Below are 229,485 nucleotides of genomic sequence, written 5' to 3' on the forward strand. Positions count from 1 at the left end.
TGGGTGATAGAGGGAGACTCTTTGAAAAAGAGGATCTGAGCGGTTTTAACCAGCCTTTTTTCTTTTTTCCTTCAGAGGGTATTGTACATCATTGGCCTCTGGTCCTTTTGCAAGATAATCAGTATGTCTTCATTTTTTCTTAGATGTGGATCTTGAGTGCTTCTAGTGGTTCCTATGATGGCAATACTGGAAGGATCATGGCTTTTAAAGTTAACAGCATGATTCAAGTACTGATTTTGACCCTTTCTGTGTGACCTGTCACAGAATTACCTTGACTATGGGTCTTATTTTTCTCATCTCTGAAATGAGCTGACAGCTACCTAGTAAATCCCATGGGGTTGTTAGGATCAAATGACACATTCATTCACAATGTTTATTAAACGAATAAATGTGCCACTTGCAGAAATGCCTTCTAAAGTCCAAAATTCTATACAGATGTTAAAAGTTTATCACTGTCATAGGGTAGATAAGAATGTCAGGGAGTTACTGAAGCCAAGAGTTCTTTCCGAAAGGTAAGGAGAGGTCAATGCATGAAGTGCCTGCTGCTGCGAGGGCTGGAGAGGTAAGTTTTAAGAAGACTGTGTGGACTCAAGGACCAGAAGGTGGTTGTTGCCTTTGACTAGATCCATGTGGATGGAGTAGTAGGAACAAAGCCTCATTGTTGAGTGGGCAGGGAGCAAGTGGAGATAGTGTTTGTAGGCAACTCTGCTGAGAAACCAGATTGCAGAGGGGGAAGAGGGCATGAGTAGGAGAGGAAAGTGGGGGTGGAAGGAGAGTTGTTTGAAGCTGAGAGACTTGAGCTTATGGTAAATGCTTATGGTGAGGACACGATTAGATGGAGAGGCTGAAGAGAGTATAGAGAGAAGAGTTCCTGAGAAAGGGAAACAGGGTCGGAGCACAGTTTTGAAGGGATTGGCCTTAGATGGGAAGGACCCCTTTATTGGGGCTGGCACTATGGAAGAGAGGGGAGATGTAGATGTGGGGGGATTTGGGTGGGGGAAGTTGCGGGAGCTTTTCTCTGCAGTTGAAGGGGAGCTTATCTGTTAAAAACAAGGGGAGTAGGGCTTGGGGCTTGAGAAATTCACAGGAGGGAGAGACAGACACATGTCCAGATTACTAAAGAAGTACGAGAAATGCTTGGGAGGCTCATGCCAAGCGCTAGGGGCCCTGAGTTGGGCCTGGCAGACCGATGGGAAGAGGGGGAGTGGTTGTTCAGCAAATCTTGAAAGAAACAGCATTTGAGCACTTAGGAAGGAAGCAAGCTAGGAAATGAAATGTCACATAAAAGCCTAATGGTTCTTGCTCTAACCAATTCTACTGGAATACAAAATGTCACTAATCAGAACCTTGTTTTCCTGCCCTTGGGACTTAGGTCATGTGAATAATGGTATAGCTGAGGGTTTTATAGCATGTTATTGTCATAATTTAGTACATCCAGTAAATTAATAATCCACTATAATTATAACAATATTTGTCTTGAAGATAAAGAAAAATTCAAAAATGTCCCTGAGAGAAAAATGTAAAAATGTTTAAAAAATGGATCACTTAGGGCAAATATTTGAACCTTTAGTTTGTTTTTATCTTAGCTCCTAAAATGGAATCTTCCTGTATATCAGTCTTTTTAGCCTTTCTGGGGTTAAGAGAATAATAATTTGCACTGTAGTGATATTTTAACTGTGATAATTTTCAGCTGTGACTATTTTTTACAAGAGTAATCTTTTCAGCTCTAAGATTCTTTGACTTCATTGAATTATTTTTGACCTTAAAAACTGAATCTCAATGATTTGAAAATATTTGACTGCAAACTTAGTGTAAGAGTTTGGTAAAGTTGTTTTGTAAGTGTCCATGGACTCTTAAAAAGGTAAGATACATCATTTCTTTCTGTAAAATGTAAGGCACTTAGATGTTGAAGGATATCATCCTGTGAGTTTTCCTCACATGATGAGTCAGTCTCAAGCCCTTGGTAACCCATGTGTAAACGGGAACGTACTGTACTCAAAATGCGTACATTTCCCAAAGGACAAGTTTCCCACCCCCAGATGGTGAAGGGAGACATGAATTTTTTAAGAATTAGAAAATATATATTTGCTTCTTATTTCCTCTTCATCTGTTTAGATGTATTTAAAAAACTGTGGTGTCATCTGTGAGTCAACACATAAATCCCTTTACCTAAGGATCACTTTACTAAAGGTATATTCAGACACTCTGAGTAAAAAGACAGTGGTGGTGATAAACTTACAAGATCTAATGAGGTAAGTTTTATTTTTGAAAATTTATATGGACTGCTTAGTTTTTGAAATTTTTTGGAATCATTTTAATGTCTTCTCCCTAAAGCATTTCCATGCCACATGCACATGTACTCCGAGGGTAGTCTCAGCTGCCTGCATTCAACCTGTACTGCTCTCGTCAGCACTGCACTCAGCAACTTGGTAGCTCCTGTGTTGAAAAATATGATGACCGTAAAAATCAATTCTTCATAAAATTGCTACTTGAGGAATTAAGACTTTTTTTCTGAGTCTTTCCACTTTTTCCCCCGTTTAGACATCAGCGTTACTTGCTGAAAATAAATTTCACCCCGAAGTCTTTTTTTTTTTTTTTGAGACAGAGTCTGACTCTGTTGCCCAGGCTGGAATGCAGTGGTGCTATCTTGGCTCACTGCAAGCTCTGCCTCCCAGGCTCAAGCGATTCTCCTGCCTCAGCCTCCGAGTAGCTGGGATTACAGGTGTGTGCCACCATGCCTGGCTAATTTTTGTATTTTTAGTAGAGATGGGGTTTCACTATGTTGGCCAGGCTGGTCTCGAACTCCTGACCTCAAGTGATCAGCCCGCCTCGGCCTCCCAAAGTTCTGGGATTACAGGTGTGAGCCACCGTGCCCGGCCCTGATATCATTCTTTAATTTGTGTGTATGCATGTGTATGTGTCAAAAGTTTAAAACACAAAGGAGACAATTGGATATTAAGAGGTACATCCGGCTATGATGGTGTGAAGAGGTCAGCCAGTTCTCCTTGCAAGAAACAAGTATAAAACTAAAGTTGTCAAAACCAACCATTTGGGATCTCTGGAAATTAACCAAAGGCAGATGAGAAATTGGGTTATTTCTGAAAAGCTTCTAGAGCTTTGGGTGGGAACCTGGAGTCTGTGGCCTTCCTACCTGGGGCTTCCGTCACCCCTCAAACCTCCTGGCTTTTCTAGCCCTGAGCTGGTATGAAAACCAGCAGCTTTGTTGCCTGAGGTGGTGAATAATAGTGGAGGTTGGGTAGTGCAGAACCCATGATGTCAGTTAAAAGTGGTGAGCTTGGAAGGAAACAAATGGAGCAAACTCCGTTTTGCTAGCCTGAGATTGCAATTCCAGATAGGACAGGTGGTGGTCAGCAGAAATTTAATGTGGACCTCCTGAAACAGAGAGGCAGAGAAAGGCCATGGTTGAGACTTGAGAGCGCCCTATGAGACAGAAAAGCCTAGACAAACATGAGACTGGCCTTTGAGTGAGCTGCTTAGCCTACACTCAGATCCACCCATGGTGCATAGAAGCCCTCCGAGAGACTGGAGGTGTTTAACCAGCACAGCCTCCTCTGACATTTAGCTATGCAGGAGTGACCCTGGGGAAGCCAGACCAAAAGATAGACTGTAAAACAGACTGTAAAAAAGACTAAGCAGAGACATCAGCAGCTACATTCTCTTGTGTGGGATACAGATGCTGCAGTTACATTCAATCAAGCTGTAAAAAAAAAATGAAGCTATGTCAGAATTAATACTTGCTAAATCGTCTAGTTTTCAACCAGAAATTATGAGTAAGACAAAGAAGAAAGTGAGACCCATACTCAGGAAACAAGCAGTCCAAAGAAACTGTGTGGGCCTAGAAGTTGGATTTAACCCACAAAAACTTCAAAGCAGCAACTGTAAATATGAAGTATTAAAGGAACGTATGTCTAAAGAATACAGAGTAAGACATTAACACTAACGTACTCATTCCCTAGCTTTATCAAATCAGGATGCCATATTTTCAATCAAACAGGATGCCATATTTTCTAAAGAATTTTAAAAATATTTTTGCTTAAAACTTTGAACATAGACATGAAAGTAGAGTGAGTAACATAGTGATTCCATGTACTCATCACCAGATCACCAGCCTCAACAATTATCCATTCAAGCTTATCGACTCTTTTCTTTTTCTTTTCTTTTTTTTGAGATGGAGTTTCGCTCTTGTTGCCCAGGCTGGAGTGCAATGGCACGATCTCGGCTCACTGCAACCTCCACCTCCCGGGTTCAAGCGATTCTCCTGTCTCAGCCTCCCGAGTAGCAGGGATTACAGGCATGCACCACCACACCGGGCTAATTTTGTATTTTTAGTAGAGACGGGGTTTCTCCATGTTGGTCAGGCTGGTTGCCAACTCCCGACTTCAGGTGATCTACCTGCCTCAGCCTCCCAAAGTGCTGGGATTACAGGCGTGAGCCCCTGCACCCGGCCCCAAGCTTATCAACTCTTATTTCATCTTGGGCCCCTACCTACTTCCTTTTTTTGAAATCATTTTTGAAAAAATTTTGAAAGGATTTTTACATAACATCTTAAAACTACCATAAGGAGCAAATAAACAAGGAGTAACAAATCTTGTTATTCTTTTTAGGACAATGTAGATGATCAAATGATATCTGTCTCTCCTGTCCTGAACTCTTAGGAATGTTTTTGGGTTTGTTTGGCGTTTGTTTTGTTTTTCAGAAGTGTAGCCATTTTATTCAACTATTCCTTTCCGGGTGGACTTTCAGTCTGGTTTAAGTTTTTGACAGTACAAATAAAGCTAAAATAAACATTTTGTATATATTTAAAAAAAAACATACCTGTGAGACTAGTATTATGATCCCATTTCACAAAGGAGGAAAGAAGTTACCCCATAGCCAAATTGTCAGAGCTACTCTTGTTTCTACAGCAGACTGTAAAACATGCCCCCCTAGGTTATTAAAGCACTAATCTATCAGTCTATCTAGGTGTTTGGTGACATTTGTCAAAAACAAAAATTTTGTTTTGATCATTAGTGATATGAGTTGTTGCTCCTGAGAAAAATTAGCCAAAGGGTCAATTACTTCCTGAACAGTCCCTTAAAAGTGATCATAGGACCATGCTGTTGGAAGGAGGCTACATGTTCAGCTCGTGTGTGTGTATACACACACACACATCATTTAAGCTTAAGATGGGCAATTTAGATCACAATTATTTATTATAAAATTAATTTGAAATTTGATCTAGGAAAACAGAATTCCTTTATAGTCTAATTCTTGAGATATGCCAGATAAACGATGCTCTACACCAGGGGTGTCCAATCTTTAGGCTTCCCTGGGCCACACTGGAAGAATTGTCTTGGGCCACACATAAAATACACTAACGATAGCTGATGAGCTAAAAAAAAAAAAAAAAATCACAAAAAACCATCATAATATTTTAAGAAAGTTTACGAATTTGTGTTGGGCCACATTCAAAGCCATCCTGGGCTACATGCCAGGAATCAGACAAGCTTTGCTCTACACTGTTCATGTTATTTATATTTAATAAAATACCCAAATATTATAATATAGTGATAATACTTGCTGAAGTAATTTCATTAGGATATAACATCTACCAGGAAAAAATCAGTCTTTATTCAGCAGATATTACTGAGTACATGTCAGGCTGTGCACATAGTTATAATGGTGAAAAGGACTGTTAGTGCTTTTGAGGAATTCACTGTTTACTGAAAGAGACACAGCATTATAAAATGTGTTATAAAATGGAGGCAGAGTCAAGATACCATGGGAAAAAATTGGGAGATCCAACTTTGGAGGTCTCTAATAATCTCATAGAGGAGGTGCCATTTGATCTGTCTTCTTAAATGTTGGAAAATACTAGGCTAAGAGATTAGAGTCTAGAGGGACCCATGCTAGCATCATCTATATAGCATGGCTTAAAAACTGTTTATGTCTAAGAAATTAAAAACCAGAAAAAGGCTGGTCACGGTGGCTTATGCACTTTGGGAGGCTGAGGTAGGTGGATCACTTGAGGTCAGGAGCTCGAGACTAGCCTGCCTAACATGGTGAAACCCCGTCTCTACTAAAAATACAAAAATTAGCCGGGCGTGGTGGTGCATGCCTACAATCCTAGCTACTTGGGAGGCTGAGGCAGGAGAATCACTTGAACCCAGGAGGTGGAGGTTGCAGTGAGCTGAGATCACGCCACTGCACTCCAGCCTGGGGGACAGAGTGAGATGCCATCTCAAAAAAAAAAAAAAAAAAAAAAAAGGCAAAAGAAATGAAGCCATTATTACTAAAGTGTAAGGGAGAACAAAATAGAATATTAATAATGAAATAGCTAACAAAACTGAGAAACCTAGATGCACAGCTTATTGAAAAAAAAAAGCACGGTCTGTTAGTCTATATATATATAAGTCAAACGGAAAAAGAAGACAGGCATGGCGGTGTGCACCTGTAGTTCCAGCTACTCAGGAGGCTGAGGCAGGATGACTTGAGGCCAGAAGTTCAAGGCTACTGTAGTGCACTATGATGGCACCTCTGAATAGCCACTGCACTCCAGCTTAGGCAAGACGGGGCAACACCCCATCATAAAAAAAAAAAAAAAGGAAAAAATTCTCCATTTATTTTCAATCCATCCAGATTTTCTCAAAACTCAGAACTATAAATGAAACCCAACTATATGTAAATTAATCTACCTAAAATATGTTCAGTATTTTCATTCATTTTTCAAAATGGAATAATGTGTGAGAGAAGTTTAAATGGCACTGATTATCTACCAAACCTACAATGGCTCAAAGGCTAAATCATAAGAAATTTTCATGTGTGTACAACAACTTTTCTTTCTAGTCATACTCTTTGCATAAGTAGAGTTTTAAAAATTCCTAGATATTTTAATATCTTTATTGGAGATGTAAATGATATGTAGGACTTCGTGGGCCAAAAAAAGAAAAATGCCTTTATAATTTATTTATTTATTTATTTTTGAGATGGGGGGGTTTCACTCTGTCGCCCAGGCTGGAGTGCAGTGATGTCATCTCGGCTCACTGCAGCCTCTGCCTCCTGGGCTCAAGCAATTCTCCCACCTCATTCTCCCGAGTAGCTGGAATCACAGGCACACGCCACCACACTGGGATAATTTTTTGTATTTTTGGTAGAGACAGGGTTTCTCCGTGTTGTCCAGGCTGGTCTCAAACTCCTGAGCTCAAGTGATCCACCCTTCTTGGCCTCTCAAAGTGCTTGGATTACAGGCGTGAGCCACTGTGCCCAACCTATAATTTAGATTAAGACAAATTGTTTAAAATTACTTATATAATTTTTTTTCCCTTAGAGACAGGGTCTCCGTCACCCGGGCTGGAGTGCAATGGTGCGATCATAGCTTACCGTAGCCTCAGACTCCTAGGCCCATGCAATCCTCCTGACTAGGCCTCCCAAAGTGCTAGGACTGCAGGTGTAAGCCACCGTATCTGGCCTGGTACAGGAATGTTATTGAAACCTGACATTCCATCGGTATACACAGAGAAGTTTATATGGCTTTGGGCCAGTTAGGGTGTGAGGGGTCTCCTGATGGACCCTGGACCCTGTGCTACCCTCTGTGGTTGTGACCTGAGCCAGGGCCTCTGTACTTTGCACCCTCTTTGCCCTGAAGTGAACTGCTATTTGATCAGTGTCCACACTGCCCCAGAGGAATGCAGAAACTTGTGCACCTGTCACATGCAAAACACAGGGCAGTAGGACGATGGCATCACTCCAGCCATCTCCAGAGGCTCGTCTCACCACTAATGCCATTCTTTTGGTGCTAAGTTGGATGCTGCAGGGAAGTGGAGCCCAGGTGTTGTCTGATTCTCCTTCAGCTTGTCTGGGGCTCTTACACAATGCTACAGTCTCAACCCTCACCTCCTGGGTTGAACCCAGGGAGTTTCTTACTCTGCTTTCATCCTCCCATCCTCTCTACTTCCTGACTTCTGCCCCACATTTATTTTCCTGGGTACAGAAAAGCTATTCTGGTATCATAAAATTTCTCTACCCTATGACCCTAGAAAACGTTTCTTCCAGCAAAGCCTGTGTTTCAAGACTATTGTCTCATCATAGACTCAATAAAGTCTAATTCGAAATTAAATTATCATACTTTTGCTGTCACAATTTCTCATTCTAAACCAATTTCCAATGCAGCTTTAGATTTGAGATTTTAGAATAGAATGTTCCCTAGAGGAGTCCCAGGAGTAATTAGAGATCATATCCACAGATTAAGGTGGATAATGTTAAAAAAACTCACCATGCCTGTAAGTATTAGTGATAATTTTCACAGGTATCTGAAGGAAAGGAGAATGGGTTAAGGGAGAGGGGAAAAAAGAAAGTCAGACTTTTATCACACATGATAAAGTGGAAAAAAATCAATTGACACTCATTTTTAAATTGTTACATAATTCTTCACAAACAGAAAACTCGAAAGAGGAGTTAATACACGTCCATGAACCCATATTCCAGCTTTGATAGTTAACACGGTTTTGCTGATCTCATTTCATTTATCCTCCATTAATTTGGTAGGCCTTTCTAAGTGATAAAGATACATTAGAAATTAACAGATCTTACAAAATTAACAATAATGCTTTATTCTCTAATACCTAGTCTATATTCAAATTCTCTCATTATATCAAAGGTGTGGCTTTACACACACTTGGTTAACGCAAATCAGGACCCAAACGCCATGCAAATGTTGCATTTGCTTGTTCTGTTTCAGTACCAGTCATTTGCCTCTGCTCTTGGATCCATTCACTGTCCTGTCTCCTCCTTGCTCAGCTGGTATCCTGCACATTTTTCTTCTCAAGCTTCTTTGCCACTGGCTTCCCGTTGAGTTCAGCCAATGGGAAATACACGGAGGAGACTCAAAGGATGGGAGGAGGGAAAAAGCCAGGGCATTTCTCCCAGCCTCTGCCTCTTGACAGTGACCACTTCTCTAGCCCTCCAGCAGCCTCCACCTGATTCAATTCTTCAGGTAGCCCCCACTCCTGGGTTCTGGTCGCATCATCTCCTCTTCCTTAGTCCTTCCAGCTCTAGGGGAGGTGCTGGCTTCCTGAAGGAGCATAGCTCTGGGTTGCCTCAACATTCCATTTGGCTTTTCAGCTCTTTCAGCTCTTGTGAAACTAGTTCCCTGTGTTAAATTCCTCTGCCAAACTACCTGGTACAGGCTATTTTTTCCTGGACAGGTCCTGAATGACAAAGGCTTTTCCCCTTCTTTCCATTTCTTTACACCCTCTCTCCCTTTTTTAATTCTTTTTTTGCTATTGTTTCTTCCTCAAGCGTCTTTTAATTTTTTCCTCTATTTTCTATACTTCTTGCAAACTGGCAGTCATGTCAGATCTAGAGCCATGCTGGGCAATATGAGAGCTGCCAGCCCCATGTGGTTATTTAAATGTCAACTTAGGCCGGGCACAGTGGCTCACGCCTGTAATCCCAGCACTTTGGGAGGCTGAGGCAGGTGAATCACTTGAGGTCAGGAGTTCGAGACCAGCCTGGCCACCATGGTGAAACCCCGTCTCTACTAAAAATACAAAAATTAGCTGGGCATGGTGGCGGGCACCTGTAATCCCAGCTACTCAGGAGGCTTAGGCAAGAGAATCACTTGAACCTGGGAGGCAGAGGTTGCAGTGAGCCGAGATTTTGCCATTGCACTCCAGCCTGGGTGACGAGAGTGAAACTCTGTATCAAAAAAAAAAAAGTAAACTTTAATTAGTTAAATGAAACAAAAAAATTTGCACTGGCCTCATTTCAAGTGCTCAGTGGGCACACGTGGTTAGTCACTGCCACATTGGACAGGGCAGATACAGAACATTTCCAGCATGGCAGAAAGTTCAGCTTGACGTTGCCATTCTAGAAGCTTGATTAAATTCAAGTTCAATACTTTTAGGCAAGAATACTTACAGAGAAGGCTTGTGTTGGGAGAACTTGTTGCTTAAAAATCATTCGGAGCTGCTGAGAAAGTAACAATTTCTCATCAGAATCACCTGTGCGTGTTTGTAAAATGCAGATTCCTCCCCCCGCACCCCTTTAATCTCAGGGTGTAAGGCCTAGTTTATTAATTTTAACAAGCTCTCAGATGACTCTGTTGCACTCTGTCATTTGAAACCTTGGTTTTAAGACAATCTTAACTGTCTTCAAGACCAAACATTCAAGCTATGAGACCCTGTCTCTCCTACATGTGGTGTTAAAAGTTCTTTCTCTTATGAAATATGATGATGTGATATATGATGGTTGTATTTTCTTTTGTTTTTACTGGCAAAATTAAAAATTGGCACCTAATATTCTCTCCGTTTTCAAGGTGGTTGACTTTACTAGTCTGGTAAATTCAAGAATCTGGGAGCCACTAATACAGTCTATCTGATGTGGATTGTAAGTAGGAAATGAGGTAAATGGACCATCATACCATTTTACAGTTGTAGGAAATATGTTAGGGTTGCCCAGAATCTCAATCCATATTAAATGTCAGAAAACAAATTGACAAGAACAAAACAGAGATGGCAGGTGGAAGCAGGTCATTACCAGTTTCTGACCTCAACTCTGGGGCTTCCCGGCAGAGTCTGCTTGCCTGAAGTCTCTAGGACAGAGCCCACATTTTGCACATGGTTATATGTCAAAACCACAGTCAGCTAAAACAATAAGAAAAGCTCAGGTATTTTAATGATTTGCTGAATTTCCTGGAAATTCCAGGTATGTCTAGAAAATCCTGACATTCTCAAACCAGTCAGTTACATTAAAGTACAGGCCGGGTGCGGTGGCTCACGCCTATAATCCCAGCACTTTGGGAGGCCGAGGCAGGTGGATCACTTGAGGTCAGGAGTTCGAGACCAGCCGGGGTAACATGGCGAAACCTCATCTCTACTAAAAAAAATACAACAATTAGCTGGGCGTGGTGCTGGCGCCTGTAATCCCAGCTACTCAGGAGGCTGAGGCAGGAGAATTGCTTGAACCCAGGAGGTGGAGGTTGCAGGGAGCCGAGATTACACCACTGCACTCCAGCCTGGGCAACAGAGGGAGATTCTATCTCAAAAAAAAAAAAAAAAAAAAAAGTATGTGATCAGAATTATAGACAGAAAGGCCAGGCTCAGTGGCTCATGCCTGTAATCCCAGCACTTGGGGAGACTGAGGTGGGAGGATTGCTTGAGGTCAGAAGTTTGAGACCAGCCTGGGCAACATAGCAAGACTCGGTCTCTACAAAAAATTAAAAAATTAACCAGGTATAGTGGTGCACAACTGTAGTCCCAGCTACTCCAGGGATTGAGGCAGGAGGATCCCTTGAACCCAGGAGTTTGATGATACAATGAACTATGATAGTTCCACTGCACTTCACTCTGGGTGACAAAGTGAGACCCTGTCTCCTAAAAAAAAAAAAAAAATGTAGGGGTAAGCACCCAGGAAAACTTAAAGCCATGGATGAAAAAGGGAAGATGCATCATCAACTAGAGACACAGGAACAATCAGAGGTGGAGAAAAGAGCATCGTATTTGGCCAGGAGGAATCACTAGGCAACTTAGGGAGCACTATGTGGGTGAATGGTGGGAACTTAGTCAGATTTTAGCAGGTTAAGGTAGGACTAGGTGGTGAGGAGATGGCTGAGACAAGTACTTAGGGAGAAGTCTGACCAAGGGAGGAGGAGAGAGGAAGCCTCTGGGGGCATCAGGAACAACAGACATTCCCTCACCCTCCATGGCAGGATGGGTGGAACTGTGGGGTGGAGCCTCTGCCCAATGCTGAACTCAGGTGTTGGCTGTCATTTTAGTTTTCTGACTGCTTTGGGCCAAGTTTGGATAATATATGAAACCAAAGGCTTTACTAGTATTCAGAAAAAGGAGAGAGAGCAAGACAGAGCAATGATGGAAGGCCCCATGGAGTTCTGGAATATTCCTGGGGGGCTGAGACAGGGAGGGAAGTAGCCAGGGAAGCTGTGAGTAGAGAAAGCAGGCTTGGTAAACTGGAAGGAAGGAGGACTCTAGAATCCAACAGGCTGGTGAGGGCTGGAGTTTGGATCCCTGATTATCTGCATGGCCCTGATGTCCCTGCGCCTGTTTATCTGCAAAACGGAGGGTTTCCTATTTCACAGGGTTATTGTGGGGGTGAAAGGAGAGGAGCTGTAGCGTCTAACATAATCATAGACATTCAATAACACCCCCTCCCTGTTTTGCATTTGCTTATAAAAAGTCATTACAATATAATTATTTTTGGACAGTAAAAAAATAAAAGTTTTATTTTTGAGGTAGGGTCTTGCTGTGTCACCCAGGCTGGGGTGCAGTAGAACAATCATGACTTACTGCAGCCTTGGCCTCCTGGGCTCAAGCAATCCTCCTGCCTCAGCCTAATGAATAGCTGGGACTACAAGCACACACTACCATGCCTGGCTAAGTTTTAAAGTGTTTTGTAGAGACAAGGGTATCATCATGTTGCCCAGGCTGGTCTCGAACCCCTGGCCTCAAGCAGTCCTCCTGCCTAAACCTCCCGAGTTGCTGGGATTACAGGCATGTGCCACCTTGCCCAGCTCTGATTTAATATTAATAGTCAACATATATCATTCAATCTATAATTTTGTGAGTTTTCCCCCAATTTGACACATTGCTTTACAAAAAAATAAAATTGCTTATTTGTAATTTCAACCCACAGTGGCAGAGTGAAGAAACTGAGCTTCATTGGAACCAGGAAGATCTCATTCAGCGGATGATAACCTCTTACATTTATGCTACAATTTTCATTTTGTAAAGTTGTTTTATAGTTTTGATTGTGTTTGATTCTGATGATGAGAGGTGGAACAGATGATAGGATTCCTATTTTGCAAGTGAAAAAGCAAAAACACTTTTGTTTTGTTTTTGAGACGGAGTCTTGCTCTGTCGCCCAGGCTGGAGTGCAGTGGCGTGATCTTGGCTCACTGCAAGTTATGCCTCCCAGGTTCAAACAATTCTCCTGCTGCAGCCTCCCAAGTAGCTGGGACTAGGCTGCATGCCACCATGCCCGGCTAAGTTTTGTATTTTTAGTAGAGACAGGGTTTCACAATGTTGGCCAGGCTGGTCTCAAACTCCTGACCTCAGGTGATCCACCCACCTCAGCCTCCGAAAGCCTGGGATTAAAGGCATGAATTACTGTGACCGGCCCAGCAAAAACACTTTGAAGAGGAAGCGATGATCTCTGGAAGACAGCAAGAGTCGTTTAGCAGTTCATGCCAAAGGAACATTTTTCCTTTTTAAAATAGACTTGCTAGATCAGGAAATGCTATAGGTAACATGTGTTTTGATGTTAGCAGAACACTTGACAAAGTGTCTCACAAAGTCTTTGTGGACACGGGGAACCGTTTTAATGGATAGGAAGCTTGTTATGCAGAAGAGGGAGGAACCCGTCCCTGCAGAGGGGAGAATTAGAATCCATGGACATTATTTCCATACAGGGAAGCAGATTTGGGTTCAGCTCAAGAAAGAACTTTCTAATAAAGAGAGGCGGGCGGATCACGAGGTCAGGAGATCAAGACCATCCTGGCTAACACGGTGAAACCCCGTCTCTACTAAAAATACAAAAAAGTAGCCGGCCGAGGCTGTAGTCCTAGCTACTCGGGAGGCTGAGGCAGGAGAATGGCATGAACTCGGGAGGCGGAGTTTGCAGTGAGCCGAGATCGCGACACTGCACTCCAGCCTGGGCGACAGAGCGAGACTCCATCTCAAAAAAAAAAAAGACCAGCTCTTTTGTGAGAGAAGTTGGTCTCGTCTGGAGTCAGACAATGGGCAGTGACCCCAAAATAGTGAAGAAAGAGAAGGGATTAGTGCCAATCTGGATGGATTGCTTCACTCCGACTGTCCCAGTAACATTTATTTATGGTTTTTTCGAGACAGAATTTTGCTCTTGTTGCCCAGGCTGGAGTGCAATGGCGCAATCTCGGCTCACTGCAACCTCCACCTCCCAGGTTCAAGCAATTCTCCTGCCTCAGCCTCCCTAGTAGCTGGGATTACAGGCATGCACCACCATGCCTGGATAATTTTTGTATTATTAGTAGTATTAGAATTAATATTAGTGTTATTTTGTATTATTATCATGTCTCAAACTCCTGACCTCAGGTGATCCGCCAGCCTCAGCCTCCCAAGGTGCTGGGATTACAGGCGTGAGCCACCGCGCCCAGCCTCCCAGTAGCATTTTTATTGATAACTGTCATAAAGTCAAAGAAGTCACATTCAGCAGCTCTGTAGTTGTCAAAGCTGAGAGTGATATTTATTACTTTAGACAACAATTCATGTTGAGAGAAAGATCTTTTTTTTTTTGAGACAGAGTCTCGCTCTGTCACCAGGCTGGAGTGCAGTGGCATGATCTCGGCTCACTGCAAACTCCGCCTCCCGGGTTCAAGCGATTCTCCTGCCTCAGCCTCCGGAGTAGCTAGGGTTACAGGTGCATGCCACCACGCCCAGCTAATTTTTGTATTTTTAGTAGACGGGGTTTCACCATGTTGACCAGGATGGTCTCGATCTCCTGACTTCGTGATCCACCCACCTCGACCTCCCAAAGTGCTGGGATTACAGGCGTGAGCCACCGTGCCTGGCTGAGAGAAAGATCTTAAACAGTGGATGAAAATGTAATATGGACATATGTAAAAGCTTGTTCTTGCTTAAAAAGAATTTGCAGTCCAAGTACAGGGCAGAGGAGACGCTGTTACGTAGCCTGTGCATTACAGGTTGCCTTTGTTGGTGCAAATTCAGTATGAATCAAGAGGCAGGAACTGCCAGAGGAGACGGACAGGCTGCCTTGGGGTCACCGGGCACATGAGGACCAGCTGAAAGCCCCTGGGATGTTCAGCCTGGAGATGGGAATAGTAGCGCGAGCGAGGAGTGGAAGGGTAATAGGAAGCTTGTTGTTTCCAAGTTGGGGGGCCCCTGGCCTTAGAGGGGAGAATTAGATTTCACGAACAGTAATTACATACAGGGAAGTCGATTTGGGTTCAACTGAAGAGAAAATTTTCTAACAGTTTGAGCTGTTCAATAGGGAGATGGGCTGTTTTGTGAGGCTGTGATTTCCTTGTCCACAGAAGTGGATAATTTACTATTTATTAAGGATATTTTGGAGGGCATTGTGTAGGGAATGGGAACGTGGACACAGTGAAAATCAAGAGGATAACTTTTACTTCATTCCCTCAACAACCCTGGCGATGTTATCATCGCCATCTTGCAGATGAGAAAACTGAGATGTCGAGAGGGTAGGAGGCAAAACCAAGACTTGGACCCAGGTGTTTTGTGGCAGTCTTCGTTTTCTCCCCCTTTCCAACCCTACAATTTTAAGATGGAAACAATCTCTCATCCAAGATGGGTCCTGGGACAGTTTTGCTTCCAACGGTCTCAATTTGCCTATGTAGGAAACGGGTATATTGATTTCCTCTCCTTCCGTGTTCTTCAAGAAGGTTGACAATATCTGTGAGGTGAATGGACTGAGTCCCTTAAAACTCTTCCTACCCGTCAACTAGTTCTACATCAGATATTTTAGGTTTTATTATTTTGAATATTACTCATATTTTGAATAGGTAATACAGGTACAAGGTACAAAATTCAAGTTATACCAAAAAGTGAGCAATGAGGAGCGAATTTTCCTCTCCTATTTATTCTCCAATTGTCCACCTGATTTCCCTCCTAGGAGATGGTTACAGACCACATGTTTAAACCCCCAGATTCACATGTTGAAATCTGAATCCCCAAGGTGATGGCTGTAGGAGATGAGGCCTTCAGCAGGTGATTAGATCATGAGGGTGAAGCCCTCATGAACGGGACCAGTGCCCTTATAAAAGGAACCCCAGTCTCTGGCCAGGCATGGTGGCTCAAGCCTGTAATCTCAGCATTTTGGGAGGCCGAGGCCCATGGATTGCTTGAGCCCAGGAGTTCAAGACCAGCCTGGCCAACATGGCAAAACCCCATCTCTACTAAAAATACAAAAATTAGCCAGGCATGGTGGTGCGTGCCTATAATCCCAGCTACTTGGGAGGCTGAAGCAGGAGAATTGCTTGAACTTGGGAGGTAGAAGTTGCAGTGAGCCAAGATTACGCCACCACACTCCAGCCTGGGCGAGAGAGTGAGACTCAATCTCAAAAAAAAGAAACACTAGTCTCCCTCTCTCCATCATGTGAGGACATAGCGAGAAGACAGCCATCTGCAACCAGGAGAGGACCCTCATGAGAACCTGGCCATGCCCACACCCTGATCTTAAACTTCCAGCCTCCAGAACTGGGAGAGATAAATGTTATTGCATAAGCCACCCAGTCTATGGTATTCTGTTATGGCAGCCTGAGCTAAGACCAATAATACCCATGGTTTCTGGTGCATCCTTCAGGCGATATCTTTTCTGTACATGTACAAGCAAGAACTTATGTATTTTTTTTCCTCACAAATGATGGCATGCTTTACACACAGTTCTTCAGCTTACTTTTTACATTTATTACTATATTAGATCAATCTATGTGAAATTACCAATATCCTACTGTTTTGATCCACAAAATATATTGGAAACCCTTCAATAGCAGTGCATACGGAGCTGTTTCAGTCTTTTTTTCAAAATAAGATATAACACATAAGACTTCACAAATATTAAATGTACACACCCCTACATAACCAGCATCCAGATCAATCATTAGATTATTACCAGCACCCAGAAGGGGCTGGGCTGCCTCCCAGTCACTATCTGACTTTGAATTTTATATAAATGGAGTCATCCAATGTGGACTCTTATGTGTCTAGGTTTTAATTGGTTACACAATAGTCCCTTTGGAAGCCCCTTACTTTATTTAACCCTATTGGTGCCTTGCTGATCGACTTTAAAGGTGTTTATAATCTTTTGCTTTTACAAACAATGGGAGGATGAACAACCTTATAAACATAAGGTATTTTAAAAAGTGTTTTATAGGAAATTTCAAACACATACAAAGTAAATAGATTAGACTAGTATAATGGACACAGCTTCAACAACTATCCACATTCTGTTATTCTCCTTTGAGTAGAATTCCATATACTTACCCCAAAAAATGCCTTAGGGAAGGCTAAACATGTAGACTCCAGAGGCTCAGCTGAACCAATGAATAGCTGTGTGACTATGGGGAAGTTACCTAACCTCTCTTATCTTCACCTCCAATAACACGGAGATGACCATTCCTACTGCTTAGAGTGGTGGTGAGGACAGGGGACCTGGATCAAGGCTTTTCGGCTGCAGGTAGGAAGATGCAGGTGGAAGCAGATGGGATAGGCCACAGTCAATCCACTGGCATTTTATAGAGTGAGTGCCTTCTGTAAGATTTCATTGACAAAAGTACTCCAATGGCTTAAAAACAAACAAACAAACAAACAGGAAAAAGAAATAGGTTGAAGCCTCCACTAGAAATGAATGCAAACGACTTAGCATGTCTTATGTACTGTCTCCACCATTCCGCTTTTCCAGACTGTCCCTTCTTCAAATCACCGTTTAACTTGTTAAAACCACTTTCGAGCCAGGGGACACTTTTCCAGGAAAGCGAGAAAATGCCAGGGAGAATCGGGGAACGAGGGCGGGGAGAGAAAACCGTCCTAACTAAGACTTGCATTGCACAAGCTGAAGTCTGGAATTCGCACCAGCGGGATTCCATCCTCCTCCTCCCCCCTACCCGGCTGCTCCCACCCCTTCTTCGGGAAGATCGCGACTCTCCCGTCGCTCGCCCCAAGCCTCTGCTTCGTAGGTTCTGGTTTCCCAATCGATCGTGAGTTTCTAGTCCCTGGAGCTGCGTGGGTCGTGAGTTCAAGTCCCTTTCCTTCCGGAGGCGACAACGTTCCCGCGGGTCCCCATGCCACGCAGCGCGGGCGTGCACGCCCCTCCCTGCCGGGCCGCGCTGCCAGCCCCGCCCCGCCCCTGGGTGGGAAGGTCAAGGGGCCCGGGCCCTGCCAGCCCCCCGCACCCCTGGGTGCGCCCGCCCCTCGCCTCCTGCCCGGGCGCTCGCAGCCGAGCGCGGCCGGGGAAGGGCTCTCCTCCCAGCGCCGAGCACTGGGCCCTGGCAGACGCCCCAAGATTGTTGTGAGGAGTCTAGCCAGTTGGTGAGCGCTGTAATCTGAACCAGCTGTGTCCAGACTGAGGCCCCATTTGCATTGTTTAACATACTTAGAAAATGAAGTGTTCATTTTTAACATTCCTCCTCCAATTGGTTTAATGCTGAATTACTGAAGAGGGCTAAGCAAAACCAGGTGCTTGCGCTGAGGGCTCTGCAGTGGCTCGGAGGACCCCGGCGCTCTCCCCGTGTCCTCTCCACGACTCGCTCGGCCCCTCTGGAATAAAACACCCGCGAGCCCCGAGGGCCCAGAGGAGGCCGAAGTTCCCGAACTCCTCCGGGGGTCCCGCCCGCGAGCTTTCTTCTCGCCTTCGCATCTCCTCCTCGCGCGTCTTGGACATGCCAGGAATAAAAAGGTGGGTTCTTGGCGCTGGACTTTTCTTTCTCCAGGGTCTGGAAGCCTTGCTAAAAATCCGATGGGTGGAAAATGGTTATGGCTGTGATTCAGGCGGTGTCAGGATATTGGAAAAGGCATGAGCTAGTGATGCAATGATATTGTTAATTACAAAAAGCTGCGCCTCTGTAATTTCCATCTTGAAGCGTTCTTTTGGGAGTGGGTATTTTCTAATACAGTTTCAAAAGTCAGCATCAGAGAGGGCTGCGAAATTCTCAGCGCTTCATTCCTCTTTCTTTTTTGGAAAGGGCAGCAACTTTGTCGTTTTAAGGGATTTTTGTATATATTTTTTAAATTTCGGGAGGCCAATTACTAGTTCACTAGCAATTACTGCGCCGCATCGGCTGATAGACAAGCAGAGAGGCTAGCTGAACATCGCGGGGCTGGATTTGCTCTATGTCTGTGTGGGATTCTCACAGAAGTTTCAAGCCAATGAGAAGTGGGAACTGCAGACAGAGATACATGTAAGCAAACGTTTTGCTATTCTTTAAAGAAATTGCAATTACAGTTAAGTAATCCTTAAGTCTTGGAGAACTTAACCTAAATGACACCCACAGTCTTTATTCAGCGAGCTCTTAAAATCATACTGCTTTGAACAAATTAACCTTGTGGGCGTATGTATGTGTCTGTGGGGTGTGTGTGTGTGTGCTAAAAACTAAGCTGTAACAATGTCATCCTGGATTGGGGACCAGCACTTCTGTGACAGGCAGTCCTGGTATTTGCTTGGTCTCTCCGGCTTTCCTTGTGTTTCAGGCTGAGGCACAAAACCGGCGAACCCACCTGCTTTAGAAAGTTCCCAGGACCAGTTATGAGCACCAACCTGCCTCCCCTCAGCTATTCTTATAGTTAGTTCGTTTTTGGAGTTTCCAGGGTTTTTTTTTAAATCAGAAAGCTGCAGCTATTCGTGATCCTGTGAGGCAGTAGTGCTTGGGTATTCTTTCATTTTAGGAAAATCCTATTAGCCTGGAACCTGTTTGGCCCCCAGGACTCAGCTGCGGCTCTTCCAAGAGGCTGGGCTTGAGGCAAGACCTGTCCCGGGGCTGCGGGGAGTCAGGGGAAAAATGGGGTTAGCATGCCTTTTCCACTAGCTCTTGAAGTCCACTGTGTTGCAGTCAGCCTGTTCTGTCTCCAACATAAACGAGACAGGGTTTTATAACCAACTGAAAGGAAACTTCATGTGAAGAAACAGGAAAACATTGAAATTCATAATATACAGACTGGAAAATAAATTTGTTATTGTTCTTTCATTCCTTCCAGATATAAATCTGGCCATGGCAAATATCAAAAAGCCCTGGGATTTGGCTCTGCACTTTATAAGGTCAGAGCTGTCTCCAGTGTTCTAGAATCTGGCTCACCCAGGCACTTAGATGAGAAGTTGTGGACTCTCAGCGTCCTTATTTTTTGGATTGGGGACTAGATAAAGGAAACGGCCTTGTATCTCCTAAGATCACATCAGGGCCCTATTCCCTCTTGATGTCAGCTTAACTCCGGGCCCTCTAATACCCAGGGTTGCTGATGCAGATGAGCCATGTGTCCTGAAAGGGAGCGATTATATTGTTGCAGTGCACGTTTGTAGTAACGGGCTACAGAATTCAGCATGTCCCCAGGTTCACTGGTCTGTTGAAGAAGCCTTCAAGATCACCTTCTCCAGGAAGTCTTGTCGCTACCCACAGCCTGGCTGTTATGGCACCCAATAGGTATTTCTTTCCATGCCCTTGCCAAGGTGTATAGACATTGTTGTGGCTCCCCAGCTGGTTCTCAAGGGTAGTGGGTGTTTCACAGTTCTGTAGCTCCTCTGTCTAGCATCCACACCTACAAGCAGTAGTTGCTTGGATAAACCGCTGTTGAACTGAATAATAGTACTAGATAACGCCCTGCTTTTGCATAGGTTTTTTTTTTTTTTTTTTTTGAGACGGAGTCTTGCTGTCTCCCAGGCTGGAGTGCAGTGGCGCAATCTCGGCTCACTGCAACCTCTGCCTCCTGGGTTCAAGTGATTCGTCTGCCTTGGCCTCCTGAGTAGCTGGGACTACAGGCACCTGCCACCACAGTCGGCTAATTTTTGTATTTTTAGTAGAGACGGTGTTTCACCATGTTGCCCAGGCTGGTCTCAAACTCCTGACCTCGGGTGATCCACCTGCCTCGGCCTCCCAAAGTGCTGGGATTAGAGGTGGGAGCCACCGTGCTCGGGCTGATTTTGCTTTTTTTTCTACCATAACCATTTTGAAGAGTCTAGTTCAGTAGTGTTAAATGCATTCACATTGCTGTGCAATCTCCAGAACTCTTTTCACCTGGCATGACTGAATCTCTGTACCTATTAAACAATTCCCCATCTTCTCCTCCCACTAGCCCCTGGTTACCACCATTCCACTGTTTGTCTCTGTAATTTCGACTACACTAGGTGCCTCGTATAAATGGACCCATGCAGCCTTCGTCTTTTTTGTGAGTGGCTTTTTTCACTTAATGTAATACCCTCAGGGTTCATTCATATCGTAGCATGTGTCAGAATTTCCTTCCTTTTTAAGACTGAATACTATTCCCTTGTATGTACAGACTACATTTTGTTTATCCACGTATCCATCGAAGGACTGTGTCCACCTTTAGGCTATTGTGAATAATGCTGCTATGAACACGGGTTTACAAATACCTATTTCAAGTCCTTGCTTTTAATTTTTTGAGGGTATATACCTAGAAGTAGAATGGCTGGATCACACGGAAATTCTATGTTTAGTGTTTTGGGAGTCATCATACTGTTTTCCATAGAGACTGCACCGTATTTCCACCAACAGTGCACAGGGGTTTCACTTTCCCCGCATCCTCCCTAACGCTTGCTCTTTTCCATTTTTTAATAGCCCCATGAGTGTGAAGTAGTAGAGATTTTGTATTTTTATTTTATTTTTATTTTTTGAGACAGGGTCTCGCTCTGTCTCAGAGCGTGTGCCACCATGCCCGGCAAATTTTTGTATTTTTAGTAGAGAGACGGGGTTTCACCATGTTGCCCAGGCTGGTCTTGAACTCCTGACCTCAGGTGATCTTCCTGCCTCGGCCTCCCAAAGTGCTGGGATTACAGACGAGAGCCACTGCGCCCAGCCAGATTTTGTATTTTTACAGCAATCTTGCTGGCCACAGTCTTACTGGATTAAAGCCTGTGCGTGGCGAAGGGCAGAGTTGCAGGCTCCTAGAGCATCACTGGCTCGTGCATGGCACAGCTGAGCCCCGGGTGCGTAACTCCTCCTCCTGTTTTCCTGCGGGTTTCATTTTCCCTGGGCTGCGCAGGTTCCCCGAGTCCTTTCCTCCGTCAGGACCTGCTGGCAGCAGTTCCTGCAGGCCACACTCCTCAGGGAACTGGGCCACCCCAACCCGTCCACTGACGGGGGATTTTCACGCATGTGGACTCAATGCTCTGGTTCAGTGACTTCCTGTGACACCTTTCTTTGGTGCCACTCAAAGTGCCTCACGTTCTTTCTTTTCATTGTTTGGGGGTATGATGATGGCTTATTCACTCTATAATCATGTCAGTATAAAGATGTTCAAAAGTCAAGCACATCTAGCATAAAGAATAAAGAACAAGGAACTGGTTAATACCACAGTGGGAGGTTTTAGCTTTTTTGGGGGGTGGGGGGAGGACAAGGTCTCGCTCTGTCACCCAGGCTGGAGTGTAGTGGTATGATCTCAGCTCACTGCAGCCTCAAACCCCCTGGGCTCAGGTGATCCCACCTCAGCCTTCCGAGTAGCTGGGACTTCAGGCACGTGCCAGCACGCCCAGTTAATTTTTTTTTTAATTTTGTAGAAATTCGGTTTCACCATGTTGCCCAGGCTTGTCTCAAACTCCTCAGTTCAAGCAATCCTCCTGCCTCGGCCTCTCAAAGTGCTGGGATTACAAGCGTAAGCCACCGCACCTGACCTTAGCTTTTTTTTTTTGAAGCAGCGAAACCCTTTATTTTTTATTTTTATTTTTATTTTTTTTTTGAGACAGAGTCTTGCTCTGTCGCCCAGGCTGGAGTGCAGTGGCGCGATCTCGGCTCACTGCAAGCTCCGCCTCCCGGGTTCACGCCATTCTCCTGCCTCAGCCTCTCCGAGTAGCTGGGACTACAGGCGCCCACCACCACGCCCGGCTAATTTTTTTGTATTTTTAGTAGAGACGGGGTTTCACCGTGGTCTCGATCTCCTGACCTCATGATCCGCCCGCCTCGGCCTCCCAAAGTGCTAGGATTACAAGCGTGAGCCACCGCGCCCGGCCCCCAAACCCTTTATTAAAAAGTGTGATCTAACACATTATCCCAACGTAGGAGGCAAGTAGAAGAGGTGTGGTTCTGCTTGGGTGGTTGCGGTGTCTGGAATCACCATGACCTCCCTGGAGCACACCCCACCCCATACAAGCCCAAGGTGATATCACCGTTACACATCACAGGCCGCATGCGACCCACACTCCCCTAGACCTGAATCTGTCTTGGGCGTTTATATTTGACTTTTCACCTCCACAGGATACTCACTGTTACCATTCTGGCTCTCTGTCTTCCAAGCCGTGGGAATGCACAGGTAAGATTTTTATTTTTAAAAAATATCTACAAGCGTATGAAAAACCGGGATGAGGGAGTCCAGCCTTGCGCTATGGAACCCTAGGTTTGTGGAGTTGGGAGCGGCTTTACAGTTGACCTCATCTGAGCTCTTCATTCTCAGAGGTTAACCAGTGGAAGCCCAGAGAAAGTGAGACTTGGCCCAGGTGACATGACTTGTAAGTGACAAGGCTGGGGCTGGTACTCAGTCTCCTGACTCCCAGTCCAAGACTGTTTTCTATTTTATTATAAGTTCTAGAGTACATGTGCAGGATGTGCAGGTTTGTTACATAGGTAAATGTGGGCCATGGTGGTTTGCTGGACCTATCAACTCGTCACTAGGTATTAAGCGCAGCGTGCATTTTTAATCAGATCACGTGGCCTCATTTGTGCCCCTCACAGCAGGCCTCAACCTACCTTCAGTGTTGAAAAGTAAAATATGCTGTGGTGTTTCTGGGCAATGGCACCTGAGGACCCCCACAGGTCTGCATGTGTTGCCACAGACACACCCCTCCTGGAGGAGGTGGGAGAGGAAGTGGGGGTTACCCAAACATCCCAGCATGCAGTGCTGCCTAATTCAGCTCCAAACCTAGGAGGGCCCATCCCTGGGCCGAAACCCCTCAGAGGAGTAAGGAGGTGGGTGAGGGCAGGCTCAGGGCCTTAGGGGTTCTGGAAGAAGCTTGCAGCATCCTGGACTTTATTTTAAGCAACAGGAGAGATGGACCCCTGTGTGTCAGCCCTGAAATATGGGCAGATCCCTCCTGAAAACTCCGAGTGGCCTCTCTGTGTCTCTGGCTCAGGAAAGAAATGAGAGAAGCCCTATCTCTGAGCAGGCTGAGGGCTGCAGGCAGGTAGGGGAGCATTTTCTCTCTTCATATTAAGAATTTTGAAGCAGATTCAGGTCACTGGCAATGGGAAGGATCTTGGGAAGAGTAACAAAGAATTTTAGACCTTGGGGTTTTCAAGGCAGCCTCATGGTGTACACATGAAGACAGGTAGGCCCTGAGGGCAGAGGTTCAGGGTCGTGTTTACTGCACTTTAGGCACTTTATATAGATTAACATACATCGTCCTTACCACCATTTTGAACTATGTACATACCCCCCCCATTTTACAGATGGGGAAACTGAGGCATAGAAAAGTTACGCAGAGAGTAGGGGCTAGAGTGAGAATTTGAAGCCGTGCCCTGGTCCAGCAGACTTGAACCTATGCCAGTCCTTGACAATCAAGGCTGGAACCTGGGTCTCCTGGCCTCCCAGCTTCCCGGCACAGCTTCCTGGCTCGTCTGTTCCACTTCCTTTGCCCCAACTCCCTGGGACCCCTGAACCCTCTCCTGGGAGTGCAGGCCATATACATCATCTCCGCAAATCAACCAACAGCTCAGGGAAGCCCAACCTCCGAAGCTGCAGAAAAGGCCAGGGATGGGAGCTCCTAGAAAATGTCAGGCCCCGGGGTCTTCCCGAAGAGTCCACCCAACACATTTTTTTTTAAAGTACATAAACTCGTAGCTCAAGTTGTATGTAAAAGCTACAACCCTCTGGGATTGTTGAGATCTATCTCTTTCTGGAAGCATCTTTGTGTCATCATCTTGCTGAGGTTGAAATGGAGAAATGTACTCAATTCAACTTTTCTTAGAAAACTGATCACATCTCTGTGTAGCTTTTATTTATGTACAGACATCAAAATCAGGTAGAGGATTTCATGGGGGCAAATAACTCATATTCGGTGCTTTGAAGTTGAGGTCGCACCCAAAGAAAGAGTCATTGCCCTTAAAAGCAGTCTTATTCATTCCCAGAAAGGGGATCAACAGGGAGCATGTCACATTAGGCTCAGCAGATGTGATTCCTCTTGCTCTTCATAACTACAGCATTAAAAAACCTGAAAACTGTCTGCTAAAAATGGGAGCTATGAAGCAATCGTGCAGGGAGTTTATTTTTTTAATAAAGTTTTTCTAAAAACATAGAGATGGGGTCTTGAGGCCGGTCTCAAACTCCTGGGCTCAAGAAATCCTTCCTCCTCAGCCTCCCAAAAGGCTGGGATTACATGCATGAGCCACTGCACCTGGCCTGGTGCGGGGAGTTTAGAAAGTAGTTCTAAGTGTAAAATAATTACAAGGAAAAATTTTAGAAGAACAAATAGGGGTTATAATACAGGTATCGGTATTTTGGAGGCCTTTCTTTTTCGCTCCATTTCCCCAACTTTCTGTGTTGCAGCAATAAGACTTTTATGGTGTGAAATGACCTTGCCCGTTTCTCCTCTCTCCTTCCCTGCAGGCACAGTGCACAAATGGCTTTGACCTGGATCGCCAGTCAGGACAGTGTTTAGGTATGAGCCACTGCGGATCCTTCATTGGGGTGGAGGCATTCAGCCCACTTGCAGGGCTATTTCTTTCTCTGTTGTTCAATGATTAGCCATGCCTATGGGAGAACACAGTGACATGGAATGACTGAAGTCAGTGGTGCCCTTTTATTGATCACCTTCTTTGTGCCTGGCCTTGAGCTAAGCACTGAGAGGGGTGAAAGAATTGATCTCTGTTCTCTTGAAGGTTTCTATTGGATTGGTGCTTCCTAGGGCTGCAGTAACAAATTACCACCAACTTAGTGGCTTAAACAACACCAATGTATGATTTTACAGTTCAGTAGGTCAGAAGTTTGACTTGAGTCTCCACCAGAATAGAATTAAGGTATCAGTAGGGCTGTGTGCTCTTGTGGAGGCTCTAAGGGAGACTTTTATTCCCTTCTGGTTGTTGGCAGAATTGAGTTTCTTGTGGTTGTAGGACTGAGGTTCTGTTTCCTTGCTGACTGTCAGCGGAGGGCAATTCCTACCTTTTAGAAGCCTCCTGGCTTTCCTTGGCTAGTGGCTCCTCCCTCCATCCTCAAAGCCAACACAGCGAGTCAAGCGTTTCTCACTTTGAATCTCTTCTTTTTCTGTTGTAGCATCTCTCTGACCAATCAGCCTCTTCTTCTTCTACTTTTAAGAACTCCTGTGAATATATCGGGCCCACCCAGAAAATCCAGGATAACCTCCCCATCTCAAGGTCAGCTGCTTAGTAAGCTTAATTCCAGCTGCTACCTTAATTCCCCTTTGCCATGTAACCCAACATATTCACAGGTTCTGAGGACTAGGAAGACGAGATTTTGGAGTGTTTGCGGGGGGCATTCTCTTAGCATGCGTCTTTTGCAATGGACTCTGCAAACGAAGAGGAGACAGTGATACCTTGTGTCCAGGGTCAATAAAGCATTGATGGGGCCGGGTGCAGTGGCTCACACCTGTAATCCCAGCACTTTGAGAGGCCAAGGCGGGTGGATCACCTGAGGTCAGGAGTGCGAGACCAGCCTGGCCAACATGGTGAAACCCTGTCTGTACTAAAAATACAAAAAAATTAGCCAGGTGTAGTGGCACACGCTTGTAGCCCTAGCTACTCAGGAGGCTGAAGCAGGAGAATGGTTTGAACCTGGGAGGCAGAGGTTGCAATGAGCTGAGATGGCACCACTGTACTCCAGCCTGGGCAACAGAGAAAGACTCTGTCTCAAAAAAAAAAAAAAATTACTGGAGGTCACATTTGAATTGGGTATTGAAAGATGAATAGGATCCTAAGATATGCCATTCCAAGTAGAAGGAACAGCATTAACAAGGAGCAGGTGTGGAAAGGACACTCACAGCATGGACAAGTTTGCTGTTGACAGAGCATAGGGCATATGAATGGAATAAGACAGCCCTACTTGCCCCCGTCTTAGGGGAAGTATTTAGCTTTTAAATTATATTTAATTTAGGCAAAATCATTTGTCTTCTCTGAGCTCATGTCAACCATGCTCCAGAGGGAAGATAGATGGTTTGAAAAACCGATGAACGGTGAGGAATAAAACCCTGTCCTGGGAAATCTGGGCTTACGTTTTGATTTTAAAGTAAAGCGTTTTGATTTGAAGATTTGATGAGGAATCAAGAGCGGAGCAGTGGCCTTCTTTTCTGGCCCCTCATTTCAGCGATGGCTTCAGGCTTCAAGCTGGAGAACAGGCTGTTGCATTCTGCACCTTCCCGTTGCTTTTTCCTCTGGTAGGATTGGGTGTGAGTTTCTCAGATGAGATGCTGGGGGTGAGTTGTTGGGTGCAGGCATGTGGTCTCCAGTCTCTAGCCCCGCACAGAGCAGACTCCAAGGCTGGCGACATGGCTCGGTATACGGGATCATGTCTGCTGCTCGCTGGAGCCACAGTTCAGGCCTCCCCTGTCTGTACCCTAGCAAGGCTGATTTTCCAGAGAGTCCATCTCTCCCCTTCCAGACATAACAAGCAGAGCCCAGCCTGGCTGGAAATGGGCCTTGTTGGCTGGCACAGAGCTGACTTGAAAGCAAAGCTCTGCTTTCTTAACAAGCAACTAGCTCTCAGTCAAGCCTTTTCTTTTCTTTTTTTTTGTTTTTGCTTTTGTTTTGAGATGGAGTTTCCCTCTTGTCACCCAGGCTGGAGTGCAATGGTGCAATCTCAGTTCACTACAACCTCTGCCTCCTGGGTTCAAGCGATTCTTCTGCCTCAACTTCCCAAATAGCTGGAATTACAGGCATCTGCCACCACACCCGTCTAATTTTTGGTATTTAGTAAAGATGGGATTTCACCATGTTGGGAGGCTGGTCTTGAACTCCTGACCTCAGGTGATCCACCTGCCTCGGCCTCCCAAAGTGCTGGGATTACAGGCGTGAGCCACTGTGCCCAGCCTAAGCCTTGTCTTTCCTGATGCAAGAGACTCTTTCTCCCCTGACCACTGGTACTTGAAATAGAAGTGGAGACAATTGTTAGGCCCATCCCAGTATTTTCAGAGTATAGTATGTGCACAGGAGGATCCTTGACGTATTAGATCGTACACCTGCAGATAAACACTCTTTATTTTAATAGTGTATATTTATTTTTACTGTTACCTTCTACTTATGCTAGTTTTCACTTGCTGTAGTCATGTAAGATTTTAAAAATACATTTATTTGGGCTTCAAATATGGGCTTATTTAAAGAAAGAGTATGTGCAAATGATAGTATAGGTTTGTTTTAGTCCGTTCTCTGTTGCTTATACCTAAATACCTAAAACTGGGTAATTTATAAAGAAGAGGACTTTATTTCTTACAATTGTGGAAGCTGAGAAGTCCAAGGTTGAGGAGCTCCATCTGGTGAGGGCCTTCTTGCTGGTGGGGGCTGTCTGCAGAGTTCTGAAGTATGCAAGGCATCACACGGTGAGGGGTCTGGGCTGCTAGCTCACGTCTCTCTTCCTCTTCTTAGAAAGCCACCAGTTTCATTTCCAAGATAATCCATTGACCCATTAATCTATGAGTAGATTAATCCATTCATGAGAGTACAGCCCTCACGATCCAATCACCTCTTAAAGGCCCCACCACTCAATATTGCAACACTGGGGATTAAGTTTCAACATGAGTTTTGGAGGGACATTCAAACTATAGCAAGGTTTTTGTAGGTATGGTCAAAATCATGATGGTGGTATTTGAAAGGCTGATGTTTGGGTGACACTGGTTACTTTGATTCACTTCAGCCAACATTTAGGGGTACCTTCCCGTGATGAGTTGGGACCGCCCTAGGTGTTTGGGAGTGCTTCCTCCACACCTGGTACCAAGTTCTGCTTAAATATGCACCAGACACAACGCAGTTGGGGGGCCACTAATGCTCGTCCTTTCTGTGCCTTCCAGATATTGATGAATGCCGGACCATCCCCGAGGCCTGCCGAGGAGACATGATGTGTGTTAACCAAAATGGCGGGTATTTATGCATTCCCCGAACAAACCCAGTGTATCGAGGGCCGTACTCGAACCCCTATTCGAACCCCTACTCAGGTCCGTACCCAGCAGCTGCCCCACCACTCTCAGCTCCAAACTATCCCACGATCTCCAGACCTCTTATATGCCGCTTTGGATACCAGATGGATGAAAGCAACCAATGTGTGGGTGAGTAGCCCAGCCTTTTGTTCCTCTCCTCTGTGCTTTGGTGAAGACATCGTCTGTATCTGGCATGCTCACCCCAAATGGGTTGTTAGTTGCCATTCAATGCACCAGTGAAACAATGACTTACTCTCTGCATACTTATTTCACTCTTAGCAGCCTGTATCTCTGGGTTCCTGCCCAACTAGGGAGGTTATTTTGCTGTTTTGTTCACAGTTCTCCAGAAAACCAATTTTTTTCTTTATTTTATTTTCCTCTATCTATCTACCTATCTGTATCTATCTATCTATAACTCATCTATATATTTAAAGACCAAGGTAATATTTTCTCAAATAACAAATGCATCTGGTCAGACTTATTACAGTAAGTAAATCTCAGAGGAAGATCTAGAAAGGGCCAAAGCTCTGTCCTCAGTCCCCGCACCCTTGATTGGAACGTGTGCTTCTGCAATAGACGAAGCCTTGAAGGGCATGGCCAACTGTTCTGGAAAGAAAATTAGGTTACTTGGGTTGGAACTAATGTGCTTTTGACCAAAAGGAGCCTCACTGATAGGAACTCATAGCAAGAATGGACCTCCGGGAAGAAGCGGGCACAAAGGAATTGGCAAGGGGTGTGACCAGTGCCCTAGAGAGCTTTAGGTTCTGTTGGCCAGCGTGGCCTTGGAGGAGAGTTACCTAGGATCCTCCCTGGTCCCTTTAGCTGTGGTCAGACCAAACTCTGGTAACTGTCTCCAGCTCTGGAAGATGGTGTATAGAGTGAAAGCTCTAAACTTTTTGATTGTGCATCCCATCTGCAAAATCATTTTGAGCCTAGATCCCCATTATATGGATATTTATAAATTATATACATACCCTGTCATACCAACATGGATTGCAGAATATAAACTTCGCATAAGAAATACGAAATTTAAAAGGATGAGATAAAAATAAATATGAAACTGGGAGTGGTGGCACGTGCCTGTAGTCTCAGCTACTCACTGGGTGAAGCGGGAGATCACTTGAGCCTACGGGTTCGAGGCTGTGGTGCGCTATGATCGTGCCTGTGAATAGTCACTGCATTCCAGCCTGGGCAACATGGCGAGACCTTGTCTCTTAAGAAAATATATATATGAATTGAAGTTTTAATATTTTTTTCCTCTACCCCAAAAGTTTGAGAGACCATTGGTCTAGCAAGATTTTTGTTTGTCCCATTTCAGAGCTCTGGAGTGTTGAACTGTAACCCACTATTAGGGAAGCTGTGTTGGTTAATTTAAGGTGTCTTCTATATGCTTATGTGAAGGAGTGTGCATTTTCATTTGAATACACATAAATAATATGCAGACAAGTGACTTCAGAGCTACCAGGGAACACTGGATATGCTTGAACCCAAACTTCTACATTTTCACTGGTCTCAAGGGGTGTGGTCTCTGTGTGTGTTGGCGGGGGGGAGAGAGAAAGAGTGAGAAAGAGAGAGCTGGTTAATGTTTACCTTAAATGTAGATGAGTGTGCAAAGGGAATGAGCGCAGGGTCCAGTCAAGCCAGCTTTGGTGGAGAAGATGGTAACATGCTTCCTTATAACCAGCATCAGGAGGAAAGACCTTTGTAACTGGAAGGGACTTTTTTACCCATCTTTAACTTCAACCTCTTCATTTTGTAGAAAGGAGAGTGTGGACTCCAACCAGTTAGGTAATTACAGAGGTAGGATGCCAGTCCAGCTCCCCTAACTTCTCCCCTGTCTACAATCTCCTAACTATAGGAAATGACCTCTCCTATCTGGTAGAAAAGAAATGATCCCAAAAGAAAATGCAGAGATAGAGGTGGGAGGTGCTGTTCTTCCAGGATGTCACGTGGGGGCTGAATAAGCCAAGTGATCAGCCCTTACGTATCTTGAGGTGAGGAAGAGAGTGTAATGATTCTTTCGAGGCACTCTGCGGTTTTGGCAGGGGGCCTTGGGTGGTCGTGGTGTAGACAGCTCTAGCTGATGCCTTGGGCAAGCTCAGTGGCCTCTTTTGCAGAACAGCTGGGAACTGCTACGGGTTTCTCCAAAGTGTCTCCCTCCTTCCCCTAGACCTCTTTCCAGGGTCCCAGTGCCCTTGACAATGAGGACATGGCTGGGAAACCTATTCCTCCCCTGGTCCCTCTGACGTCATGCCATTGATGGCTCTGAACCTGTCACACGGGAGATGCGGAACTTTCATAATGGCCCTTTTGTAAGGAGAATACAATCTAGGAGCCCTAGTGAGGACTGGCATCAGGCCCATCCATTTCCAAAAAGTTCAGCATTATGCATTCATAAGTCCTGAGTTCTTTCTAACTTCCCTTCACCCCACCCCATGGTTTCCTGGTTTTACAGAAGGCTTTCAAATGGCCCTCACTGAGGTCCTTCTGCGTATTGTAAAGAGCTGGCATTGTAGGGGTGGGGGGAAGTAAGAGAAGGGATGGGAAAGGGAGGCTCTTTCTACCTACCGCTGCTTCCAAGACCTGGGATGGAAGAGAGGTGGGCCCGGGAGCAGGTGGAAGGGAAGCAAGGCACCGTGGCGGAAGGTGGGAGGGAAGGAAACCAGATAGGGGGATCATTGAGAAAAGACAAGGAGGTGACTGTGGAGGTGTCACTGCCCAGAGAATGTGGGTGTTTTCCAGAGCACAGCTCTGATCCTGTGGAGGAGGCATTGCATGAGCAGTGGGTAAGTCAGGGAGACTTGGGAAGCATTTCTGAAACTTTAGTGTTCTAGGAGAGGAGGAAACATCCCCAAAGGTGTCTTGTCCTCTTCATCAAAATAAAAATAGTGATTAACAGTAACATCCGCAGCAGCAGTGGTAATAATATCAAACACTTGGATAGTACTTTACAATAATTAATGCGCTTGATCCTGATAACCACCTACAAGGTAAAACTATTATCATTCCTATTGTACCCATGAGGAAACCGAAGCAGAGAAGCTAAGAAACCTGTTCAAAGTCACACAGCAAGTGAGGGGCCGAGCCATGATTTGAACAATTCAGGCTTTAAATGAGAAAACAGGCTCAGTGAGGTATAGATTTGTTCAAGGGTGCTCAGAGTCAGTGCTGAAGTCAGGATTAAAAACAAGGTCCTTCTCTTGCTATTTTTGTTCTCTGAGACAGGGTCTGGCTGTTACCCAGGCTGTAGTGCAGTGGCACAATCACTGCAACCTCTGCCTCCTGGGCTCAAGCGATCCTCCCATTTCAGTCTACCAAGTAGCTGGGACTACAGGCATGTACCACCATGCTCCTCGATCACTGCAACCTCTACCTCCTGGGCTCAAGTGATCCTCTCATTTCAGCCTCCCAAGTAGCTGGGACTACAGGCGTGTGCCACCATGCCTGGCTTATTTTTGTATTTTTTTGGTAGAGACAGGGTTTTGCCATGTTACCCAGGCTGGTCTCGAATTCCTGGACTCAAGCAATCCTCATGCCTTGGCCTCCCATAATGCTGGGATTACGGGTGTGAGCCATGGCACCCAGCTCTCTCTCTTTTTTTTCTTAATGAAACTTTTTGCTCTGTAAAATTTCGAACCTAGTCAAAAGTAGAAAGAACATAGTAAGCACCTACCTACTTATCATCCAACTTCTGTAGTTATCAGCACAGGCACAATCTCCTTTCTTCTTTACACTATACTCAGTGCATTAATTTAAAGCAAATCCCAGACATCATATAATTTCATCCTTAAAGACTTCAGAATTATCTCTAAGACATAAAGAAATTCTTTACAAAAACAAATTTAAGGCCAGGCACGGTGGCTCCTGCCTGTAATCCCAGCACTTTGGGAGGCCGAGGCCAGTGGATCACCTGAGGTCAGGAGTTCGAGACCAGCCTGGCCAACATGGCAAAACCCCACCTCTACTAAAAATACAAAAATTAGTTGGGTGTGGCAGTATGCACCTGTATTCCCAGCTACTCGAGAGGCTGAGGCAGGAGAATTGGTTGAACCCAGGAGGTGGAGGTTGCAGTGAGCTGAGCTCGTGCCACTGCGCTCTAGCCTGGGCGACAGAACGAGACTCTGCCTCAAAAAAATTAAAAATTAAAATAAAAAAAACTTCCAAAAATCACAATACCGTTATCAAACCTACAGAAGTCAATAATAATCTCTTTTTATCATTAAATATCCAGGTAGTGTTCAAATCTCTCTGATTGTCTCATAAATGCCTTGCAATTTCATCACAAATGGCCAGAAGAATCCCTGCAGTCCCCGGGGTAGCGTGGCTCTAACAAAATCCTTCTTTCTCAGCCACCAAACATTTCACTAACATTAGTTATTGGAGTCCCTACATTTGCCACTGAGCCAAGTTGGTTAGCAAAGCCAGAACTTGGAATATCCACCCAGAGGGATGACAAGCTGAGCCCCAAAGGGGCCATGCATACGAAGTCATCTCAACAGCCTGTTGTCTGCTGGTTTGTTGGAATCAGATCCATGCAAGTTCTGCAAATTGCATTGGTTGACAAGTCTCTTAAATGTCTTTTAGTCTTTACTGTTTCCCTGGCCACTTGTTTATTGAAGAGACTGAGCTGCTTGTTCTGTAGAATTTCATACGTTTCAGAGGTGGCTGACTGCACTCTTGCCGGGGCGTGGGTTATCTTACTCCTTCGTCCCCTATATTTTCTTGTAAGCTGCTAATAGATCTAGAGACTTGATCCAATTCAGATTAAATTTTTGGGCAGGCTATTTTGTAGTAGCATCTTTGATCTTTTGCCCTCTTCATGCGGTGATTTCTTCTCATAAAGTGTAAGACGGTCTGCCTTGGGGAGGCAAATGAGCATCCCGTTTCACTGCGGTTTACTTTTTCTAGGGTTTGGACCCACTTTCAAGGAAGCACTCTCATCCCTTGGTGCCGCATGAGGCCACGCCTGTTTCCACAGGCTGGGCGGGGCCGGGCTCAGCGCCTGGGTGGCCAGTCCCTCAGAGCTTCCTCCTCAATTTTTCTGTTTTTGGTTCCACTTTGGAGGTGACTAGACCCTGCCCTTTTGGAACAATGTTTGGCCTTAGGTTTGGGTCCACAGGCCCCTGGATGTGCACTTGGGACGCTTCTGCAGACAGAGTGAACAGTGACCTAGGAATTACAGTCCACAAGCCAAGCAAGTTTTGTGTTGTTCAGAAAACTGGCATCTTGGCATGACAGTGATGGGACTCATGGCTCATTAGAGTGTGTCACCCAGATCCTGGACCCTTGGGAGATCTGGTGACCAGATTCTCAGGGGAGGGAGAGCCAGACACACATGGTTAACTGGTAAGCAGCGAGGGGCTGCTGGAGGAGAGCCTCACCCAACAGCTCACAGTCAAGACCCAGACAGAGGCCAAATCAAACACATACATAGAGTTCTGAGCTGGCCACATAGACATCCCAGAGAAAGACGGTGTGGGGCTGAGGATGGTGCGGTGCTGAAGCCTCAGGGAGCGGGGTGAGCTGGTGCCGAGTGGCTGGGGCACCCAAGATGTGGACTCCCATCCAGGAACCTTCCTCTCATGGCACGCTGCCTCTAAGACCGGGTCCCTGAATGTGGCCGCCACTCAACTCCGTCAACTCATTCCCTTGGGGGCTCAACTTGTCATCTCTCTGGGTGGACATTCCAAGCTCTAGCTTTGCTAACCAGCTTGGCTCAGTGGCAAATGTAGGGACTCCATCAGTAACTCATGTTTGTGAAATATTTTGTGGCTGAGAAAGCAGCCTTTTACTAGAGCCCTGCTACTCCGGCGACTGCAGAAATTCCGGCCATTTGTGAAATCACAAGCAATGTTTTGATTCTCTCTTCTAGTCCAGGATTTTTGTTATTGTTGTTGATCAGGGTGCCTAAACAGGCAGAGAGATGGGATCCTTTTGGAAGGTGGGTGGTGTTGGTCTGAGGCTTTCTCTTGAGTTATTTTTCCTGAAAGCCAGCCAGTATTTCTTCAGTCAACCAATGTGTACAGAGTGCCTTGTTGATGCCAGGCTCTGGCCTAGGCATCGAAGGGGATGTGGAGTTGTGCATGGCCGTGGAGCTCTCTCTAGAGCTTGTGGACAAGGAAGGGAGATTAAACACAACACAAGTGCAAGCAGCTGAAATTCAAGACGGCTTCTGATGAGTTCCTGAGATGGTACAAACAGAAGGCAGAGATAAGAAGGCTTCTGGGGTGGAGGGGACTGGAACTTGGAAGTCAGACAGGCTTTGAGTCTCACCTTGGTTTGGCCACTTCTTACCTGTGAGAATGGGGGGTTGGTTTCATCATCTGTAAAATGGGTATAACAACGCCTGTCTCACAGATAACATGTGCAAACACCTTGCCCAGTGTTTACGCAGAGTATCCCATAGTAAATGTGAATTGGGAAAGATTCATGGAGAAGGCTGCTAGGGTCTTGAGATGATAACCCATGGGAAGATTCACAGAGTCTGAAAATGCATCGAACATCTCATTCTTCAAAACCTTTAAAATGACCTAAAACTGAGCCTAGTAAACATTTACCTTGCAGGCCTCGAAGGGCTTTCCCCAGCTAAGCCTGATGGGGAATCTGCTTGGAAATGGCAGCAGAACCTGGGATTATTTAAACTGTGAGACAGAAAAGTGGGAAGTGGGAACAAATGTGGCATAAAGGCCGGGAGCAAGTAGAAACCTCAGCCCCTAATGTTGACAGGACTGTGGTTAGCAAGAACTAGGGAGGAGAAGGCGGCCTTCACTCCAACAGACTTTTCTTATTTTTTATACAGGCCTCTGGCTTGGTCTGTAACTTGAAACTCAGTCCTCAGGCTGAGACCAGAAGGAAAATGCGTGAAACTGAGATCTGGAGGAAAATGCGTGAAACCATGAAACTGATTCTTTAGCTGCCGAGGGCATTGGGACTACACAGGCCCAGAGAGGAAATGGGACCCGCATTGAGGCGGGGGTTCTGCAGCTGGGTTTGTTCGGATGTCTTTGTGAATTGGCCCCAGCAAGCTTGTTCATGGGCATGGCCTGCCCAGGTTTCCCACCTTGCTGCAAGTCTTTCCCTATCATTGCTGGGATGATGGGCAGGTGGCTTCACTTCTCTAAACCTCAGACTTTCCTCCTGTAAACAGGGATAACAGTACCAACCGCCACAGGAAATTTGGAGAATTAAGTGAGATAATGCATGCAAATTGTCTAACATCGAGGCTGGCTTATCGTAGGGGCTTCCTGAGTTAGTTACTGTAATTATTGTTTTCATTATTTCAAATCTCATCATTCCATGATGACTTCTCCTGCTCCAAACCCCTAGTCCTGTTATTCCATTATTTTTTATTCTTTCTTCTGGGAATTAGATTTAATAGTGTGTATCTTTTAGGGAGTTGAAAGTTGAATTCTTGCCAATTTTCAGCAGCAGGAGTTGGGGTTAACTTGTGCTTCCAGGGAGACCCAAACACAGACAGGACTCCAGGAAGTTGTCCAGGACAGCTGTTCCCAAAAGTTACTGTGCCAATGAATCACCTGGGGAAAATGCAGTTCTGACTCAAAAGGTCTGGGGTGGGCCCCAAGGGTCTGCATTTTCTTATAAGCCCCCAGGTGATGCCACGCTGCTGGTCCAGGGACCACCTTTTAATTAGCAAGGCCCTAGTTCATCTGTCTATTTTTTGACAGAACTGTATTAAAGAAAGGTAGAAGGTTTATTTTTTTCATGCAATTTGTATATTGTTTGAATTTGTTAGAAGAATGTATTGCTTATTTAAAAACAAAACACAAACTGGAAAGAAATGATTTTAAGGCCTAAATTGAGGTAGCATGCTGTAGTGGTAAAGGGATGAGATGAGACATTAGTAAGAACTGGATTTTGATCCCAGATTTGCTACTTATTAGCTGTGTGACATTTAGAAAGCCACTTGGCCTCTCTGGCCTAAGTTTTATTATCTGTAAAAAGAAAAGATGGTATTATACTAAGGGTTGTAATCTGGGGTCTGTGGATAGAAATCAAGGGATCTATCGTCATGTTTTTCCCCACTAACTTTGAATTGAGATTTAGCATTGCTGTCCATTGTAGGCAACAGGCCACAGGACTATTAGCAGTACCTGGGATGGTATTGACAAGAGAATCAGATATTTACATATCACATTAGAGCTGTGGCAGTTATTTTGAAATACTTGGAAGTATTTTGAAATATTTTGAAACCTTATTTATGCTTATCACTTCAAAATTGTAGAAGATACTAGATCTGCCTAGTTTTGTTTTTTAATGCATTGATAATTATCTATATCACTGTATCACATGTGTGTGTGTGTGTGTGTGTGTGTGTGTGTGTTTTGAGACAGGGTCTTTTTTTTTTTTTTTTTGAGACGGAGTCTCACTCTATGGCCCAGGCTGGAGTGCAGTGGCGCGATCTTGGCTCACTGCAAACTCTGCCTCCCAGGTTCACGCCATTCTCCTGCCTCAGCCTCCTGAGTAGCTGGGACTACAGGCGCCTGCCACCGCGCCCGGCTAATTTTTTGTATTTGTAGTAGAGACGGGGTTTCACCGTGTTAGCCAGGATGGTCTCGATCTCCTGATCTCGTGATCTGTCCACCTCAGCCTCCCAAAGTGCTGGGATTACAGGTGTGAGCTGCCACGCCTGGCCTGAGACAGGGTCTTGTTCTGTTATCCAAGCTGGATGGATTACAGCGGCATGATCTCCACTCACTGCATCCTCAACCTCCCAGGCATAAGTGACCCTCCCATCTCAGCCTCTCGAGTAGCTGGGACTACCAGTACATGCCACCATGCCCAGCTAATTTTTGTATCTTTTGTAGAGACAGGGGCTTGCTATGTTGTCCAGGCTAGTCTCTAACTCCTGGGCTCAAGCGATCCTCCTTCCTTGGCCTCCCAAAGTGCTGGGATTACAGGTGTGAGCTGCCATGCCCAGCCATACATTTGTTTTTTTAAATATTTTGATAGCTGCATTTCAATACAATTGTTTTCTTTCGTAATCCTCCGAGTTTTATTTTATGCAATTTAAGGCATTATTCTGAGAAGGGAGTCCATGGGCTTTAGCAGTCTGCCAAACATGTTCAAGGCACACACAAAAAAGTTTAAATTCCCTGGTTCTGATGATTTCTCAGGTTTCCTGCAACTCAAGAATGTTCTACTATTCTAAATCTTCCCAATCTTTAGGAAACATAATTTTTTGCGTTAACCCTTTCCCACCTGGCTTGCCTAGGTGATGCGGCTCTTCTCTGTTGCGTGGGTTTCAACAGCACACGTGCCTGCTGACACCTGCCAGGACCCTACCAAGTCTCCACTTGTGAGAAGTCCCCTCCACCCTCAGTGGTAGATGGCTTTGGTTATCGGCACTGGTCCGGTGAGGTTCAGCGCACTGGCTGGCCTCACGTTCTGGGTGGGGTCCCACTGGTGGGCCATGCCCAGCCCTTGGTGCCTATGTGTAGTAGGTCACTTCCCCAGTGTCTAGCGTGGCAGTCTTTTCAATGACCTACAAGTTTTTCTTGGCTCTCATCTTATGTTCCTTGGTCTGGTCATGTTTCTTTTATTTCTACTCCACTCTGGGATTAGCCAGTTTTGTGTGAAAAGCGAGTGGTGTTGCAGAGGATGGATGAAGTGTGGACTTTTTAGTGGCAGGACCATTCAGCTCTGGTCTGGCAAAAGTGGCTGCATTACCAAGTCTCCAGAGAGCACTGCCTAGAGGGCAGGGGGTTGAAGTTACCTGCCAGGTTGCAAATAGCCTCGAATGCCAGGGCCAGAGCTGAGCTGACTGTTTAGCACATGTCTTTTAAATTAGTAGGAGGTGCATGCTATGATACTTCTTAGAGAAGGGCAGTCATTCTAAATGTGTTGAGATGGAGCAAGGTGATCACACTGTCTCTTTTGTTGTCAAGGCTAGTTTTAGATTTCTTTTCAAAATCCTTTTGATGTAAGTGAGTTGAATCCACCACTGGAGGACTCTAGAACGGAATGACCCACATAGGTTCTGTACAGAAATTCGCAGATGTTCTGTGGATGTTCTCCAAGGCTCTTATCTGTTTATGTGGATGGTGTCTGCATAGCATCTGCAGCTCACACCCCCAACCCTGCTGTAATGCAAGAAACAGAGTGATTTGGGGGATTTGGGAGATGTTTTTGTTATCAGGGATGGATTAAATAAAAGAAGTAAAAGTATCGTATGAATGCAAGACATTCATTTTAAGGAGAGTGTGTGCCTGAGTGGAATAAAACGGATTGAAACAATAAATGAGGAATCCTATTTGATGTTGATGATAACAGCTTCATGTAAATATCATCCCATAGGCTCAAGCTATTTCTTTTGTGGGGAAAAAGGGAGATCTTCATTTCTTAAAGGATCTGAAGTGAGCAATTCAATGATGCCAGGCAATAGTGGTAGAGAGTGTGATGCAGTGGAACGAGCATGGGCTTCGATTCACACAGACATGGGTTCAAATCCTATCGCTGCACCATTGCATGGCGCAGCGCTTTAAATCCTTTGAGTGTGTCCCGGCTACAAGATGGAACAATGACGTTTATCTTCCGGGAATGTTTTGAGGCTTAGTGAAAGCAGGATAGTCAGGTCTTCACCCTCTAAGCAATCGCGTTGTCACTCCCACCCGTCCACTCCCCGTACCTGCAAGCTCTTCATCTCATAGGAGCAGCAACTCTGTTTGCTTTCCATCTTAGCAGTCCCTGCCAGTCATAGGGTCAGACATGTGGCAGGTGCTTGTTGGCTGCTTATCTCAAGTAGGGAAGTATGTGGAAGGAGCATTAGTTGGGGAGGGAGAAGAAGAGGGACCTCTTTCAATTTGTGATCGTCTTGACACTTCTCCCCCTCTGTCTCCACTCTGACCTCACACAGGCCACAGAGGCAGCTTTTGAGCCTTTCTCTGGGGACCTCTTAGACTCTGGGAGTGCTGAAGAGCTACCTGGGTACCTTCGTTCTCCTATCCATTGGGCTGCCATCCTCTGTGGACACATGTACCACAAAGGCCACGTGGTGCCCAGGCCTGGCAGGCTGGGACTGGGGAAGTGCTGGTGGTGCTGAACTGATCCCTCATCAGAGAGACCCACGAGCCAGACAGCCTCCCTCCAGCAGCCAGCCCTGGGCCTTGAGCACGGAGGCAGAGAGGCCAGGGCTTCCCAGCAGCCCCAGGTGTGTGCACCGAGGGCAGGCAGGTGCCCACAGGCTCTCGTCTTTCATAATGGAGGGCATGGCTGTCGGGGGTTCAGGGAAGTGGGTGGGGTGCCTGGCAGGGGGATTCCTGAGACAAAGGCACAGTGCCAGCCTCCACTATTTATCCACAGCATCTGGAGAGTGAGGCTCTCGTGGAGTGATTTTTGAATGAATGAATGGCAGGAAGGAAGAGTGTGGGCACTGATGAACCCAGCCTAGCCAGAGGGGAGCGCCACTGCCTTCCTCACTCAGTCTCCCGGCACTCACCTCCAGCACACCCTCTGCTGACTCTTCCCACTGTACTGAGTGTCAAGTGGGGACTAAGGTGACCAAGAGTCTCCTTGTTCCTTAAGCGCCTTGTGGGCCGGGGCCATGGTCACTGTGGCTGTCCTGCACCCAGCAAGACGCTGGGCACCACAGCCGCTCTGGGAGTGTTGGATGCAATCTAATGTACAGAAGCACTGACGGGCTAATGGAAAAATATGCCTGTGAAGAACCTTCCAGTCAGATTAACTTGCAAAGAAACCCACGTCCCACTGTCCCCTTCCTCAAGGGGAAACTCTGTGGGAGGCTATGCCCTTCGTACCTTGAAGCCACAGCTTTGTTTTCCTGCCACAGGGGAGACTGGCTCCCAGGGCTTCACCACCAGCCAGCGCCAGCTCCTTGCACAACTCCAGAGGGCACCACTCAATTGTATTACATGTCACTGGCACCCTCTGGAGCCCAACAACCATCCTGAGGCTCCTGTTTGTCTTGGAAACAGAGGAGCATGCTTGGGGAAGGGTCTCTGGGCCATCTCCTTGGGGGCTGGCAGGGAAAGGACATTCACAGGATTCCTTCCCTCCAGAGGGCCTCAGACAACAGACTAGATGTCAAGGACTGACCGCCTGTTCCCCTCCAGCTTGTCGGAACCAGGCCAGAGGGGAGATGGGGACAGCTAGTGCTAGGCCCTGCTGCAGGCAGCCAGCGTCCACAGACTCTGGGGCAGACGGGTATGTTGGGGCCGGGGAAGCAGAATACTTGGGGTCTTGTCAATGCTGTCTGACTTTCTTTCAAACTAAAACATTTGTGGAAATCTAGCCAGAGTTGATTTATGAGCTCTACATATTTCACAGGTCTTAACATGTCCCCCAGGAATCAGTGAGGTCAGACAGAACAGACTTTGCATCCGGAATCAGTACGAAATTGGCATCTTCAACAGTTTCCATGGGAGGAGGGGTTTAAGAATTTGAGGGAGATTATATGAAACAATGCAAAGACACAAAAAACCCTGACTCTGCTTCATTCCATTAGGGAAAAAGACGGGTCATCTGTTTTCTGCATCTGAGCTGAGTGAGGGGTGACCTTCTCCGCGGGGACAGGGATGAAGTATGATGGCACAGGACTGCTGGGGCAACTGAGAGCTCAGAGTAGACTCGGGTGACCACAGCACCCTGTACTTATTCTCCAGCTCACACTCCATAGCCGTGATAAATACACATTTGTGATTATTTATTTAACATCTCTCCACCCAACAGAGCTTTCTGTCTTATTCACCATTGTATTTTTTTTCTTTTTCTTTTTCTCTTGTGCAGTGGTGCTATCTTGGCTCACTGCAACCCCCATCTCCTGGGTTCAAGCAATCCTCGTGCCTCAGCCTCCCGAGTAGCTGGGAGTACAAGCATGTGCTACCAGCTATTTTTTGTATTTTAGAAGAGACGGGGTTTCACCACGTTGGCCAGGCTGGTCTCAAACTCCTGAGCTCAGGCAATCGGCCCACCTCTGCCTCCCAAAGTGTTGGGATTACAGGCATGAACCACCACACCCAGTCTCACCATTGTATTTTTCTAGTGCCTGATAAATATTTGTTAAATATGCAGAAAAGCTACATGAGTGAATTGTATATGTGGGATTCAAATGAGAAAGAGAAATGGATTATATATTAGGTACAGTTTCTACATAGGTTAACTTATGACCATTGATGGAATTCATTTATCCATTTACCATTTATGTGTTGAGGTCTAAGCCGTGCATGTAAAGATTAACCCGTTTATGCCTGATGTTCCAATTTTTTAAATTTTTGTAATCAGACCTTGGTGATGAACTTGAACAGGAGGATATAAATAACTCCCACATGCTTAGCGTTCCAATAATGGAACACTAGGCATAATTTATCAGATATCATCACCCCCTGGCGAGTTCGCAGCCTCTTGGCAGGAAATATGAAACCCAAATAATTATATGTAGCCCAGTGAAATGGGATGGCAGCAAACGTAGGTATGGGGCATTTTGTTGGCTCTGGCTGGAGTGGTCACAGAAGCTTTCCTACAGACAGGGTTGCATATCTGTGCGTCCATCTGATAAAACAATATTGACTGATCACTTTTCTGTGTCAGACACTGCCAAGGGCTAGGAGGGTCTAAGGATGAACGAGATGCTGTCCTGGCCCTCAGGATCTCTCTACTGAGAGGGTGTGAGTGGGGGTTTGGAGGGGGGTGTACATAAATCATCAGATTCTCTTCATGAGCCAGTGTCAGATGTGACTGACGAGAGCAATATGTCCCAGGTGCTATGGGAGTGCCCACAAGGAATGTGAATGCATATGGTGGCCTTTAGCAAGTCTTTGCAGGATTGAATAGGATTTCCATGTCAGAGACGAGGAAAGGCAGTCGGGGTTAGGGAACAGCATGGGCAGAGACATGGAGGCAAGAAAGTTCACTACTGCATGTTGAGTAGTCTTGGTCATGAGTCAACCGGTCAGCTGCACACTTATGACAGCCAGTGTGGCTGCAGCATGGACACAGGTTGTGGGCAGGGCAAGCACAGAATAAGAGATGAGGCTTAGAAGGTTGGTACTCAAGATTCCCCACCAGATTGTGGGGCCTTGAATTCCATGCAGTTGACTTGAGCTTTATTCTGTGAACACTGGTTTTTGAGCAGGGGAGTGAAACGTTTACAAGCCTATTTGGAGATTTCTGCTTAGTCTAGTCTTAGCACAGCCACAAGCTCATTGGGTGGTTGTGCTCCAGTTCCTTCTCTTTCTGGGGCTCTAGTTCACATCTGCATGAGAGGGGCTGGGCCATTATCTGTGAGGCTTCCTCCAGCCTTGAACACTCAGGATGCAAAAATGCTTATGACAACCAGGTGAAGCGTGGCTTCTGGAGACAGGCAGCTTTCGGAGATGGTATCTTCTCATTTGAGGCAGTGATTTTGCATGTAGTCTAAGCTGTAGGGGCTATTTACTGGGTCACCTCATAATTACATCACCTCCATGTTCTCAGGGTCCTGGTCAAAGTCTCCTTTAAGCTTAAAACAGAGATGAGCCCTTTGCCGAGACCTCTGAAAAAGGGGCATCAGTGGATGGATGAAATTGGCTGTCACTGTGATGATGGGGCCTGGCCTGGTCCTGTGAGAAATCTGACACTGCCTTTATAATTCCTGGGGGAAGTTTGCAAGCAGCTGGAGCAAAACACAAGCTCCTTAGGAAGCCAAGAATCCTCCCAGATTGACCAACAAGGTAGAGATGTAAGCGATCCCACCATCAGACGTCTCTGGAAAATCCCACCTCAGACCTCAGACCTCCTTAACAGATCCTTTTTCCAGGATCATCTTAATCTCATTTCTCTCCAGAGAGCAGACAGTGGCTGGGGGCCAGGCGGCACTGGCCTGTGGTCTGTTTTGGTCTCTACTTCTCCCCATGGAGGCTGGGTCCTGCCATTACTGCCATGAGTCCTTTCATTGTAGTAATTCGCACTGGAACACCGCCTCTCGATTTTCCAAATGCTTTCGTGTCCACCAGCTCATGGAATTCTCAAAATAGCCCAGGGAGGAAGGCAGGCCTAGGAATGTTCTTCCCTTCATTTTATTTATTTATTTACTTTATTATTATTATTATTATTTTGAGACAGAGTCTTGCTGTGTCACCTAGGCTGGAGTGCAGTGGCGCGATCTCGGCTCACTGCAACTTCTGCCTCCTGTGTTCAAGTGATTCTCATGCCTCAGCCTCCTGAGTAACTGGGATTACAGGCACCTGCCACCAGGCCCAGCTAATTTTTGTGTTTTTAGTAGAAATGGGGTTTTGCCATGTTGGCTGTGTTTGAACTCCTGACCTCAGGTGATCCGCCCACCTTGGCCTCCCGAAGTGCTGGGACTACAGGCCACCAGGCCTGTCCGCCCCTTCATTTTAGAGAATATGTAGAAGGGCCCCATGACTGTCCCACGTCCCAGAGTTTGCTTGTGATTTAGGCTGACCAGCATGTGGGCCTGCCAGCTTTAGGCCCTTTTAGGCCATCCCACGATGTGCCCTGGTTGGTCATAGGCACCATGCCAATCACAGCCTTATCATTTTCCAGCACAGTCTTCAGCGTGCATTAAATCTGCTGGAGGGCTTCAAACACAGATTGCTGCCCAGTTTCTGACTCAGTAGGTCTGGGGTGGGGTCTTTTCTTCTGAGTGATGCTGACGCTGCTGGCTCGGGGGCTGTACTTTGAGAGCCACTGATTTGTGGCTTTTTATGTATTTGTTGATTTTCCCATCCTTTAGCTGTAAACTTCATGAGGGGAAGAAACGTTGCCTTGTTACCTGCTGCATCCCCGCTGCCTGTCCCATAGTTGGTGCTTGCTAAGTACCTGTTAGCTGGTGATTGGCTGAAGGCTCAGCTGGAACCTCTTGCTTCATAATCAATCATCTTGCACCTGAGAGGGAAGAAGGACACGCATTGGCAGAAACTCTGGGAGCTACTTGATCTCATCTCTTCTCTACTACCTTTTTCTTTAACTTTTTCATACTTGAGCCTTTTCTAAGGGTCATTATTAATTTTGGGTAAAGATTACGTGGATAATTTTCATAAAATCCCAGGTGATGGATTTTACTTTCTGGGTTCAGGATTCCAACCAAGCCACAGGACATCTGGGTAAGAGAATTAAAATGTCGTGACTGGCTTGCATAGAACACCTCGTAGAATTCCCAGTGTGGTACTTTCAGAACCCTCCGTGTCTCAGGCCTACTAGCCTTTGGCCTCAGAAGAACAAAGTTGAAATTTTGCCAGATTGGAGTTGGGTTTTAACCATGAAATGTTATCTATCTTCCCGGACAAAGAGAGTTGAAGACCAGTTCTAATGATAGATCCCCCGAAGATAGTGCTTTGGCCAAGGGAGTGCTGGGCTGGTAGGCTTGGGCTGACCTGATCCATACTTCATCCTACCACTGGGGGCCACAGGCAATGGAGTATGTGGGTTGGAGGCTTGTCGGGAGGAGGGTTGGCAACTCCTGCGTAAACCACCACAAGGCTGCTATGGACTGAGAATCCTGGGAACAGCTGATTCTGCCCAAGGGGGTTGAGGAAGTCTTCACCAAGAAGGGACATTTATAGTTTGGTTGAGAAATCTAGAGGATAGGTATGTGATATGACAGGATTTGTCCAAGATCACCTAGCAGGCCATTTGCAGCGCTGAATAAAGCCCGAAGTCTCTGGTTTCTTAATCCCCAAAAATCATGAGTTGTGCAAAGAGATCAGATTTAGCAGCTGAATGATCTTGAGCAAGTCACTTCTCTGTGGTTGGAGGATGATCTTTAAGATTCGTTTAGATAATTCATTCATTTTGAGACACTGGGGATATTAAGTGACCAGTCCTCTTTGTAAAGCATACAGCCCTATTCTTTCCATATTCAAGCTTAATAAATAGTTGTACATTGAATGAATTTGACTGCTAGCATCATCTCTTTCCAAAGACAGAAAATATGGGGCAGGAGACCCTGGTACATTAGCAGGCAGACAAGCCACAAATGGGTTAATAAAATAGAGTCATTAAGACAACAGGAGATAGTGCAACTTGGCTTTTGACTCTGAGGAGGAGGGAAGGCTTGCCAGGATTGCATTCCAGCACAGCCTACTGACCGTGGGGAAGAGTGTGTGGGACTCCAAATCGAGCCCCAAGAGCCACACGCACGCTAATAAGTTCTAGTCAACAAGAACTCTGAAACCAGACAGGGGAGGGAGAAGGACAAGGGAGTCTACTTCCCTCTGGAAGCTTGGGAGGTGCTCAGGGCCAGGGGGAAAGCCCACACGATGTACTAGTTTGCTAAGGTGGCCATAACAGAGTACCACAGGCTGGGCAGCTTAAACAACAGAAATGTATTGTCTCCTGGTTCTGCTGGCCAGAAATCTGGGATCACAATGTTGGCAGGGTTGGCTCCTTTTGAGGGCTGCAAGGGAAGGATCTGTTCCTTGTCTTTCTAATTGGCTTATAGCTGGCCCTGTGTCTTTCCTTTCCTTTACTTGACTTTGTCTTTCCTCTGCAGGTGTCTGTGTCTCAGTTTCCTCTTCTTAGGAGGACACTAGACATTTTGGAGTAGGGCCTGCTATAACGGGCTCATTTTAACTGAATTACCTCTTTGAAGACCCTGTCCCCAATTGCAGTCACATTCTGAGGTACTGGGGGTAAGGACTTGAATATATGAATTTTGGAGGGACACAATTCACCCTATAACACAGGACACAGCCCTCTTCCTCCAGTGGGGACCCTTTTGAGGTCAGAGACCCCTGGTAATACCATTCTTTCTTTCTTTCTTTTTTTTTTGAGACAGAGTCTTGCTCTCTCACCTAGGTTGGAGTTCAGTGGTGCGATCTCGGCTCACTGCAACCTCCACCTCCCAAGTTCACGTCATTTTCCTGCCTCAGCCACCCAAGTAGCTGGGATTACAGGTGCATGCCACCATGCCCAGCTAATTTTTGTATTTTTACTAGAGACAGGGTTTCACCATGTTGGCCAGCGTGACCTCGAACTCCTGGGCTCAAGTGATCCACCCATCTCGGCCTCCCAAAGTGCTGGGATTACACGCATGAGCCACAGTGCCCAGCTGCCGTTCTTTTTTCTTATCCTTAATGACCTTAATCTGTGATTTCTTCCCAGAGGGCTTCTTAGATCTTTACTGGTCTCATCCCAAGCCCATTGGAACCTCCCCTTCTTTGAGTTCCCAAAACTTGTGCCTCTGTTGGGACATTTCTCACCATCTACCTTAGACTTAGGAATGTGCTTGTGCCACTTACTCATTAAAGCTTCATGTCCTGTTATCTTTGTCTCTTTCATATCCCCTATCTCCTGTCTTGCAGATAGAACAGGGTCGATAATGTTTGCTGGCTTGTTGATAGGTCAGCTGTCCAAGAAAGTTGGGTAATAAGTGCTGGATAAACAGGAAGATGAGGTTGTTAGAAAACAGCAAGAGCAACATGCCTTTCCTTAGATTTTGTGCACTCGTAGACAAAGTCAAGCTACTGGATTTATAAAGAAAAGATGCTCTTTCCATCCTTCCATCCTTGTTTGGCCCCAATGGGTCAACAGAAGAATCTACAAACTGGGTGCTCAGCATTCTTAAGCCCCCAGAGTTCAAATCGAATTCCTCTTTTGGCCAGTCTTGGAGAGACTCTTCAATCATATCTTAAATAATGGCATTCTTTTGGCTCAGCTCTATGGATACTCCTCCTTCCGCCCCCAGTCCCCTGACCTTCTGCCCTCTTGTTTCTTGGCTGAAAATCTGGGTCTGCTGTAGAGAGCAAGAGCAGTTTTAGCAGAGCTGGGGTCCTTCCCACAAATCCAGAGCCACACACTCCAGAAAGCCTGACTGTGCAGAAACAGCTGGGTTTTGGCAGGCTGATTCTGAAAAGCTTCGAATCACTTAGAAGCACTTTGTTCCCAAATGGTATGTGGAGGATGAGGAATGTACCATCAGATGAGGCAGGTCACCCATCTTGTTATGAGAAGACTCATTTGAGGACTGTCCCTTGAAACAGCTTCCCTGACCCCCCACCTTTACCTTATTCTAGATGTGACCCTCCCAACTGGTTCATGGGTGGTACAGGTGCCTGGATATTGATCTCTTCAGCTCTTGGGTTGGTTGGCAGGGGCTTCAGAGTGAGGCTGAGTCCTTGGGCCAATTTGCCCACTCCATTGTACCTTATACACTTTTGTAATGTTCTATGTATGCCTCAACATGAAAAAGGTTAAGAAGGGCAACTTTAGACTGGCGTGCTCTGCAGAGATTTCTAAGAACATAGAGCAAATTTCTCATTTACCTTTTAAAGTGAAATACGTTCACTTGTTACTCTTGGTGCTGTGGCTTTTGATGAAGCAAATGCCAACATTAGGACTCTGTGTCTCCATAAAGCTGTAGGGAAATTTGATTAAATTCAGTGTATTAGTCATCAGGACTTTTTGGTTGCAACTGACAGAAACCCAGCTCCAAGTAGCTTAAGCAAAACAACGATAAACTACCTAACCATATTTTGTTTTATCTTTTTTTTTGAGATGGAGTCTCACTCTGTCACCCAGGCTGGAGCGCAGTGGCTTGATCTTGGCTCACTGCACCTCTAGCTCCCGCGTTTAAGCAATTCTCCTGTCCCAGCCTCCCGAGTAGCTGGGACTACAGTTGCACTCCACCACCCCCAGCTAATGTGTGTATTTTTAGTAGAGACATCTTTCACTATATTGGTCAGGCTGGTCTTGAATTCCTGACCCCTTGATCCGCCCACCTCAGCCTCCCAAAGTGCTGGGATTACAGGCATGAGCCACCACGCCCAGCCTAATTTGTTTTTTCATAACTGAAAGTTGAGAAGTAGAACTAGCTTCAGACATGCCTGAGGGCAAGGGCTTAAGTAGTGTCATATGGCCTTCATTTTTTTCTCTCTCTCCAATGCCTATCTCTAAAACAGGCTTCTTCATTCTCAGGGCAGGATCTCTCAAGTGGAGGCCACTGGCAGCTCCAGGCTTATGTCTTACCAGTTTAACAACCCAGAGAAATTGCCTCAATCTCGAGCTCTGGCAAAAGGTCATAGTTGGGCTCTAGTAGCCAGCTTGGGTGGCAAGCCCATCCCTGAGTTCGTCACAATGATTAGCAACACATGGGCTTTGATTTAGCAAGCCTACATCACAAGCCCACCCCTGGAACCAGCAGTGGGTCCAAAGCTACCTGCCATGCATGGACTAAAAGTGCAGAAAGGCAGTTCCTTAAAGGAAAATTAGGGTGCTGTTACTGGATGAAGGAAGTTTGGATGGTGGGAGGGCAAGAGCTGTACCTGGAATCCCAGCTTCTGCACGGAAAGAGAAGAAACAGAAGGACCCAAAATTTGTTCTGAGCCCACAGTGACAGATAACAAAGGATGCACTCACTCACTAAAGGACGCAGTATCTCAGTCATACACACACCCTTCCATGACATCGGGGCATGGTCGCTAGTAACAAAAGGAAGAGCCTGTAGCTGCCATCTGAGCTGCTCACCTGTCCTCAGGTAGGCAAGTTCTGATACTGCCCCCAAAGACAGCTAACATGGTAGATAATACCATGAATCCTCTTTATAGAACCTCTGAAGAAATGCCTAGTGCCTCACCTGAATTCTTTTTTGTTTGTTTGTTTGTTTTTTCAGACAGAATCTCGCTCTGTCGCCCAGGCAAGAGTGCAGTGGCACGATCTCCTTTCATTGCAATCTCCGCCTCCCACGTTCAAGCTATTCTCTGTCTCACCCTCCCAGGTAGCTGGGATTACAGGTGCTGGCCACTATGCCTGGCTAATTTTTGTATTTTTTTTTTGTAGAGATGGGGTTTCACTGTGTTGGCCAGGCTGGTCTCAAACTCCTGGCCTCAAGTTATCCACCTACCTCGGCCTCCCAAAGTGCTGTGATTACAGACGTGCGCCACCGTGCCTGGCCACCTGAATTCTTTTGAGCTGCTCTTTCTTATCCTACCCTTAGGAACAACAAAAAATAAAAGGCAAAGAATGGTAGATTTTTACCATGTATAACCATCATTATTTTTGGTCATGTAATAGTATGATTTGTTTAAAATATACTGCTGGATTGGTTTGGCTAACGTTTTGTTTAGGATTTTTGTCATCAATGTCTATAAATTAGAATGACCTGCCACATTTCTTTTTTAATACTACTCTTGCTAGTTTTAGTGTCCACATATAAGCTTGATAGAGTGAGATATTGTTCCTTTTCTATTCTCTGGAAAGTTAGAATGGTCTAACCTTAGGTCATTCATGGAAATTTTATTCGAATTCAATTCATGGAAAGTTTATTTGAATTTGCCTGTAAGATCATTGAGATTTGGTATTTTTGTGTGTGTGAGTGGGAAGATTTTTAGCTATTGATATGATTTCTTTTTTTTTTTTTTTTTTGAGACGGAGTCTCACTCTGTCGCCCAGGCTGGAGTGCAGTGGCATGATCTCGGCTCACTGCAACCTCTGCCTCCTGGGTTCACGCCATTCTCCTGCCTCAGCCTCCCGAGCAGCTGGGACTACAGGTGCCCACCACCACGCCCAGGCTAATTTTTTTTGTATTTTTAGTAGAGACGGGGTTTCACCGTATTAGCCAGGATGGTCTTGATCTCCTGACCTCGTGATCCACCCGCCTTGGCCTCCCAAAGTGCTGGGATTACAGGCGTGAGCCACCGCGCCTGGCCGCTACTGATTATAATTTCTTAAAGTTAGGGGACTATTTGCACTTTCTGTTTCTTCTTAAGTCAGTTTTACGTAGTTACCTTTTTCTAAGAACTTGTCTACTTAATAAGTTTTTAGCTTCATTTGCGTAAGCTTTTTCATACCATTCTTTGTGTTATCTATTTGATCTTTGCTGACTTTGTAGTTCTGTTGTATTTTCATTCCCAGTATTGTGCTAACTCCTTTTTTTTTTTTTTTTTAATTTTTTTAGACAGAATCTTGCTCTGTCACCCAGGCTGGAGTGCAGTGGTATGATCTTGGCTCACTGCAACCTCCGCTCCCTGGGTTCAAGTGATTCTCCTGCCTCAGCCTCCTAAGTAGCTGGGATTACAGGTGCCCGCCACCACACCCAGCTAATTTTTGAATTTTTAGTAGAGATGGGGTTTCACCATGTTGGTCAGGCTGGTTTTAAACTCCTGACCTCAGATGATCCGCCTGCCTCAGCCTCCCAAAGTGCTGGGATTACAGTTGTGAGCCACTGCACCCAGCCTTGTGTTAATTCTTTAATTAAAAAACAAAAAAACAACAAAAACCACACAGATATTGCCAGAGTCATCAGTTTGCTGTTTTCAAAAAGAAATTTTTTGCTTTGTTGCTCTCCCCTATCTCTTTCTTTTCCTTTTGCTTTTATTTCATCAATTTCTGTTTTTTATTCTTTTCTTTCTATGTTTTGGATTTGTTTCTGTTTAAATTTTTTTCTTTTTTTCTTTTTTCGAGAGTCTCATTCTGTTGCCTAGGCTATAGTACAGTGGCATGATCATGGTTCACTGCAGCTTTGATCTCCTGGGCTTCAAGTATCTGGGACCACAGGCATGTACTATACTGCCCAGCTAATATTTGTGTTGTTTTTTTTTTTTTTTTTTTTTTTTTGAGATGGAGTCTGACTCTGTCGCCCAGGCTGGAGTGCAGTGGTGCGATCTCGGCTCACTGCAAGCTCCGCCTCCTGGGTTCACGCCATTCTCCTGCCTCAGCATCCTGAGTAGCTGGGACTACAGGCGCCCGCCACCGTGCTTGGCTAATTTTTTTTGTATTTTTGTAGAGACAGGGTTTCACTGTGTTAGCCAGGATGGTCTCGATCTCCTGACCTCCTGATCCGCCCGCCTCGGCCTCCCAAAGTGCTGGGATTACAGGTGTGAGCCACCGTGCCTGGCCAATATTTGTATTTTTTGTAGAGACAGGGCCTTGCCATGTTTCTCAGGCTGGTCTCGAACTCTTGATCTGAAGTGATCTGCCTGCCTTGGCCTCCCAAAGTGCTAGGATTACAGACATGAGCGACTGTGCCTGGCCCAGTTTGTTTTCTAATTTCTTAAGCTGGTTGCTTAGCTCATTAACTGTAAGCCTTTCTTCTTTCGTTAAGTCAGCACTTAAGACTACATATTTTTTGGTGTGACCTGTAAGTTTGGATGTATGGTATTTATTGCTATTAAGTTGTAAGAATTTTTAATTTTCCCTGTAATCACTTCTTATTGTCCATGATTTATTTAGTGGTGAGTTTCTGAATTTTACACATTTATGGGGATTTGAATTATCTTTTTGTTATTGATTTATAACTTAATTGCATTGTCATCAGGATATATGATCTTCATGATTTATTCACTTTGGTATCCAAAATGCCTAGCACAATACCAAGAATGTAGATGTCATTTAGTAAGTATTTCCTGATATAATTGAATGATAGGTGAGTGAACATCTATTGACCAGGTATTAGAAGAATTATCTCTTTCTGCTCAAATTGTCCAATCCTTCCAGCTACTTGATATTTCAAAATAACTCCGCAAATGGGCACTGGAAATATAATGGCCCCTCAAAATTATCTTCTATGCTGCTCACTCCTTTCCTCCTTTGGCCTGGGAAACAGACACTGAGTGGGTGAGTGAGAGAATGCTTGTAAAACTGGTCGTGTGAGACCATCAGACCCAGTCTTATACCTAATAGATTTAGATAATGGCTCTCCCTCTTATTTCTTCTATGACCCAGAGAAATGCATTTCTTCTTTAATAGTAATAGGCTCTATTAATACATTTTAGGTGGCATTTCTTCTAGTGGAATCTCTTATCTCATTGAATCCTCCAAAATATTCAGGCACGATATTCTCATTTTAAAAATGGGGAAACGGACATGAAGCTAGTTAGTGGAGGGGCTGGTTGGGTTCCTGATGTCTATTTTTCGTTCTGTACACGAACCATCTCCACCTCATTTTTATCACTTATAACGACAGGGTAGTAACACCTTAGACTTCCCTAAGGGAATAGAGGCAGATAAAAACTTGTGATTGAATTATACTTGTAAAAGGGTGTTTGAAGACAAATAATGAAAAATATGAATCCATTCTGCACTACTCAATATGGAGTACATATTGAGTTAATACACATTGGTTAATACATATTGGTTAAATGAATGAATGGATGAATGGATGGATGAGTGAACAGCTCTTATTTTGATGAGTACATTTTCTGCTTTTTGGATCAACAACCTCTTTAGCATATTAAAGAAGAAAAGTGTCTCAGTCTTTTCCTGAGCCCCTAAGAAGTGCTTTTTTTTTTTTTTGAGTCAGAGTCTCACTCTGTCACCCAGGCTGGAGTGCAGTGGTGCAAACATGGCTCACGGCAGCCTCGATTTCCCAGGCTCAAGCGATCCTCCAACCTTAGCCTCCCGAGTAGCTGGGACCACAGGTGCACACCACTATGCCCAGCTAATTTTTTTCTTTTTTTCGAGATATTGTCTAGCTCTGTCACCCAGGCTGGAGTGCAGTGGCACAATCTCGACTCACTGCAACCTCCGCCTCCTGGGTTCGATTGATTCTCCTGCCTCAGCCTCCCGAGTAGCTGAGATTACAGGTGCATGCCACCACGCCTGGCTAATTTTTGTATTTTTAGTAGATACAGGGTTTCACCACATTGGCCAGGCTGGTCTTGAACTCCAGACCTCAAGCGATCTGCCCACCTCGGTCTCTCATAAGTGCTGGGATTGCAGGTGTGGGCCACCACGTCCTGCCCAGCTAATTTTTCTATTTTTTATTTTTTGCAGAGACAGGGTCTCGCTATGTTGCCCAGGCTGGTCTCTAACTCCTGGCCTCACCTGATCCTCACACCTTAGCCTTCCAAAGTGTTGGGATTACAGGCATGAGTCACCATATCCAGCCCCGAAGGGCCTTTTGAAGATGCCTGTTTAAGAAGTCTTGAAAGAGGTCCAAAGGGAAATATTAGAACTTCCTTATTTTAGAGCAAATCTCAGGAAATACGGCAGTGTTTATATATTATAACATTTAGATAGTGCAACAACATTTATAACAATGTTTGTGTATTAAACTAATACGTATACAATGTAACAATGATGCACAGTGTAATATACATATGACATGAGACCAACTGGAAAATAAATAACTTAATTGTGCTCTTAAATGCTTTTTAAAGTAACATCAGATGAGGAGGTCTCCCGCTTTCAGGTTACCCTCTTAGCAAGTTTTCTTCCTACTTGCTAATAGGTCTACAAGGTCACCCCCTCATTTTGTGTGCAGAGGCACAGTGCGGGCATCTCCCAGCCATTGTTTTTTCGTCTTTTCCTCTTGCATCCTCCAGAGGGCCTCCTTAGCCCTGCAGAGGTAAGAGGTTTAGGGAGGGAGTAGTGAGGGCAGGGAGCTCAACTGGGCCCCAGAGCGTTCGGATTCACCAACCTTTCCAGATAGAAGAGATCTCAGAGGCCTTATTTTCTCAAACAAGCTGAGAAAGCCTTGCTGGAAGGCCACTGCGGAGCTGGTGGAAGATTCCGGGCTAGAACCTGGCTTTCAATTCCTTCTTTATCTTTTCTTTTAGGAGGTGCGCTCCCCGCCCTCACACTCCCTTCTCTTCCTCTTCTTCCTCCTCCTACTTCTTGAGATGAAGCTATTGCCTGTCTTGACTGAGGGCCAATTCTGTGCCTGGTACTGTGTTAAGAGCTTTAGTTATGTGTGATTCTCACAAAACCCCATGAATTAAGTACCATCGTTAATTCCTTTCACAAACGAGGAAACCAAGGTTTTTAGGGGCAAGCAAGCAACCAACCAAAAAACTTGTTTAAAATTACAAAGCTGGCCAGGCATGGTGGCTCACACCTGTAATCCCAGCACTTTGGGAGGCTGAGGCGGGCGGATCACCGGAGGTCTGGAGTCTGTGACCAGCCTGGCCAACATGGTGAAAGCCTGTCTCTACTAAAAATACAAAAATTAGCTGGGCATGGTGGTGTGCACCTATAATGTCAGCTACTTGGGAAGCTGAGGCAGGAGAATCACTTGAACCCAGGAGGTGGAGGTTGCAGTGAGCTGAGATCGTGCCACTACACTCTAGCCTGGGTGACAGAGTGAGACTCTGTATTCAAAAAAAAAATTACAAAGCTAAAAAAATGAGGGCAGCAGGATTTGAACCAGATCTGACCCCAAAGCTGGTGTTCCCACCTGCCTGTGTTGTCCTTTGAATCGAGTTACTAGAGGCTCAAGATGTCCACACCATAGTCCAGACCTCTTTGTTCCTGCTTCTGTCCTTCCCTGCCACCCCTTCTCCACCTTCATCTTTCTCCCCTCCATCCCTTTCTCCCGTCCATCCCTTTCTCCCCAGCACTCTACTCCCATTCCGTGATGCTTGAATTTTAATTCCTCTGTGGAGATGGGGGCTACGGAAGACATGTGGGCTGTTGGGGTGGAGTGAAGTTTCTCAGGAGCACAGGATGCTGCTGGACTTTTCTTCATGGGGTTTTGTTTGTGATCACAGGTTGATTATTTCTTTCAGTAGGAACAGTTTAAAAAACTTAGAATGCAATCAATGGAGAGATATGTTTTGATTTACAGATATTCACTTTTTTATTGTAGTAAAAATGCGTAACAAGAAATTTATTATCTTGACCGTTTTCAAGTGCACAGTTCAGTAGTGTGAAGTATATTTACGTTGCTGTGCCGCAGAACTTTTTCGTCTTGCCAAACAAAAACTCCATATCTATAAAGCAACATTCTCTCTTTCCCTTCTCTCTAGCCAGTGATAACCACCATCTACTTTCTGTTTCTATGAATTTGACCTCTTTAAATATATCATAAGTGGAATCATACAGTATTTGTCTTTTTGTGAGTGGCGTGTTTCACTTAGTATACTGTCCTCAAGGTTCATTCATATCGTAGCACGTGTTAGAGTTTCCTTCCTTTTTAAGGCTAAACAATATTCCCTCATGTGAATATACCACATTTTGTGTATTTGTTCATCTGCTAATGGACATTTGGGTTGCTTCCACCTCCTGGCTATTGTGAATAATGCTGCTATGAACATAAGTGTATAGGTATCACTTCAAGATCCTGCTTACAATTATTTTGTATGTATATCCAGAAGTAATATTGCTGGATCATGTGGTAATGTTGTATTTAATTTTTGGAGAACCACCGTACAGTTTTCCACAGTGGCTACCCAATTTTACATTCCCACAAGTGTTCAGTTTCTCCACATCCTCACCAACACTTGTTTTTTTCTATTTTTTGTTTTTGTTTTTTGTTTTTAATTGTTGTTTTAAATCATATCAGCTGTCTTAGTCCCTTTGGTGTTGCTATAACTGAACACCACAGACCAGGTAATTTATAAAGAATAGAGGCCTATTTAGCTCATGTTTCTCGAGGCTGAGAGGTCCTAAAGCATGGTGCCAGCATCTGGTGGGCCTTCTGGCTGTGTCATAACATGGTGGAAGGCATCATGTGGCCAGAAAGCAAGAGTGTGAATATCAGCTCAGGTCTGTCTTCCTCTTCTTAGAAAGCCACCAATTCCATCATGGGGGCCCCATTCTGATGACTTTATTTAATTTTATTTACCTCCCAAAGGCCCCAGCTGTAATCAACCTAAGAATTTTAGTTGGATTTCCCACCGTTTTAATACTGTCACAGTAGCAACTGAATTTCAGTACATGAACTTTGAGGAACACATTCAAACCATAGCAGTAGTCATCCTAACAGTTACGAGGTGAGTGACTGGGTTTTAAATTAATATTCTGTATCAGGCACTGTGCTTGGAGTAGGGGCTACAAAGATAAAGTGTGGTTCCTACCCACACATCACTCACAGTCTTATGGCTAGACTAATGTTTCTGTGGGTGTGAATACTTGCGCTGGCATCATCTGGATGTTGGTAAAAGTATTGGTTCCTGGCCAGGCGTGGTGGCTCACGCCTGTAATCCCAGCACTTTGGGAGGCCAAGGCAGGCGGATCACAAGGTCAACAGATCGAGACCATCCTGGCTAACACGGTGAAACCCATCTCTACCAGAAATACAAAACATTAGCTGGGCATGGTGGCAGGCACCTGTAGTCCCAGCTACTCAGGAGGCTGAGGCAGGAGAATGGCGTGAACCTGGGAGGTGGAGCTTGCAGTGAGCTGAGATCACGCCACTGCACTCCAGCCTGGGTGACAAGTGAGACTCCATCTCAAAAAATAAATAAATAAATTAATTAATTAAAACAAAAAAAAGTACTGATTCCCGGGACTCTTTCTAGACCTCCTGAATCAAGAGCTCTATATTTTTAAAACAAGCCTCCAAAGATACTCTTACGTACACCACTGGGCTAGATCAGTAGTTCTCAATTTGGCTGTACATTCAAGTAGATTTCTGGGTTCCTCCCGGGGTTCTGATTTAACTGGGTTGGGGTGGGCGCCTGTGTTTTAGAACTTCCCAGGTGATTGGAATGTACAGTCAAGGCACATTCGGCGAAACACTGGACTAGGTGATCTCTAAATTCTTTCCAGCTGTAAAATTCTGCCCCCCCAAGCAGCATTTTTTTAGTTCAGCAAATATTTATTGACTTGTCTCCTCCTTTCAGGGCTCTGGGTCAGCTAGGGTGTGAGGGTCAAGAAAAGACTGGGCTCAAATAGAAGGCCTTGAGTTCGTATCCTGACTCATTCATACTGACTACCAGGATAACCTTTGAGAAGTCCCCAAACCAAGAGAGGGTGATAGAAGCCTAATAAAGAAAGTCTCTGTAGAAGATGGGAGAGGTTGACTGTGCCGAATGCTGCTAAGAAGGTGTGAAGGATGAAGACTGGGAATGAGAAAGGATCGTCGGATTTGTCATTGAGGAGGTCATTGGTGACTTTGATGAGAGAGGCTTTCATGGAATAAAAGAGAAGGAAGCCTGATTGGAGTCAAGAACAGGAGGTTTGGAGGCAGAGCAGTGACCATAGACAGCAGCTTCTAAGAAGTCTGTGGCAGAGGGGTGCAGAGAAGCGTGGAGAAGCACATTGGGTCAGTTGTTTTTTAATAGAATTTCCTCCACTACTGCTAACAGTGATTGGAAAAGCGTTTATTAAGAACTCAATTGAGCAGGCACTTATGAGCAGACTTCTGACGCAACCCTTTAGTGTCAGTGAATACTTTATTATGGCATTTGGGTTTTTTGGGTGTTTTTTTTTAATATGAGAGTCAAATTGTTCTGATTGAAGCTAACTCAGAGACAGCATCAAAGCATAAAACTTAATGCCAGTTTTTTTGCTCAACTACAAGGGGCTAGGACTAGTATATGTGGGGCATCTCACTGGAGAAAACATTTCCTAAGACTGAGAACCAGTACCAGTTCCCACATGCAGGAGAGGATGGCTGTGTTTTTACTCCTTCTTTTCTCTCTACTTTTCCTTCTTCATCCATCTCTTCTCTTTTCCTCTTTACGATCCATTCTGCCTCCATTATCCTCCTCGTTCTCTTTTGCTTCCTTTGCTTGGCACATGATGCCTTTATAGATGGGCTCCCATCTCATCCTCCACCCCCAGCCCAGCTCTCACTGTGCACTCCTACGTGTCTGGGTGCTCCAGTGCACTCCTACGTGTTTTAACTGCTCCAGTTAAGCTCCCCCCGGCTCTCTGATTGTACAGTACCTCTCATGTCTCTGTGCCCTTGCACGTGCTGTTCCCTACCTTCTTCTTTTGGTGAACTCCTACTCATTTGTATTAGGGTACACACTAAGCCACTGTAACAAAGAGACCTTCAAAACGCTGGTTTAGATAGGAGAGAATTTTATTTCTCTCTCATGCTGCAGTCCAGAGGCAGGTGGTTTAGGGCTGGTAGGGAGGCTCAATGTGTAGTTTTCAGCTCTGGGTCCAAAATGGCTGCCCTGGCTCTTACCATCACATCTGCATCCCAACTAGAAGGAGGAGAGAAGGGACAAGGGGACTATGCACCAGTTCTTTTTAAAGGCATGACCCAGACATTGGGCATATTACATTTACTTATATCTCACTGGCCAGAACTTAGTCACATAGCCACACTTCACTGTGAGAGAGGCTTAAAAATGCAGTCTTTGGTTGGGAGAATAGATATTGGCAGATGATAGTCTCTGCTGCAGGATCCTTCTAGATCCATCTGGTGTCTTCTACTCCAGGAAGCCTGTTTCCCCTGGGAATGCCCCCATTCTTCTCTCCAGCATGACATTCACCATCCTGAGTTGGGATTACCTTGTCCCTTGTCTGTTCTCAACTAGACTGTAAACAGACAGGGCCTGTGTGTCATTTATCTTTGAATCCCTAGTACTGATACCAGTGTTGCCTCACTGGTATAGCATAAACAACTCCCGAGCAGAGGCATTATGGGCAGTGGGACTCGGGCACTGTGCCTTTATGGTGGGAGGGAGGGCAAGGGTGGTCTGGCAGGTCAGCCAGCTGGTTGGCCCCACATGTAGCTCCCTCACCTCCCTGCCCTCCTCATTGGAGACATCCAGGAATCTGCTGGTGCCCACAGAGGGGTGGCTGGGAAAGGGCAGCCCCATTCCTCAGCCAGGTAAACATGCAATCCTGAAAAGTATTTAATCCAAATATTTATTTTAGGTTCATGTCATCGTATCTCTTACCAAGTCCAAAGGGTGATGGGGAGCAGGGCGTGGCTGTTTCAGCCCTGCACTGTTTGTGGGTGTGGCCCGCACTTTTAGACTCCCAGGGCATGTGGCCACCCCTCAACTGGGAGGTGGTATGTTTCAGGGCTCTTTCTCTCTTGCTCCGTCTCCCTCACCCCTATGGTCCCAGCAGGCTTTAGCCTCTTCCCCTTGTTTCCTGGGCTTCCAGTTCCTCTTGGGTCAAAGCCTCCACACTATTTTCTGCTACGCTGGGGTCATCTGCTAGAGATGAGGAGCAGGGAGCTTTGGACCCTACTGGGGTAGAAGGGTGAGGAGAGGGCAGGGGATCGGCAGAATGAGTTGGTCTGTGACCAAAAAGTTCATATTCTCAGTCGGGCATGGTCATGCCTATAATCCCGGCACTTTGGGAGGCTAAGGCAGGCAGATCACCTGAGGTTGAGAGTTCAAGACCAGCCTGGTCAACATGGTAAAACACTGTCTCTACTAAAAATACAAAAATTAGCCAGGCGTGGTGGCACACGCCTGTAATTCCATCCATTCGGGAGGCTGAGGCACAAGAATCGCTTGACCCAGGAGGCAGAGGTTGCAGTGAGCCAAGATGGCACCACTGCACTCCAGCCTGGGTGACGGAGCGAGACTTTGTGTGAAAAAAACAAACAAACGAAAAACTCGGTCAGGAGTGGTAGCTCACGCCTGTAATCCCAGCATTTTGGGAGGTCGAGGCGGGCGGATCACAAGATCAGAAGATCGAGACCATCCTGGCCAACATGGTGAAACCCCGTCTCTACTAAAAATACAAAAATTAGCTGGGCGTGGTGGCATGTGCCTGTAATTCCAGCTACTCGGGAGGCTGAGGCAGGAGAATTGCTTGAACCCGGGAGGCGGAGGTTGCAGTGAGCCGAGATCATACCACTGCACTCCAGCCTGGCGACAGAGTTAGGCTCCATCTAAAAAAAAAAAAAAAAAAAAAAGCTCATATTCTTAGTCACCTACTGGCCTGCTTCTCATAACTTGTTACTGTGTTGTGAAAGAGCCAGCTGGCACTTCTGCGCCTTGTCCTAGGAGGTTTGGGCTCCAGGAATGTGTGTATGTGAGGGGCCCCTTCCCCTAGGTCATTGTCCAGTGTCTAGACCTGTCCTCACCTGTCAGCAGCTTCATGACACACCCTGTTGCGTGTTCCCAGCCTTCTGCAGCGCCCTCACATGCTTGTTTGTGTGCCACATCTGCCCTCCTCTCTTGCCTGCAAGCTCTAGGGGGGCAGGTGATAGGAGTTCCATTTTAGACATAAGGAGGCTGCCATGCAGACGGTCACTGATGTGCACAAGATCACCCTGGTGATTTGTGATGGGATCGGAAGTGGTGGCAGGGTTTTCTCACTGCAGGCGTGGGAAGGGTGCACATGCATATTTCATGATCATGCTCTGAGAGTGACCCAGCTGGGAATGTTTGCTGCTGCTGATGGGCTGATTGAGCCCAAGGGCTGAATTTGCATACCTGGGTATTCTCACGGCCAGCTTGAAAAATAGGTTTCCTGGGTATCCCCTGAGAGGTCCTGTTGATGTCAATTTTCAGGCCAGGAAGGTTTATCTTTTCCCTTCTATGATGCTCCCCCTCTCCTATGATTGTTGAGAATAAAGTTCTTTCTCATCTGGGATGTCAAGCTGTCCTGGGAGGAAAGAGGAAACATCACTTACTCCATCAGGCCAAGCACTTTGCTATGGACTGAATGTTTGTATCCCCCCAAATCCATATGTTGAAGCCCATTATCCACAATGTGAAGTTATTACAAGGTGGGGCCTTTGGGAGGTGATTACGTTTGGATGAGGTCATGGGTGGAGCCCCCACGTTGGGACTGGTGCCCTGATAAGGGGATGAAGAACCCTGAGCTTTCTCTCTGCCCTGGGAGGGCTCTCACCAGAACCTGACTATGCTGCTTACCTGACCCTGGACTTCCAGCCTCCAGAACTGGGAGAAATGAATGCCTTGTGTTTAAGCCACCTAGTCTATAGTATTCTTGTCAGAGCAGCCCCACAGTACTAAGACATGCATAGTATGTTAGAACTTCTGGAAGTTGAGGATGCTTTCAAATCAGCCCTGGGCCATGGCTAGGGTGGGACTAGGCCTCCAGGCACTATAAGCCTCAGCCTGGGGCTCTGTGGGATTTGGAATTGTCAGCCAATGTCCACTAGATATTCTTCATCCTCTGGGAATGAGAGATGGGCCACAATAAGGTAGATGGCGGACTTGTCTCTTCCGATGTGTCTGGTGGCTTAACTGAATTTTCCTCTTGCTTTCAGAAGAGTCTTAGAGTCAAGTATCTTCATTTCCAGTATAATTCGCTTTAATACTCTCTAGTATGCCAGGCACTGTGTGGGGTGCTTAAGATATGATTGTGAATAAGGCCCTTTTCCTGCTTTCAAGAAAGTGGAGGTTCCGATGCACGTGGCTAACTATATTGTAGGAAGTGAACCGCTATAAAATTAGACGTGCTTTGCCCATACGTGAGTAGGAAAGTAGGCTTAACTCGCAGTGTTGCCAAAGTATAAAGCGCCTACCATGAGGGTTCTAGGGAGGAAATGTAAACTTGCCATTTTTGTGTTTTGAGGTGGTTCTGGAGGTTTAATGTTTAGGGCACTTTCACCAGGGAAGGATTGGAGCTGCCAGACAAGTGATGAGGTTATTACAATCATTTAGAGAAAAGACAGTGAGGACCTGGTAGGGGATGTAAGGAAAGTGGGAAATTTGCAAGATTTTCAGAAGAACTGCCTGGCCTTGGCAATTGTATGAGAGTGGGACGTGAAGAGAAGATTTAAGGATGACTGTGGTCTCTAGCCTGGGCCACTGGAAAACGGTGGCACTGTTAACCGAGGCAGAGCACTGGGAATGGAGCGCTGGCGTGGGGAACAGGTGGGAGGGGCAAGGAGTTCACAGACTATGATACAGGTCAGGATGGGTGAGGAATAGGCTCAGAGGGAATGAGAAGGAGGCACCCTCAGGGAGATGGGGAGATTACAGGAGTCAGGATCCATAGCATATAGAAACTGTGTTCATGAGTACTCAGTTAAGAAAGGGATGCTGTGTGCTGGAGGAAATATGTTGTCCTTTCTCCTCTTGGGATCTTTTGTACTTTTTGTTATCTCTTTATGGATAGTCAGGGAATTGAGTTCATAGGAAATCAAAACCCCACCAGTGATCTAAAGGGAGGAGAACCTTCTGGAAGCACACAGTGCCCTGCTCAAGGCATTGCAACCGTAGGCACCCAACCACTACAGGGTGGAGTTAAAGAAAGGCTCTGTCCGTACACCAGAAAAGCATTCTGTTTTGGCTAGACTGTGCTAGAGTCTTTAATAAGACTCCAAAAATAACAACTCTGTTATAACCTGCAGGCTTTATCTTAGAGAGAGAAGAATCCAGTTAAGAATCACTGCTTGATTTTTTTCCCCATTAAAAAAAATAGTTTCAACTTTTATTTGAGATACAGGGGTACATGTGCAGGTTTGTTGCCTAGGTATTTTGTGTGATGCTGAGGTTTGAGGTATGATGGATTCCATTACCCAGGTATTGAGCATAGTTCCCAGTAGTTAGTTTTTTGACCCTTGCCTCCCTCCCTTCCTCCTCTAGTAGTCCCCAATGTCTGTTATGGCCATCTTCATGCTCAGTTCCCACTTATAAGTGAACATGCTGCTTGATTTTTGAAAACTTAAATTCCCTCTTAGACTCTCTTAAATATTGCAGTTACTTATGCACCAACCTAATAGTTTCTGAAACTCTGAGCAGGTTGCATGGATACAGAACCAAATACCACTTGGAACAGTCTAGCACCTTATTACTCAAAGTGCGGTCCCTAAGCCAGCAGCATTGGCCTCATGTGGGAGCTAGTTAGGATTGTAGAATCCAGTGAATTAGAATCTACATTTTAACAAGATCCCCACTGAGTCATACACATATTAAAGTTTGAGAAGTATTGATTTGGCACAGTGGATTTTAGATAGAGTTTTGCATTGGATTCATTTAGGTAAAATGTGTCATTAAAATAACACAGCTTTCCAAGCCTCAGCCCCAGAAATTCTGATTTAGTCAGGCAATTCTCTTGGGTAACCAGATTTGGAAACTATTGGCTTCTAAAGATTCCAAAATCTCTGTCGATGGGCAAATGGCAAAAATTTCAGTAAATGCAAATCTCGTTTGAACTCCACGTCTGTTTGCTTTATGTTCACGATAATGGCCAAAGCCTCATGGCTTTTTGGAAAAAAAAAAAAAAAAAAACCCATGTCTAGATTGACATTAGACATGACTTGTCATCCCCTTCCTCTCAGGACATCTTGATACATGATGCTCAAGAGGACATGTGATTCCCCTGGCCCCGTGGCAGGGACCATACACTGGCAAAAGTTGAATGGGCTTGGCCAATTCACTGCCTAGTTTGAAAGCAACTAAAGTCAGCTGATGTTTACCAAGTGCTCTGGGGATGAAAGTAATTACCCAAGAACCAAACAATGTGATCTCCATTAGTTGCATAGTTTGTCTCTGTAGAAGATCATAGCTTGAAGGGGCCTTTCAGAACTCTCCTCCAGCTCTCACTTTAGGGATAGAGAGAGAGAATCCATGGAGAGGTTGGGACCTGGATTCCAGCTGGTTTCATTCAAGAGGGAAGGATATTTTGTTGTTTGGAAAATGGACCACATATTTGTTGCCTAATCAGAGGCGCAAAATGAACAAACTTTGTATTCCATGCTTAATCTCAAGTGTTGGGGAAAGTGCTGTAAACACAAAAAGATCTGGCTCCTAGTGATTGGCCGGGACCGTAAGACACATGGAGTGCAGATGTCCTAGGAATTCGACAGCGAGTTCTCCAACGCTGAGATCTTTAATTAAACAGGTGTTTGGGAAGTAGGTCCTGTGTAGCTTCCAGCCTTGGCTGGGCTTGTCTTGCTGAAAAATGGCACCGACCCAGCCCAGCAGCAGGCCTGAAACTGGCTTCACTTGGAGGCGTAGGAATGTGCCATTGTTGTTTTCTTCTTTCTTATCAAGCCCCATTAGCTTGAGCAAGGAAGGAACAAAAATGGGCTGGGAAAACATGTTATTTCACTGGGTAAAAATTTACTACCAAGGAAATGATTTTTGCCATATCCAAAAATGGAAGAGTGGAGGCCTTGGAAAGGTGTCTTCCAAGGGCTCTTGGACAGCTTCTCCCTGTGTCACCTAGTGAGAATGTTTCCCTTTGGCTGATGGCCGTTCTCACACAAGAAGAGAGATGTTTGGCCGACGTTAGGTACACAGGCTCACAAACTCAGACCTTGCCTGTTCACAGTATTGGAGCAAAGAAGGCACGGGAAGAGGCAAGAATCAGGTTGTGAAAAGGTTGATCATACATGGCCATTAGACACACGTACCTTTATGCTTTTGGATGCCTACAATTATAGAATCATAGATGGGCCCAGAGATGCCTGGGTGCAGAGGTGGAGATGGAGACTCCATGAAGGAATGGACCCTGGCTTTCCTTACCTCTTGTCCAGATCCCCCGCCATGTGCCTGGGGCTCAAGGGGGAGAAGTCCCTGGCTTTGGCTGTGGTTGAATCACAGAACTAACCGTGCTTATAGCCCATGAAACCCCTGGGCTGTCATCCTGGTGTCTTTAGTGAATTCTAGAACTGCGTCTGCAGGAGGCAGAAACCAAGCTTCTTCTATCTTCCACAGCTGTCAGAAACAGCACCTCCCCGGGGAAGGGAGCTATGTGCCAGGCAGTCAGGCTGGCACCTGTGCTCCTGTTAATTCATGAACTCTCACATCTACCTACGAGGCAGGCTACATCAGCCCTGTTGCAGAACACCCAAGGATCCAGTAAATTGCCCTGCCTTATTTAGTTATCAAATGTGGGCGCCTGGATTCACACCCAGCTCTGTCTGCTCCCAAAGTTCTTATTATTTTACCTGCTAGTCTTTTCTGAGGAGTTCTCAGCCCGTTGGTGTATTTTTCTTTTAAACTTTGGTGCTTGGAGAATGACCTAGAAAATGTTCTCCCTATGGGCATGGGGAAGCATTAGTGTTTTGTTTTGTTTTGTACAGTTTTTAAAGGACATTTTATTTCTGTTAGAATTTGTGTTATGAAAACAAAGTACTTTCAACTTTCAGGAATAAATGCTGAACTGTAAACACATGTATATATATAATATATGCATTCAAATATAACAAATAGCTGTCATACATATGCATGTTATTTATATTTGAACATATTTATGCATATTTAATGTGATATATTAAGTCTGTTATAACTGCCTATAGAGATTTTACTTAATAATCTGTGAGTTAATACTAAGATCGTACTTGGAACCATTACGTTTATATGGGACAGAAAAGTGGGTTGTGTGATGTTTTCTGAGAACCAGCCCACTCCCAAGGGGAGGACATAAAATGGGCATAAATCAACAATGTAATACCCACGAAGCTGTCTGAGAACTCCATATAGTGAAGGAGAGGAGTGCCAATCACCACTGGCTTCCTCTGCAGAGTCCTGCTCCAAGGACTAGAACAGTCAGCAGATGTGTGGGCTGTGGCCCCTTCCTGTGCTGTCCATGAGTCAGAATGGAAGGTTCTGTTCATGTTGTCATCCCCGAGATTGTTGGACAGTTGTATTTTGATGTGTTGAGGCCAGTTTCTTCATCTGGTGCTTTTGTAAGATCTTTTCTGTACTTGAAGGATATTCTTTTACTCCTTTAAAACACACCAGCCTGAGGGACATGCCTTTATTCCCCTTGTCCTTGCATATCTGCCCACATGAAGCTTACTGTCTGGCTGGGGAATGTGCGACATAGCTAAGGGTATGAAATCCTAAAAGAGCTTCCCGAATATGTAGGCCACTGTCCTGGGGCCTGAAAGCCCTTTCTGTCTATGGCCTCCTTGGAAGGCATTGAGGAGGTGATATTGATGGGTTTTGATGACTTTCCTAAGTGAGCAGTTGTTTCAGGTTGAGAAGGCCACTCTGTGGATGTCTCAAGGGAGAGGTGCCAGTGCAGGTGAGACTGCAAGATCAGCAGAGCTGTGCTGCTTGATGCAGATGACGACTTCTTCCTGGCAGGGGCAGTGCTGGGCCTTTCCAGGTTCTGGGAGAGTTGGTGAGCGCTTTCCTCCAGTTGCCAGGGTGCTGGTCATCTGGGCAGCAGATAGACATTGCCTCACCTGGGGAGAGCCAAGCCACGGTTGCTGTGGCAGAATCCTCCAAGTGCCCAGGCACCTGACTGGGGTGACAGCACCCAGGAGGGAGCAGGGAGATGAGAGGACTCTCAGTAAAGTCTGCTTCTGGTACCATACAGCGGGAGGGAATATGCTCAATGCCAGCTCTTCCAAAGGTCCTGGAGGCTGGGGAGGACACACACACATACACACACACACACACACACACACATGAACACACAGCCACTGCAGAGCATAAAGAATGAATGAATGGGGGCCGGGCACGGTGGTTCATGCCTGTAATCCCAGCACTTTGGGAGGCCGAGGTGGGCAGATCACAAGGTCAGGAGATTGAGACCATCCTGGCTAACACGGTGAAACCCTGTCTCTACTAAAAATACAAAAAAATTAGCTGGGCATGGTGGTGGGCACCTGTAGTCTCAGCTACTCTGGAGGCTGAGGCAGGAGAATGGTGTGAACCTGGGAGGCAGAGCTTGCAGTGAGCCGAGATCGCGCCACTGCAGTCCAGCTGGGGCGACAGAATGAGATTCTGTCTCAAAAAAAAAAAAAAAAAAAATGAATGAATGAATGAATGAATGAGCAAGTGAATGAATAAAGGATTGAATGCACCCAGCATTCTTTTGTCTTAGGGGACTCTTCCTGACTACTGCGCAGGAAAGGAAAGCAGACCCTGTTTTCACATGAGGATACTGACACTTGCTCAGGTTGTCATAGCTTGTACTTTTCCACTGATGCAGAAAGGGAGGCCCTGCCAAAGAATGTCCTTGGAGTGATTCAATGTATTTTTCCTTCTGTGATTTAAGTCAAATGTATTTAATCTAAGAAGTTCCGCTGTGAGCTGGAACGTGTGATGAGTCTTTCAGCCTCCCCCAGAGGAAGCCCACCGTGTGAACGCTTCCAGTTTCAGCTCCATCAGGTGCGAAGCTGACAGTGGTTGGCATGGTGGTGGCTGTTTTTAAAGTACACACACCCAAATGGGCCTGTCAGCTAGTTGGCTGGAAAAACCTTTCTGGGGGCTGCAAGGGATTGATGTTTGCCGTTCATAGGTTCATTCATTCAATAGTTATTGAACATTTACCAGGGACACAGCATTACCCCAGGTGTGTTTTGAGGCTATAAAGATGAGAGACTCCCCCCCAAGAAAACTTCAGGGACTTATTGACTTCTCAAAATATAGTTTCCCATGGACAGTTCATTAAACAAGTTAGTGAAAGTTAAAACTTTAATTTTAAAACCTGTATAAACAAAATTGTTGTATAACTGAGTTAATTCTTTTTTTTTTTTTTTTTTTTGAGATGGGGTCTTGCTGTGTTGCCTAGGCTGGAGGTCAGTGGTGCAATCTCGGCTCACTGTAGGCTCAACTTCCTGGACTCAGGTGATCCTCCCACCTCAGCTTCCTTAGTAGTTGGGACTACAGGTGTGTGCCACCACACCCGATTAACTTTTTGTATTTTTAGTAGAAACAGGGTTTTGCCATGTTGCCCAGGCTGGTCTCAAACTCCTGGACGCAAGCAATCTGCCCACCTTGGCCTCCCAAAATGCTGGGATTGCAGGCATGAGCCACTGCACCTGGCTGAGTTAATTCTTTAGTTCAGTAAAAGTGCTGGAGTTTTTAAAAGAGTGAACTTCAAAGATTTTGATTCTCGGCCTGAATACTTTGCACACATGCCCATGATGGGGTCCTTTGTGCCCTTCTGAGTCCAGCCTGGCCTGCTGGCATGCGTCTGGTTTCTCTCTGTAGGACTTGGCAGGCACATTGTGTGGGACGCAAATTACGCAAGCACAGAGGCTTGGGAACTTGCTGCCACCAAGCCTCTCCAGTGATTCTTCTCCTGTGTTGGTCACCCTCACCCTTCATTCCCCCCAAGGCAGGAAAAAGAACAGAAATTCCTAAGGCAGTGTTGTTCCCAGGACACAATTGCCATCCATCACTCCCTGCTGGGAAAATGTAAATACGCACCAGCCGATAGTAGCACTATTTATTGTCATAGACTTCACTGTGGATTTGAGCAGGAGCAGCTTCTGGCCAAGCATTATTCACCAGCTCCCCTGGGAGGCTATGCTCGGTGGGTAGAGCTGGATGGAAGGGAGGCAACGGGGAGGCTGGAGTCCTTGCAGCTGAGAACAGGGCTGGGTCTTTGCCACTGAGGCTACACATGCTCGACATCAGGGTGGAGTGGAGGCTGCCGTCATCTTGGCACCAGGTTCTTGGAGGTTGTTCATGTTTAGAGGCGGGAAAGCCACTTCCATAGGATTCCCGGACAGCTGTCATTTTGGGGTAGGGTGGGGACTGATCAGCGTTGATGGCGGATTTGTGGCCATATCACCTGAACCCGAGGGACCACTGCTCACCCAGTTGAATGTTTTACTGAAGCGCACAAAGCCCCGTGCTACACGAGGCTCTTGTCCTCAAGGAGCTTACACTTTTGCGTCTTAGACACCCCCATCCCCACCGTACGTATTCAAAGAAGCCAACTGAATGGATGATGATCAAGTCTGCAATCTGCAGTGTCAGGAGGCAGACAGCGTGGGAGTGGGGTCAGTAAAAAGCAACAAAAGCTCAGCCCTCCCTCAGCCCAGTCTGCCAGCTCCCCGCTGAATCTTCTTGGTCCTGGGTGGTGTGACCTCTGTCAGACCTGCACGGAGTAGACTTAGAGTCAGGCAGGCAGGGAGGCCTGGACTCAGCTCTTGGTTTGGTGCTTATTAGCTCTTTCCACTCAGTTTTCCCATCTGTAAAATGGGGATTGTGAGCCCACCTCGCAGGGTGATGTGAGAGTAAATACAAGTAACAAGGTAGGTGTCAGGCACATAACACAGGCTCAGTGAATTGCAGCTTTCAGTATCACTTCTGACTGCACGATGGTCCATTCGGTGAAGGTGGAAAAAAGGTGTAGATGAGCAAACCCTGATGCAGGAATGAAGAGGGGAGGGAAGGTGACCCACCAAGGTGCAGGCGAAGGCAGGGCTGACGAGGAGAAAAGGTGTTGGGGTCCTTTGGACCAGGCAGATCCAGGAGGCACCGTGGATCCTTGTGGAGTAAATTAATATTTAATGAAAAGTCTCTTCCTTTAGGTCAAAGTGAGAGTGTGGCATCGGGAGGCCCATTTCAGGATCTTGGGCGCTCTCCCCTAAAGTGCGGTGCAGAGGAGAAAGGGGAGGAGGAGGTTTCAGTTTCAACAAACAGTTTTGAGCACTGACCCTCCGCACCAGATGGCTCGGGAATGGCCATGAATATGGCTCGATATCTGTGCTCTGAAGCTCTAAGTTAAGAAGGGACCGAGGTGGATATAAGTGTCTTCATGCCACCAGACAGATGGCAGTGGGCTCTAGAGCAGCACACAGAGACTTGTCTGAGCAGAGGACAGACAGAGATTAGCCCCAGGAACTCTGGAGTGGAGCAAAGACGGGAGAGCTTCAGACCGAAAGATTTTCATGGGTGAATACCATTAAGCAACTAGACTGCCAGCTTCTGTTGGCAGGGAACTTATTTTTTTTTTCTTTTTTTGAGACAGGGTCTCACTCTGTCTCCCAGGTTGGAGTGCAGTTGTGCCATCTCGGCTCACTGCAAACCTCCACCTCCTGGGCTCAAGCGATCCTCCCAGCTCGGTCTCCCAAGTAGCTGGGACTACAGGCGCATGCCACCAGGCCCGGCTAATTTTTTAAGTTTTAGTAGAGACGGGGTTTCACCATGTTGCCTGAGCTTGTCTTGAACTCCTGAGCTCAGGTGATCCACCCATCTCAGCCTCCCACAGTGCTGGGATCACAGGCGTGAGCCTCCCACAGTGCTGGGATCACAGGCGTGAGCCACAGTGCCTGGCTGCAGACATTTCCTTCACTTCTGTTTTGTTCTCAGTGGTGTTTATCATAGTTCTGTGCACACAGTAGGTACGCAGCAGGCCCCTGTTTAACATATGAATGAATAAGCCTAATACAAAACGGCTTTCTAAATCAAGTAATGGTTATTGTCAAGGTGGTGCACCTTCAGAGAGCAATGGCATAGGATGGCAGAAGGATGCCTGAGGATAAGGGTTCCCTTCTTGGCCATTTCCCTTTGTGGATTTCTGGTGAGCAGACTAGCTCAGCCTTCAGTAGAGGTCAGTGTCTCCTAGAGGTGCCCATCAGGGAGGTGCTGCCACCTCCTTGGGTATAACCTAGCGACCTTATCAACTGCCTCCCAGCCAAGACAAGCAAGCCACTGGCACCCCTGGTGGCTCCAGGGCTCTAGATGGATGTGAGTGACATTCTTTGGACGATGTCTGTGTTACAGATGTGGACGAGTGTGCAACAGATTCCCACCAGTGCAACCCCACCCAGATCTGCATCAACACTGAAGGCGGGTACACCTGCTCCTGCACCGACGGATATTGGCTTCTGGAAGGCCAATGCTTAGGTAACAGCTCTCTGGGGGGTCACAGGGACTCTTGGAAGTTAACGGTTGCCAGGGGCATTTTGAGGTATGGGCATAGCTGGCTTCCTGAGTGTAGTAAGCTTTCCTTTGCCCAGGAGGGTGGGAGGGGTGGAAGGCTATTGAACTCACATGTGTAACCACCCTTGAAAATCAATTGCCATCATCACCATCTTGTCAACATTATAGTTTTTGAATGTATTTACTTATTTCTGAGACATAGTCTCACTCTGTCACCCAGGCTGGAGTGCAATGGCACAATTTTGGCTCACTGCAACCTCTGCCTCCTGGGTTCAAGTGATTCTCCTGCCTCAGCCTCCTGAGTAGCTAGGATCATAGGCATGTGCCACCACACCCAGATAATTTTTGTATTTTTTGTACAAATAGGGCTTTCGCCATGTTGGCCAGGCTGGTCTTGAACTCCTGGGCTCAAGTCATCTGCCCGCCTCAAAAGTGCTGAGATTACAGGCGTGAGCCACCACGCACGGCCTTGAATGTTTTTTCTGTTTTTTTGTTTGTTTGTTTTGTTTTTTTGTTTGTTTTTTGTTGCTCAGGCTGGAGTGCAGTGGCACGATCTTGACTCACTGCAATCTCCACCTCCTGGGTTCAAGTGATTCTCCTGCCTCAGCCTCCTGAGTAGCTGGCATTACAGGTGTGTGCCACCATACCCAGCTAACATTTGTATTTTTTGTAGAAACAGGGTTTTGCCATGTTGGCCAGGCTGGTCTCGAACTCCTGGGCTAAAGTGATCTGCCTGCCTCAGCCTCCCAAAGTGCGGAGATTACAAGCGTGAGCCACCATGCCCAGCCTCAAATATATTTTTTAAGGGCTATAGTTTTGGATGTATTTTTTAAATTTGATTTTACCTTGACTTTGTTCCTGTCTTCACGAAGTTTATATCCAGGCCAGGAAGTGAGAGAGGTGAGGATGATTTTGCTTTAGTTAGAAATAATGCTAAGAGAAGGGAACACTTTTGCTTAGTCACAGAAATGTGGCAAGTCTTGAATGTGGATCAGTAGATCCTGATCTTACATCAGTTCCTTTCAACACCCTGTCTTTGCCCTTCCCCCCCGACGACCACACCCACCCCACCGGCCATGGCCTTCCCTTTTACTCCTGAAGAGTCAGTCATCACCTTTGCAGTTGGCATCTGCTGTCTGATCTTTCTGTTTATTTTACTGGAGGGTTATTTTCCTTTCTTCCCCTCTAGTTTTGGGTTTAGCCAAGTGAGTGAATTCATAGCAAACTGTAGCTGTTGCTTCAATTTCTAATTCTAGGGTGTGATTTCTATGCTGTGTTTTCTAGAAAAGGCCCTGCCAGTTTAAATTCTCTAAGACACCATTCTGTTGCCTGAAAGTCAGTCCTGGAGGAGCTGAGAAACAGATCCAAACAAAATCATGGAAACAAAGAAAAGCTACCTCTTTCCAAGTTTCTTGATTGAGGCTGAGTGGGTCTGCCCTCAAGCCCTGTCCGAAGCATCCTTGAGGCCTAGATGGGCTAGATTCTCCTTTCCAGGCTTGCACGCGGGCGTCTGTGAATATGACAGTCGCTGTGCATTCAAACCAACCTCTGCTATAATGGAAAATTTGATGCTACTTATTTGAACATAAGCAGATCAGTGAGAGAGAGTTATTTGTACAGGAACTTAATATGTCGAATTTCAGAGCTGGAAAGGATGTTGAATATTATGTCATCCAACTTTTATAGCGTCGCAGACTGAGACTCAAAGAGAAGGAACATTTTAGACAAAGTGAAAGTGAGTTGGGTCTAACTTCCAAGTCTTCTGTGTCTCAGTCTAGTTTTTCTTTCCCACCACAAGGGGCGCTGGAGTGGTAGGGGGAGACCGGGATATACTAGCCCTGTTACAGAAACCCTCTGATGTGAGGGGTGCCAGCAACTCGGACATTCCTCTACCTGGGAGGGTTGTTCTCTTCCTGGGAGCACGGAGCTGTGGGAAGGATGCTCATGGATGCCTAGCATAGTACCATGTGGCCCAGCCACTCATATTCACACCTGAAAGGAAGACTTCCCCTAATTATGGCTGAACTCCTGCCCTCCCCTGGCTAAACTCGCCTTTCCCTTTCAAAATGCAAGTTCCATAGCCACACACTATCTGTTCTGTGTACCACTGGAGATGCTACTTTTGCAGAAAAATGAGGGGTCGGGGGCTGCCTTTTTTCCAAGGTACCCCTAATGAAGGGTACCCTCTCCAGCGCCTGCTGCCTGCCTGGCCTTGGTGATGTGCCCAACTGCACTCTGGGAAGAAGTCAGGGCCAGCCACTGTACAGCCAATGGGCCTCTGTGCAAGAGCTGCCCTGCACTCAGGGGCAGTGCAATGGGCCAGGTTAGAAGTAGCCGGGACTTACCGACAAAACAGAATCACAGGACAGGGCACAGAATCTGAGAAGGGCTGAACAATAGGGAAGGGATCAAGATGGATCTGGGAGGTGGAGTCCTTCCTGGCAGTAGGTAGAAACCAGGCACAAAGACTGAGGCTCTAAGCTGGCCTCCAGAGTCCTGGATGGCCCCTGGTTCCAAAAGAATGGGGGAACCAGGGAGGAAACCTGGTTAGATTGGGGGAGGTGGGGATAAGGACCAGTTCCAGCTACAGTCAGATCAACTGGTCACAGCAGGAACCTGTATTGGTGCCATCTCGGACTCTGCCAGGAGGCTGGTGATTTCATTCACTACCCTTACCCCACAGGACTGAATTCTCCAGCCCATTATCACATCAGCTTGGGGTGTTGAGAAGTGCTTTCCCAATGACATCAGGCTCCCCATTGATGGATACATATTACAGGGAGGTCACATTGCCCAGCTCTGCTCAAAGGATCCATTCACCCACAGTGCTGCCACTTTCCCTGGCAAGGCCAGCTGTGGCTTGGAAGAGGTGTGTTTATCCAGAGTTTTATGTTCACTCTGGTGCAAGGAGGAGATTCAGGGTGAATTCCAGTGCCCTCATGTTACTGGATTCATGGGTCTCCAGGGTCATGCTGCCCGGCTCGTCCTGGCCTAACTGGCTCTTGTTCCTGACAGCTGGACATATTCATCGTTCATGCAGCTGGCAAGGAGCCTACTGGAGTGATGCTATGGATTCTTCTTACGTGTTAAGAAGAATCCCGGGCAGTGGAGCCTCTACATGGAATCTTCGAGTTGAATCTTAACATTGGATAAATCTTAAGAGCTGGGTAATCTTAAATCTTAGAGCTGGGAAAAATTGGAGAGTCCATCTTGGATAAACCTTAGTGTTGAATCTTAGAGCTGGGTAAAACTGGAGAGCTCGTTTTGCCCAACATCCCGCTCAAAGCAGAAATTTCTTCTGCAACTTTTAGGATCGGTTCAGGTATTTATGGGACTGAGATGGGTCGAGGAGGGGAAAGATGGTGGGGAGATTGAGCATTGTAATCGAGACAGCATCACCATCCGTGACACTCAGTAGGCACTTTCTTGGCTCCTGTTCCCGTTTGCTTCCGTTCATGATCCTGTTTGGGAAGAGCAAGGCAATCATGCCACGCTAGTGGGGGCATCTTTGAGTGAGGAGACCTGTCTCACTTTGCTTGCATTTCTGTTTCCAGACATTGATGAATGTCGCTATGGTTACTGCCAGCAGCTCTGTGCGAATGTTCCTGGATCCTATTCTTGTACATGCAACCCTGGTTTTACCCTCAATGAGGATGGAAGGTCTTGCCAAGGTATGTGACATGCATGATAACTTGGACATGATATGAGACACTAGCTGCAGCCTTCTTCAGCGCCTGGCAGCTTATGTTTGTGGGAAACACTGCTGCTACAGTATATTCCTGTTCCTTGTCACTGCCCACCCATCCCCATTACTACAGAAAACCAAGACCTGAACCTCGCTATGTGAAGCATCTCAAAAAGTGCTCTGAATATGGCTGAGGGTAGGACCTCAATCCTCCACTGGCTGGGAGTGTAGTTTCACGGATTCACTTCTTTTCTGTGTCTGCTACCCAGAAGTAGCCTTGCTAGCTTTCTTGCCTAATCAGAAATTTGGTTGCATGTCCTATAGCCTAAGTTCAGTTCCTGAGGCCTGAGGAGGGTTGGTCAGGGTCCCTGACCCTTCATGAATCATAAAATAGACACATCCATGCTAGGCAGGGGTGTCGTGGGCAATTCTGAGGCCTCTCGCTATACTTTTCCCTCCAACCTGTGCCAGGATGGCCTGTTCCTTAGCAAAGGGTCTGGTGGTGGTGGTACTGTCTCCTGCTACTCAGCATGCCCCCACAAAACCAGACTGAAACAAAGGCATTTTCTGGTTTTCACATGATCATTTGAAATACTGATAAGTAAGAAAAACAAGTTGCATGCCTATTGTGGTTTCCATCTGAAAGTTTCTTCTGCTCAGGAAGTGAATGGGGGACTTAAGACCCAAGGAATTAGCACAAATCCTGCCTTGGCCCCCGACTTCCCCCTCAACTTCCAGCTCCCGGCCCAGGCCTCCAGCCCCTGGCAGCTGCTTGGCTCAGGTTGGAGTTGGAGGCAGTGCTGCAGACACAGAATGAGGTCTTTGTCTGGAGACCTCAGGCTTTGCAGGGCCCATTTCCTTGTTTCATTCACCCTTGGAGTTCTGGCTGGCAGACTCCTGGCCATCGAGTTTGGAGGATATTAAGTCTCCTTTACTTTAATTGTATCTAAATCATCGGTAAATAGGAAGGCATCAGTGTTAAAGAGTTTGATCCTGGATTCTTTCTAAGTCTCTCCTCCAAAGCTTGTTCTGCTAATTGTTCCAAGAAGTCTGGACTGTGTTCGTCATGCCAAAAGAGGTCATTTTCTTCCGAGAGTAGACGCCAGGCCAGGAGGTTGAGGAAGCGGATAAACAAGGGCCCTTCCTTCCCACTGGAGCAGGAGGGGGCGCCTGGCTCCCTTGCTGCTGTGATAAGCGGCTTAGGGCAGATGCAGGCTTCTCTGTGCCAAGGCCTGGGATTGGAGGTGCCAGCCACAGGCTGGCACAGTGCACCCAGTACCTCCTGAGGCATAGCCATGCCCAAGCCAAAAGGCGCCTGCGTCTTTCAGGCCTCTGAGGAACAGGTGTGTGACAAAGAGCAGATAATACACCGGGCAGTGCCAAGTCCACAGCATAATAAAGTAGCAGGCCCAGCACCCAGGCCTGGGTATGGGCACTCGGCCACTGGGATGCTGCATCCGCAGGGCCCATGGGCAGCACAAGGCATCGCATACTCCAGTGAGCTTTTGTAATCCTGACTCTTCGTGTGTGGAAGAGTGCTTTGCACGCTCAGAGCATTGTCACGTCTGTTCATCTCACTGAACTCAAATAATAAATAGCCTCGTGAGGTCAGCAGGCAGGTGTTTGTGGCTCTGCTTCACTGAGGAGGAAATCAAGGCTCAAAAAGGTTAAGCAACTTGGCCAAAGTCACGCAGCCAAGTGGTAGCAGAGCTGAGAGTAAAACCAGGGGCCCAGACTTCTTGTCCGACAGGTTGGAGTGGGGCCCTGTGTGCCCTCAGCAGCTTCAGAAGGGCATTTGGAAAGGGCTGGCAGGAAAGGGCAGTGAGAACCCCAGGGGGGCAGAAGCATTTTGGTTGCCCTGCTCTTCAGAAGCAGCTGAGAGTGGTGAGGGGGTGGAATGAGTTCATTCATCTCTGAGGGGCCAGCGCCTGGCCAGAGGCTGAGGCCACCAGCCCTAACACTTGCCAGTACTGTCCTGTCTGAACTTGCACTCAGTGGCTTCGCACAGTGGACATTTTCTTACCACCTCCTGTCCCCGGTGGGGAAACCCCAACCTCCCACGGGCACCGGTGGGAGCCATTGTCTTGCTAGACCCTCTCTCTACAGCTGTTCATTTATTTGTTTTCTCCCTGAGAGCTCCAGAGATGCCAGGAGGCAGGAACTTTGTGGCCATGGGATTAGCCTCCCCTTTAAAAAAAGCCTCTCAGTCTGCTCACCGTGAAGGCTTTTAGTGACATCTCTCTTCAGAGGCCTAAGAGGTTTACCTGGACTTGGGAAGAGGATAGAAAATCTCTCAGCTGGAACTTTGGCCATTGGTGTATGGAGCATTGTGGGATGGTGCTTACAATGGGTCAGCCAGTGCCAGTGGGAAAGAGGCTCTTCCCTGCCCTCGCCGCACCATGGGCTGTGCAGAATGAATCTTGGTTTTTGTGGAAAGACCCCTGACTCATGTTCCAGTTCCCATTGTGTCCTTGTTAGCTGGTGGACTTGGGTACACCTCTCAATCTTTAAAAACAATTATATGTATATGTATGTGTGTGTGTGTGTGTGTGTGTATATATATATATATATATATATATTTTTTTTTTTTTTTTTTTTTTTTTGAGACAAAGTCTAGCTCTGTCAACCAGGCTGGAGTGCAGTGGCATGATCTCAGCTCACTACAACCTCTGCCTCTGGGGTTCAAGCGATTCCCTTGTCTCAGCCTCCCAAGTAGCTGGGATTACAGGCACCTGTTACCATGCCTGGCTAATTTTTTTGTATTTTTTTAGTAGAGACGGGACTTCACCATGTTGGTCAGGCAGGTCTCGAATGCCTGACCTCAGGTAATCCACCTGCCTTGCCCTCCCAAAGTGCTGGGATTGCAGGTGTGAGCCACCGCGTCTGGCCTATAATTTTTTTTTTTTTTTTTGAGACAGGGTCTTACTCTGTCACCCAGGCTGGAGTACAGTAGCATGATCTCAGCTCACTGCAGCCTCAGTCTCCCAGGCTCAAGTGATTCTCCCTCCTCAGCTTCCCGGGTAGCTGGGACCTCAGGCATGTGCCACATCACCTGGCTAATTTTTAAATTTTTTTGAAGAGATAGGGTCCCACTATGTTGCCCAGGCTGGTCTCAAACTCCTGGGCTCAAGCAATCCACCTGCCTCAGCCTCCCGAAGTGCTGGGATTACAGGCATGAGCCACTGTGCCTGGTCCTTCAAAAATGCTTAAACAATCTTATTGATGCATAATCAGTGTGTAATAAACTGCTCCATGATTTTATTAATTTTGACATACATGTACCCACATGAAACCACCACCACCACGCTCAAGATAATGGCTTTCCCATACTCCTTGTGTCCCTTGGTGGTCTTCTCCTTAACCTACTTAACCTCTAAAGTGGGGCATTGGTCTTCGTTGTAAGGATTAAGTGAGTGCAAGATCCTTTCCTAATGAGCAAAGTTATTTATGCATAATAAATATATTATTAGAATCATCGTGGTTATTTGTTAACCTGAAACTTCCAAGTCAGTGAGGGTGAGGGGAGTTCACTGACAGAATGCAACTGGTGATGGAAGGAGCAGGTATTGCCTGGAAATTCCTGGCGGGGGGCGTTGGAGCATAGACTTACTATGTGTATATGTTTATATCATGTGTATACATATGGTTTCCACCTTGCCTGACTTTTGACCCCAGAAGGGACATGTGGATGGAGGCCCCGGTCCTTAAGTGAACACTTTTGGATCTGAGATCATGCTCCCGAAGGTCCTGGGTGGAGAGCCTTGGTACCTGCAACTCTGGTCTCCTGGTGGTGGTAGATTTTGTTGCTGGTGCTTTTTCTGCCTAGTTATTGTGGCTGTTGTTGAGAGGACAGTCAGCAGTGTGCCTTGGCTTTCCACAGATGTGAACGAGTGTGCCACCGAGAACCCCTGTGTGCAAACCTGCGTCAACACCTATGGCTCTTTCATCTGCCGCTGTGACCCAGGATATGAACTTGAGGAAGATGGTGTTCATTGCAGTGGTAATGGGCTTTGGCATTGGAAACTTCCACCTGTACTTGGGGCCTGGGCAGGGGTTGAAGGGCAAGGGCTTCCTTCATAGGTGTTTCCTCTCATTTCCTGGACACATGTCCAGTTTGGGACATCCTCCAGGGCAGTGGGGTCACAATCACACAGAAAAGAGATGAGTCACTTCCCGAAAGGTGAGGTGGAGTCTCATCTTCCTTGTCATCTGACCCTTGATGCAAAAATCAATGGGGCTACCTTCTAGGACAGAGGTGGGGTTGACGAGGGAGAGGAGTCACTCGATTTGACATGTTGGTTTGAGAGCTGTCTGTCCTTACCCAGCACCGACTCAAGTCTTGGGGATATCACAGAAAGTACTTACAGAGGGCAGTGACCCAGGAATAATAGCATATCGTATCGGGAAGGGTTGAGGAGAACACTGAATGAATGAGATCATGTATGGAAGCACACATGTTCTGCGAACTTCTGAAATCTCTACAAATAATCAGTGCCTCACTCCAGGCCTGGCATCCAGGGAACATGCAAAAAAATAGTTCTCGAATCAATGGATAAATGATTGAATGTTGAATGAATGAAATTGTAATAATTTGTTGTGAGAACATAGATGTGATGGGTTAGTTGACCTTTTATAAATTCCTTCCAAGCCCAAGGAAATATGATTTTCTGCCCACGCTAGTTTATGGACTCTATTATAATTTTCTTATTAACTCCCTCTTTTTTTCCCCTAGAAAGTTAATTTTTTTTCTTAGTTAGAAAAATATTATTGGATTGTAAACTCCTTGAGAATAGGGACCACCTCTTACTCACATTTATCACTGTAGCATCCCACATAGAGCCACACACAACTCTTTCTTTCTCTCTCTTTCCCTTTCTTGTCTTGTTTTTTGTAAACGTTAGATTAAAGTACACTCCATTTCAGCCACTTCTGGCATCATCAGCAGTTGTGAATTAGCAAAGTCTAAATTAATAATGCTTCGCTGTGCTTTTCAAAATAAGTGGGCCATACACTAGGGCGTGAAAAATCTTTTTGTCCTGCAGAATGGAAAATTTCCTAATCCAGGTTTTATTGTAACAGGAACTGACCCAGGTCATGAATGGAACTTGTGTGATAGTCTCACTGACGACTAAAGTGTTCTGGGGACAGAGTCCCATGAAACAAATGAACACCTCTTCCTAGGGCCAGGACAGTCAGAGCCACAAGCAGGAAGTTACAGAGAGCCCTGGGCTGATTAAATACCAGGCCCAGAAACAGAAATAAAATACCCTCAGGCATGAAAAGCCACTTTCTTCCTAGATTTCAGTTCCCTCCATGGCACTTCTTGGGGAGTTGGGGCCAAGGAACTAAGAAGTGTGGAAAATCTAACATTATGTGGTGAGATGATTTGTTTCTCCAGAATGCTCTGTTAATCCACAGATGTTTATTGCCCTACTGCATAGGCCATATAGCAGAGTGACCCTGGAGGAGCTGAGTTCAAATTCTAGCTCTGCCATTGACTATTTTTCTTGACCAAGTCACTCCCTGAGTCTTAGTTTCATCCTTTATTAAAAAAATCAACCAGCCAACCAACCAACCAACCACCCTCATAGAGTGGTCAAAAATTAAATAAGCTGGCGCAGCCCAGAGGGTGGCCCAGCTCCAGGCTGGTTCCAGGCTGGCTGGAAGCTGCTGCTTCCCATGTCCCAGGGAGGATCCAAGGTAGGCAGGCCACTGAGAGACAAATATTCCTGCCCACCCCACAACACTCTGGACTTTTCTCTTTCAAGGAGGTTTTTTTGGACACAGTGGAGTTTTAGTCATTACATGTTAATTTATCTTCCCTAAGTGTAGGTGTAAGAGACTTTTGGCTTCTTGAGAAGCTTACATCCCTGCCGATTTGGCCAAGATTTTCAGTTGACTCATTTTGTCCCAAATGGCCAACTTGTCCTCCATGTTCTCCATGATGCACACCCTCCTGAAGACTTGGTGTGACCCCGGGTTATGTAGGGTTTCTAGAGCAGACTGGCCCAGGATAACAGGGTGATGGAAAGAGTCTGTTTCTGCACCTTCCTACTTAACCCCTTTCTGCACTTCTCCATTTCCCGCAGGCACTGTTATCCTCACTGTGTTATCACAGCTGGGGTGGCCCCTCCGTGTAGCCCCAGACCCCTCCTAGCCTTGTCTCTCAGGGATTTGCTAAGCTGAGCTGTTCCTGGAAACCATGGTGGGTTCTCATGTGGAGGAGTGAAAGTGGCCTAATACGTGCTCCCTGCCAGAAACTGGGCTTGTATTTCAGCTTTCCACTGGAGGGTGGAGCCACAGCCCTAAGCAAAGTCTGGGAATTGCAGACCCAAGGATAAACCGAGTAGGGTCTGTTACGGCCCCTCCCTGCCCGGTGGGAGTTGGGAGTGGGTGCTACACTCTCCATCTGCCCTAGAGCTAACCCTGCTTGGGTGCTTGCCCCAACCTCAGGGCTCCCCAGCTCCACTCATCCCTCAGCACAATTACTCAGGGAGACATTACAGTGTCGTGTTTCTAAGTGTAGGATCTAGAGGCTGGGTTCAAGTCCCAGCTTTCCTCCTTACTTGCTATCTGTGAACTTGGTCAAGTTAGCTAACCTCTGTAAGCCTCAGTTTTTCTTCTGTAAAATATGGAGAGTGATAGCACCTCCTTCATATGGGGTTGAGGTGAGAATTAAATAAGAGGAGGCATGTAAAGCATTTAACCCAGTGCTTGGCATATAGGGAGCCTCAGGGATTAACAGACATCACTACTACTCTACTGAAAGTATGAGTGGAATCTACAAACTTGGAAATAAAACAGGACACTCAGTTACGATGGGCTGGAGCCAGAGACCCGGGGCTCTACAAGGCTTCCAGGGGAGGTGGGGAGGCACAACCAAAGCAGATATTACCTGAGCACACTTGACTTTTCAAATCAGCATCCTAATTCTGCTGGCTGATAACACATCACCTGAGGACCCCTGAGAGAGACAGGAAGGAGTTTTTCCTTCTGGCATGTGAGAGGCACAAGGCGTGTAACACCCGGAATTATCTGATGGTGGAGAGGCAGCTTCTTTTGCGTTGACACCCTCTCTGGGTGACTCTAGCCACCAGTGGTCTGTGAGTGAGAGAGTAATCCGAGGACATGTCACATGGGGAAACTAGTGAAAGCAAGTTTTTGGGAAACAACAAATGCAAGAAAAACATGTTTTCTTTGGCATGCTTATCGAATGAGGTTCAAACAGGGGCTCTGTTGCCAAACTCTGTGTGTGATGAAGAGTTGGCTTTTCTGAAACGTCTGCATCTGCATCAACCACCATGGCCCATGCGGATGAGTTGTAAATCACATGGACAGGGGCTCCCCTCCACAACAGGCTGGCTGGAAGCTGCTGCTGCCACTGTCCCAGGGAGGATCCGAGGTAGGCGGGCCACGAAGAGAAAAATTATATCCCTGCCCATCCCTCACCACTCCAGAGTTTTCTCTTTCAGGCAGTTTTTTGTTTGTTTGTTTGTTTGTTTACACAGTGAAGTTTTAATATAATTAAAATCCTGGCCTTTTGGATATGTCCCTTAATTGTGACTTTAAGAACAATATTGTTCCTGAAGTTGGGGAAAGAGGTGATTGGAGGGGAGTTGGCACTGCGAAAGTTGCCCCTTCAGAGGGCCCGCTAGGGCCAGGGAATGTTTTTTGGGGTCTTGGGGAAACCCCCGGAAAATCCCAGTGGGCAAAGAAATCTCAGCCCCTTGAGTGGTCAGAGGTGGAGAGTGGATTCCCCTACATGGTGAAATAAGTTTATAATGAATGGAAGGTGCAGCTGAGTGAGAGGCAGATGTTGGAAACTCGATGGAGGTGGATTTCAGCTCCATGTAGAAAAGAATTTTCTGACAATTAGAGCTGTCCAAATATCAATGGGTATCCTCATTAGGTAGTGAGCTCTCCATTGCTAGAAGTGCCGGAGAAGTGAATTGACAGCTTCTTGGCAGTAAAGCCATTGTATGTATCAAGACAGTGTGAGAGTTGGAGTAGATGGCCACTAAGCTCCCATCCCCATGTAGACCGGGATTACAAACAGCAGGTGTGACTTGTCACCCCAGATATGGACGAGTGCAGCTTCTCTGAGTTCCTCTGCCAACATGAGTGTGTGAACCAGCCCGGCACGTACTTCTGCTCCTGCCCTCCAGGCTACATCCTGCTGGACGACAACCGAAGCTGCCAAGGTAAGGCTGTCCGGAGGGGCCTGGCTGGGGTGTATGTGTGAGGTGGAGCTGCTTCAGGGTGTCATCTGGATGTCCTCACCTGGGGAATCATGTGCAGCTTTTGGAAGGTGGCAGGGGTGGGGATGTCAGTGGGTGCTGGTGGCTCTCATGGTGGCAGCTCTAGGAAGGATGCCTGGCCTGGTGTCTTCCCTCCCTGTAACCCATCCTTTGGCCAGGATATTGGCCACTTAAACTTCTGTAATCAACTCTGCAGATGCAGACGGCAGCCTGTAAGCGTGGCTTTCTGCCTCCCCAGGCAGATCTCTGAGGCTCCTCCGAGAACTGCTCCAGAGCTAAGCAGGACTTTTATGGCCTGGCCAGAGCCCTGGCTTTCTTACGTGGCCTGGAGGGCAGTTTGGTTAGCCTTTCTCCAAGTGATCTCCTAGAGCGTGTTTGCCAGGGAGACCTCATGCACCTGACTGCTCTGTTCCTGGAAGGGCTGGGACCCCAGACTGTAAAGGGGGTGGGTCTTCTCCTGTTTGCCTGCTTAGCCTGGCTTCCAGCCCCATGCTCCACCCACTGAGGGGTGATTGCAGAAGCAACTGACCCATTCTCAGCCTCCTTGAACCTGCCTTATCCCATTGCCAAGCAAGAATTCTCCGTAGTAGTGCCAGGCAATAGAAATATCATGTGAGCTACAGACGTGAGCCATCTATGTAATTTTACATTTTCTATTAGCCACATTAAAAGAGGAAAAAAAATGGTAAAATTACTTTTACTACTGTATTTTCTTTTCTTTCTTTCTTTCTTTTTTTTTTTTTTTTTTTTTTTGAGACAGAGTCTTACTCTGTTGCCTAGGCTGGAGTGCAGTGATGTGATCTTGGCTTACGGCAGGCTCTGCCTCCTGGGTTCAAGCGATTCTCCTGCCTCAGCCTCCCAAGCAGCTGGGACTACAGGCACATGCTACCATGCTGGGCTAATTTTTGTATTTTGTATTTTTAGTACAGGTGCATGCCACCACGCCAGGCTAATTTTTGTATTTTTGTATTTTTGTGTTTTACCATGTTGGCCAGGCTGGTCTTGAACTCCTGTTTTTACTACTATGTTTTCTTTAATGCAGTATATCCAAAATATTATTTCAGCATGTATTCAATATAAAAATTATTGATGAGATGTTTTACATTCTTTTTTTAAATTTTAAAAAATATATATATAAATATATATAAAATATATACAAATAAAATTAAGAGACAAGGCCTTGCTTTGTTGCCCAGGCTGGTCTTGAACTCCTGGCTTCAAGTGATCCTCCTGCCTCAGCCTCCCAATGTACTGGGATCACAGACATAAGCCACTGTGCCTGGCTCACATTATTTTTTGGTACTAAGTCATCAAAATCTGGTGTGTATTTTCCACTTACAGCACATCTCAATTTGGATCAGCCACATTCCACGTACTCAGTAGCCTCATATGGCCTGTGGCTGCCGTATTGGATAGTACAGCTCTGTAGTAAGATCCAGCCTACCCCACCCCCACACATCTGGCCTGGCCAATAATGCCCTGCCTCCGCTTCTTGTCTACCCTGCATTTCAGACATCAATGAATGTGAGCACAGAAACCACACGTGCAACCTGCAGCAGACTTGCTACAATTTACAAGGGGGCTTCAAATGCATTGACCCCATCCGCTGTGAGGAGCCTTATCTGAGGATCAGTGATAAGTAAGTCATGGCGTCCGCCTGGGGAATAGAAACCTGATGAGGGCCTGGCTCAGGAGGTTGGCGGTGTGGTGTGAAAGAGAGTGCACCAGCCAGGAAGTCAGGGCACCTGGCCTACTACCTATGTCATGTGCTCGTGTGTGTGTGTGTGTGTGTGTGTGTGTGTGTGTGTGTGTAGAATATAACAGAGTAGAATAGATAGAACAGACTGGAATAGAAAATATCAGAGTGCATTGCACATAGCAAGAGTCAATATTGTTTTTTGAAACTTATCTTTTAGTTTTGTGTGCTACTGGTTTGCAGTGCAAAGTGTGCTACTGTAGGTTGTCAAAAAGTTTGCAAAACATTCCATTACAAGTTATAGGATCTGAAATACATCCCTACATGCAAGAAAGAACTATTTTTCAAAATGTTTGACCACAACACACAGTAAGAAACACATACAAGCCTGGGCGCAGTGGCTCATGCCTGTAATCGCAGCACTTTGGGAGGCTGAGGTGAGTGGATTGCCTGAGCTCAAGAGTTCGAAAGCAGCCTGGCCAACATGATGAAACCCCATCTCTACTAAAAATACAAAAAAATTAGCTGGGCGTGGTGGCACACGCCTGTAGTCCCAGCTACTCAGGAGGCTGAGGCATGAGAATCGCTTGAACCTGGGAGGAGGAGGTTACAATGAGCTGAGATCGTGTCACTGCTGTCCAGTCTGAGTGACAGAGTGAGACTCTGTCTCAAAACACACACACACACAAACACACGCACACTCACACAGAGTTTTCTATCACTCCCCTACTCATGCCAGAGCTATGCAAAGATTCTCTAGAAAGCTAACCAAGCCGAGAGTTGAGTCAGGGTTCTAGAATCTCCTCTTCCCTCTAATGACTTTGTTCTGAATACACAGGGTCTTTTAGAGGTTGGCTCCTAAATGTAACACGCATAGGACTCACCTGGTGATCTCGTTAGAGTGTGATTCAGTGGGTTTGGGGTGGGCCCGAGATTCTGCCTTTCTGGCAAGCTCCCAGGTGAAATGAATGCTTCCAATCTCCCTGGACTGCTCCGTGAATATTGAGGTGCTGGAGAGTTGAGTATTGAGGTGCTGGAGTGTTGAGTATTGAGGTGCTGGAGAGTTGAGTATTGAGGTGCTGGAGAGTTGAGTATTGAGGTGCTGGAGAGTTGAGTATTGAGGTGCTGGAGAGTTGAGTATTGAGGTGCTGGAGAGTTGAGTATTGAGGTGCTGGAGAGTTGAGTATTGAGGTGCTGGAGAGTTCTCTCATTGGCTCTAATCAAGTTTCTGACATCATCTTGGTCAACATTTTACTAAATCACCAGATGGCAAACATTAGAGTTGAGAGAATTAAAGTTAAGACAATTTCCAAAAGGTGAACGCAGTAGGACAGTGGCTTTCTGTTCCTGGCATAGTAGCGGTTCCTTTTCCTTCCCTTTTATCCCTTTTTTAAACCATCTCAGTTCCTCCTTGGCCTCCTATCTTCCAAATGTTCACACATTGACTTCCCTTGAGCAACACCAAACCGCAGCATGGGAGATAAAAGGATGAATCAGACACCCCCATCCTGCCCTCTCAGAATACAGCCTCTAAGAGAGGAATTCATGGCTTACCAGTGATTCCCACTCTGATAACAAATTGGCAAAAGAGAGGATAATGCCGGGATGGTAGGGTCCTTTAGAGACATCTTCACTTGTTGCTAAGAGCTGTGCTACTAAGCAACCCTTTAGAACAGGGCTCTTTGACCCCCGATGTAAGGCCTGTTTGTGGCAGAGCAGAGCTCCAGGCTGCTCTTCCCAGCTTCTATTCTTGGTTCTCTCTGGGTTTTTCCAGGCTGCCCTTGTCTGTGGCTGGGGAGCTGACCCATTTCAGCTTGCAGCACTGAGCTGGAGTTACTGGTGGAGTCTCTGGCATGACGCTGACAATGCTCCGTGACTCCCTCGCTCCAGGCTCCAGTCCGGTCAGACTCCGGCAGCCCCTTCCAGCTCCTTGTCCAGTTCAGGTGTCCTGTGCTTCTGCCAGTCTGAACAGGACTTGCTCGTGCCTTTACCTGTGCCCAGGAATGGCCAACCTCCCTGCTTGTGTGCACAAACTTCCGGCCATATGGAAGGCATTCCTTTCATCTCCACATAGCCAGACCTGCCCCATCTTTCAGGTTTCAGCACAGATGCCACCTCTCCCAGCTGTTTGTGGTCCTCTTCAGCTAGTAGCCATCACTTCCTCCTCCAAACTTCTTTTAGGAAACAATGATTTTCTATGCCACACACGATACTTTATTGTGGCCATTTTGGCACTAGAGATACTTTGACTTGGCTATTTTGATGCAGCCTTAAAAAAATGAAACTTGCTCTGCCACCCAGGCTGGAGTGCAGTGGTGCAATCACAGCTCATTGAAGCCTCAACCTTTTGGGCTCAAACAATCGTCCTGCCTCAGCCTTTTAAGTAGCTAGGACTATGGGTGTGTGCCAGTGCTCCTGGCATATATATATATATATATATATATTTGGTAAAGCCAGAGGTCTTGGAATCCTGGACTTGAGTCATCCTCCTGCCTCAGCCTTTCAAAGTGCTGGGATTATAGGCATGAGACACCATACTCTGCTCAGAATGAATGGAAATTTATAAAAAGGAAGAGTAGGATGGATGGTTTAGATGGAGGAATCCAAAGGCCTCTCTGAAAAATGACATTTGGGCTGGAATGGGAAAATGAGTTGACCTTAACTAAATAGAGAGTGGAAGATCAGAAGGAACAGCATATGCAAAGGCTAGAAGGCAAGAGTGCCTTGAAGGCCCTGGAGATGGTTGGATGTGGACTCTCTTTTGGAAGTAGAACCAACAGGTTTTGTGGATAGATTGGAAGTTAGAGAGCGGCAGAAACACAGCAAGGTTGACTCCTAGCGTTGGCCACCACCGCACGTCTCAACAGACATCTTCATCCTATTGTGAACCCTGGCCCCTAGGTGGAGTCTCAGGGCAGGGTCAGAGACAGAGGAAGGGGGTGTTGGGGTGAATCAAGGGGTATCTATAACAGGCATTCTTTGGTAGTAAAAGTCAGTGATTTTATATTAGGGCACTCTGCTAATAGTTGCGTTGTATTAGAGGTATTTGTGTCTATGATTTATTTCTCCTATTAGAAAGTAAACTATCTGAGGTCAGGAGCTTATTATTCATTGAATTTCCAAAATGTCCAATGTCACATCTTGTACATAGTTCTAACTCTTGTTTATCAATTATTGAATGACAAGATTTGATTATATTCGATTCAATTACATTCCATGCAGACTGGGCTGAGCGCAATAGAGAATGTACAAAGATCCCCAGGACCTGTTAATCCAATTTCTTACTTTAAAAATTTCTTTCTTTCTTCCTTTTTGTTTTGTTTTGTTTTGTTTTGTTTTGTTTTTTGAGACAGGGTCTTGCTCTGCCGCCCAGGCTGGAGCGGCATATTTGGCCTGCATGGCAAATGTAAAGTATCTTGGAGAGTGTTCTAATGTTCTGCAAACCAGAGATCTAAGGTTTATATTCTATTTAGTAGCCAGAACATCTGATTGGTGAGAAAAGTCCATTCTCTAGGAAACAGAGCTCGCCTACATGCTGGAAAGTTTTTAGACTCAAGCCAGGAGCAGAGACATTCTACAGTTATGGCATTTGGATGCTAAAAATGGGGTGGCCTCATTTTCAGTGTTTTAAGAGAGGAAGTAGGCACGACCAGCACCTGGAATGGATTTCTTGAGTTCTCACATGATTTCCCTTTCCACAGCCGCTGTATGTGTCCTGCTGAGAACCCTGGCTGCAGAGACCAGCCCTTTACCATCTTGTACCGGGACATGGACGTGGTGTCAGGACGCTCTGTTCCCGCTGACATCTTCCAAATGCAAGCCACGACCCGCTACCCTGGGGCCTATTACATTTTCCAGATCAAATCTGGGAATGAGGGCAGAGAATTTTACATGCGGGTAAGAGGGAGTGGGGAGTGGGGACGCCATCTGTCACAGTGGCCTTGTGCTGTCTCTCCTAGGAACATGCTGTATGCAAGCAGGTAAGAGTGGAGCTAGGGGGACAGGTATGCAGAGAGAAGAGTGGAGGGTGTGGTTCAAGGTCCTGGTTTCCACCACTTTCTGTGTAGTCTTGCAGAAGATGCTTCTCCTCCTGGGCCTCAGGATCCTCATCTGTGAAATGGGAAGTGAGGCCAAGATGCAATCTTAGGTCTCTTTTCTCCTAATATTCTGTTGGAGAGGCATTCACGTCTCCATTTTTCCACCAACCCATGTGACAAGTATTTCTTAAGTACCTACTATGCAGGCCAGGCACGGTGGCTGATGCCTGTAATCCCAGCATTTTGGGAGGCCAAGGTGGACAGATTGTCTGAGCTCAGGAGCTCAAGACCAGCCTGGGCAACATGGCAAAACTCTGTCTCTACAAAAAAAAAGTTAGCCGGTCATGGTGGCAGGCACCTGTAGTCTCAGCTACCTGGGCCAGTGTGGCAGGGAGGTGGTGTGAGATGGGAGGATTGCTTGAGCCCAGGAGGTCGAAGCTGCAGTGAGCTGAGATCACACCACTGTACTCCAATCTGGGCAACAGAGGGAGACCCCGTCTCTGAAAAACAATAAAAATAAAAACTTGGTGGCTTAAGGCAAAGGAAATTTATTCTCTCATAGTTCTAGAAGCCAGGAGTCTGAAATCAGTTTCACTGAGCTGAAATCCAGGTGTCAGCAGGGCTGTGCTCCTTCTGGAAGCTCTAGAGGAGAATCCGTTCCATGTCTCTTCCAGCTTCCGGGGGCCACCAGCCCTTCTTGACTGTGGCTGCATCACTCCAATATCTGCCTCTGTGGTCACACTGCCTCCTCTTCCTCCTCTGTGTGTATCAAATCTCCCTTTGTCTCCTTCTTATATTGACACCTGTGAGTAGATTTAGGGCCCATTCAAACAATCCGGATAATCTCTCTGTCCAGATTCTTAATCGCATCTGCAAAAACCCTTTTCCTTATAATGGAACAGGTTCCAAGGATTAGGACTTGCATCTTTTTGGGGGCTATTATTCAGCATGCCACACCCAGGAATCTGCATTTCTAACAGAGGCTGCTGTGATCTTCCAGGGTCACTGCGGGGAGCCATATTGAAAAGGACAGGTTCATGGGAGTTTATATGCTTTCATTAGAGACTGGGCCCTATGAAGTCATGGGCCACAAGGCAGGAAGACAGAAGTCTTCTGGATAAGGCTGGCTTTCTGAGGGTCCATGCTGTCTGAAGCTGCGGGACCATCCCCGGGAAACAACTCAGTCATTCTAATGTGATCTCTGGAGCCATGTCTTCTACAGTTTAACAATTTAACAATTGTGTGATGTGACCTAACCTCTCTGGACCTCTAGATGAGTGTTTACTTTAGGATTAGATGAGATCATCCACTTAGTGCCCTGTCTGGAATACTGTTTTTATCAAAGAAGCGGAGTTTGGTGGTGGGGGTGAAACAGTCAATGACTTTCTTTTTCTCATGCTGTTGGATCAAACCTGTGAGCACCTGGGTTACATCTCAGGTCAATTCCCTAGGATTCACAGGCATGTTCCATTTCGATTGGATTGTCTCATTCTCTCACGTCAAAAGTCTGTGCTAGTTTAAATGGAAACTTCAACCTCTCTCTCTTATCCGCTGTGAAGTTTCTCCCTGTCTCCTAGTTCAGAGCAGGCAAGGGGTGTGGTTGGCCTCTGCCCTGCCTTCTTCTCACCCTCCCAGTAACAGTAGTGCTGGCCCTGGCTCCTCCAGGGCTGGTGGGAGAGGAGCAGGTGGTAGAAAGGGTAAGGCTGGAAGAGTGAGGCTCCTCCCCGATTGTAGCCATTGTAACCAGGCATTGGTGCTCCCTCAGGAGCAGAGACCCCAAAGCTGTTGCTCTCACAGGATGCTTTTGTGGGTCTTTTGGAGATTTGCCTAAGGACTTCACACTGACCAGTCCCTGATATGGGCAGTAGGGCCTGTGGTTGGTCACCTGCTACTCCAAACCTCTAAGCCCCTAATTCTGGGGCTATGTCTCATACAGATGTTCCATGGTGGTAGTGAGGTGGAGGGTGTCACTGCATCCTGGCAGCAGACCTTACACAAGGGCCTTTCAGGATGTCAACATCAGCTCCTTGCATTCCCCATTCCTCATTATGGTGTGGGGCAGCTCAGGGCTCACATATCCAGACTTCTCCTGGAGAGAGTCTGGTACCACTTTCTGCATCCTTGAACTTCAGGGTCCTGCATCTCTGAACAGTTTTTTTTTTTGAAACCCCTCTTGATTGAGATGGAGGCTGGTAAGTGTGTTTAATAAAATATATGTAGAGTTGGGCACAGGGGCTCATGCCTGTAATCCCAGCTACTCTGGAGGCTGAAGTGGGAGGATCGCTGCAGCCCCGGAGTTCAAGTCCAGCCTGGGCAACATAGTGAGACCCTGTCTCTACAAAAAAAGATTAAAAAATTAGCCAGGTATGGTGGCATGACCTGTAACCACAGCTACTCTGGAGGCTGAGATGAGAAGATAACTTGAGTCCAGGAGTTCAAGGCTGCAGTGAGCTATGATTGCACCACTGTACTCCAGCCTGGGTGGCAGAGCGAGACCCTGTCTCCAAAAATAAAAACAAACAAACAAAAAAGTATGTATGTAGGCTGGAGAGGGTGACGGAATGAGGGAAACATCTGGCTTTGGATCACAGCTTTGTAAGTCCTGTATAACCCCAATAACTCCACACATAGCATCAGCAGCAAGCCATGTATAGTGCCTGTATGTGCCAGACAATATTCTAAGTGCTTTCTATATAGTAACCCTTTAATCTTCACAAGCATCCTATGATATAGGATGGTTTTATCATCTAGATTTTACACATGAGAGCACTGAGGCACAGAGCTAAGCAACCTGCCCGACTAGTCTCACAACTAATAAGCACCAGGGCAGGATTTGAACCTAAGCAGCCTGGCACCAAAAATCTGTGCTGTTATACTTTTCTTTAGAATGGGGAGGTATGCTTTACCTACTCTTCCAGCTTTGGGGTCTCAGATGAAATGGAGATCACAAGAAAAGTATAACATCCAGTCACAATAGAAAGTATTCAATAAATAGCAGTTATGATTGTATAGATACTATTGTGGCCACTGCTACTGTTGCTGCTACTGTTGCAAGGAGGCTGCGAGCTGCTGAGCCCTGGAGAGCTTGGGAATGCTACCCAGGGGACTGGAGCATTGTGTGGGAGGTGGGGCTGGATGGCCATCCAGGCTCTCACACCCTTAGATTCATTGATTTGATTATAACCACATGGGAGGAGCTTCATCTCACCCCGCAGGCAAACCACACACACTCGTATGCACACACGCACACACTTATGCCCACATGCATACATGTACACACACACACAAGCCCATTCATAAGCCTTATTGGCTGTCTGTCTCTCACTGAGCCCTAGAAAGAGGACTGATAATTGGCTTTGGCCAGGTGGCTTGGGGGTCATAATTAGGGCCGGAAGAAGGAGCAAGGTCATGGGGTTCAGACTGTGCCAAAGTGCACTTCCTCCACGACGTGGATCAAGTGGCAGGGCCCATGGAGGCTGGCCTGCTACAGCGTGGCTGCTTGCCACAGGTCAGACCATGCCATCCCACAAGTTGATTAGAATACACCTGAGTGTGTGTGGGATCAGGGCCAAGAAGACATATGGCTGGTGGGCTGTTGGCAGCCGACTCCCAGTGTGGCCAAGTCCACTGGCATTCAGTCATTCGTGTGCATTCTTCCGTCACCAGTGTGCATTCAGCACCACTGCATATGAGGCTTCAGGTCAGGCACTGAGCGTGGAGAAACAAACAGGATGTGGTCTCTGCCCTGGAGGAACCCACACACACCTTAGCAGAGAGGGGAAAACAACCTAGCAAACACAACACAAAGTGGCGATTCTCAAGTCAAGTCCAGACCCATGGGATGGTGAGTAAACGGAGAGGTACAGAGACCTTATCAGAGAGTGTAGTGGTTAGAAGCATGATTTTTGGAGCCATAAAGTCTAGTAGCATGCAGTAGTTTTGTGGCCTTATGTAGTATCCCTAACCTGCTTACAGCATAGGATTATGAAGATTAATTAAGAGGGGTAGGAAACGTTGTAGCCAGATGCTTGGCATCATAACCACCACCATCATTACTGTCATCACCATCCTTCTCCTCATCTTTTCGCACCACCAAGGCTACTAATGCCCACAGGCTCTCAGGGGTTTATTTCATTAATGCCCTGGCTCTGCCCTAAAAGCCGAATGTGGAGGTGGCTGGCCTCAGCTCTTGTGGCAGGTACTTGAGCTCTTCCAGGTGCTTGTGAGTAGGGTGGACCCAGGTGGAGGCTGGACTCACTAGCTTCTACAGTTACTTCCAAATGGGAGAGTCTAGGATTTCAAATGGGATAGTTGAGGATTCTTTCATACTCAGGAGACATTTACCAGGAGAGCCCAAAGGAATAACTTGGAAGTTTGCACTTGCCCGATTCTCCCTTCCAGACCTTGGCCTCTGCAGATCTCCCTCCGGAGGGCTGCCTCCAGCTCAGGGTTCTCAACTCTTGGTCTTTGTTCACGCAGTGAAAGCTGGTGAGATATTTGCATATGTAAAGGCTGCAGGCATTTCCTTGTGTGGCTTTACCCTCTGAAGTCCTGGCCCAGGGCTCAGGTTTCGTAAGGGCTGACGAGGAAGTCCAAGAGATCTTCTGCACGAGGAGGTGCCAATAACGTGGATGCTGACGGGAACAGGAGAAACCAGTGCCAAGAGGAAATTGTGTGGCTGTCAGGCTGCCGATAGCCTCATGGATAGGGGAGGTCCCGGCGCCTGGCCTGCACCTGTCTGCCATCCCCACCCTTGTCTTACCTGTGGTGGCTCTTGGGGATGTTCAGAGCTTTATGGGGCGCCCTCACTTTATGGAGACAGATAAAACATCTAGTGTAGCTTTAAACCAGCTAGATTCCTTTATTTCGCAGAGACTGTTGCTTTCAGCTTCTAGGCACACGGCTGGGCTCTGCAGTGTATGGGAAGTGATTGTCCAGCCCATCCCTTTTCTTCCTCACGCTGTTTCCTCTACCAGTGCCAATCTCTGTCCCTTGCACTGACCGCGAGCATCTCTCATTAGGTCGGTGCTAGGAAGAAGTGAAACACACATCAGCCTCTTCTGATATCTGCTGTGCAGTGAAAAAAGCCCTGGGGCTTGGGGTCAGAAATACCCAAATGGAAGCCCTTGGCCTTGCCCAAGACTAGTTGGGTAACCCTAAGCAATTATTTAACCTCATGGGACCTCAGTTTGCTTACTTATAAAATGGGGGAGTAATGAGTCATACCTTTCATACAGCACTTAGACAAGGACAGCCAGGCCCCCCCCCCCACCTGTGTCCTGTGCTTTTAGATCAATATTTCTCAATAATTAATGTGCACACAAAGCCCTGGGGATTGTGTTAAGCTACAGATTCTGGCTCAGTAGATCCTAGCCCTGAGATTCTGCATTTATAAGAAGCTCCCTGGTGATGCCCATGCTGCTGGTCCAGGGACCACACTTTGAGTGGCAAGGCCTTTCAGGGTTTTATGAGAATTTTTTTTTTTTAGCTGGAGTCTCGCTGTCGTCCAGGGTAGAGTATAGTGGTGCGATCTCTACTCACTGCAACCTCTGCCCCCCAGGTTCAAGCAATTCTTGTGCCTCAGCCTCCCAAGTAGCTGGGATTACAGGCACCTGCCAACACACCTCGCTAATTTTTCTAGTTTTAGTAGAGATGGGGTTTCACCATATTGGCCAGGCTGGTCTCAAACTCCTGGCTTCAAGTGATCCACCCACCTCGGCCTCCCAACTGCTGGGATTACAGTTGTGAGCCATGTGCCCGTCCATTTTATGAGGATTAAATAAGCAGATGTACATAAACATGGTTAGAAGAGTGCCTCACACATGATGGGTGCTCAGTAGATGTCATTCCTCTCTGCCTTCCTCCTTGAAAGTTTTAGAAAAAGACTCAGTGGAGGAGAGAGGTCACGTGAAATTATTAGGACCACAGTGATCAGGTTACAGAATGGTGAAGCTGGAGATGACTCTAGGGTGTCTAGAGGGGGGCTCTTAAATTCCACCTTGCCCAGGCATCACCTAAAAATATACTGACATAGAAAATCTTGGAATGGGCCCCTAGAATTGTTAGTTAAAAAAAAAAGTTCCAGTAGCTTTTGATGCCATTTTTTTTTTTTTTAATTACTGATCTGGTCCAAATCCTCATTTTATTTTTCCTCAGAAACGTTTTTTAAAACTTTTATTCCACTTTCAAGGGTACATGTGCATGTTGGTTGTATAGATAAATTACTGTGTCATAGGAGTTTGGTGTACATATTATGTCATCACCCAGGTAATAAGCATAGTACCCAGTAGGTAGTTTTTCTAGCCCCTCCCTCCTCCTGCCTCCCACCCTGAAGCAGGCCCTGGTGCCTGTTGTTCCCTTCTTTGTGTCCATGTGTACTCAATGCCAAACCCTCATTTTAGAGATGAGCCCCAGATAGGTGAAGTGACAGCCCTAAGCCATGTAGAAGTTTCAATCAATGATTCATTCATCATTCAATATATATTTTCTGAACACCTTCTGTGTTCAAGGCACCACGCTGGGTTCTAGGGGGACTCAGTGGTGAAAAGCCTGACCCCAGTACCTGTTCTTACAGAACTCATAGCCTAGTGGGGGCCTAGATATCAGACACGGATCAGGTAGAGAGTGTGGACAATCATGCATGCTCATAAATGCCTTCCATCCTGTATAAAGTAGAGGCTGCAGCGGCAGAGGTCGCAGGGGGACCTGACTTAGATTGGGGAATCAGAGAAGGCTCCTCTTAGGAAGTGACCTTTCAGATGAGACCTGAAGGGTTTGCAGAAGAGTCAGGTGGAGAGTGGGCAAAGCCAGGGAAAGAGCGTGGCACAGTTGAGGCACTGAGGGGGTGCCAGTTTGACTGACGGAGGCAAGAGAGCGCCCAGGTGGGGCTGCAGGGCCACCATGGAGGCCTTTTCTCACTGGTGTCCCCCGGTTCTGTCCATAGCAAACGGGCCCCATCAGTGCCACCCTGGTGATGACACGCCCCATCAAAGGGCCCCGGGAAATCCAGCTGGACTTGGAAATGATCACTGTCAACACTGTCATCAACTTCAGAGGCAGCTCCGTGATCCGACTGCGGATATATGTGTCACAGTACCCATTCTGAGCCTCGGGCTGGAGCCTCCGACGCTGCCTCTCACTGGCACCAAGGGACAGGAGAAGAGAGGAAATAACAGAGAGAATGAGAGCGACACAGACGTTAGGCATTTCCTGCTGAACGTTTCCCCGAAGAGTCGGCCCCGACTTCCTGACTCTCACCTGTACTATTGCAGACCTGTCACCCTGCAGGACATGCCACCCCCAGTTCCTATGACGCAGTTATCAAAAAGTATTATCATTGCTCCCCTGATATAAGATTGTTGGTGAATTTTCAAGGCCTTCAGTTTATTTCCACTATTTTCAAAGAAAATAGATTAGGTTTGCGGGGGTCTGAGTCTATGTTCAAAGACTGTGAACAGCTTGCTGTCACCTCTTCACCTCTTCCACTCCTTCTCTCACCGTGTTACTGCTTTGCAAAGACCCGGGAGCTGGCGGGGAACGCTGGGAGTAGCTAGTTTGCTTTTTGCGTACACAGAGAAGGCTATGTAAACAAACCACAGCAGGATCGAAGGGTTTTTAGAGACTGTGTTTCAAAACCACGCCTGGTATTTTCAACCATAAAAGAAGTTTCAGTTGTCCTTAAATTTGTATAACGGTTTAATCCTGTCTTGTTCATTTTGAGTATTTTTAAAAAATATGTCGTAGAATTCCTTCAAAAGGCCTTCAGACACATGCTATGTTCTGTCTTCCCAAACCCAGTCTCCTCTCCATTTTAGCCCAATGTTTTCTTTGAGGACCCCTTAATCTTGCTTTCTTTAGAATTTTTACCCAATTGGATTGGAAGGCAGATGTCTCCAAACTGATTAAATATTTGAAGAGAGCTTGTGTTTGGTTCATTTTGACATCATAGAAGAGTCAGCCTTTGGGGTTCTAGTTCTGTTTAAACCTGTTTATTGTGTGCTGGCTTAGAAAGCTCTCCAGAGAGCTAGGGCATTATCTGTGACTCTGGCAAATTGATGGGAGGGGGGCGGTGGGTCAGAGAAATAGGGGTGGTGGGGAAGTTAGGGGGAGGCATCATCCCTGAGTCCTGTTTCATCTGATTAGAAAACAACCAATAAGCCTTCTCTTATGTAGATTATTTCCAGTGCTCCTGCAGAATAGGAATGTATTCAAGTTACTTTAAACCAGTGGCCCTCAACCCTGGCTGCATAGAAGGATAACCAGTAGAACTTTGGAGGAAAGACTGATTCCCCGGGACGTGCCCCCAGATACTCTGATGTCATTGGGCTTAGGTAGGGCCCGGCCATCAGGATTTTTGAAAACTTGACTACGTAGCCAGAGTTGAGAATGTATTGTTATAAACCCTAGAAAGAGAGGTGGACAGATGGGGCTGGAGCCCTAGCTGCCTTGCCCTCAATGTCTTTTCTGCTCATTGTAGGATTCATTATTCTTTTCCTGGTCAGGGCCTCTGGATATCCTTCAAGTCTTAGAACCCTGTGCAGGGGCCAAGAGAGTCAACACTGCAAGTCACAGGAGAACAGGTTGAGATGGCTGTCTTTTGTCCCATCCCAGGAATCAACCCAAGGCTTCAGGAAAAAAGTGCACTCCCTGATAGCCGAGGTGGAGTCTAAAGATCCATCTGAGAGTGCTCCCGTCCTACCTGTTGGTGAGGTATTCATTAAGGACCCACACAGTGCCTATCAGAAGTTGTGCCCTGGACCCCTAGTCTTAGTAGGCATTCCACAGATCCTTATGATATGGACAGGAGACAGGGAAATGCTGGGTAGAAGAGGGTGGTTCCCTGGCAAAGGCCCCACCCTCTAGCCTGGATACCCATGGCCCTAAATGAGGACAGGCATTCCTGTTTTCATCCCTAAAAAGTTGCCTTTTGGCCTGCCATGTCCCCTATCCTGTACCCATATAAACCCTGAACCCCAGGCTCCAGGCTCCAGAAGCAGACAGAGAGACAAGAAGATGAGCAGACACGAATGGCAGAACAGCACGGTAAAGAAGGAGAGAAGAGAAGGAACATTGGAAGGAATTCGACTGGAGACGATCTGAAAACTGGCCCCTGAATGGCCAAACTCCAGGGGAAGATCATCTTCCCACTCCATCCCCTGTCCAGCTCCCCATCCATCCTACTTAGAGCCACCTCCACCACTCAATAAAACCCCTGCATTCATCCTGCAAATCCATGTGTGACCTGATTCTTCCGGGATGCTGGACAAGAGCTCAGGATACAGGAAACTGTCACACTGGCCCTCTGCCCTGGCAAAAAGGGAGAGGGTCCACTAAGCTGGTTAACGCTTAAGCTGTCCATGGATGGCAAGGCTGAAAGACTGCACTGTTTCAGTGCCTACTTGGGCTTTGGAAGTCACAGACACCGACTCCTAGATGCCGTCATGGGGCTGAGGCCCAAAAGTGCTCACCCTGGTTCCTGCACCTGCCTGTCTGCATGCTCCCCTTCCCATAAGGGGTTTCAGCTTGGGGCAGCTGAACAGAGAGCCACACCCCTGTTGTACATCCTGTAAGGGGGCTAGGGAATTCTGTTCCACTTAGTAGTATCTTAGGCCTTCAGTGGAAGGAAACAGCATGTTCCACTCCCTGTAGCATCCAAGAAGCTGCAAGTCCTCCCTCCTCACCCCAAGAGCATTTCTCACACCCACACCACACACCTCACTTTGCTGTTGGCTGTGGTTATTTTTTTCTCTAACTAAGCACATCTAAACCATGCCTAGTTGTGGTTCTTCAGTCTGGGTCAAGCGGTGTTAGCAATCACATCAGCAACAAATGGCTCAGGATGCTCTGGTTTCAAAGCTCAGAAAACAGAGGGTGATTCTCTTTGGGCTCAGCTCAGCTCTGAGGAGCAAAGGCCAGAAGGCAGCAGTGAGCCTGGGTCCCTGCTGTGTGGGGAGACTCAGGTGCTGGGAAGAAGTGTGGAATCAGAAATGCTGAAGGTGTATGTGAGCTCTGCACCGAGCACCTCCGAACCACTGCCTCTGGGCTCAACAGAACACAGGGGTAAGTTTCCATGAACTTCTCAAAAAGAAGGCTGGGAAGCTTCCTGTCTTGATGATTTGAGGACCCACTGGTTTCAGAGGTGCCACATTTGGAACCAGATCCGAGTCTCTAAGGTTTGTGTTTTATTCGTTCATGTCAAAATGTGGCTTCCTGCTTCTAAGAACAGAAACACAGAGAGGCTCATAAAAGCAGCCTCCAAGGGCTTCTTGGACCTCAGATTGCCCTTTCAAAACATGGTCTGATGAGTTTAGTGTAAATGCATCAGAGGCATGTGGGATCCATTTACCTTAAAATACACTTGGGCCTAAAAATTAAGAGAAAAACAGTCCAGGGCAAAGTGTATACTGCAAAGTCAAGCTCCAAACATTTGGGAAACAGTTCTAGAGGCTGCTGGAACCCCAAATGCTACTTGCTTTACCTACCCCTTGGGAATCATCAAATGTTATTTTTTGTACAAGATTGGGGGTGAGCCTGCTCTCTGATCCCAGTGCTGTGCTCTGCTGTGCAGTTCCAATGGGGCAGGCTGTTTCCTGGACCCTGAGATCCCCAGGCTCCCCGTGCCTATTCCTTGTCAGCTTTGCCCCATCCAGGAGCTGGGCTGAGAGCTTGTCAAGTGACCCCTGCTTTGTACCACTCCATCAGGTCCTGAAGAATGAAGGGTACCAAGGTGGAAGGGGTGCAGGATTAAGAACAGGGACGCCTGCAAAAGCTCTCGTGTTACCAGCTCATCTTCCAACTTTCATATGGGTGAAAACGTTCATTCAATTGCTTCTAATTCTGAAGTTTTGTGATTCCTTGAAATGTACTTTGGGGATGACAGCCAGCATTGCCATTTCGCTGCAATTTCAGAGTTTGGCAGTGGTTTGCCAATCATAACACTTTCTAATTGGCACAAAATCCACCTACCTGTTGCCTCTCAGGCTTCGTTAACATACTTCAAACACTATCTTAGGTAAGTCTTGGCCCTTGGGGTGTTATTTGCCCAGATGGTAAAAACATTTAAGTAGGTCTGATTATTTCATTTTCAGTGATTTCAACGCATTTTTGTGGCCTGGGTGTTTACCGTAATATGCCCAAGTTGTTCATTCTGAGCCAACGGGGTCACCCACGGAGAGAAGACTTGACAAAGGAGCTCTTCTCTACTCTCCTCTTGCCAGATGAAATATTGTTTGTAAAAGGTCTTTGTCTTGAGAGGATCACATACTTTGGTTAAGAATTCACTTTGGTTAAGCCGGTTGCTGGATTCAGAGGCATGAACAGCACAGATAGTCCACCGATAACTTTATAATAACACCTTTAATAACTTTTTAATAACTTTAAAAAGTTGTTAAAACTTTATAAAAAGTTAATTTAAAACTTTAATAACTTTTTAATAACACCTTTATCCAAGGGTTTATGCAGCATACACGACAAAACTGGAATATAATGTGGTAGGTGCAGTAGCAGGGTCAACAAAATTATTTTAGTTAGATTTTAAAAATTATTAAGACATCTATTTTATACAAGAAAAATTCTTATGAAAATTTATAGACATGTGTTTGAAATTTAGAATAAGTTGCCTCTGCTTAGAATTATTAAATATTTTGAAAGGAAACACTAATAAATGCTAGATAAACTTTTTCTTTCTTTTTGGTACAATTTATGTTTACTTTAGATGCAATATTTTCTTATCTGAAAAAAAAAGTGAGCACTTAGCAAATCTCTTCATTATTTTGGAATTGGCCAATGCTCATAAACTACAAACAAACATACAGATTGTTCCTTGTGGTGATATTTTTGTTTTCAAATTTCTTAGTCCTGTTACTTAACAAATGGCTGATATCTTTGTTGGAATCCCTGAACATAGCTAAAAGATGTTTGTTTGTTTTTTAAATAATCAAGAGGCTCCAAGACAAAGGAGTGCACAGAGGCAAAATTTATCACTTTGGTAGCTTTTGCTGGGATGAAAGCCTCCAGTTAGAATGTTTGACTTACTAATGGTTCTTAATAATGAATCTTAGCCAGCAGCCATCAGAGAAATAAATCATTAAAGTGAGAAAATGAGTGTCAACACAGGAATGATCTATTGAATTGCCATTATTGGTGTTCTTTTGGAGGGGAACTGCATGTTGAAAGGCAGTGACTTTTTCAGGAATTTGGAATATTCTGGAGCAATAATGTAAAGATGAAGGCAGGGAGGCTGGGCACAGGGGCTCATGCCTATAATCTGGGAGGCCGAAGTGGGCAGATCACTTGAGGCCAGGAGTTCAAGACCAGCCTGGTCAACATGGTGAAACTCGTCTCTACTAAAAATACAAAAATTAGGTGGGAGTGGTGGCACACACCTATAATCCCAGCTACTCAGAGACTGAGGCAGGAGAATTGCTTGAACCCAGGAGGCAGAGGTTGCAGTGAGCTGAGATTGCACCACTGCGTTTCAGCCTGGGCGACAGAGCGAGAGTCTGTCAAAAAAAAAAAAAAGATGAAGGCAGGGTAAATTGTACACACATACAAATACAGTGTCATTATGATACCTATTTATTAGGATTTGAGAAGTTAATTAATATTGATTTAAGGCCACAGAGTCATTGGATCACTTGATTCTATTTAAAAGAAGTTTTCGTTTGGATAGGATTGTTTTGGTTTCAACCTGTTCCTGTTTTCTAAGTCTTCCTTTCCAGCCTTCTACTCAGAATGAATTTGACATTTCAAAACTGGCTTGTATGATGATAGTTACTATGCTTTAAAATAGGGTAGGTGCTTTGGGATCTTTGGAGTTTTAATGTACGAACCATTCATAATTTATCCCTAAAGCGAGTATGGATTGTTTTATTTGTGAATGTTCTACATCCCCTGATCTGAAAACTTACCAAAAAAGCCAACATTGAGATGAAGCAGGGACCCCTTTTAGAGGCCTCCTTCCCCCCACTCCCCAACAGGCATGGAAATAAAGCGAAATCTTGAGTTCCTTCAAGGGAAATTCCAGGCACCCAGCTAGCCCGGAGAAGTTAAGGAGCAACTTGGTAAGCAAGAAGGTAATAGTAGCTTAAAACAATAGCCAGGGAAGTTAGAGTTGCGAGATGTTTGGTTCCCTACAGAAACTAAAGGTAACATCTTAACATATATCCCTGAGTTGTTTTTCAGAAACCCAGACCCCCACCAAATGGATCCCCTGGCATGCAGACCTCAGATAAAGGAGAACTGAGGACTGAATTCTGACCTCTGTTCTTTATTCTGGTTTTTTTTTTTTCTGTCAGGGTCTGGCTGTGTTGCCCAGGTTGGAGTGTAGTGGTGTAATCATAGCTTACTGCAGCCTCGACCCCCTGTCCTGCGATCCTCCCATCTCAGCCTTTCAAGTAGCTGGGACTACAGCCATGTGCCACCATGTCAGGCTTTTTTTTTTTTTTAGAGATGGAGTCTGGGGTCTCGTTTTTTTGCCCAGGCTGACCTTGAGCTCCTGGCGTCAAGTGATCCTTTCACCTTGGCCTCCTAAAGTGCTAGGATTACAGCTGTGATCCACCATGCCCGGCCTCCATTCTTTGTTCTAAACTTTTTCCTGAAGGGCCTGGAGGAAGTCATACCCACGGGCCAGACCCCACATTCTTTTCTGCTGAACCCAAGTCTTTTGACAAAGCTTCCCTTCTTTAACCAATTCCAAATCAAAAAATCTTTGAATCTACCTATGCCCTCGTAAGCCCCCCACTTCAAGCTATCTCACCTTTTTAGGCCAAACCAGTATATAACCTCCATGTATCGATTTACAATTTTGCTTGTAACTTCCACTTTCCTGAAGTTTACACCTGCCTTTAGAAACCCTTGCTTGTAAGCCATAGGGGAGGTCAGGTCTTAGGCGTGAGCTGCCCAATTCTCCTTGCTTGGTGTCTTGCAAATCAATCCCCTTCCTTCTCCCACTATAAAACTTTGGTGTGAAGGTTTGGCCTTACTGCGCTGGGCAAGCCAACTCCAGTTTGGTGTGGTAATATCATTGAAACCAAGCTATGATATTTGTAGATACCTTAGATCTTTATGGTGATGCTGTAACCTCGTAGTTTTGTTTTGTCTTATTTTGTTTTGTTCTAGTTCCACATTTAAAAAGATCTCATGGAGGTTCCTGCCCCAAGGCTGGCATTTCCACACAGCCAGTCTTTCCAAGCCAGTCTTTCCACACCAGTCTTTCTAAGAAGCAGCCCTATGGACCAGTAACAGCTACATTTTTGTTGAGCAAAGGCACTATTAAAATCATCATCTACATCTTTCGGTAAAACCATAGTTAGTCAGGGAGATCCTTTCAACTCAGAAGTCATACAGAGAGGTAGAGTCCTTTGGAAGGACTCTGGCTTTTTTTGTTGTTGTTGTTCTGTTGGAACTTTGGAATGTGTTATCTTGTTAGGGCCTTCAATGCGATTAAAGAAAAGAATCTAGGACATCATTTTTCACCATAAAAGCTGGGACTTTTCATCAGTAGGTGGTGAAGAGTTCCCAGGTGTACTCCAAGAAGTTTTGGAACAATAAGGCACACCAAAAAGAAGCAGGCTGCCTCATTTGGAGTGACTGCAGGGATGGGGCAGGCCGCAGGGAGGAGAGGAAGTGGCTCCTTCCAGCAAATGCTGAGCCAAGGTGCCCTGTGCTCCTCACACTTGATCTGCAGCAGCAGGAGGCTTCCATCCTAGGAAAGTGCCTCGAGGCTGCTCTTGATCTTAATTTTCACCAGATTTCCCTCAGCCCCACTCCGCTCCTTTGCTGGTTCAACAAAGACCAACAAACTTGTTGACGGCTGAGGTGAAAACCAAGAGGAAGGCAGATATGGGGCTGGTTCTCTTTCTCTTCCTCTTCCTCCCCGGCTCAAACTCTGAATCCATGCTTCACTTCTTTTTCTTTTTTTTCTTTTTTCTTTTTTTTTTTTTGAGACAGAGTCTTACTCTGTCACCCAGGCTGGAGTGCAGTGGTGTGATCTCGGCTCACTGCAGCCTCTATCTCCTGGGCTTAAGCAATCCTACCATCTCAGCATCCCAAGTAGCTGGGACCACAGGTGCCTGCCACCATGCCTGGCTGATTTTTTTGTATTTTTGGTAGAGATGGGGTTTTGCCATGTTGCCCAGGCTGGTCTCAATCTCCTGAGCTCAAGTGATCTGCCCGCCTCAGCATCCCAAAGTGCTGGGATTACAGGCGTGAGCCACCATGCCCAGCCTATAATTTAAATTAAGACCAATCGATTAAATTAGTTAAAATTACAAAATTGAGTTGCTGAGTCAGATGAAAGGCATATGTATACACACACACACACACACATATATACATATATGCATATATACATATACATGTAGACATATGCATATATACACACATATATATATCCATATATATATTTTCCAATGACATGGTTTCACTCTGTCACCCAGGCTGCAGTGCAATGGCAGGATATTGGCTCACTGCAACTTCCACCTTCCAGGCTCAAGCGATCCTTCTGCCTCCGCTTCCCAAGTAGCTGGGATTACAGACACCCGCCATTAGGCCTGGCTAGTAAAAACAGGATTTCACCATGTTGGTCAGTCTGGTCTCGAACTCCTGACCTCAAGTGATCCACCCACCTTGGCCTCCCAAAGTGGTGGGATTACAGGCATCAACCATCATGTCCAGCTCCTGTTTACTTCTGCATAAGAGCTGGTGACCCCTTTACTTCCCTCCACTTCCTCCTCTTGTTTCTTCCCCTGCCTCTCTTCTCTCTCTTCTTTCTTTCTCTGCACTGGCCCACCTTCCCCTCCGTCTGTTCTCCATCCCAAAGTTGGAAGGCAGTAGTCAGGGTTAGGTCCTGTCCAATGAAAGCAAAGCTGGGTCCAAGGGACAAAGCACAAAGCTTTTTATGCATTATTACTTCTTCTCCCTTAAATTCCTCTTTTCTTCTCTCCTTAGCACACAGAAGCAGTCTCTAGAACAACTCTTCCTGAGCAAAGCCATAGCTTTTTGTTGTTGTTGTTACTTGCCCTCTTCCTGTTCCTGCTTTAAAAAAGAAAGTATCTGTATCAACTTATGTGAACATGGTACAATTTTTTACTGTGGTCGCTGGCCAAACAGCTGTTACTCCCAATTCAATGCATGGCTCTGTTCTTTGGGTGAAGGTATTGTGAAGATGGCCAGCAGTGTGTATCAAAGCACAGAGTCTGGTGCTAGAGACCGAGCTCTGGGGTCCTTGTGGGAAGTGACACTGGGTGCAGATAAGGTGACCCCCTGCGGTGAGAAGCTCCAAATATCCCAGTATCCCGAGATGGCTCCAGATACTGGGATATCTGGATCTCTTTCACTAATCACTAGGATGTTTTCATCTTCCTTTGGCTGTTTTCTGCTTTTGTTTTGGCTGGGCTGGGCTTCCCTCTTGTTGTTTGGGCTATTAAAGGATTAGAAACTACGCTGGAGAGTAGAAGGGATGTGGAATGGGATGGCCACAGTTAATTGGGAACATGTGTAGAGGACCCACTCTTTGATCTGCATAACCACGCTTATGAAAGCAGTTTCTTCATCCACTCAGAGGGGGTCAGTCCATCACTTCCTGAGTGAGTGACAAAGTTCCTATCCCTGGTGACTAGGGCAACCACACACAACAGATGAGGAAAGAAATTCTAAGATAAACAAAAATGACTCATAGCATAATATGAAAACTGAAACGTGCATTAACCAAGCTATCTCTGCATCCTGAAGCAGCAGAGTCATTTGCTAATGAACTCATTAGGCAAATAAATGTTCTCAGTTGGAGGTTAGCATTCATTTACCCCAAAGTATACTGCATTTAATTAAATGTACAAGAAACATTCTCCTGGCCAGAGGAGTTATGGTGATGTTACAGGAAGATCCTTGTCTGAAAGTCTAGACATCTTTGGTTCTTTGTCCGATTCTCTCTGCTGTGTGACCCAGGGCAAGTCATCTGGGCTCTCTGAGCCTCAGATCCCTCTTTTGTAACCTGCAGAAGATGTTGATGTCAACCCTGAATCCTGTATTTACTCAACTTCTCAACAAATATTCTTGGCTGGGAGTGATGGCTCGTGCCTGTAATCTCAGCACTTTGGGAGGCTGAGGCAGGTAATTGCTTAAGGCCAGGGGTTTGAGAGCAGCCTAGGAAATATAGTGAAACCCCATCTTTACCAAAAAAAAAGAAGAAGAAGAAGAAAGAAAGAATCAGCCAAGCATAGTGGTTCATGCCTGTGGTCCCAGCTACTCAAGAAGTTGAAGTGGGAGGATCGCTTAAGCCCAGGAAGTTGAGGCTGCAGTGAGCCATGATGGCACCGATGCGTTCCAGCCTGGGCAACAGAGCAATACCCTATCTCAAAAAACAAACAAACAAAGAACAACAACAACAAAAACCCAAATATTCTCCAAGCTTCTACTCTGTTCTGGGCACCGAGCTGGTTAAAATATCCCTGCATGAACAATTTTTTGCTGTGGTCCCTGGCCAAACAGCTGTTACTCCCAATTCAATGCATGGCTCTGTTCTTTATGCCAAACTTGGAAAAGTGGGCTGGGTACCACTCTGGTTCTTTATAGGAATTTTGTTGTGGTTCAGGCGACTATACATCATAGTGCTAATCTGTTGCCAATAGTGGAAGGAATACTGGGATTGGAGTTGAATAGACCTAGATTTGGGTCTCAACCCTGCCACTTACTAGTTTGTGACCTGGACTAATTTACTGAGGTTCTTTGAGCTTCACTTTTCTCATCTGTTAAATGGGGATAATAATACCTCCTCCAGTTGTTTGGAGAAATAAGATCGTGTGTGTGGAGGTGCTTGGTGTTTTCCTTCCCTATTGTCTGAGCAAGCAGCAGGTGCCCCTACATCTTTCTTCACGTTCCAAATACCAAGCCATTCACCCAAGCCATGACTCAGTTTATAGATGGTTCCTGGGACTTGGGGGACTGAAGTTGCCCCACTTCGGCATTCCCTCAGTGCTTTCCTGTCATTGCATTTCAGAGAGATTTGAAATCAGACCCATTTCCTGGCCACTTTCTACAAACTGGGAATGGAGTTTCTAGCAACATTTTCCCTCTGGAAATACACTATGGGTGTACCAGGGAGGTAATTTTAATTATATTTTGTTGAGAATGCTTCCAGAAAAGTATAGAATATAGTCCATGACAACTGAAAGGATCAAGAAATTCTGTCATGAGGGCCAACTGCCTTTACGACGAGGACTCTGAGGTTGGAGTGGGGGATTGACTAGCTCCATGGAACGCTGGGAGTGAGTGGCAGATTGGCAGATGGGTCTCTTCCTTGATCTACCTCTTGGTCTAGCGCTCTTTCTCATAAACCACAGGATCTTTCCAATCCTAAGCTGTTGTAACTACTTGTATCTCAAGTGATCTGAAAACAGCTGGCTTAATCCACACGGCTCTCCTTGCCTTTTAGTGTTGAAGGATATTTCCTAATTTAGACCACTTCTGTGACCTTTCAAGGTAAGGTCAACTCTGGTGGCACCAGGGACAGCAAAAACCACCAAGAGGCCAGGGTATATGGCCACTCAAATGAGAGTTTAGATAGAATAAGCATCACTGGAAAAGGATGGAGAGGATCCAGAGGACTTGAAGGCCTGTGGTGCAGAGAGGGCTCCCATATGGCACTCTGAGTTTTGACATTAATTAGGGTCATGAACAAACAGCCACAGTATAGACAGCTCTGGGGACAGGGGAGGAAATTATTAGTGATACCACATGAGGCCTCCCAGGCACAGTTCTCCCTCCTCCCTATCTTCCTTTTTTCTTCCCTAAACTTATCTTTTTTTTTTTTGAGAAAAGATCTCACTTTGTCACCCAGGCTGGAGTGCAATGGCATGATCTCAGCTCACTGCAACTACTTCTGCTTCCCGGGTTCAAGCGATTCTTGTGCCTTGGCCTCCCGAGTAGCTGGGACTGCAGGTGTGCACCACCATGCCCAGCTAATTTCTGTGTTTTTTAGTAAAGACAGGGTTTCACCATGTTGGCCAGGCTGGTCTCAAACTCCTGACCTCAAGTGATCCATCTGCCTTGGCCTTCTGAAATGCTGGGATTATAGGTGTGAGCCAGCATGCCCTGCCCCTAAACGTATCTTGAATACCTTTTATATGGCAGATTCTGTGTTAGAGCCTTAACCCTGACACCAAAGAGCTGGTGCTTCTTTCTTTCCTTGTCTCTCTTCAAAAATTCATCTGTCTTTCATGCTCATCTCTCCACCTTTTGTCCTTCCTTCTGCTTCATCTTTTTTTCTCCTCTCTCATATGTCTTTGTTTTATTTGTAACCTAGAAGTCAGCTGTGGTTTCCTGGCCTTTGAGATCTAGATGATATTGCTTTGAACTTACTCCGTGCCCTGTAGAATTCCAAAGTCTTCCCACACTTCTAAAAACTCCCATAGGAAGTGGAGGGAGCTTTTATTTTCATGGTCACTTCTGACTCCAAACTCGGCACTTCCCTTGGATTCGTTTGGTTCACAGGCCATTTTTACCACTGCCACAACTCCCCTCGCCCCACACCATCCAATCGTCCCTTGCCAGTTGGCCCTGACGTGAGATTCTACCTCTTACTTGATTTCCATAAAAACAAAAATAAACAACACTGTAGTGAGTCGAATAGTGTCCTCCTGAAAATATACGTCCACGTGGAACATCAGAACGTCACCTCATTTGGAAACAGGATCTTTGCACATGTAATTAATCAAGTTAAGATGAAGTCATGCTGGAATAGGGTGAGCTCTAAATCCAATGACTGATGTCCTTACAAGAGGACACATAAAGATACACAGAGAAGAGGGCGGCCACGCAAAGATGGAAGCAGAGTTGGAGTTTTGAGGCTATAAGCCGAGGAACTTCAAGGATTTACATGACCAACAGAAGCTAGGAAGAGGCAGGGCAGGATTCTACCCTAGAGCCTCCGGAGGGAGCATGGCCCTGCTGACTCCTTCATTTTGCACTTCTGGCCTCCAGAACTGTAAGAGAATAAACGTCTGTTGTTTTAAGCCACTTAGTTTGTGGTACATTGTACAGCAGCCCTAGAAATTAATATATTCCATTTGCATTTGGGTTTGTAGGATTTGGGACTGGAGGGTGGGACAGAAGTGAACCCGCTTTTCAGCTCTCCATCCGTGCCGTTCCACTGGTTCCCACTTCAACCACCCATCCTTCCTTTCCCCTGCTCAACTTGTTTCTTCATCTCCTCTTTCTACATAGTCCCCAAACTCCAAATTCATCCTACTCTATTATGCAGAACTCGAGCTCCCAAACTCAGCTCCCAGCCCACTGTTCAGGTCAGAACCCCTCCAGATCCTCAGCTGCACAAAAATACATTGCAAAGAATAGCAGCCTCCTCTCAGAAGGGAGAGGTGAGTTTAAAAAGCTATCCCTGTCCCTCTTTGGGGAGGACTGGCTCCTCCTCTATTTCCTGTCCTTCAGTCTAGCAGAGGCAATGGGGTGGGCTGAGCCACGCTTTGCTCTCCCCTACTCCTCAGAATGTTCAGGGTATGGATTGTGGAAGTCGAGAGGGACCTGTCTGTCTGTCAGTTAGTCTAGACTGATAAGACTGTCCCCTGTGTCTGGATGCTCCCCTGGGTGCTTCAAGGAGATACTAAAGGAATACAAGAGGTTGTCCCTCCCTAGAGGAACACTCCAAAGACAACCCTTAGTCTTTCTTCTTTAAAAAGCTTTGTTCAGCTTGTTTGGTCTTTTGCATCTTCAAATAGGAATCTCTTATGTTTTACCCCCTCCTCCTCCTCCTCCTCCTCCTCCACCTCCTTCTCCTCCTCCTCCACCTCCTCTATCTCCTCCTCCTCCTTCCCCTCCCCCTCCTCCTCCTCCTCATCTTGTGTGTAGAGCTTTTAAAAGTTCTGTCACTTATTATTTTATTTTATTTCTTATACTCGTACATTTCTAAGACACATGGGTAAGTATTTTTCCTTCCAGTTTCTATAGGAAATAAGAAAAATCAAGCCCAGGGTAAAGTAAGTTGCCCAAGATTATCTGTGTTTAAGCCACAGAACTTGCCCTAAACTCTAGGCCAGTGCCGTTCCTGCAAACCCTATGGCTTTCTTAGAGAGGTCAGAAGCCGTGCCTTTAGCCTGGAAAAACCTGTTTAACTTAGATCAGCCATCTCCTGTTAGAGCTAGAGCTGAAGTTTGTTCCACTTCAAAACCATGCTTTATTTTAAGAGCAGACTTCTAACCTAATTTTAAATTTAAGTTTCTAAATCAGTTTTTAAAACTCTGTATTTTGACTCTGGATTCAGAGAAATATTCTTACTAGGTTACACGAATATTTTGAAACTCAGTACTTACTTATTTTTTTTTAATTCAATAAAAGTTTGCACAAACAATGCATCCCACAGGAGAAGCTTATGCCAGATCCCAGATGTTTAACACGTTTGCTTCAGATATTAAGAGTTCATGGCCTCTTGTGCTTGTTAAACCAAAAAATGTAAGCCCATAGAAATGATTTTTAATAACTAGGAGTGCTGCAAGGTCAGGCTGAATTCTGGGCAACCGCAGCACTTCAATAACTTTTTTGATTACAGATTTTGTGTGTGTGTGTGTGTGTGTGTGTGTGTGTGTGTGTAGTTTTTGTTTTTTGTTTTTTGTTTTTTTAAAAAAAAAACAATCCAAGCAGAAAATTCAGTGAAGGGCAGCATGAACTCTTACTTTTGACTCAATTTCACTTCAATTGAGACATGCAGAAATGTTCAAAAAGTTCCTTTTCTAATTCTGACATCGACTATCTAGTTTGTAATCACTTACCTGGGTCTGCCACGCAATGAACCAACCATCTACTATTGAGTCTTGGGGTTCAGAATGCCATTATCACAGTGAACATCTACTGGGGACTGACTGTGCCAATTATTATGCTGTGCATATGTTATATCATTTAACCCTCATACCTGGCACCTTCACTCCTACACCCTGAGTCCCAGCCACCTTCCTCTCTCACCTTGATTATAGGCAGAATCAGTTACCTGGTCCCTCTGCCTTTGCCTCTGCCCCTGTCCCACTCTATTCTCAACCCAGCAGTCGGAGTGATCTGTACTAAGGTGAAATCAGTTCATGTCATTTCTCAACTCCAAACTCTCCAATGGCTTCTCAGCCTATTTAGAGTAGCAGCAAATGTTTAATAACAGCCATGCCATCTCCATTACTCTACCCCATGTTCTGTTTTTGTTGTTGTTGTGTTTGTTTGTTTTTTAGATGGAGTCTCTCTCTGTTGCCCAGGCTGGAGTGCAGTGGTGGGATCTCAGCTCACTGCAAGCTCCGCCTCCTGGGTTCACGCCATTCTCCTGCCTCAGCCTCCTGAGTAGTTGGGATTACAGGCGCCCGCCACCATGCCTGGCTAATTTTTTGTATTTTTAGTAGAGACGGGATTTCACCGTGTTAGTCAGGATTATCTCGATCTCCTGACCTCATGATCTGCCCCCTCTGCCTCCCAAAGTGCTGGGATTACAGGCGTGAGCCCATGTTCTTCTGCCCTCTCTTCCTACCCTTCTCTCTCTCTTTCTCTTGCTCCAGTGGCTCTGGCCCTCTCACTGTTCCTCAAACATGTCATGCAAATTTCTTGACATGGTATGGTTCATTGGTCAAGCTAAGATTAAAGCACACACATTATATTACATCTATTAAGGTAGGAAAGTGGGAGATCATTTGTTTTAAACAACCAGTTAGTGATCTATTGGTGGGGGTAACAAAATTCAAAAATTCTTGATAATCTATTCTTTCACAACAATCTTTGCTTTAGGAAATGTGATCAAAGACAGGTTTCCCAATTGAAAAAGTTAAGGCTAGTGAGGCAGAGCATTTTTTTTTTTTAGATGGAGTTTCACTGTTGTTGCCCAGGCTAGAGTGAAATGGCATGATCTCTGCTCACCAGAACCTCCATCTCCTGGGTTCAAGCAATTCTCCTACCTCAGCCTCCCGAGTAGCTGGGACTACAGGCATGCACCACCACGCCCGGCTAAGTTTTTTTGTAATTTTAGTAGAGACGGGGTTTCTTCATGTTGTTCAGGCTGGTCTCGAACTCCCGACCTCAGGTGATCTGCCCGCCTCGGCCTCCCAAAGTGCTGGGATTACAGGCATGAGCCACTATTGCTGGGAGACTGTCTGTTTTCACTTACTGTACAATGTTAAGGATTGTGAAATTTACATTATGGGAATCTAGTACCTGTGATTAACTTATTGAACCATTGAATGAGCAATGATACGTGAAAACTAAGGCTATCTTGAATAGTTAGAAAATAAATCATTTTGGGAAATGTACTTCAGATAATTCAGAAAATACTTTTTGAAGCACTAAACCTTTAAATAACTTTAGTCATTTTGATGGATGCTAAAAATAAAGTGTGGACCACTTTTTATCTTGGTAGCTAGACTCTACCACATACAGAGTTTTACTTCATGATGATCCAGGATAAACATTGTGGAGGTCTGTTTGCCCATATGCTGAATGGCACCAGGCTAGTGTGCTTCTTGGATCTGCATGTCTTCTTTGAATAATTTTACATAAGCATTTGGGAAAAGAAAAAGAAGTTATAAATAAGCAATTTTCAGCCTGAGAATTTTGTGGGAGCCTCAGCCATTGTGATGCTTCAAAGGGACAGGTAAGGTTATGTGCTAATTATAAGTGAAAGAGCCTTAGGTGATTTTTAAAACTTCCTTCTTCATTCTGATGCTACGGCAACAGCATCAAACAGATCTAGAGCATTGGCCACTTACAGAACTTGGGACCAGACACACCTTAACACACTATTTAGACCAAACAGAGGGAGAACAACCAAAGAAAGGTTGGAGAGGTACTGTCCACAAATTCCACTCACCTTACAGCTTGTTTATAGGAAGCTCTGTTCATGACACTGAAATTGTCATTCAGCCCAAGACCAATGTAAGTTGCCAATGTTAATATTTATACACACCCTGTATTATTGTAAAGTGGTCTTCATTATATAATTCGCATTTAAATAGTCCTTTAGAACAGTGGTCCCCCATCTTTTTGCAGCAGGACCAGTTTCTTGGAAGACAATTTTTCCATGGACTAGGGGTGAGGGGGATGGTTTGGGGATGATTCAAGCACATTACATTTATTGTGCACTTTATTTCTGTTATTGTTACATTATAATATATAATGAAATAATTATACATCTCACCATAATGTAGAATCAGTGGGGGCCCTGAGCTTGTTTTCCTGCAACTAGATGGTCCCACCTGAGAGTAATGAGAGACGGTGATAGATCATCAGGCATTAGATACTTTTTTCTTCCAAGATGGAGTCTTGCTCTGTCACCCAGGCTGGAGTGCAGTGGTGCAATATTGGCTCACTGCAGCCTCTGCCTCCCGAATTCAAGCAATTCTCCTGCCTCAGACTCCTCCTGAGTAGCTGGAATTACAGGCACCCACCACCATGCCTGGCTAATTTTTGTATTTTTAGTAGAGAAGGGGTTTCACAGTGTTGGCCAGGCTGGTCTCGAACTCCTGACCTCATGATCTGCCTGCCTTGGCCTCCCAAAGTGGTGGGATTACAGGCATGAGCCACTGTGCCTGGGCAGGCATTAGATTCTCATAAGGAGCATGAAACCTAGATCCCTCACATGCGCAGTTCACAGTAAGGTTTGTGCTGCTATGAGAATCTAATGCTGCCACTGATCTCACAGGAGGCGGAGCTCAGGTGGTAATATGAGTGATGGGGAGAGGCTGTAAATACAGATGAAGCTTCGCTTGCTCACCTGCTGTTCAATTCCTGTTGTGTGGCCTGGTTCCTAATAGGCCACAGGCTGGTACCGGTCCATGGCCTGGGGTTTGGGGAACCCTGCTTTATAGTGTATAAAATGCTTTTGTGTTTTTTCTTTCATTCACCAAATATTTGTTCAATATGTACTATACTGTCCTAGGCTTTAAAGTAGACATTAGAAATGCAAAGATGAATATGGCCCCATCCCTCCCCATTTTCTTATTTTAATTATCATCATGACTCTGAGAGGTTGCTAGGGCAACAATTATAATTATCCCTTTTGTTTTTAGAAAAGAGATTGAGGCTCAGGGAGGCTCTTGCAATGTCACCATGTTTAAAAAGTATTAATGCCAGAACGTCAACTCAGGTTTTCTGCCTCTAAATCCCATTTTTTCAACCCAATCTTTTTTTTTTTTTTTTTTTTTTTTTGAGACGGAGTTTCACTCTTATTGCCCAGGCTGGCATGCAATGGCGCAATCTGGGCTCACTGCAACCTCCACCTCCCAGGTTCAAGTGATTCTCCTGCCTCAGCCTCCCGAGTAGCTGGGATTACAGTCGCGCGCCACCATGCCCAGTTAATTTTTTGTACTTTTAGTAGAGACAGGGTTTCACCATGTTGGCCAGGCTGGTCTCAAACTCCTGACCTCAGGTGATCCACCCACCTTGGCCTCCCAAAGTGCTGGGATTACAGGCATGAGCCACTGTGCCTGGCCTCTAAACCCCATCTTTAATGCCATAAACAAATACTCAGAGGCAAGCAATTAAAGAAAATAAAAATTTATGCAAATCACAGTCAAATAAAAATGCTAAAGACTCAGTTCCAAAGAATCTTAGAGGGACACAGTTTTCTCAGTACTCATATTAAATCTCTTGTGTTTAAGTGACAAGAACTAAACATGTATTAACTTAGGCAAAATATATTATTTATGGGCTTATACCCGGTGTGGTTTGTGTACTAGTACTAGGGGAAAAGTAGAGGTGAATTCAACCAAGAATGCAACCAAGAAATCTAATGCCTTTGGAATCCTTCACCATCTCTTATCTTTACTTCTCTCAGCACATCAACTTCATTGTCTTTTATTATGGATTGACCTGTTCTACCTGGGAAACATGGCCACCAAAGTGTCTTGTGTCACTACAAAGAAGACTGACTGTTTTTCTAGTTATAGTTTTAAAACAAATTCTAGGGAAGGATTTTGATTGACTGCCTTGGGTTAGATACCATCTCATGAACCAATCAACTCTTACTGGGGAAGTGAAATAGTGGGAAATCACAGTGGCCATGCAACTTTGGAAGGGAGGAAGAGTGGTCCTCATGATGGGACTAAAAACAGATGTCGACTCTGAGTCTCCTATATTTAATTCACACAAATGTTTTTTTCATGAAATATCCTATTAAATTTCTGGAAATGAAATGTTTGCTGAACTCCATTACACTGTTGTGCTGTGTTTAAAGGGGGCAGCACAAGGTCAAAGGTAGAAACAGGAAAAAGCCATGTAGTAAAACTAAGGAATCCTCATTACTTTTAGTGACAGCCTGTCCAGAAAGTGAAAAAGGAAGGCAGGATTTGCAGATGGCCCAAAGCAGTGAAAGCAAAATAGTGAATGTTGGGGAGATGATGACTATGAAGAGCTAGGCATACAGCATTGCAGCAACAAACGACACGAATTTCCAGGCATGGCTGTAGTCATCTTGGAAAAGATAGGAGGAAGAGTACAGAAACTCCTGGAGCTCAAGAGGTTATTAATCTTCTGGTCTACTCCCTTCATTTTTCATGTGAGTAGACAGATCCAGGGAGAAGTAATCTTCCCAAGGCTATCATAAAGCCTTAGCTATTTCATTGGCAAAAATGGGAAAAATAATGACACCAACCCTTACATATGTCAGAAGATTTTTCTTCAGACAGAAATTGAAATAAAGTTACCAGAAGTCGAATAGTGCATTTTCCTCCCACTAGGCTGACACTTGCAAGGGAGCTGGAATAAATATGCAGATGGCTGATGAAGGTAAGACAGGTAACAAAAATGGGAGATGCCAGAAAAGGGGATAAAGGGAAGGTCTGCAGTCACGTGGATCTTGAAAGTAGACAATCTGTATCATGTTAGACCCTCGACTGGCTTATCCGGGATACTCCTAATCCCGTGGGTTTTCTCTTAGTTATGTGCCCGGGCTGGCCACCACCTGAGGGTTTTCTCATTTACCTGTCCCTTCTTTCAGATATCTTAACTTGGTGAAGCTACTTTCCCAACAGCCATTCTATCCCATAAGCAGCAGCCATGTGGTTTGGGAAATTGGTCTCAATTTAAGGGATAGGCCTGATTAGTCAAAATGATATCTTATCCTCTTTGCCAGTATTGGTTCAAAAATAAGCATGTGACCTAACTCTGGCCAAAGGGATAAGAGGTTTGCTGGCTTCTTGGAAAGTTACTTTCTCTTTAAGAGCATTCCAGGGGAATTCATTCTATTCTCTTCACCTGAATTGAAGGAGGAGGGTCTTCCCCTGGTAGCCATTCTACAACCACAAATAGAATTAGATTTAGGATGAAACTTACACAATGCAGAACAGAGAAAAGGGAAGGAAAACACTCAATGCTAAATGGTTGAATTGCAAATCAATGACTCTGAAGGCTGATCTATCTTTGGATTTCCTCATAGGTTAACCATATTAGTTATCTATTGTTGTGCAACAAACCTTTCCCAAACAGTGGCTCAAAACAACAGCATTTTATCGTTATTTAGTTCATGAATCTGCAATGTGGGCAGGGCTGAGTGGGAAAGGCTTATATCTGCTCCACAAGGGGTCAGGTGGGGCAGCTTAGCCAGGACCACTTCCAAGACGGCTCCCTCACAAACTGGACAGTCAATGCTGGCTCAGTCAGATGTGAAGGTCATGGGCCTTATTCCTTTCTATGTGGCCCTCTTCATTTGGGTCTCCACAAACTGCGTGGGCTTCGTTAGAGCATGGTAGCTGGATTCCAAGGGTAAGCACATAAAGATAACTATGTAGAAACTGCATCACGTTTTATGACCTAGCATTGGCCATCATAAAGCATCACTTCCACTGTACTTTGCTGGTTGACCAGTCACTACGGTTAGCCTAGATGCAGTTCAGAGGACACAGGTTCCAGCTTTTGTTGAAAGGAGTTTCAAAGAATTGTGGACGATTTAAACCATCGCAGAAACGAAAACATTTCCTTTTCTTTTTTTTTTTGAGATGGAGTCTTGCTCTGTCGCCTAGGCTGGAGTGCAGTGGCGTGATCTCGGCTCACTGCAACCTCCGCCTCCCGGGTTCAAGCAATTCTCCTGCCTCAGCCTCCTGAGTAGCTGGGATTACAGGCGCCCACCACCACACCTGGCTAATTTTTGTATTTTTTAGTAGAATGGTGTTTCACCATGTTGGCCAGGCTGGTCTTGAACCCCTGACCTCAGGTGATCTGCCTGCCTCGGCCTCCCAAAGAGTTGGGATTATAGGCGTGAGCCACTGCACCTGGCCTCCTTGTTTTATGACCATTTGAATTCGGTTTTCTGTTATTTATTTGGGGCTGAAAGCATCCTTTTTAGTGGGTTTTCTGTTTATTTGGGGCTGAAAACATCCTTGTTGATACAGTTAGTGTCACCTCAGCCATGGGCAGCAGAATGTCCTTAACTAACAGCCCTCAGTCACAATGCCAATTGTAACAAAGTTACCGGTAATTTGTTACCAGTAATTTAATACAAAGGCTTTGCAATTATTTATTTTTTGTTCTTTTCAAATCACAGCAGAATCAAGCTTACCACAATAATAGTAGAAGAGTCATTTATTTAAATTCAAATAGAATTCTCTGAATGGGAGTAAAGGGATGGAATCAAAGCAAGGACGCTCCACAGGTCATGTGAGAGCTTTACTCCAGGTTGAGAGCTGTTGGGCTGGATGCCTCTTTTGGTAAGAGAGTTGGAAACAACTTTAGTGTTTCGTTGCTCTGGCTCAAATTCTTTTTCTTCTCCACATAAGCTCCTGTGAAGCCAGTGCAGCTGAAGACTTGTCACCAGGCATTTAATAGTCTCTCTCTAGTTTTGATGATCTTTCAGTGGACAGGGGAAGAAATTAAAAAAAAAAAATTCTTCCTGATCTTCTATCTTGGTCCTCTCCATGGTGAACTCTACCTAAATACAACAAATCATTTTTTAGTGTCCACTGTGTTTTTAGCACTCTGATAAGGCCATTGCAGATAGAACCCCAATAAGATGTTACTGTAAGAATCTAGAAAATAAATAGAGGGCAGTTGGAGAGCAATAGGAGGCTACTTAAAATTCAATCCTAATGCAGGTGTGACAGTCTTATGAAAGAAAGGAGAGAAAAAGCTGAGCATCTATCTGCTGGATTTCAGGGTACTTCCCTGCCCAGAGGTGCAGCAGCAGATCCCTTGACCCTCTCCTCCCCAGCTACCTCTGAAGTGGACCAGGGCAAACATCTGATCAATGGGTGCCCAACCATAGACTAGCCAGCAATTTGTACCTTGTGTGTGGCCTGACTGGAAAATATGAGCTGAGCCAATCAGATTCCTCTCCCAGAAAACTGGGAAGGGAGAAGCACTTGCTTCTCAGGTAGTGGGTCCTGAACCTAAAGGCTGGATAGATATACCATTGAGGAAGTAATTAGAGACTCAGGTGTAGACTGCAGCTTTGAGAGACTGGTGACTCAAATAAGCTGATTGGGATGTGCAGGTGTGCAAAAAGGAGCAGTCTTCAGGAAATGCGAGGCTGAGGGGTGTCTGGGTTACCTTAGGTCCTGCACTTTCTGATGCCTGCTTGTTCAGTTCTCTGAATATGTTCCCATATATGCTCCCTTACCCAAAGTAAGGGTAGGAATAGAATACCATTCCCTGCCTTTTACTTGAGCTAATTGGAGAGGTTTTCTGTTACTTGTAACCATCAGAATTCTGTCCAGAACAAGTCAAGGACCCACAGAAGAGATGACAATTCCAATGGGCTTTGAGTAAGGAAACAACCCTAAGTCTAGGCTTTACAATTTACCAACTAAATCTGTGACTTAACAAAAGGAGCTTGAGCTTTAGAGTCACACATAGCTTTGGGTTCAAATCCAATCTGTACCATTACTTCTTTGTGATCTTGGAAAAGTTACTTATCTGTAATGCCTAGATAATGCCTACTAATTCTTAAATGGTTGTTGCAAGAATTAAACTAGATGTATAAACATATTTATTTATTTATTTAGAGATGGAGTTTCACTCACTCTGCTGCCCAAGCTGGAGTGCACTGGCACCATCTCTGCTTACTGCAACCTCCACCTCCTGGGTTCAAGTGATTCTCCAGCTTCAGCCTCCCGAGTACCTGGGATTACAGGTGTGCGCCACGTCACCCAGCTAATTTTTGTGGAGACGGGGTTTCACCATGTTGGCCAGGCTGGTCTCAAACTCCTGACTTCAAGTGATCCACCCCCTTCTCAGCCTCCCAAAGTGCTGGGATTACAGGCATGAGCCACCGCACCCAGCCAATGTATAAACACTTACTTATATGGACCATTAACACAGTGTTTGGCACGTAATAGGTGCATGAAGAATGACAGCTATTATCATCCCCAAGTATGTTGATGTACTATTTGGATGGGAGAAAGGAAGTAATCTTCGACCCTGGTCCCTCCCAGTAACATAAGATGGCTTTTTTTTTTTTTTTTTTTTTTGAGACAGAGTCTTGCTCTGTCACCCAGGCTGGAGTGCAGTGGTGCAATATCGGCTCACTGCAACCTCTGCCTCCTGGGTTCAAGCGATTCTCCCGCCTCACCCTCCTGAGTAGCTGAGACTAAGGCATGTGCCACCATGCCCGGCTAATTTTTATATTTTTAGTAGAGATGGGGTTTCACCATGTTGGCCAGGATGGTCTTGATCTCTTGACCTCATGATCTGCCCGCCTCGGCCTCCCACAGTGCTGAGATGACAGGCGTGAGCCACCACGTTGGGCCCGTAAGATGGTTTTGATGGAAACATTTTTATATTTCCCAACATTTTAAGAGCGGCTTTATATATTGGGGTGTGTGAGTCTGTGGGCATGTGAACATGCGCGTTTGTTTGGCAAGGGTGTTTGGCTTTTCCTCCCCCGTTTCCTATTGAAGTTGTACTCACTATGTTATTGTTATTAATCAGGCATGCAATATGAGATGAACAGGGGTGATGAGTTGGTCAGGCTGCCAAACAAGTTCATGTTTTGTAGGAAACGCCAAATTGTTTCCTGAGGGGATGTTTCTTAGGAATGGAAGGGTATGCCTCTCTGGCCCTCACAGACCCTGTCCCCTCCCTGAGGTGCTGTCAACTCGCAGGGCAATGGGATAGCTCTTTAAAAGCCACTTTATGGAGCTGCCGCCCAACTGTGCTGGAAATATATTTGCATTGTTTTTTTTTTTTTCTTTCTTCTGGTAAAAATGTAACCCACGTCAAGTAGGAAATGGATTACAGACCTCCCACATTTCCTCAAAAACTATCCCAACATCATTAGTCCCTTCGTAAGTTAGAAGGGTGGAGGAAGATAGTGAAAGGCTGGGAGTGGTGGAGAAAGAAGGAATGTCTGAAAAAAATAGGATTATAAAGCATTTTGAGCCCCTCCCTCCACTTCTAATTCACAGAGAGACTAACGTGTAAACTAACAAACCAGAGGTCTTAACTAAAGGCTTAAAAACCCTTGAATATTGGGTTCATCTGCCAACCACATTTATTCATGAATTATCTTTATGGATGTGGAGTGGGTTTAAAAACAGATGAAGAAAGCTTTGGCATCCTAAAACTGCCTGGGGATTTTGCTGGGCGTAGGTGTTTTCCTAAAACACTGATGAAAGCAGAAGTTACAAATGATAGGCTTCGAATGTTATTTCACACAGTGATTTTGAGTGGCATGTACAATCACTAATATTCAGAAGTAACTTTCTGAAAAGTTGTTAAATCTTTCTCATCTCTGCTATTAACAAATATTTAGATTTTATATCTAACCCAAAGGACAGAAAATTTCAAGTGAATTGTATTGAGGGTGAGAAACTGAATCCTCTAACTTACTATTGGCTAAACTGGTGCTGCCTAGTGACTTGAGAGGGGACTCCTGGGCACACTGGTCTGGAACTCTGGGGCCACGATGGGGTTAGACATTCTTCATTCCAGAAAATCATGGTGGGAGGACATGTCAGGTAACTATTTCTGTGTAACAAATATTCACAAAATGCCAGGGTACAAAAAAAAAATCATCTTTTATTTCTCATGCTTGCTGGGCAGCTGGGGATTAGCTGTTCTAAGCTGGGTTTACCTGGCATGACTCTGCTTTAGAGCGTCTTACCCACCTTGGAGCAGCTGGCTGGCCCAGGGAAGTCTTCTAGCATTGGCAGAAGTGCAAGAAGGCAAGCAGAAACACATGAAGTCTCTTAAGGCCTAAGCGCAGAACTGAGCACGATTACTTCCATTTCATTGTGTTGACCAAAGCAAGTCACGTGGCTGAACCCAAAATCAACGGGTAGGGAAATATACTCCACTCCTTCAGTAGAAGGAACTTCAAAGTCGTAGCAAAGGGCATGGATACAGTGCACAGTGAAGTCCTGGGGCCAGTACTGTAACATACTAAGAAGAAGGAGTATGACTAGGACTGTGGCTCCAGTAAGTGGAACCACATAGCTTATCTGCAACCGTGACAGGTTAGTCCCTTCTGTGGTATTGATGGTAGCTATCATAACTCAATGCTAATGCTCAATATTCCTCCCGACTCTCCTAATTTTCATTCCATTTCCCTGGTCAGGCAACCATTTGGTTATCATTTAGCTTCCTGGATAGCTATTTCTTCAGGGCAGTGTTTTGGCAGATACACATTTGGGCCTTGCAACAATCCTATTTCTCATTCTGTATTAATAGACAGACATCCTATTGTCTACTTCTGGTGAGCCTGCCCAAACTTCCTTCTTCAAGAGAGATTTACTCAGTATGCTAAAAGAGAAAAGGAACAAGTTTCTAAGCTCAAAAAGCTGAAAGTCAGTTCTTCTATTATGTAAATTCAGTGTGAAGGCAGTGGGCAACCAGTCACCCTCTCATGGGCAGACAACTATCAGGGCATAATTTTTACCCAAATTTCTGTAGTTCCTAAATATAAATAACTTCAGCACTTGGCCTTTAATAGTGTAGGGGAAGGAGGTCGGGTGTGGAGGCTCATGCCTGTAATCTCAGCATTTTGAGAGGCCGAGGTGGGCAGATGGCTTGAACCCAGGAGTTTGAGACCAGCCTGGGCAACATGGTGAAACCTTGTCTTTGGGCAACATGGTAAAACCCTGTCTCTACAAAAAAATACAAAAAATTAGCTGGGTGTATTGGCATGCCTATATTCCCAGCTACTCAGGAGGCTGGGATGGGAGGACCAGCTGAGCCTGGGAGGTGGAGGCTGGAGTGAGCCATGATCGTGCCACTGCACTCCAGACCCTGTCTCAAAAAAAAAAAAAAAAAAAAAAAAGGTGGAAGGGAAGGGTGGTACAATCCACATATTCTTATTGCTAGGTAGCCAAGAAGATGAATGATGGGGTTTAATCAGGGAAGCAGAACCACTAGAATCTTACCGATAATGGGACTAATCTCTTGCAGAATTATGTGAGAAACTGGTGAAGTAAAGGTCTGAAAGTGGAATTGAAGGGTTAGAGAAAAGTCACTAGCCAGCCATCCTGAAGCCCTGTACAGGTGGACTTGTAAGGCCAGAACTTGCAATGATTCTAGGAAGCCGCACATGTCTAACTGCTGGAGTGGTACCCAGGAGGGAGGCTGTGGAAAAGTCCATACATAGCTGCCACTTCTGGAGGTCTCCCACCAAGCTCTGGAGTCATCTTGGGTCCTCTGGCCAGCAGGGACTAGAGTTGGGAAGAAGAGCTAGACATGAGGAGGAGGATGAGCCAGAACCTGCCAGAATCTCTGTGTGTGTCTGCTACCACGTGTAGTCATGAGGATCTTCAGAGGGAGTGGCTCTGCTCCACTTTCACCTTCCAAATCTTGCCTCAATTCTTCTTTTTGGCCAACCAAACTTGGAACCATATAGGGAAATAAATTTGGGGAAATGGAGTTCCAACTTAAGCAAGCTGATGTGGTTCCAGAAGAATGCAGGGTCATTTGCTTCAGGTTTGAGTCATTTCTTCCAGTCCATAGAGAGGTCACAGAAGTAGGGGTTTAGATGTTTCTCTGTGAGTCTGGGAGCCTTTGTTCTTGAATGCTGAGCAGTTTCATGTGCTCTCATCCTCTTTGGACCAGCTACTCAGCCTGGGTGAGTTGATCATGTGGTTGGTGGAAAACCTTCTTTTGTTTTGGATTCTCTCTTTGTTTCCTCCTTCACAGATTTCCTTTGACCCCACTGGTGCTATTGCCTCCTGCTCTAGGTGCTGAATATTTTTCATTTACGCCTCTAATACAACTGTGTCAGCCTTTTAGTGCTATGAAGTGTCATTGATTAGTGGGGTTTGGAGGAGGCAGATGGGTGTTTTGAGGAAGGGCTTTGTGGGAGGGCACTGAGAAATGAGACTCTCATGATTAGTTATCTTGGTGGAGCATCTGTGACCAGCCATTATCCCATTGTTACCTTAGTTTAGTGGATAGCAGTTATCCAGGTAAGAAGATGATGAGGGAGGGAAATAAAAAAGAAAAAAGCAACTCATCTCACTACAAATAGTTCCTAGCTTATTCAACTATGTATCCTGTGGATTAATGGGCAAATTCCTTAGTAAGATATTCAAGACCCTTTGGAGCCTAGCCTTTTTATTTCTCTCTTCTCCTGAATATATACTAGACTTTGAGTAACACTGGATCTCCTGAAGCCCACTCAGGGAAACCCTTCAAAGTGCATGAAAGAGACAGAGAAGTGCAGATAAAGATGATGAAGAAGGCATGATGGTGACTCTGTGCTTGTTTTCAGGTCAAGATGTCAGCATTCTGATAAGGTAGCCATCTGAGAGACAGAAAGCTATGTATCCGTAAAGTTTTTTCTTTATCTACTTGGGATAAACTTAAATTTTCTATGACCTTAACATGCTCTTTGATAAATTTTCATGTTCTATGTCTCCCATAGAATGCCTACAGCATGAGAAACATTTTTTGGTATGTTTAATGTAATCTATATGTCATCATTCATGATGGTGCCTATCAGAGTAAGTAAACCCAGGTGTTAGAAAAAAAACCAAATATTAGTGGTTTAACACAATAAAGTATATTTTTCACTCACATCACCATCCAATCAAAGTTAGTGGGCAGTGGGGAGAGCTTTGTTCCATGAAGCCAATCAAGGACACAGACATTTCTCCCATCTTGCCATATGGTGAGCTTTAGCAATGGTTAGCATGGTTTAGTCCAAGGTTGTCATGGACTGGAAAGAGGGAGAGAGTGGGGTGAAGGCTCACCTGTTCTTAGTTGCCTAGATGCAGAAGTGAAACTCTATTTCTGCTCAAATTCCATTGGTCAGAACTGGCCACATGACCTTACCTAGATACAAGGGGAGTGGCTAGGCAAAGCATTTTAGCTTCATGCCCAGGGAGAGGAATTGAGGTTTGGTGAGCATCCATGACACTTTTGAAATGTCACTTTCTCTCTGAAGCAAGTGCCTAGGACTGCACCTGTTATATGGTAGGCACTCAGAAATGTTTTTTGAACAAATACATGAAATGAATGAATATGTATAGGCTTCTGCAGTTATGTTCTAAGGCAGAAAATGGGAAGGAAATAATTTTGAGAGAAGCAAAAATCTGTCTGGTACCCCCAAAGTATTCATGACCGTTTTGTAAAATTATTTCACAAGCACTCTAGGAATTTATACTCTTTGAAAGCTACGTTTTCATTTATTTAACAACCTGTTGAGTGCCTTCTATGTCAAGTGCTATGCTGCGTGCTCAGGAAATAGAGGTGGAAGTCATCATTCCTGCCCATTGGTAACTCACTTGGAATGCATCTAGAGGGAAGTGGGAAAAGAAGCCAGTAATCACAGCTATGATGTAGGCACCATGATAGAGATATAGATGGATTGTGGTGGTTATGCTGGGAAATGGCACCTAATTGAGTCAGGAATGGGTGTTGTGGGGTTTCATTGCTTAGAAGAGGTAGTATTTGGGTTGGATGAACATGAGTTTGCTAGTTGATACCTGTAAGAAAGGTAGAGGGAATGGTGTGTGCAAAATCGACAGTTTATGGAACTGCAATTCCTTCAGTAGGTCAAAAAGGTGTGATGGAAATACTGGGAGATAAGGCTGGAGAGGTAGGCTTGGGCTGAGTCACAAAGCACTTCTAAACTGCATTAAATAAAGAATGAATAGGGGTTTAGAGTAGGAATTATGTGGTTTGTCTCTATCAAATGAACGAACTGATACACACAGTAATATCTAAGCAGCCACGTTATCCATATCGACCAGTCTATTTTTCTCCTTAGATCGGCCTCAAATAATATAAAATTGCTAAATTAAAAAACAAACAAAAACCCGTTCATAGTATTTTGAGGACGATCCTTTTGTGGGAAGAGATTAGAAATAAGAGTACGAAGAAAGGTGTACAATATCCTCCATTCATGTAGCCTTGCCTCAGATAGAACAGGAAGGAGGCCCATTTCAAGGAAAACAAAGGAATTGGCTTCATGATTTTACAAGACTGTATCTGTCAATAGAGAGGATTCTTCTAGGAAAATGTTTTAAGATGGACTAGGGAAGAAAACTAGGAACAATTAGGGGAGCTCCTGCTCTTGGTACTTCTGCATCAGCGAAGAGTTTGTTAAAGTTGTTCGTTTAAGGAACCAAGCATCAGCTCACTTCAATTAGTAGTTATTGAGCATTCATTCCTCCTTCGTTTATTCAGCACATTTCAATGACACTTTTGTGTCCTGCACTAAGTCAGCTGCTGCAAGGAAGTAAAATATAGGTAAAGTTATGGTCTTGCCCTTGAGAAGATTCAACTAACACATGAATCTAGTGATTTCTAACCAAGGATGTGCTCTCCTTAGGTATCAAGGGAAGCTGGGCACCATGGCTTATGCCTGTAATTCCAGCACTTTGGGAGGCTGAGGCATGAGGATTGCTTGAAGCCAGGAGTTTCAGCCCAGCCTGAACAGCAAAGCATGACCCTATCTCTATAAAAAAATTTAAAAATTTAGCCAGGCATGGTGGCATGTGCCTGTAGTCCCAGCACACTTGGGAAGCTGAGGTGGGAGGATGGCTGGAGCCCAGGAGTTTGAGACAGCAGTGAGCTATGATTGTGCCATTGCAATCCAGTCTGGGCAACAATGAAAGCCTGTCCAAAAAAAAAAAAAAAAACGAACAAATGAGAGAGAGACAGAATGAATATTAGTCTAAAACGCCTTGGAGTTCAAAGTTCAGATTCAAATCTTGACTGTATGTTTGGGCAACCACTAACTGGTTGTCTGACCTTTAAATATTTTCAACTGCAAAATGAAGATAATAACAGCTACACTGCAATTTCCAGGATTAAATGAGATGACTCATGAAAGTTTTGTGTGAACAGTGCAGAACTTTGCAAACATTGGTGATACATTATTAAATGTGAACGTACTAGGACTTGAAAGCAGTGGGTTCCAAAGTGTTTGCTGAAACACTAATGCCCAAGATTGGAAATAGGCATTTCTCAAGAAAAGAGTTCTATGGTCAAACACATTTGGGAGATGCAGGATCAAAGAAAGTAAAACATGGTTCTTACGCCTGTAAAATGCTAGTATGCATTGTGAATCTCAAGGAAAACAAGTATTTTGTGTCTCTCTCCCCCAGATTAATGTGATCTGGTATCTACCCCTACTCCCACTCTAGCATCTCTAGGACCTTGAGATGGACAGAACTCACTCTGGGAAAGACTGCTCTCCAGGAAGGAAACTATGAACCTTTCTTTCAATTTTACAGTCCCACCACCCAGGCCGGCACCGTGGCTCAATGCTTGTAATCCCAGCACTTTGGGAGGTGGAGCACTTTGGGAGGCAGAGGTGGGAGGATCACGTGAGTCCAGGAGTTCAAGACTAGCCTAGGCCACATAATAAGACCTCATCTCTACAAAAAATTAAAAAATTAGCCTGGCATGCTGGCTTGCGCCTGTATTCCCAGCTACTTGGGGGAGGGGCTGAGGTGGGAGGATCACTTCAGCCCTGAAGGTCGAGGCTGCACTGAGCCATGAGCGCGCCACTGCACTCCAGCCTGGGCGACAGACCCTCTGTCAAAACAAAACAAACAAAAAATGCTAAGCCATTCTTCATCAGACAGTCTAGGAAACTCATTTCCAAGCAGTGTTGAGTTTTCCACCAAGGAAGCCCAGAGAAAAGGGCCAGGCCCCCGCTTTGCCAGGGTTTAGAGGGGATCCCTCATAGAATCGGGGGTGTGAGGTGCTGTGGTGGATACATTTAATATTCTTTCCAAGACACCCATTGATGGCAAGGCAGTAGCAGATAGAAAGCAACAAAAGCGAAGAGAGCAGGGCTGATCCCCAAAAACTTTATAAATTAGACTTTTTATAAAAACTCTAAAAGTCAAGTAACAACATGACTACTCCGCTTCTAAGTAAAGTGTGCATAAACATCTCCCGCCAGCAAGTGCTCCTGCCTCCCCAAGTCAGAGAAGTTTCCTCAGGCCAATAGCTTCCCCTCTATCCCCCTCCTACCGCTTGTCTCCCTTCTTCTCCCACAACACACCCCACACCTGGCGGCATTTTACACCTTTCCAGGAAGGGGCTGCCAAGCGCGGAGTCGCGGAGGACGCAGGCGCAGCGCGGCTCAGGTACGCGGGAGGCCCCGCCCCTCGGCGCCCAGCCCCTCTGCGCCACTCCACTCCCCGCTCTGCCCCGCCCTGCCTCGCCCCTTAGCGCTCGTCCTGAGGGGCGGGGCGGCCCTGGTGAGTGGTGTGGGAGTGGGTATGGGGAGGAAAGTGGAGGGGAGGGGGTAAGTGACAGGGTAGGGGAGGCCCTGGGAAGGGCGGGACCTCGAGGCGCGGTCGCGCGAGGTGACAGGAGTCACAGTTCCCGCGGGCGGCGGTAGGAGAACGCCCACTGCCTCCAGCAGGTAACCGGCCGCGGCCGCGCGGCGCCGCTTGAGCGCGGGCGTGGGACGTGGAGACCCCGAGGAGGGCGGCGGGACCCGGGCGGGGAAAGGCGCGGCGTGGCTCAGGTGCGCTTCTCCCAGCTGGCAGCTCGCTCAGGGCTGTGGGGGGCGCCTGTCGGGGCGGCCCCGCCTTGCGGGCTGGCGGTGAGCGTCCGTTCTGTCTCTTTTGTCTTTAACTTTCTCTAAAATGGGGCCGTGGTGGGGCCCAGGGGCTGTTCCCACGTCTCCTCAGCGACGCCTGTGTCGCGGAGGCCTGAGGGAGCTTTAGGCCCCGCGACAGCTGCAAGCGCGGTGGTCTGGAGGGCACCGGGGTGGGCGACGGGGCGAGGCTGGGTCCTCGCTGTCTAAGTGGGCGGCTCTGCCTAGGGGGACCCGTGACCGGGGACGGTGGAGACCCCAGCCCAGGCGGGGATGGCCGCGCTCCCGGCTCCCTGCTCCGTGCTCGGGCTTTCGACGGCGCGTCCACGTGGGCTCTGGGCTTTGGGGAAAGAGAAGCGAATTAACTTTCCCTGGCGGGGTCTGATGAGAAGAGCTTCGCAGAGGGTTTTTACCTGTGATGTTTCTGAAACTTTGTGAAGTGGCGAAAGGGTGTTAAAAGTGTCACTTTACTGTGGTGTTTGCAAACCACAATCTACCCAGCTAGGTTTTAGATTTGACTTCTATTTCTTCCAGGTTTTCCTTTGCTTTGGTTTTCTTTAGAGGAAGATACTGTGGATGAACTGTGGGCTATAGTGCACACCGATAGACGCCTGGGTATAGACAAGATAGATGCCAATAGATGCCAAGCCAAAAGCATTGATTTCTTTAGAACACTTAAAATACAGCATATAAAAGGATTGCCTTTGTAATTAAAATATTATTCTAGTTCTCCCTTTAGGTAGGCAGTTAATAGAAATTTGTTTTCCCTGATTAATATTGTAAAACATAGCCTGGAAAATATTGAGAATTAGCAACAACAACAAAATCCTATTTACCAGTTTCATATTTTGATGTGTAACTTCAGCATGGTTAAAAATTGCTTTTTCTGGAAGGAGAGGATAATGTTGCTTGCCTTTGAGAGCTGGGATATTTGCTTTTTATCATCTCTTTTGTATTTTGTAGTTTTTGCTAATGAATATGAGTTACCTTCATAACTGAGGAAGAGACCATAATACAAATTTATTCTTTAACCCTTCATGAAAAATTTAAGTATATCTTGTATTTTATTGACTTCATTTGAATTATAATTGTGCATTCACGAATAAAACTAATATTGAGAAATTGATTCAGGTGGAGAGAAAATGAGTTTGAGATTCTGGCGGGACATCTGGCATAGCTGTCTAGTGGATATATACCGATAGATATATTGGTATCAGGTTTTCTGAAGTCAAGATCAGACTTACAAATGTTGGAAGCACAGTGGATTTGTGGTAGTTAATCCTGTAAGGGTGTAAGAAATCATTCAAGTAAGTATAGTGTAAGAAGAGGGCAAGACCAAGGATGAGGAACACCAGCATTAAGCGATGGGTAGAGACAGCCAAGGAGTCTGAGGAAGAGCATCAGGAAAGGAGGAAATCTAGGAGGCAGTGGTCTCATAGAAGCCAGGAGAGGAGAGTTTTAACAAGGAGAGAAGTCTATCTGGGGGTCAAGAACTGATTACGTGCCTATTGGCTTTGGAAGTTAGGAGGGGTGCTTTAACCTCAGCAGACACAATTTAAGTACAGTATAAGGGTAGAAGCCAAGTTTGAATGAATCTGAGGAGAGAATAGTGATTCTGCACTCACAAGTAAATGTGAGTTTAGAATCCGTATTTTGAGAAACAAAGGTTAGAAGGAGAGGCGATCCATTGATTAGGGAGATGATTAAAAAAAGAAAAGAAAAGAAAAGAAAAAAGAGACAAATAAGGATGATAGATTACCTTTGTGTTATCCATAATAATTACGAATTTTAAAAATGAAGTGCATCATTTCATAACATTGTTCCTCTCGTGGTTAAGTAGCAGAAGCTGAGAGCAAGAAGCTGAGCATATTGAAAAGAACTATTCGTGGTAAAGTAGTTATGCCCCGCCCCATCCAAATTATGAACACAATTTTAGTGGTATTTTGTTTGGTGTATTGGGTTCAGGTGTTATAGGTGTTTAAGTCACGCATATAAACTGTGTGAACTCTATTTTACCTTAGTTCCAGCATGTTGATGTTCCCAACTTGCTTTTAAGTTATGCGGTTCTTTTATGTATGTCCCAATGGTTCTTCTAAAAATCTTATGTAGAAATCAGGTGTTGGGACTAAATCAGAATCTGGAGGCATACATCATTTAGGGCCTTTGCTTCAATTATTATTATACATTCAGGGGAAAAAGCTCTTAGATTAAACTTTCTGTATAATGAGTTTCACTTCAGTCTTCGTTGAAAGTTTGATTTTTTTTGTTGCTCAAGAGTTCAGACAAATCATTTTATGAGTATTTTCCTTAGGAATATGAAAAGAATAGTTAAAATGGAAAAGGCTGGCAACCAAGTGTTGATTAGGATGTGGAGCAACTGGAAGTCTCATAATCTGCTGGTGGAAGTGTAAATTGGTGTAGTCACTTTGGAAAACTTTTTGGCATTGTCTACGAAAGTAAAACATATGCATAAGCTATGCCCAAACATATATCCAATAAAATTCTAGAAAATGCAAACTAATGTGATGGAAAAACACATCAGTGGTTACTTGGGGGTAGGGGAAAGAGAAAGTAAGGAGGGATGGATCCAAAAGGGGTATGAGGAAACTTTAGGGGATGATGGATATATTCATTTTCTTCATGAAATGATGCTTCCACCAATGTGTGTGTATGTATTTATATGTATATATGTCACTCATTTAATTATATATTTTAAATATGTGAAATTTATTGTGGGTAAATTATACCTCAATAAAGCTTTAAAACAGATTAAATAAAAATAAAGAGTAGAAGAAAGGCACATCATTTAAGTATATTTACCTCCTTCAAATACTATAGTTATTTCAGGGTAATATAATTATGGATAATTTTTATTTTATTCATATAGTTTCCTGAATTTTTAATGTTTTGTACCACAACCATGTATTTATTTACTTCTTGAATAAGAAATTATTTCATATGTGCAAAATAGTACTTTTGACACATCTGCAGATTCAGAGAACACAAATAAAATAAATACCCCCATGCCTATGTATTGCTCAAGAAATGATACATAACCAACATTTTTTGAGGCCAACCTGTGTATTCTCCCTGATTATATCTTTTTCTTTCCACTCTCCTTGATTCTCTATATGGTTTTACCACATGTCTATGCATTCCAAACACTGTGTTGTTTAGTCTACTTTGGAACTCTGTATAAATGATATTCTACTATGTGATTCCTATGGCTTTGCTTTTGCACATTCTGTGAGATTCCTTCATGCTGATGTGTTATAGTTTGTTCACTTTTTAATGCCGCGCATAATTTCATTGTGTGACTTTACCATTCTTTATCCGTTATCCTGTGGATGGATATTTAGGATGTTTTCAGTCTTTTTTTTATTTTTTTGCTTTTACATTTAATTTTTACTTTTTTCCATTAAAATCTGTTTTTAAGTGACCCTTCAAACTCATGTCTCTTTGTGTTCATGATTTTAAAAACCTTCAGTTTTGCTGGAAAACACCGGATTGTTTTATAAAGTGGCTGTACCAGTTTATAGCCTCACAAGCGGGATGTAAGTGTTCACTTTGTTCCCTTTTTCAGCAACATGTAAGACATTTCTACATTCGTAATTACCTGAATTTTTTTTCTTTTTGACAATCGGGTGAGTGAGAAATGGTATCGCATTGGGGGTTTAATTTAAATTTCCTTAATTACTGATGATGTTGAACCTTTCATTGTTTATGTTCTGTGGGTGTTTATGACTTTTGCCTTTTTTTTTTTTTTTTTTTTTTGAGACGGAGTCTCGCTCTGTCGCCCAGGCTGGAGTGCAGTGGCGCAATCTGGGCTCACTGCAAGCTCCGCCTCCCGGGTTCACGCCATTCTCCTGCCTCAGCCGCTCCGAGTGGCTGGGACTACAGGCGCCCGCCACCACGCCCGGCTAATTTTTTTGTATTTTTAGTAGAGACAGGTTTTTACCATGTTGGCCAGACTGGTCTCGAACTCATGACCTCAGGTGATCCACCTGCCTCAGTCTCCCAAAGTGCTGGGATTACAGGCATGAGCCATTCATTCGGTCTAAAAAATGGATTTCAGTAATAGAAGCTCTTTATATATTCTGGATGTGAACCCCTTGTCAGTTATGCACGTGACACATTTCTTTTTCTCCAAGTGAGCAGCCTGTCTTTTACTTTCTTTATAGTGTCTTTTGATTAACACATTTTATAGTTGACTCCGTCAACTTTTTCTTTTATGGTTTGTGCTTTTGGCATCTTGTTTAACAAATCTTTACCTTCCCTGTGATTATAAAAATACAGTCTGTTATTTTCTACTAAAAGCAGGGGGGGTATATGGGAAATCTCTGTACCTTCTCAATTTTACTGTGATTCTAAAACTACTCTAAAAAAGAAAATCTATTAAGAAAGTTGCCTTTCATATTTGTGTCCTTAATCCGTGTATAACTGATTTTTGTGTGGTGTGAAGTGGGGGTCCAGTTTCTTTTTTTCCCGTATGGCTAATCAGTTTTTCCCAGCATTATAGAACTGAATATTATGTTTTTCATTTCAGTGATCTACAAGTATCATACATCAAGTTTCCATATATGTGTGGTTGTTTCCAAGCTACTCTTTCTAAAACAGATCTGTTTGTGTATCCTTACCACAGTCTTATTTACTTTAGCTGTTTAAAGAACCTTGATACTTGAGAGAACAAGTTATCCACCCATGCTTCTTTTAAATTAGACTGCTCCTCAAATTGTTTAATTTTTCCTTTTTAAAAAGTAATAAAATGTGTTATTTAATTCTTAAATATCTACTATAATCACCTGAAGTCATAAATAATACTGAAGCTACTCTAATGTAGACTATATCAGGCTGCAAATCCTTTCCTAACTCACTAGAATTAATTTTAACTTGAAAAGTAAATATAGGATTTGCATTTTGGGAACAGTGTCAGTTGAGGTATTGGACAACCTTAGCTGAAAACAGCTAAGAATGCTGTATTTAAAAAAACAATTCAAAAGATAGGAATTAACATGCCAAAATCTAAGAGAAAGCTGAACCTATGAGAGACTAAAGGAGGCTTTAAGTCTTATTTGCCCTGAGGGCATTTGTTAAACCGGGGAAACTTGATGCATTTGAATAGGAACTTGGTAGATTTGCATGTCACCAGGGATAGTTGGAAGTCAGCCCAGGGGCTCATTCAACGTAGGCTAAGAGACTAATTCTGGGACCACAAAGGGCTGTGATGTCACGAAAAGGGCGAAAACCTCACTCTACCTCCTTGAAGGGAGTGCAAGGAAAGTTGTCTTGATGCCAGGTAAAACAAGAAAGGAAAAAAAGCCTGTCCTTGGGAAGTTGTGACCACCAAACAGACCATGGGGGGAAGTTTTATATTACCTTGGTGGTCTAAAAATATTTCAAGATGTAAATTTTAAAAATCATTTCTTTTTTGAGATACTAACATACCATAAAATTCACCCCTTTAAAGTGTACAATTCAGTGTGGTTTTTTTTGTACATTCATGAAGCTGTGCAACTATCACTATATAATTCTAGAACACTCTTGTCACCCTCCCAAAAAAACCTTGTACCCATTAGCAGCCATTCCTCATTTGCCTTTTCCTTCTCAGTCACTGGCAACCACTAATCTGTTTTCCATTTCTATGGATTTGCCTATTCTGGACATTTCATGTGAATGGAATCACACAATATGTGGTCTTTTATGTCTCACTTCTTTCTTAGCATAATGTTTTCAAGATTTATCTGTGTTGTAGTGTGAATCAGTACTTCATTTGTTTTTATGGTTGAATAGTATTCCATCATATGGCTGTATACCACATTTTGTTTTCTCATTCATCAATTGATGGACATTTGGATTGTTTCTACTTTTTGGCTATCATGAATACTGCTGCTGTGAACATCTGTGTAAAACTTATTTGTGTGGAAATATGTTTTCTATGCTCATAGGTATATTTACCTAGGATTGGAATTCCTGTGTCGTATGGTAACTCTGTGTGGAGTGTTTGAGGAATTGCCAAAGTGTTTTCCAAAACAGCTGCACCATTTTATATTCTCATAAGCAATTTATGAGGGTTCCAGTTTCTCTACAGCCACACCAACACTTATTTTTTGTCTGTCTTTTTGATTAGTGTGTGTGAAGTGGTATCTCATTATGGTTTTGATTTGCATTTTCCTAATGATCAGTGGCATTGAGCGCTTCTTAATGTGTTTATTGGCGATTTGTCTGTCTTCTTTGCAGGAATGTCTTAATTTCTTTGTCCATTTTAGAATTGGGTTATTTGTCAACGCATGAATTGAAAATGGTCTGGTAAACAAATGCAGATATTCTCTGGAGTATGCTTTCATTTTTAGCTTAAAAAGTTCTACCAGTAAAGTTTCATGGTCAATGAATAATTCACTGTCAAAGATAACCAACTGTACAAAGAAGTAGGACATCCTGAGCAAGAATTGGCAGAATGATAGGAACTTGAAATAAACCTACAAAAGCTTGAAAAAACGGTCATACATCATTAAGATAACTATACTGGGCTGAGTTTAAGTAAATAAAAGACAGATTTAAAGATATGTTCAGGAATCAGGAGTCTAAAAAGTGACAGAGCTACACAGCAGGTTGAAAAAAGAACTAAATGTAATTTCTACTAAGGAAAAATGCAGTAATAAAAACTCAAAACTCGTCTTTCAGCTTAACTACTAATTAGGAAATTAGATGTACTCCACAAAGAGATTGAATGAACTGGAAGATAGAATAAATCATTCAGAATATAGCTCAAAGAGACAGAAATGGAAAATATAAAAGAGGTGAAGAGACATGGAAATTAGAGTGATCAGAGTGAGGAATTACAGTGAGAAAGTCTAATAAATTAGAATTTCTGCAAGAAAAGAAAAAGAAATGGGCAAAAAGATAATGAATGAGAATTTTTCAGTACTGAGGAAAGACACCAATCCATATATTCAAGAATCTCAATGAATTTCAAGCAAGAAAAAGTACATACTTAGAAACATCACAGTGAAATGAAGAAAACCAAAGGCAAAGAGAAAAATCTTAACATTACTTTAGGGCCTAGACAAAAGTTTTTTTTTTTTTTTTTTTCAAAAGAACAGTGGTTATGCTGGCAGCTGACTTCTGTATACCAATGGTGGGACAGAAGACAATAGAATAAGATATTTTTGTCCTGAAGAAAATAGCTTATAATTTAGAATTCATAACCAGAGGAAATATCTTTAAGAATGAGAGTAATACAGGGTGATGATCAATGGTTGCTAACACTGTTAAAAAATAAAAGCTGAACATTATGTACCTATAACCTATGGAGTAGTCTTGCTAAAAATAAAAAGTCAAACCTAAAAATCTGTATTAAGTTATAGACTGAATTGTAATTTTACAGAAAAATAGGCAGAGATTTGCTGAATGACACCATGGGAATGCAATCAGCAAAATCCTATTATGATAAGTTCTATTGGGTAAGAGACCTGGTTTCAGCATCAGAATACTTACAAGGAAACTTGTAGATTAAAGGAGATTTAAGAAACATTTAAACCTATTTCACTCAAATAAGCTATAAAAAATTATAGGAAAATTGGGGAAATGTGAGTACTAATATGAGGAAATTATAGATTTTTCTGAAAGTGTGATGGTACTGTAGTTGCATTAAAAAAGAGATATACAATATAAATATAAACATAAATATAAAGTTCTATTTGGTATTAGATGTTCTTCAATATTGTCTTTTAGAGATACATACTGAAATATTAGAGATACATACTGAAATATTTACAGATAAAATTATATCTTGATATTTTTTTCAAAATTTCTGGAAGTAGGATATTGTGGAAAAAAAGTTTGACTATGAGTTGATAATAATTAAAGCTAGATAATATGTCCATGTGGATTTATTTTATATTTGCTATATTTTTGTATATTATTGATATTTTTCACAAAAAAATATAAAAATCAGGGACATTTTCAGATCAGCAACAACAGAGGGTTTTCTATCAACATACCTTCACTAAAGTAAATCATAAAGGATATTAGCAAAAAGAATGTGATTGTACATGAATAGTTGGCGATGCAAGAAAGAATGAAATGGAAGGAATGTAAGAAGGAATGAAGTGGAAAGTAATTGGTGAAATATGTAAATACAAATGAACACTAACTTTACAAAAGAATAATAATGTTTTGTGGGGTTTTAACAAGATAGAATCAAAATATGTGCAATGATGACATCATGCCTAAGTCACACATGGGTTGGCATGTAAAGGAGCTAAAAAGTCTTTAATAGTCCTTTTACTATGCAACAGGAGAATATAAAAGGACTAACTTTAGACTTTGACATGTTAAGTGTGTGTATTAAAACAACCAGAGTGACTAAAGAAAAGGAAATTGAGTGTATAAAATTTATAGTATACAGAATAATGGCCTCACAAAGATTACCATGTCCTAATTCCCAGAACCTGTGAATGTTACCTCGCATGGAAAAAGTGACTTTGCAGATGTGATTTAGGATTTTGAGATGGAGAGATTATCTTGGATTCTGGAGTATCCAGGTTGGCCTAATGTAATTACAAGAGTCTTTATAAATGAAAGAGAGATCGTAGGAGATTCAGAGTTAGAGAAGATGTAACAATGGTAGCAGGGGTCAGAGAGACTGGAAGTTGCTGTCCTGTTGGCTTTGAAGTGGAGGAAGGGGCCATGAGCCAAGGAATGCACGTTTCTTCTAGAAACTGGAAAAGGCAAAGGAATGGAATTTCCCATAGAGCCTCCAGAAGTAATGCAGCCCTGCCAACACCTTGATTTTAGCTCAGTGAAACCCATTTCAGACTTCAGACTTCCAGAACTGTAAGATTGTAAGTTTATTTAAAGCCAGTAAGTTTGTGGTAATTTGTTACAACAGCAATAGGAAAGTAATACAATATCCAAGCTATTGGAGGGAAAAAAATGAAGATCGTAAACACTCAGTCAATGAAAGGAAAAAAAAAGAAACAGAGAACAAGTAGGACAAATAGAAAGCCCAGGATAAAATATAGGTTTAAATTCAAATATATATCAGCCAGTTATCTTAAATATAAATGGAATAAATATTACAGTCAAAAGACAAAGATTGTTTATCTGGACTAAAACACTTCAACTAAATGCTATTTATAAGAGGCATATCTAAAATATGAGGAGACAGGTTGGTAAACAAATGGAAACAGTAAACAGAAAAAGATATTCCATACAAATGCTTTCTAAAAGAAAGCTGCATAGCTATATTACTATCAGACAAAATTGTTTTCAGGGTAAAAGCATTTCTAGAAATTAATAAGTTACCATAATGATAAGAGATTTAAATCACCAATATGTTAAAACAGTTTTAAATCTTTATGACTGGACTAAATACAGTTAAAATACAAATAAATACAAAGATTGTCAGAGTGGATAATAGAACACAATCTAACTACATACGACTTATAAAAGACACCTTGAGCATAACACAGACAGGTTGAAAAGAAAATGATGGGAAGAAGATATAACATGCAAATATTAACTGAAAGAAATTCTAGTTATATCAGACAAAGCCAACATTAAGGCTTCTAGAAGTATTACTAAAGATCGAAAGGGAGATTAATAAACTTAAGTTTATGTGCATCTCATAAATTAGAATCAAAATATGTGAAACAAATCTGATAGAAAAGGAGAAATAGATATATCCACAGTCATGGTTGGAGTTTTCCTTTTAGATTCATCTCTTTTAGTACCATATAAAACAAGCAGAAAAAAAATCAATAGAAATACATATTTTTTTCCTGTGGTTTTTTTTTTTTTTTTTTTTTTTTTTTTTTCAGACAGGGTCTCACCCTGTCACCCAGGCTGTAGTGCAGTGATGTGATCACAGCTTCCCACAGCCTCCACTTCTTGAGCTTAAGTGATCCTCCCACCTCAGCTTCCCGTGTAACTGGGACTACAGGTATGCACTACTACACCTGGCTAATTTTTAAATTTTTTATAGCGATGGGGGTCTCCCTATATTGTCCAGGCTGGTCTTGAACTCCTGGACTCAAATGATCCTCCTGCCTCGGTCCCCACAAAATACTGGGATTTATAGGCATGAGGCACTATGCCCTGCCAAGATACAGAAGGTTTTAACATGACCAACAAATTTGATTTAGTGATGTACATGGAACATTGCACCTCAAAGTTGCAAATGTACATGGAACATTTATTAAAATTGATGATATACTATGCATATCATTGATCGTATACAATTTCTCTGATCACAGTGGAATTCAGCTACAAATCAATATCAATAAGATAGCCAGGAAATCTAAATTAAAGAAAAAAGAATAAGGCAGATGGAGAACTGAAATAGGGCTTTGTTATTAATAAAGCTAATATAGAAGAATATGGCATGTATCTGCAGGCAAGTACGTTTTCTAATACAGACAAATCTTTCTCAAAGAAACTAGAGACAGCAGGAAGAAGCATTCCTACCCTAACGTAGTTCAAAGGTGCAGAAGTAAAAAAGAGAATGGTGTGTTTCTAGCACATCAGGTAGTTATATTTTGAAGCTTGGTATTTGCAGAAGGAAGTAGTGGAAGATGAGCAAGAGAAGGGTCACATATTGTATTTAGCAGAATAAATTTTATCCTGAAAGTGATAGAGAGATACAGCATTACTTAAAGCAGATGAAGGACCTTAGCAGCACAGTGGGGGGGATAAAAAGAATTTGAAAGGCAAACCTATTAGCTGGCTCTCTGTAATTTGGAGTATCATAACATCTGAATCAAAATAGTCAAATTGAGAATAGAAAGGAAGGTGTGAAAATTACAAGGATGGCCAGGCACGGTGGCTCACACCTGTAATCCCAGCACTTTGGGAGGCTGAGGTGGGTGGATCACGAGGTTAGGAGTTCAAGACCAACCTGGCCAAGATGGTGAAACCCCGTCTCTACTAAAAATACAAAAATTAGCTGGGCATGGTGGTGGGTGCCTGTAATCCCAGCTACTTGGGAGGCTGAGGCAGGGAATTGCTTGAATCCGGGAGGTGGAGACTGCAGTGAACCAAGATCGCACCAGTGCACTCCAGCCTGGATGACAGAGCGAGATTCCATCTCAAAAAAAAAAAAAAAAAAAGAAAAAAAGAAAAAGAAAATTACAAGGATTAAGGGGCTCTACTCAACAGAATTCTAGCCCTTGCCTATTTCACAGTTCACCTGCTAACTACTCTTTCTGTTGCTTAGTACCTTGCAAAATAATGCAAAGTGGGTACAACTGAAGATTTTTGCAATTTCTGCTCCACCATCAAGAACTTTGCTAGCTGATCCTTTCTTGTGTTTATGTTCCAGCTGGATTGTTACCTCCCCAGGGAAGTCTTTTCTGATTATACAAAGTTAACATTAGTTCCTCTTGAATCCTGGTTAATTTTCCTCATTGTGTTTGTTTATTTTTCTGTTTATCTCCCTCCTCTGTTGTAAGCTCTCCAAAAGCTTGTCTGTCTTGTTCACTATTTTGTTTTCAGTGCCTAGCAAATTGCCTAGTACATAGTAGATGCTCAATAAATGCTTGTAAGTGAATGGATGAATTGGATGTGTGGATTTTGGGAGCAGAAGGACTCAAGAATGGCACTCTTATTTCTGGCCTAGTTAATTAGCCAGATAGTGACACTGTAGTAGGAAATACCAGAGGAAAAGCAGGTTTGCAGGGGAAAGTCGTGATGATGTACTGTCCTCTATTTGTGAGAATACCATAGGCAGGCTGTTCCTAGACTATGTCACGCCAGCAGAGGCAAATAAGCCCTTTGGGAACCTCAAACAGGGAGTGATATTAAAAGTATTTTAACAACTTGTCGTGCATGAGCACTGACCATAGTATTGGAGCAGAGTCATGGAGGCCCCTGCTTTCTCAGACATTTACCTCAGGGGTGCCTAGAGAGGAGTTAAAGTGACTAGGGTGTTTATAGCTTTTATCCATTGATATGGAAGTATTTAAGTCTTTTTACAATCTGTTCTCATACTAGAATGTTCTAGCTAAATGTCCCCATATCATTCCTGGCATTGGATAAAGTGACTAGCATGAATCAGATCGGTTGTAAGTGAGATCTGATGATAATAAATATAATGATGCTGCTGATGACAGCATTTATTCTTAAAACAGCCCTACCACTAGTTTTATACTTAATGTGCATTACTTTGGTTGATCATCACAATAGCCCTAAGAAGTGTTTTTTGTTGTTGTTGTTGTTTTTGTTTTTGTTTTTTAATTGATGAAGAAGTTGAAGTTTAAAGAGGTTAAGTAACAGATTTAAGGTAATATAGCTAATAAGTGAAAGTTACAGGATTGGAACCTAGGCAGTATACTTTTAACCATTTATATTTGCTTCTCCTTGCTGCTAAAAAAGCAAACATGTGGCTATATAGACAGCCAGCACATAGTCTGTTAACCTGACTGGTCCTGCCCTTTACCCATACCCTACCTAAAGCAATGTGGTATGTTAGAAAAAGTTGCAAAGCTTAGGGTTTGGTTCTAAACCTAATGTTATCTAGTTGCTTGACTCATTATTTTCTTTGGGTAAAATTAGAAGGACTTTGATAAAATGATTTCTTTTTTTTTGAGATGGAATTTTGCTCTTATTGCCCAGTCTGGAGTGCAATGGCGTGATCTCGGCTCACTGCAAGCTCCGCCTCCCGGGTTCAAATGGTTTTCCTGCCTCAGCCTCCCGAGTAGCTGGGATTACAGGCATGTGCCACCACGCCCAACTAATTTTTTGTTTTTAGTAGAGATGGGGTTTCTCCATGTTGGTCAGGCTGCTCTCGAACTCCTGACCTTAGGTGATCCACCTGCCTTGGCCTCCCAAAGTGCTGGGACTACAGGCATGAGCCACCATCCTGGCCCCTGATAAAATGATTTCTAAGCCTTCTGCTCTGCTAATATTTTTGAGGCCTCTTTTTCTGTTAATGTTCCATCATTCTATTTATGAATTATTTTTTCAGGTTTATTGAGGTATAATTGATATGTAGTAAGTTACATATACTTGAAATCTTAGTTTGATGTTTTCATGTATGTATGTACCTATGAAACCATCACCACAATCAAGATAATGAGTATAGGCTTGGCGTGGTGGCTCACGCCTGTAATCCCAGCACTTTGGGAGGCCAAAGCAGGTGGATCATGAGGTCAGGAGATCGAGACCATCCTGGCTAACACGGTGAAACCCCATCTCTACTGAAAAATACAAAAAATTAGCCATGTGTGGTGGTGGGCACCTGTAGTCCTAGCTACTTGGGAGGCTGAGGCAGGAGAATGGCATGAACCCAGAAGGCGGAGCTTTCAGTGAGCAGAGATCGCGCCACGGCACTACAGCCTGGGTGACGGAGCGAGACACTGTCTCAAAAAAAAAAAAAAGATAATGAATATATCAACCCCCACCAAAGTTTCCTCCTGCCCAATCAAGTCCTTCCTTTCTGTCCCTCTCTGCCCTTCATCTCCCCGCTCCTCACTGTTGCGAGGCAGCCTCTGATCTACTTTTTGTTACTATTGATTAATTTCCATTTTCTACAATTTTATATAAATTGAATCACGCAGTGGAGTTCAGCTACAAATCAGTATTAATAAGATAGCTAGAAAAGCCGAATTAAAGAAAAAATAATAAGAACTGAAATATGGCTTTGTTATTAATAAAGCAAATGCAAGAGAATATGGCACATATCTGTATGGCACATACTCTTTTTGTTGGCATTCTTTTGCCCAGCATAATTATTTTGAGATTCATCCATGTTGTTGCATGTTTAACCAGTTTACTTCTTTATTTCTGAGTAGTGTTCCATTGAGCCACAGTTTGTTTTCTAAATGGATTAATCTGTTGATACATATTTGATAGTTTTCAGTTTTTGGCTATTTTGAATAGAGCTGCTATGAACACCAGTATACAAGTCTTTGTGTAAACATGTGATTGCTTTTTTCTTAAGTAAATATGTAGTAATGGCATGTCTGGATCATGTAGCAGGTATATGTTCAACTTTAGAAACTGTCAAACTGTTTTCTAAAGTGGTCATGCCATTTTACAGTCCCACCAGTAGAATGGGAGAGTACTACTTGTCACATACTCATGAACATTTGGAATGGTCAATCTTTGTAATTTTATCCTTTTTAATCAATGTGTATTATTGTCTTTTTGTAGTTTTAATTTGCATTTTCCTAATCACTAACAGTGTTGAGCATGTTTTCATGTGCTTTTTGGCCACTTGTAGATTTTTTTGGAGAAGTGTCTGTTCAAATATTTTGCCTATTTTTTAATTGGGTTATTTTTCTTTTATTATTAAGTTGTAATAGTTTTTTATATATGCTGGATATAATCCATATTTTATTGGATGTGTGATATGCAAATATCTTCTCTCAGTCTCCAAGTGGTCTTTTCACTTTGTTAATGGTGTCTTTTAAAGCACAAAGTTTTTAATTTCAATTAAATCTAGTACATCAAATTTTTCTTTGATCATGTGTGCTTTTGGTGTTGTGTCTAAGAAATTACTGCCTAACCCAAGTTTACAAAGATTTACTCCTATGTTTTCTTCTAAGAGTTTTGAAGTTTTAACTCTTACATATAGGTGCGTGATCAGTTTTGAGTTAGTTTTTGTAGATGGTGGGAGGCAGGGATCCAATTTTTTTTTTTGGTGGGAAGGGCATGTGGATATAATGTGGATATAAATATGGATATTCGGTGTCCTAGCACCATTTGTTGAAAACACTATTTCTTTCCCTTTAAAATTTCTTGGCACCTTTGTTAAACATCAATTGACTATAAATGTAAGGGTGTATTTCTGGGCTCTGAATTTAATTCTATTGATTTATTTGTCTGTCCTTATACTAATATTACATTGTCCTGATGACTAGTTTTGTAGTGAATTTTGAAGTTAGTCTTTCCACCATGTTCTTTTTTTTTCCCAAGATTGTTTTGGCTATTCTGCACCCTTTACATTCCCATATGAGTTTTAGGATCAGCTTGTCAATTTCTGTAAAGAAGCTGGAAGGGATTTTGGTAGAGATTGTGTTGAATCTGTAGACCAATTTGGGGAGTATTGCCACCTTAGCAATATTAATAATATTAACATTTTAATGATATTACATCTTCCAATCCATGAACATGGGATATCTTCACGAGTATTGAGCTCTTCTTTGATATCTTTTGGTAATGTCTTGTGGTTTGCAGTGTATAAGTCTTGTACTTCATTTCTTAAAGTATTTGTATTTTAAGTTTTTAAAAATGTTAGTATGAATGGAATTGTTTTCTTAATTTCATTTTTGGAGTGTTCATGGTTAGTATATAGAAATGCAAGTAATTTTTGTATATTTCTCTTATATCTTGCAACCTTAGTGAACTTCTGGTAAGTTTGCTAGTGAATTTCTTAGAATTTTTTTTTTTTAAATTTACAAGATCTTGTTGTCTGTGAATGAAGAGTGTTTTACTTCTTGATTTCCAAGATGAATGCCGTTTACAAAATATTTTTAGCCTAATTGCCCTAGCTAGAATCTCAAATATAGTGTTGAATAAAGGTAGAGAGAGTAGAAATCTTTTTTTTTTTTTCCTGGCTTTAGAGGGAGACTTTCAATCTTTCAGCAGTTCCTGTAATGTTAACTATAGATTTTTTCATAGATGCTGTTTATTATGTTGAAAGATTCTCTTCTATTCTCAGTATTTTTATCATGAATATTGGATTTTGTCAAATTTTTGTATCTATTGAGATTATCCTATAGTTTTTGTCCTTTATTCTGTTAATATGATGTATTATATGAATTGATTATCAGATGTTAAACTAATCTTGCAATCCTGGGATAAATCTTGCTTGGTTATGATACATAAATCTTTTTATATGTTTCTGGATTTGGGTTGCCAGTATTTCATTGAGGATTTTGTGTGTATATTTTTAAGGGGTATCCATCCTTTTATTTTTAATTTATTTGTATTTAAAGCGTTTCTTGTAGGCAGCATATACTTGGATCATACTTTTTTATCCAGTCTGGCAATCTCTGCCTTTTAATTGGCATATTTTAGAGTATTCACACTTGTGATTCTTGATATAATTAAGTTCAAATCTATCATCTTGCTGTTTGTTTTCTACTCATCCTATCTGTTCTTTTTTCCCCCTTCTTTTTCTGCTTTCTTTTATTGAGTATTTTAAAATGATTCCATTTTATCTCCTTTGTTGGCTTCTAAGCTGTAACTCTGTTTTCTTATTTTAGTGGTTGCATTAGGGTTTATAGTATGTATCCTTAACTTTCTACAGTCAGTCCTCAAATGATATGACACCACATCACATATACTATAATTATTTACTTTTTTACGTTTATTTCTCCTCCTGGCCTTTGTGCTATTGATGTAATACATTTTAGTTTTACATATGTTACAAACCTTTTGTCTCAGTATTATTTTTTGTCTAAGCTTTAATAAACTTGTAAAGAAATCCAAATAATAATAAATCATATATTTATACTTATGGTGCACTTTATTCCTTTGTGTAGATTCATATTTCTATCAGATATTATCCTTTGGCCTGAAGGACATCATTTAACACTTCTTGTGGTGTAGATCTGTTGGTAATATGTTCTTTCAACTTTTGTATGTCTGAAGAAGTCTTCATGTCACCTCCATTTTTGAAAGATTTTCTCTGAGTGTCAAATTCTAGGTTGATGGGTTTTCTTCTTTCAGTACATTAAAGATCTAGCTCTACTGTTTTTGTTTTGTTTCCATTGAGAACTGTGCTACTATCCTTTTTAATTAATTAATTAATTAATTTTTTGAGACAGAGTCTTTGTCACCCAGCCTGGAGTGCAGTGGCATGATCTCAGCTTATTGCAACCTCTGCCTTCCAGATTCAAGTGATTCTTATGCCTCAGCCTCCTGAGTAGCTGGGATTACAAACACACACCACCATGCTCAGCTATATGCTGCTATTCTTAATCCTTGCTTTGATGTACATAACATGTCTTTTTTCTCTGGGTGCTTTTAAGATTTTCTCATCACTGTTTTTGAATGATGTTGTTATGGCGTGGTGTGCATTGGTGTAGTTTTCTTCATGTTTCCTGACCTTAGTGTTTGTGGAGGTTCTTAGGTCTGTGGTTTGTAGTTACCAAGTTTGGAAAATTTTGGCTATTATTTCTTCAAATATGCCCTCCCCCCTATCCCCAGTCTCTTTCGTGGACTCCAAATACATGTATTTTGGGTCACTTGAAATTGTCCCATGAGTCACAGATGCTTTTTATCATTTTGATGTTAGTCTTTTCTCTGTGTCTCATTTTAGTTAGTTTATCTTACTATGCCTTCAAGTTCATTAATATTTTCTTTTGCAATATCCAATCTGGTATTAATCCCATTCAGTATATTTTCCATCAAAGACATTATAGTTTTCATCTCTAGAAATTGGATTTGCGTCTTTTTAATAACGTCCATATCTCTACTTAACCTTTTGAACATATTGAGTCCAGCTATAACTATTTTAGTGTCCTCAACTGCCTTGTCTCAATTTTAGGTTGTTTCTAATTGATTTTTTTTTCCTCTTCATTATGGGTTCTATATATTTTTTGCTTCCTTGTATACCTGGTACTTTTTTTTACTGGATACTAGACATTGCGGGTTTTACCTTGTATGCTGGATATTTTTGGATTTCTGTAAATTTGCTTTGGGACACAGTTAAGTTTTGTGTAAACAATTTGATCCCTTTTCCAGTCTGATTTGTGGGGACAAGCATCACTCCTGACCTTGGTGAATACCGGTCATGTATAGTTTTTGTAAATTTTTCTGGTGTTTTTTTCCCGCAGTCTTGTGTAGCTTCGTTTTTTTTTTTTTGTGCGCTGATCAGTACTCTGTTGAATACTTGAGTGGGACCCTCTGCTGATCTCCATTGTTCTCTGTATGTACCTCTTTATTCTACAGTAGTCTGTTATGCAAACTCTCGCTGCCTTATTCTTCACATACTTTCAGCTTTGTCTCTTCATTTCAGAAAATCTACTCGGCTTTGCCTGGGTAAGTTCCCATGGCCTGGAAACTCCCTCAAGGGAGTAAGGTGGAAAGCTTACCTCATTTAGTTCCTATTTCTCAGTTCTTTGCTGTCTGATAGCCAATATCTTGAAAATTGCTGTTCCATATATTTTATTTGCTTTTCAGGTGGTAGGGTAAATCTGTCTCTGTTACTCTATTTTGTACAAAAGTAAAATATCCATGTGTTTTTTAACTGTCTTTTCTGTAGTGTATTACTGGGTGTTCATTTTAATCAGATTTCACATTTCATTCATATAAACTTTTCTCTCTTTCTACTACCTTCCTCCATCTTCCCCAACTCATTTTGGATGACTCAAGGCCATCAACATTGAGGACTTTTCCCCCTGAAGTAGCAGTCATTTTTAACCAATTCTTCCACATTCCTCTCATGATTAACGTTAAGTATTTGCAAGCTGATTTTGCAAGCTGATTGCAAGAGATGTGGTTTGATGAATATATTGTGAGTTTTTATGGGAGATAGTTGTTGTACTTTGTTTCCTTATCTATCAGCTAGGTATTTGCTGAGTTCCAACAATATTCCCAGCATCATATAGTGTGCTGAGTGCTAAGCAGAAAGTGAGTACAATATTGTTTTTGAACAGTTTCTGTTCTAACAGGGGAGATAGAACAAGATCTCATAAAATGTTAAGACAAATGTTAAACTTTTTTTTTTTTAAAGACACTAGACATTTAGAGATGAGAGACTATTCGTTTGATTTGGGTGGTTACAGAGTATTTAATATGCTGGAGCTGAACAGGGCCTTTGAAAATGCATACATTTTAAAAATTGAAATAGTCACAAGATGTAATGGAAGAGAAGATAACATTTATGATAGCCAAGCAAATTATACAGGCATACACTTAATGAGAAATCTTCAGAATTTTTATGAGAACTTTAAAAACTCCCAAAGGCATAAGCATAAATTTGAACAAATATAAAGATATACTATGTTCTGTGTGGGAAGACTCAATATTCTTAGAGATGTCAGTTTTAAAAAAATAATTTAGAAGTTTAATATGATCCTGATGAAAGTACCATCAGATTTTTCCTCCCAGGGCTAGACAGATTATAAAGTTCATTTTCGAGAACAGACAAGCAAGAATAGCTAAGAAAATGCAGAAAGTGAAGAGGGGTAAAGATGACTTGTCTTGCTACATGTTATAACATGATATAAGAATTTAAGATTAAAATGATATACTGTTGGTACAGGAATAGACAGAACAATTGAAGAGAATAGAAAATACACAATAAACCCAATTGCATATGGAAATTTAATGTGTACTAAAGGGAGCATCCTGTAAGTGGAGAAAATATGGAATTTTTAATATGTGGTGTTTGTGCTAATGAGATAGCGAATTGGGAAGAGGTGAGTTTGAATCCATTTCTCATACTGTATAACAGGATGTCAGTATAGAAAATAATACTGTACTAAGTACTGGAAGAAAACATGGGTAAATTATTTTATGATTTTATAATACACACACTTTTGCATAGCAGAAACACCATAATCAAAGTAAAAAGACAAATGACAAACCAGAAGGATGTTTGCCACTTGTATAATGGACAAAGTGTTAATCTCTCAAATATCTGAAGAGCTTCAAAAACTGGAGAAGAAAAAGACCAACAGCTTTATGAAAATATCAGCAGGAGACAATTAATAGAATTCATATAAACAATTACAGATCAATCTTATATCACAAGAAGCTCAACATCACTTATAATAAGAGAGATGTAAATTAAAACAACACAGTATATCATTTCTTTCCTATCACACTGGCAAAAGTCCATGGTATTAAGCATCAGTTTGACAATGTATTTTGTTGGTAACAGAAAAAGGTACTCATATATTGCTATTGGGAATGCAAAATGGTGTGCTTCAGAGAGAATTTTGGCAATACAAGCAAAATTACATATATACACATTTTGGCCCCATAGTCTTATCTCTAGGAATCTATCTTGCAGATATATACTGAGAAATATCTGAGAAATAATGTGCACAAAGCTACTATGGCACTACTTTTAATAACAAAAGATGAAACAATTTAAAATTTGATCTTAATTTCAACAAAACAACTATACAAATTGAGACCATAGGGGAAATTTGAACAGTGAACAAGTAGTTGATGACATTAATTATTTTACACATGATAATGCTATTATGGTTATGTTTAAAAAGAGCAATGTTTTAGAAATATTTGATATGTTACCATTCATTACAGATACTGTTTGTATTAATACTTGAAATGATTCACCTTTAGCCAGTGAGAGCCCCTTGAAGTTAACTCCTAAGTCCTTTGCCACATGTTTTGGAGATCATTATTTATGTATTTATGGATGAAATTATATGATTAGAATTTATTTCAAAATAATCCAAAGGACAGAGCAAATGGGGAGGCAGAGGTGAAATAAGATTTGCCATGAGTTGATAATTATTTTAATCTGAGTGATTAGGGTTTTGCTATACTTCTTCACATATGTTTAAAACCTCCTGTGAAAAACGTATGGAGTTTAAGTAGGCATAAATGAAGACAGTGCATTAGAACAAAGGCACTGAGACCAAGGACAATAGGAAATTGGACATGAAGTTCTTATACAATTTAATTTCCTGGTAAATGTAAAATAGACTTCCTTTATTTGCTCTATATCTTATTTGTGGTGTCTTTTTGTGTGTATGTGATATAGTGCTTAAGGTGTACTTTTCTATTAGTATAACTCTAAAGATTAAAATAATTCATGAAATATGCAGTTTATTTGTTTATTGGTGCCCATTATAGGGCCTTTGAATTACCAGAATAATTGATCTGGAGGAAGTGAATGTTTTCTCACACTTTTTATGGAGTGCCATGTTTTCTTTTAACTTTTGCTTGGACATAGATTTAGATAGATCAGGTGAAAGAGAAAAATTGTTTTAGTTATACTATATGTGTATTTATTAGAATATAATAATGAATAAACTTTCCTTTAAGATACTTAGTTTCTTTCTCTGTCAGCTTTTTAATTTCATCTCCATTTCTCCTAGTCTGTTTTTATTTATCCCCGTGTTCTCCTACCTCTCTAACCCTATCTCCTTTACCACTCTTTACTTTTTTTATATGCTTTTTCTTTACTTTTCAAATTGACCAAATTGTATGTATTTATTGTATACAATGTGATGTTTTGAAGTGCCTATACATTGTGAAATGATTAAATCTAGCTAACATCTGCATTACCTGACGTAGTTATTTTTGTGGAGAGAACAGTAAACATCCAGCCTTAGCATCTCTCAAGAGTACCGCGGATCTTCATTAGCTGTATTCACATGGAGTACAATAGAGCTATTCAACCTATTTCTCCTATCAAAACTAATTTTGTATTCTTTGACCAGTGTTCCTAAATTCACTGCTTCTTTATCTCAATCTTTTACCCCTTTTCTCATCTTTCATCCTTTTTTCAGTTTCTAACTTTCACTGTTTCTTTGAATGTTTTTTCTTTTCTTTTACATTTTGTGTTTTCCCCTCTCCTTTTCTTACCTCTTTCTCCATCCTTCTTTTTATTCTTTGATTTGTCTGCCCTTTTATACCTCTCATCTTGCTCTCATCTTCATTTCTCCTTCCCTCTCTCTCCGCTTCATTCTACTCTTCCCCTCTTTATTTCTTATCTCTCTCTGTGCCTCAGCTCACTCTGTCTCTCCTGCTGTGTAGTCTCCACTCTCTATTTCTAGGTTTGCCCTCGACTTTTTTTTTTTTTGACCTTTCCCTTTTCATCTCCCTTCCCAAACATTTCTTCCTAATTCTATGTGCTCTTGTCTTAGGTTTCTTGCTGTTTTATCAGCACATGTCCTAGTTTACCTCTTTCTTTTTTCTTCTTTCTTTGTTTTTTTCTTTGTTTTTCTGTATTTCTTCCATGTTGCTCTTCTTTTGCCACACTGTCCCTTCTCTCTCTCTCTCTCTCTCATAAACACACCCCTCTTGTTACTCTATATCTCTTCATTCAATCTTCCATCTTATTTTTCGTGAAAGAAAATTAAGAATGGAATTTTTCTTTTTTTTTCAGATTTTAACATTGAGATTGTTCATTTAGTAATTTTTAAATGTAATTTTAATAACTTATAAATAAGTTAAACAGAATTTCATATGGTTACAAAAATCTATCTTCCTCTTAAGTATTTTTGCTTCAGAATCCTCATTATGTCTTAGAAAGACAGATAATGTGGTTTATTTAGTAATATCTAATGGCATTAAGCATGACAAGCAGGTTAACTTGTTTTCTATTCTACCAACAGATTAATATTAAGATTGGAAGTTTGTGTCTTTTGCTGGATATTCAAAATTGAATGTAATGGCAACAGAATTTATAAAGAGTTGCTGTAGAGGATGTTTCTATGGTGAAACAGAAAAGCACAACTGTGAGTTTTGTTTTGACTTCAGTAACATTTATGTAGCACCTTCTTCTTTGTGGCATTTTGTAATATAAAGAATTAGGCATGTTTTCCAACTTCTTGGGGGAGGCAGAAACATAAGGCACACTAAGTAAATATTCCATAACTTCAAGTAGTCTGGAGCATAGGAGAAAGAGAGATTAATTCAACCCAGGGGATATATAAGATATTACCATAAAGAAAATTGCTTTTGCCATGGACATCTGAATAGGATTTTAGCAAGCTGGGTGGGAAGAAGGAAGAGAAGCTGAAAATTGGACGTGGGCATTACAGGTGGATGAAATAGTACAGGCAAAGACAGGGAGGGAAAAGAAGTATGTTTGGGAGACAACATATTCTGACCAATGTTTTGATTTAAATAAAGACAATTTACAATATGTGTATAACATTAAAAATGCCTTGAATGAATGAATGACCAATGGGGAAGAGACCCATAACTATGAAGACTCACATTTATTAAGGACCCCTGGAGAGTTCTTTTTCTATTGCATGGCTTCCTTATCTCTTCTCTGGCTCTTTTATTTCCTAATCTACAGCAGAGCTTCGTATTATATTTGAGTATGAAGGCTTCTTTTTTACATTAAAACATTTCATAAATTTCTACAGAATAGTACTTGTACTTTCAGCCTACAGATAGCATTATATATATATAAAGAATAACTTACCTCCCATCTTAAGTCATGTAGCTTAGGAATCACATATGATTCTAAAGAATGAATAAAATGGGTCTTAGAAGCTACAACTGGGGTAGCTGCCATTATGAAGTACCTCTAGGGTCAGAGTGCATTTTATTTTGTGATTTGGTTGTGATTTTTATAGACTTGGAGACCTTTAGCTTCCTTGTAGTGTTGCTCTATGTAATTAAGACTAATGTTAACCATTAGTACTGATAAGAATTGCTTTTGTTGACAGTTTTAAATGACTGGATTTTTAGTTGAAAGCACTGTATAACTGACTACAAAATAAAATTGTTTTCCATCTATGAATTCTTGTGGGAATAAGACTCTTTAAAGCTGCTTTTACCATTATGATAAGTTAATGCACTTTAACAATAGTGTATTAATTGCTCAAACATTGTCTGGACAAAATTACTGTAGATTCCGGAAGTGTTTGGTAAGACCCAAGAGTAGTTTATGTGTTAGGAATTTCTTCTAAAATGGTTAAGTAAGTATCAAAGTATGCTAGGTTTAGATTATTATATGTAACCTATATTCATATTTGTGACTTTTTTCTTTTCTTTTTTCTTTTATGTGCAGTTTCTGTGGAAAGAGATTTTAAAGCAACAGTCCCAGATAGTCAAAATGCTACTATCTCTGTACCTCCATTGACTTCTGTTTCTATAAAGCCTCAGGTTGGCTGTACTGAGGATTATTTGCTTTCCAAATTACCATCTGATGGCAAAGAAGTACCATTTGTGGTGCCCAAGTTTAAGTTATCTTATATTCAACCCAGGACACAAGAAACTCCTTCACATCTGGAAGAACTTGAAGGTAAACAATAAAATAGCAGGATTTAAAAATCAATATGTAGCATTTAAGCGCTGTTATTTTACTTTTATATTTTTAAAACAAAATTCATATAAAAATTTTGTATTTTACTTTTTATATTTTGCTCTTTCTGTAGAAGAACTTAATGTACAGTAGTTTTGAAAGGTCCCATTTTGAAATCTGATCATAATACAATAATTTGTATGTAGAATTGGCCGTTTTTCAAGAAGTAATATATAATTGGCCCTCCATATCTGTGGGTTCCACATCTGTGGATTTAACCAACTGCAGATCAAAAATATTCATTAAAAAAAAATGATTGCATCTGTACTGAACATGTGCAGACTTTTTTCTTGTCATTTTTTCCCTGAACAATATAGTATGACAACTATCTCAATAGCATTTACATTGCGTTAGGTATTATAAGTAATCAAGAGATGATTTAAAGCATATGGGAGGATATGCATAGGTTATGTGCAAATACTGCACCATTTATATAAGGGACTTGAGCATCCATGGATTTTGGTATCCATGGAGGGCTGAAACCAATTCCTTACATATACTGAGGGATAAACTGTAATTAGAATACCTCAGTTATCCGTCACATGTCTAGAATGAAAAAGTAAAGGACTTAGTAGACATAGAAAACATGTTTCTTATTTGTTATTTTCTAATATTTGGTTAATAGTCACTTTTCCTTCTCTTCTTTCTTCTACCAGTCTGTACTTCCCAATCTAAATAGTTACTTGAATGAAGTAGATCCATTGGCGGAATTTGGCTGATGTAGAAGCCATATAATTAGAGAGAAGATGAAACAACATGTAGCTCTTGTCTTGTTTTTTTTTAAAAAACAATTTGTGTTAGTCCATTGAAACACTGTAAGTCACAATAGCTTTTTTACCCTCAAAATTTTATTAGAAAAATTTCAAACATACAGGAAAATAAAAAAAAAACTTAATAGTGAATACCTGTATGTCCACCACATAAATTCTGCCATTAACATTACTTACTATACTTGCTTTATCAAATATCTGTCTACCTATCCATTCTTCTATCCATTATTAATCAACTTTTTGGAGAGGAATGAATTTCAGAGTAAACTGAAGACACCAATATATTTCCTTGCAAACACTTAAACATATATATCATTTACTGGGTTCAATGATCTCTTTACAGTTTTCTTCTTTTGGCATAAATTTTATACACAATGAGCTGCCCAAGTGAATATTTGTAGAATTTTGTGTGTATTTGTTGAATTTTAAGTGTATATTTGTTGAATATTGACAAAAGTATATGTCAGTGTAATCCAAATCTCTATCAAGATCTACAATATTTGTCCAAATATTTTTTGTCTTATCCCCTCTCTTTTCTTCTTCTGGGATTCCAATTATACCTATGCTGAACCTTTTGATATTGTTCTATGGGTCTCTGAGACTTTTTTTTTCGAGTATCTTTTTTTCTCTGTTCTTTAGATTCAATAATATTGACCTTTTTTTTCAAGTTCACTGTCTCTTCTGTTATCTTTAGCCTGCTTTTAAGCCTATTCATGAACTTTTTATTTTAGACATTGCATTTTTTAGTTCTAGAGTTTACATTTGATTCTTTGTTATAGTTTTCCTCTACTGCAATTTCTTGTTTTTACAGTATTGCAAACCTGTCTTCTTTTATGTTTTTAAGCTTTAAAATCTTTATCTGCTGATTTCAGCATCTTGATCATCTAGGTTTGGATTCTGTGGATTGTCTTTTTTCTTGAAAATAGATCACATTTTCCTGTTTCTTTGTATATGGAGTAATTTGGGGTTATATTCTTGATATCAATATCAAAAATATTGAATGTTGTGTTGTGGAGACTCTAGATTCAGTTACATTCCTCTGAAAAGCTTCCTTCTTTCCTCCCTTTCTCCCATCCTCCCTTCCTACTTCTCTTCTTTCATCCTTCCCTTCCTCCTTCCCTTTCTCTTTCTCTCCTGATATGGTTTGGATGTTTGGCCCTGCTAAATTCATGTGATTCCCAGTGTTGGAGGTGGGGCCTGGTAGGAGGTGTTTGGATCATGGGGGCAGATCCCTCATGTATGGCTTAGCACCATCCTTTTGGTGATAAGTGAGTTCTAGCTCTGAGTTCCTGTGAGATCTGGTTGTTTAAAAGAGCCTGGCACCTCCACTGCCCATCTCGTGCTCCTGCTGTTGCCGTGTGATGTGCCTGTTCTCTTTTTGCCTTCTGCCATGATTGTAAGCTTCCTGAGGCCCTGATTAGAAGCAGATGCTGGCACCATGCTTCCTGTACACACTGCAAAACAGCAAGCAAATGAAACTGCTTTTCTTTATAAATTACCCAGCCTCAGATATTCCTTTATAGTGGCACAAACAGACTAACACACCTTCCTTCCCTTCCTTCCTTTCTTTCTTCCTCCCTTCTACCAGACAAGTAAACTGGTTGGACTTAAACTACAAATTTTGTCTTGGGTGGCAGCTCTTCAGTGGTAGTTCAGAGATGAGACAGATATTTGAAAAGGCTTTATTTACAGAATTTGGGAATCTCTCCTTTCCAGGATTCCCACCTTACTTTCCTGCAGCTCTGATTTCCTTGAACTGTACCCTGTGGTTCTTCAGGCTAGAAAGACTGTGAGTTTTCTATTGGAGTTTTATATACCCTGCATGGTGCCAACTTTGATGTGTGCTCAGGCTAAAAGTCATTAAAAACAGATAAATCACTTTGTGCCATTACCTTTTTCCCCAGAGTCAACTCCTGTCCAGATCTGTATTACTTTTCTTTACTCTTCATTGCCTTCAGGGTTTTTATTTTCTTGCTTTGTTTTAGTTTTGGTCTAGAGTTTATTGTTACCTACAAGAGAGTTGGGTCTGGTAGGAGTGATTTTTTAAATTTTAAATTAAAATTTGTTTTTTTGAGACAGAGTCTCACTCTGTTGCCCAGGCTGGAGTGCAGTGGCACGGTTTTGGCTTACTGCAACCTCCACCTCCTGTGTTCAAACAATTCTCATGTCTCAGCCTCCTGAGTAACTAGGACTACAGGTGCACACCACCACACCCAGCTAATTTTTGTATTTATAGAGATGGGGTTTTGTCATGTTGGCCAGGCTGGTCTCGAACTCCTATTCTCAAGCATTCCACCCACCTTGGGCTCCCAAATTGCTGGGATTACAGACGTGAGCCACCATGCCTGGCCCAATTTTAATTTTTTAGAGAAAAGGCACCCCTAGTGCCTGGCCTATCATCTTACTTTGCGCATATCAATAGTGTTTCTCAAAAATAGTTTTAAAAAGTTCTGGCTTACAGAATACCCAATCAATTGATCTTTCTCTCTTTTTTTCATACTTGTTAACAACATTGGGATTAAACCACGCAGGCTTGTAAGTTGTTTCATCCACATGATATATTGTGAACATTTCATGTTTGTTGCTTTTTGATGAATACATAGTATTTCTTCATATAGACATACTGTAATTTGTTTAATGAATTTTCTATTCTTAAATAATTTTGAGTTTTTACTCTATTATCTTCATAATCAGAAAAAAGGTAAGAAATATCCACCTGGCAATATGTGATAGTTTTTCTTATGTTCTTGACATTGTGCTCACTAGAAAACATTGCTTTTTGAGTTGAATGAGGAAGAAATTGGTTAACTTCTAAATTATAGGTTCACTGAAGAAGTGGTAAAACCATCTGATTTTTATATATTAAAGAGAAAATTACTTTTATTAGAGTCAAGAAAGTGAGGTGGTACCTAATTACAGAAGTTAAATATGTGTATGTATGTATGCATATGTGAATGATGGGTTGAGAAAAGAGAAGATTTCGAGTGAATAGGGCAGACTGCTATCAATAATGACTAAAATTGTGTTGCAAGCACAGTCATGAATCATTTAACAATGGGGATATGTTCTGAGAAATGTTGTTGTTAAGCTATCTTATAATTGCATGGACAATGTAGAGGCACTTACACAAACCTAGATGGTGTAGCCTACTAAACACTTAGACTATATGGATACCTTATTTCTCCTAGGCTACAAACCTATACAATATGTTACTGTGCTGTATACTATACTGAATACAGTATTCAATACAGTAAAAATATGGTATAAAACTTAAAAGATGATGCACCTTGTATTAGTCTGTTTTCACGCTGCTGATGAATACATACCTGAGACTGGTTAATTTATGATGAAAAAGAGGTTTAATTGACTCACAGTTCCATGTGGCTGGGAAGGCCTGACAATCATGGCAGAAGGTGAAAGGCATATCTTACATGGCAGCAGGTAAGAGAGAATGAGAGCCAAGCGAAAGGGGAAACCCCTTATAAAACCATCAGATCTGAGACTTATTCACTACCAGGAGAACAGTATGGGAGAAACCACCCCTATGATTCAATTGTCTCCACCAGGTGTCTCCCACAACATGTGGGAATTAGGGGAGCTACAATTCCAGATGAGATTTGGGTGGGGACGCAGCCAAACCATACCATTCTGCCCCGGCCCCTCCCAAGTCTCACGTCCTCACATTTCAAAACCAATTATGCCTTCCCAACAGTCCCCCAAAGTCTTAACTCATTTCAGCATGAACTCAAAAGTCCACAGTTCGAAGTCTCATCTGAGACAAAGCAAGTCCCTTCCGCCTATGAGCCTGAAAAATCAAAAGTTAGTTACTTCCTAGATACAATAGGAGTATAGACATTGGATAAATACACCCATTCCAAATGGGAGAAATTGGCTGAAATGAAGGGGCTAAGGGCCCCATGCAAGTCCGCAATCCAGTGAGGCAGTCAAATCTTAAAGCTCCAGAATGATCACCTTTGTCTCCATGTCTCGCATCCATGTCATGCTAATGCAAGAGGTGGGTTACCATGGTCTTGGGCAGCTCCACCCCTGTGGCTTTGCAAGGTACAGCCTCCCTTCCAGCTGCTTTCACAGGCTGTCGTTGAGTGTCTGTGGCTTTTCCAGTTGCACAATGCAAGCTGTTGGTGGATCTACCATTCTGGGGTCTGGAGGATGGTGGCCCTCTTCTCACAGCTGTACTAGGCAGTGCCCCATTGGGGACTCTGTGTGGGGGCTTCAACTCCACATTTCCCTTCCATACTGCCCTAGCAGATGTTCTCCATGAGGGCCCCACCCCTGCAGCAAACATCTGCCTGGACATCCAGGCATTTCCTTACATCCTCTGAAATCTAGGCGGAGGTTCCCAAACCTCAATTCTTGACTTCTATGCACCTGCAGGCTCAACCATGTGGAAGCTGCCAAGACTTGGGGCTTCCACCCTCTGAAGCCATGGGCTGAGCTGTACCTTGGCCCCTTTAGCCATTGCTAGAGGGGCCTGTGATGGGAGGGGTGTGCAGACACAGGCTGCACACAGCAGGGGGGCCCTGGGCCTGGCCCATGAAACCACTTTTTCCTCCTGGGCCTCTGGGCCTGTGATGGGAGGGGCTGCTGCAAAGGTCTGACATAGCCTGAAGACATTTTCCCCATTGTCTTGATGATTAACATTTGGCTCGTTGTCACCTATGCAAATTTCTGCAGGTGGCTTGAATTTCTCCTCAGAAAAATGTGTTTTTTTCTATTGCATTGACAGTCTGCAAATATTTTGAACTTTTATGCTGTCTTTTAAAACTGAATGCTTTTAACAGCAGCCAGGTCACCTCTTGAATGCTTTGCTGCTTAGAAATTTCTTCCACCAGATACCCTAAATCATCTCCCTCAAGTTCAAAGTTTCGCAAATCTCTACAGCAGGGGCAAAATGACACCAGTGTCTTTGCTAAAACATAGCAAGAGCCACTTTTACTGCAGGTCCCAACAAGTTCCTCATCTCCATCTGAGACCACCTTGGCCTGGATTTCATTGTCTATATCATTATCAGCATTTTGGTCAAAGCCATTCAACAAGTCTCTACGCAGTTCCTAACTTTCCCACATCTTCCTGTCTTCTTCTGAGCCCTCTAGACTGTTCCAACCTCTGCCTCTTACTCAGTTCCAAAGTTGCTTCCACATTTTTGGGTATCTTTACAGCAGCACCCCACTCCTGGTACCAGTTTACTATGTTAGTCCATTTTCATGCTGCTGATAAAGACATACCCGAGATTAGGTAATTTATAAAGAAAAAGAGGTTTAATGGACTCACAGTTCCACGTGGCTGGGGAGGCCTCACAATCATGGTGGAAGGAGAAAGACACATCTTACATGGTAGCAGGCAAGAGAGAATGAGAGCCAAGCAAAAGGGGAAACCCCTTTAAAAAAAAATCAGATCTCTTGAGACTTATTCACTACCACAAGTACAGTCTGGGGGAAACTGTCCCCATGATTCAGTTATCTCCCACCAGGTCTCTCCCACAACACATGAGAATTATAGGAGCTACAAGTAAAGATGAGAGTTGAATGGGGACACAACCAAGCCATAATACACCTGTATAGGGCATTTACCATGAATGGAGCTTGCAGGGCTATAAGTTGTTTTGGGTGAGTCAGTGAGTGAGTAGTGAGTGAATGTGAAGACTAGGACATTACTGTATACTACTGTGGATTTTATAAATGCTGTACACTTAGGATATACTAAATTTATTAAATATATTTTTGTTTCTTCAATATAAATCACCCTTAGCTTACTGTAACTTTTTTACTGTATAAACTTTTTTTTTTTTTTTTTTTTAAACAGAGTCTCAGTCTGTCGCCAGGTTGGAGTGCAGTGGCACGATCCTGGCTCACTGCAACCTCTGCCTCCCAGGTCCAGGTGATTCTTCTGCCTTAGCCTCCCAAGTAGCTGGGACTACAGGTGCGGGCCACCATGCACAGCTAATCTGTATTTTTAGTAAAGACTGGATTTCACTATGTTGGCCAGAATGGTCTCAATCTCTTAACCTCGTGATCTGCCCACCTCGCCGTCCCAAAGTGCTGGGATTACAGGTGTAAGCCGCCATGCCTGGCCTAAACTTTTAAATATTTTAAAACTTTTGACTTTTTTGTAATAACACTTGGCTTAAATACAAACACAGTGTGCAGCTATACAAAAATATTTATATCCTTACTCTATAAGCTTTTTTCTATTAAAAACTTTTTTTTTTTACTTCTTAAACTTTTTTGTTAAAAACTTAGACACAAGTATCCACATTAGCCTAGGCCTGCACATCTTGCCATGTCACTAGACCATAGGAACTTTTCGGCTTCATTATAATCTTATGGAACCACTGTCGTATATGTGGTCCATAGTTGACCACAATGTTGTTATACAGAGAATTACTATAATTTAAACCTTTGAAGAATTTAGCTTTATGTCTACATATTATTCCCAACATGGTTATTAACCTTGAAAGGAATTTGACCTATATTTTATCTTTTTTAAATTATGAAATATTATTCACATAGAAAAATGCACAAAACAGAAACATACAGCTCAGTGATTAATTACAAAGCAGAATACCCATGTAGGTACCACCTAGGTAAAGAAATAGAGTAGTACTAGTAACCCCAAAGCTTCTCTCCATTTTTTTGCCTTTCAGTCACCCTAGAGTGTTCAGTATCACCATTGTTACAATCATGACTCTCTTGCCTTTCTTCTTACCACCTAAGCTCATATCCCTGAATATTGTAGTTTAATTTTTTCTGTTTTCTGAACTTAATATAAAATAAACAATTTATTCAGTCTGTATTCTTTTGTTTATGGTTTTCTCATTCAACATTATGTTTTTTAGATTAATTCAAGTAATTGTCAGTAGTTTCAGTTTGTTTTTATATCTGTACAGTAAGTGTACATTGTAATTCATTGTGTATTCTAAATGGCATAGTGTACAGTAGTGTTTCTGTGTAGCGTACTGTAAGGAATTTTTATGTAGTAAGTGTATACTATATTTTACTGTTGATGGGATTTTGAGTTTTCCAATTTTTTGGCTATTATGGGTAGTAATACTTACGAACATTCTTATACCTATCTCTTGGTGCACATGTACAAGCATTTCAGTTGTGTATATGTTCAGAATGGCTTGTTGGGTCATAGAATATAAATATCTTCAGCTTTAGTAGAAATTGCCAAACTCTTTTTCCATAGTGATTATATCAATTTACATTTTCACTAGCAGAGTATGATTGTTTACATTCCTCTACTTTCTTGCCAACACGTGCTATTGTCAGTCTTTTCACTTTTAACCATTCTGGTGAGTGTGTAGTGGTATTTCCTTGAGTTTTCAACTTATTTTTTCCTCATGACTAATGAGATTGATTGTCTTCTGAAGTGCCTATTAACATCTTAAGCCAATTTATATATGGTCTCGTCTGTCTTTTTCTTATTGATTTGTAGGCATTCCCCATGTATTCTGGATATGAGCCCTTTATGGCCATACCACCCTGAATGCTCCTGGTCTCATCTGATCTCAGAAGCTAAGCAGGGTCGGGCCTGGTTAGTACTTGGATGCATATGAGCCCTTTGTCAGTTATACTTGTTGCACGTGTCTTCTTTCACTCTGTGGGTTACCTTAAATAGTCTTTGACAAACGGGAATTTTAAATTTTAATGTAGTTTAGTTTATTAAAATATGTCTATGATTAAGCTGGGCACGGTGGTTCATGCCTGTAATCCCAGCACTTTGGGAGGCTGAGGCAGTGGATCACTTGAACCCAGGAGTTCAAGATCAGCTTGGCCAACATGGTGAAACCCCATCTCTACTAAAAATACAAAAAATTAGCTGGCGTAGTGGCGTGTGCCTGTAATCCCACCTACTTGGGAGGCTGAGGCAGGAGAATAGCTTGAACCCAGAAGGTGGAGGTTTCAGTGAGCCGAGATCATGCCACTGCATTCCAGCCTGGGCAGCAGAGTGAGAATCAACTTCAGAAATAATAAATAAATAAATAAAATTATATATATATATGTATGTATGTGTATATATATATATATATGTATGTATATGATTAATGCTCTTTATGTTCCATTTAAGAAGTGCTTCCCTGTCCTAAGGTCATGAAAACTTTCTTATCAGTTAACCTGAATATAGAAGCTTTGTTGGTTTGCCTGTAATATTTAATTTAGATCTACAATCCCCATGGAACTAATTTTTTGTGAATATGTTTAGTTGAATGCAGGCTTATTTCTTCCCTGTTGATATCCAGTTGTCTTATCACCTTTTAGTGGAAAGATCATTCTTTCTTGTGCATTGCCACCTTAATTATAAAGTAAGTGTTCGTGAAATGGGTATCTATTTCTAGGCTTTCTTTTCTTTGCTGTTGTTCTCTTTTTCTATCACTTACCAATGTTATATTCCTAATTCCCAGTAGAGCGAATCTTTCAGTCTTGTTTTTCTTCTTAAAGATTAAGTTTTTGGTTATTCTTAGTATTTAGTGTTTCCATATAAATATTTTTTATTTTTATTTTTGCTATTTGATTTCCAACTTAATTGCATTGCAGTAAGAAAACATACTTTGTATGATTTCAATCCTTCCAAATTTGAGAGTTTCTTGGTGTATCTCAGCATGTGGTCAATTTTAATAAATGTTCTACGTCTTCTTGAAAAGGATATATCTCTCCCCCAAATCTTGTAATTTAAAAGATGTTCTATATATAAGTAGAAAAATAAGAGGAAACTCAGATCACACAATACAGAATTGTCTATGGGGCAAAGAAAAATGCCGGAAATATACCAGACTGTCTTAAGTGCAGGCTTAATGGCTGATCCTTGGCATAACACTTCACACAGAACTCCCTAAATATGTGCTGATATTTTTAGCTATCAAAGACATGTGATTTAGTATTACTTGAGACAAAATATTTTTTCTTTTACCCTGGGTGTACCAGCTGTTGGCTAATAACTCCAAGAAAAAGGATGTTACAAACTTTTAGAAACATTTGCTTTCAGGATCTGCCAGAGCATCTTTTGGAGATCGAAAGGTAGAACTTTCCAGTTCATCCCAGCATGGACCTAGCTATGATGTGTATAACCCATTCTATATGTATCAGCACATTTCACCTGATTTGAGTAGACGCTTTCCTCCCTGTTCAGAAGTGACGAGACTGTATGGATCGGGTATGAAAATTTTTTGTGCTTTTCCTCTTTGTGTTTCTCTTTAAGAAATTTAGAAATCAAATCTAAGATATGGGAATAAATGATTCTTACTATTAAAAGCAATTTAAAAATAAGAAAACACGCTTCATAAATGTGATAAACATTATGACATCTCTGTAGTATTATATCTAATATAAAAATTGAAAGATTAATGAGTTATATCTGTTGGTAGTTCTAAATTCCATTTAATTTCCCTTTTTTGAAAGAAGCTTTGGTTCAAGAGATCTTTTATACAACATGGAGACTATAGTTAATTATGATATATTCTTGAAAAGTGCTAAGAGAGTGGATATTAGGTGTTCTCAAAACACTTTTTGTTATCATTCAAAAGTGATAACTGTGGAGTAATACATTTGTAAATTAGCTAGATTTAGTCATTCTGCAACGTATATATACTTTAAAACATTATGTTGTTCATGATAAATACATACAACAAAAGAGAAAGAAGTTAGCTGCATACCAGGTAAAAGGGAAAAAACATAAAGAAGAAAGAAGTTTTGTTTTCAGATTATTTTGTCTTTTTGTTGTTGTTGTTTTGAGACAGTCTCACTTTGTTGCCCAGGCCGGAGTGCAGTGGTGCAATCTCAGCTCACTGCAGCATCAACCTCCCAGGCTCAAGTGATTCTCACACCACAGCTCCCCATCACCCCTGCACCACCGCAGAAGCTGGGACTACAGACACGTGCCACCACACCTGACTAATTTTTTTTGTATTTTTTGTAGAGATGGGGTTTTGCCGTCTTGCTCAGGTTGGGCTCGAACTCCTGGGCTGAAGCAATCCTCCTGCCTTGGCCTCCCAAATTGCTGTTATTACAAGCATGAGCCACTACACCAGCCCAGATTATTTTGTATGCATTTCACTTGTCACCTGTATATTCATAAACTCTCCAACAGCTATTTGTACATAGATATGTTGTACTAAATACAGTAATATTTTTTCATTTTTTTCTGTATTCAGGGAAAATGATGAATTTAGAAACTCATGGTGTGATGGGAAATATAAACAAAGAAACTGCTTAAGTGATTATAGAGCTTTTGTAGTTTCATATTTGAGACTGTGAATTATTGTCTACCGTGTTCATCTGTGATTCACAAAATTCTCAGTTTTTCAGGATATATATATATATATACACACATATATGTATGTGTATATATATGTATACATATGTGTGTGTGTGTATATATATGTGTGTATATATATATCTCAACCAGTGAATTTAGGGTGAGGTACTGAAAATAAAGAAGAAATACTTTTAAGGGCCTGCCTTGCATTCACTACTGTGCTAGAATATACAATTGGCATACAAAGTTCCTTTCTTCACAGATCTTACAGTGTAGGAGGGAAACTAAAAATACAGACTAGAAATATAGAAACACATGGGATTGAGTATTGATTTTTAAAAGTAATACGTGCTTATTAATAATAGTTGCATTACACTTAATACAGAGTATTTACTCTTAGATTATATTTATTGGATCAAGGAATGGGGAATGTAAAGAAAAAAGTAATTTTCCCTGTTTGATAATTGATGTAGATATGAAAATGTGTTGTTTGATTTATGTTGATTTCTGTTTCAAACAAAAAATAATTGAAAAAAAATTTTTTAAGTTAAAAAAATTTTTATTAGAAGGCTTTATCTCTTCTGTAGATTTACACAAAATATTCATGATGTATTGCTACAGAGATTTAGTTCATGGTAATTAAGTAGAATTCCAGTGTTTCTTAAAAATATATACTTTTCTCATATCCCTTTGTAGTTTGTGATTTAAGGACCAACAAACTTCCCGGTTCCCCTGGGCTAAGCAAATCTATGTTTGATCTTACAAGCTCATCTCAGCGATTCATCCAGGTGAATTATCTACATAAATTTAATTATATGTGATAATTTCCTTTCAAATTAAAAATTCAGAAATGTATGAATTACATTAGGAATATGTTGTATATTTTTTGTAGATGTATCTGTTCTGATATCTGAAGAATAAATAATTGATATTTCCCATGTATATTATTTTAGAAAGCTGTTATTTGATTGCTAAAAGGCAGTAGTTTTTCTTTTTTCAATAAATTTTATATCTCAGTTGGTATGCTCTCAGGGAACCTTGAAACAGTTGGTATTTAAAATGGTGTAATTAAAAGTGCTTATTAATTTAGCTTTTCTTACTGAATATAACCAGCTAGTTTTAAAAATTATATTTCTTTTGAGATGTAGGACTTTATTCACTAATATTAACACTGCATCCTCCTGGTTTTGAAAAGGAATTGAGAATTATTTTGATGTTTTAAAAAATGTTTCTTTTTTATTACAAGTAAACTGTAATTATTTAAAATTAGGAAATAGAAGTAAGCAAAATAGAAAGACAAATTCCTGTATTTCCTATAACTCAGAGTAAGTGCAATGTGAAAATGTTGTTATATGTACTCATGGTCTTGTTTCCATGTGAATATATATACATATATTTTATAAAATGGAAATACATTCTAGATAATCCTTAATCCTCGACTGAGTTAACTTTTTATAGATTTAATTTTTTATAGCAGCAGTTGTTTAACACGTATCAGAATTGTTTGGAGAGCTTATTAAAACACAGGATGACAGGCTTCATCCTCAGAGTTCTTAATTCAGTAGCTCTGCAGTAGGGCCTGAGTTTGTATTCCTACCAAGTTCCAAATGATACTGTTGCTGCAAGTCCAGATTGACTATGCTTTGATAATTGCTGCTTTACAAGTTTTTCCATAGCAGGCTATTTCTAAATAAATTCTCATTTTCATTAATACTCTCAGGTATGAAACTTAAGCAGTAATATCTTTCTCCTTATTACAAAATCAAACCAAAAACAGCAAAGGCTTTCCAGTATATTATCTTGTAAGATATTTAAGATAGTCCTAACAAATGCCAAAAGCTTTTTTTTTTTTTTTTTTTAACTACCTGTAAGTGGGAAATTCTGACCTGTAACACTGTCAAAATAGTTAGCATACAGTTTGTTACTAGGATGGATATTGAGGCATATGTATTAGAATCCTTAAGGTTTCATATGCAATTTCTGATTAAAGAATAATTTTATTTATAGAGACATGATTCATTGTCCAGTGTACCCAGTAGTTCTTCTTCAAGGAAAAATTCTCAGGGGAGTAACAGAAGCCTGGGTAAGGAATAAAGTATCCTACTTTTATACTCTTAAGATAATTATTTCTACTCAATAGTAACTTGAAAGTGTATATAAGGTGAAAAACCCTAGATGATTATATCTACTATGTTGATATAATAAATTAAGTCTAAATAAAACTATGTTGGTAGTGTTATCAGCATATGGATACTCAGATCACATGGTCCATTTCTCAGTGTTCAGGTAGAAGTGTGGCTTTTTAAAAAGTGAAGCAGTTGAATATCTTTTGTTTGTATTAAAGTGTACTAGTGAAGGAGCCTCCAGAAGAATACAGTATTAAGGCCATATAAATGTTATTTGGAAAGATTTCTCTTAGTTTTAATTTAAATCCCTCACTGCAATTGGGTTAAGTTTTTAAAACCATGAGACCTTTTTATAGTATATATCTTCCCTCTAGTGCTTCAATAAATACATTAAAGTGTGATTTTTGTCTTCTTAGATTGTGAACTTTAAAAAATAATTGTAGCATTTTAAAATTGTGCTCTTAAATTGGATTGTATCAAAGCTTAATTGGGTTAGAAGGATTGCATGGCATTTGAAACATCTTTGTCCTTTTATAATCCAGATACAATTACTCTATCAGGAGATGAAAGGGACTTTGGGAGACTGAATGTGAAATTGTTTTATAATTCTTCAGTAGAACAGATCTGGATCACAGTTTTACAGGTAAATTAGTATAGTTAATACCAGCTTTTATTACAAAATTGAATATTTAGACATTGTAAACATTTACTCTTGCCCTTTTCTGGGGAATGGGCCAATGCCACCTTTGAAATTTGGAATTCTTTAATATTTTTACAGAAAATAGTATTTAATAAAGCATCTAAGAAAAAAATCTGTAGTATGATGGTAGTATGTGTGTTTTTAAGCTCAAGAGGGAAATTGACATGACATCTAGAATATTATATGTCAAAATTTGCTTAATGTGGATGCAACATGAGGTCTCAGTAGACAAGTTTATTTTTATAGTTTTTATCTAAAGTCAGTACCTCAAGAAATACATCAAATGTTTGTATTGTTGGATCCTTTGTAAAATTCAAATTGTATTTTTAATTTTTTTAGTGCAGAGATTTAAGTTGGCCCTCTAGTTATGGAGACACTCCTACTGTTTCTATAAAAGGAACACTTACATTGCCCAAACCAGTGCATTTCAAATCTTCAGCCAAGGAAGGTTCCAACGTAAGTGGCTGTTTGTGTTTGAATTTCTTTTCTGTTTTTTTTTTTTTTCATATTTGTCACTTTTACCCATGTAAACAAATCAGAATAAGAAAGTCTTTTATCTTAGGGAAACTACAACTATGTGTTGTTGCTTTTTCAAGGCAACTTTGAGTCTGAAAAATATTTGATATTTCATTGTCTAGTATTAAGATACATTTAAAAAGAATATCTTATTCACTAGAGTATATAGAAGATGAACAATATCTAAGAAACCTGTTTACTTTTCTTGTGTGAAAGGAAATAAATCTTGGCTTCTCTTTCCCCCAACCCACTTTGGCTTTGAAAAATAAATTCATGATTGCAATGAATTTCTTTTAAATATTTCCAATTAGTATAACAGAAGGACTTATGATCCTGAGTTTGGTTTTGTAGATCCTAGATTTTACATTAATTTAAATACATATTCATTTCTGTCATTTGTTATAGGTTAAAAGATTATTGTTTTTCTATGCAAATGAAAAGATATCTTCCAAAAGACATCATTTTAAAATAATATTCAAATGACTAATAAACATATAAAAAGTTTCTTCTCACTATTAATCATAGAAATACAAATTTAAATTGCATATTGCTTTCTGTTTCTTTCTTCCTCTTTCTTTCTTTCCTTTCTTCTTAGAATTAGGAAAAATTTTACAGGTATTCTAGAACATACAACTTCTTAGAAATTATCTTGACACTACATGTCAAAACCTTGAAATATCTATACTTTTAAACAGTAATTCTACTTTGAAACTGGAAATTATTTCTGTGGAAATAAAATACAAACAAAAATATATAAAATATTCTTGGAAGTTTTGTTTGAAGAAAAATTGAAAAAACTCCAAATGTGTCATACAGAGGAATGGTTGAAAAACCTAATGGTGTACCTATGTGTATTAGTTTCCTAGGGCTACCATAACACAGTACTGTACCACAAACTGGGTGACTTACAGCAACAGAATTTTCTCTCTTGCAGCTTTGGAGAAAGTCCAAAATTAAAATGTCAGCAGTGTTGATTCCTTCTCTGAGGGTGAATCTGTTCCATGCCTCTCTTCCAGCTATTGTGTTGGCCAGCAATCCTTGACATTCCCTGGCTTGTAGATCACTCCAGTCTCTGCTTCTGTCTTCACATGGCATTATACCTGTGTTCTGTGTATTCACATGGCCATCTTCTTAAAAGGATACCAGTCATTAGGGGTCCACCTTACATCAGAATTACCTCTTCTTAACTTCACTGATCACATCTACAGTGACCCTGTTTCCAAATGAGTTCACATTATTAGATGCTGGGGCTCAGGACTTCAACATATCTTTTTTAGGGGGGTGTAATTCATCCCATAACACCATGTGATAGAAAACTAGGTAACTATGAAAACTAATGTTTAGGAAGAGTTTTTAAGGAACTGGAAAAACATTTTTAATAAATGAAAAAGGCAATGATCAGAATTGGGGTGTGTGTGTATGTGTATATATGTATGAATGTGTATATATGTATGTATGTGTATATGTATATATATATTAGGATCTCACTTTATGAAAATATGTATCATTGAAAGTCTAGCTAGAAATAAACCGTAACTCATTATAACCTTGACACTCATAGATGAATACTTCCTGAATTAAACAATTTTACTTTTTGATTCTCAAATAAAGCTAATTTAACTTAGGAAAAGTTAGGAAAAATGTTCCCATATTAAAACTTGTATGGAATCTTTCATTTTACAATTTTATTGTTATATATAAAGTTGTTTGGGAGACTCCTATTTGGCAAAATATGGAAAGTGTGAAATGAAGCATCACACTTGCTTAATTTGTAAGCTCATTAAACATTTTGTGTGTAATATATAATTGGTGTGATTCTATGACTTGAGACTGTAAAAGAAAAAGATAGCTCAGTAGTTGTGAGACCCTCAGAAAGACAATTCTGACTGTACAGACAGACATAAGCTATTACAACAAGAGTAACATTTTGGGCACAGTATAGGCATACTTCAGAGATACTGTAGGTTCAGTTCCAGATCGCCACACTAAAACGAACATTGCAATAAAGCAGGTCACATGAGTTTTTTGGTTTCCCAGTGCATACAAAAGTTATCTTTATACTGTAGTCCATTAAGTGTGCGATAGCATTATGTCTAAAAAAGTAATTTACATACTTTAATTTAAAATACTTTATTTCTAAAAAATATTAGAATGAGTCTTCAGCAAGTTGTAATTTTTTTGCTGGTGGAAGGTTTTGCCTTGATGTTGATGGTTGCTGAATGATCAGGGTGGTGTTTAGTGAAGGTTGAAGTGGCTGTGGCAGTTTCTTAAAATAAGACAACAGTGAAGTTGGCCACATCTATTGACTCTTCCTTTCATAGAAAAGTTCCCCGTAGTATATGATGCTGTTTGATAACATTTTATCCACAGTAGAACTTCTTTCAAAATTGGATTCCATCCTCTCAAACCCTGCTATTGCTTTTCAGCTAAGTTTATGTAATATTCTGAATCCTCTGAATTCATTTCAGCAATGTTCACAGCATCTTCACCAGGAGTAGATTCCATCTCTAGAAACTACTTTCTTTGCTCATGTGTAAGAAGCAACTCCTTATCTGTTCACATTTTATTGTGAGATGGCAGCCATTCAATTGCATCTTCAGGATCCACTTCTAATTCTAGTTCTCTTGCTGTTTCCACCACATCTGCAATTACTTCCTCTGCCGAAATCTTGAATCCCTCAAAGTCACCATGAGGGTTAGAATAAACTTCTTCCAGATTCCTGCTAATGTCCTTTTTTTTGACCTCTTTCATGCATCATGAATTTTCTTAATGGCATCTAAAATCCTGAATCCTTTCTAAAAAGTTTTCAATTGCTTTTGCCCAGGTCCATCAGAGGAATCACTATCTATGGCAGCGATAGCCTTACAAAATTTATTTTTTAAGTAATAACACTTGAAAGTTGAAATTACTCCCTGATCCATGGGATGCAGAATGGATGTGTTTGCAGACATGAAAATAACATTCATCTCTGTATACATCTCTGTCAGGGCTCTTGGGTGACGAAGTGCATTGTCAATGAGAAATAATGTTTTGAAAGGAATCTTTTTTTTTTTTTTTTGAGCAGTAGATCTCAATGGTAGACTTAAAATATTTAGTAAACCATGCTGTAAACAGATATGCTGTTATCCAGGCTTTGTGGTTCCATTTATAGAGCACAGGCATAGTTAATTTAGTATAATACTTAAGGGCCCTAGGATTTTCAAAACGGTAAGTGAGTGTTGGCTTCAACTCAAAGTGACTGACTGCATTAGCCCCTAACAAGAGAGTCAGCTTAGTCCTTTGAAGCCTTGAAGTCAGGCATTGATTTCTCTGTAACTGTGAAAGTCCTAGATGGCATCGTCTTCCAACAGAAGACTCTTTTGTCTACATTGAAAATCTGTTGTTGAATGTAGCCACCTTCTTAGCTAGATCTTCTGGGTAACTTGCTGCAACTACTGCATTAGCACTTGCTACTTCACCTTGCACTTTTATGTTTTGGAGACTGTTTCTTTCCTTAAACCTCGTGAACCAACCTCTACTAGGTTTTAGTTTTTCTTCTTCAGCTTCTTCACCTCTCTCAGCCTTCATAGAATTGAAGAAAGTTAGGACCTTGTTCTGGATTAGGTTTTGGCTTAAGGGAATGTTGTGGCTGATTTGATTTTCTCTCCAGACAAATAAAACTCTCTCCACATCAGCAATAAGGCTGTTTCACTTTCTTATTTGTATGTTCACTGGAGTAGCACGTTTAATTTCCTTCAATAATTTTTCCTTTGCATTCACAACTTGACTAAGTGGTATAAAAGGCCTAGCTTTTGGTCTTTCTCGGCTTTCAACATAGCTTCCTCACTAAGCTTAGTCATTTCTAGCTTTTGATTTGAAGTCAGAGATGTATGTTTTTCCTTTCCCTTGAACACTTAGAGGGCATTTTAAGGTTATTAATTGGCCTAATTTCAATATTGTTGTGTCTTAGGAAACAGGGAGGCCTGAGGAGAGGGAGAGAGATGGAACAGCTGGTTGCCGGAGCCATCAGAACACACACATTTATTGATTAAGTTGCCCATCTTATATAGGTGTGGTTTGTGGCACTCCAAAACAATTACAATAGTAATATCAAAGATCACTGATCACAGGTCACTATAACAGATATAATAATGATGAAAAAGTTTGAACTATTATGAGAATTACCAAAATGTGACAGAGACATGAAGTGAGCACATGCTGTTGGAAAAATGACACTGATAGACTTACTCAACACTGTTGCCACGAACCTTCAATTTGTAAAAAATGTAATGTCTATGAAGCACATTAAAGCAAAGTACAGTAAAATAAGGTATGCCTGTATTCAAAATGTTTATGCTAGTTGCCCAGATATCTTGCCTTTTCAAAAGGAATAAAAGCTCCTTTCTCAGTGGATGCATTAAAGATGGAAAGAAGGAAGGGTATGGCAAAGAACAGTCTAGTGTCAAGAACATGTTAGCCCATAGTAAGCCAAGGATTTAAAAATACTAAAAGTAACAAGAGCATTTAAAAATGTTCTGAGGCTAGAAAACACTGACTTGCTGACTGAGATGGGTGCTTAGGAGAGAAGGTATAATTTTAAACTCATATTTTCCTTTGTCTTCTCTATCAAAAAGTTAGATTTTCAGATCGGAAAGGGTGGAATAAATGTCACCAAAAGGGAAATTGAAGCCTGAGATAGATGGGAAGATTCCTTAGACAAAAAATAACTCCTTTAAGGAAACAGTTCAAATCTCTTTATGTGAACAAGTTAGATACTGTGAACAAGAGAGTGCTTGCATATGAGATTCTTGCACCACTCTCCTGAACTGTTGAAGAATGGTATTGATGACAGGAAAGATGCCAGAACCAAAGATGGAAAAACAATTAATTTTCAGAAAGGGAAAAAGCTGTATTGTGGTGAGCATGGTGTTGATATGACCTGAATTCCTAAATAATTTAAAGGATGATTTGTGAAATTAAGAAAGGTAGTATCCAGGATAAACTCTAGAAAAACAAATCATTGCCATTCTTATTTCCATTCACATTAAAAAGATGTTTTGTTGTAAAAAGAATTAAATATACCTTTCCTAAATATAAAATAAAATATTATTTTGTATTGGCATATAAGCCTTTTATTTATATATTTTATGTTTTCTTGTTTTTTTTTTTTTTAAGGCTATTGAATTTATGGAAACGTTTGTATTTGCTATTAAACTTCAAAGTCTACAAACTGTAAGGCTTGTATTTAAGATTCAAACTCAGACTCCCAAGAAGAAAACCATTGGAGAATGCTCACTGTCACTCAGAACCCTTAGCACACAGGAAACGGATTACTCTTTGGATATATCAGCACCTTCAAAAATTTCTGTAAGTGATAATAGTATGTTAAGAGTATTTCATACTTTTAGAATTATTTGGTGGATGGGTTTTTGTTTGTTAGAGGATAACCTGAATAGAATATTAGAGGATCTGGAAGGCTCTCAAGTAGCAATAATATTATTTTCAAATAATATTTTAGAAATTATTGATAAAATGTTAACAGAACTGTTTTCTTTCTCCATTGGAAAATAACCTCAGGGTTACCTTCTTCTAGCACATTTCTTTCTTTTTTTGAGACGCACTCTCGCTCTGTTGCCCAGGCTGGAGTGCAGTGGTGCGATCTTGGCTCACTGCAAGCTCCGCCTCCTGGGTTCACACCATTCTCCTGCCTCAGCCTTCCGAGTAGCTGGGACTACAGGCGCCCGCCACCATGCCTGGCTAATTTTTTTGTAATTTTAGTAGATGGGGTTTCACTGTGTTAGCCAGGATGGTCTCGATCTCCTGACCTCGTGATCTGCCTGCCTCGGCCTCCCAAAGTGCTGGGATTACAGGCGTGAGCCACCGCACCCGGCCTCTCCTAGCACATTTCTTATTTATGTTTTATACTTCAGGGGAAATAACTCTGAAGTATGAATAACCTTTTTTTTTTTTTTAAGTTTTTTTAGGTAGCTGATAACTTAGGAAAAACAAGAAAGAATCATAAATTCCAAACTTAATCAGAAATTGCCCTGAAATAGATTAGGAAAGTTGTTTTAACCATGAGTAAGCTATACAGCAGCTCATAAATTGATTAGAAGTTTTTACAGCTGATTTTGTTTTTTTTCTGTAAAAAGCTTTATTACCTAATGGTGCTGATTGGGACCTGCTATTTGCTTCTCTCAGCTAACTGAACACTATTTTTAAATTGTTTAGGAATTTCTAATTAAATTGTATAGATTGAATGTTAGGATAATATTTATAAAAATCAGTCTTAAGCTTTTATAAGGTCAAACCTATATGCGGTTTTAAATTTGTATGGGATTTATATTTTACCTGTTTCCAAAAATATTTAAGGTGACTGGAAGTGCTTCTTACCTCTGGGTATACGTTAGAATCATCTGGGAGCTTTAAAAAAATGCTCATACATAAACTAAAAAAAATGAGAATTTTGGGGGATATGGGGCGGAAACATGTATCTATCCTTCCTTTTGTTTCCTTTCCTTCCTTCCTTCCTTCCTTTTCCTTCTCTTTCCTTTCCTTTTCTTCCCTTTCCTTTTTTTCGAGGAAGAAAGAAAGCTCTGTAGCCCAGCATGGAGTGTGGTGTGCAATCACAGCTCACTGCCTCCTCCATCTCCCAGCCCAAGCAATCCTCCCACCTCAGCCTCCTGAGTAGCTAGGACTACAGGCACACCACCATGCCCAGCTAATTTTTTTAACTTTTAGTAGAGATGAGGGGTCTTACTATATTGCCCTTTCTGGTATCAAACTCCTGAGTTCAAACAATCATCTTGCCTCGGCCTCCCGAATTTGCTGGGATTGCAGGCATGAGCCACTGCGCCCAGCCTTGCCTATTATTCTTTATCCCAACCCCCCGTGTGCTGTTCTGTAACCATGACAGGAGTTTGTCACTGGCATTTTTGACACTAGCTTAGTAGGTAGTAATCTGCAGCCATAGTTTACAGAAGGCACAAATATACTATTCAAATAGATAATTCATATATTAAAACTTTAAAAACAGAGTATATAAGAAGAGAACTCAGGGATTTTCTGGGGAATTGAGATATTATTATCTGCGTTGGAAAATATGAATGAATAATTATGGCTAAATTTCTACAAAACCATATTTCATGTATCAGAGATTTTATAAATATTTGTGTATTTTCTGAATGCCGGGTGCTAGGGTTATAGATTGATATCCTGAAAGAACTGTGTTTGGGCTATGCTGGACCAGTGAGTTTATGTTAATAAGTGTGAATGTTTCACATTATTGGCTAAAGCAATAATAGTATGCTTTGTTTTAATGTGTTGAAGAGGAAAATAAATATTCTAACTGTGACGTTTAAAGAGCCGTAATTTCCCATCCACACTGACAACTGTTTCACCATGAACAGCACAACTTTCGGATTTTTACTCAATAAAGAGTTCTTGACCTTGACAAATAGTAATGTAAATAATTACTTCAGATCTCAAATTTTGGTATTGAATAATGTGGAAGAAATACATTTTCCTGAAGAAATAGCTAGCATTTACAGAGATTTATCTTACGGCTGCCTCAATGCTACGTGATCTAATGATCACACCAAAATTATAACCTTGGTGCTCTTTATCCCTTTTGTGGAGATCGGGGAACACTTGCCTGAGGTCATACAGCCAGTAGTGGGGGAGTCAGGATTTGAATGGAGGCAGTCTGATTCCAAAGCCAGCTCTTTTAACTCTGACATGTATTGCCCGCCTAAGAAGATATTCTCGAACATCACCAGATCGTGATGTTCTCTAATGATGCTCAGCATTTCATTTCACCCCTTCCAGGAAGGCTAACAATGTTTTCTTTTCTGAATAAAAGGATACATTACTCAGGAGCAGTTTTGTGCTTATTAAATGCAGTCAGTACATACCTGCTAATTGATTGGAATTTTAATTTTTTGGTTATTATGAGATTTAAATAGTTTAAATCTTTGAATAGTTTTTCATGATCTGAATTAATGTCCTGGAACATGAACTGAATTTGTGAAATAAACTTGGCAAGTGGGAAATGGTAAGCCTATTGCCAAATGCCGCTCTGTTTTATGAGAGTGAACTCTACAATTGTGTAACAATAAGAGAAGTGTTGCCACCTTTACGTGTTTTCATAAGTGTTATTACACTGTGGGTACAAAACCGTAATAAAAAATAATAAAAAAATTTAACCATGATTTCCCTTGTGTTTTATAAACAGTGTGACTCTATCTTTTAAAATATATTTTTTAAATGCCAAGGACAGCAATTTTTTTTCAATCAGCAAAGGTTTTTTTTTTTTTTATGGCTACCAAGTTAGTTCATGTGAAAAGTTTTGTTCATTCTCATTCTGATTACAATCAAAAGCAATAAATTAACTTATTTATTAGAAGTCAGCATTTGTTGCCAAATAACAAGTTTTATCATCAATTTAGACCTTTTCAAGGGGAAATTAAATTCCAGCAGTTGAGTTTGTACTTGTTAAGCAATTCATTTTTCATTTTCTATCTCTTCATTTCTTATGGCATGACTGGTTTGAAATACAGAATCATATTTTAAGAAAACACCAAGCTTCTGTCAATGTTATGTATATGGAAAGGTTGGGTTTTTTTTGTTTGTTTGTTTGTTTTTTGTTGTTGTTGTTTTTCCCCCAATAAGCCATGAGCCAGTTATTGGGGAATACTGAGCAATATCAAATATAAATGTCTTCATCAAGTGTCATTCAGTTGTTCTGTAACTTTACTGGAATCAGTACTAATGAAGACTTTTGTGTCTGTCTATGCTGAGCCCTAGTATGATCTGTGAACATTATGTTCCTACTTTATTCCTATTCTCACTCTTTTCAACATGTAAACAATAGTGTTTTTGTGTTTGGACAACCGTTCTCCCTTTTATCTTTCAGTCCAAGGACCTTGGAATCCGCCTAAGTAGTCTGGCTTGTGTTGTATTTCACAGACAAATTACCAACTTTCTTCTGCTGTTGGTCAGCAGTACTGAAGAACACATTTTAATTTTTCCTCTTCTCTAAGTCTCCTTCATTTTGCTGTTTGCCTCAGGTTTTCTTTGACCTTTTCCTTATTATTTACTGCCTCATCACTTTGACTAGCTTCCTTCTTGCCAGCTTTCTTTAGCTTGCTTCCATTCAGCATAGTAATTCAACTCTGAATCCACAGATCTGTTTATTGCTGTCTTCTGATTTTGGTAGCACCTACTCTGATCTCCATAGTTAGAAAAAAATGATGATTTTCATATATAACTTTTTAATCATATTTCATGTGTTCTCTAAAAATAATTTGACTACATTTAGTTGTTTTGAAAGTGTATTCCTTTTGTGTTAATTTCACTGGCATTTTCTCCAGTGATACTGCTTATTAATTTAATTTGCTTTTAATTTGAATTGGCTCTAGGTGTCACTGATTTTGAAGTTTCAGTATGTAGATATAACCTGTATTTTCAGAATCCATGCAAATGAGTACTTTAAAGAATTCATGATATTTATCTTCTTAACTTCTCTTGTAACTTATAGTTTTGAATATCATTAGAAAGGAATACTTTCAAAATTTCTAACCTTAGCTTTTTAGCTTTTAATTTTTGAATTATCCCAAAAACTTTATTCTTAACTACCAAATGACACTTTTTTGATATGCAGGTTTGCCATGCAGAACTTGAATTGGGGACTTGTTTTCAAGCAGTAAATAGCAGAATTCAGTTACAAATTCTTGAGGCACAATACCTTCCAATCTCATCAACACCTCTGACTTTGAGTAAGTATATCAGTGGTTCAAAGTAGAATCTTCAGAAAGTATTAGTAATAGAAAGTATTTTTTCTACGTTTCTTACAATGGAGATTAAAATCTTAGTAACTTTTATTATTTAACTTATTTACTTTAAATTTAAAATTATAAGATTTCAAATTTTAGCCATTGTGTCTACCTTAATACAGTGGTCTCTTGAGTGTTATCCAGTAATGACCTCTCTGCCTTTGATACTGTTTTTTATTTAGCTCATCAGTTCATACAGGTTGAATGTCTAGAGGATTTTCAGTTATATTTTACCACCTGAAATGATTTATCCTCTCTCTAGGTCTGTGCCCTTTGTGGAATGCCCTGCTAACTAGAAACTTAATTGTAAAAGTATATATATATCAAAAACAAACCTAGAAACACTTTTCTCTTCCTGTGTTTTGTGTACAACCAGGGATTGTGATACTTTGGTTGTCTAGTCCTAGAGATTTGAGTGGGCAGAAGTGCCCCTTTTCCCTACTAAAAGAAAGGAACTATCTGGGGGCAGGCAAAAGCAATGCATGTTCACCATAACTAGAAAGACTAAAAATAAATGAAACTGAGCATTCAATTCAAGAAGCTAGAAAAACAACAAACCCAAAGAAATTAGAGTAAGGTATTAAAGCTAAAGTTGAAGGTGACAGATATGGAGACAACCACAAAAGGCATAATCAATAAAACTAAAAGCTGTTTCTTTGAAAGAATCATTAAAATAGACAAATCTATAGAAGGTGACATCAAGTGAAAAAAATAGAGAAAACATGAATGATATTCTGAGCAATGAAGAGGATATAATTTCAAATTCGCAAGAGATTCTATCATATATAAAGCAATACCGTGTGTAGCTATACCAATTTATTTGGGTATCTATGTAAAATAAATGACTTTCTGAGAAATTCAGCGGTTGAAAGTAGAATCTTAAGAAGAGGAAGAAATTCTGAATAAAAGAATAAGCATGAAAAGGTAGTTAAAAGAACTGCCTCTAATAAAAGCACTAGGCCAAGGTAGTTGTACTGGAACATTCTACCAAATTTTTAAGGAACATGTAATTTCTGTTGTATATAAGCTGTTCCAAAGCATGAAAAGAAGATGGAAAAAGTAATTTTGTGAGTCAGCATATTCTTGATACTAAAACAGAATGGATAGCACACACAAACAGTAATTATAGACTAATGTCACCTATGTAGATAGATGGAAAATCCTAAAATAAAAATAAGCAAATAAAACCTAACTTGGAATAAATCATCAAGACTATATATAATTAATTCTAGGAAACAAGGACAACAGATGCTGTTTATAACAGGCTTCCCTTAAAACAGCTCATCAGGATGACCACAACTCTTCATTCTATCAATCCAATGGTCGGATCTCAGCCCTCACTTTGTGGCTCCCACCTTTCTGGGAGTTCTCAGTTTCTTGCTTCTCTGGCAGCCCAGCTCTGTCACCTCCAATTGGTCAGACTGTACTTTATGCTTGACCTGTAGGCACTGTGTGTCAGTCAGATAGGGGAGTATGCTTAGGTAAAAACTATATCAACCTGAATTTTACCCAGTGAAGTTCCCATCTTTTACCAGTTGACTTCCCTCCAGTTTCTTTCTGCTTTTAGTGTTTTAAAATTTTTTCCCGAAGTTTATAATAGTTGTTTATGGGAAGGTTAGTTTATACAAGCTATTCTGCCATTACTGGAAGCTCTATATGTCTCAAATTTATTTAAAGTACAGATTTTATCTAGTGGGCATATACTTAACTCCTGGAGTCTTTTATATTTTACCTATGTAATTGTGAAATAAATACCTCCAGCTGTCCAAAAAATTGGCACCTCTCTTTAGTGTGATCCTTTTCAGTGTGCACTCTTTTACTGTGATTGTTGTTTATGCCTCCATTTCCAGTCTTTAATGGCATTCAGCCACAGAAAGATTAAGTTCATTTAAAGTTACAGTAGTAAAGTATGGCCAAAGTTATAAAGTTGACTAGAGCTGTTTTCTGTTATGGTTGTAGCTCATCAAACATTTAAAAGTGACTTATCTATATTTTTACAATAAATGTTATATATATGAATTCCAACTTGGATGTGTATATACACATCTTTATATGGTATTTTGAATAACATTTTATAAACCAATATTTCTAATTTTTTAGGTTTTTTTGTGAAGGTGGGAATGTTTAGCTCGGGAGAGTTGATTTATAAGAAAAAGACACGCTTACTGAAGGCCTCCAATGGAAGAGTCAAGTGGGGAGAGACTATGATTTTTCCACTTATACAGAGTGAAAAAGAAATTGTTTTTCTCATTAAGCTTTACAGTCGAAGCTCTGTAAGAAGAAAACACTTTGTGGGCCAGGTTAGTAGGAGTTTTTATCCTTCCTTGTATTTTTCTATGCATTTAAACAGTCAGTTAACAAAGGGAATGCAGGATAATATTAAAGTTGAATAGAGTACAGTTCTTCAGCATCATAAAATTCAATGTTGCTACAAAAATAAAAACTTGTCAGACTTTTTGCTTTAATACAAATAGTTGGAATTTCTGAGCAATCAGGTTTATCTTTAAATATTTTTTTTCTGAGCTTTTTTACTTTAAAAACAATAAGAATTATCAATTTTTCAGTACTACTGACTTGTTCCTTGTGGAAGGAGGGAACATTAAGGATTTAAATCAATTTCTTAAGGCTTTGAGTATCAAATTTACTTTATTTTGTTTAATCTTTGATTTAATGTTTAACATGGGCACTTTTTATATGCTCTTACCTGAGTTATGTTAGTTTTGAATTCCTAGAACATGTCTGTTTTAACAGTGGTTGTGATATTATTTAGTTAATACTGCTGTCTGAATTATTTTAAAATCTTGGTACAATTTGTATAAGACAACATAACACTTGCTAACTTGCCAGTCCTCTAGGAACTTGTTTCCTTTCCTTACTCTGAATAGACTAGTGGTAGCTGTCCATTATCTTTTACCTTAATTGCAATTGTTTGAACCACATTTAAATTCCAAAATCTGTATTATTGGTTTAAAAGCTTCAACTTGACAAGATATTATTAAGTCTACATGAAATCCTCAAATTATATACGAATTTTCAAAGATTGATATCAGCTCCTTGATTTACTTTTTAATACATGTTTTTACATAAAATATTAATTAAAATGTTTTGTTTATCACTTATTATTTGGAAAAGAGCTTGAATTCAAGAATTCATATATCCAGCATACTTTTGAAAGTCCTTAAGCCTTTATGAAGCCAATTCAGTTAAAGTTTTCGTTTATCATCAAGCCTCAACTTAATGGTATGAATGGAATAGGAAATTTACTTGAGATGATTTTCATGATAACATTTGTGGTGATTCCATTCTCTTGGTTAAGATTCTAGTTAGAATAATAATTCTGGAAAGGTTCTTGCTGGTCATCTGCTCCCTATGACTTATCTGGTATAGCCTTAGGAGGAACTATGATGGGGTTGCCAAAAGTGAACTCAAGGTCTTCCACCCCTGTATCAACCAAAGTACTCTAATGTCTGTTTTACATACTGGGATTATTTGTAAGATTTCATTTGAAAGGAAGGTTCTTTAGACCAAGAAAGAAAAGGAAAAAGGTTTAAACCAATGACCTGCTCCAATCTCTTAGAAACTGAATCTCAGAGAAGTTAACTCCAAGGTAAAAGCATTTGTTAGTGCTAGAGGTAAGGTGAAAATTCAAGTTTTTTTATTCCTTGTCTTCCTTATCTTCATAATAATATAATTATTGTGGTGTCTTTTTTACAATTTGCATAATACTATGTATACATTCACATGTAGTATTTAAGTTACATAAGCAGTGCGTACTATGAAATTACTATTGATCAAGAATAACTATTTATTAGATTTTAATTAAGATTACACTTTATTTCATGTAAAACGTGATTTAAAATGCACATTCCTTACTAATCTAATTTGAATCATGATTAGCCTCAGTTTAATTATCTTTACAAAAATGTTTTTGAGTGGTTGGGATCAGTTTTAAGTTGAGCTTCTAGATTTGTTGAATAGGAAAGGATACTAATAACTGTTCTGGGGAAATGATTTTGTAATATTTCACCTTGAATTTTTGAATTGAATTGAACCTTATAAACTAGTCTTCAGAATGACTGAACAGGTTAAATGTTTTAGCATTTAAATGTCAGAGAAATCAATCTGACTTTTGGAAAAAAGAAAGATGTTTAATTTAAAATATGTAAAGCAAACTTCCAAATTTCTTCCATCGGTAAGAGTAACTAACTCTCTGAACTTGGTTATTATTGTGTCAAGTTAAATGATTGTACGTACTTTCCTTTACAGATTTGGATAAGTGAAGACAGTAATAACATTGAAGCAGTGAACCAGTGGAAAGAGACAGTAATAAATCCAGAAAAGGTTGTTATCAGGTGGCACAAATTAAAGCCATCTTGAAGACTTCACACATTAATTTGGTGAAGAACTTGACATTCTTTTAGAAGACTTACGATTTCAATTTGCTACCAATGCGAAGAGGCAAATCAATAAATTTGTCAATTTATGGGGGCTATAATTACAGTATATAATGTATCTGATAGAAAATTTGATAAGAAAATGTAATGAATTTTATCAGATATCCAAAGTAAAGGAAATATTTTAAAACTGTGCAACAAGAGACACAGACAGTAAAATCAAAGTATTATTAGGATGATTACATAAATTATAAAGTCTGTGAGAATATCAACTGTAGATAGTTCTTTCTATATTATGTTTGTGCTTTTGTATTTTAAGCTTTACTTAGATATTCAAAACCTAGTATATCAAGTCTCTGTTAGTACTATTGACATTTAGAAGACTTTACTATTATTTCAGTGCTAGGCATTATTGATTAGGTCTTGGCTCCAATGTTTACCTCTTGCTGTGTATTTTATCTTGGTAAAAATGAATTGAACCATTTCAACTATTTTCTATATTTGGGGAAAGTTTGTGCCCTGTGTTTTATAATGTTTTTACCCATAAGACATCACATTATCACTTTGTAAGCTACTTATCTCCAAAAAACTTCAGAAATAGAAAACTACATTTTGGCAGGAATAATTGAAAACACCAGAAGGTTGAAGTTGAATTGGAAACCCAGAATATACATACTTTGCTGTTTTCTTCCCTCAAATATTTTACTATTTGTTTTATTTGGAGTTAAAATAAGAGTATCATCCATATGGTCCATCTTAATTCACAGAATTAAATGAGCTTAAATAGCAAATTCAGTATTTTATGATAATCACTTCATTTTTAGTTTTTAAAATTTAGATTATAATTTACAGTGTTTGAGTATTTTCCCATTTTTTTCATTACCATACCTGATTATACTGTGTAACAAATAAATATTTTCTATTGCAGTTTTCTTTCCAGTACTTATTAGAACTCAGTATATGGAAATAATTTCAGCTTAATTGACCATAAGAACTGTGGCCAAAAAGAACAGCTTTGTGGAGAGGCAGATGACATTATACCTGATTTTAGAAAATCTCACTTTATTTTTGCTAATAAGTAGACTAAGTGCTCCGTGTTCTCAGTCTTCCCTTTTTTTCTGCCCCCATTCTTACTTTGTCCCATGCATGCAGAGAAAGATGGTGATATTTTAGGCCAGGAGTATACCTTGCTTTAACCTAAGCATGCCTTCTTTATTCCAGCTTCTATGTTCTATGTATATCATTAACATTTTCCCAAATAAACACTTAATTCTCTTTTCCCTAGGTGCCATCTCCTCAAGCTACAAAATGTCCACATCTTATATCCCCTTTGCTTCTGCTGCCCTGATTTTGTGGTACCAGTACTCTCTGCCACTGAACATTTTGAAATATTTTTGTTTTAGATTTGCAAAAAATGACAGATAGGTCAATACTCACATGGACTTTTAAGATAAATCACCTGTGTGATAATATTTTGAATCTGAGTCAAATACGACTTTTAAAAATTGTTTTTAAAAATAGACTTTTTTTTTTTTTTAGAGCAGTTGTAGGTAAACAGAAAAATTGAGAGGAAGATAGAGATTTCCTTTCTCCCCCAGTAAAGCCCTCAACAGCCTCCCAGGCTATCAGTATCCTGCACCACAATGGTACATTTGTTACAATCAATGAACCTACTCTGAAACATCATTATCATCCAAAGTTCATGGTTTACATTAGGGTTCCCTCTTGGTGTTATACATTCTATAGGTTTTGACAAATGTATGATGATATGTATGCATCATTATAATGTAGTATAGTTTCGCTGCCCTAAACATCCTCTGCAAATGCAACATTTTAATGGGTACCAAAGAAGTACATGTATTTACTGGCTTTTAGATAATAAATAACAGGCTTTATTGTTTATTTTAAAAGCTACAATTTGTTTTAGCTGGTTTCTCTGTTCTATTAATGCTTTGAATTTCCAAATTTAATATATGTAGTCATGCATTTAACTCAATATTTAATTATTTGATTTATTTAATTTTCTATGTTCTTACAATATGTGTACGATGTATAATTTAAGGGAAAGCTATGACTTCTCAGTTTCTTAGAATCCTAGGTAAATAAAACAATAAAAAGAAAATCTTTTCATTTAAAAGATCTTTCAGGTACAGAAGTATTGATACAACTAAGATCCTAAATGTTTTAATTAGTGTTTACTTAAGCCTTTTTCAGGTGAGGAGGTGCTGGTTATTTCCTTGAAGCTTTATGTGGAGCTATAAATAGAAATCCAATCTCCTGCTAATAGGTGCGCATATTGTGAGAAGAACGTTAGGAGCTGGTAGTAAAAAATGAGATTCTATGCCAAAATAACTTCTCTTCGTATTTGCCTAGGCATTTCTTGACCTTTACCCACTTACGCAAGGAGAAGGAAATCATAATGATGCCACGTGACCAAAGGAAACCATGGAAGGGTTCACGCTGATAGCTGATAGCTTGCACAGTGCTCATTCCTAACAGTGGATTTACTTGTAAGCTTTCAGATCAACACAAATAGCTGCAGCCTGGGTTAAAATATAACATCACTATTTGGCTTTTGTTTTGCATGATTTCTAAAAGGAGTACTCCTAGGGAAATGGCCTCTGAAGTATATCAGTTTCATCTCTTACCAAGACTGTTGAGAAGAAACTAGTGGGATTTTGAACAAGTTATGTAATTGTGGTCTGAAAAGAACCTAAACTGAAGTTCTGTTTAAATATAGTTACATGAATTTCTCTGATACTAATGTACTCAACAGTCAGGTGGAAACTATATCTCCTATTAACATTTTCCATTTTTGTTTAATCAAATATTTGCTTATGAAGGATTTCAGAAATTTGTAATAAATGTCAGCTTTTGATAGCATGGCAGTAATTGACATTTCAAAAATATATATTTCTTTCTGTGTTTGGTTGGGTGTAATGAGGAAAGTACCTGACAAAATGTCTGAAGACATTTTCTAATGTTGTCTTAGTGCATAAGCTATAATTTTTATTCAAAATTAAATTTCAAATGTTTGCAGTTTTGGCTAAAACATTGAGTTGAAAGAATTATGAAAAGTGGGCCCATATGAAGTACCATGTTCATTTTGAAATATAGATTTAAGATTTAGAAATATATTAAAAGAGTTAATCCTCCTAAATTGGATTTTATTTTGTGGGTGAAGAATTGTAGGAAGATGAATGTGGCCTACATTTTTAGTAATCTCCTAGTGGAGTTTTTTTTAACTTAGTACTTTTTTATTTTTAAGTTGTTTAATCTATAAAAAATGTGATTTCTATTAACAATGATTATAATAAATAATTATATTAAACTGTAGGACTCTGATAATGGCAGTAGATGTCTAGAAAGAAAGTTCTGGGCTGGGTGTGGTGCTCATGCCTGTAATCCCAGCACTTTGGGAGGCCGAGGCAGGCGGATCACAAGGTCAGGAGATGGAGACCATCCTGGCTAACACGGTGTCAAACCCCGTTCTCCACTAAAAATACAAAAAATTAGCCAGGCGTGGTGGTGGGCACCTGTAGTCCCAGCTACTCGGGAGGCTGATGCAGGAGAATGGTATAAACCCAGGAGGAGGAGCTTGCAGTGAGCCGAGATCGCGCCACTGCACTCCAGCCTGGGTGACAAAGCGAGACTCTTGTCTCAAAAAAAAAAAAAAAAAAAGTTTTGTATGTCTTCTGAAAGAATAGAAAGCTATCTGATTCTATGCTAAGCTAAATCACCAAATGAGAATGTGACTTTTAAATGGTGATGATGTTTATTCGGTATTGATCTTCATATTCTATGCCGTGGGATTTGTTTCTGGGTCTTTTTTTTTTTTTTTTTTTTTTTTGAGATGGAGTCTCACTCTGTCGCCCAGGCTGGAGTGCAGTGGCACGATCTTGTCTCACTGCAACCTCCGCCTCCCAGGTTAAAGCGATTCTCATGCCTCAGCCTCTTGAGTAGCTGGGATTACAGGCACCCACCACCATGCCCGGCTAATTTTTTTGTATTTTTTTTTAAGTAGAGACAGGATTTTGCCATGTTTGCCAGGCTGGCCTTGAACTCCTGACCTCAGGTGATCCACCTGCCTCGGCCTCCCAAAGTGCTTGGATTACAGGTGCAAGCCACTGCGCTGCCTTTAGTTTCTGAGGCAGTAGGATGATAAAAATGTCTGCCCTTCAGGATAGGATACTTATTTTAGCAGAAATAAATTTGGTTGACTGTGGTTTAAAATTGTCTTTTAATTTCTGAGTCTTTCATCTTTCTTGATTATATAGTGTATGAAGTCAATCTTGAAACCACATTTTTAAATGAGCCATTTTATATGATATGTTTAATAACTAAATGCAAAAAAATCCAGTACTTCACACAAAGAACCATGCTTAGTGCTTTCAGGGATACAAGAATGAATAAGCCATTGTTTACACTGAGATTTTATATTTAGATAGGTAAATGAAACAATATAAAGCAAGATTCTGGTAGAAAGCAGGATTTAAGGTATGAACAAAATGCTTTAGAGGCTCAAATAAAGAAAGAATTTAATGCAGCGGAAGGAATTAGGAAAGGTTTGGTAGGTCCCTGACCTGAAACACACAAAACCAAGCACTGCTGTTCATGATCACTGACTCTGCCTCCCTAGCCATCCTACTTCATTTGTGTTGTCAACTGACTCACTGTGAAAAACAGTTTATACATTCTTTCACTCTTTTCTAACCTTTAGCCTGCCTGCTGCTTTCTTTGCTCTTAGTAGAAGATCTTATGTCATGATTCGCAAAGAAAATAATGTCAGGTTTTCCTCCAACTTCCTACCACCATATCCACAAACTTGTTTTTACCCATATACATCCTTTCCCCCATTATGTTAGAAAGCCAGTCCTTCCTCGTGACTTCCGAATCCAGTCCTCTGTGCTTTCTCTGGGATTTCATTCCATTTATTATGCCCATTCTCTCCTATTTTTGAGCCATTCCCACTCTACTGGATTCTTTTTCATCTTTGAAACCTCTGGTGTGTGGCTGTATGAAAATTGGTTGGTGATGTGTTTGATGCAAAGAACCCTACAGATACAGTTTTGGGGGTTAGGTTTTTGTATTGATGAAGGAACCTGTGTAAACGCCAATGGACTGAATGTTTATGTCCCCCCAAAATTCGTATGTTGAAATGCTAACCCCAAAGATGATAGTATTAGGAAGTGGGACCTTTGGGAAAAGATTAGGTCGTTAAGGCATTGGTAATTAGGCTGTTAAGGGATTAGTGCCCTTATAAAAAAGACCCAAAGAAATCCCTTGCCCCTTCTACCAGCTAAGGTTACAATGAACAGATGACTTTCTATGAGGAAGCAAGCCTTTACCCAAAACCAAATCTGCCGGCATCTTGATATTAGACTTCCCAACCTCCAGAACTGTGAGGAATAAATGTTCATTGTAAGCTACCCAGTTTATGGTATTTTGTTATATCAGCCTGAATGGACTAAGAAACATTACATAAAGCAGGAGCCAATGCAGCATGCTCCCCATAGAGGTGTGTCTTCCGAGGTCCCCAAAGCTTTCCCTGGGTTGGACTGCTACGGGTGAGTCTACGCATAGCCAGTGAAGATTCTCGGCACCAGAAGCTCTTTTTCATTCTCACAGGAGTTTCTTTCCTCATTTTCCTTCTTCCACCCGACTGTTCCCAAGCATGGCCTTCATGTCTGCTTGCTCAACAAGTGTTAGTAATTGGTAGTCTATAATCCCAACAAATTCTTGAGTAATTATTAGAATTTAAGTGTAACTAACTCAATGAATAGGAAGGTTGGTTTCTCAGCATAGCATCTGTTAGGTCACCTTTCTCTGTGGTTTCTTTCTTAAAAAATATTCCTAGACCTCCTCTCCTGTACTAGATTCTGCCTTATCTGTTCTCCTCTTTATAGATAACTTCTAACCACTCTGTCCTTAGTCCATTCTCTTCAATCTTCCATCCTCACCACTCCACCAAAGTTCATGTTAAAGTCTTAATAAATGCTTTTTAGCTATTTTTTTCTTTATTCTCATCAGCTTTCTTAACAATAGCTTTCTCTCTCTCTCTCTCTCTCTCTCTCTCTCTCTCTCTCTCTCTCTCCCCCCCTGCCTCTCTCCTTGAAACCATCTCTTCCTCTGGCTTTCATGTCATTATGCTCTGCTTATTTTTTTAACCACCTTCCTAGTCTGTTCTTTTCTTCTCTGTTTGGCTCATCTTCATGCACCTGACTTTAAAAAGTAGAAGTTCTTTAGGACTCAGTCCTAGGCCATTTTTTCTTGTCATTCCACACTGTTTTCCTGGGCAACCTCATCTATTTCCATGGCTTGAAATGCTATCTACTGTCTAATTTACATCTCTACCCAAATCTTGCTATGAGTTCCACTGTCATATAGCTAATGTGGACATCTTTTCTTAAATGTGTTCTAAATCAAACTTTTGATTTCTCATTCCTACCACAAGTGTGATCTTCACTTTTCCCCATCTGAGTAAAAGGCACTGTCGTCCACCTAGTTGGTCATCCCAGAAACCTATTCATTGAGTTAATTACACTTAAATTCTAATAATTATTTAGAAATTTATTGGAATCATTTTCCACCAGTTACTAACACATGTAAACGGAAAAACTATTTCTCTTTCTGTATTCTGGATGTGCTGGGGGGAAAAATTAAAAGAAGAAAAGCTGTTTCTCTATTCTTAAAATACTTCTGACACCAAATGTGTGGGCTTTTCCCACCAAGCAATTCTTTAATTCCCTATGGACACCAACTGGGTGTTGTATAATTTACCTTAATTCCAACACTACCCAGAGTTAGCACAGACCCCACAAATTAAGGGCTCAGTTCCACAGACTGCCCCCCACTTCCTATACCAATCATAAGTGGCAGGTCTCCAGGCTGCCCACAACTTTGGTCTGACTTGATTACAAATTGGAGCTTCTCATGACACCTCAGGTTTGATAATTTGCTAAAATTGCTCACAGAACTCAGGGAAACAGTTTATGTACATATGTCAGTTTTTTATGAAAGATTCAAATCAGGAACAGCCAAATGGAAGAGATGCACGGGGCAAGCCAGCGGGGAGGGATGTGGAACTTCCCTGCCCACTCAGGGAGTGCCACCTTGCAGGCTCTTCGATGTGCTTACCAACAATAAGCCCTCTGGACTTCAGTTAGGATTTTTATGAAGATGTCATTACATAGGCATGGTTGATTAAGTCATTAGCCATTGGTGGTTGATCTCAATCTCTACCCACTCTCTCCTCCCCAGAGGTTGAGGGGGCTTGGGAGATGGACCTGAAAATTCCAACCCTCTTAACTGTATTTTTGTTTTCCTGGCAACAAGACCCTCATTCTTAGAGGCTTTCCAAAAGTCACCTCATTGACATTAACTGGGGTGTGGTTGAAGGGGGCTTGTTAGGAATGACACAAGATGCTACTTTCACCTTCATCGCTCTGGAGCTATTTCAGGAGCCAGGGACAAAAACCAAATATAAGAAAAGATGCCTCATCACACTTATTGCTTAGGAAATTCCAAGGGTCTTAGGTGTGTTGATGGTACAGTGGTGAGCATAGCTGCCTTCTAAGGGTTTTAGGAGCTCTGTGCCAGGAGTCAATGACAAAGACCAAATCTATATTATATCAGTATCACACCTTGGAACTCTTCTCTTATCTCCCATACTCAGTCACCCTGTTCAGAAATATATATATCCTAAATAGATCTTGAATGCACCCACTTCTCCATCTCCACTGCAACTTCTCTAATCAAAGGCAATACCATCTCCCACCTGTGGTATTGTACTTTCCTTATAATCTGATTGTCACACCTTGGTTCTCGGTGCTCTTAGTATGAAGTCCAAAATCCTTAACACAGCCTACAAGGCCCTTGCTGGGGATGACCCGCTTTTCCTCTACCCTCTTATATTCAATGAGTGGGGGCCTGTGAATCAAACTAACAAATGACAGATTAACAGGAGAAAAGACACCATTTTTATTAATGTTTACATGTATAAGTATTCACAGAAAAGTGAAACTCAAAGGGGTAATTAGACTAGGAGTTTATATACCCTTTTAATAAAGGAAAGGAGGTTTGGACTTTAAGAGATAAATTGTGGGAAGTGACTAGGAAATACATGGGGGGAACTAATGGAGGATAAGGGTTATTTTAGTTAGGTCTGTTTGTGCAAACTCACCTCAGTGTTGACTCTCCATCTCCGGTGATAAGTCGCTCCTCTTCCTGGTCCACAGAGTACGGAGAACACCTTCACCTAGCATAATTTATGCCCTGCTTTTAGGCAGTTAAGGGGACGGCAAAGAACTCTTCTTACATCTATTGATTCTCAGTTGCTTTCAGCTCAAAATCTTTATGCCAAAGTGGCATACTTTGAGGTGACATATCCTGATCCCCTTTCTCCTGTTGTAAGGAATAATTATGTTACTTAAAATGGGTTGGGTTTTGTTTGTTTGTTTGTTGTTTGTTTTTTTGATGATCAGTCAGATGTGGACATGTAATAATAACACCATGGAGAGGCATATGAAAATGAAGGAGATTTATTATACTGATAGGTCCTGGAAGAGGGAGGCATGGCATGCCATGCAGGGGGCATGTGCAAGGAACTCCCAGGGAGTGAGCTCAACCAAGCAGGTGGGGAGCAGAGAGAGAGAGGGTCAGGGGAAGGACCTGTGGACAAGGGCCTTTGTTGGTGGTCAAGGTACAGTATATAAGCAAAAAGCATGAGAGTGTTTCATTGGAGTGTTTGAATGTCACTAGATCACAGTCAGAATAACAAAAAGGGGAACTTGTGGCAGAAACCAGCCTTCTCACACTGGTGCACCTGATTCCCCAGACATAGTGTTCATAGCCTGTTTGTGGGAATGTTGAGGCATCAAGAAAATAGGAAGTTTTAAAAATTTACAATATCCCTGTATAATCTGAGCTCTGCCTTCCATTCCAGCCTTATTTTTAACAATTCTCCTCTTTAATCTCACTGATCTGTTTTCAATTCTTGGAAGACAAGACAATACACACCTAGCTTCCTCTGGATCTTCACACATCCTGTTTCACCTATGTGGAATAGTTTCTCTCTTTACTCTTCCCTTTACTAAATCCTATTCTTTTTTTGAAGGTGCCAGCTTAAATATCTGTTCCTCAGAAAAGTCTCTTTTGATTTTTCAAGCAATATTAGGTCTTATTTTCATATACTTTATATTTTTTCTTTATAGCTTTTATCAGAATTATGGTTAGTTACTTACGTAGTTGTCTCTCCTAGACTGTAATTTTCGTGAAAGCAGGATCTTGTTTATTGCTGCATTCCTGAACCTAGTACAGTATCTGGCCTATAAGAGGTACATAGTCAATATTTGTTCATTTACGCATTTAACTGATAGGCAATGTTTTGAGTGTTAGGGATTTAACAGTGAACAAACAAAAAAATGAATGAACACATAGAGTTAGGTTTTATGGCTCAGTAAAGTGGTAGTTGAGGCCAATATCTTCTTATTGAAAGAGATAATGCTGTATAATACATTATTACCATATTTACTTTGAAATTCATTAGTACATTTCTTAATCAGAGAGAAGAGAAATATAATAGCTTCATATCTAACTCATACTATCAAGCTTACAAAAAACTTCTGAAATTCTAAAGTGTTTATAACACATAATGCTAAATTTAGTAGATTGCTGAGATCTTTATCAGATTTTGCCTTATCATTACATGTTAGCAGCTTAATGTGTATCATTACCAAGAACAAAAATTATATTAATTTATTTAAAACATTTATTTTTTGCAGGGAATGAGTTAAATTTGATTTCTATATAAAGTAGGAACAATACTTAGATTGTGTCCAGCTTTGAAATTTTCTTATAAGATGTAACTAATATATTTAAGTGACCCTACATAAACAAGTACTGTAGTTATTATCTACTGGCCTAAACAGGATTTATAAGACTTCTGTAGGAAAGAAGACAAGCTTGGAAAATTGATTAGATGATAGTTCTACTCCTGGAGGGAGAGAATGAGAATTTTGGAGACCCTTCCTGATATAATTTAGGAAATGGATTCAGGGAAGAGGCTGTAAGAGAAGCAGGCCTCATCCCATGTACATCTCAACACTAGGGACAGTTTCCTGTACCTCTCCTCATCCAGGAAGGACAGATAATAGGTCTGCAGATAAAGAAGGTGAAAAGGATTGCTGAGTAATGTTTTCTTAAGTCATAATGAAAAAGAACCCTGAGAAGGACAGATGGACAACCAGACAGAGGCCTTTAAGAGTAAGGGAAGTTTATGGAGAATAGTTAAGGATGGAAAAGTAAGAAGGTAAGGGTGCAGTTGTATAGTGACCATATATGCTTCCTAATACTATATGCATTTTCGTTTTACATAAGTTGTCTTGTCGTAATTCAGATTTCCTTCAGAGGAATATATACGAAATTCTTATATTGCCCCTTCCTTTTCTCTTTTCCTGCATCCTTTCCTCCTGCCCTCCTTCCTCCCTCTCTCCAATCCCTGCCATTTGCCAAAACTCCTGCTCTATGTTTTGCTTTCCTGATTGAAAATCTGAAAACTAGTTTGGTCTCTGGTAATAAAAATCACTGGCTCTCGTGCCTAGAAAAGACCCTAAGAGTTCTCTACTGTACATGCTCAGCTAACTAGAACATAGCAATATTTATTTTCAACAAATATTTATTGGGCAGCTACTTTGTGCTGCTCATTTCAGGTGCTAGGAATACAACACTAAGCAAAATAGACCAAAAAACACTGCCCTCATAGGGCTTATATTTTAGTGAATACATCAGAATATACAGAATATTTTCAACTAAAATTTGATGGGTTTCATGCAATGAATGAACAAATAGAAAGTCAGAAAGTCTGTTCCTGGTCTTTCCTTCTATATGACTGTTCTGTATGCCACTCTTCATCACTGAATCTCTTTCTGTCTTCAAATGCTCATGTTAATAATGTACTAATGCATTATTATCCAGGTTTTTTTCCCCAAAAAAAATACATTTATTTTTTAAAAAACTTTTAGTTTCAGGGGCACATGTGCAGTTTTTTTATATAGTAAATTATGTGTTGCAGAGTTTGATGTACAGATTATTTCCTCACTCAGGTAATAAGCATGGTATCTGATAGGTAGTTTTTTGATCCTTGCCCTGCTCCCACCCTCCACCCTCAAGTAGGCTCTGGTTTCTGTTGTTCTCTTCTTTTTGGCCATGTGTGCTCGATGTTTAGCTCCTACTTACACGTGAGAACATATGGTATTTGGTTTTCTGTTCCTGCGTTAGTTTGCCTAGGATAATGGCCTCCAGCTCCATCTGTGTTGCTGCAAAAGACATGATCTTGTTCTTTGTTATGGCTGTATTGTATTCCATGGTGTGTATGTACCACATGTTCTTTATCCAATCTGCCGTTGATGGGAATCTAGGTTGATTCCATGCCTTTGCTATTGTGAATAGTGCTGTGATGAACATTAAGTGTGCACGTGTCTTTATGGTAGAACAATTTATGTTCCTTTGGGTATAGACCCAATAATGGGATTGCTGAGTTGAATGGTAGTTCTGTTTTAAGTTCTTTGAGAAATAACCAAACTGCTTTCCACAGTGGCTGAACTAATTTACGTTCCCACCAGAAGTATATAATCATTCCTTTTTCTCTACAACCTTGCCAGCATCTGTTGTTTTTTGACTTTTTAATACTAGCCATTCCGACTGGTGTGAAATGGTGTATCATTGTGGTTTTGATTTGTATTTCTCTAATGATTAGTGATGTTCAGCATTTTTTCATAGGCTTGTTGGTCAAATGTATGTCTTCTTTTGAATAGTGTCTGTTCATGTTCTTTGCCCCTGTTAAAGAGGAATATTTAAAGATATTATTTTCCTTGAGCTACTTTTTTTCTCTTGAGACAGGGTCTCACTCTATCACTCAGTCTGGAGTGCAGTGGTGTGATCATAGCTCACATGCAGCCTTAATCTCCTGAGTTCAAGCAATCCTCCTACCTCAGCCGCCCAAGTAGCTGGAACTACAGGCACGTGCCACCATGCCTGGCTCTGTTTTTTTTTTTTTTTTTTTTTTTTGAGATGGAGTCTCGCTCTGTCCCCCAGGCTGGAGTGCAGTGGCACCATCTTGGCTCACTGCAACCTCCGCCTCCCAGGTTCACACCATTCTCCTGCCTTAGCCTCCAGAGTAGCTGGGACTACAGGCGCCCGCCACCACGCCTGGCTAATTTTTTTGTATTTTTAGTAGAGACGGGGTTTCACTGTGTTAGCCAGGGTGGTCTCAACATCCTGACCTTGTGATCTGCCCGCCTCAGCCTCCCAAAGTGCTGGGGTTACAGGCGTGAGCCACCACGCCCGGCCCCAAGATACTGGGCTTTTACAGGGGAATGGCCACATCGAGTGTCAAGAAAATTACTGTAAGTGGTAGGATTTGGCTTATGATAATGTGTGTGTATGTGCATATACCCGAGCTCACAATACACATGCCATTTATCTTGTAGAATTAGAAAAATGACATGTTTTCCTGAAAATGAGGGAAATAAATGATCAATGGGGTAGGAAGAGTGGTGGAAATATTGTAACAGATTTGATCACAGTCAAGTGTGTTTCTTTTCCCAGTCCAGAAAAAAACTAAGCTTGACAAATAAGGAAGTTTTCCCTTTCCTAGTCCAGAAGAAACTAAGTTGTAGACACAACAAACAGTAAAGTGTTTGGGATAATGCCATGGATTCTTTGGCTTAGGTTATATATGGTTGTACAGAGCGGGATCTGCTCATTGTGTCTCACATTCTGTCTCAGCTATGTGATAATAAATGATGAATTCTCAAGGAGTTTCTATCCCTGCTTCCTTCTTGAAAGCTGATAAAGTTAAAAAAATTTTTTCCCTTATGGTTTACCTGGGTGTATGAAAGAAAATAGTTCTTGACCTTTTTTCTTCCCCAGCATATCTGAAGGATATGACACATTTCCATCACTAATAGTGAGTCACACTAGCAATAATTTGCACCTAGCTTGTGAATCTTGAAAAAAGCCCCCAATTATTGAAGGTGGTAGAACATAGTGAAATGCAAATACATACCTAGTCTATGTAGTTTTATCTTCAGGCAGTTCACAAATGAAAATGTAATCTGTTCTTTTGAATTTCTTAATCACTTTTTCCATATTAATCTTATTGCCTAGATAATTTCTGTGCCCCAGGAATAAGGAAAATGAGCAAGATATACTTATTTTATTTTTTTTAAATCAGGATGTTGGAAGATACTAATCGTTTGGTTTTGGCCACATTTAGAAAACTTTGGTTTAATATACAAAAATCAAATCAAAATGGATCAAAGACTTAAATCTAAGACCTCAAACTATGAAACTACTACAAGAAAACATTGGAGAAAATCGCCAGGACATTGGACTGGGCAAAGACTTCTTGAGCAATATTCTACAAGCACAGGCAACCAAAGCAAACTTAGACAAATGGTATATTGGTTCGTTTTCATACTGCTGATAAAGATATACCCAAAACTGGGGAAAGGGCAGGGGGACACTTAGGGGAAGGTGGGAATGGTTAATGTGTATAAAAAAATAGAAAAAATAAATATGACCTACTATTTGCTAGCAAAAAAAAAAAAAAAAAAGAAAACTTTGGTTTAACCACTCAAAATATTAATTTGTAAAGCAGAAATAATAATTCTTTTCAGGACCCTGTGTGACTGTGATTGATTGCTATAAGAGAGGTACATAAATTTGGCTGTTGTTTGAGAAGGGAGGTGAGAATAACTTGGGAGACCAAAACAACTCAGGATGGCTTCACATTCCTTAAGTCTACGCCCTCAGTTTTACAAGGCTTGAATTTTAATTTCAGGGGAATTAGTTCAGCTAATAAAACTTTCCAAAGTCTGATGTGCAAACTGTAATACTAGTTTACTAATTTATAAATGGGAGATAGTCCCTTCCAGTGATATAAATATTTATGTCTGCCTTTACAGCATCTCTGCATTGTGTCAGGGCATGCATGAAGTTGAATTTTAGAAGCCAGGTAATTGTTTGGGGAGCATGCAATCAAAGCAAAGGGAAGTGGATTGTAGACAGAGGTATTATCCAGGCCACGGTGCAGTGTAACATCCTGCCTCAAGTGGGAGTCTGCTGAAGATCCTCACCGTCAGATGCCCAGATTTAGTGTCTTTCTCCTGGAGAGCACAGGACTTACACTGTTTATACTGTTTCTTTGACCGTCGCATTTGCTATATTTCATTCTAACCATCCCCACCTGTTTACAGAATCTTTGGCCAGACAAGTTATCATTTAATTTATGAGATTTCAGCTTGCTAAGTTAAAATCCCATTTTATGATGTCTCCCAGACATTATACTTGGGTCATCTGAAGTGCAGTTTTAGGAACTTTCTCCACTCTTTGGTAATAAATAAATGTATGTCTGAAGCCTCTAGGTTTGCAAAATTTCATCTATCAATAGCATTTGAAGTATTTGACATACTTGATTATTCCTTCCTTAACACATTTCTTCACTTTTGAGAAACTGTTTTTGGGGTGTGGGGGTTCCTTTATTACTGTATTAGCTGGCATGGCAAATATGGCATTATTCAAAAGGTAAGGAAGCTAACCAGGGTTTATATTGTAGTTGGTTGGTAAGCTTTGTACCACAAGGAAAGTAAGAGAAAATTATTAGCGTAGAATACCTCTCTGGCTTGTCAAAGACTATTTCAGGTCATCATCATAGTTATGTGAATCTGCATCCCAGGAGTATGTCAGTTTGGAATTTGGATGCCTGGAACTGAGAGATTCTAACCAGTGATGTGTTTTCTAAAGACAGGAGGAAATTGTTGTTATAAAGTAACTGTTTTTTTCTTTCCTTTCTTTTTTGGTAGAGATGGAACCTTGTTATGTGGCCCAGGCTGGTCTCAAACTCCGGGCTTCAGGTGATCCTCCCACCTCAGCCTCTTAAAGTTTTGGGATTACAAGGATTACATCTGTCAAAATGCCTGTTTCTGTCTTTATATGCTCCTCACATTCTTTAGCAAGTTTTCCATTTTTATTGCAGGGTCACAGGAAAGTGTTATAAATATACTTTTGATACTATTATGTCTGACATCACTGTATTTATCCAAAAGTGACAACATTTTCTCTTTTTTTTTTTTTTTGCCTTAGGAAGAAAATGGTAAGAAGTAGATTTTTCATGTCAAGTGTGGTGTACCGCTATTTGAAAGAAATACAATCTTATAACACTATTATATTTTAAAGACTTGCTGATATTCTCTGTAAGGTCACAATATGTTTTGCAAGTTTCAGAAGTAGGGTTTCTTCATTATGAGATTCATAATGTTCACAATGTAATCTAAAATTTAAGATTCTTTCATTCAATCATGTCTTTCCCCTTTTTGTAGGGGGTTGGTGTTGCTAACAAGTCATGTAAAAGTAACTTATTTGCATTTTTAACCAAGTGGCAGAATGGTTGCCATCAATTTAGCATATTACAGTAGTATTTGCTAGAGAAAGTTACAAGTTCTTAGAGCTAAAGCTACTCAGAATTTACTTAATCTGAGTTTATCTTCTCTTCTTACTATATCTAGGATATAGTCACAATTATAGAAACCTTCCAGAATGTTTTTTTGGAGGGGAGTTTACCAAAGTATACCTATAAAAAACATCTGAAAATTTACACTCATGGAAAAGGCTTTATCTGTTAAGATTCCAAATAACTTTGTCACGGCAGTAATAATGAGAAAACAAATATAGACAAAGTTCAAGTTTTTAGGAATAGAGAAAAATAAGAGTAAAACATCAGGTACCATTATGAAGCCAATTGGTCATAAGTAAAATCATGTCCATTTGAAGAGGTTAATTTAACGTCCATACCCAAAGAAAATAATAAGCACATGAGAAATAGTTTATATTTTTTGTATAAATGTAAGGGGTACAAGTGCAGTTTTGTTACATGGATATATTATGCAGTTGTGAAGTTGGGCTTTGAGCATAATCATCAATCAAATAATGAGTATTGTATTTGTTAATTTCTCATCTTTCACCTCTTCTCACCTTCCCACCCTTCTGAGTTTCGAATGTTTATTATTCCACACTCTATGTCCATGTGTACACATTATTTAGCTCCCACTTATAAGTGAGAATATGTGGTATTTGACTTTCTAAGTTATTTCTCATAAGATGATGGCCTCCAGTTCCACCCATGTTGCTGAAAAAGATATGATAATACTTTTTGTGGCTGAGTAGTTTTCCATTATATATATTATATATATATGTATATATACATATGTGGTGTGTGTATGTGTGTGTGTGTATATGTGTGTGTGTGTGTGTGTGTGTGTGTGTGTGTGTAATATACCCCAGGTATTTTATTTTATTTTGAGACAGAGTTTTGCTGTGTTACCCAGGCTGGAGTACAGCGGTGCAGTCTCGGCTCACTGCAACCTCCACCTCCTAGGTTCAAGCAATTCTCCTACCTCAGCCTCACAAGTGGCTGGGACTACAGGCATGTTCCACCATGCCAAGATAATTTTAGTATTTTTAGTAGAGACAGGGTTTTACCATGTTGGCCAGGCTTGTCTCAAACACTGGCCTCAAGTTATCTGCCCACCTCAGCCTCCCAAAGTGCTGGGATTACAGGTGTTAGCCACCATGCCCGGCTGTCCACAGGTATTTTATAACAACAATTTATATGTGTACATATACATTTTTGTATATATTATATATTTATATGTATTTATAATAATATGTAATATACAATATAATATATAACATATATTTATAATATATACATATGTATATATAAATTGTCACTTTTGGATTGATACAGTGATGCCAGATAGTATCAAAAGTGCATTTATGACACTTTCCAGTGATCCTGCAATAAAAATGGAAAACTTCCTAGAGAATGTGAGGAGCATATAAAGACTGAACAGGTATTTTGACAGATGTGGTGTAATCCCAACACTTTAAGAGACTGAGGTGGGAGGATCACTTGAGGCCAGGAGTTTGAGACCAGCCTGGGCCACATAATGAAGCTCCATCCCTACCAACAAAAGTTTAAAAAAAAAGTAAAGAAAGAAACAAGTATTTTACTGTAACAATTTCCTTGTGTCTTTTTATACATATAATTATATACACAGATATATGTGTCTTTATATATGTAAGTATATTAATATGTGTATATATGGACACATTTCAGCACATTAATATATATAATTATATGTATAATTATATATATGTATATAGATGTGGTATATATATATATACCATATTTCCTTTATCAAATCATCTGCTGATGGACACCACTTAGGTTGAGTCTATATCTTTGCTATTGTGAATAGCATAAACCATAAACTTATGATTACAGGTATCTTTTTTATATGACTTTTTAATATGACTTCCTTTGGGTAAATTAAACAGTAGTGAGATTGCTAGATTGAATAGTAGTTCTATTTTTAGTTTTTTGAGGAATCTCTGTACTGTTTTTCATAGAGGTTATACTAATTTATATTCCCACTGATAGTATATAAGCATTCCCTTTTTTTCCATATTCTCATCAACATCTATTTTTTTTTTTTTTTTTTTACTTTTTTTTTTTTTTGAGATGGAGCCTCACACTGTCGCCTGGGGTTGGAGTGCAATGGTGTGATCTCCGCGTCCCGGGTTCACGTGATTCTTCTGCCTCAGCCTCCCAAGTAGCTGGGATTACAGGCGCACACCCCTAAACCTGGCTAATTTTTGTATCTTTAGTAGAGACAGGATTTCAATATGTTGGCCAGGTTGGTCTCGAACTCCTGATCTGGTGATCCACCCGCCGCAGCCTCCCAAAGTACTGGGATTACAGGCGTGAGCCACCCGCACCGGGCCTTTTTTTTGACTTTTTAATAGTAGCCTTTTAAACTGGTGTGAGATGATATCTCATGGTGCTTTTAATTTGCCATTTCTCCTATGATTATGTTAATCATTTTTTCATATGCTTGCTGGCCATTTGCATGTCTTATTTGGAAAAATGTCTTTTCACATCCTTTGCCCACTATTAAATGGGGTTATTTGTATTTTTGGTGTTGACTTATTTGAGTTCCTTGTAGATTCTGGGTAGTAATCCTTTGTCAGATGCATAGTTTGCAGATATTTTATCTGATTTTTCAGGTAATTACTCCATTGATTATTTCTTTTGCTGTGGAGAAACTTTTTAGTTTATTGAAGTCCCATTTTTCTATTTTTTGGTTTTTTTGCAATTGTGTTTGAGGTCTTAGTCATGAATTCTTTGCCTAGGTCAATGTCCGGAAGAGTTTTCCCTAATAGGTTTTCTTCTAGTTTGAAGTTGGTAATGTGATGCCTCTAGCTTTGTTCTTTTTGCTTAGGATTGCTTTGGTAATTTGGACTCCTTTTTGGTTCCATATGGATTTTAGGACTGATTTTTCTAATTCTGTGAAATATGATGTTGATATTTTGATAGGAATTGCATTGAATCTGTAGATTTCTTTGAGCAGTATGATCATTTTAATGATATTGTTTCTTCCAATCCATGAGCCTGGAATACTTTTCCATTTGTTTATGTCATCTATTAATACTTTTTAAAAATTAGTGTTTTATAGTGTTTCTTACAGAGATCTTCACCTCCTTCATTAAATAATATATTCCTAGATATATGTTTTAATCTAGTGTAAATGGGATTGAGTTCTTGATTTGGTTCTCAGCTTGATCATTCTTGATATATAGAAATGCAACTGATTTTTATACATTGGTTTTGTATTCTGAAACTTTACCGAATCCATCTATCAAATCTAGGAGCCTTTTAGAGGCATCTTTAGGGCTTTTCTAGGTATAAGCTCATATTGCCAGCAAACAGATAATTTAACTTTCTTGTTTCCAATTTGGATGCCTTTTATTTCTTTCTCTTGCCTGAGTGCTCTGGCTAGGACTTCCAGTACTATGTTGAATAGGAGTGGTGAAAGTGCGTATGCTTGTCTTGTACCAGTTTTTAGGGGGAATACTTTTAACTTTTCCTCGTTCTGTATGATGTTGGCTGTGGGTTTGTCATATATGGTTTTTATTATTTTGTATAATGATCTTTTATGCCTAGTTTTTTTAGGACTTTTATCATGAAAGGATGCTGAATTTCATCAAATGCTTTTTCTGCATCTATTGAGATGATCATATGGTTTTTGTTTTAATTCTGTTGATGTGGTGAATCACATTTATTGATATGCATTTGTTGAACTCTCCTTGCATCCCTGGAATAAAACCTACTTGATTGTGGTATATTATCTCTTTGATGTGCTGTTAGATTCAGTTTGCTAGTATTTTATTGAGGGTTTTTGCATCTGTGTTCATCAGGGATATTGATCTATAGTTTTTGTTGTTATTGTTGTTATGTCCTTGTCTGGCTTTGATATCAGGGTGATACAGGCTTTGCAGAATGAGTCAGGAAGGATTCCTCAATTTTGGGGAACATTTTGAGGAGGTTCAGTACCAGTTCTTCTTTGGTCTGTCTTGGAGAATGCTCCATTTGCTGATGAGAACAATATATATTCTGCTGTTTTTGGGTAGAATGTTCTGTAAATGTCTGTCAAGTTCATTTGGTCTAAAGTCCAATTTAAGTCCAGTGTTTCTTTGTTAATTTTCTGTCTTGATGATCTGTCTAGTGCTGAGTTAGGTGTTGAAGTTCCCTATTATTATTGTATTGCTGTCTATTACCCTCTTTAGGTCTAATAATATTTGTTTTTATGAATCTGGGTGCTACAGCATTGGGTACATATATATTTAGGATTGTTATATCCTCTTGTTGAATTGATCCCTTTAGCATTGTATAATAACTTTTTTTTTTTTTTTTTTTTACTGTTGTTGATTTAAAGTCTGTTTTATCTAAGTATAGCTATTCCTGCTCACTTTTGGTTTCCATTTGCATGGAATATCTTTTTCTACCACTTTACCTCCTTACTGTAAGTGTCTTTATCAGTAAGGTGAGTTTCTTTTAAGCAGCATATAGTTCATGTTTTTTTTTTAATCCATTCCATGAATCTGTATATTTTAAGTGTAGGGTTTAATACATTTACATTCAAGGTTAATATTGATATGTGAGGTTTTGTTTCTATTTTGTTATTAATTGTTATCTAGTTTCTTTGTAGATTCTTTGTTTTTTTTCTGTCCATCTGTCTTTGTGGTTTGGTCATTTGTTGTTTTGTCATTTGATTTCTTCCTCTGTCCTCTTTGTGTGATTGTTTTATAAGACCTGTGAGTTTTATACTGTAAACCAAAAATAAAATACTAAGCCCCCCCTCAACCATCTGAATGGGCTTCCTCCTCAACCAGGGCTCTTTTAATATTTAACCTGAGAGACTGTTTCAGGCCATGATGGGAAATGGGGGTTGGTTATGCCTCATTATACCTCTCTGGCATTAACATCAACACAGATTTTAAGTCTGATAAGAAACATTTTACAACCTATGATCTCTGAAGCCTAGTACCTGAAGACTTCCTTTGCAAATAGGAACTGGGGTCTCCACAGTCCTAATTCTTAACCCAGACATTCCTTTCTATTGATCCCAGGTCTTTAGATAAACCCAACCAATTGTCAACCAGAAAGTTTTTAAATCTACCTATAAGCAGGAAGCCCCCACTTCAAGTTGTCCTACATTTCTAGACCAAACCAATGTATTTCTTAAATTTTTTTATTGAAGTCTCATGTCTCCCTAAAATATATAAAACCAAGCTGCAGCCTGACCACCTTGGGCACATGTTGTCAGGACCTCCTGAGGGCTGTGTCATGGGCCATGGTCACTCATATTTGGCTCAGAATAAGTTTCTTCAAATATTTTACAGAGTTTAACTCTTTTCATTGATAATACTTTCATATGTTTTTATGATGGCAAATATTGATCTTTTATTTCCATATTTAAAACTCCATTAACATTTATGGTAGGACTGGTCTAGTGGTAACAAATTCCGTGGGTATTTGCTTGTCTGGGAAAGACTTCATTTCTCCTTCATTTATAAAGCTTATTCCAGCAGGATACAAGATTAGTGGTTGGCAGTTTTTTCTTTAAGCACTTTGAAAATAGAATCCCAACCTCTTCTGGCTTCTAATGTTTCTGCTGAGAAGTCTGCTGTTTAGTATGATGGAGTTTCCTTAATAGGTGATGTGTTAGGCCATTTTTGCATTGCTATAAGTAAATACCCAAGGCTGAGTATTTTATAAAGTATTTAGCTCATGGTTCAGCAGGCTGTATAAGCATGTCACCAGAATCTGCTTGGCTTCTGGTAAGACCTTGGGAAACTTACAGTCATGTTGGAAGGTGTATGAGAACTGTTGTGTCACATGGCAAGAGCAGGAGCAAGAAAGAGATGGGGGAGGTGCTACACTCTTTTAAACAACCGAATCTCATGTTAATCCATTACCACTAATTATCTCAGGGAGGGCACAAAGCTATTCATGGGGAATCTGCCCCCATGAGCCAAACACCTCCCACCAGGCTCCACCTCCAACAATGAGAATTATATTTCAACATGAGATTTGGAGTGAGAAAACATCCAAACTGTATCAGGCGACTAGCTGCTTTTCTCTTGCAGAATTTAGGATTTTTTTCCTTCATGTTGACTTTAGATGATCTGATGACTATATATTGTCGTAAGGCAACATGTTTTCCTAGAGTTCACTGGGCCTCTTATATCTGAATGTCTAAATCTCTTGGTAGACTAGAGAAGTTTTCCTCAATTATTTTCTCAATTACTTTTTTTTTTTTATGACAGAGTCTCGCTCAGTCGCCTAGGCTGGAGTGCAGTGGTGTGATCTCGGCTCACTGCAAACTCCGCCTCACTGGGTTCACGCCATTCTCCTGCCTCAGCCTCCTGAGTAGCTGGGACTATAGGCACCCGCCACCACACCCGGCTAATTTTTTGTACTTTTTTTTTTTTTTTGAGACGGAGTCTCACTCTGTCACCCGGGCTGGAGTGCAGTGGTGCAATCTCAGCTCACTGCAAGCTCCGCCTCCCGGGTTCACGCCATTCTTCTGCCTCAGCCTCTCCAAGTAGCTGGGACTACAGGCGCTCGCCACAACGCCCAGCTAATTTTTTTGTATTTTTAGTAGAGACGGGGTTTCACCGTGGTCTCGATCTCCTGACCTTGTGATCTGCCTGCCTCGGCCTCCCAAAGTGCTGGGATTACAAGCGTGAGCCACCGCGCCTGGCCAATTTTTTGTACTTTTTTTAGTAGAGACGGGGTTTCACCACGTTAACCAGGATGGTCTCCATCTCCTCACCTCGTGATCCGCCAGCCACCCACCTCAGCCTCCCAAAGTGCTGGGATTACAGGCGTGAGTCAAATAGTGTTTCTAAACTTTTTGCTTTTTCTTCTCCCTTGGGAATGCCTGTGATTTATCAGTTTGCTTGTTTTATGTAGTCCCATACTTCTTGAAGGCTTTGCTTATTCTTTTAATTTTTTTTTCTTTATTTTCTTCTCACTGGATTAATTCAGTGAGAAAAAAAGACCAGTCATTGCATTCTAAGATTCTTTCTTCTGTTTGGTCTAGTCTATTATTGAAGATTTCAACTGTATTTTGTAATTCTTTCATGGATTTTTCATTTCCAGAATTTTTTTTTTTTTTTGAGACAGAGTCTTGCTCTGTTGCCCAGGCTGCAGTGCAGTGGCACAATCTTGGCTCACTGCAACCTCTACCTCCCAGGTTCAAATGATTCTTGTGCCTCAGCCTCCTGAGTAGCTGAGATTATAGGTGTGTGCCACCATGCCTAATTTTTTAATATTTTTAGTAGAGATGGGGTTTTACCATGTTGGCCAGGCTGGTCTCAAACTCCTGGCCTCAAGCAGTCTTCCCACTTTGGTCTCCCAAAGTGCTGGGATTACAGGCGTGAGCCACTGTGCTCAGCCCAGTTGCTGCTTCTTATTTTTAATTTTACTTTCATTAGGGTGGAACTTTTTTTTCTTGAGGATGCGACTATGGTGTTTGTTAAGTAGAGTCATTTGGCTTTGCTTCTGGGTACATTCAGTGGCATAGATTCTGTATGATTTCCTTGGTTATAAGTAACCTGTGTGGTAGCTTTCTCAAATGCCAAGTGTAGTAGTGATGTACTGGGTGGGTGAGTGGGCTCAAGGCCTCCTGAGTAGCCTGGGTGGCGTGGGCAATGGTGGTAACAGAGGCAATGCAAAGCTTGTCTCCTTCTTGAGCTCTGTGCTCTTGAGTCAGCAGATGTTGTAAGGGACTGTGTAGATCAACCTTTAGGACAGGAGGTAGCACCTAAAAGTGAGAGCCAGCTGTGATGGTGGCAATAGAGTTTATGCTTGACCTTTGTTAATCAGGAGAAGTTCTTGGGCATTTCAGATTATGGGTAGGGCCATGGAACTCTCAGTAGTCCTGGTCCCATGATCTGCCTCTGAAACAGGAGGGGTGGGATATGGTAGTGGGACCCACTTTGTTCTCATGCTCCTGACCTGGTGAGACTCTCCTGCAGTCCAACACCAGCAGCAAGTCACAAGAAGTTTGTCTTCAGACCATGAAACTACCTCAAGCTGTAAAACTTCCTGCCCAGGCCAAAACTGTGGCTATCAGACTAAAACCCTCCCAGTTCAGTACCACAAAGGGAGGGTATTGTATTATTCTGTTCTCACATTGCTATAAAGAAATACCTGAGACTCGTAATTTATAAAGAAAAAAGGTTTAATTGGCTCATGGTTCTGCAGGCTATACAGGAAGCATGATGATGGCATCTGCCCAGCTTCCGGGAGCCCTCAGAAAGCTTACAATTATGGCAGAAGGCAAAACAGAAGCAGTCATGTCTGGAGCAAGAGAGATCCAGTGGGGAGGTGCTACACACTTTTAAACAACCAGATCTCATGAGAACTCACTCACTATCACAAGAATAGCACCAAAGGGATGGTGCTAAACTGTTCATGAGAAACACCTCCATGATCCAATCACCTCCTACCAGGCCCCACCTCCAACATTAGAGATTACAATTTGACATGAGATTTGGGTGGGGACACAGATCTAATCCATATCAGGCGTCTAACTCCCACACCTGTGGCTGGAGCCCATGCCACTCACCTCTCCTACTCAAAACTAGATTGCAAATTCCCATCCAGAGACTCTCCAAATCAGTGACTGCAACCCATGCTTGTTGGCAGGTTCTTACACAACCCACTATGAGTTAGCATCAAAAATGGCTTTCTCCTATCAGCACCCATGTCTGGGAGTTCATGTGGGGTACTTCCCAGTGCTGTTCCTTCTCACAGTCTCCTGACTGCTCCCTGAGTCAGATCAGGGCTTGGTAAAGTCAAGAAGCTCCTCCATGGCCTGGATTGCCTGGCTGTCCAGTGGGAATGTGTATCACAGAGACAGTTTCTCCCCATCTCACACCCTGGGGATTCACTCACAGTTTTCCACCAGATCCACCCCGCAGGCTGCTGCTTGCCTTATTTTTCAGAGTATCCAAAGTTTCTTTCACTTTTATGTTGAACTCCCATGTTCCCATGTTCTTTCTTGGATAACATTTCACGATATGAATCTCTACACATTATTTTGCCTTTTCCAAATGCATGAGGCAAGCTGGCAAAGCCATTATTCTGCTATGTTGGGGAAAAAAACAGAAATGGTTGTCTTAATAGACACATACTTTAAAATTAATCTAAGCTAGGTGTAGTTTTCAATGAACTAATGTATATTGAGTGTCTATTATATATGGAATCCAGAGAAGACTGTTTCTTTGTATTTTTTTTGTTTTATAGTACTATGATTCATTTGAAACCTATTATCAGCCTTATGACCATACCAAGTTGTGCCAGTCATTTAAAATTTTTAGTTTTTCATTATTCAACATATATTGATATACAGCCTTACATGCATGTCTATGAGAAAGTGGTAGGAGAAAGCTCTCAGCTGATTTTTGTGCAACTGAATGACCATTAATGCTTGGCAGTCTTCCCAACTGAATCTGACTCAAGTAGAAATAGTTAACATTAATCAAAAGAGATTAATTATCTGCCACAAGTCTTTTGAAATAGTCTGTCCTGAGAAAAAGAGAATTTGATGATATGTAAATCCATGTTCTTTGGGAATGCTTATTTCTCCTTTTCTTGGGATACAGAAGAAGAGACAGACTCAGATACAAACCTCAATACCTGAAATCATTAGCTTTGGTCTTGGTGGGACCAAAACCAAAAAATAAAAGCTATTAATATGTGATTGAATACACACACACACACACACACACACATTTATTATAAGGAATTGGCACATGTGATTATGGCAACTGGGAAGTCTAAGAATCTGCAGTGTGGTCTGGCAGGCTCAAGACCCAAGAGAGCTGATGGTGCAGTTCCAGTCTCACAGAAGTCTGCTGGAGAATTTCCTCTGGCTTGGAGAAGGTGGTCTTTTCATTCTACTCGGGTCTTCTATTGATTGGATAAAGTGCACATACCTCATGGAGGGCAATCTTCTTTACTCAGAGGACATCAATGTCAATGTTAATCCCATCCAGAAACACCTTCCAAGTTGACACATAGAATTAACAATACACTTTTCCTCATCTCACCCAAATTTAGGTTAAGAGTTCTGGATACATGAATTAATATTGCCATTGGAATGCCACTTTTGCTTTTGGAGAAAAATTAGAAATAACTTATTTTATAAAATTAAACTGTAGGCTAGGCACATTGTTTTACACCTATAATCCCAGCACTTTTGGAGGCCAAGGCAGGAGGATCCCTTGAGCCCAGGAGTTCAAGTCTAGCCTGGGCAACATAAGGAGATCCTGTCTCTACAAAAGAAAAAAAAAAAAACAAAAAACTATAGCTAGGCATGGTGGAATGTGCTTGTAGTCTCAGATACTCAGAAGGCTGAGGTAGGAGGATTCCTTGAGCCCAGAAGTTCAAGGCTGCAGTGAGCTGTGATTGTACTATGGCATTCCAGCCTGGATGACAGAGCAAGACTTTTATCTCGAAAAGAAAAAAAAAAAAATACAGTGTTTCTGGTTTGCAATCATACTGAGTATTCCAGATATGACCTGACCAGCTCATAGCACTTGCAGCAAGATTATTCTCTTCTGTAGTCTGGTTGCTATATTTCTAATAATGTGACTCAAGCTTTCATTCATTTTACCTCTAGACTTATCACTCTTTGAACTTTACAGTTTATTACTAGGTCTTTTTCTCTAAATGAGCTATTGTTAGGCCAGTTTTCTTTTTCCTCTTGCAATCCTGTTTTTCAGTAGTTGATGGCATTTAACCTAATGTGGATTTTCACATAACAATTGCTATTTTAAAATGTTATTACTTAACCCATATGATTTATCTTAGAACCACAGAACCTCAAAGCTAAAATGAACATTTTATAATAAAAAACCGGGTCCAAAATAACTGACTTACATAGATTTATAAGGTAATTAATGACAGAGCTGAGTCAAGGATTCATGTTTCTTGATGTCTAGTTTAGTAGTCTTTGACGCAACAGACATCAAGTACATATTATATCTAGAAGTAATGTATTCAACATAATCTTTTGGCTTAAATCATTTTAGAATGTATAACATCCTTGTAATACAAGTCATTGCCCATTTCAACTAGAGAAGAAGATATATAGAAATATCAAATGTTAACAAGATAATAGGCCATTGCTTTTGTGTAATTCAAAATTTGATAATGATTTTGTTCTTTGCCCTGGCTATTGATAAAATTCTTAAAGTGAACATTGCCCTACTGCCTATTTGTAGGTGCTGTTCCATTTAATAAGTATATTTTGAACATCATTTGTTTAACCCTCTTTTAACCAATTAGAAATCTATCTACTTGAATCATGTTCATTCTCTTCCCTATGTATTCTTTTTGAGTAACGAAATGAGATTATTTTAATATGACTAGAAAGGAAATATATCTTAATATGAGGGTATACAAACTTTTGTTGTCTTAAATAAAGATTGACATGTCAAATCTGTAAAGAATAAAAGTAGACCTCATTTTTAGGTTTATTACTTTTAAAATACCACAAATGACAGTAAAGCAGCCTTCATTTAAATTGGTACCCTCAGTTGCCCACCACTCCTAACCACTTCAATAATTAAATGCATTTTACTTAAATGTATTGGAAAATTTGGAGTAGAATCTCAATTAATGTTAATTTCATGTCTTTGATGATATACAATGTCCCTGCAAGATTAAAAACATGATAATAGGAGTAACAAAAAATCATTGTTATTTAGTTTTTTAAATTTTGCATTTAGTAACTTTGAACAGTACAAATCAACTTAAAATATATGCTTTGCTACTGACTATAACACTGACAATTGTATCATCAAGAGCAAATACTCAGCTTTGAGACCTTGGATCTAAAAAGCTAAAACTCTGCATTTCTGTTAAACATGTATGATTTGGCAGTTGACAGCAGGTTGTCAAAGTGCCTTATGGTGGAAGTTGTAATAGATGATATCTACGTCCTCCTCTAATGAGTGAGTCTACCAAAGACCACGGAGAGGAAAATGTGTCTCTCATTGCCTGACTCCCGATGAGTAAGACTTCAGTGAAGTGCAGGAAACAGGCCTCTGCTGGGTCTATCCGTGACAGGCAAGTTACCCAAATGAAAACCTTGGGCTCTGTCTCAGCTGTCACCCTAACTTTCAAGTGACAGCAGCTAGCCTTTCAAAGTTCTAAGCACCTTTCAATAGTTTCTGATGCACATTTAAAAGTATTATCACAGATGAAAGAGAATTCATTATGTCAGACCTACCTCAAAAGTTTTAAGTTTGTTCTTAAGTCACTTTCAGAGAAATTAACAATCCAGGAATAAATCTTTTAATTTACCCTACCTATTGTGGTTATTAGAACAAGGCACCTTTCTGATAATGAAACAGAAATCCTTTCATTCCTGGAATTTCCTGTTGGGAGTGTAGAGTTTTCTGAGCAATATGTAACGTTGGTTAGTTACGCAATATGTTGGATTTTACTGCCAGCTTTGTTTAAAAAGGGTGTGAGAGGCTTTGACCAACAGGAATGTGAAGTCAAAGTTAAGTATGGCATCATCTTACCACCTGTCACATGAATAAACCCGGATTCATAAGCAAATATGTTGTACATTTAAGTGTTTTTATTAACTCAGATAAGCTAGCTATAAAATAGTTTTATCTTTACCTGTATATAATTTGGAGAAACTATCTTTTTCCCTCCAGGAAAATGTTAGTGGAGAAAAATTGGTCCCCAAAGTTGTATGCAAAAGTTAATAAACATATGAGGAAGGTTGTCTTCAGTGATTGCAGGGGAGATGGATGGATCTTGAGATATGCTCATAATATATTTAAATCCCAGTACATGGGTGAGAGTCAAGTCTTCAGTACTATGGCAAACCTGCTAAGATTCACGCCCCTGCTCTCTCCTCTGTCTCTAGCGACTTGGATAGGTGCTTAGTTCTCCCACATAACATTTCAAGATCTGTTTAGAATAAGCCCCTCCCAATCTTATAAAGAAAAGCATCTATATGCTGTTTTTAAGGATATAGAGACTATGTTGTAGTCTCCTTCAATAATACATTACCTATTTTTAATAATTTTAAGCCTCAGAAATTTCTTAGGTTAATATCTAATTTTCTCTGTAAGGCAGTTCTCAACCTTAGCACTATTGACATTCTGGGCTGGATAATCCTTTGCTGGTGGGGAGTAGGGGGGACTTGCCTGTGCATTGTGAGATAGATGTTTGGCAGCATGCCTGGGCTCTACTCACTAGATGCCAGCACCCTGCTCCCAGTTATGATTGCCAAAAATGTCTCCAAACATTGTCACATGTTCTGTAGGGGTCAAAATTGCTCCTGTTTGAGAACCACTGCTCTAAGACAGCATAGAATGTTAGATAACTGTCCAGTTTTTATTTTCTCATTTTCCACATGGCTGTGATTTACTTGAGATCTCACTTAAGAGGTGAGACTGGAACCTGGGTTTCCTAACTTCACTGTTAGTTTTTTTCCTAACACACCATGCTTTCTTGGTTTAAGATACTCTGATACCCTACTTACGGGCTTGTCCAGCTATGAATTCTGTTACAGTATAGCTAACCATTTAGTAACCTACTCCACATTGTACACATAAAATCTGTAGTTCTCCTTAATATCCACTTGTACATATTGTTTTGGGTTGTTTCTCCCAGAAGCAATCCTGAAATGGGAATTTGTGTAAAAGCGGCTTATTAGGAGGTGTTCTCAGGAAAAATTGGTAGAGGAGTGGGGAAGTGGCCAGGGAAGAGAGGGAAACCAAACAATGGCACAGTGTCAGGCAAACTTCCAAGCAGGTAATTTTAGCTCAGTCCCGCAGGAGAGCCCTGGAGACAATGTAGATCATATCTCAGAACTATTCCGATCAGGTACAAGAGAAAAAAACTACAGTGTGCATACTTCCCTGCCCATCAGTCATTGTTTGAGGTGGAGTTTCTTAGCCTTGATACTATGACATTTTGGGGGGTAATTCTTTGGTTGTTTTTTTTTTGTCTTGAGAGTCTGTCCTGCACATTGTAGGCTGTCTGGCTACGATCTCTGGCTTCTATGTGCAAGATGCCAGTAGCCTCCCAGCCACCTTTCCCGGCCCAGTTATGACAACCAAAAGTATCTCTAGACACTTTGACTCCTGGAGCTCAAAGTCATGTCCTCATTCAGAACCACTGGTTTAAGTGTTGTCCCTGGGGAGATGTAAATTTCCAGGAACTTTAGGTACTCAAGCAAAATGGTCTTTGGCAGCTTAAGAGCAGCCCTCTGACTGACACTGGCATTGGCTGTGGGGGTGAAGGCACACCAGGAGCCATGTGCATGAAAAGGTTAATGAATTCCAGTAGCTATGGTTGGAGTGCTGATATCATCTGCTACCTGTATATTGACTTATTAAATTTCTCCTTTTCAGCCATGTGAGCATATTTGATATAAAGGCACAGTTTTCTTTGAAGGGCTTTTGGTGGACTAACTCAACCCAGTGTGCCACATGTTATAGTCAGTGCCACTAGAGCAGTATCTGACTCATCCTACTGTTGCCATTATACACCATAAATACCTTTCCACTGAGGCTAATTTTAAGCTCTGTGGAATTAGTTTGATCAGAAACCTGAATCAAGAAAGAATTTCATAAGTTGGAACCATTCCTGCTAGAGTAGACTTACTGATTTTTGTTTCATTCTAATGACAGAAAATCACTGTGTTTTGGCTGTGTTTTTCTAATCTTGAATCTATTTTTGTTGTACCCCCTGCCCCCAATTTACCATTCATTCATTCAGAAAGTGTTTACTGAGTGCCTAATATGTGCCCAGCGCTTTGCTAGGTAGTAGGAATACAATAGGGGACAAAAGAGAGATAGTTGCTGTATTAATGGAACTTCCAGTCTAGTAAAGGAGAAAGACAAGAAATTAGTTACAGTTCAAGGAGCAGGATTGTCTGAAAATAGCCATGAGTTCTCACTCTAGGTTTCCTGGACTGTGAGAATGGAGGAGTTCTCTTCTATGTCATGGGAGGGGCTGTGCTCAATTCTTACGAGATTGGTAGCTTTGTCTTCCCAGTAGAGGTGATTTCAACTTTGCAGGAAAGCTGGCATTCTTAAACAACTCCAGTAAGCAGCCTGCTTGGCTGTCAAAGTCAGATTGCCTGGCACCAAGTGTATTCCTCCAATGTTAAGGCTGTATAAACAGGGAGAATAGCAGAGAGGCCATTGTCTCTCCAACTAGAAGCAAATCCCCATAGTATTGGTTCTTGTAGGAGGAGAATGAGATATCCATATCTTTTATTCTCTCACTAACCGTGGCATTTTACTTGTAAGTTTTCTCTTTCCCCAGTAAAGTATATCTTTAACCCATGCTGTGTAATGTGGAGTTTGTCTTTAAACCTACATAAGTGCTACAAAGAAAAAAGCAGATTTAAAGGATGTGCCATGTACTTCAGATTATTCAAGTGATCAAAAAAGCCTGTTTGAGAAAGTGACATTTGAGCTGAGACCTGAGCTCTGAGGAAGTAAATCACGTGAATATCTAGAACAAGAGCCTTCTAGGCAGAGGAAGAATACGGGAAATCCCTCAGGTACAGAACTTGATATGTTTAAGGAATTGAAAGAAGACTAGTTTGGGTGGCTGAAGCATAGAGATAGATGGAAGGGAGAATGAAAGCAGCATGAGATGAAGTTGGAGAACTTCAGAATATGGAGCCAGATGATAATAAATGGGCTCACTGGCCATGATGAGGAGTTCTTATTTTATCCTAACCCTATCCAATGGGAAGCCATTGAAGCAAACTTCAAAATACTCGTTCTGATTTAGGTTTTTAAAAGATAATTGTTATTCCGATATGGAGAATGTTTAGAATGGGAGCAGAGAAATCAAGAAAGCAGTGTAGTAGTTTGATAGATGGTAATATGGTTTGGATGTTTGTCCCTTCCAAATCTCATGTTGAAATGTAATTCCCCTGTTGGAGGCAGGGCCTGGTGGGAGGTGTTTGGGTTATTGGAGTGGATCCCGTATGAGTGGCTTAGTGCCATCCTGTTGTTGATTAGTGAGTTCTTGCTCTGGTAGTTCATGTGAGATCTGGTCGTTTAAAAGTATGGCACCTCCCACCTCTCTTTTGCTCCCTCTCACCATGTGACGTGTCTGCTTCTGTGTCACCTTCTGCCATAAGTAAAAGTGCCCTGAGGCCTCATCAGAAACTGAGCAGATGCCAGGACCATGCTTGTACAGTCTGCAAAATGGCAAGCCAATTAAACCTATTTTCTTTATAAGTTACTCAGCCTCAACTATTTGTTTATGGTGATGCAACAATGGACTAACACCAATGCTGATTGCTTTGGCTAGGGCGGTGGCATCATAAGTGGAAAGAAATGAAGAGAGGTGATATAAATTTTGGAAGCACAGGATGGAGGGATGAGAGAAAGAAAAGAATCAAGAATGACTCCCAAGTTTTTTTTACTTTTGCTCCTGGGTAGGTGATGAGATGAAGGAACTGTGGAGAAGGAGAAGGTTTATTGTGGTAGGAGGACAGGATGAAAACTTCCATTTTGATCATATTAAACTTTAAGTGTGAGACATCCAAAGATTCAAAAGGGCAACTGGATATATAGGATTTAGTTCAGAGACCAGATTTGGGCTGGAAATATAAATTTTGGAGCCATTTGTATACATATGATATTCAAAGCCAACAGCCTGGACAGACTTGCTTAGGGAATGAGTCTAGATAGAGAGGAGTACCAAGGACTCAGCCCCAAGGTTCTCTAAAACAAAGAGGTTAAAGATATGAGGAGAAACCAGGAAAGCACATTCAGATGATGGGCTATTTCCCATGCTTTTAGCCAATGTAACAAAAGTCAAAATTGAGGGTTGGGAAGAGAAAGGAATACTGCGAATTGTTCTTTCTATTCAAGCTTGGAAAAACAAAGTTAAACACAAAAATTGTGAACACATACTTGGGCAATATAATTATATGGTAGTTCTTAGTTATATGGAATCATCCAAATGATGCAGAAAATGTTTCTGTTTTTAAAGATTTTCATAGAAATGAAGGCACAAACTTTAAGAATTCTAGGAAGGCTTCCCTATCCCAACAAGATCATTTTTATACTTTATGTACTCTCATTACACACATCCTTATCCTACCTTGAAATATTGAATCATATGATGAGGAAAAGTCATTAGAAGTTCATGGGCTGTTCTCTCTGCCCTCCACAACCACTTCCTCTAGTGCCACCCCTTAAGTACACAACTCTTCACCAGAAGGTCTCCTTCTCATCTTTTAGTTTAGGTGTCATCTCAAAAGAGGCATTCCCTCAATCATGCATACGTCTCAATGCTCAAATGCATTCCCCCAGTAGCACATACCTCTTACACCATTATTCTTGGTTATTGCACAATACTATTCATGATCTCTTATTAATTTACTCAAATTTTTACTAATTTTTGTCTTTTTCCCTCACTAGACTATAAATTCTATGAATGCAAGGACATGTCAGTGTTTTATTCCAAGACCCTAATGAGGTATGCACACATTTAATATTTTTGAAGGAATGAAGATTATTTTTAAAATTTAAAATTAAGCAGTGACATAGAGTTCTTTTTTCCCCTTTCTTATACAAATGTTAATATCTTACCAATGTAATTTTTTAAATGATTTTTTAAAATTTAATTAAATTTTAAGTTCTGGGATACATGTGCAGGACGTGCAGATTTGTTACATAGGTAAATGTCTGCCATGGTTGTTTGCTGCACCTATCAACCATCACCTAGGTATTAAGCCCAACATGCATTAGCTATTTATCCTGATGCTCTCCCTTTCCCCAGCCCCCCAACCAGCCCAAGTGTATGTTGTCCCCCACCGCGTGTCCATGTGTTCTCATTGTTCAGCTCCCACTTATAAGTGAGAACATGCAGTGTTTGGTTTTCTGTTCCTGTGTTAGTTTGCTGAGGATAATGGCTTCCAGCTCCATCCATGTCCCTGCAAAGGACATGATCTTGTTCCTTTTTATGGCTGCACAGTATTTCATGGTGTATATGTACCACGTTTTTAAAATCCAGTCTATCATTGATGGGCATTTGGGTTAATTCCAAGTCTTTGCTATTGCGAATAGTTCTGCAGGGAACATATGCATACATGTATCTTTATAATAGATTGATTTATATTCCTTTGGGTGTATGCCCAGTAATGGGATTACTGGGTCAAATGGTATTGCTGGTTCTAGATCCTGGAGGAATCACTACACTGTCCTCCACAATGGTTGAACTAATTTACATCCCCACCAACAGTGTAAAAGCGCTCCTATTTCTGCACGGTCTTGCCAGCATCTGTTGTTTCTTAACTTTTTATTGATCACCATTCTGACTGGCCTGAGATGGTATCTCATTGTGGGTTTGATTTGCATTTCTCTAATGATCAGTGATGTTGAGCTTTTTTTCATATGTTTGTTGACTGCATAAATGTCTTCTTTTGAAAAGTATCTGTTCATATTCTTTGCCCACTTTTTGATGGAGTTTTTTCCTTGTAAATTTGTTTAAGTTTCTTGTAAATTCTGGATATTAGACCTTTGTCAGATGGGTATATTGCAAACATTTTCTCCCATTCTGTAGGTTGCTCATTTGCTGTGATGCTAGTTCTTCTGCTGTGCAGAAGGTCTTTAGTTAAATTAGACCCCAATTGTCAATTTTGGCTTTTGTTGCAATTGCTTTTGGTGATTTAATCATAAAATCTTTCCCCTTGTCTATGTCCTGAATGGCATTGCCTAGGTTTTCTTCTAGGGTTTTTATGGTTTTGGGTTTTACATTTAAGTCTTTAATCCATCTTGAGTTAATTTTTGTATAAGGTGTGAGGAAGGGGTCCAGTTTCAGCTATTTTAAAAAGAAGGAAATCCTATCATTTGTGACAATATGGATGAACCAGGAGGACATTACAGTAAGTGAAATAAGCCAGGCACAGAAAACAAATACTGCATGATCTCACTTACATGTGGAATCTAAATTAGTAGAACTTATAGAGGCAGAGAATGGTGGTTACCACAGGCTGAGGCTTAGGGGATTGGCAATTTGTTAGTCAAAGGACACAAAGTTTCAGTTAGATAGACAGTAGGAATAAGTTCAAGAGATCTGTGGTACATCATCATGACAGTAGTTAATAACAATATGGAATTGTTTATACTTGAAAATTGCTAAGAGAGTAGATTTTAAGTGTTCTCACCACAAAAACATAAGTATGTGAGGTAATGACTATCTTAGTTAGCTTGATTTAGTCATTCCACAATGTATATGTATACCAAAACAATCATGTTATGAACCATAGATATATGCAATTTTGTCAATTTAAAAAATAAAAAAATTTAAAAACTAAAATACAGGTTTAGATAATAAAGGAAATCATACCAATATTTGCAGACCCCAGGAGTCAATTGAAAGGCCAACTAGTAGAATTATTCAGTAAGGTCACTGAGACAAAAAGCACAGAAATAGAAACCTCAGATAGTGAAAGAACAATAGTTAAAAGAAGTGATAGAGGAAATGATCTCATTCTATACTTTTAAAAAAAGATAAAGGAATAGACAGCATGAAACATTTGAATGTCTCAAAACTAAACAAACAATCTATATGAAGAAATAAAACACCATGGAGAAAACATGCCACATTTGAATAGAAAAATGCAACATCATCATGATATGAATTCTCCTTAAGTTAACCTAACTGACCCCAACAGGCCACTTTTATTTTTGTTTTTGTTTGGAACTGGACAAGCTGATGAAAACAAAAACAAAAACAAAAACAAAAAACTTGTTCTACAATAATGAAGATGAGATACTGGCACGAGTGGGTTAACAATTCAAAGAAATAGACTAGAAAACTCAGAAATAGATCCAAATATATGCTGCAATTAAATGAAGGGTTTATTTTAAGGAAGTGAAGAAAAAATGGGTTATTCAGTAAATTATATTGGGACAAGCGAGTAGACATCTGAAAGAAAAAAAATTGGATCTCTACTTCATAGGTCTCTACTTCATATACCAAAATGACTTCCAGATGAATGAAAGATACCACATGAAGAAAATAAAACCATAAATTACCAGAAGATAAAAGAGAAAATCCATTTATTTAACCACAAGAAAAATATCACATCACTATTTTAAAAATCAAAAGACAAAGGAGAGATGGAGGATTTTTTTTTTGTAATTCAACTTACAGAAAAGGGGCTAATTTTCTTAACATATAAAAACATTTACAAATCAATAAGAAAAAGATCAACAACCTACAAAAAATGGGCAAAACCTATGAGCAAACAGTTCAGAAGAAAGGAAGTATATAGTATGAGAAATGCAAAGTTAATGATGACATAATGTTTTCAAGATCTCATAGCACTTGGTGAGGGTATGGGGAAACACACTGTTGCATACTGACTCCACGGCAGCAGTGTAGAACAGTTTGATATTATCAACATTTTAAAAGCATATTTCTTTTAACACAGCAATTTTATTCTTAGAAATCTATTTTATAGCTATATTATACACATGAAATGATAAGAGAGGAGAATATTTTTTGTAATAGCAAGAGATTGAAAATGACTGAAATGTCATCAATAGATGGCTGGTTGTATAAATTATAGAACATCTACACAGCTGATAAAAGAATGGGGCAGCTATAAGAAAAATCTCCAACATATATTGTTAGGCTCAAAATAAAATAATAGGGTGTATAGTAAGCTACAATTTAAGTAAAGGAAAGTGAAAGTGTATATATGTGTGTACACCCACACATACATACACACACATGCTCATACACAATGTGAGGTAAGTAGCAGTATTATCCCCCAGATAAGGAAACTTGGAGTTAAAGAAGCTAAGTAACCTTTTCAATGTAACACTGTTAATAAAGATCACAGGAATAAGAATCCAAGAAGTCTAACTGCAGAATCCCTACTCTTTACTAATCTGTATTGTCCAGTGGGGAGGAAAGTATATATCTTTTTAAAGCTGTTTTCTTTTATTTGGAGATACACACATAGGAACAAACAAAGTAGGACGGAAAAACTAATGGTGAAAGCAATCGTTTCGAGATCCAATCAGCTCTTGCCTTAGTCTCACTTTGCAGAGGTATCCTCTTTTACCGGTTTCTATGTCCTAATGATTATAAAATATGCGAATTCCTCTATTTCTTGATTTGCCAACACATGCTTTGGTATTAAGTTTAGTTTAAATGTTGAAAATCAGTAAATGGTGTTTACATTATTATGGCTGTTCCAGAAGTCAACCAGAGAAGCAGAACCAGTAGGAGATCATATGTACATATACACACACACACACACACACACACACCCACATATACATATGTATATGGTTCTGCTTCTCTAGTTGAACTCTGACACAGTCATAATAATGTAAATGCTATTTATTACATATAGTATTATGTTATATAAATGTACAAAGTATATAATATCAATATATAAAATATACATACATATTTACATATATGTACATACATTCCAGTTTATTTGTTTATTATAAGGAATTAGCCTATACAGTTGTAAGGACTAACTAAGCAAGCCTGAAGTCTGTAGGGTAGGCAGTCAGAAAGGAAAGATCACACGTGGGCTGCAACCCATGAGCACAAGCTGAAGCTTGATGTCCCTGAACTGAGGGAAAGCCTAGGCTCTCTTTTAAAAGCCTTCCAGTTGACTAAGCTAGGCTCATATACAATCTGATCCTTTGCTTTTTTTTATTAATTTAAAGCCAACTGATGAGGGTGATTGTACCTGCTAAATCCCTTCACAGCAGACCTAGATTAGTGTTTGAATAATAACCGGGAGAAGGTAAGTGATTTATACAAAATAGCTGCTCCCTCCCTTTTTGTCCTCCAATTTGCAAGAAAATATCCCTTGTAGTTCAGCCTAACTAGGAACATATTAGGAAGGAAATTCTGGGGAATGTAGTTCAGCCTAGCCAAGTTGGCACATCACAAAGCCATCACAGTGCACCCTTTGTCAACTTGGCACCCATATACATCTGCTTATATCATAATGTCCAAATAAAGACAAAAACAAAGTCATAATTCTGCCTAACATGATACAACTATCTATGCACAACTGTAACAGGCTCTTTCCAAAGAAGAGGATACAAAATCCCTGGGTGATGTTGAGTCTTCTTCTTTGATATTTTGTAACATAAATACTGAGATATGAAATTAGTCATTATCACATGCTAGATCATAAGGGAATAAGAGAGGGAAAACTACAAAAATATTTGGTTATGATATACACAAACATAATCATGAAAATAAGGAGGAAATACTCATAACTATTAACATCCTCCACAACTGGCCATGTGGTCATTGCTGATATTTATAACTACCTTCTTCCACTATCCATTCCATATTTCCTTTGTCCTCAGCAAGCACCTCAGCTAGTTGTAGGTTTTTTGTATAATGATATGGCCTATACCTTCATTCTTGAAGCATGTGGGTTATTAGCAGTCCTGCCTGAATTGGGTTGTTGTAGTTTTCCATTGACTTTAATCACAAGACCAAACAGTTCCCTGGGGGATTCTCCTGTATTCCATATTTACTCCCGTCTACCCCATTGTGTAGTACCAACCCAGTTACCCGCTGCTAGTCAGAGTCAATCACTCGGCCTGGCGTGGTGGCTCACGCCTGTAATCCCAACACTTTGGGAGGCGGAGGTGGGTGGATCATGAGGTCAGGAGATTGAGACCACCCTGGCCAACATGGTGAAACCCCGTCTCCACTAAAAAATACAAAAATTAGCCAGGTGTGGTGGTGGGCGCCTGTAGTCCCAGCTACTTGGGAGGCTGAGGCAAGAGAATGGGGTGAACCCGGGAGGTGGAGCTTGCAGTGAGCTGAGATTGTGCCACTGCACTCCAGCCTGGGCAACAAAACGAGACTTCGTCTCAAAAATAATAATAATAATCCATCACTCTAGCCAGTACAGTAACCTCTTTCTTTGTTTGTTGATTCAAAGATGTATGAGAGGCCAAAGTGGCCAGCTAGCAGTCTCAACTTGGAGTTCCAAAAAAGTGTTATAATCTATACTGGTTCTCTATTACTGCATAATAAGTTATCACACACAGTGATTTAAAACAGCACAGATTTTTTATCTCACAGTTTCATAGGTCCAAACACAAGTTTAGCTGGTTCTCTGTTCAGAGTCTTACAGGGCTGCAGTCAAGGTGTTGGCTGGGTTGATTTTTCATGTGAAGGCTCAACTAGGGAAGAATTTGTTTATAAGCTCAGATTGTTAGCAGATTTTACTTCCTTGAGTCTGTATAATTGAGTCCTCAATTTTTACTAACTGGAGGCCACCCTTAGCTTCTAGAAGCTGCCTGCAATTCCCTGCCCTCTTCACAGGCAGCTCACAACATGGCTGTTTGCATCTTCAAAACCAGCAGGAGGCTCCCTGCAGTCTGTTAAGAATTCTTAAGTAATGAAACGTAATTACAGGAGTGACATCCCACACCTCTGTCATGTAATATAACCTAAGTAAATGAGTGACGTGTCATAATCTTTACCATATCCTGTTGGTTAGAAGCGAGTCATGGGTCCCACTCACACTCAAGGGGTGGGGATTATACAAGGACGTGAATCATTGTGGGTCACCTTGGGTTATGTTTGCCACAATGACTGTGTAAATACTGTTCATTTCCTCCTCTAGAAGAGGAAATATAATCCTGGCACACTATCTGGCCTGGATTTGATCTTCTTCCTTCCTGGGGTCCAGTGGAGGACCAGTGGAGGTCCTGGAGGTCCAATGGAGGAAATATATTTCTGCCTTCCTAGAGGTCCAATGTCATGACCTCTAGGCCATCAAAAAGAGAATGTTCCCAGCATCGAAATCAAATTAATCTCTTTTTAATTATCCTGTCTTAGTCTGTTTGTGCTACTTTAACAAAATACATGAGACTAATTTATACAGAGCAGAAATTTATTTCTCATAGTTCTGGAGACTGGGTAGTTCTAGGTCAAGTCTCCCACTGGTTTGGTGCCTGGTGAGGGCTGCTCTCTGCTTCCAAGATGGCCCTGTGTTGTTGCATCCTCCAGAGGGGAAGAGTGCCATGTCCTCCCATGCAGAAGGCAGAAGGGCAAGGAGCAGAATGCTGCATGAAGCCTCTTTTATAAGGGTCTTAATCCCATTTTGAGGCAACGCCCTCATGGTCTAATGACCTCATAAAGGCACTACCTCTTAACATTATCACAATGGCCATTAAGTTTCAACACCTGAATTTTGGAGGGGACACACTCAAACCATAGCCCTCTCCATCAATTGTTTAAATTCATGGCACATTTAGAATTTCTGTTTCTTGGTTTTGAACACACATATTCTCACTCCTGAACTACACACTAAAGGGATTTTTGAAGTGGTGTAAACACATAGGGACAGAGAGAACTGGAGAATTGACAGTAGGAACAAAATTTAGACAGCTAGAAAGCAAATGGATAGGTGTTAACTAAATTAGCAGATGTAGGAAAGCCAGAATCCTAAACTGGCTTTTGGAAAAGATTAAAAGCAATGTGATTTGTATTCTAGAACCCCCCAAAGGGCTCAGAACTTCACAGCACTAAGTAGATTTTGAAGTGGAGATGAAAGTGGGGTCAAAAGTAGGATTGTTTGAATACTCATGTAAGAAGTATTTAGATTATCTCCCCAGTACTCTACAGTCTACCAGCTGCGCTTCCCCCTTTCAGGGAGAAGTTGGAAGTTTCTTCTTGGGAGAGGGTAAAACAGAGGGTCTCTGGCCTGGTAGATATCAAGAACATTTGAGAATGTGGGTGCCATATTGAAAACAGGAGAACAAGATGAAATACTGCATATTGACATCTCAGAATACTAGCAGCCAGGACTGTACTCTTTGGGAAGGAGGTGGAAGACCCAGGGAATTTGAGAAGCCAAAGAGAAAAGGCCTACTTGAGATTCTTCCCCAGTAAAACAACTTCTCCAGAATGTGCTACAGTGAAACTCACAGTAGATAGGCCTCTCTTGGATCCAGCGCCTCAAATTAGCTTCTTAGAACTTGCTTTCAAATCTGAATAGAAAACCAAGGATTATGATAAATGTTTAAGAAGCCTCAAAATTGAAAGATTGAAACCAGAAAAAATAAAAAGGAAAAATGACTTAAAGAATCGAACTATGCAAGGAGAGTAAAACAAAAACAAAAATGCTACCATTAAGTCTCAGAAAAGAATGTTATTACATACATGAAATAAAAATAGAATCTATAAAAAGGCACATTCTGAAAATAAAAGACATTGGAAAATAAAGACAAAAGAATATTGTGCCCTTATACCCTTTTATTAACATCTCTCCTTTCTCTGTCCATGCTGCCACCACCCCCTACAAGCCTCTGGTAACTGTCAGTCTATGGTGTACTTATATGAGTTTGACTTTTTTAGATCCCACATGTAAGTGAGATCATGAGGTATTTGTCTTTCTGTGCCTGACTTATGTCACTTAGCATACCGTCCTTTGGATTCATCAATGTTGTTGCAAATGACAGAATTTCCTTCTTTTTTTTTCTCTGAGACAAAGTCTTGCTCTGTCTCCAGGCTGGAGTGCAGTGGTGCGATCATAGCTCACTGCAACCTCTTCTAATTCCCAGCTAATTTTTATATTTTAGTAGAGATGGGGTTTCACCATGTTAGCCAGGCTGGTCTTGAACACCTAATCTCTAGTGATATGCCTGCTTCGGCCTCCCAAAAGTCCTCAGATTACGGGCATGAGCCACAACGCCCTGCCAGAATTTTCTTCTTTTTAAAGCTAAATAGTATATACACCACATTTTCTTTATCCATTCATCCATTGATGAACACTTAGGTTGTTTCCATATCTTGGTTATTGTGAATGGTGCTGCAGTGAACATGGGCATGCAGATATCACTTCTACATACTGATTTCATTTTGTTTGGATATATATATATATATACACCCAAAAGCGGAATTGTTGGATTATATGGTAATTCTATTTTTAGTTTTTAAAGGAATCTTAATACCATTTTCCAAAATGTATGCATACTAATACAAAATGTATGTGTCTGTACTAATTTACATTCCCACCAGCAATAGCCATTCTAATAGGTATGAAGTGATATTTCATTGCAGTTTTAATTTGCATTTCTCTGATAATTAGTGATATTGGGCATTTTAAAATATACCTGTTGGCCATTTTGTATGTCTTCTTTTGAAAAATGTCTATTCAGGCCCTTTCCCCTTTAAAAAGAAATTTCTTTTTAACACGGAATATCACTATATTGCCCAGATTGAACTCAAACTCTGGGGCTCATGCAATCTTGCCTCATTCTCCTGAGTAACTGGGATGACAGTTTTGCACCACTGTACCCAGGACCATTTTTAAATCAGGTTATTTGTTTTCTTGTCATTGAGTTGTTTGACTGCCTTATATATTTTGGATATTAACCCCTTATCAGATGTATGGTTTGCGAATATTATTTTCCTATCTGTAGGTTTTCTCTTCACTCTTGTTAATTGTGTTTTTGCTGTGCAGAAGATTTTTAGTTACAATCCCATTTGTCTACTTTTGCTTTTTTGCCTGTGCTTGTGGGGTCATATCCAAGAAATCATTGCCCAGATAAATGTAGTGTTTTCCCCCATGTTTTCTTTTAGTAGTTTTACAGTTTCAGGTCTTATGTTTAATTCTTTAATCTTTTGAGGTGATTTTTATATATGGGATGAGATAAGGGTCTAATTCTATTCTTCTGCATATGGATAATCAGTTTCTCAAATAATATTTATTGAAGAAACTGTTCTTTCCCCATTGTGTATTTTTGGCATCTTTGTTGAAAATAAATTGACCATGAATGTGCAAGTTTATTTCTGGGATCTCTATCTTATTCCATTGGTCAATGTGTCTGTTTTTATGCTGTACCATGCTGTTTTGATTACTATTAAATATATTTTGAAATCAGGTAATGTGATACCTCTAGCTTTGTTCTTTTTGTTCAACATTGCTTTGGCTATTGGGAATCTTTTGTGGTTCCATAGAAATTTTAGGATTTTTCTTCTATTTTTGTAAAAATGTGATTGGAATTTTGACATTGATTGTACCACATCTGTAGATCACTTTTGGTAGTATGGACATTTTAACAATATTAATTCTTTCAATCCATGAACATGGGATATCTTCACATTCATTTGTGTCTTCTTGAACTTCTTTCATCAATATTTTATACTTTTCAGTGTGCCGATCTTTCACCTCATTGGTTAAATTACTCCTAAGTATTTTTATGCTATTATAAATGGGATTTTCTTAATTTTTTGATACTTCTTTGTTACTGTATGATGCTACTGATTTTTGTTATTAATTTTTTATCCTACAACTTTATTTAATTTGTTCATTAGTTCTAACAGTTTTTTATGGAGTTTTTAAGGTTTTCAAATATAAGATTATGTCATCTGCAAACAAAGACATTTTAGCTTCTTCCTTTCCAATTTGGATGCCTTCTGTTTCTTTCTCTTGCCTGATTGCTCTAGCTAGGACTTTTAGTGCTATGTTGAATAAAAGTGATGAGAGTGGACATCCTTGTCTTCTTCTTGATCTTAGAGGAAAAACTTTCAACTTTTCACCATTGTGTATGATGTTAGCTGTGGGCTTGGCTTGTATTACCTTTACTGTATTGAGAAACATTCCTACCAACAGTGTAAAAGTGTTCCTATTTCTCCACAGCCTCTCCAGCACCTGTTGTTTCCTGACTTTTTAATGATCACCATTCTAACTGGTGTGAGATAGTATCTCACTGTGGTTTTGATTTGCATTTCTCTGATGGCCAGTGATGATGAGCATTTTTTCATGTGTCTTTTGGCTGCATAAATGTCTTCTTTTGAGAAGTGTCTGTTCATATCCTTCGCCCAGTTGTTGATGGGGTTGTTTGTTTTGTTCTTGTAAATTTGTTTGAGTTCATTGTAGATTCTGGATATTAGCCCTTTGTCAGATGAGTAGATTGCAAAAATTTTCTCCCATTCTGTAGGTTGCCTGTTCACTCTGATGGTAGTTCCTTTTGCTGTGCAGAAGCTCTTTAGTTTAATTAGATCCCATTTGTCAATTTTGGCTTTTGTTGCCATTGCTTTTGGTGTTTAGACATGAAGTCCTTGCCCATGCCTATGTCCTGAATGGTATTGCCTAGGTTTTCTTCTGGGGTTTTTATGGTTTTAGGTCTAACATTTAAGTCTTTAATCCATCTTGAATTAATTTTTGTATAAGGTGTAAGGAAGGGATCCAGTTTCAGCTTTCTACATATGGCTAACCAGTTTTCCCAGCACCATTTATTAAATAGGAAATCTTTTCCCCATTTCTTGTTTTTGTAAGGTTTGTCAAAGATCAGATGGTTGTAAATATGCGGCATTATTTCTGAGGGCTCTGTTCTGTTCCATTGGTCTATATCACTGTTTTGGTACCAATACCATGCAGAAACATTCCTTCTATACCTAATTTGTTGATAGTTATTTTTGATAATGAAGAAATGTTGAATTTTGTAAAAAATTATGTGTTTTTATATCTTCAAGTTTTTCTGTTTTTTTAAATCATACTTTATACTGCATGTTTTTTTTTCTTTTTCTGTTTTTATTTTTTCAATAGGAGCTTTCTGTCATCCTGTTCCAATCTAGATTGGTTACTCTATAGTTTTGCTACTCTGTTGTCTTCCCAGAATTTAACTATCTTCTGGGTTGTCTCCAATTCTTTCTGGGTTCCATGTCTTTGGTTTTGCTGGAATTCCTCAGATAACTTCCAAGAATAATTCATTGGATATAAATTTCTAAGTCCTAGTAGTATCAATTAGAAAATGCAGTAAAAGTAGACTTTAAAAAGGAATTTATTTGGAAGATAATGGGGTGCTCACAGACTCAGAGATTATGGATGAACCCAGTTCAGAAAAGATAAAGGTTAGGCAGCTCCAGTGGGGGATATAGCAAAAAGTGCGTATTAATCTTGTTTGGAATCTGCCACAAGAATCAACTCTCACTATCATCCGTCTTTTGATCACCATGCTCAGGATTCCCACTCCAGGAGAGGGGACACTACTTGTTCTGGCTTTGATCATATGCTTGCTACTTGGCTATGGAAAGGCAGGGTACCTTGATTAACAGTCCCACAAGACTACAAAGGGAGGGCAAGTCCTCCAAAATAAAAAACTTACTGTCGAAGACTGGTGGAATGGATGCTGATCAGCCAAAATACAACATATGGTCATTATACTTTGCATGAGTAAAATGTCTTTATTTTGTTCTCATACTTTCTTTGATTAATTATAGAATTATAGATTGAGATCATTTATTTTTCCTTTAGGACTCTGAAAGCATTGCTCCCATTTTCTTCCTTCATTCAATATTGCAGATAAGGACTCATGCCAGTCTGATTCTGTTCCTTTAGTAGGAACTTCTCTCTAGAAGTTTTTGAGAACCTTTATCCTTGTTCTGAAATTTCATAAGGTGTGACCCGGTATGAACTTTTTCTATTCTTCATATTGGCATTCTTTAAATATTTTCAGTCTGTATACTTGTGCTTTCTTTAGTTTGCGGAAGATGTTGGATTTTCTTTTCCTGTTGTCTGTACTTACTACTTTTTCTCTGATATTTTTATCTTTTTCCTTATTTAGTGGTGTTCTCTTGATGGTTTCCATTCTTCTCCTTCATGATCTTTGTTATGTTTGTGGTCAAAACTATTTTCTTTTGGGCACCTTGATATTTAATCTTTATCTTACTTAATGAGATTATTTTGTCTTTTTCTTCCATTTCCTGAGTCTGGTCAACTCTCATTCCATATCTTCCTATTTGTTCTATGTTCTATTCTGAGTTATTTTGAACTAATTATTCAAGGTGATTTAAAAAATATGAATATTATTATTTGAACGTACTTAATTCAGGTTGAAGTGTTGTGTCAGTTTTCTCTAGCTGGGTCTTGCTCTGTCACTCAGGCTGAAGTGCAGTGGTGTGATCATGACTCACTGCAGCTTCAAGCTCCTGGGCTCAAGCTATCTTCCTGCCTCAGCCTCCCAAGCAGCAAGCAGCCAGGACTATAGGCATGTACCACCATGCCTGGCTAAGTTTTTTTTTTTTAGACGGGGTCTTGCTCTATTGCCCAGGCTGGAGTGCAGTGGGGCGATCTAGGCTCACTGCAACCTCCACCACCTAAGTTCAAGTGATTCTTCTGCCTCAGCCTCCTGAGTAGCTGGGACTACAGGTGTGCACCACCATGCCTGGCTAATTATTTGTATTTTTAGTAGAGAAGGGGTTTCACCATGTTAGCCAGGATGGTCTCGATCTCCTGACCTTGTGATCCACCCACTTCGGCCTCCCAAAGTGCTGGGATTGCAGGCGTGAGCCACTGCACCTGGCTAGCTAAGTTTTTCAATTATTTTGTAGAGATGGACTCTCGCTGTGTTGCTGGGACTGATCTTGAACTCCTGGGCTTAAGTGATCCTCCCACCTGGACCTCCCAAAGTGCTGAGATTTGCAGGCATGAACCACTGTGCCCAGACTCATTTCTACCCTCTAATAGCTTTGTGTGATACTGCCTGTCATTTTGTGTTCATTTTGGAATGCCACTCTTTTTTCTCTTGTTTTGGAGAAGCCTAAAGGTAAGGGGCAGAATTTGAGCGTGTACCTAGGCTTCCTAATTCAAAGGCATCCTTTTCTGTTGTTACAGTAAAGTTCAATTTTTATACATGGAAGTTTTGTGGGTTGAGTAGGTGTGTTTTCCCAGCTTCTGGTTCTCTTTTCTTTCTGTATGACCTTTAATTTTTATTGCTTGCTTGCTTTTTTCTTCACCATCAAACATCTAAAAATTTCTCCCTCTTCCAAAACATCTACCTCTCCTCTAGAATGATGCTTTCCTAAACTGCATGAAGATTTTCAAGGCAGTGTTCTAGTCCACCGGTTCTCAACCCCATTGTCAGTATATTTCCTCTTTTAGGCAGAACTCTATTAGAGAAAATTTAATCCGGATTCCACTGCTGCTCCACTGCTGCTGTCCTCTGTTCTTTTCCACACAACCTCTACCCGACTTCAGTTTGGTATGGACTCTGGAGTTGATCCCTCTGGTTTCATATGCTGCTTTTCCTACTTATATGTAAGTTAAAGTTGTTAGTAATCTCTGCCTCCCAGTTGTGCTATGAGTTGTTTTATTAATTCTCCTCTTATTATAGGACTTTTAAAAGAATATATGGAGAAATTAAGTTTTAAGTGGCCACCATCTATGTTACATAAGCCTGCCTGCCTGCCTGCCTGCCTGCCTGCCTGCCTGCCTGCCTGCCTGCCTGCCTTCCCTCCTTCCTTCCTTCCTTCCTTCCTTCCTTCCTTCCTTCCTTCCTTCCTTCCTTCCTTCTTTCTTTCTTTCTTTCTTTCTTTCTTTCTTTCTTTCTCTCTTTCTTTCTTTTTTTCTTTCTTTCTTTCTTTTTGAGACAGATCTCGTTCTGTTGCCTAAGCTGGAGTGCAGTGACATGATCTCAGCTCACTGCAACCTCCGCCTACTGGGTTCAAGTGATTCTCCTGCCCTTAGCCTACTGAGTAGCTGGGACTACAGGCATGTGCCATCACGTCCAACTAATTTTTGTATTTTTAGTAGAGAAGAGTTTCACCATGTTGGCCAGGCTGGTCTTGAACTCCTGGCCTCAAGTTACCTGCCTGTCTCGGCCTCCCAAAGTGCTGGGATTACAAGTGTGAGCCACTGCAACCGGCCAGGTTTTCTATATTTATTAAAGAAAAAAAAAAAAGACTGGCCAAACTCCCAAAACTATGGCTTCTAAATACTATTTTCCAGTAAAAGGAATCAGAATTATATAGAGAAATGACTGAGTCCATGTCTTGGGCAGGAAATGTAGAAGGTGAGCCTAGAGTATCTTGTCTTATAAGGAAAGAAGGAAACTGTCAAAAATGACTAGAGGCATGTCAAAAAGACTCAGAAGCGAACTTCAGAAGGACCATACCTGTTAAAATTAGACACCTTGAGCATCAATAAGGATAATAACCACAATGATAGAAATACATTAAATATATTTAAATGGAAACCTGTGAGTTCATAATGATAACAAAAATGAACTTTATTGGTTGCCTCTATGAGGATGCTAGGGAATCAATTCATTATTTTCAAAATGGTAAATGAAGGAAAAGAATGAAGCATTTGTCTTTTCTTAGGAATTGTACCTCTGAGTAACCAAATAGTGGATGCATGAAAAGTTATCTTTATAAAAGTATTCCAGCTAATAAGTGAAGAAGAAATGATAATACATCACCACTCTGCAGCCTCTAATGAATTTAACAGAGTTAGGTAATAAATGATGGATGCTACATCAGAAAAAGAGAGCTAACCACACCTTAGGTGCCTCCTGATGGAAGTACCCAACACCACCTATGAAATGTTATTGACAAAAAAAAATTAAACCTGCATCTGATCAAGCCTCTAAATCTACTTAACAATTTACAGAACAATATGATAAACTTATGATGTAAAAAGATACCATAATGATGCACTCAGCAAAATCCAAACTGTGAGAAACACATTACAACTAACTTCTTCTTTAATGAGTTTCAAGGAAAAAGTGAGAGAAAAAAAATGATGGGGTGAAGGGAGAGGTGAAAAGAAAATTACTTGTAGATTTTGACACCTCAGAGATACATCAACCAGTGGCAAAGTTTGAACCTTATTGAATCCTGATTCATACAACTATAAAAAATTTTGTGAATGAGGTAACTGAGGAAATATAAACAGGCACTGGGTAGATATCTGGGACTTACTATTATTTTTAGGTGTTAAATTGTATTGTGGTTTTCTTTTCTTTAAAAAAAGTCATTTTCACTTAGAAATACATACTGAAATATATACAGTTGTCCAGGATATCTTCAAAGTAATCCTGCAGGCTGGGTGCAGTGGCTCATGCCTATAATCCCAGCACTTTGATAGACCAAGGCAGACAGATCACTTGAGGCCAGGAGTTTGAGACCATCCTGACCAACATGGAGAAACTCCATCTTTACTAAAAATTAGCTGGGCGTGGTGGCGCACACCTGTAATCCCAGTTACTTGGGAGGCTGAGGCAAGAAAATCTCTTGAGTTCAGGAGGTGGGTGGTTTCAGTGACCCGGGATCAGACCACTGCATTCCAGCCTGGGTGACAGAGTGAGACTGTGCCTCAGAAAAAACCACCACCACCACCAAAAAACAACAAAATAATTCTAGAGGAGGAAGTGAGTGAAAGAGAGTATAGATGAAACAAGACTGAAGGTAGGCAATTGCACAAAATAGAATATATATGTTATAATATATATATTATATACATATATATAATGTATAGTTCTCTCTACTTTTCCCCGAATGTTTGGCACATCCCATAATAAAAAGTTATTAAAAACTGGGGGTGATTTTAATCTTGGATGACTGAAACATCCTCATTATCTTAGTCTTTGAACTTTTTGAGTCTTTAAAATTTCTCACATAAAAAGGATAAGAAGGCCATGCACGGTGGCTCATGCCTATAATCTCAGCATTTTAGGAGGCCGAGGCAAGCAGATGACCTGAGGTCAGGAGTTCAAGACCAGCCTGGCCAACATGGTGAAACCCTGTCTCTACTGAAAATACAAAAATTATCTGGGCGTGGTGGCGCATGCCTGTAATCCCAGCTACTCAGGAGGTTGAGGCATGAGAATCACTTGCACCCGGGAGGCGGAGGTTGCGGTGAACCGAGATTGCACCACTGCACTCCAGCCTGGATGACAGAGATGAGACTCCATCTCAAAACAATAAATAAATAAATAAATAAATTAAATAAAGACAAGAAAAATTTATAAATAAAATTGTTAAATGACAAATTGAGTTAAATATTTACATTAAATATTGCAAGAGGTTATTTTACCATTTCACGAGTAAAACACTAAATTTCCAGTAGAAAATGGTTAACAAC

At 41.5% G+C, this 229,485-nt stretch overlaps 2 protein-coding genes across 8 annotated transcripts; both read left to right on the forward strand.

Moving 5' to 3' along the window:
- The first annotated feature begins 17,646 nt into the window (after nt 1–17,646).
- Nucleotides 17,647–96,522, forward strand: FBLN5 (fibulin 5). Of its 4 annotated transcripts, none has more exons than XM_030802942.1 (12): nt 17,647–17,725; nt 18,186–18,423; nt 22,943–22,997; nt 25,287–25,338; nt 28,693–28,947; nt 70,770–70,892; nt 74,483–74,599; nt 78,494–78,613; nt 82,692–82,814; nt 84,384–84,510; nt 88,269–88,464; nt 95,548–96,518. In XM_030802942.1, the coding sequence occupies exons 2-12, from the start codon at nt 18,407–18,409 to the stop codon at nt 95,707–95,709; spliced, it is 1,347 nt and encodes a 448-aa protein (XP_030658802.1). In that variant the 5' UTR covers nt 17,647–17,725; nt 18,186–18,406; the 3' UTR covers nt 95,710–96,518. The 4 variants fall into 4 exon arrangements, with proteins under 4 accessions (XP_030658802.1, XP_030658801.1, XP_030658803.1 ...); XM_030802943.1 differs by lacking the exon at nt 17,647–17,725 and adding an exon at nt 25,950–26,050 and having other exon boundaries at nt 17,944–18,423; nt 95,548–96,280; XM_030802941.1 differs by lacking the exon at nt 17,647–17,725 and having other exon boundaries at nt 17,931–18,423.
- A 1,870-nt stretch (nt 96,523–98,392) lies between these two features.
- On the forward strand, nt 98,393–183,022 carry TC2N (tandem C2 domains, nuclear). Of its 4 annotated transcripts, none has more exons than XM_012498218.2 (12): nt 98,393–98,663; nt 149,820–149,942; nt 151,232–151,465; nt 161,302–161,469; nt 163,267–163,358; nt 164,578–164,653; nt 165,239–165,339; nt 165,736–165,852; nt 171,067–171,258; nt 175,553–175,667; nt 177,825–178,024; nt 179,991–182,250. In XM_012498218.2, exons 2-12 carry the CDS (start codon nt 149,876–149,878, stop codon nt 180,099–180,101), a joined length of 1,473 nt encoding a protein of 490 aa, XP_012353672.1. In that variant the 5' UTR covers nt 98,393–98,663; nt 149,820–149,875; the 3' UTR covers nt 180,102–182,250. The 4 variants fall into 4 exon arrangements, with proteins under 4 accessions (XP_012353672.1, XP_003260936.1, XP_003260934.1 ...); XM_003260888.3 differs by lacking the exon at nt 98,393–98,663 and adding an exon at nt 127,294–127,560 and having other exon boundaries at nt 179,991–183,022; XM_003260886.4 differs by lacking the exon at nt 98,393–98,663 and adding an exon at nt 127,294–127,377.
- Nucleotides 183,023–229,485: the final 46,463 nt, after the last annotated feature.

Source organism: Nomascus leucogenys, chromosome 22a (assembly GCF_006542625.1).
Source record: "Nomascus leucogenys isolate Asia chromosome 22a, Asia_NLE_v1, whole genome shotgun sequence".
Classification (NCBI taxonomy): Eukaryota; Metazoa; Chordata; class Mammalia; order Primates; family Hylobatidae; genus Nomascus; species Nomascus leucogenys.

Excerpts from the sequence above, each read along its gene's own strand:
- FBLN5 (XM_030802940.1), top strand. The coding sequence starts at position 18,858 with ATGTCTGTGTGGGATTCTCACAGAAGTTTCAAGCCAATGAGAAGTGGG. Across the intron at positions 18,926-22,942 it reads AACTGCAGACAGAGATACAT|GATACTCACTGTTACCATTC; the intron begins GTAAGCAAACGT and ends TCACCTCCACAG. Across the intron at positions 25,339-28,692 it reads CCAGTCAGGACAGTGTTTAG|ATATTGATGAATGCCGGACC; the intron begins GTATGAGCCACT and ends TGTGCCTTCCAG.
- TC2N (XM_012498218.2), top strand. The coding sequence starts at position 149,876 with ATGGCAACAGAATTTATAAAGAGTTGCTGTAGAGGATGTTTCTATGGT. Across the intron at positions 163,359-164,577 it reads CATCTCAGCGATTCATCCAG|AGACATGATTCATTGTCCAG; the intron begins GTGAATTATCTA and ends TTTTATTTATAG. Across the intron at positions 171,259-175,552 it reads CAGCACCTTCAAAAATTTCT|GTTTGCCATGCAGAACTTGA; the intron begins GTAAGTGATAAT and ends TTTGATATGCAG.